Raw genomic sequence first — 230,272 nt, 5'->3', positions numbered from 1 at the left:
TGAGATTCCATTGAGACACATCCCTGTGGAGAAGAAGATAATCAATGATAAGGCCGGGATCTTCTCTTTAACAAGGAGGTTGAGCTGTGATTATGTTACCAGGAAAGGAACAAAGAGGCACGGCTACATTCACCATTCCCTGAAGTTCAAGTTCAAGCTACTGTTTACCGAAAGTTCAAAGTCACGGAATTTTCTGTGGTTAGAGATTTCTTTTTCTGTTTTTTTTCTTTAAAGCCAGGTTGGTGCCTAACAGTTTAATGGTACTTGAACACCTCAGTTAAGTGCCAACACAACTGTAACATGAATCCCTTAGTGTGTCAATCAATTGCTGAACCCCATCATCGTAGTGATGCTTTGACCTGACCTCCCTTTTATACTGCACCTCTTCATTCAGGTGATATGAGACAGAGAGGGCTCTGTTTTGGAAGCAACTGGTTTGATACACCTGAAATGAAACCTTCATTAGTCCAATATTACAGAGAAACACATTCATGGATCAAGCAGTACTGTAGTCATCTATATCCTTCTATGTAATGATTTGCAAAGGACTTACTGTGACATTTGCTTTCACATTATTTTTAAGTAGGATTCATCTTATTTCTTTTTGTTCTGAGGATAAAAGGGACAACCAAGGATCTCTAACAACTGGACAGTCACAAACACCATAGTGGTATGAACTCCAAAATATCTGTCCACGGTCCATCCCTCAGCTGGACTTAAGAGCTGAGCTCAGGGAGAGCTACTCGAATTTTGTCTTTTCACTGATCTGCTTAGTTGGCTCATCCTTGGACCCTGGTGTTTAGGAGTCAGGACCTCATATTACTTCTATTGGCCTTTAGTAGATTACAAAAACATCACGGGTAAGTAGCCCCTGCCTTGAACATACTCCAGCATTGCCAGTGTGGAGGCCTCTCCTTCTCATACTCCTTCAAAGACCTTCTGACATTGACTAGTGGTCATCCAGCCACAATGTTCTGACTCATTTCATCCAGGCAGAGTTTGCCATGGTCTGCCAGACAGTGAGAAAAATGAAGTATCATGTACTGTGCTATTCATATAGCCAAGCATAACAGTATTTGAGTTGTTTTGATTTTTTCCCTTTAAACTCCTTAGACACACTGATTCTAGAATATACTAAGAGCTGTTGTAGTATCTTTACCTGGAAAAACAAAAAGTAAGTGTTCAGAGGGCCCCTTTAACAAGACCACGATTGCTGTAATTGTTTCTATGAGGTTGTGTGCAAGGGAGTTTAACACGGGTGCTTGAGGTGACAGTGGTAAAACAGATTGCCCTCCCTAATTTATGTGGGTCTCATCAAATCTACCAAAGACCAAATATACTGCAACACATATGTACAAAGTCCTCTTATCCACCCATCAGCGAATGGATGTGTTGCCTTTCCCCCCGCCCCCCCACCCCGTCTTTGAACTTGAACTATTAGCTTTTGAAGGCCCCATATAATTGTCTACTTTCCTGGGAGCTGATTTCATGTAAGTCACTTTCTCTTCTCATATCTTCCCATATTTTCCTTTTATTGCTTTCTCTTTGTTCTTTCTTTTCTTTTTTTTTTTTTTTTTTTTTTTGTTGTTGGTTGGTTGGTTGGTTGGTTGGTTGGTTGGTTGGTTTTTGGTTTGGGGGTCTTTTTTGCATTTAACAAGAAAGATTTCATTATGTTCAAGGCTCACCTGGAACACAGCCTACTTCCCAGTCTCCTGAGCTCAGTAACTATGGGGCATGGCTCTATGCCTGACAACGACATTTATTTCAAATTGGCCAATTGCAACTCTCATCCCTTCACTATTGGTCCTTAAACTTGGACATGTATCAAAGTTACCTGAGCATCTTATTAGAGTTTGGATTTTGATTTAGTCCTGAGTAAAATACATATCTACATATGTGGTATGGGAGTTCCTTCTGTCTATGTGTTGCTTTTGTTGGTTAATGAATAAAGAAACTGGCTTGGCCAATAGCAAGGTACAACTTAGTTATGTGGGGAAAACAAAGCTTAATGCTAGGGGGAAGGAAGTGGAGTCAGAGAGAAGCCATGGAGCAGCAGCTGAAGACAGACATGCTGGAACCTTGCTGGAAGGCCACGAGCCTTGTGGTAAAATATAAAATACTGAAAATGGGTTAACACTAGATATAAGAGCTAGCTAGCAATACACTTAAGTTATTAGCCAACCAGTGATTTAAATAATATAGTTTCTGTGTGATTATTTCAGGAGTTTGGGTGGCTGGGAAAACAAACAAGTGACTTCCTACAGCACATATGAACACAAAAGTATTTAAGTTCACATATATGTTCATGGGTATGTAGCCTATGTACATATATGGTATGTAAATGTGCATGGTAATTGGTGGGAAACTCTGAGTTAAAATTTAAGAAAACAAGAAGACAACTGCATTCTTATTTCCTGTTTTGTTTAATTTCTCGTTGCTGTGGTAAAATGCATAACAAAATAACTTAAGGGAAAAAGAATTTATTTTATCTAAAAATCCCTGTCATAACAGAATTCACAACTGAAATAACAAGTTATGTTATATCACAGTGAAGAGCAGGGAGTAATAAATTAATCTATGTATGTGTAGTTAGCTTACTTTGTCTACTCTAACATAGTTCAGGATCCCTTGCCTAGGGAATTGTGCCTCTCATAGTAGGCAGATCTCCCAGCTCAATTAATATAATAAATATAATATAGTTCCCCACAGATGTGTCCATAGTTCAACCTGTTCTAGATAATGAGACTCTTTCCAGGTGATTCTATGGTGTGTCAAATTAACAATTAAAGCTAACCATCCACTCTTATTTTCGCACTGATCACAATTCCCCAGGCTTCAAAGTGTAGTTGTTATTCTTCATATGCTTATTTGTTACTATGCTCTGTTAAGATTAACAACTATTTATGTTTGCCCACCTATGTAAATATGTAAGGATATAATTAACTATGCTCAAAAGAACATTTGGTCTACCCACAGTTTTAATTTATATTCTCTTAATGTCATTCATGGAGAGTAAAGTAATTGTACTTTTTAAACTCTAAAGCACAACAGTAAAATCTTTCCAAAAGTTCAAGAGAGCAATGGTTTCCTACTTTTAGGAGAATGACACCAAAATATACAATTTAATAACCAATCAGAGCTGGTTCAGTAAGACATTTGATAATTATGCACCAAGATTTTCTTCTCTTGCTGGAAGTATTGTAGTGAGTGGTTTTAAGATTAAAGGGTCATTTGTCTTAAGAGATTTATTTGAACAATCTGGAATTCCAAATCTTCTTCACATTAAAATATCACCATTCATGCATCTGATCATTCAATAATTCATTAGTTCCACAAATATCCCTCCACTAACAGGTTCTAGAAATTACCATCAGTCCTGCTGGAGACAATAACGGTTAATGAAGCAGCCATGCACAGCCTCGGCAAAGCCAAAAATCTAATGAGGAACAGACATCTAGCAATATATAATGAATGCAACTCAATTAATGTGTTAATTAGTCCCTATGGTTGCCTTTTAAAGTATCACGAATGGGCTGGCTTAGGACAACAATCACATAGCAACTGGAGTGTGGGAGTGCAGAAGCATGAGAGCAAAGCTCTTGCAGGGTTAAGCCCTGCTAATGACTCTGAAGGGGGTCCCCTGTCTTCCTCTCCATTCTAGGACTTCATCTGTGATGCCCATCACTCTATGGCTTAGAGGTGCATCTCTCCAACACATGACCTATGTGTCTTCACACCATCCTTCTCTAAGCCTCTCTGTTTCTAAATTTCCCTATAACCAGAGCACTGGTATTCCTGGAAGAGAGCCTGCCTTTAAGGACCACCGCCAACTTGCTCACTTGCTGAAATAAACCCATCCCAAGATATGTTAGGACTTCAGCATATCTTTGTTTAGAGGGACACAATTTGCCCTGTAACGGGGCAACACAACTACATTACCAGGTGTATATTTGGGGCTCAGTATGGCCACTAAAGGTAACATGGAGCATCTATTTAAAACTAACTAGATGGGAAAGGACTATGGAAGAGCCACAGAGTAAGAACCAAGGGACCAGGGGAAAAGGAATAGGCTAAAAAAAAAAAAAAAAAGACTCAAACACTACATGCAAAGGTCTTGTAGTGGGGGAAATATTGACGTGCAGAAAAGAGAAAATCCAAGGCAGGGCCAGGGTCATGAATTAGAAAGTGGGAGCCCAAAATGAAGTGTTAGGTTTTACTAGACTTCATTTAGTAATTGTGGGCACGTAGCAAATATCAGCTAAAAATAATATGTTTACAAAGGACTTGATAAGTATAGGTTTTATTACTGTGTAAAATCAAGTAAAATAAGCACGGCGTAGAGCAGTGGTTCTCAACCTGTGGGTCACAACCCCTTTGGGGTGTCAAATCACCCTTTCACAGGGGTCACCTAAGAGTGACCCCTATATTTACATTACAGTTCACAACAGTAGCGGAATTACAGTTATGAAGTAGCAATGACAATAATTTTATGGTTGGGGGGTCACCATAACATGAGCAGCTGCATTAAAGGGTCACTGCTTTAGGAACGTTGAGAACTACTGGCATAGAGGGACATAAGTAAACATGAAGGACATCAGAGAGAGAGAAAGTCCAGAGTATAAATGTGAATACCCAAAGAATTGCAGGCAACTTGGGATAATAAATTGTGTTCATATTCTCAATGGATTGTCCTAGAACAGCCAAAAGTATCATTAAAGTATCTAATTACTTCAATAGTAGTTGGTGGGTAGGCACTGCCATGGACCCCTAAAATCCAATTGGCATCTTCCTGAGAAGGTCTCAGAGTTTCAGATAAAAAGAGTATCTCATGGTTATGAGTCTAGGACACCTTGCCCCAACTGTTCACATGCTTTTCTCTATTCTGATTAGACCATATGTGATGTGCACTTCATAGTAAGGTTTCAGATATGATGGGCAGACTTAAGTTTAAAAAGATGCACATATATTTATGTGCATTCACATGCACATATATGTGACAATATATGACTGCTTATATTCATGGCAACTTTTAAAAATGTGATTAGAATAAGATTAAACATTAATTATCTGATGTATCTGTCCTAGACATAATCTCTGAAACCTTAAAATCTACTGAAAAGTTGAAAAAATTGACTGACAAAGGCTGGTTTTTGGAAGGTAAAAACAAATGTAGCACAGAAATCAAAGAAAGAAAGAAATAAATAAAGAAAGAAAGAAAGAAAGAAAGAAGGAAGGAAGGAAGGAAGGAAGGAAGGAAGGAAGGAAGGAAAGAAGGAAAACTCAAAAGATGATGCAGTTAGCCTTGATTGAGACTGGCAGATGCCCCACGCAGCTGAATTTCATTCTTCTGCCATTTCCCTTCCATTGTTGAACTCTTCTGTCAGACTGGCCTCATATCCTTCTGCCTCTGCTTCTTGTGCGCTAAAATTCCAAGTATGCTTCATCATACAGTCTATGTATGCGAAATACACTATCTCTCCCTGTTTAGTTACATTTAGTTACTGTTTAGTTAATTTAGACAATTAATTCATCAGAGTCAAATTCCAGCGATATAAAAGATAAGACTGCCACTCTAAAGAGGGGAAGAGAAGGAGAGACTGGAAGTTAAACATGATTTTTTAAAAAGGAAGGACATTTCCACAATATTAGAAAAGAAAATATTTAGGAATCAAGTATTGAAATTTTTGACTGCCTAAAAGAATGCCTAGATCTGAATTAGTCTTCAATATTCCTCAGAAATCCCAGGCTGAAAAATCACTATTTAACCTTTTATGTCTCACTCCTGCCCCTTGACATTCCAGCACATGGACTTCTTTACTGAATTTTAAGCTCATTTTGTTCTGAAAATGTCCTTGAATTTCTTTGGCTTGATAAACCATTCCCTCTGCCTTTTAGGATGACTCCCATACATCCTTATGTCCTGCCTAGTTACACCTGATCTTTGAAATGGCCTCCTTTCTCCAAGAATTACTCTTTCTCCCATCCTCATGAGCCACTTCATAGATGGGTTTGGTTGTGATGCTGTATCTACCTGATGCTTGATTTTGCTTGTGGATATCATCCTGGGAATAAAAGAGTTATAATAACAATAATTACTCTCTAATTCTTTGGCTCATAGTTTCAACTTCAAGCTGTGCTAGTTCACAGGTACTATAGTGTGGAGACCCAAAAAATGTGAGCTTATCTCCACCTTGACCAAAGGTCAGAGTTAGAACTTACCTTTATACCTTCAAGGTTATTGTGATTCTACCTCAAACAAAAGTCCCACCTAGATTTCAAGCTTATTGTCAATAGGTGTGGCTAATAGCCAGACCTTTTATTTTAAGAATAGAGAAGTAGATAGATATCATTCTATCTCAAACAAAAGTTTATGGATCCAACTAAGTTCCAGTACCCTTAAGGAGGTAACTTGGGATTCCTCCCAGGGAGTAGTTTGCCTACAGAACGTTTTAGATGACAGTGTGAGAGTGACTTGTTTTGTTCTAGCAACAGACTTCAACTATGGACATAAACCGTGACCTTCAACTGGTCTGTTCATTTCCTTGTATCAAGTTAATGCAGTTTTTTGTCTTACTCCTACCTTTTAGGGTCAGGGGTATTTTCAGCAATTGGAAATTAAACACAGGTGATTTCAGTATTCACTGGAATTCCCTCCCTGTACTGTTCTACTTGTTTCTGTTTTATTATTTTTAAATGTGTCCTCGTATTTTTTTACTATATTTCTAAATACCAACACCCTTACCCTGGCAAGAGGTACTTTTGTGGAGGCTGGTCCCCGACACTGGAGGAAATAAGTGACCAGTCAGTGTGTAACAAACTAAACAGAGGCATTGGATGAGAGACTGGGAGATCCATTAGGGATTTTTTTTTTTTTTTTTTTTTTTTTTGGTTTTTCGAGACAGGGTTTCTCTGTGGCTTTGGAGCCTGTCCTGGAACTAGCTCTTGTAGACCAGGCTGGTCGCAAACTCACAGAGATCCGCATGCCTCTGCCTCCGAGTGCTGGGATTAAAGGCGTGCACCACCACCGCCTGGCTTCCAATAGGGATTTATTGCTGAAACCCAGACAGGTTTCAGCATGGCCAACAGTGAATAACAGAAGAGACTTGCTAAAGTATAAGATAAACAATAGGTTATATAATATTAGGAAAGCAGGCAGAATTTTGCTTAGAAAATGAAGAAATGTCTGGGGAGATAGCTCTGCAAAACCCTGGTTGCTCTTCCAGAGGATTTCCAGCACCCATATGGTGACTCAAAATCACCTGTAACTCCAGTTCCAGGGAATCCAACACCCCCTTGTGGCCTCTTTGGGTACTACACACATGTGGTATACTCATATATATGAAGGCAAGATGCCCACACACGTAAAAGAATTTTAAAAAGAAAATGAGGAAAAAAGGAAAAGTCAGGGTGGATATAAACAAAAACAACCACTGCAGAGAGAACACACAATGGGCTTGGGGAACTTGGCGATTAGGAAAGGAGCTTCAGTACCTGGCTTTCTTTGCAACTTCATAGCCAGGATGTACCACACTTCCACAATTACTCTATACCACATTCAGGGGTGAATGGAGAAGTAGGCATTGGTTTGTACACACAACTTCCAACTGGAGCTCAGGAAGAGTAGTATAGATATGGGATGGCTGTGTGCCAGTTTAAATACAAGATGGATGATTGGCAGTGTGTCAGACTCTAAGATGGAGAATCCAGAGATGCCACAGCTGAGGGCTGACTATTATGGTATATCTATATGCCTGTGCCAGATTTCATACTTAGCTCAACTTGCCAATAGAGAGACCTACTGCTTCTTTACCCCATTTCTCAGGTTATTAGATTTGTCATTGAAGCCACTTAGTTTTCCTTTCGTAATGGTTTAATGTAAACAGACTACAGGGTGACAGACAGAAGAAAAACACTTGATCTTTCCTCCTTTCTCTTAATTTCCCTGTTTTTGTGTATGTTTTTCTCTTGCTGTTGAATGTGCATATGTATTTCTGTCCTCTTACAAAACATTCTTCCTAAATGAAGCCAAATTCCAACATGACAAGAAAGGGTAAATCATGTTAAAAAGTAGTGGGTTTTTTTTTTTGAGGCTGAACTTTTTGTTTAATTATTATATCACAAAAAACATAAAGAACTCAAGATGGCTTGATGGCATAATTTGCATCCTTTGGTGAACTGTAAAGTGCTAAAATAGAAAATGCAAGGAAAGAACTGTAATTATCCACTTCCAAACTTTTAGATTGAACTTAATAGCTGTATTTTCTTTTTTTTCCCAGAAGGTTTTGCTCAGATCCATTTTCTAGCAGGTGAGATTCACTGCGATTTCCTTCAGAAATATGTGATGACAACCACCACATGCTCCACTGAGAAGGCAGGATTTTTCTCCTCTCAGGCAAAGATGTTTCAAATACTAGAAGATCTCTTGGTGACTAAATCAGATTTAGAGAGTAAAAAATAAAATAAAATAAAATAAAATTCTCTTAAAACAAGTGAATGTTATAATCCTTCCCACCTGAGAAACCTGTGGTGTTAGTCTTAACACCGAATGCTAAGCGCTGCAGGGAGCAAGGGAGAAAAGCAAATTTAGGGCCTGACTTTCCAAAGAAATTTGTGTGCAGGGTCCCAGTCAGGCTTCCTTGCCGGTGCCCTGTGGACTAGCACGGCCTTCTGTACTCTTCATTTCTCAGACCTTGCTTGAGACGCGCGCTGTCACTATCTTGGAAGGCCAAATGAGTTTGCCACAAAAGGCTCGTGTTTTCATTTCAGCCCCAGTCTCGTAAACTATCTACTACATCTTGGTCTCAGGTATTTGAAAGCAAAGTTAGAATTAGAAATATTCATATCCTCGTTCTATCCTTCATCTCCTCAGCTAAATAGGGTTTTAAGCAAATCATCTTTCTCATTTTGGAAGCTTCTTATCATATCGTGTATGACCTGACACCTCTCCTGACAGCACATAAGCATTGGAGTGAGTCACCATCCTTCTTTACCTCAAAGATGGACCAATAGACACCATGCCCAGAGTTCTCTGGTACACAGAAGAGAAGCCATGCATGCCCCTGTTCCTCAGTACAATTCTAGGCAAAGTATCATTATAGATATTAAAATTAAGCAATTTACAGAAGGATACTTGTTCATTAACATTTTTATGATATGAACATTTCCCTCCTAGGATTGGAAAATGGCTCAGGGTACAAACATGAGAACCTGAGCTCAAGTACCCAGAACCCCCATAAAAATCTAGGCACAATCACACACAGGTCTGCAACTCCAGCACTGCTGGGAGAGGGAAAAGCATTCCTGAGGCCTGGTGGCCACCAGCCTATCTTCTGGTTTAGCGAGATATTCGTTCAAGGGAATGAGACAGAGAATGAGAGAGCAGGACACCCAACGTCCTTCTCTGGCCTAACCCCACCTCCACATACATACAGGTATTTCAGGTCTCTCCTTACCATAAAATTTTCTAAAAAGAATTCTCAGAATATTATTATTTGAACAATATCTTCCCCTCGAGACTTGCAAGCTGCTTCAGCAGTTATATGAACATGAACTGCTCTTGCGGAAGATTCAGTATGAATCCCAGCACCCACTTGGCATTACCTGTAGCATTGCTTTAGGGAATCCATTGCCCTTTTCTTCTCTCCAAAGACACTTAATGAACATGCATATATCCACGTACAGACACATATATACACACATAATTTAAAAAAATCTTTAAAAACATCAGCAGCATTGCCCAGGTTTTTCTTCCCTTTAAAGAATGACAACTTTCGCTGACAGCTAGGCATCTCCTAGATGTTAATGTTAGACGATCATTGAGAAAATTGACTGACAAAGTGATTACCAAGGATTGAACACCTAGAGTCCATGGATGATCAAAAAGTGCAGAAGACTTTAACGTCTGGTTTTGTACACACAACACCCAGGCCCTCTGTTAACAAGTGTTTAAGAATGAAGCTGAGATGCGGACTTTTAAAACATCATCTATGTAAACTTGGGCAGCTTTATTAACTTCTCCTAATATTAATGTTTTAGAATATCATTTTGCGTTTTGTGAAAATATTGCATTAGTCTTCCATGGGTTCCATAACAAAATATAAAAGTCTGCATGGCAGAAACTCAAGATCAAGGTGACAGTGGGTTTGGAGTCTTCTAGACCTCACAGCTTGGCCTTCAAGAAGACTGTTCTCTCAATGTGAACTCACATGACAATCTGGTTTAAGAAAATAACATGCAAAAACTCAGTGACAGTGCCTTTCAGTGCCTGGCCAGGCAACTCCAGGAGGCTATAACATATACCTTGATTTACTGTCTATTGAAGATGTCATTTCTGCCATGAGCCCAAAGCTCAATGGGGTACAAACGGGAGTAGTGACCCCCCTTCTTCCTATCCCCATCTCCTTATTTCTGACTAGCATAAAAGTTGCAGTTTCAAATCAGGAAGTGTTCGACTGGACATATTACAATGGTTCCATTGAACCAGAGGTGGGAACTGATAGCCATACACTGGGGGTTCCTTTCATTACATTTCTGAGCCCATCCACAGAGAGGGAGTTACTGTACCTATGGAGATGACTAATTCAGTATCCAGGAGAGTTTGATTGTGTTTGCTTGTTTTGTCTCACAATAGCTGGAAAAAAGAGTATGCCTAAAATACATTGGCTTCTAGGAGCATTTCTTGTTCTTGCCATGTCCAGTTACCAAGCTCAACATAAAACTCTCCAAATAAATGCAAGGAGGACTCCTAATGACCCAGGACCTCCAAGAATGGTCATTTGTGTTGCATTGCCAATGACAGAACATTACCAGCTTCCCGATGCTTCCTGAAGGCACAAGGAATACAGAATACTAGCTGCAGCCACATGATCAGTTACAGAAATAAGGGCTGAAAGTTCTGTGAATACTTCCATTATGCTTCTACCAACACATCTCCATGTTTATGTATCCATGCACCATCTGTAAGACATATCGTAGCTAGGGCTGGAAAGGTGGCTCAATGGGTAAAGGTATATATGGGCTAGCTTTTTGTGAGCTTAACATGGAGTAATCTGGGAAAAAGAAACCTAAAGTGAGAAATGACATCAGATTCACCAGTAGGCAAATTTGGGGGGCATTTTTCTTGATTAATAATTGATGTGAGAAGTCCCAGCCCATTGTTAGTGGTTCCATTCCTGGGATGGTGATCTTGGGTTGTATAAGAAAGCAGGTTGAGCAAGTCATGGAGAGCAAGTCAGTAGGCAGCACCCCTCCATAGGGTCTGCTTCACTGTTTGCTTCCAGGTTCCTGCCTTGAATTCCGACCCTGACTTCCCTTCATGATAGACTTTAAGATGTAGGATTAACTAAATCGTTCCTCACCAAGTTTCCAAGTCTGTTTTTTGTCATGATGTTTACCACAGCTAAAAGGAACGAGTGGAGACATAATGCTTATTGCCAAGCTAGACAATTTGAATTCAATACCCATGACTCACATGGTATAAGGAGAGAACAGACTCTCACAAGGTACCCTTTAACCTCCACACATGTAGTCAACACATGTAAGTACATAGATAAATGTAATATATTTTACTAAGTTTTTCCTTCTTCTAACAGTCTTATGCAACACCAGGTACATTGACTTCATATAATAATATTTATGTATTATTATCTGTATTCATAGTATATGGGTGACAAGGCACCAAGATGTTTATAGAGCTGAGCCTCATTCAGGGTCTTTGGGATGTGACACAGAGGAGTATATGCATAGATAGTGATCTGATACTGGAATAAACACACAGTCAATGAAAATGCTCTGACAAAACCTCTCTCTTATGGTTTTTAGGAACAATGAAGTAGCCAGGATGGCTGAAGGACAGTGGGAGACGGAAAAAAGAGAGCTGGTGTTGGAGTTGGTGTCAGAGTGGTCACTAGTCTTAGGTCAGATAATATGCCCCTGGCTTCTTATAAAACTTACACTAAATGAATATGTATCTTAAAATATGGAAGTAAAGATGTTTTTAAAGTCCATTTTCCTTCCCAAAATGACCATGAAAACGCGTTTCATATGCTTACAACTTTTGAAGCATACAACGTATGGTGAAGTACCTTGGTATATTAAGTCAACTCAAAAGTGGAGCTATTGATTTATTTATGATGTATTCCTCTATGTTCCACAGCTTTATGTTGATGTACTATTATTTTCAATAATAGACAAAGAAGTTTTGAGTATGTGTTCCTGTCAGCCACTCACATACTCACATTAGTGGAAGTGTTAAAACCAGAAAAGGGGAATATTTTTGTTCTCAAGAATTCAATTCACTGACATACACATTCCTCCTATGCATAGGGCAAAGAAATAAGAACACTAAAACAACACTCGGAAGAAAATAGGTGCCAGAGACCTAACACCTGAACATTTCAAATAAAAAGGCAACTATGTGAATTTGCATTCCTGACTAGTACTTACATTATATTTGAGAAATCTTATTCTAATAGGTATTTATATGACTTGATTCTAGACAACTATTATATTACTGAATCTAGAACAATGGATGTATAGTGTCTGACATATAACAGACAGTGTCCTTCACTTAGGCTGATGCCAATACTTTTGTCCATGTTGGAAATTATTGTATAAATCATGACCATATTAACAATTGTGGGTAGACAAAAGCCTTATTATAGTTAATGTATTCTCTTTAGCATTCAAAAATCTCCCATGAAAGTAGATAACAAAGAGTCTAATGTATAATCTTGTTGTGAGTGGGAGGTCATACATCGGGAGATCTGACACCCAGTGGTTAGAAGATCAGGAAAACGCAAAGCTCACTGAAAGGCTAATTGTATTTTGTGTCACATGTGGCACAGCTGTAGAAGAGATGCCCACTGTGTGGAGCGCACTCCCTCTGGAGTTGAAAGCTATGCATTTGGCAGTATAGCCAGACGAATGTTCCAGAAAAGAACTAACATCTGTCCATCTTCCTCACCTTCATTCTTTCATGGAACAAACTTTTCATCAAAAGACCTTTAAGAGTACATTAGAGGAAAATAAATTTGGATACATATATTGCCCTTGGTTCTACTCCCCCCCAAAAGACACTTTAAAACATTTTCTTAGTGTGTGTGTGTGTGTGTGTGTGTGTGTGTGTGTGTGTGAATGTACAGGGGCCTCTAGGAGCCAGAAGATGGGCCCATAGCTTCAGCTAGAGTTCCATGAAGTTGTAAGTCACTCATCACCATTCTCTGCAAAAGCAGCAAGGGCTCTAAACTGTTGAACTGCTTCTGCAACACACAAGGACACATCTGACACCGAGGTGATGAGGTGACCCTCCGAGTTTCCTCTTTCAGCACTTCATTTCCTCCATTCAACTGCTACATTGAGTTTTCATGAAACAGAATCTCACCCAGTTGCAGATATTACTGGGTCACTGTCACCACCCCTACATTGATATGAACAATCCCATGACACTATTTTCAAGCCCATAATCCTTTAGGAAACCAGTGACCATAAATAAATCTAAAAGAAACTTGGTAATGATAGAGTATTGATTGTTGTATGACACATATAATGCTTCACAGTTGATGTGTGACAACTTCTTCCATGGTTGCCTCAATAAATCTGTACACAACAAGAAGCATCATTTCTACCCCAGAGGCTAGCCACTGGCAACTGCACATAAAGAAACAAAGGCTCTTTCAATCCACCTTGATTCTTACAGTAACAATGGTTTTTATTTTTTTTATTTTTTGACAGATTCTGTGTCAAACAGTTTGGGATCAATGCTTATTATATATTATAAGTCAGGACAATCATGTTTTCCAAGATAAAGTAAGTCTTAGACTTTAAGATGGTTTGTATGATTTCCCCCATCCATGTGATTCACTCCCAAGGTTATACTCAAAACTTCTACCTTGAGCTGCCTTCCATAGTCTAGGTATTCAAGAGTTATTTCATTTTAACAAGCATAAATAACTTTGCATTTCCCTGAATTGTTAGATCCACCATAGTGAGTAGCTGTGGAGTGTCCCAGCAACATCCCTTGATAAAGTGTCAACTCCTCATTGTCAAGATAGGGGAAGCCACACCTACTGTCACCACAGACTGTACCTCTCACATTTAGAAACCATATGTTGATGCAGCAAGCGGGGTGAGTGTTATCATAGTTGGCGACCAATCATGGCAGACTTTCAGAACTACTGATGGTAAATTACTGGAGTAGGGGAGACAAACTGAGCTCTCTGAAATCAGTTTATTTTGTGAGATATTTACAAAAATAGGGCATGGAATAATTATGAAGTATTTCCTAACTTCACAATGACATAGATCCATGAACTATTGAGTCTGTGGGTGACTTTCACTTATACCAAAGCCCACTACTTACATCATGCTTTTTCCTTTCTGACACTCAGTCCAACCTGTGTTACTTCTTTCTTAGCAGAACTACAATGGGGAGAGATATGGGAATAGTGAATGCACATCCTCAGTGCACCTTTAAATCACAAGGTGTTGAGAAAAACATTCTCAAAACAGTTTAGTTTCATTCTCAAGCTTTGTCAGTGTTCTTAAAACTATTACAAGCAAATTCTTGCTATAGGCACATTATCACTGCAGGGCATTTCAAAGGCACTAAGTGCCAAGGTGTGCTTTATAAACCCAGAAAGGGAATATGCTTTAGTTTAATTCCCACTCCTCCGATTAAACAGGCACCTACAACAATGTAGGAGTGGGAAAGGTTTGTTGGTCTCACATTTTCAGGCTACATATTGAATGAATCATGCATTGCTTCCCACTATGATGGACTGAAGTACCCTAAGTCACGAGAATGGCAAGGCTTTTGCCAATAATCTTCCCGATCTTTGTCATCATTGTCGTTGATTTTAATTAATAATCAGGTATGTGTCCCATTGAGGGTCAGCTCTGTGGCTCATAGAAGAAAGCCTACTCACTTTTGGTAATGACTCCACAATAAACATTTCCTTGGACAGTCATTCTTTAATACTACAGGCATTTAAGACATGTTTTTTACTGGAAGGATTATTCTTAAATTAGTAAAACTCAAAAACTTTTGTAGAAAAAATTTCTCATTAAAAGTCAATTTTAAAGACATTTGGGTTTATTATAGAGATAACTAGGAAATGCAAAATAAAGAAAAATTCTATATAGATCTACTCTATATGACACACACACACACACACACACACACACACACATATATATATATATATATATATCTGACATACTTTGCTTTCTATAGGTCACTCATAATTATGTATTACCATTATATAAAGGGATGACATGAATGCTCTAAAGAAAAGATTTTTATTGTAGATATGAGGGATAGTACAGTCAGAGGCATCCTAAAGAGTCCAAAGCAGGGAGAGAAAGTGCCACACTGAACATGGCCAGCAGAGGTAACTGGGCCATGGGGTAGAGGGAAGACGAAGAGACAGGGGGCAAACAGATCAAGAGGGGCAAACTGGAAGGGTTATATAGAAATGAGAAGCTGGGGGAAGGGAAGCCAATGAGTTGGAGAAGCTTTAGTGACAAACTCTGAGAGGAGTCAGAGGTACCCAGTGAGCCTGGAGGCCAGTATGTACCTTGATGTGCTAATAGGACATTTTCCCAGGCTTCCATGGGACCTGACAATAATACCAATATATAGAAATATATACCTTCTGTTTTCACTTTATGTTAAAAAACTTTTGGTTAAATATTTTGAAGCCTCATGAATTTGTTCTCTTGATATATCATAAATGTCCATTAAACTGCTGGCATTAGATATTTACATAGTTTTAAATACTTCACTGTTATAAATAATTACTGTGGTAAATTCAGGTAAGAGTCTTCTCTTCTCAAAGTTCGTCTATGTTAAAAATATTTACTCTAGCGTGTCTGTAACTGATAAAGTTTTTCTTTCTGATTTGAGGGCTTAATATAATCTGCTGATCCATTAAGATACAGTAGAGCAGAAAATAGAGAACTCAAGGCAGTCCTTATATTCTACAGAGGATCAAAGGAGGGAGGAATGGCAGTAAGAGTTTCGGGACGGAAGATTTATATTTACATTGGGAATTATTTGTACAATGTTTTTAAAATACTGATTATGATGCTGAGAGTAGATGGGTCAGCTTTCTGCACATGGAACAAAACTCCTGACAATCAATTGAAAAAGGAAAAGAGATTCTCTTCTATAGTGACCAGCGGCATTGTTTGGCCATTGCGGTGTAAAGTTCATAGGAGCAGAAAGCAGAGAGAGAGGACGGTGGGAGGTGTTATGATTTCATTAACTCCTTCAAGCCCACACGTTGTTGGTCTAAGAATTTCCATGTGTAGCAGTCTGGGCACCAAAATTTATCCCATGTACCTTTGAGGAATACGTTTGCAATCTGTTTCTGGTAGAAGGATGGAGTCAAGTCTTGTTGAATGAATTACACTGTAGCCCTCTTAATGAGCTAGTGGTTCCTGTCTCCTTTCCTGTGTTTCATATTGACCAGTTGGACCTAAACCACATGTTTGTAAGCAAAATAATAGTGATGTATTGGTGTGGCACAGGAAGAAGTTTCCAAATGGCCACTTTGTTGATTTTAATGGTATTTGCTGAAGTGAGGCCTTGTCAGAAATTTTAGTCCTTTAATGTGAGTATTCAGAGAATGTTTGATGAGTGTAGTGGCACATGCCTTTAATTTCAGTACTCAGGATATAGAAGCAACGGGATCTCCGATTTGGAGGCAAGCCTGGTCTAACCAGTAAGTTCCTATCCAGACAGGGATTCATGGTGAGGGTCTGTCTCAAAAAATTTATCAGTAAAATATACTTTAAAATAAAGAGGGCTTGATTATACATGTATAGAAAAAAATGTAAGATTTTATTGAAAACACACTGTTAGAAATATTTGGAAAGACATCCATGTTAATAAGCACAGAAGTAGGAATCCTGAGGGAAAAATGAGGGGAGAATAGGAAAGTTTTCAAAGTCACTGAGACACTTGGCTGAACAGCATATCATTGGCAATAATGTAATACTGATTTTAACACAAAGACAAAGTATGTTTATACTGGGCCTTCTTTGGTCAGTGTTATGAAATGTTTAAATGTGCATAGTGAATCATTTACTTTTGATAACTCACCTACAATAATTTATCATCTAGAGAAGTGTTTGGTGAAATAAAGAAGACGTTGTTGCTCATTCTGGAGTGTGGTAGGAGCTTGGCACCACCTTGACAGTAAGACTCTAAGAACAGTTCGTGTGTTCTTCAGGTTGTGACGGGAGAGCGCTGCCGACTACTAATATCACTAATCTAAAAAGAGGACAGACAAAGAAATCAGCGAATGCAAAATGACCATTTCCTCTGCTTTGTTCCCTGGCAGACATTTCCAGTCAAACTGTCACATTCTTTCCCACCAGGCCTCATATAGGAGCATATATATCCAATATCAACAGACAGTCTTTCAGCTTTTTAGTATGACGGCTGTTCATGAGAAGTAATGAGGCGTCATTCTTAATCATTGTTGCTGATAGATCTGTAGTGAAATAGACATAAAATAATGCATGTTAACATATGCTGTTGGGACTTGAGAACTAGCTCAGTCATTGCAGTGTTTGATCTTCAAGCAAGAAGACCTGAATTTTGATCCGCAGCTCCCATTTAAAAAAAAATGTGCATTGACATGCATCTGTAATGCCAGAACTAGGGAGGAAACAGGTATATCCCTCCCTATACCCCACCAACAAGGCAACCTACTCTACCTGGTCAGCTCTAGGCTTAGTTATACCAGATCTCAATATAAATAATGACGATGATAGTGATGATGGTGATGATGGTGATGATGATGATGGGAACTATTAAGAAAGATACCCAATATTGACCTTTCTCCTCAACACACAGATGTGCATACATAGTGACACATACATGTTGAATATGTACACACACATACACCACACTACAAACACACATGCCCACACACAAAACTAAAATAAAATGCACTCTTAATAGAGTGGTAGGCATTATTGTAGGCTGAAAGGATCAGCCAAAATATATACCCTGACCCTGAAACCAGAGCCAGTAAAACAAACAAACTCTTCGGCCCTGAAACCAAGTCAAAGAAACACACTTTGATCCTGAAATCAGAGCCAGTGACAGAAACAGGCCCTGGCCATGAAACCAGAACCAAATGCTTTTAAGAGGCCTGTGAAAGAAAAACACTTAGGCCTTGAAACCAGAAGAAACCGCACTCTGCCCTTGACCAGCTGGGCATGAAACTAACCAATCCCTGAGCAGGAAAACCAATAAATCCCCGAACATGAAATCCAGTCAATCTCTGAGTTTGTCTAAACTCAGGGATTGAAATTAGACCAATTCCCACCGTGAAAATTTCACCCTAGAAAAACTCCACCTCAAGAAGCTCTATCTAAGTCCTGTGCCCTTCTCCACCCTGGCAGAGGCAGCCACGTTCCTGGATTCCTCCCTCCCAATAAACCTCTTGAATGAGTTTTGGGTGAGGACCTTCTTTGACTTGGGCAGAGCAGAGAAGAAACAGACATCTCCGCTGGGAAACTCCATTAGTGGAGTGGAGCAGAGAAGTAACAACTTCACCAGAGAAGCAGACTGCTACATTTCTGCAGGGATTTCCGGCTTAGCCCAGTGAAACAAGGAAGTAACAATTTTCACCAGAGCAGAGAAGCGGCAGACATCTCTGCTGGGAAATTATTTTAGCAGAGTGTAGTGGAGCTGAGCTGTAAGGGATCTCTCAGAGAGGAGAGGAATTGCTACATCTTGGGCTCCAACTTTTCCCATCAGAAAACAGCTATAGGTATGCCTGACTCCTTAGCAGTCAGGATACCATTTTTCTTCCGTGCTATCCAGGAATTCAGGGTACCGTCCTTTCACAACTATCGGGATACCTTGGTTATCGACAGTCAGAATGCCTTTCCCTTCAGAGCTGTAATAATTGCAGTTATTACACACGGAAAAATGATTTGTTTACCTATAGTTTAAGTTATGATGTTATGTCTGCTATTAGCAGACTTTTACACAACCTAGAAGAAGCTGGGCTTTTTGTTACAGTCACATTTTATCATAGTCATTATTCTACATTTTCTTTCATGTTAAAATTAAATCATTTTAAATTAAATACAGACTTGCCTCTGTATTTATGCAATAAAAAATAGCCTCAAATTACCTCTGATATATAAAATAAAGTTCACCCCTTCTTTATGTGCAAAGAAATTTATATAAGTGTCAGTTAGCTAATAAAATTTATTGATAAAACTGTACTACTGAGGTTTCCTAAATTTCTAAATCCAAACTGTGCAGTGTGGCCCCTGATTAAAAAAAAAAAAAAAAAAAAAAAAAAAAAAAAATTCTTCGTAACTGAACTTTGTTCAGCTTTGCCCAGGGATACTGCAGTTGTGAGAGATCAGACTACATTTGCCTTTGTGCAGGAAATTTAAAGTAAACCCAGACTGCAAGACCCAAGCCACCCTCAGGATCTTAGAGTAAGTAACTACCATCTCGTGAAGTCTCAGTAACATCACCCCATCTCTATCTGAAAAGCCGCAATGAAAGCTGCTGTTGTGGAGCCTTCTCGGAGAGATGCTGAAGACCTCCCTGTGTCAGCACACACCCAGAAACAGTGACCGTCCCCATGAGTCCTTTCACTGAATGTACCCGTCAGACGATTCCCAAATGGGTGCTTTGTATCTTCAGATAAAGTGTGCTCCTACAACACAAATTGGCCTTTTCAAAATATGGACCATTTATGGATATACTGAGCCAAGATTCACAAATTTTTGAGGGATCTTTGTTTGGTTGTTTTAACTTTTACTCAAGCATATCATTTCGATTAAAAAAAATCAGTAGCTTTTTATGCGGATAGTAGTATTGGAGATGTCTTTGACTTTGCATTGGGATGGTAACAGAGGTGGTTTCTCACATGTAATAAAAGCAGCCATCAAGTAGATGAGCTCCTTCCTTCTTTCTCTTGCCTCCAAGGATTCCCATTATTAAGATTGAAGCTCGTAGGCATAAAATGGAATGAGAACATCAAGAGAGTACATTGGCAGAGTTCCATGCCAAGTCAGCTAGAGCTGAAACAGGATGAATATGAAATTTGCATAAACTCCACAAGAAGCAGGCAAGCCAACTTCCTATGAGGATCAAGTTAATAATTAGTACAGTGAACAACAATAAAGTCTTAGACAATGAGTTCAAATTCAGCGCTAATCAAGGACTCACAAAGGCCTATCGAACTACTTGGTCACCAAATCTTTGAAATATCCACTACTAAAAACCTTGCATTTCAATACAAACTATGGAACAAAAAAATCTAATACATATGATGAGAAAATATCTGTGGAATGATAGTCATGAATTTGAAATAAAATCATTATTTATAGTCAATGTTTGATCTGTTAAATCTATGTTCTTGAAAGAAGATAAAGACTCCAAGAGATATGTTCCCAAAGCTTAATGAAACATTTATTTGTACACTTCCAATCAGCTTCATCCAGTTCCTTTCTTCAAAGAAATACTAAGATGGGTTTGTATTAGCTTTTCCTTTACTGTTTTAATATAAGCTATCCTACATATATTATTTGGGAAGTGATTGGAAGATTTGCTATCTTTATTAAGTATCTTTAGAGAAATTTCTAGTACTTGAGAAATCCACATTAGTGGGGAAATTATTGGGCTTAAATGTCTTAAGCAAGAGAGTGTTGTTATATATGAAAGCAGCTTTTCCTTTATATCAAATGATAGCAACCAAACCCCCATGATAGACAACCTAAAACCTGAGTCTTCTGAAAATGAGGGCAAACACACACACACACACACACACACACACAAACTGCCTTTGAGCTATATTGAATACCTGGAACACATATCAGTTGAAGATTGAAGCTGAGTTAGCTACCAAACTTCTTCAGTGATAGATAACATTGTAAGGTGCCAGCAATTTCTTCAAGACTTCAGATCAAGACTTGTTCACCATCATAAAGACCTTAACCTTTCTTCTTAGTTCTGATTTTCTTTGTTATAATTTTTTTTCTTTTTTATACAGGAAAATCCATGGAACACTTATCTGTAGGCAACTTGGATAAAAGTTTATGCTTTAACAAAAATCCATAGTAATTACTGGGTTTGTATGGGTAACGCAGAGGTAGGGGTGAATTGAAAAATATGCCTAATGAAGGACATCCAGAAGCTGAAAAGAAAAGTGTAAAACTATTCTCTATGCTTTAAAAATAACTGGTGTGGGAAGTCCTTTTTTTATATATGTTGCTTTTATTGGTTAATGAATAAAGCTATTTCAGCCAGTGGCTTAGCAGAATAGAGTAAGGCAGAAATTCCAAGCAGACAGAGGAGGAGAGAGTAGGCAGAATCAAAGAGACACCATGTAGCCTCCCCTGGGGACAGACAAGCTGTAACCTTGCCATTAAGCCACAGCCACGTGGTGATGCACAGATCAATAGAAATAGGTTAAATTAAGATATAAAAGCTAGCCAAAAAGAAGCTAGAGCTAATAGGCCAAGCAGTGATTTAATTAGTATAGTTTCTGTGTGGTTATTTTGAGTCTGGGCAGCCAGGAATGAACAAGCAGTCTTCCTACTACACATAACCACTATTTTCTTCTCCTTCCTCACTAAGGATCTGTTCACCTTTCAGTCTATAACTTTGCCACTCAGAACAGACCTGTCAGAATGCTGGTGGCAAAATATACATTGTGTTTCATAACCAGATTCTCTATGTGAGTTTGATGATCGCTTATGAAGTGTTGCTGTGTTAAATGCAGTAAGGCTCCTTGCCAACAGATATGGTTATACATCTTTCTAGCATATCCAAGAAAGTTCTGACCACCTAAGAGCAAATTTCCCATTGGCCTTTTCACAGGAGTTTTAATAATGAATTACAGGAAAACATATATAACTGCTCCTCTTTTACACCTTGCTAGGCAGTCTTGGTTTCCATGGTGAGAGACCCTATATTTTGGTATTTGGAGAATGTACTTATTACTTTGCATATCTGTGATGATTCAAATCATGTGATATAGTTTAGTTTACTTGTGACTTTTCCTAGAAGTTCCCAGCGTATTTCCCTTAATCAAAGCTCAAAGTGATTAATACAAAAGTCTACCTATTGATATAGAAGAAAATAAGTCACATTCCACCTACAGTTCCAATAGGCTCCAGAAACACATTCTTGGTGTTAGTGGAATGTAATTAACATACTTTAAAGGTAAGGTAAAAACATAACTCTGACCCTGTTGAGAAGGCACTATGAGCCAAGTCTAACTCCTGGACAGACAAAAGTTATGAACAAGAAGTTATTATCTTACAAAAGATATGGATGATGGACATGTTATTTCTCTGAAAACACAAATATCAAGAGTCTAGAATATGTCCAATCCTTGTTGAAGTGGAATTACACAAACCATTTACAAACCCCTGTTTTGTGTTTGCAGGTGAGGCCAATAGCTCAGTATAGCTACCAGCTGCACTAACTTTTTTCAGTCCTTGAGAATTTGAATTTTGCATAGTTTAGTCTGAGTGCTTTCATCTAATGTAATGGTATTCTTCATAAGAATTCATAGAACTTAGACTCCTAAATTACCTCAGAATGCTGCAGTTGACCAGAGATGGCTCACCAATCAAACCACAAGCATCATTCCACTACTGAGATGCAAAAACTTGGAAGAGTGGTAAGACCTTATTATTTCTTCTCTGTGTTTGTTCATCTCTTTTAAGATTCCAGCACTCGGGAGGCAGAGGCAGGCGGATCTCTGTGAGTTCGAGACCAGCCTGGTCTACAAGAGCTAGTTCCAGGACAGGCTCCAAAGCCACAGAGAAACCCTGTCTCGAAAAAACAAAAAACAAAAAAAAAAGATTCCAGAGCTAGTCTTTACATAATAACCTTATGAGCAATACATTTTGTTTCTAAAAATTTAGGACTCTACTCACTCTACTCCAAGGGTGGCCTTCCTGTGTACAGATGTGTTGAGACAGCAATGCCTCAGCAAATTTGTACTAGTAGGAGACATGAATATTTCAAGATCATATTCGATTGTCTTGGGGGGAAATTGTAATCTGGATCTCACAGCTGTTGCTAAGTGAACCAATGGAGTTGTTTTTCCTCTGGCTAAACCGGTAGGGGGTTCCCAAAGCCTGTCTCTACTCCAAGATACTCTCTGTATTTTTATTACTCACTATAACTTCAACAACTGTGTTTGCAAATGCATGAGTTTTCAAATCCACTTATAAATTATTTATGCCTCCATCAACTGGGAATCATGCTCATTCACAGGTTATGTGGGAGAAAATAAAGAGTATTTGGATGAAACTGGATTTTTATAATAGTTTTTAAAAATAGTTTTCAAGAGATGTTGTTAAATAGACTAACTTTTCTAAATAGTATGGGAGGGTTTGGGGTTGTTTCATAAAATCCAGTCTGCAAATGTGCTTCTGAGTGTTAGAACAGGATCCCTGTTTTTACCTGCCTGGCTTGTTTTGCATGGCGCTCCTTCAACACTTGACTCTAGATCTCAAGGCTGGCAGGCCCTGTGGCTGTCAGGTGTTCTGAGTTATGGAAGGCAGAACTCTTTGCATTTTAAGGGAGAGAATTTTCTAAAACTAGATAGGCAATGAGGGGGCAAATATTTGGGGCCAAATCAACACTATGCACCTGTTAACAAAACGGCGATTTACATACAGTAGAATCTTAGCAAATATTTGCCAGTCTCTTAGAATTTCTGGTCTTTGTTTTGAGGAATTCTAGAGATTTGATTATTATGTTTTTGGACCATGAATATACATAAAAATATGGTATCAACACATAGTAAATATATTATAAATATACCAGTCTCTGAAAAAACTTACTGTTTAATTTTCCTAGGAAGAAATAGATATATCAAGCTTTGCTCTAATGACCATATAACTTTAATCTCAGATGAAGCATTTGATCCTTCAGCCACACTCTTCTTATTTTTACATAGTTGATAAAGTTAATGTCTGTTTTATCATATGTGTGTGTGTTTCGTGTATGTGTGTTTAAGTGTGTATGGAGTACATAAATGTGTCCACATGTGGGTGGAGACCAAAGGTCAATGTCAGATGTCTTATCTATATATTTTTTTTTCATAAACTCACTGATCGGTTAAAGTAACTGCCAACTAAACCTCAAGTATCTTTCTGTCTCTACCTTTCCAATGATGGGATTACAAGAGCGTGCCATGATGCTTGGTCTTCTACATGGGCTCTGGGGGTTTGAACTGAGGTCCTGATGCTTATACCACAGCACTTTATCAAGTGAGCCTTCTTTCTAGTTCTGAGCTCTTATCCCCGAAGTGCACATTTCCTCAGCTTTCTGTTGAATAATGGCACAAGAATGAATTTATGGTTAAAATTTACTTGTGATCTAGAAGGTTGGGTTCTATGGATTCAAGTACACAGACTGGAGCTGATATAGATAATGAAATTTATTTCAGAAGCAATTACCCTTTCTTTGCCAAGCTCTGATTGGGTTTTCTGAAGAGGATGTTGAAGAGGAGCTGGGGGAGAGTGCAGCAGTCATTATATTCTCTATAAAAGCTACTGTGGACATACGCTTCCGTATCCCCAACATTTCTTGTGTTTTAATTCAGATTAGACTGGTTCTTATCAGGTTAATAACAGACTGATGGTAACTGCAGTAGCACACACTGTAACATCTTATCCTGGATATCTTATCTGTTCTCTGCCAGGAGAACAGGACTCCATGCCACTTTAATCAGAGGGCAGATGAGCCAGCGACAAATGGATGTTCTGCTGCAAGATGTTCTGTTCCAGAGAAAGATGCAATCAGCTCAAGCTGCTTCGGAGTAATGTTTCAGATTGGGGTCTTGTAAATAGGCCTGAAAGTAGCCAGTTTTTTTCTAAAACTGTAAATTCCTGTAATTAAGGTATGCTTCAAAAATTAACCCTAAAAGAATAAAGATTGGAATATGGAGAAGCTTTCAGTGTTGAACTACTTAGTGGGAGGAGCAGAGCACTCTGTTCTCAGGAGGAAGCAGGTCATTAGAGGAACCACATCTAAATGCTGTGTGTCAGAAATGAGAGGAAAATGGAGTTTCCTTGGTGCAAAAGAAACGTATAATTATCTGGGACAACAAGCATTGATATTTATTGTAGTGGGATGCAAGGAAAATACTGAACAACAAGACTCCTGGTGTCTCAGCTCCACATCTGCCCAATTAATTTGGGGGTAATTTCATCATTTTAATCTACATGAAGCTCCTCCTTGGTTCCTAAAGTACGCTGGTGTATACCAGATGTCAGGCATTTCATGAGGTCTCTGAGCCTTGGGGTGGGCTTCAGTGCAGGTGTTTAACGCCTGCAGGGCCTCTGGACAAACCCACAAGCAATGTTTGCTGGTTTGTAAGGGATACAAACCATGCCAGCCCTCAGTGGGTGTTAATGGTGATTCTAGCCACTAGGAGGAGCTGGAGGCTACTCCATCCTCTGCTTGACTTCACCTGAGTTGGTCTAGAAGATGAAACAATTTGAAGTACTAGGAGACAGGGGAGTTAGAATTCTGAAAAACAGAATTAAACTCTCTGTCTTATAACAGAGGTAGAACCATTGCTAGTGTGCATTTCTTAGAAGGAGATGCCTAGGGACTAGGTATTAGAGTGGTGCCAAAAAATTACTACTAAATCTTTTCCCCATTGTTGGGATTAAAATAATATTGGCTATTGTTCTTAATTTTTATGAAAACAGAAACAAAATATTCCACAATGCCTGAGGGAACTGAGGTTTTGAAACTTGTACCGCATGTACTTTGTCAAGTGAATCTTTCTTTTAGTTCTAATTTCTTGTTCCTAAAATACATGTTATTTCATCTCTCTGTTGAATAAGGACACACAAATGAACCCATAGTTAAAAAGTTAGCTTCTCATCTAGTACAGCATTAAAACAAATCCATGTGTGTATGTAGATGTATATAATATAGGTTTGTGCATATATGTATATATCTAACTGAAAGAAGTTGAGATTATATGCATATCAGTATATGTATATGTGCACACGCACACATCTGCATGCACACACACACACACGAAGAATCTGAACCTCTTTTAGTTACAAACGCTGTCCCTTAGTTTCCCTAGTGCATTCCTTCCAGCTAAGCTCAGGAATTAGAGCGCCATGTTTTTATTCTGAGACCTTGATTTTTCCTTCGAGAAGCAGTTTAGCCCGATGTTGTAAGCACAGGACCTAGAGTTGTTCATTCCTGTCTTAAAATCTTGATTCCGACACTTAAAAATGCTATGGCCTTATTTAATTTACTTAACTTCATCACACTTAATCTTCATAATTTTTCAGTGACTAAAAACCTTTTTTCAAGTGATTTTTTTTTCCCACAGAGCTGTCACTAGGATCTCAAGTGAGTGCCGTAAAGCAGGGTTTTCAGTATTGTTATTGCTAATCTCAAAAAACCTCAGCAAAGCTTATGCATTTTATCTTCTCTTTTAATTTCAAATTGTCAGAAGTCGGTGATTAAGAAGTCTGTGATTCTTTCATTGAACAAGTAGATTTAATAACTTAATTACAAGCTGTCTCCATTATTGTGTTAGTATGCCTTACTTTTGTGGGACACACACACATGCCCCCCCTCATACCATGTGAGCACACCAAGCATGAAGACATGGTAAATTTTGCATTATGAGAAAAAACTTTTATCTTAATTTCCTAGACATTCATATAGGAAATATATATATATATATATATATATATATATATATATATATATATAAAATTAATGTTACTGTTTATTCGTTGTTTTGGTTCTGATAGAGGATTTTACATAACCCGGTCTATCCTCAAAGTGGATATGCAGTTGTGAATGAGCTCAAACTTATAAATAAGGCCTGCATAATTATGACATTGTATTTTTAAAATTAGCCTGTTCGGAAAAGCGCCTGGGCATCTGTGTAAACAGACTCTAGGACAACTGTCATGCATTGAAGGTACACACCCATTTATGCTGTTTTTTCCCTATAAATCCTTCATAGCTGATTTCTCTTATAGTTTGGCATCTGCCATTTTGAAATGCAGTTTTGTATAAAACTTGAAGAAAACAAACTGAAAATCCTCTTATCTTTTCTGATAGATCAGAGCATTTTTTTAAACAGGTAACAACCACACTGAGACTGGACAGTAGAGAGTGGCCTGAAGTCTGAGGTCTGCAATGAAAGCTGAAAGGGAAAGACGATGAACCAACACTGTTTATTTAAAAGGGATCATTACCACCTAACTCTAAATGCTTAGAGCTAAGAATTAACCTGCCATATTGTAGCAGAAATGAAAGCTACGGCCAAATGACTACTAAAACAATTAGCATTTCTTTCCTCACAAAAGAAGCAAACCACAAACAAAGCAACAACTAAAAGGGCTTCAGGGGCTAGAGGGATGGATCAGGGATGGAAAGCACCGGTTGCTCTTGGAGGAGACTGGAATTCAGTTCCCATCACCCACATCAAGTTCATCACTGCCTGTTACCCTAGCTCCAAAGGGATCTGTTGCCCTCTTCTAGCTTCTGTGAGCACTGACATATGCACACCCACATTATATATTTATATATGTATGTATACATATATGTAAACAACCTTCAATGATCACTCTGTAGCATCTACATGTGAGTTACTTCTATATTTATGCTGTGAAATAGAAGTGAGTCTTCTAATATTCCCAGAACATTTTATTATACTTAGTACACACATTTGAGCATCCTTAAAGTCAACAAAATAGGTGGGAAAGACTTCTATAACTATGGTTGGTCAAATATCTTTGAAGCAGTGCTTTAGATGCATGTGAAATTGTTATCCTCTGCCTTATCAATATGTCCAGGTGTATCTGGAAAGGAATTCAAGGTATTTTGCTAGAGTCATTTAAACTCTTTTTTGTATTTATTCTTACATTGTATGAGATCTTGACTCTAAAGTTTCTGGTAACATAGATACTGTTAAGTTCATCATGGGTATCAAGAAAAAAGTTTAATGAAGGTGTTAGCAACACAAGCCCATTTTGATTACATCACAGTTTATAAATATCAGCTCATCACCCCCAGTATAACTTTTGAATTTGGAAAAGCTCCTTTTGTGTGATCTCAAATAAATACTTCATTTCATTTATCCGTTGCAATTAATCAATTCAGTAAATATGATTTGAGCACTTATATTGTATCCAAATTATAATCTTTGCTCATCTGTTTTCTTATATTAATTCACAGAACTGTATTTCCGGTTAACTATCCTATATTTTGTCATCCAGAGGAACACATTAAAATATGTCATTTGCTAGTTCTTGGAAGTTGAGAGGTAATTTTTTAAATGAAGAGTTTTTTTAAAGCTTTTATTGTTAAAATCAATTGTAATTTGGCATCTTGAGTTGCATACACATGAGTCTCTTCCCTGTCTGATGACTCCTGGCTTTCTACTGGGTCCCCTCCCTGGTTAATCATGCAATCTTTCAACAGAAGAATGATTCAGAATAAGTGAACAGGGAGTGTGGGATGCTTGCTCTTTACTTTCTCATTCTTTAATTTTGTTCCTCTTTTTTTCTTACTTCATTTTATTTTTTTTAAAAAAGATAGAACCTTCATCTGGCGATGGATGGAGATAGAGTCAGAGCCACACATTGGTGCACCGGACGGAGCTCCCAAGATCCAAATGAGGAGCAGAAGGAGGGAGAACATGAGCAAGGAAGTCAGGACTGGGAGGGGTGCTCTCACCCACTGAGATGGTGGGGCTGATCTAATGGGAGCTCACCAAGGCCAGCTGGACTGGGACTGAAAAAGCACAGGATAAAACCGGACTCCCTGAACATGGCAGACAATGAGGGCTGCTGAGAAGCCAAGGACAATGGCACTGGATTTGGATCCTACTACACATACTGGCTTTGGGGGGGCCTAGCCTGTTTGGATGCTCACCTTCCTAGACCTGGATGGAGAGGGGGAGGAACTTGGACTTCCCACATGGCAGGGAACCCTTACTGCTCTTCGGACAGGAGAAGGAGGGGGAGTGGAGGGGGGAGGGGAAGGGAAATGGGAGGCGGGGAGGAGGCGGAAATTTTTAATAAAAATAAAATAAAATACTGGCAAACCGAAAAAAAGAGAACAAACTATCTTTTTTCATTTTCCATACCAATCCCAGTTCCCACTCCCTCCCCTCCTCCCATCCCTTCCACCTACCCCCTCAACACCCCCATACACTCCTTAGAGAGGGTAAGGTACATTGCTTTGGGGAAGGTCCAAAGCCCTTCCTACTATATCTAGGCGAAGCAAGGTATCCAACCAAAGAGAATAGGTTCCAAAAAAGCCAGTACAAGCAGTGGAGATAAATCCTGGTGCTTCTGCCAGTGGCCTCTCAGTCTACCCCAGGCACACATCTGTCACTCACATTCAGAGGGACAAGTATGGACCTATGCTGTTTCCTTCCCTCTCTGATTAGAGTTGGTGAGCTTCCATTAGCTCAGGTAAACTGTTTCAGTGAGTGTACCCATCATGGTCTTGACCTCTTTGCTCATATTCTCCCTCCTCCCACTCTTCAACTGGACTTTGGGAACTCAGCCCAAGTGCTCCACTGTGGGTCTATGTCCCTGTCTCTATCAGTTACTGGACAAGGGTTCTATGGTGACATTTAAGATAGTCATCAATCTGACTACAGGGCAAGGCCAGTTCGGGCACCCTATTACTTAGGGTCTTAGCTGTGCTCATCCTTGTGGATTCCTAGGAATTTTTCTAATGTCAGATTTCTTGCTAGCACTATAATGGCTCAATCAATCAAAATATTGCTTTCCTTGATCTCCATCTCTGTTCTTTCCTCATCTCAACTATCCTGGTCCCTCAAGTTCTCCTCCTCCACTCCTTCCCTCATCCTCCCCTTCTACCCTCCCTTCTTTCCCACCCCTATGCTCTCAGTTCTGTCAGGTGATCTTGTCTATTTCCTCTTCCCAGAGAGAATCTATGTATGTTTCTCTTAGGGTTCACCTTGTTACATAGCTTCTCTAGGATCGTGGACTATAGTCTTGTTATCTTTTGCTTTACAGCTAGTATCCACTTGTGAGTAAGTACATACCATGTTCATCTTTCTGGGTCTGGGTTACCTCAGTCAGGATGGTTTTTCCTAGTTCCATCCATTTGCATGCAAATTTCAAGATGTCATTTTTTTCCCCACTGAGCAGTAGGCCACTGTATAAATGTACCACATTTTCTTTTCTATTCTTCAGTTGAGGGGCATCTAGGTTGTTTTCAGGATCTGGCTATTACAAATAATGCTGCTATGAACATAGTTGACCAAATGTCCTTGCAGTATGATGTAGCATCCTTGGATTGTTCTAATTTTTGTTGTGGTTTGTATTACAAAATGAAAACATACAGATATGGCATATTTGTTAAAATCACTTCTGTACTTTTTTGGTCTACTGGGCAAAAAAAGTACACAATTTGGTACAACTCATTTTTTATAGTAGAGGAAATTCTTTCTACCCACCTGTTTTCAGTAAACCCTGATTATACATCTTTAAGAAGATTTCCAAAACACTAAACACAGTACCTAAGCCACCATCAGTAGTTTCATTTTTACTAATTATATTTGTTCTTCAACAATTTCATAGATGAACATAATATATTCAGATTATTCTCTTCCCACACATTCTCTTATCCCCCTACCTATCATCTACCACGCCCTTACTTCCAGATTCTTGCCTTTGGTTTCCTTTGGTGATCCATTTAATTCAACCAAGGGCATATGTATTGGCCATGTGTGGGGGGTGGGTATTATCTATTGGGGCCATGTGGGATCACCGTTAAATACACCAGTGAAAGTAGTAACCCTTTGCCCCCTTCTCTTAGTCTGTCAGTAGCAAACAGTTCAGCAGTGAGGGGTATGGGCCCCTGAGCTTCTTCTCCTCTGTCTATGCCTTGGCTGAAGACTGACCCACTCTTGGTCAGACACAGTGCGGACATCCAAACTGCATTGAGTTTGCAATTGCAATAACAGTGGGAAGATATAAATGATCATTTTAAGACTAAGCCCTCACCCCACACTTGTTCAGTCTTCTCCTTAAGTAAACAATCCTCACTCATCTGGAGTTTGGGAGAGACTCACTGCACATCATGAGTATCGGCTCCATCCTCTATGCATTTTACACATAGAAGATGCTCAATTATTATATATAACAAGTTAACTTTTGTCTTAAGATTTTACCTGAACTCCACCATTCATTTAGAAATTCTCTTTCCTGGAAGGTATTTACTTAAGTAAATAGCAGTGCCTGAGAGTAAGAGCATGTTAAACCAAAGTGAGAACAGTTCTGAGTGACTCTGTTAACCTCCCAGTGTTCAACCACCATGTCCTTTTCCCCAAGGTATTTGTTCAAGGTTCATGTAACTCTAGGTCATGTCTGCACATTTGGGAGAAGAATATAGAACAAGTGACACAGAATGTTTTTTAATATGATCTACTGTCTCAAATATTAACGATATCAACTATGTTGCAGGCTAAGGGGACATAAATGAGAGACATGGGACCAACTTGCAAGGATTTTTTTCATTTACAAAAGGGGCTTAAGAAGCAACAATTGAATATTAAAGATTCTCTGGTGGGAAGAGATAGTGAGTGGCCTACTGTATGAAAGGGAAGAAATTATTTTGTCTTAAGATTTGAGGAGAGAAATCAATCTTTTAAAAGAGCTAACACATTGAAAGAGTTTTGAAATAGGATGGGAATGTAGTTCAGTGGTAGAGTATTTATGCAGCATACACGAAGTCCTAGAAGGGTTAGAACACTGAATAAGAAACAGAAAGAAAGAGCAAGAAGAAGGGAGGGAGGGAAGGAGGGAGGGAGGAAGGAAGGAAGGAAGGAAGGGAGGGAGGGAGGGAGGGAGGGAGGGAGAGAGGGCAGGAGGGAAGGAGGGAAGGAAGAGGAAGATGTGGGATAAAGGAAAGAAGAGACAAAGCAGGAGGGAAGGAGAAAAGAAATGAAGGATGGGTAATTATCTAGATTTTCTTTTCAATTATTTTCATCTTGAAAGATTAAAACACATGATTAACATTCAAATGAGAACTTTCCATAAAATATGTCTACTATTTCCTCCTTAAAGGATGATAAATATTTCACTAAACTCTTCTGCTGAAGAATTGTGTCAAAAAGACTTGGAGGTAGGAAGGAATCCCTGGGATTCCATGAATAGGGAATGGACAGGGAGGCCTGGTGAAGTCTGATGAAGCACAGGGTAGCACGTAAGAAATTTGAGATTGTATCTTCATTGCTGGCTTGACAAAATTCATGAATTTCTCAATTCAAACGCCATTGTCCTGTGTCAAAGGCCCTTTTTTTTCTTTTGAGACCAGTTTCTCTGTAGCTTTGGAGCCTGTCCTGGAACTAGACTAGATCCAGGATAGATCAGGCTAGATCAGGCTAGCTTCAAACTCACAGAAGTCCACCTGCCTCTCCCGAGGACTGGGATTAAAGTCATGTGCCACCACTGCCCAGCTGGAATGGAAAGCCATTCTGAATTCCCCATGCTCCATGCTAATTCTGCTTTGCCTACCACTCGGCTGTGTACACCGTCACACATTCTGGTGGAAAGAATGAAGTGTTTTCTTTATTTTGGTCCCTTCCTTTTGTGGAAGGGAGAATGCCAGTCATCTCAGATCAGCCTTCTTGCTTTTTGAAACTGTGTAATTCCCTTTTGTGAAGTATTATCCTAGAAATCCTGAAGTTTTCATGAAATTTCTGATTACGTTGTTTAGCTCGTTCCCCAACAAATATGCTAAAGAAATTGTTGCTTGCCAAAGCTGGAGAAATTGTCCAAGATAAAGGAGACTGGAATTAAAAATTTGTGACAAGCATTTGATGAAAAATACATCATGACAATAATTAAATGACCATAATTGAATTCTTATTTCTGCTGTAAACCCTTTGGAAATGATACTTAAAGCATTGTCTTGTCATAAATGCCTTTGTGTTGGTCAATACTACGCTTGTCTATTATGTAAATGCAGATCATTTTATAAATACATTTTCTAGATCCATCTAATGGAATTTTGTATTAAATGATACATGAGAAGGGAGAACAAGAAATCTTCTATACTATGGCTCCCTGGTGTTCTTATTTTTATTGAATTTGTTTCTTGTCTTTGGTGGTCCAATAACTCCATGGCAATCAATTTATAGACTAAGATTACAAATAAATCTAATTGTAACAATTGCTTTTTCAGCAACTGATAATGAAGGGCTTTCATTTCTAACCATTGATCTAGCCTTCTGCCCATATCAATTCCTACAGTAACAAAGGTGGAGGTTATTGGATTAGGAATAGAGTTGTTCCTTGGCAGATACAGAGTATGAAAAACAAGAAGTTGTGTGTGCGTGTGTGGTGTGTGTGTGTGTGTGTGTGTGTGTGTGTGTGTGTGTGTGTGTGTGTGTGGATTGGTTTTACTGATCCAAAATAAGGAATCATGGAGGTTTTTTTCAAACTGGTCTCATCTTTCCAGCGGGTAGTGATGTAAGTGTCATATCTACTGGAAGTGCTGAAGAACTGCTACCAGTCACATTCTCGGTATCCCATATTTCTCTGGCTCATGAAGACACTTCAACCGTTCTTAACACTCTTTGTGAAAGTTTTATCACCCTGAATTGGAAGTTACCTCTTGTTACTTCTATAGTACTGAGCATCAATATCACCACCCACTGGCAAGTGTACAAGATCCTGGGACCAGATACAAAGATGATGCCAATCCTTGTAGCTATAACCTATCATATCCCACTCTCTGGTCACAAAGCCCATTGAATGGAAAGCAATTTACATCTATACTTGCCATAGACTTCCATGTTTTATCCATTGCAGCATCTGCCTCAAATCAAATATAACATCATTTAGATCAGGAGGAGGCTTTTCACAAGTGGGTCTGTAAGTATGCCTTCTTCCTACAGTCCATCCTGGTCTAAAGATCTGAGAACCAACAGAGACAAATTACCTGAGCCCTCTAAGTCCCCTCTTCAATTAATGCAATTCCAGAACAGAGTAAGATAACTGCTAACAACCATAAGGCACATAATAAATGTAGGTTCTTTGCTGGTTCCTAGCAGTTCTGAAATCTCGCAGGGCATAGTCTACTAAGTCTTTGCCTATCTACAGCAGGTCTTACTCTGGTAGTAGTGCACAGTGTCTCTGTGATATGTTCTCTGACTTCTTCCTTTTGCAGAAGAACAGGTCTGAGGTTTCAGTTGGGGAAATTCCCCAGCCTGCTTCCTGCATGGATGAGTCTTAGGTGCAAAGGTTGCTGAGCTGTTGACAGAGGTTTTCTGTCCTTCCCAGTTCCCACAATCGTTAAGTCCCAAAGAAATCACACAGTGGTCTACATTAACTATAAACTGATTGGCCCATTGGCTCAGGCTTCTTATTAACTCTCACAACTTATATTATCCCATTATTCTTGTCTATGGCTCAGTTCCTTATTCATCGAGGCAGTCACATCTTACTTCTTCGGTGGCTGGGAAAAGACTCCGGACCAAGCTTTCTTATTCTCAGAATTCTCGTGTTCTCATCAATCTGCCTCTACTTCCTGTCTGGTTGTCCTGCCTATACTTCCTCCCTAACTACTGGCCAATCCGCGTTTATTTAAAATATAATTGACAGAACACAGATCATTGTCCCACACCACTGGGCTTTGTATTGCCCCTTTAAGAGAACTATAGTGTGCAAATAAAATGTTGATACTTTCCTGTGTGTCTTATCGGAGTTCACTATAAAACACAAACAGAAGTATTATTAAGAATGTTCTACCTTAGGCTTCGAGATGGGCAGCCAAAAGGCAGAAGTGTCTCCATGCTTACAAGCCCTTGTGTTTGTAACCACGACTCTACAAGACATTCTCTTGTGATTTTTTTAAAGTGTCTTTTATTTTTTAAGTCTATTTATTTCTGAAGCACTGTAGCAAAACTTTCTGAAATCCTAACAAAGGAGTTTACCAGGATTTGAACTTTGGCAGAACACTTTAATACAAAAATCAAGGGCCATCGGCAGAAACTGGGCATGAGCAATGGTCTTATTTTCAAGTCTAATTAAGTTTTGACTCCTGAACACAAAAGAAGCCAGGAAACAATGTTCATCTTATGCCTGGAAATCTCAGCTGAACCATTACGTTCAGGAGCACGTCTATTTATTCTTCACATTACGGTAGGTAACCGCATCCCTAAATTTTCCATCTCTGCACAGCAGGGATCTGCACAGCCTATGGCCCCACACAAAAGCTTCATTACTTTTCTTTGCTAACCTGTGGGTCATGGAGACCTTTAGATATCTACTAACAATCTCATAGAGTTGATTCGAGATTTCCCTAACAGATTCAAGCTCCATCCAGCCTCAGAGAAGTCTTTACCTTCAAACCGATACCCCATGCTTGAAGCTTTTATCCAGATAGAGCCATTTACAGGTATCAAGTGATAAAAGAGATGTTCACCGTTACTTAACAAATTGTGCACAAAATGAAGCTTGAGAAAACTCAAGCATTTATTTTGTTCACAATTATGACATGTGGAAAGAGGTACCTCATTTTCTTCTCTCCATGTTGTACTATACAGAACAGTTGTTTTTTATTATGTTTTATTCAATGAGGCTGAAGCCTAGAGCCCAGAATTGTGGGGGCTTGGCCTTGGGGGTCTAGGCACATGCTGCTTAGACGTCCTCATACGTATGCTTAGAGACTAAGAATGTCTAGAGAGTGGGTATTAGCGGGCAGTGATTTAATAATCTGACCCAGATGCCACATACCATCACTTCAATTGAAATCAGTTGGCTCAGGATTCCCATACCAAATGGTAGAGACTATCAGGCATGGCTACGATTGCATTTGAGGACAACAGCTTGCTCCAGAGAGTATTTCTGGCAAGGGTGTCTTATTTATGAGTCATTTATGAATCACTTATGTTTGTATACTGATTGCTTTGTCCTTTTTGGCCACTTTTATTGATATACGTGCTTTGTGTATAGAGAATACAAACTTTCTGCTTATCATTTTTATTGCCAATACTTTCCCTCAGGAAAAAAAAAATTCTTTATATGTGGGTTCCCATAACAATTTCTCTAAGGCAATTATCTTAGGCTGTGAATTGGGGCTTCGGTATATAGAAATTTTAAACCCTTTTGGCTCTCGCTTGCTGTACATGTGAAAATTAAAAATTTATGAATTAAAAAAGAGCATTATACTTGCCCTATGGAATGAGGAAAGATTTTATTCAAATGAGATATTTAAAGAGGGAATTTTCTAAGAATGAGTAATTAACATATTTTCTTATATACAAAAAAATAGACAGTGGGTTTGGCAGAGCACCTCAATGTGGTGACCTTTGTGGAGGGGACCGGTGTATCGATGGGACCAAGAAGGATCTCCTGAAGTGATACATTGCATGAAAAGAAAAACAAAAGGAACACTAAAGTATGAAGATTAAAATGTTGAAATCTCTTTTGGTAATCTATCTTTCTTGCCTTCCTTTGTCTTCATGAGAATGAACAGCACAGAATGCCAGCATACATGGCCAAACGTAGACATTGCCTTCCACAACTTCACGTTCAATTTTTATGTCACCCTGGGATCTCTAGTGCTAATAACTTTTTTGTGATTGCTGTCTGTCATTTAATATGTTTGACCTTTAGAAACAACAGATATACTTTTATATTAGCTACAAGCTGCCACTAGCTAATTTCCATTCAGTATGGGATTCCCTGAGAATGATAATAAAATTAACTTAACAAACATACAATGTAAAATGAAATGTCAACTTTTAGTACATACTTTTCCTCCATCTGCCAGAGTGATTTTAAATGCCAGCTTTAAAAACTAAAGAGGTACCAGCCGGCCTTTCAGCGGGACTGCGCACTACACGTGACCACCTGAGGTGCACGGATTTCGGGTTCTGCATGCCGGCTCAGAGGACTGCTACTCTGGTCTAGCGGTGGCTTTGAACTGCATATGGCAGTGTCCCTGGTCCATATATGTTTTTTCTCTGCCTAGTATAAGCTGTTCTACTGTTATGGTTGAACTGCTCTGTTCCGTCCTTCCTCTTCAAAAAGTTTCTTGAATTTGGATACCTGCTACTTAGTTGGCAGAAGTTCTACTTCTCAAGAGAATGCTTCTTTGTGCCTCTTCTTGATTGTTGTGTTTCTTGATTAGGAGCCAGTAGCCACATCACAGATTTACAATGCGATGGCAATTGTTTGATAAAATATGGATGGTTGAGAGCTAGACCAAAGATGATCTATAGAATTTATTATTTTTTTAAAAAAATAAGCAATATATTTTGGGCATACTCGTTCCCCTCCTCCAACTTCTTCCAGATTTACCCCAACTACATTTCCTATTTTTTTTTTCTAAAACAAACAAGGCACACACGCACAGGCGCAGGCACACACATAGACATCAAACCAAACCAAACAGCGAAAAAAACCTGGAGTTTGTTTTGTCTTAGTATACAGCCTCCTCTGGTGTGTGTTTAATATATCCAGTGCCACTCCACTAAAGAAAACTGATTTTCCCTTCTCAGCAACTGTCAACTGCAAGTAATATTCCTGAATGATTGCAAGTAATCCCTGAATAAGTCAAACAACCTGATGTGTGATACAGCAGCAACCCGTCGACCATAAGTCAGGGACTGCTGTCAGATCCTTGATAGCAAGACACTTATTTTTATATAGCTTATTAATATTTGCTTAATGGGAATTTTCTTCATTTTTGTCCATACACTTCCATTAGTTTCTAAAATTTAAGAAGTCAGAGAATCTGATTCTTTTGTCTCAGGACACTTTCAGAGTTTTGGGTCATAGTCAGTCTTCAAAAAAATAACTTGTAAAAATTGAATCAATGTAATATTGATGCTTATTGATACCTCCTATATTTTAAAGTGTATCTTGGTAAAAATTAATAAAATGGGTAAGAACAGTTCCCCAAATCCTGAGACAACTTTAGAGCTGTCATTGAAAATTTTCCTGAGTAGTTCCTTCTTTCCAACTGTAGCATTCAGGGAGTTTAAACAATGAACAAATCACAGGTATGCACCACTTCACCTCCTGCAGAAAGACTAGTGTGTTTCTAGGAGGTAGCACCCAAATTCACCTCAGTTTGAGGCAGTAAGACACCAGATCCCTTGTTCCCTTGTGTGCATTTCATAATTGGTAAGTAAAAATTCAAAACATACTGGCAAAGGTTCCAGAAAGGATTGATATGACTACAGAGACGAAATGTTGTCAGAGAAAGCATGTGCCAAGAAAATCCAGAATTAGGAACTATGAGGAGAGAAGAAAGAATTATTGAGGGAATACTTGAAAAGCTGAGGAAGTTTTCAGTTTCTAAAAGGCATGATACAGTGAGCATCAAATTTGTTGGTCACAACAGAGAGCAAGAAGTGACTAGTGTGCATCTATGGAGAAGGCTCAGTGAGTCAAAGTACTTGCAACACAGTGTGAGGACCAGAGTCTGGATCCCAAGAACCCTCATAAATGCCAATCAGGTGTGATAACCTGCCTGAGTTCCCACTTTGGAAGCCAGAAGCAGAGATCCCTTGAGCAAGCTGCCTAGCTAGACTACCACAATCTGTGAGCAATTGGTGAGCTATGCAGTCAAGTGGAAGACCCTGCCTGAATATGTAAGTTGAAGGGTAGGCAAGGAATGTACTGAATATCAACCTCCAGGTTCTTCAAGTGCACACACACGCACACACACACACACACACACACACACACACACACAGAGAGAGAGAGAGAGAGAGAGAGAGAGAGAGAGAGAGAGAGAGAGAGAGAGAGAGAGGAGGGAACTAACACGTATGTTCTTGCTGGCATTGGGATGTCTTGGCTATTTTTGTCACCACTTTGATGATATATCAAAACAACTGAAAGGAGGATAAATTTTCTGTGTCTCACAGGTCAAGGGTCACAGTCCATCAGTTGGGTAAGAAATGATGGTGGGAGAACCTTCCGATTGTGTTAGAGAAGGCCACTTGCTTCCCTCTTGACCCATCAATAAAATAAGAACTCATAAGCCCTGCCATATAGCCTATGTCTACCACCCAGGCCTAATGTCTAAAAGGCTCCGCAACCTCCCCAAACAGCACAGCCAACTAAGGACCAATTACTCAGCCGTATGGGCATGTAGGAGAAATTTCACATCCAAACTACACAGGAGGCATTAATCAGGCTTCCCAAAAGGTTTGGAGAGAGCTGTTCCTTTATATAAAAACAGCTTCTGCCAGAGCAATACAGCTTTCTTTTTGAGACTGTTCCAACCCCTTGGAAACATATAATGCTACCTACAGCACTTCCACAGTATCCAAATGAGAGCCAAATTTGCCTTTGTGCAGTGCTGATTTTTACAATATTTAAACTACATTCATTTCTGTCTTTATGAACTTTTGGTTTTAACTGTGTTATTTAGGGACTGAAAAACCAAATCTTGTAGGTCTTACATAGGATTGGGGTCTCAAAATTTTAGCAGGCCTAGATCATTATTTGTTTGGTGATAGAAACCAATTCCAGCGAATCCATTAAGCAAACCTTAATTTTCTCACAGTCTGAGGACAATATTTAGAGCTTCTTCAGCTCTAAATAGTTTAGGATTCCTTTCTGAAATTTATGTCTACTCTCTCTGAAACAGAAATTTCACGATCAATTTACCAATTACTTGCCCTTAAAGCAACATATCCTTCAGTGTTCTGGGTATAATATAACTGCAAAGAACTCTAGGAAATTCAGGAGACTACTTGGATGTCTGGTTAACTCTGAGTGTATTGTTCACTACATGGATTCCCTCATAGATTTTTACTAATAGTATCCAACTGAAGAGACTTCTCCAGTTGTTTACTTGTTATAAGACAAAATTCCAAATAACCTCCCAGTCCAAAATTCTCTCTTTCATGTATACCATTTGATTAAGGATCTACCCTGTAATAGTTTTCACTGCAAACTATTGCAGCCAAGCATCTTCCTCTTAAAAAGACCAGAGGTTAGAGACAGATAAGTAGAATATTAAAGCAGTGTACATGAAGACTGTAAAACGAGTGTAAGTAGTGAGACTGTAGCCACACATAGCAGGAACACTGTACCTCAGTCCCCTGAATGAAGACATATTTGTTGTAGAATATTAGTTGAAGATGTGTTACATTCTTTTACACTGTGGAACATTTATTTAATGATGCAAAGAAGTGTTACGTTCTTCTATGTTGCATTTGTTTAACTCTGTGAAACTGTGTTACTTTGCTTGCCTAAAACTCCCAATTAGTCTAATAAAGAATTGAATGGCCAATAGCTAGACAGGAGAAAGAATAGTTGGGGCTTCCAGGAAGAGCATATAATTAGTAGAAGAAGAAAAAAAGAGAAGAGAGAGGTGTGAGTAAAGGAAAAGAAGAGGAGGATGTTGGGAGTTAGCCACCCAGTCACACAACCAAATATGGAATAAGAAGGAAAGAAAAAATATACAAAAATAGAGAAAAGTAAAAGCCCAGAGTCAAAAAAGTTAGACAGGCTAATTAAAGTTAAGAAAACTTCCCTAGAAATAAGCCAAGCTAAGGCTGGGCATTCACAAGAAAGAATAAGTCTCCAAGTATTTGTTTGGAAGCTGTGTGGTAGACCCCCAAAAAGTAAAGAGTTAAAAAATAATAAAAACCCTACTTTTTGGCCTACCTGTGTGAGGCTCGAATATCCATAGGAACTGAGAAACTGAAAATAAAAAGAATGCAGCTCCTTTAAGAAACTCTGCCATACAACAGAGGACAAACAGCTTTTTTCATGCTAAGTAGAAACCAAAACCAGGTTTAAAAAAATGTCTGCAACAGTTCAGGGCACCAGCATTCCAGAGTTGGGAGTTGAATTCAGTTCCTGGTCAAACACACCTCCAACTGGTCAACAAGCTTTAGGCTTGACATTCATGATTTGAGAAGCAAGCATAGCCAGTTGCTACAGCCTCAGTAGAGGTCCTAGCTGCAGTGCTTAGCAGTTTTTTACTCATGGAGACAAAAAAGTCTAGAAATACACAGTAAAGACATATTCAGATGGAAAAGAATAGCAGGTTATGTGTTTAACAATGTGTGTACGCTTAAGAAAGAAAGAGAAAGGGTATAGACATTTATAGAAAAACATGACTAGTTTAAAATAATAAACTAAAGTCTTTAAATACAGAAATAAATTAATAAAATAAAAATAAGTTGCATAAGAAAGGAACTATACAGGAAGTCTGAAACCTGCATGTTGCTATATTGACCTTGAATTTTTTTTGATTCCTGATAGGAAACAGCAGCTACTAGGAGACATGGGATTGAAAGAGAGATTGATTAAGTAAACCAGCCTGGATATTTTAGGAATGCCGTAACTTTAAAAGAGAACTCAAAAAATGCATTGTTTTGGAGAAGAGGTTTTACTTTTATTATCACAGGAAATGAGAGGCTGTGAATTTCTTTAGGATTGATATGGATTAGGTTTGGTCAGGGAAGACATCCTGAATCTTGGCATGTGATATATATCATACATCAACAAAAGTTATAGCTGGTCTTCCCAGGACTTGGCCAATATCACAGTTTTCTCATGGACCCCTAAAGATGCCTTTATCCACTGAGAAATGAGACTAGTAGTTAACTATAATAATCAAACTTTAGTTACATTAGTTATGTTTTTAAGGTTAAACAGGTATGCTTTAGACAGACAAATGATCTACAAACACTTTAAATACCTATATAATGTTTTAATATAGGGATTTTTGTGGCAATGAAACATATTTGCTACTGGCAGCATCAATTTATTTCATAAAAGGATGATAATGACAGGCACTGAAGAAACTCTGTATGGAGTTTGCTTTCAATGTGGAAAGGGTAACCATTTAGGCAAGAGACTACTTTACCTTGACTATTGATAGTGTGCTGTATAAACTGGACATGCAGGAAACACATGACAGTCCTTCAAAATTCCTGCTTCATAGAAAAGTCAGTCAGACATTCTATAGGACACACAAGAAAGTGACTGCTAAATTTTGCCAATAAAAGTCAGGGAAATCCTTCAAAAATTCCTGTTTTGCCAAAGAATTTGCCAGATACTTTAGGCCTGTAGATAGAAGATGAATACCCCAATGTTGCAGAGGATCATTTGGTGACTGTCCGGGAAGCAAGATATATCTGTTGTTAGGTAATATACAGTCTTTGATGGAGTTAAAGACTAAACATTTAAGGCTATAATTTCTTTAGTTGTGATAGGACATAAATTGGGTATAAAGCTTTGGACTTACTAAGATAGGATAGAAGATGAAGTATTTTCTCTAAGTTTGCCAGACACAAATGAACTGGACATTGTAAATATATACCTTGCTTGATAATTGTTCTTAATGTACATAGTTTTAATAAATTAAAGTTAAAGCCTTTCATATTTATTTAGGCAAAAAGGGGGAAATGTTTTAGAATATTAGTTGAAGATATGTTGCATTTTTTATGCTGTGGAATATTTGTTTGATGATGCAAAGATGTGTTACATTCTTTATGTTGCATTTGTTTAGCTCTATGAAGTTGTGTTACTTTGCCTGCCTAAAACACCTATCAAGAGAAGAACAGCCAATAGATAGGCAGGAGAGAGGGTAAGTGGGGCTGCCAGGCAGAAAGAAAAAATAGAAAGAAAAACAGAAGGAGGAGTGAGAAAAGAAAAAGGAGAGGAGGATTCTGGGGGCCTGCCACCTAGTCACACAGTCAGAATTGGAATAAAAAGGAAAGAAAAGATATACAGAAATAGAGAAAGGTAAAAGTTCAAAGGCAAAGGGCAGACAGGAAAATTTAAGGTAAGAAAAGCTCCCTAGAAATAAACCAAGCTAAGGCTGGGCCCATAAGAAAAATATAAGTCTGTATGTATTTATTTAGGAGCTGGGTGGCAAGCCACCAAACTACATATATCTAATTCATGATCTTGGGGTTAGACTCAGTCAAGGGGAAGAAGAAATAGGGCTGGATATATGAAGGCAGAGGAAAGATAAGCCTTGTACTTGGATCTTTGACTTTAAAAACAACCAGATTAAATAATTTATTAAGCAAGAAATTAAAGGGATTTCAATATGGAGAGACTAGATTCAGACTAGACTAATGAGGAATATCTCATAATAATAATTTCATTGTTAAAAACACACAGCAACTGTACATATTTATGGAGTACATTGTGATACAAATGTCAGTATGATGTGTAATGATAACTTCAGGCAACTGCAATCTCTTTGTGTTGAGAAAACTTAAAGCTTGTCCTCAGGCTCCACCTGCCCACCAAGGATAGTGTCTCTTTGACATAAGTAGGAAAAGTGAGCAAACATTTATTCCCCCCATTTTTTTAAATTTGTATATCTCAAAGCACACAGCGGCAACACCTAAACAAAGGATACTATTGATCTCACTTTTGAAATAAACCCAGAGCTAGCTTGGTCATTATAGAAGCACTAACATTGTTCTGTATGTAAGCAAACAGTTTTTTAAGAGGACGTGTTATGCACATGGCAGCTCCTCCTATGCACATATCTGCAGATAAGTTACATTGGCCATTTGCCCATAAGGGGAATCATGCCGTGCTTGCATAGTTAACACTGGCCACTCAGTTCTGGCAAAGAAATGAAAAGTAACTGTGGGAGCTGAGGGCTGCCACTGTGCTGAGATTCTTGTTAAATTAAGATTATCCAGCCCCACTGAGTAGGGAAAGCCATTTCGTATTCACACCCTAAGAAGTTAATTTTCCAGACAAACCTTAATAAAACTTTATGACAGGAAACAAAACTGTCCATTGCAATCATTTATATTCTTTTCCCACTGATATTATATTTTAAAAAATTGAAGAATTTGGCCATTCATATTCTTAATAGTTTCTAATTTTCAGTGTTTCATGTTGAAGATATTTAGCTTTGCAAAGACAAGGATCTAAAGATCATTTTGGGGCGAAGAATATGTTCCAAGAAATAATCAAGTGTGAAATCAAAAATAAATCATTTTTATTTTGTGTCTGCCAGATAGTTCTCTTAGTACATACTAGCCTTATGGGGCAGGATTTTAGGGTTACAAAGGCAGTACTATACTTTGTAATAAAGTATGTGAAACCTTTAGTTTCGAAATACTAACAAATTTAATTTAAAGTACACATTTTGTGTAAATAAATACAAATTCCTCATTCTCTTGATATTTTAAGGAAATATTTTCAAAGAACATGTTTCTAATTTTAGCTATTAAATTCTACTAAGTCTACAAAATAACAATTCAAAATATTTACTAATGTAAAACTCCTCTGCATTTTTTGTTTTGAGAAAATGGGTTTGGGAAAATATTAGTCCATCTATTCTTATTAGGTTTCACTTGTTGACAAGCTAACAATTTTATCTTTATTCTAATGTGGGATATATGCAAGAATTTCATTGCTGTTATTCCTTTTATTTCATTGGTTTTTGGTGATGAGAGAAATAGTTTCTGTAAAAGATACTCCTTTGATCTTCACATGATCTGAGCTTGTGCTGCAATAGTTACACTCAGGGATTTGCAAGAACAAGAATGTGCTCTTTGTAGTTTCAGGTCATTACCCAAGAAAAGTCCCACTTCTACATGACAACTGAGCATTCAAAATGCCGTTTGCGTGTGTCTCTTCGCCAGCAGTGATGGATGCATCAGTGATTTAGCTGCTAATTGGCATCCAGTCGATACTTTGTTTGGCATATAAGAAAAGTACAATTCTACAAACTATTGAAACAAACCAGTCTGCACTGAAAACAAAGATAATTATGAAGATTGTTCAAAATCTTGAGGAGGTGGTTGTGAATGCATTAAGTGGAATTGATTTTGAATAAAAATATAAATGCAAATAGATAAGGATTATAAACTAATATACAATACATACAAATCATCTATTAAGGCTTAAGACTGTAAAAAAAATAAGATTGTATTTTACTATTTTACCATTTAGAAAATTATATTGAAATTTCTTGTAGGGTTTTCTTTCTTATTTCTCTTTAAATGGTGCAATTGTACAGTTTGATGTTGCTTGTCGTTAAGCCACTCCTAGAATAGTGAAAGTGCACCCAGGAATGTCTTTTCAAAATTGGCTATGATATCTCTAGAATGGCTGTAGTACTTTGTCTCTAACAGACTTTCTCTTCAGACTGGCTCGACCCATGTGCTCAAAAGAAAAATCTTCACTTTTGTCATGACTAACCTATTAAGTGTGTTGAAAATTAATTTTATACCTATAAACAAACAGTCAACTGTGGATAATAGGCAATAAAAAAATGTTTCAAACAAGATAATTATTAATTAGAAGGAAGAAGAGATTAAGTTATGTATATCTATTACCACTAATCTAAATACTACTAATATTCGAGACCAGCCTGGTCTACAAGAGCTAGTTCCAGGACAGGCTCCAAAGCCACAGAGAAACCCTGTCTCGAAAAACCAAAAAAAAAAAAAAAAAAATACTACTAATACCATTTCAGGATATTTTGAAGTATTTTTAAAAGTTCTTTTTTAAGCAGTCTTTTTAATTTTAAAACTTCCATGTTAATCCAAAAAGAAAAAAAAAGTCAGGCAGACAGATCTCTGTGAGTGAGTTTGAGGCCAGCCTGGTCTACAAGAGGTACTTTCAGGACAGGCATCAAAGCTACAGAGAAACCCTTTCTAGAAAAACTAAAATAAAGAAGAAAAAGAAGAAGAAGAAGAAGAAGAAGAAGAAGAAGAAGAAGAAGAAGAAGAAGAAGAAGAAGAAGAAGAAGAAGAAGAAACACTCCCACGTTGCATGTTAAACTACCATTGCCTATAGAGGAATAAATCCTGCCTCATGTTAACAGCACTCATGACCCAAGGTTGTGGGCACATCCATTCTCACTGACTTGCAGGTGAGAAAATGTGAGTAACTGACAATTGACAAATGTCGTATTTCATGAGAGGAAGAAAAGTTCTCCTAGAATCATATTTTCCCCCCAAAAAGGAAATAATTATTATCGAGAAGTAAACACAATTGTTGCGTACTAAATAAATGTCTTTTTCTTTTTCAGGTTTCTCATCAGATATACATCATTCATTAAAAAAAAAAAATCAATGCAGTCCAATCACCAAACAAAATGCAAGCTCTTTATTGGGCAAAATTTGATAGACCTATTCCTACCAAAAATAAGACATTAAGGACTAAGGAGGTGACATGGAGGTTAAGGGCACATGCCGGTCTTTTAGAAGACCCAAGTTCAGTTCCTAACGTCCACATCAGAAGACTTATAGCCATTTGTAGCTCCAATTCCAGGGGACCTGATACCTTTTTCTGGCCTATGCAGACAGTCATGTTCTCTCTCTCTCTCTCTCTCTCTCTCTCTCTCTCTCTCTCTCTCTCTCTCCCTCTCTCTCTCCCTCTCCCTCTCCCTCCCCCTCCCCCTCCCCCTCCCCCTCCCTCTCCCTCTTCTTCTCCCTCTCCCTCTCCCTTCCCCCCTCTCTCCCTCCCCCACACACAGAAATTAAATTAAATTAAAAAAAGAAATTTCTTCTATTTCACTCAACCAAATAACCACACAAATTATACTTCCTGGGGTGTAAGAGAGAAGTCAGCCATTAATAGCATGTACTGCTCTTGCCTAAAGCCCTAGTTAGCTTTCTAGGACCTACGCTGAGAAACTTACAATGACTGGTAGGTAATTCCAGCTCCTGGATAATCTTGGTTCTGGACTCAGCAGGCATTGCACTGGCCTCTTTCCTTGCATGCATACACACATACTCACAGGCAAAACTACATGAAAAATAAAAAAAAATAATCTTTAAATTTTTTCTGTTGGTAATAAAGTACTGGATATTATAAATAGTTGCAAAATAAACAGAAAGAAAAGACAAGCAAATTTGATGTATAAGTGATTAACCTGGAGACAGTAGGACTTGAAAAAACAGCTCTTTTGTGAAACACACCAACACACACACACACACACACACACACCAGAGCTACTCAGGTACTCAGAAAGAAATGTTGACATTATTAGACACAAAAAAAGGGGTGATCAGCTCATGTAATGCTAAGCATCAGAATAACACTGGGCACATAAAAGATTTAGAATGGGGGCGAATTACGGTTCTGGAATGAGCAGTCAATAATATGACAACTATAAAAGCCCCATTTGGAATTCAGAGATCAAAAAACAGTTGTAGTTTTTGTGGCCCCATTAGGAATCACTCTGCAGCCACTTCCTTCTTTGTGACAGCATTCAACTGTGCACTTTAGATCTCCCCAATAGAAAGCTTAATGAGCCTCCACAGGACCATGCTACCTGCCAAGAAAATAATCCATCCTCCAGAAGCCCCAGTGACAATATTCCTCAATGCTCAGAGAAACAAAAAAATGCTGAAGTGTTGTCATTCCAAAGCCTCCCCACTCCACCCCACTCTTACAATCCTCAGTGGTAATCCCGAAGAAGCTAATGAGGGAAGGCTGAAGCACACAAAAGAATCCTCATCTCCAAATTCAGAAAAAGAAAAGAATTAAAATAAAAAGATGATAAGTCAGCAAATCAATAACTACCTGTCAAAAATGACCTTCGTGAAGTGTCAAACAGCGCCTGTTGTGGCTTCTCAAGCAAGCCCAGCAGGAGAGTTCAAGAGCTCAGAAGGGGTCATGGGGTTTTGATTCATTGCCCAGTTAATGTCCAATCTGTCCTCACAATTCTTACTGCCACTACATTTTGGGGATATGTTTATAACTAAATAATCTCTGAAGCACTGAGTGAATAAATCTGACAGAGTATTACAAATAAAAGTAGGGTTTCCTCTCTTTTTTCATCTTATTTATCTCTTTCATTTACTATTTTTCTTCTGTTTTATAATTTACTGGGGGTCTACCAATATGTATGTCACAGCATATGTCCATGGAGGTCAGAAGACAATCAGTGGGAGTCAGTTCTCTTCATCCACTGAGGAGGCTCCAGGGATAGAACTTGGGTTATCTGGCTTGGCTATTGCTCACTAAGGTATTTTGCTAGCCTTTCTTTGTTCTTTGACCATCAAACATTAATGTTACTTATACCTTTAGACCATAAAAAATTTAAATTTCTCCCAGGAATTTGGAAATCAATATTAATGACCCTGAAAAGATATTTTACCTAGCACATTTTTAGGAAAAAATAATAATAAGCATATGATCATGAACAAAGCATCATATTTACTCTAAAATTATTTGTGTGTAGTTATCATATACAGGATGTTCTGATTGTTTTGTTTTTAATCAGCTTGACACAAGATAGTGTTCTCTGAGAAGAAGAAAACAAAAATATTCACCATAAAATCGGCCTGTAGGCAAGTTTGCGAGGCATTTTCTTAATTATAGATTGATAAGGGAGGACGCGGGTCATTGTGAGCAGTGCTACCACAGGCAGGTGGTACTGCCCTGTGTATAAAATAAAATAAAATAAAATAGTAATTAAAAAAGCAAAAGCAGGCTAAACAAGCCTTGAAGAGCAAGGCAGTAAGCAACACTCCCCCATGGCCTCTGGCTCCTGAGTCAAAGTTCCTGTCATGGACTTCCTGCCCTGACTTTCTTTGATGGTGGACTGTGGTTTGGAACTAGAAGTGAAATAACCTTTTTCTTCCTCAAAATGCTTATGCTCATGGTGTTTTATTATAGCAATAGAAGAATTAACTAAGACAGACAAGCACATTTTAAAAGATACTTTATTTTAAATTTTATATATATTTAATATATATATATATTTAATATATGCATCTGAGTGTGGGTATGTGTATGGATGAGTATAGCTCCCTAAGAAGTTCAGAACAGGGAAGCAGATCTCCTTGAACTGGAGTTACAGTTGTTATGAGCTGCCCAATGTAGGTACTGGGAACCAAACTCAGGTCTTCTACAGGGGCAGTGGGCTGTTGTAACAGTGGGACCATCTCTCTACCTCAATGGTATGTACAATTATTGTACATACTAATTTAGTAGACTAGGTGAGTAAGAACATGGGCATATGAAAAGTGTTTTGAATCTGTCAGACACTTAATGACTAATGAAATAAAACCCAGGCAAGATGGGGAGATGCAGAGACAGACAGAGAGAGAGAGAGAGAGAGAGAGAGAGAGAGAGAGAGAGAGAGAGAGAGAGAGAGAGAGAGAGAGGAACAATAATGTGATGAGAATGCTCAGTGACAAAAAACCCCATTTCCTCTATCTCTGCACTGTATTAGGGACATGCATGTGTCTTTTATGTGTACTAACACGGAATTGCTGTCCAATCATTGTTTCTGTTACTGCATCCAACTCCCTTCACCCTCCTCTATAACATAAGTGGAGCACACACACCTTTCCAAGACACCCGTCATGACAGGGACATAAAGTTTAGATACATAGTTTCCATTCTTATACATACCATATTATGATAGCTGTGCATTAGAATCTTGACTTCAGAACTTTATACACATCAAACAGGTCATGTTTGGTCCTGATAGTATTTTCAAAAGGGCACTAAAGAATTCTATGAGGATTAGAGAACCACCGTGTTATAAGAAAAAAATGTATTATTGTTTGCTTAGTGAATATTTATTGAATGCTTATATGCAAAAATCATTCCACCTGCTCCGTGTTGCATAGCAAATACAACAAAATCTCAGTCTCCATGGTCTTTGAATTATGGTGTGGGGGAGTGATAAATAATAGAGAAATAAATAAACAACATAGATACTAATTTTGGATAAACAGCCTAGATACTGATTTTGGTGATAATAAAGGAAATATAAAAACATGAGAGAAAAGGTAAAAACATAGAAACAGTGGTTTTAAGTATGGCAGCACTTGAACAATAATAGTCTTGGGAAACTAGAGGGTATCCTAGTGTTTCTACAGCTAGAACTTTCTGGACATAAAGAAGATCAACAACTTCAAAGTCCCAAACCAGAGAATAGCTGGGGCTGGAGGCCATGGGGAATTGTAGGTCCTTGGTAGGAACTTGAGTTTTTCAGTATGAAAGATGATAATCAAATGGACTATTTTAAACAAAGAATGTCATGATCTGATACATTATATAGAGGATTAAGCAGTGAAAACAGGACAGAATCGAAGTGCCCAATAGAAGGTTATCCAGAGAGACATAGGACATTTAGGCCACTGTGATCAAAATGAATGTGATGAGAAATAATTCACATTTGGATAGATTTTGAAGCAAGAGCAAAGGACCATCAATTCAGACTTGTAACAGTAGATAAAGATATTACCCAAGATGATATCAAATTTTTCAGAGATTAGATTCCCTTACTATATAATATCTCATAATTTCACATCAAAATACAGGTAGCAAAACTGATCAAACAGAAATAAATATACAGATCACATTACAGGTGGGAATACACACTTTCCTAATAATAACTGACAGGATTAGTGAACTATGAGATTAACCAGGACATAGAAGACTTGAGTAGCATCACTAACCAACTTGACAAAATTACTACAAATAGAACATTATAGAAAACAGCTGTGGAATACCAACTTTTCATATAAATTCATACAGAATAATCCCAAGGATAAACCATCTGCTGTACCTTAAAAAATAAACCTTAAATTATTGTTCAGCTTCAATAGAATTAAATTTGAACAAACCATGGAAGGCTATCTTGGCAATGTTGGTGCGAAGCTCAGTTTTCACCTCAAGAGGAATAAGAGGATTTATTACAGGCCAAGTGTGAGCAGCTATGAGCCTGAAACACAAAACCTGGCTACCTCGGTTTTATGGTAACAGTTTCATGAAGATTTATAGTTATAGAAAAACAACAAGACTAGGAATCATGGTACTTTTCCAAATACATTGTTGGGAGCATTATGAAGGCTACACGAAGATCTGAGGAGGGCCCTGCTTTAAGTGTTAGAGCTGTGTGATGGCATTTTTAGGCTTTGGGTTGAGTTTCACAAGGTAGTCATAAGGATGTCAGGTCCAACACAGAGCTGAAAATGAATAGCTAACCACGGGATAAAGATAGCCCAAGATAATTTGTCTCTGCTTCTGTAATATTCCTGCTTTCCAGATTGATACAGTTTCGGACATGCGGCCTTGTAGAGTCTTTAGCATAGGTGTGCCTTTCCCAACCTACTCAGGAACTTCAGTTTACAACAGTAAAAGAACTGTTTCAAAATGGTATGAAGCTTTACAGAAGTAAACAAAAAGAATCTTGCTCTTAGACCAACATTCCCCATAGAAATAGGCAAAAAACTTACTAACATTTTGAAAATTTAAATGAATCAACATGTACAAATAGAATACTTGATGAAAAAGTTAAATTTAATTCAAGAATGTGAAGATAGACTACATTAAAAAGTAAATTAGTAAAATTCACTAAATTAATATAATACATGGGACAAGTAGGGTATTTAAATTTATACTGGAAAGCAATTTGGAAAATTTCAACACTTGTAATTTATAAAATTCACAAAAAATGGAAGAGTATGTTTTAATATAAAAATGATACCCATGAAAATTACAGTTATTATTGATGTGGGATATCCTTGTGTATGCTGTGATTATCATTGATAAATAAAGAAAACTTCTTTGAAACTATAGCAGGACAGAACTTAGTTAGGCATGGAAAGCTAGGCTGAATGCTGGGAGAAAGAAGGGCAGAGTCTGAGAGAAGCCATGGAGCTTCCACCTGAGACAGACACACTGAAACTTTGCTGGTAGGCCACGACCTCGTGGTGATGTACAGATTAACGGAGATGGGTTAAAGTAAGATGTAAGAGTTAGCAAATAAGAAGCTAGAGCTAATGGGCCAAGCAGTGATTTAAATAATACAGTTTCTGTGTGATTATTTTGGGAGTCTGGGCAGCTTGGAAACAAACAAGCAGCTTCCTTACTACAAATTGGTGCCCATATGAGCAACTAAAATCTATTTTAAAAGATGAGAGAGCTTGCTGGTGATGTCCCACAACTCCTTTAAGAAAAGTTTTCTTGACTCAGTAGTAGCAAAATAAAAAATAAAAATAAAAACAAAAAACAAACAAACAAACAAAAAACACCATTTTGCTTTCTGGGCCATGCTGTCAGCACAACTACTGGCTCTTTCCAGAGACTAAGCATTTGGATGGGGTTTATGAGCAGCAGGTAGCATCTTGCTTGATGTCAATGTGGACCAGCTGTGTGCCCGAAAGTGGGGCAGTGTCCATGGCTCTCAGAGGTGAGTGGCTGTAGAAATGCTGGACTGAGCAGGGCAAGCAGGAAGTACCACATATACCCTAGTAATGCCTCAGCTTAAGTTTTTAAGAAGTGCTTAACATTTTAAGAAGCACTCCCGGACAGTAAAGAATTTCAGATACACAATAGGACAGATTTAGACATAAAAGACCTCTAAATGGGTCACAGTGTTGGAAAAATGTACATAAGCTTGTAAGGGATAAGAAAATTAATACAGAGAGTTAAAAAAGAAATAAATTTAAAAAATAAAACAAAGTCTTTATAGAGATAGAGTAAAGACAGTTATAGATTAAAGGAATAAAAATAATAGAATAAATATTAAACTTATGGAAAAAGTAATAGAGTAAAAACAAGCCCCTGTAAAGATGGAAAACTCACAGAGAGTCTGGATTATTGTGTGATCCTTTAATTTTTTGACTTCAGAGAGAAGCTTGATTTTGGGGACTGCTAAGCTAAGCCAACATATATATTTCGAAGGTATCTTGAATTCAAACATTGAGTCTTGGGATATGTTGTTTTGGAAGAGAGGTTCTTCTTTTGTTGCCACAGAAGATGAGAACCTATGCATTGCTTACAATCTAATATGGTTTGATGGACCAAGATCCCCTGAAAGGTTGCCTTGTACACCCTTCAAAAAATTACTTCACCCAATAAACTGCAGGAAGCAGTTTGGGGAATAACTATGCCATATTATCAAATATTGTTTATAAATGTTCTTTTACATTTAAAGGGAGATATGGAATAGAGATTTGTATTGATATGGATCTTGGTTTATTGATAAAAACATCAGGTCAATTTTGTTGTATGTATATTTCTGCTCTCGATTAAGGTATTGTGTTTTTGCAGCTCATTTAAAAAATGTAGTTTATAATTAAGAAATACAGGTCAATAGATAATAATTTATAATAGTCAAACTTGTAGTTAGGCCTTTTCATGACAGAGACACATCTACTCTTGGCAGCACCAATTACTTCAAGGGGAAGATGGGCACTGAAGAGTCTCCTGATGGAGTTTATTAGCCATTTGGGCAAGAAGCTATTATTGCCTAGCCTGCTTATCTCGAAATGCAGGACACACAGAGAAATAACTGCTGAACTTGCCTAAAGGTGAGACAGTCCTTCAGGGTTCCTGCTTAATGAAAGAGTCTTCTAGACAATCTGCAAGACACAGAGAAAAATGACTGACAAACTGTCTTTGAAATTTTCTACATCATGGAATAGTCTTCCAGATACTATAGGCCTATAGGCTGAAGATGGATAACTCAATGATACAGAAGAACTTTGAGTGGCTGTCCAGGCAGCAATAAGTCTCTGTCAATTCTAGAGTTTTGGAAGTTGCTTACAATGTACTTCCTGTTAACTTAGGTAATATTGCATCCTTCTGAAGTCTTTGATAGAGTTGAAGAATAGATTTAGTTTTCCTTGTCATGATAAAGGATAAAATAGATATAAATATTATAAATGTAATTCTTGATTGATTCCTGCCTTGTTATATGTAATTTTAATATGCTAAAGTTAAAACCTTCCCTTTTATTTAATCAGAAAAGGGGAGGTGATGTGGGATTTCCCTCTGTATAATATGATTATCATTGATAAATAAAGAAAACTTCTCTTGACCTATAGCAGGGCAGAACTGATTTAGATGCGGAAGGCTAGGCTGAATGCTTGGAGAAAGAAGGGTGCCGTCAGAGAGACGCCATGGAACATCCACCTGAGACAGACATGCTGAAATTTTGTGGGTAGGCCATGACCTCGTGGTGATGCTCGTGGTGATGCACACATTAATGGAAATGGGTTAAATTAAGATGTAAGAGTTATCAAATAAGAGCTAATGGGCCAAGCAGTGATTTAAATAATACAGTTTCTGTGTGATTATTTTGGGAGTCTGGGAAGCCGGGAAACAAACAAATGGCCTCCTTATTACATATTATATTGAATGAAGAATTACAAAATACTTTTTTATATTGGCAAAAAAATACGCTGTTATTTAACATTATATTGCAAGACAAAAGCCAGCATAATACGCAAGAAAAAAAAATACTACTATAGTTTGAACCCAGCCTTGTCTACAGAGCAAGTTCCAGAACAGCCAAGAGTACACAGAGAAACTCTGTCTTGAAAAACCAATACATACATACATACACATAAAATACACATATATTTTATACACATATATCATATAAGCTATATTTATTTATATACAGATATACATATATGTATACATATATATGATATATAAGCTATATTTAGTTATAGGCATTAACATTATTAACTGTACAAATCACGTGTATAATATGTAGACAATCTCTTTTAAAACTATTTTACCCATGTACAAATATATACATGCAATAATTGGAGCTTGTAAGTTAAAGTAAGTTAACTAAAATGGTTTAATAATTTACTAGCAATCAACTAAAAAGCAGCAAAATATACTTTTCATGCAAAAATATTAGAGCATCATTTGTGACAGTATCATGTACATGGGCAGTTTTGACAAAAAATGAAAGTCTTATACACTTAATACTGCAAAACTCTCCTTTTATTTTTAAAGCTGGATAGATATTGCCCTCACAGAAAGGAAGGTCTGGCATTGTCCAATTGTCAACTAACACAGATTTATTTATTTATTGTAATTTCAAAAAAAGCTCAAATACAGCTTAGAAGAGAATAGGGTGATTTCAACTGGCAGGTTAGAGTCCATCATCGTGAAAACCCCCAAACCAGACAGCCTCCCATTTCAGTTAATCTAATTATAGCAGTCTCCTCAGGACATAACTACATGCCAAATCAATGCAGAAAATCCTCCATGTGACTCTGTCCCCAGATTGTTCCAGACTGTGCCACAGTGACAATTAAAGCCAACGCCACTGTCACTCTGTGATCATCACACCCGAGGAAGTTGTTTCATGTTTGGTTCCTCTGAGAGCCCTGCGTAATACATCTGCCAAAGGAAGCAAGTGAATCAAAGGAACCGATTTCTGCTTGTTTTGACTTGAGTCAGTCTCCAGCATGTTTTAACCTGAGTAGGAAATATAAAGAGAGAGAGAGACTTAAATTTTATCTGGAAGTTGGGATTGCTTTAATTCACATATTTGCACAGTCTCTGAATTGTTCCTCTCAGTAGCTCTATCAGTTGAGTAACTAAAGTGGATGGGCATCATTTGAGAGGAATTAAGTGCAAAAAAATGTTCTTTCGTTTCAGCAAATTCTCAGGGATGAAATTCTACATTGTTTCTTAGTCTGTCCTTGTTGGAGAGAACAAAGGGAAAGAACTATTCGAGTTTCTTAAACTCAGATAAATGAAGGAGTTTCTTTATTACATGTCCATGCCGAATCCACGTACTTCTCAGTCAATTTCATTCCCTTCCTGGTGAGTAAGGGGAAGTTGCTTAAACCAGAGCAGCTTAACTCTAGTTTTATAATGGCAGCTGGAGTCAAGGCCTTTCTGTTGGAAGCAAACTGGCTTTAAAGCAACGAGAGCTGGCTGGATACAACCAAGGATACTTGTGAATGGACAACGAGCCTGATAATTTAATGCCTACTTGCAATGACTAGGGGAGAAAATACTAAAAAATATAGATATTTTGGCATAGTTTCCTTTGGTTTCACAAAATTTCTTCTCAAAAGAGAACATGAGCTGAAGATAGTAGACATAACAAATGTTCCAGATGTGTATCTACTAATCAGTCTATTTACTTTTGCCTCTTGAAGAATGGTGACTAACAGCTGGGCCCACAGGATGGAAGAGTCTATATGCCTAGTCTTTATATTGAACTTTACTATTGGTTTTGGAAGAACACCTAAAAAAATATTTGTTTGCAATCACATGGCTTCATTCATGCAAGATAAATTTTAGAATAGAATAATAATTTGTTTTTAATCCTTTCTGCTTAATATGATAATACTTTTAGTAAATATGAAGTCATACTGTTTTAATGTACAAGAGGAAATTGATATAACTCCAAATAGCTTTTCTTGTACTTAAGTTTCATATATGTCTCTTGATTTGGTTGGAAAGTAATGGCTTTTGCACTGCCAAAGTGCAAGAACGCTATTACTTTATGATTAGATGAATAAGTAAATGAACTGACATGTGTACCAACCAATTACCTGTGAAGGATTGTCTGTTCCCAATAATATGTGGTTTGCTTTCAATATTTGGCTAAATTTTCTTGCTGTGATCAAACATTTTGTGACCAGACATTTTGAGGTACTGTCCACTGGTTTTGAAGTTGAGTTGGGTTAACACATACTCTTAAAATGTGTTGTTACAGTGATCGTATAACTATTTGCTTCTGGTTACACTCTCATTTCTGCACCTTAACTGGAGAGTCTCAGACTGTTGGTTCATCTCTAGCCTGAAAGAAATGATCCTTATTTCTCAGGGTCATTGCACTAGAGACCCTGAGTACTGTGCTTAAGAGAAAATAGGCATACATCCTAACTCTTTGTTTCCATCTTTGGCAATGGAGGATTGTAGTGTAGATGGTTTTCCCAAAGTCATAGTCTATGTGTCTCTAAACTTGAAAACTACTCTCTTTCCACCACAGCTTTTATAACTTTATATAAGGAAAAGTAGGCAGGTGGTGATATAAATTGTGACATCTATAAAATTATTACAATAATCTCTACATTATTTATGTTTGTGGTCTCTATTTAAGTCTGAATATTTAGATTTGGGAGACAAATTGATGAACATAGTCCTCAACTACCATACACAATATCAAGCAAGATTTAGACTCTTTAGGATAGGATAATTACAACTAAATGTTTAGTAATTATCCTATCCTAAAGAGTCTAAATCTTGTATTAGAAATAGCTTTGCCAAGTCATGAGAGTAAAGTAACTATGACTATCTAGTATTCAACCCCATTTAAGACCTGAAAAGGTAAGTACTATTACTTAAGTAAAGAGGAAGTGGAACCAAGCAACTTCAAAAATGAACAATAAATGAGAGACTACTAGCTACCTGTGTGATTACCCAAAGTCTCATTTGCAACATTGGAGCAATCAACTTTGGCTAAGGCCTAGAGTAACTTACAGAACATTTTCAGAGGCAAAAAATTTTCAAAACCGTCTTACCCTGTCTTAGCAATATTTGACATTCTTTTTCTTGTATCTGGCATGTTCTGCCTGAATACTGTGCATATTGTCAGTGGTCAAGGCAAGGGCAGTTCCATGCCCAAAGGCCAGTTTTGCCAAGAAGAATACTAGCTCCAAGTGGATTGTCTTCAATGCAGAACATTCTCTCGGGAATAAGTTAGTACAGCCAGGAGCAACTGTGTGTCACATCAACAAAACCCTAAGTTATTTAAATGTCAGCTTTTTGAAGTGGTTAAGGATTACCTATCTATCCAGAATACAATCTCTATGTATCTAAAGCACCTGATTAGTCTAACTATAAGTATGACAAACATGGATGACTATTGACCTATAATTCTTAATATCTATATAACTTAAAGACTAAGGCTTAATAATAGAATATTAAACAAACTTTAAGCTTCTGTGCAACAAGTGAGAACAATGATCTTAAAATGTAAACAATGTATGAGTATCTTGATCAGAGGTAGTAATATACATTGCATAATGATAAATATATCCTAAAATTGTATCAATATACAAAATGTCTTTAGCAGAGGTAGAAGCATAAGCATGCATGTATATAGTATGACAAAATAACTTTGTCTAGGTATACAAATATTATCAACAAAATAGTAGCATATTCAATATAACATATAATTTGTATTAATATGAGAATCAATACCAATGTAAATTGCCTATAAAAGTAACTCACAAATATTCACTCTATTACCCACTATTATTACTAGTGTAAGTTTACACTAATGTACCTATTATCCAGTCCAATTTCCCTTTATTCACTTTTTTTTCAAAGAGATCCCTGAGCCTACATAAATTCCATACCAACCCTCAACCAGTTATAATCATCCCCTAATTGATGTCCCTAACTCTGAGGACAAATTGTGTTGGGATAGGAGAAATTGTCTTCTAGAATTACTTCTAGCTGTCATGGGCGTGATGTTCTTTCTATGGAATCCAATAAAAGTAAAATAATGGTTAAGTCTCAAGATTATTATCTGGCATAATGGCAAATAGTCTCTGAGTATTTGATAGGGCTTTCCTGAAGTTCCTATTTGAAGTTCTGGCCAGAATGTTAGAAGAAGGTGTACCATTTCAGCTAACAAAGTTGGAACCATTTTGAGCAGCTGGTACCCAAAACTGGTCTTAAAGTAGCATTATCAATATCATGACATCATATCAACCAGGTGGATTTATTGTTGTGGGGACCCATCTTCTTCCTAGAATCTTCAAAAATTACTGCAGGATAATTTATTGTTCATTGTAGAAAAGTTAAACATATATTTATATAGACACATTCAATGAACATTATTTATATAGACATATAAATAAAAATATAAATATAATAAATATATAAAATAATATAAATATATATAATATATATAATATAAAATATATATAAATATATAAAATAAATATAAATTAAAAAGGTACAACAGAGACAAAAATAGGTATGGAGAAAAGTAAAAATTTTCCTAAATTCTTTCTTCTTCCTTTTCTATACCAGATAACACTTGACATGAGACAGAAACTATGACTTTTTTTTTAACAACATGCTTGGATTTAGAAAACAATAGCCATTATTCAACTCCAAAGCCATCTTTGATCTTTAAGTGAACTATGGTTATTATTCTTATTATTCTACTGGGCAGCAGATATACATATCAATACACACACACACACACACACACACACAAGATTTTTATCCTGCTGATGATCTATCTTCATAAGTCATAATTCTCTTTGCTTGGTGATCCTTTCTGGATAGTATTCTCATCCTCTTTAGGCATCCAAATGTCCAGGGTCTCTTGACTTTTTGAAGATGAGTATTTTTCTGCAAAGACAAAACAGAACTCTGCCCCAACACTTATGAGGTTCCTTACCACCTGTATGGTTGCCACCTCTGTGGATGAATTTCTCTATCTCAAGAGGTTCCTCTTTTTTAAACCAAAAAGGCTATTGGCTGAAGGAGTTCCCACAACATTTCCTGAACCCACATTTTTCAAAATGCTTCAGATTCAATTGTTTAAGAGACAAAGGTTGTTCTAGAATCAGACTGACCTGATTTGACCTAACAACTGTTAGATGCAAATTTGAAAATTTTCTTCACTAAGTTAGTGCCTCACTCTCGGATTAACTTTGATATGTCCATTCTTATGTTTTCTTTTGACACTATTTAAATTTTAGGTTACATTACAATGCTAGAATTTTTCTTAAAATAATTCTGTTGGTATAATTAAGAAGCTTTAGATTTAGATTTAGATCTTTAAATTCTGCTTAATGTCAGGAGCTTTTATTGCATTAAGACAATAAAAATAAGATATAAGTATTTTCAGTTTTAAGTATTATTTAGTATTGAGCCTTCATAATATTTGATAATAAAATTATATGTGACTTATTTTTGTATCACTGTTGTGATAGTAAAGCACAATTCTCAAAACAATAGGGATAGGGATTTATTCTAAGCCAAATATGACTGACTATGACCCAGGGGTAGGCCTTCATTTATCCTAAACTCTAAAGTAGAAGCGATTTCATGCTGCTTTACAAAAACAAAGAAAATGATAAGCCAAGTCAGTTTGTTAATATTTTGATAGAAACAACATGTAGTTGGTTTAAAGTAAAGCAGGAAAGCTGTGCTACAGGCCACAGGTGCTTCAAATGATACTCAACTTCACAGTTGGTGGCAACTAGCGTTTTATCAAGTCAATGTACTCCAAAAGGTTTCCTTCTAGTAGTTATAGGGTGCTAGGTGTATGGTCTGCATGAAATTGTCCCTCATAGGCCCATAGGGAGTGGCATTGTTGAAAGTGTGACCTTGTTAGAGTAGGTATGTCCTTGTTGGAAAGTGTGTCACTACGGGTAGTCTTCGAGGCTTCCAAAACTCAGTCCAGTACTTACGGCTCACTTTCTCTTCATGCTTCCTACAGCTCCAGATGTAGAGCTCTCAGCTCTTTCTGTAGCACCATGTCTACCTGCATGCCATCATGCTGCCTCCCATGATGAAAATAGACTAAACTTCTGACTTGTAAGCCAGCCCCAACTAAATGTTTTCCTTTATATGAGTTGCCATGGTCATGGTAACTCTTTATAACAATAGAAACCCTAACTAGGATATCCGACACTTATCATATTAGCTACTTATGGCTAAAGATGGTCCAAAATAAATTGCAATTAAGCGCCAGACCTGCAGTGTTCCAACTTTTCCATAATCATTGACTTCTGTAGGTTAATCAGTTTATCAGATGATTCAGTGGAAGGAACCTCTTCTTTCTAAGGAAATTTCTTTCATTCACATATAGAGAATAAACTTCATTTTTTTTCAGGATACATAGAGTATCCCTGGTTAGTATTGAACTTTCTATGCAACATAGGATGGCCTTGAATTCCTAACCTTGCACTTATGATTGTTTTATATCCAAGTTCTGTGGTTACAGGCCCAGTTTATTCAGTGCTAGGACTCTAGGAATTAAACTCAGGGCTTCATGCAGGACAGGACAGGAAAGCCCTCTACCAACTGCATTATACCCCCCCCCCAGTACCCACAGAATACTAGTTTAAGGAACACCATTAATAAAGTTCTTCAGTCAGAGCAGATGTTTTCCACATGGTAATTTCCTATTTATTAATCTAGATAGTTTTTAAAAAACTCTGCTACATGATTAAATTATATAATCTAAAAAGTTACCTAGGAAATAAGAATGAACTCTGTTTTCTGTTATAAGGATGTAACTTTTAGATGATGGTATAACTCAAATGGTACAGTGCTTGCCTAGCATGAATGAAGTCTGCAGTTCTATACTCAGAATTCTGTAAACTGGCTGTGTTGGTACACGGCTATAATCCCAATACTGGGGAACAAGAAGCAAACGGATCAGAACTTCAAACTCAATCTTAGTTACAGATTGAGCTTGAGGGAAGTTTTGGATACATAGACTTTACCTCAAAACAAAAGAAACAAATGACATAATTTTAATGATAATTTAAGGCAAGGCGTTATTTTCTTTTCAAATTGAATACAGTCTGGTTAAGTATTCTAAAAAGGCATTATCTAATGGTTCTCTTTTATTACGGACCAGTATGATTCAGTTAGAAAATCAATGCTGATGGATGCTTATTTCCTTCGGGCTGCTTCTGAATTCTCATGGGCATAGGATCAGCTATAAGCCATTTGACTGGGCCTATTAATTCATAGAAAATGCATCCAAAGTCCAGCAGATTTTGCACATTTGCAAACAGTGCATTGCTTTTCGAGAATTGAACATCATTCTCGGCACTGAAAATCTGAGCTTCTAAGGCAGCAGTAGAAAACTGTCCAGTAGCTGCTGCTGACCTAGTGAGTTTTAGGAAAAAGGCCTCCCAGAAGCCAAGTGGTGCTACTGAACATTCAGTTTGCCTTTAACAATCTTCTAGCACGCAAACTGATGAGAACTGTAAAACTCGGCCATGTCTGATAACTTCAGACTTCCCTGGCTGCGCCAAGCAACTGTCTGCAGCTTTATGGACTTCCTTACCTGTTAGACATGAGTGGAAGTGGAACATCACAAAGACATTTGGACAATAATCTAAAATTCTTTTGGAAGACTATTCTTTTTTTTACCTTTATTTATTTATTTATTTATTTATTTATTTTGGGTAAAAGGATTTATTTGGTTTAGATATTCAGGTCACAGTCTACAGAGATAAGTCAAGGCAGGAACTTGAAGCAGGAATTTAAAGACAGAAACTGAGGCAGAGGCAATGGAAAAAAATGCCTCTTACTCCCTTGAAGCCCTTGTCTCATTCCGTGTGTTTTCTTTTTTTATGGTTTATTTTTTTATATTTAAAAATTTCCATCGCCTCCCCTCCTCCTCCCCCTTCCCACCCCTCCCCTCCACCCATACCCCCCTCCCTCCCTGTCCAGGCCAAGGAGCCATCGGGGTTCCCTACTCCATGTTAAGACCAAGGTCCTCCCAACTCCCCCCAGGTCCAGGAAGGTGATCAACCAAGCTGAGAAGGCGCCCACAGAGCCCATCCATGCAGAAGAATCAAAGCGTATCGCCATTGTCCTTGGCTTCTCAGTCAGCCTCCGCCGTTGGCCACATTCAGAGAGTCCGGTTTGGTCTCATGTTCCATCAGACCCATTCCAAATGAAGTTGGTGATCTCCCATTAGTTCTGTCCCACCTGGAAGACTATTCTTAAATCCATCATTACTAACCATGTCTTGAGATGGGGATTAGCAACCTGTCTCCTCATTCCTATCTCCCCACATGTAAGCATCTTTAAAAAAAAAAAGAGGTATAAAAATGTGTGTGTGTGTGTGTGTGTGTGTGTGTGTTTGACTGTGGAGGCCAGAAAAGGGCATCTGATACACTGGAAGAGTAGTTAGATGGAGCTGTTAGCCTCCCTGCATGGGTGCTGGTAGTGGAACTAGGTCCTCAGGGAGAGAAGCAAGCCTACTTTACCACTGGACCATCTATTTATTTCCCAGGCAGTAGTTTTCATTTGATCAAGAAGTTCAGAGTTCCAATTTGGAGCTCCAAGAGTAGAGCTGACCACTTAATGTGGGTGTAGCTCCAGATCAGCTATAAGCCCTCCTTGAACAGTTGGCTGTTGGTGTGAGTCTGCAGAGCTAGGACTTTTCTTTTTAAAATATTTTTCTTTAATTTTTTTCATTTTTCTAAAACTTCCCCCTCCCTTCCTCCTTTCCTCCCTCCCCTTCTCCCACCCTCACTCTTCCCATCTTACCCCCCATTCTACTCCTCTGAGGGGGTAAGGTCTCCCCTGGGGACTCAACAAAATCTGACATACCAAGTTGAGGCAGGACCAAGCCCCTGCCCCTTGTATCAAAGCAGAGAAAAGAATCCTATCATCCAAAAAGTCAGTTAATGCACCCAGGATAAGTTCTGGTCCCACTGCCAGGGGTCCACCCAAAAGATCAAGCCACATAACTGCCACCCACATCCGGAGGGCCTAGTTTGGTCCCACGCAGGTTCCCTAGCTGTCAGTCCTGAGTCTGTGAGCTCCCACTTGCTCAGGTCAGCTGTCTCTGTGGTTTTCCCCATCATGGTCTTGACCCCCTTGCTCATATGATCCCTCCTTCCTCTCTTCAACTTAACTCCCGGAGCTCAGCCCAGTGCTTGGCTGTAGATCACAGTATCTGTTTCCATCAGTTACTGGATGTAGGTTCTATGATGATAACTAGGGTAGTCACTAATCTGATTACAGGGGAAGGCCAGTTCAAGCACCGTCTCCACTATTGCTAGGGGTCTTAGCTGGGGTCATCCTTGTGGATTTCTTGTAATTTTCCTAGTGCCAGGTTTCTCAGTAACCCCATGTTGCCTCGCTCTATCAAGATTTTTCTTTCGTACTGGATTTCATGTTCCCTTTCTGTCTTCATTAATTTCTATCAGTAGTACAAGAGTCAAAGGAGGGTGGTCTCCTCTGAACTTGAACTTTGTAAAAATAGATCTGCCTTCTGTTTCTGTTGCTGCAGCTCCTGCTATTTCTTCTTCTTCTTCTTCTTCTTCTTCTTCTTCTTCTTCTTCTTCTTCTTCTTCTTCGTCTCGTACTATTCGTTCTCCTCCATCCTCTCCTCCTCCTCCCCTCCTCATCCTCCTCCTCCTCTCTCGCTCACCCCTCCCTCCTCCTCCTCCTCCTCCTCCTCCTCCTCCTCCTCTTCTTCTTCTTCTTCTTCTTCTTCTTCTTCTTCTTCTTCTTCTTCTTCTTCTTCTTCTTCTTCTTCTCTCTCACTCTTGTTCTTGCTCTCACTCTTTCATATTCTCTGCTGCCTAAAAATAGAAGACGGGAAGACCATGGAGATTTCAGAGCCACAAAGCTCTTGATCCCTACCATTCACTAAAAGAAAGAAAGCTATGTTATCTAAACGAGAATAATCATTTTGGATATCTGTGTATGAAATTAGCTTTTATTGGTGTAGCCACACAAACTTGATGCTATCTTTGTTTTAAAAGTTATCTATTTCTTAACAGTAACAATTTTATTCAGGTCTGTGCTTTCCAAAAAGTGCAAATGACTTGCTTATGTTTTAAAAACATCTTACTTCCCCAATTTTCCCCCATAGTATATATTGTCACAATATTCTTAATAACTCCTTTATACTTTGTTTTTTTTTCTATCATCATTTTTTTGATCACAGTCTCCTGCACTTCATTATTCTGACCCAAACCCATCAAATCCCTTCTTCTCAAGCTCTTCTCCTACTTTCTTGTCTTGTGTGTGTGTGTGTGTGTGAGTGTGTGTGTGTCCCATTATATTTACTTAGGGCTGCATGTGTGAGTGTGGGTAGGGATTATTTGCTTGAATGGGGGCAATGCACCAGTGGCTACACCACCAGGAAATATGACTCCCCCTTCCTCTACAAACTTCAGCTCCCTATAGCTCCTCTAGGAGGGGTGGGGGCTTTGAACTTCTCTTCTGTGTTAGGATGTTGATAGGCCTCATTGTGTTGTGAGGCATCCATCAGAGAAGATCACCTGGACACTAGTTTAAGCTGATAAGAAGTCTTTTTAGATGGCCAGTGACAACCCTAGATTGTTGGGACTGAGAACAGTCCTTAACCTTTCTCTGGGTGAGCTTTTAAGCACACACACACAAATAAAACCCACATCCAGAGTTGACACACCTCTGTTAATAAAAACTGTTTTTCAGAAGCTGAACTAAAGAAGTAAAAAAAAATTATTGCATTTAACATCTTTTTCAGAACTATGGACTTTGATGGAATAGGTCTTTGTTCTCATTTTTACTGGTGGTTTTCACTATATGCTGAGTTCCAAGACATGAATGGATGATATTTCCATTACATTATCAGTTTTGCTAAGGTCTGGGGTCCTACTAATTTCTGAGGGTTTGTTATAGTTGTTTTCAGATCTTGCACAATATCGATTGCTGACTGCTATGAGTTTAAGGGCGCATTATCCATGCCAAGTTCTGGAGACAGCATTTTATAACACCCATTCCCATCCTCCAGCTCTTACGTTTCTGCTCCTTCTTCTGAAATGTGCTCTGAGCTTTGGAGGAAATATACATACATATACGTACATACACCCATATATATATATATATATATATATATATATATATATATATATTATGCCATATATATGTTTCTACATTAACCATCACTCACCCAAAAAAGAAGCTTCTCTGAGTAAAGCTGAAAGCAGCACTGAACTCTGTGTAAAAGCATAAATATTTAGAAGGTAGTATGAAGCCATGTGTATTTACTCAAACAACCATAGTTAAATCTACCCTAAGTCCTATGACCTCCCTAGAAAGGGTTCCGACTAGGTTTACAGTGCTGGAAATGAGTTCCTCCTGTGGAATGAGCTTTTAGCCTATCAGGCTAGTGCCTGGTACCCTGATCACCTCCATGCCATTATAGCACCAGTACAAGTATCTTCCCTGGCAGGTGGGTATTGTAGTCTACATGACTCACAGCTGGATAAGACTGTTGAAGACTTTTCTCCCCTGGCACTCTGCCTAGCATCTTCAGCACTATGGAAAGGAGCCATGATGGAGGAAACTTCCAGCTCAGTTTCAACTTTATTGCTTTATATTATACAATAAAAGTTCATGATGTTTCCAGTAATACAATCTTAACATCTAATTCTAGTGGCAACGAAGAGAAATTCAGTAATCAACAGGCAACACTCAATTATTCCATCCTTGTACTATGATAACCATTATGCTTGGAGATTTACATATTTTATGCAATCATGCTTGCAGCATAGCACTGTAGTATTACAAGAACTACAGAAGTCTGCTCTGAAATCTTCCTGAATGTGGAGACATTAAATAGCTTTCTCCAGGGCAAGAAATTAGTAAAACCTGAAACTCATAATGCTTAATTGCAAACAAACACATTATCAGGTTAAATTGTATTCCAAATGTCATTTATTAAGATATTTTTATGGGTCATCTTTGTATTTTTCACAAATAATTTTATTTAATATTCCAAGGACCCTTTTAGAAAGTATTCCACCACAGCTCATATGTACAACAGCATTCTTAAGTAATCGCATTGTAAAAAGAATTATGACATCTGAAAACCTGAAAAACATTTACAATTTTACAGAATGGTTAGGTAGCCAAACACCAATAGAAAACCAACTTATGGTTAGAACAGTGGTTAGGTATTTGCAGATTCATGACCTCCTACTTGAAGAATTGAAACAAAGAATCACAGAAATTACAAAGTAACCTGGATATTTATTCGAAACAAAGAAATATTAGCGGTCAGGAAAGTAAACTGTTAAGTCAGTCAGCAGGCCTCTGAAAGAAGGAACTAAAGGGCACAATTATGGCTATGGTTTCCCTTTATGGAGTTAGTTTGGTTTATGCTGCTGGGATCAATACCATGACAAAAGTCAGCTTGGAGGGTGGGAACGGTTTATTGGTCTTACGTATCTGTATCAGAGGCCAGCATTGAGAGAAGTCAGAGTAGGAACTCAAACAGAAGCAAGCTGGGCGGTGGTGGCGCATGCCTTTAATCCCAGCACTCGGGAGGCAGAGGCAGGCGGATCTCTGAGTTCAAGGCCAGCCTGGTCTACAAGAGCTAGTTCCAGGACAGGCTCTAGAAACTACAGGGAAACCCTGTCTCGAAAAACCAAAAAAAAAAAAAAAAAAAAAGAGCTAGCTCCAGGACAGGCTCTAAAGCTGCAGAGAAACCCTGTCTCGAAAAAAACCAAAATAAATAAATAAATAAATAAATAAATAAATACAAAAAATAAAACACCTAATCTCTTAACTGTGGGTTCCCATAAGAAAAAAGTACACTATATAATTTTTTATTTATTTTAAAATGAAAGAACCAAGGCACAGCTACAATCAGATCAAAGCAAACTCCAAATCAACAGTATAAATAGCTGTGTGTGCATAATGTCTTGGACTCACTTAGGATTGTCTGGGTTCCAAAGGTCTTAGTCTCGCCCCTCTCTCTCTCTCTCTCTCTCTCTCTCTCTCTCTCTCTCTCTCTCTCTCTCTCTCTCTTGCGCGTGCGCACACATATCATCCACAGGGCATGCAGGTTCTCTCATAGACTCAGATCAGTTCCATTCCACATGTTTTGCTGTCCTTGGTGGCTGTCACTCTGATCTCTGCCTTTGTTAAGAGCTTCTGTTGGAGTATGAGTCTTTCTCTTGACTTCCCCTTTTATTAAGAAAAGCAGTCATAGTTGATTAGACCCTATACTAATGACTTCCTTTTAACTTGTTTACCTATCTAAGGCTACTTAAAAAAATTCAAGTTTTGGGGTATTTCTGTTTAGGACTTCATGACATATGTTTGATGGGGTGATGGTGCAAATCTGTCTTAATATATGTGCTTGTTGAACATGCAGCCCCCACATCCCTACTGGATTGGAGCGTTTTTTTAATGAAATAAAAAAGCAATGAACAAAATAGGCAAAAAATTCTTCCTAAATGATATATTAATTACCTTGAACCTACCTAGTCTGTAATACTGACAATTGTGCCTACTGGGCTTTTATGAATTTCCTTCATGTAAGGTTAAGAGTGGACAAACACTTGATACCAAGAAAGTCTGCCAATCTCTTGAGAAAACAAAGTCAAAGTCTTCAAGTGTCCCTCTGGGCCAATGAGGCTGAGCACTGAATTCTTGAGCATCAGGGGAAATGTGTGAAATAGTGGGCTCCTCATAAATTATGGGAAATATTCTACTAATGAGACATTAATGGAAGTCAATTCCCAATCCGGTTCTTTTGAGAGGTCCTTCTTTATGCATGAGGTTTTAGAATAGTGTAAACTGCTGTCTGGTTCTCTGACATATACTCATTTCAATCCCACCCTTCCCCATAATTCAGGAAAATTACAACTTCTTTCTTTGTTCTTCTGTTCAATGAACTTCTTCAAGATGGGAAGCTACATCTTTTTTCACCATAGACCTAGGGAAGGAATATGAAAGTACTTACTTGTCAAAAGAGAATGTTTAGATGAACAAACATGTCATCTAGTTATTTTCTAATAGCTTGTTCTTCTCTGATGTGCAACACACCAAAGGAGATGAAGCATTCATAAGGAAATGAACAAGGGATTTTCTGTCACTACTCTGTCATGCATAGTTGGCTGGCTCTTCAAACACAAGCTTAAACTAATAATTGTTGTGTTTTTCACCTCACAGAAGTATTTGGGAAGATCACCTGAGACATTTGTGTGAAATGTTTTGTTTAAAAAAAAAAACTGTGTATCAGGCTTGTTTTTATCACTGGAGGTGGGGGGAGTGGAAATCAATGCCACAAACCAGATAACATCAAATCCACTTTCAGAAGAAACAAGTACAAAAAGATACCTTAATTTCACTTACTACTAATAATGGTTTGGGTGGGTATTATTCCACATCTTCAATACACAATCACTTAGGTCTTGTTGGAAACAAAATATAGTTCTTTAGATTAAAAACATCTGTATTTTGGGTAAAAGTGAAGGAGGTTTGGAATTTTTTTAAATAAATTTGATGAGAGGAGAGACCTTTGAATATCTCCTATTTTGCAGATTGCAGTCTTTGGAAGGCATTTGTTCAAAACAAATTCTTGAATTTTAAATTAGGCTCAGGGAGGCTTTTAAGACAACCACAAAACCAACCATTGGGTTATTTCCTGTATTGCTCTGTTTGAGAATTTTTCTTCTCTTATAGTATACTCTTTCTTGTTGCTTCCATGGGTCAGTTTTCTCAAGAGAAACAGAAGAAACAACAATGAATAAATATTGCAAAGGGAATTTCCTAGACTGGCTTACAGGATACACTCCAGATAGTTAAACAATGGCCTGGTACACACTGGAGAGGTCAGGAATCCTGTGGCTGCTCAGTCCAAAACAGGATGCTTCAGTGGCCCCACTCTGGTGCTGAAACCCCTATGATTCCTGGAGAGTTAGTTGTTTTGTTTTAAACACAACTTGGAAGGCAAAGAAGGTTGAGTTCTGATGGCAGTGACAGATGACAGTGCCAGCAGCAACAATGAGGTAAATGCACCTACGATAACATGCTTTTTTTCCCCTGGGATCTTTTTGCATCTGTGCTGCTGCAACTATAAGATGCTGGCCCTGCAGTTAAGCCTTCTCGATAATTCTCTAAAAACCCCACTCAGAAGGCTGTCTCTTAACAGATTCTGGATCCAGCCGAGTGGACAATCCTCTTTGATTCCTTTAGGATCCATTACATCCTTGACATTTTAGGGAGTATTTACAAACCATACGCTCTCACTTCCTACTGTGGGTCTTGATAATATAGCTTTCTTGTTTTCTCTTTTCACTGTGTCCTAAAATGTTTTGAACTGTCTCATAACTTTGCATATCTTTTTTCCTTCAAAGAAGAAGAAATCGAGTTGGTTGGGTGGTTAAGAAGTTGCTCCAAAGGTAAAATAGAGTAAAAAAGAGAGAGGGAGAAAGAGGGGGAGGGGAAAGAGTGAGAGAAAGAGGGGGGAGACAGAGAGATGTAGTGAGAACTACAAAGATATGCATATTTAAATATAAGTGTTATGGGAATTCATTCTGCCAATAGAGAGTGAACAAGAGAAAGAGCGCCTCTGCTCACCACACAGAAACTTCTGTGATCAGTAAGTGTGAAGTCTTCAAGTTGTCAGTGGTGTGGCGGAATGGGGTTTGCTGAGGGTGCCAGAGATGCAGCAGCGAGTCTTCTCGCAGCTCCACATGAAGTGTTAAGACCGAGTAGACATTTCAGCAGCCAGAAAAGCAGAATCTTTCCTGGGCTATTTATAGACAAAGACTGTTCTGTCATCGGAAACACATTTGAAACTAGGCTCTTTCCTGACGACTCTCCCTGATCTTTGAATCTCCTCTGAGTGGCTGCCTTTCTTCCAACACTTAGACCTTATAAATTTCTACTGCGCAGTCTAGAAGTGATGTGAAGCCACCCTGATCCCATTGCCCTCCCTAGAGCTTCTCCTTCATTCCCGGGTTCTATCCACTCTATGTTAATTCCATATCAACAGATCCCCAACCATCGCAGCCTTGAACCTGAGGATGTTATGTCTGGCTTGCTGTCACTCTGACACTATTTTTGTTGTAACTGTGATGGTTGCCAATACTCACAGAAGTTACCTTTCCAAATCCAAATATTCGTTTTATTGCCTGTTCTTCTCTGACATTGTTTTTCTCTCTCTTGAACTATTTCTGAAACTCCTTCCATTTTAATCAAAAAATGCCAATAACAGAAATTCCTCTACAAGCCTAAATCTAAACACTCTGGTTTCTAATAACATCTCTTACCTGTTCTGTACCTTCTTACTAAGGCTATGTCTTGCTAGTTCTGCCTGTTTATGAACTGAAATCCCTTAATTCTAATTACTTACTTTGTTTCTTCTCTTTTTTTCCTACAACTTCACTGGCAATGACGCCCCTTTATTGCACATGTGTCCAATCCTGGCTATATCTGACCCCCGCCTACTTCTACTTGTGTCTGATTGGATGAACATTTTTTATTTTATTTTTATTTTATTTTATTTTATTTATTTATTTTATTTTTTTGGTTTTTCGAGACAGGGTTTCTCTGTGGCTTTGGAGCCTGTCCTGGAACTAGCTCTGTAGACCAGGCTGGTCTCGAACTCACAGAGATCCACCTGCCTCTGCCTCCCGAGTGCTGGGATTAAAGGCGTGTGCCACCATCGCCCGGCTTGGATGAACATTTTTTGATAAAGCCAGTTAGTTGAGTTGACTCACACATTCACAGTTAATCACTTTAACTGGGTAGTTAATGCCACTCAACCCAAATGTTCTACGTCCTATTCCATTCACTCCCCGATTCTCTTAAATGACTACGTCCTACCCACTCTTCTCTCCTGAACTTCAGACTCCTAATTCTGTTTCATCATCTGCATTCTCAGGCTGATTAATCAATCAGAAAAGAAATTCTCAAGTTCCCTTCTTTTGTAAACACCACGAACTCCATCTGTTACAACAGAACTCTCTGTGCCATGAGTGAGGGCAACTCAATTTACCTTTTGTGTTAAATTCTCTCATCCTCTGCTACTTGAGGACTCCATTTCCGCCACTCCTCTGCTTTTGTACCTGAATTGCTAGTTGTTTTCTATCAGATTTCCTTCACTCTTGTTTTAAATACTGTTTTTTTTTCCCATTTTGTAAAACCACCCTTGACCCAACTTCCCTCATCCGAGAGTAGCCTATTTCCCTTCTTTAGAAATTCTTTAGATGAATCAAAGCAGTTGTCTGCAAAATGTTTTCTCAATATTTCTTCTCAACAGTCATGTTTATGGCTTTTAACGTTCATTGGTTGACGTGTCCTAAATGGCCAATCCCCGTTATTAGCTTTAAGACCCTCAGGCAAAGTTGACGAAGTTGATCTTTCCGCCACTTGTCATGCCACCTAGAGAACCACTGGTTCTTTTTTGTCCTTCTAACTCACTGGCCAGCAGAAAACAATAGTAGAGGAAGGCACTAAGACACTCAAGTGAAACTGAGGACTTTTATATCCTTTTAGTATCTATCTTCTATTATTTTGAGCCCCTTAAAGTTATTGTAATCAATTGAATATATTTAAGATTGTTAGAGTCCACCCAGTGAGCAGGCACATTGGCTAACACAAATGGGACTCCACGATTTATTGTGTTGCTCTTATTTTGTGTTTGCTTTTGTTTTTAAGAGAGGGAAAGAACACAAAGTTGGGTGGATAAAGAAGGGAAAGAATGTGAGAGAAATTGGAGAAGTAGATTACTATCAACATATAATGTATGAAATTCTCAAACAATAAATGCAAACACAAGAAAAAGAGTACATGAAGTAAGGTGTAGGGATGAATTGGAGGGATAGAATGGAAAAATATGTTTAAGTAGATTTTATTATTTTTATTGTTTTTCAGTCTTCAAAAGCTTTAATATGTGTTCCAGCTCATAATATTGAGTTTGCCTCCTTAAAATTTTACCTAACCTTTCAAACAAAAAAGCATTAATTAATTTCAGTTGCTCATTATTTCCATTGGAATTTTCCATTACTTTCCATTATTTTTTAAAAATTATTTTTTCAGATGGTCATTTTATTAAAAACTAAGAACATAATTATAATTAAAACAGGTGTTTTATAATAGTGACATTCTGTTTAGCATACTATTAATATAAAATTAATTAACAACCAAATTCACCTCATATTAAGTGAAGTTTTACAGTGACATTTGTGATTTAAAACATTAACAACCTCAAGCTTATATTTCAGAGAATCTACAATATTAATTACAGTCTTACAATAACATTAATATTAAATTTAAATAACTTTGTTTACACCTGTGGCCTACTGGAATCCTCTCCTTCCAGAAAGCATTAACCCAGTGGTGTACTAATTTAAAATACATAAAGGAGAATAGATGAAGAAAATATTTAAAAGGACATCAGTCAGAAAAAAAATAAGTCAAAATGTACATCAACAGTGAAGCCAGAATTACTTCATACAACACCCATGGGTTTAGTTCCCAAGTAAATGAGCTTTCAATGGAGAAGCAACAACCGGAAAAGCATTTCTCACTGTGTTTGTGTCCTTCATGAACAGGTTAGATTCAGGCTGAATATAAACTGTCTCAGATGAGTATCTGGCATCTTTCCAGGGCTTGTGGATATGTCCACATTTCATAACATCTTTAGACAACATATAACCAAAGTTTGGATTTTAGACTCTAACTCTTAAGGTACAGTGTTGTCTTCAGCTACCAGTTAATAACTTCCCATTAATACAACAGAAATAACAGGAAAAAAAGGAAAAGAGTTTCTTTAAAAGATTTATTTATTATGTATAGAGTATTCTGTCTGCATGTATGCCTGTAGGCCAGAGAGGGCACCAGATCTCATTAAGGAAGGTTGTGAGCCATCCTGTGGTTGCTGGGAATTGAACTCAGGACCTCTGGGAGGACAGCCAGTGCTCTTAACTGCTGAGGCAATGGTGGCACACACCTTTAATCCCAGCACTCAGAGGCAGAAGAAGTTGGATCTCTGAGTTCGAGGCCAGCCTGGTCTACAGAGCAAGTTCTAAGACAGACTCCAAAGATACACAAAGAAACTATGTCTCGAAAAACAAAAGAAAAAATAGTTTGGTCAAAGTTTATTATATGTATTCATTAAATTCTCAAACAAAGAAACAAAATGACATTACTTTTCTTGGTGGTCGGGTTGATGGGTATCAATACAGATACATTAAAATTTACATTTATACTTTACAGTGTAACGTCTCCCACCTATTTTGATTTCAGCATAACCATACTCTGATAAATAGCATTATCTGGTGTTTCCCTTTATAATCTGACCATCACTACCCTTTAAATAAAGTGGTCATCTTTTTAAGTTTATTATAACTACTGCTGTGAATGGGTTTGTGTTTTTTAAAGGTCTCAGATGGTCTTTGTTCTTTTGTTATTCTAATCAATATATCCATAAGAGATTGTGAATATATATATTGCTATTCAATGTCCTGCTCACCATTTCAGGCAGGTAGAGATTTTCACCTCGAAACATTTTTCTTCAAACTAAAATTTTTTTTCTTATTTGTCTAGTTTGTTTACTGATAGTGAATTTGCTAAACACCTTTTTTGCCTGAAAATGCTTTATTTTGTTTGTTGTGTGTGTGTATGTATGTGTGTGTGTGTGTGTGTGTGTGTGTGTGTGTGTGTGTGTGTGTGTGTGTGTGTGTGAGTGGGGTTCACAAACCTGTGTGGGTATATTTGTGGCTATGGGTTAGATCAGACTTCCTCAATCACTTCTCAGCCTTATGTTTTGAAATAGGTTGTCTCACACCAGCGCATAGGGCTTTAACAGTTCCTGTGCCTTTGCATTTGTCTCTCTTCACTGTTGTCTCCAGGAAACTATTGATATGCTTCCTGTCACAATAAGGCACTTTGCATTTACTATAATCTGACATAAATAAAGCACAGAGGATGCATCATTTTTACCTTATTTCTTTAACTAAGCATGATGATTTACACATCAATCTAAGTTGTACGGTTTGATAAAACTTCTCTATGTTGGGGCTGGAGAGATGGCTCAGAGGTTAAGAGCATTGCCTGCTCTTCCAAAGGTCCTGAGTTCAACTCCCAGCAACCACATGGTGGCTCACAACCATCTGTAATAGGGTCTGGTGCCCTCTTCTGGCCTGCAGGCATACACAGAGACAGAATATTGTATACATATTAAATAAATAAATATTTTTTTAAAAAAACTTCTCTGTGTTGAGTTATCATCCATTGAGTAGACCTACAGCAACTGCTTTTTGTTGTGTTTGGCTTATTGCTTCATCTAACTGTTGATAGCTATGTGGAATGTGTCTACTATGGAACTATAGCTAATAGAGCTCCAAAACCAATTCTTTTAAACTTGGAGAGGATGCCTACTTTAGTGTCTCTTGAGTAAAGGCTTGCAACGGAACAGCTAATGTGAATGGTGAATGCATATTTAACTTTTTATAAACCTGCTAAACCATTGGCCAAAGTTATGCAGTATGCTGTTTTCTTAACAATGATGAGTAAGAACTATGCTTACTTCACATACTGAGTGAAATATTATCTTGTTAAGCTTTTGCTGCTTAAGTATTAACTGTTCTGATGAATGCTTATGGTATCTCATTGTGGTTTTAATTTGCATTTCCATAATTCCTAAGGAGCTGTAACAATTTTTTCTGTACTGACTTGCCACACTCATATTTTTTTTAATTACTGAAAGGTCTATTCAAACCATTTGTGGATTGTAATTTTAATTTTAATTGGGTTCCTTGTATCATTCAGTTGTAATGAGTCTGTCTTACATTTTACATTGAAGGCTTTTTCTTAGATAAATATTTTAAATGTCTCCTCCCAGCTCTGTATTGACCTTTCATTTACTTATAGACACCTGAATGAAAAACCAGAAACCAAAACAGATGTATGTCTTGCCTAAAATTACCCCAGTTAATGTGTGTCAGGTCTGAAATTTAAATTAAGGTCTTTTTGCTTTCTGTGCCAGTATTTTTAGTTATTATACTATTTTCCTAAAGAAAAAATGAAATAATTAATTTATGGCAACACATAATATTAATGAATGTTTACTATTTTGTAGTTTCAATTCTTGATAATTTAGTTTAATGAACAACACATGGCTCCTAAGCACCTTTAATCAAAGACAAATATAGGAGAAAAGAACAACACAGAAGGATGTAATGGGTGCTCAATGAAGAAGAACAGCACAGAACAAGCTAGGATTTACTATATGGAACTGTTGCAGAAATTAAACAGGTATTTTGTCAGAGTCTGAAAAGTATGAGTCTACAGATCATAAAAGAATAATCATCTTCAACATGAAACTAACATTCACAAAGCTGTGAGAAGAATAGGTATGCTGGCTAGTTTTGTGCTAACTTCGCTTAAGTTGGAGTCATCTCAGAGCAGGAAGCAAATGAGAAATTGCCTGCATAAGAATAGGCTTTAGGCAAGACTGCAGAATGTTTTCTTAATTCGTGACTCATATGGGAAGAACTAGCCCACGGTGAGTGGAACATCCATTGGATGGTCATCCCCGATGCCCCATAAGAAAGCAAGTGGAGCAAGCCAAGTGCAGCAAATAGTAAGCAGCATTTTCCAAAGACTCTGTATCAGCTCCTGCCTGTGTTCATGAGGGGTTTGAGTTCTTGCCTCAATGTCCTGTGATTCAAGATATGTGAGCCACATAAACTCTTGGAGAGGAAATGATTTTGGTCATGTTGTTTCGTCATAGCAATAGAAACCCTAACCTAAGACCCTAATCCTAACTCTGCATAACTGGGAGCAAATGTTACATTGCTGGGAAAGTGGTTAAGATTTCCTTTTTTATTATGTGCTGGGCATCACATGTGTGATTCTTTGCATAGAGTTTACTTATGCACAGCTAAATACGAATGTTTATATCAGTACGATAAAACTCTGGTCTTAAGATATTTATTTGGGCAGCTGTGAGAGTTATTGAATATGGGTATGGAATTTGAGGTCAGTCTACTGTACTTCAAGAACAGAGATTAAATGAACAGAAACTGATCTGGCAGAGTGAAAGGGCTGGATTTATGAGATAATTTTAAAAGATACTCAGGAGTTCAAATATAGAATACATAACATGTTATTCAAGTACAGTGAGTGAGCCAAAGCGAAACTGATCTATTAGTTTATTAGTTAAAGAACTGTAGAGAAAAAAAAAAGGAGCACTCCACACATTGTGTATCTGGGAAGCATTACCTGATTATATGCTTGAGATCTAAAAGTGACTCAGCTGCTACAAGCTGAAAAGAAAGCATGATCTCTAATAATGAAAAGCAAAGAAAACTCCAATATTAAAAAATGTGCATATGAGTCACCGAAAAGCAAGGTTATTCTACTGTTATACAACACTGTCCATTGTCATGACTGCCTTAGGCATTGCATAAGCCATAAGAATAGACTGCAATCACTATTAATCAGAGTACTACATGACAAGCCGCTTGGCACACACAGTCTGGTAAACCATATATTCTAACCCAGAGAGGCAAAGGTCTTTAACAGCCAAAGGCTAAATGTGTCTTGAAAAGAGAATCATCTTAGTGGTGGAAGCTAATGCTAGCATATGGCATTCGGTTTACAAACCTAACTTATGGAACCTAAAACAATTTATAAAATGCAGGTCAGGGAGAAATTTGAAATCTTCCCAGAATAATACAGATTTCTGTATTCTTTGGTCATAGGAGATAATCAAACATTTCAAGATCAGAAATTTGGTATGGGAATAATTAATAATTAACAGAGGTTACATTTTGTCTGCCAATATATTCTTTACTCATCATTGCAGCGATAGTTACGCAGTGACCAAGACTGCTCACTTTTCTCACCTCTGACCCTCGTAGTATTTAATTTTAGAATTCATAGCTTATCTGGCAATTCAAGATCCAAGTGCAAGAATAATCCATAACTAGGTCTTACAAAGATATATAATTAAATGCTTAAGAGAAAGGAAAAGAAATGTTGAAACACATATTAAGATTCTTTGAGAAATGCCATTATTATGAAAACTGAACACCTAAAATGTATAGATTCAATTGTATTAAATAACTAGGCATCCTGAAGAGGTCTGATTGAAAATTGAAGGGGGCCACATTTTACTTCAGGTCAAAAAAGTCATCTTTTCACATGTCCTTTCTTTCTTTCCAACATCAACTATATCAACAGTTTCTCTGGTTTCTACTGATGTCTCAAGACATGCATGTGTGTCTTTGTAAATATTTCATAAAATATTCTAAGTTGCTAAAAAGCATGTTATTTTATGGTTATCCTTGCCTCTAATATAGGGTACTATTACTTGTGTTTTTGATTGATATGCCGTTTCAACAAATGTGAAAACTGCTATGGAAATGGATCTGAGAATATCTTTTTGAAGAATAACCTTTGAATTGACCTCAGTGATAAGAAGCCATCCTAAGAGTGGTCTCCCTAGACAATGACCGCAACGCATCTGAAAGCAGAAATGACCTTGGTGAGTTCTTGAATTAGAGCTAACATCAGTGAAGCATAGCAGACTTAGTTCTTGAATTTGTAGGTTTCTTCTCACCCCAGGTTCTTTATATCAAAGAAGAAACTAGCATTTCTCCCATTAGGTAGAGTAAATATTATTTACTATTCAGTAATAAATATGACCAACTCCAGTCATTTCTAGGGAACTGTGAATCTTCGTGGGAGAGAATTCTTTTTAGGAGGAAGAACAATAACCATGCTTTACCTAGTAACACACATGTCCTTCATAGGAAGGAGGAGAATGCCACAGACTCCGACCAATGCAGTTGAAATCCGATTCACACATGCTCTACAGGGTAGGTGTTTGTTACTACTGAGATGTGAACCAGGTGAGGTGGAAATAAACAACTAAAAGTTGCTGTTGTATTTAACACCAGATTCTCTAGCCTTTACTAACACCTCTACAGAATGTACCTATGAGTGTGTTTATAACTATCTTACCAAATATTTTCAGTCACTGACAAGACTTGGACTTTACAATTAATCTTGGTTTGATTTACAGTCCTGTACTTATAACCTGGTTAGGTACTAGAACACAAGAAAATTTTCTCCAATGTGTGTTTGAGGAGGTATATGTACATGCGGTTTATAGAATCCTACTGTCCAGTGTCCTGCCTCTAGCTCTTTGACCTTAGTGACAACATACCCGGATGAATCATCAATCTTCAGAGAAAGAATTCAAACCTGAGGAAAGGAAATAGTTTGTGGTAGAGGTTTCTACAGTGCTTGGAACCCAGAGTGATGGGGCTCAGCTAAAGCCAAGATGATTGTAGGAAGATAGAGCTGTCTGGAGGAAGCCAGATTTATCCTGAAAGCAGCATTTGTACTTCAGAAGATGCTACTGTATGTGGCAGCAATTTCCACAGAAACCTGGGAGGGCCAGTAGGAGGAGCACAGGGTTTGAAGAGGAAGAAAGAAGGTCTGAGAGGAAGGATTTTCTGTACCTGCTACTTTGTCAGAGAAGAGCTGACTCTCTATATAAGTGTGCCATCCAAACAAGGGATGGTCATTTGGCTTTAAATTCCAGATAAGTGATGAATATTTTTAGTGTAATCAAACCATGAGCTATTTGGAACATTTTTTAAAGTTATTCATTATTTTATTTAGAATTCAAAGCTGAACAGGCACCTGCATTTCTATTTATGAAATTTAGCAAACACATGCTTAATATGCTTCATTTATTTTCTAGCTTCAGTAGTTGGCCCATATTCTTTGGAGGCCAGGTTCTGTGTAGCAAATTTCACAGCAAACTTTAGTGGGGTTTTAAAAATATTTGCTTAAAACATAGTGCCACCTAGCTGGGACATTATTACTTAACTGTTTTATGCCCACAGCACATAATAAAGATGGTCACTCAGGCAGTCAGAAGCTTGTTTCTGTCTAAAATTTCCAACATTAAGCGTATCTCATTATCTGCTTGGAAAGCCTTGCATGTTGAATGGGCATTTTCTCTCCCTATGATTTTTCTCTGACTATTGGGGTGGGCAGCATTTATTAAGTACCTAGGCTGTACACAGAAACTTTCTGCTCTGCTAGTATGAAAGAACTGAATCGAGTTCAGTTTGTGCAGACCAGATATTCTTAGATGTGTGGTCTTCAATGGGAACACGGTACACTCACCAAGGGCTACACAATTCTTCCTTTTAATTTGGTACATGAGCACTGTATGAGTCAGGGTTCTCTAAAGTAACAGAATTGATATTAAAAAGAAATTAGAGTGATTTATACTATATATAAATACACACACACACACACACACACACACACCACTCACTAAAATCTCTATTGGCAGAGTTATTCAACAATAGGTACACATTTGGATCTGTCAAAAATCCTGTGCCTTGTTCTGTGCTTCTCAAATCCATGCTGTTCCACTGTGGGCACTTCTGAGAAATATGAGCATGCTAGATTACCTTTTATTTCCATTTCCAAGTTTCTGGCATACTATATTATTAACTGTTAGATTTTACATCTGTCTAGAGAAGTTGTTGACCCCAAGATTGCCCCTACTTTCACATCTCAGGCAGATCTATCTTTTTTGCAGATAACCCACCCATCAATCCTCTTTTGAAGATTTATGGAATGTTCATATCTAAAAAAGTCCCTAACTCTAAGTCAGTCTAAAGCGTTTTTAGAAACAATTGATAATGCACACCTCCCTCCAAGGTAAAATTAGCATTACTGAAGAGGCCGAAAGATTAAAAGCACCAGAGATCTTGAAGGACATGGACAAGGTGATACCTTCTGAGCATTACTGGATATTTATCTTTGCACTCATGAACTCAAAACTTTATTGTTTGCCTACGTAAGACCTGAACAAGATTAAGCTAGTCAACATTCCAATATATATATATATATATATATATATATATATATATTTCATTATTTTATATATATAATTTCATACACATTCCAAATATATAGGAAGGAGGGCACATGAGTCTTCACCCTTAGCTGAGGTCAGGGAAGGAAGAGTTCAGGCTTATGATCCCTAATATGTTGATCATATTTCATTGGGTATCATACAAATCACACATGCATTAATTGGACTCAATAGGCTATTAAAAATAAGAAGAGTGGAAAAGTGTGGGTAAATAAAACCAGTAGGTTTAATATTGCAATTACATAGGTGGTTTTCTTAGAAACATTAATTACTAAATTAATCAGATTAGGTCATGCACAAATTAGGATTTCAATTGTCATAAAATATTTTGGATGGAGAGCTTTATTTTTCATGGCTCTCTTAGTTAAAATTATGAACTCATTACAGAAGTAACACTGTAGATGCACATCTTAAACATTTGGTGGAGGTAAAGAAATCATTGAAATGTGTGTTTTGATCACTACAAATTTGAACACTCTACATTTCACTTTTCTACATTCTTTTTAATCTCACATTTACATACATGATTTTTACATAGCAGTAATCACAGGGTATAATTTGCATCTTTTTCAACTTAAATTATATCATAAACATTTTTCACATTGCTACATAATGTGCATAATTATAATTTAATGCCTACATAGTATTCTGTATAATCGGTAAACCATCTATTTAGCCACTCCCCTATTGGCATATACTTAGATTGTTTCTGCTGTCATAAACAACACTGCAACAATCATCTATGTGATTATTAAATTATATTACTTTGGGAGGTAGATTCACAGGAAGGAAATTACTGAGTGAAGAGGGTTATGAGCATTTTAGTGGCTCATGAAATGTAGTGCCAAATTGCATTCCAGAGGGATTGATACTGCCAGAAAAAATATAGGTTTGGATTAGTTAACACTATGTCCTTTTCACAATTAAGATTTTTAATCTTTTATTTTTCTGTGTTTCATAGTCGAATTGTTTAGTCACTTCGAGTCTCCTTTGATGATGCTAATGTTGGTGTTATCTAGGGTGGGGGAAAAATAAAAGACATTTGTGAGGTATTTACACAGGCAATCACTAGGCTAGGAAATTTATTCAATTCCTAGAATATCCACCCTACCTCTGCCTTCTACCAGTGTCTCTGCTTTACTCTTTATTTACAGTACTTATGAGTATCTCCAATAATAGTGTGCATTTATGTTCTCCTTAATTTTTCCAAATCCTTCAAAACAACGCAATGTTCTGGTAGCAGAAGCTTTGCTTTATGCATTGCTATTTGGCACATAAATCTCTAAGAGTACCTGGTCCATGTCAGGGATTAGATAAACATGTTTGAATAAAAGATTTGATTAATTGATTCTGTTTATTAACATATCATTTCTGACAGATGGTCACTGGACTATTTAAAGAGGCTTGGTCTCTCCACCCATTTCCCCACACCACTGCTTCTGACAATGGCCATGGGATTTGCTGTCCAATAAAAGATTTGCAGAAGTGATATAATTTGAGGCAGAGTATATAATCTCAGCATTCATCAAATGAACTTCTCTCCCTGCCAGAGCTAGTACTTGTGTTCCAAACAGCATCTCTGCTTCTAGACTAGACCTCAATGTAAGAGAGCTATTAAATAAACCAATGATTCCAAATGACACTTGAGGGAAAGCAAAAATCCCCAGATAATTCATTTCTGGGGGCAGAGATTTTTAGTCACTAGGCTATAGTCTACTATACCTTGAATGTGGCAAGTTCAGATAACATGACCTCAATTACTGAGGTAGCAGTAGGGAAGGCACCACACAGAACTTGGTGCTCGTGCCTTTCCCATTATTCCAGGTTACCTTGGGGGTAAACACTTGCATTAGATTACTAGGTCTGAGTACACAAACAGTTTTTACTAACAGTGGGAATTTATTGGCTCACAAGTCTACAGGATGTTTCAAACTCGGCATGTGGCCTGAGCATGGCATCCCACCCACCTTGTCAATCCTAGCACTAGGAGGTCACAGGATAGCCTGAATCCTGGATGTTAAGACAAATTTAGAGAACAAAATGAGACTTTTTCTCAAAACAAATTAAATCCAGCTGTCATCATGGTTGGTTCCTTTTGAGGCTATGAAAGAGTATGTCTCTTTCACCTGCTTTCTATAGTGGCACGGTACCATTAGCTTTCTTAGAAATGACTTTTATTACTGTGGTCCCTGTCTCCTTCTTTACATCTCTTTCCCTCTGTGTGTTTTTAAGATTTTAGGTGTTCTTTTAATGTGCATTGGTGTTTTGACATGAGTGTCAGGTTGCTAGAACTGGAATTGCAGTCAGTTGTGAGCTGCCACGTGGGTGCTGGTAATTGAACCCAAGTCCTCTGGAAGAGCAGTCAGTGCTCTTAACCACTGAGCCATATCTCCAGGTCAAATTTCCCCATTTTTATAGAGATACCAGTCATATTGGACTGGTATATATCCTACTACAGGATGGTCTCATTTTAATCTCAGTTTAACCATTTTCCATCTGAGCTACCCTATTTCCAAATAAGGTCACATCACATTCTGAAATAAGGATCATGACTTGATATATTTGATATAAATGTTAGAAGTACAATATTCATCATATAATAAGAGAAGCAAAAGTGCTTGAATAGTCAATTACCCAGAAAAATATATATAATCACATATAAGTACATATTTATATATACATGCATATATATGATGTGGGATTTCCCTCTGTAAGCTGTAAATACCATTGGTTAATAAAAAAAACTGTCTTGGGCCTATGCAGGGAATATAGGTAGTCAGGGAAAACTAAACTGAATGCTGGGAGAAAGAAGGGTAGAGTCAGAGAGAAGCCATGGAGCCACCACTGGAGACAGATGTGCTGCAACTTGCCTGGTAGGCCACGACCTCATGGTGATGTACAGATTAAAGGAGATGGGTTAAATTAATACATAAGAATTAGCCAATAATAGCCGGGCGATGGTGGCGCACACCTTTAATCCCAGCACTTGGGAGGCAGAGACAGGCGGGTCTCTGTGAGACTGAGACCAGCCTGGTCTACAGAGCTAGTTCCAGGACAGGCTCCAAAGCCACAGAGAAACCCTTGTCTCAAAAAACCAAAAAAAAAAAAAAAAAAAGAATTAGCCAATAAGCTAGAGCTAATGGGCCATGCAGTGTTTTAAATAATATAGTTTTGTGTGATTATTTCAGAGCTGAGCAGCCAGGAACCAACAAGGGGTGTGTGTGTGTGTGTGTGTGTGTGTGTGTGTGTGTGTGTGTGTGTGTGTATTTCAATATATATCAAAGTTTATATAAGATATTGTTCTAGATAGTTTTATGTCAACTTGACACAAGCTAGAGTCTTCAGAGAGGAAAGAGCCTCAGCTGTGAAAATGCCTCCATAATACCCCACTGTAAGGGATTTTCTTAATTAGTGATGGATGGGAGATAGCCCAGCCCATTGTGGGTGATGCCATCCTTGGCCTGGTGGTCCTGGGTTCCATACAAAAGCAGGCTGAGAAAGCCATGGGAAGCAAGCCAGTAAGCAGCACCTCTCCATGGTCTCTGCATCAGCGCCTGCCTCCAGCATCCTTCCTTATTTGAATTCTTGTTCTGGCTTAACTTTGAAGATGAACAGTGACATGGAACTGTAATCCAAAGAACGCTTTTCCTCCCTCACTTGCTTCTGTTGTGGTGCTTCATCCCCGCAGTGGAAGCCCTACCCAAGACAGATACAAATAGTGTCCTGAAATGATGTGATAACATACAGATTAAACTGGACGGAAGATAATTAGCTTCATGTTGTTTCTGTTATCAGCACAATTTTTTTCCTGAAAGTTTCTTGAACTCAAAAGAGCTGGAAATAATGAAAAAAATGGCTGTAGAAGAGAGTAGTGTTATTTTTAAATATATATTGTTAAAATGAACAGTGTTAAAGTTTCAATTGATGATAGCCCAGCTGTTATGTCCATATGTGTTCAGTGTTTTGTGATTAGCACCAAGAATATCTGAAATGGTATGGCTGTGATCCCAGCAGCCTTCACCGTATGTTATGAATTTCCCATTTGAAAATGAAGACCCATCTCATTTGATTTATCTGGTATGATACACACGTTGTTCTCTTATAGTTCAAAGCACTGAATCATAAATAGAGCTAGTTAACTGACGGTTCATATTGTCAATATGACAGGATCTTGACTCACCAAGGAGACAAGCCTCTTGGTACCCCCAGTTACCTCTTTGAGAGAGTATTGAGAATAGGTTTGCCGCTGAGAATGTCTGTGAGAGATTTTCTTGCTATGTCAATTGAGGTGGGAAGATACACCCTAGAGAAGATAGCACCATTTCCCAGACTTGGAGAGTGGGTTACGTAAAAAGGACGAAGTTAGTTGAGCATTCACCATTCACGGATCTTTTCTTTCTAAGGATGCCATGTAGCCAGGAGCTTCAAGGTCGGCCACCTTGACTCCCCTGCAGGGATGGACTATGCTTGAACTGAGATTGTCTTGAATGTGTTCGTGGAGGTGCAAAGATCCAAGCACTGTGGGTAGCACGGTTCCTTGGACAGAGGATCCTGAACTGTATGAAAAGGAGACTGCTGGTTGAGTACTAACAGGCATGCATTCATTTTCTCTCTGCTCTTGACTGAGGACCTGACTACCTTCTTCAGGTACCTGCCCCTTTGACTCCCAACAGTGGTGGACTTTAAACTGGAATTGTTAACTTAAAAACAACAGCAAACCTTCTTTCTCCCTAACACTGCCTTTGTCAGAATATTTTATTACAACACCAAACATGAAACCAGAGCAGCCTTATCAGTTTTTATATGGGCTATAATCATAAGAAATGATTTTATAACCACAGAGAGCTGCCCCAAGATCTACCCAAATTCATGTGTGGTAGAAAGCCTTCACCCTGAACATGAAGACTTTTAGAGACAGGGAGTCAGGTAGTGTTAAATGTGATCTCAATGGTGGGGGATTTATCTCAATATCATTGTTCTTGTTAGAGGAAGAGACTAGCAACTGTCTCTTTCTTTATGCCCCCAGAGAAGGCAGCTGTCCTGCCTGTGAGACAGAGTAGAAGAACCTTGCTTTCTCTAAGGCTACTCAATAGGAGGAGAGGTTAGACATTATCAGACAAAAAACTTACCCAAACTGTTATTTCACGTTAATTCTTTGTTGTAAGCATCCTCTCTCACTTCTTTGAAATAGCAGAAGCTGTAAGTCTTCAGCAGTATGTTGGCTTGATTGAAAGCCACTGGAATCTTCCCCAGTGAAGGGCTGCAAGAACAGTTTTCTCTGATTGAAACCAAGCAATTACCTCAGGCTGGGCAGAAATGAAGGCTGGACTGGAAGTTGCTGTTCTTGTCTTCACTCTTGATATTGTTGTGATTCCTGACTCCGTGGAGACCGTAAATGATGTTCACAGATGCGAAAGATCTGTGTTGGATAAAGAGGCCATTGCCACTTCCATTCACCATCTTCTGAGTGTTCCAGGGAGCTGTCAATCAAGCAGCCACTTTTTCACAGTTTTCCCATCTGTCATCAGGAAGATGTGGTTGTTTTAAAATCCCCCTTATTGCCAAGGGGAGGGTGTGTTCAAGCCAACAACACATAGAAGACACCAGACTGCCCACTGATGCCCCCAGACTATCTCTAGTTAGGGAACCACAGAAACTGAGACTTATGTAGTGGTGGCAGTGACGTGAAAACTTAGAAAGACACTTAGATTAGCCTCCATATATGTCACCCCCAAACAGTCCAGCCCCAGCTGCTGTGGATGCCACTATGACAGATTTCAGTCTACTTTGGTGGAGTGCTTCAGCACCCATGATGGAAGCGCACATGCTTAACTAGCTAAGTAAACAGCACTCGAGTCTCCCTTAGGCAGCAGTCAGCAGGACTTTCCTCTTGTGCCCTCTGTCCTGCTGTGAGACTGGCCCCAGTATGAGCACATCCTGTGGTTTGGGTGTTTAGTTTTGATCTCTTATTCCTGGTAGAGTGGACTGGGCTGGTTGTATACAGAGCAGAAACACCCAGTCCCAGGGAACACCCAGCAATGGCTAGAGGGTCAAAGAGTTCAGGTGAGCACCTGGGAGCAGAGACTTCTGGGAGGCAAAGAGTGATGAAGAGTTGAGAGCAAGGAGGTAAGAGATTGGAAAGCCAGAGATGCGACTGGGAAGGCTGCAAATGCCCAAGCCAGAATAGTCCCAGAAAGCCACACAGAGCTCTCAGCTTCAGCTGTGAAGAAGGGATCTACAATAGTAACAGCATCCTGAGCTCCTAGGCTCCAGCTTGCAGCATGAGCTACTGATGCTGCACCGCTGATACTGCAGGCTGCAGCACTAAGATAAAATGTCCAAATACCCAGAACACAGAACTTCCATCAAAGAGGGAGCTATAATCTTCCTTTTTTATGATTTCCATCCAAATCCAGAGACACTGCTCTCTGCCAATCAATAAACTTTGAAATAGTCTTATTTCTGAGACATTTGAAAATGTTTACTTATTTTACTTTATTTTTAGTCTTTCTCAACACTCTCTATGTCAATCACTGCTAACTCAGCAGAAGACTAGAAGCAAGGGGAGGGTTCCCAGGAGGCGGTTTTAACACAGGAAATAATGAGAAGTAACAGTAGAGGGCAGAGAATGCCATAGGAAAATGAATAAGGAAAAAATGGTCAAATAAGTGATCGTGGTTTCTGAGAATCTTTACATCAGAAGAGTGAGCTCTCTCATTCTTTCCAAGAGTTTTGTGTTATTAGGACATAGAGAGGACTGATTCATGGCCAAGGGCTAAACCAGGATGTGAGCAATATAAGTATGAAAGATTGCTGAAAATAGCAAGCCCAAGTTATTTGGGGAAAGTGTACTTACCTGATTCCTTTTCCTCCCTGGCAAAGAATTGCCAGCACAGCTGGTTCACTCCCAATGCAAGCACTTCTTGACCATTGGTAAGACCATTATTCCTTGATTTAGACTTAGAAAAAAAATAAATGAGTAAGGGTTAACATTAAAATTAACATGAGATAGTTATTATTTCTATAAGCTAATGTAAAATCAATATAATATTTTAAAACAGCTTCACATATGACCCTTTATAAATAAGTTGTATACATTTAAAGTCTGTATATGTGATTTTATGTATGAGCATACCCATATACTCACCTCTCTGTTTTTATGAATGTATATACATATATACCTGTATACATACATATTCATACAGAGAGATGGGTGTTCAACACTTTATTCAGTAGTATGGACCATGAGAGTGTACCCACAGGCTGAAAACATACAAAGTGAGCCTTGTAAGCAAAGGGGGGAAATTGCAGTTAATCTGTCACTCTTAAAAATCTTAGCATACTTATTAATATGTGGGAAAACTTTAAAAGTAGTCAAGCTGCTGAGCATGGAAGGCATTCAAGAAGCAGATCCAGGTGAATCCCTGTGAGTTTGATGCCAGCCTGGTCTACATAGTGAGTTCCAAGACTGCCAGATTTACATAGTGAGAAGTTGTCTCAAATAATATAAGAGGAAAAATGTGGAAAGAAAAAATAGACAAGGGAATATATTCAGCATTTTTAAACTGAAACACTGAGAAAGAAATGTTTTATTTCTTTGTAAAGATGCCATTGATTAGTTTTTTATTGAGCTCCACATTTTTCTCTACTCCCCTTTTCTCTGCTCCCCTCCCTGCTTCTCCATTCCCCCCTTCAATTCTCTCCCAAGGTCCCCATGCTCCCAATTTACTCAGGAGATCTTGTCTTTTTCTACTTCCCATGTAGATTAGATCTATGTAAGTCTCTCTTAGTGTCCTAATTTTTGTCTAAGTTCTCTGGGATTGTGATTTGTAGGCTGCTTTTACTTTTGCTTTATGTTTAAAACCCACCTATGAGTGAGTACATATGATAAGTGTCTTTCTGTGTTTGGGTTACCTCACTCAAAATAATGTTTTCTAGCTCCATCCATTTTCCTGCAAAATTCAAGCTGTCATTATTTTTTTTTCAGCTGTGTAGTGCTCCATTGTGTACATGTACCACATTTTCCTTATCTTTTCTTCAGTCGAGGGGCATTTAGGTTGCTTCCAGTTTCTGGCCATGACGAAGAGTTAACAGCTGAAGGTTTACTCCCCTCCCAGAAACACCTAAGTCAAAGCTCGAGTCCTCAGTGTGGCATCAACTGGAGGTGGAACCTTTAGGAGGGCAGAAGAGTGATACCCTTCTGATGGGATGGATTAGTGTCTCTATTAGAAACAAAGAGAGCAAAGCAAAGCCTTTCTCCTTTTATTGCAATGTTCTTTCTCTCCCTTCCTCTCTGTTCTACTCTGTTCACTTCTCTCCCTCTCTGCTTCAAGTTGCTACACAGTGAGAAGGCAGCTGTCATCAGAATTTGACCATGTCAACCAGCAAACTGATTTCATAACACAGTACCCATAACTATGGTAAATAAATGTGTATGTTTTTTTAAAATACTTCTCTTTCTCATGTGTGTGTGTGTACATATGTGTGTGCGTGTGTGTGTTTATATGTGTTTGTGTGTATGCGTGTGTGTATGTGTATTTGCATGTGGGGAGGGTGATAAAGAGTCTCTCACTAAACATGGTGCCAGGAAGTACCAGTCACCTTCTTGTTTCCGTTCTGAGCAGTGCTGTAGGCATGGTTATGTAAGGGCTCACCCAGCCTTTTACATAACTCAGGTCACCATGCTTGCACAACAAGTCTTCTTACCCTCTGATCCCCAAGGCAAAGGTCTGTCTTCTAAACGACTTCAATCATGGCTTTAATTACAGCAGCCTGATCTAACTTAGAATAGTGTCAACTTAGAATAGTCTTTTCTTTGTGTCATTTAAATTAGCACAGGGAGTAAGTGCACTTCCTATGAACTATTTATACTCTTTCTAAGTTTGGATTGGCTATCAATAGTTCATCTTTTTCAGGGCTGCACAATATTTCAAAAAGATTCAGTAATGGGAGGGTTTTTGTCAGAAATACTACCTCTAGGATCTTTTTTTAAATGCAGGGTTTCTTATATCACAAACTGACCTCAAATTCACTGTGTATCTAAAGATGACTTTCAGTTTCTCATCATCCCATGACAGGGCACTGTGATAATAGACTTCATCACCACATCTAATTTATGTGGTGTGAGAAGCTGAACACAAACTTCATGAATCTCCAGGCAAGGACCCTGCCAATGGAGCTACATTTCTCAGCCTTAGACAAATCGATCCTTTCCATCCAGACCACCTTTCTTATCTATACCGATAAGCTCACTTTAATGAAGTATCTGTGGCTGCAGTTCTTAAACTTCTCGGAAGTGTTCCACCATTAATATTCTCATGGTCACTTATAACTCTTGTGTCTCTAGACATTTCCTAGTTCAACTTCATTTTCAACACTGTTCTTGCTTATCTTTGCTCATTGTCATCCTTATTGGTCAAATCTTCTTTAAGTTATGAGCCTTGTAAAACAACATGAGGATCTCTCACTCCTGAGAGACAAAGATTTGACAAATTACCTTTTTATCCTTTGTTTGGGACCAGAAAAACAATGGCTTAGTGATTAATCTGACAGCAGTAACATGACTTGTCACTGGCTATGACTGTTAGTATTTAACTAGACAGAATATATGTAATCACCTGGGAGATGGGTCTTTGGGCAAGGCTGTGGAGGACAATCTTGGTTATATTTATTGATGTGAGGAGGATATGTCTTAATTTTGAGGCAGAAAATTTCCTGAACAAGAGCTATATACAAATACATATACATCATATACATAAATTTGTGCATGCATATTATGTCATATATATGTATTTATACCAACACATCTGATATATAACATATAACACACACACACACACACACAAGACCTTATAAGATGGAGAAAATTATTTGATCGCTACCAATTATTTATTGTACTCTGCTTTATAAATGCGGATACAATGTGACAGTCTAATTTCTTGGTCTCGCCACCATGCTGTCCCTGCTATTTCCACATCTTCCCCTCCATGATGGATTATGCCCTCTAGAACTGGAAGTCAAAAAGAAGCCCCTTTTCCCTTAAGTTGCTTCATTGGGGTATTTTATCACATTGGTGGGAAAGTAACAAAGACACTAGTCCTATATGCTTTCAGTACCTGGAAGGCTGAAGCGCTGTTGGGACAGTTTGTCATTTATATAGCCACTTACAACTTGAAGAGCATTGTTGTGCGAGTGATATTGTTTAAACCACAGTAACTAAAATTTCTGAAAGTCAAAACTCTAAAAATCAAACTGGTTTATAGGTACATGCAATCCAAAGGTATACATGTAATCAATACATTATATCTCAGCCTATTTATTTATTTTTAGTCTGAATCACTAACCTTACCTTTCGCTTGCTAGGTCAGCACACTTACCAATGAGCTCTATGCCAAGTACCCATACCATAGTCTTCTACTTCTTTGTTTTCACATATAAAATCATGTCTTCTTCTTTAGTAACAAATATAAGGACTGATGTAAATGTTTACGTCTAAATAAAAACCTCATCAGGTCTGCTGATGTTTTAAGTACGAGAAAGAGAGTTCTCTACAGGGTCTGATCATTTGTGTGTGTAACTGCTACCTGGGGGAATGGTTATCCTAATTTAGTTGTCAGAGCTGGCTTTTTTTCTCATTGCCATTTGTGGAATCTTGGTATTTAACAGACAGAGTCCTCAAAAACTGTGAGGAATTAAACTCAGGAGGATTTGAATGCAATACTTGAATTTTTTGAAGTTTGTGGTAAATTGAATAAAAATAAGAACCGGTTTCTCACCCATCTAGCACCCACCTCTTTATTAGCCCCTTATTTAAACTGGGGTGGCTCTGGAACATAGTTTGGCCAAATGAATAAGATGGGCAAGTGGCTATGTGCCAGCACACAACACGTTTCTGAATTTTCAAGCCATCCTGCTGAGGCTCCTCAGTTACCTGATAGTTTTCTGAGTTATAGAGAGAAGATACCAGATTCTCAAGACATCCACGACCATGTGGTCTGATAACTTTCACATACATGAGAAAAGTTATGTGTCTTTTAACTATCATTTAGTCAGTACTAAATGTGAATCATTTGATATCTAGAACCATATTTTTGTAAATTGCTGGGTGAAATGAAGGCTGGATTTTCCTTGGAGATATTGCTCAAAGGAAACATGATTAAAATGAAGAGTTACTGTGTAGCTTGGAAGAGGTTATCTTTTCTCAAGAGAAAAAAAAACACTACCAGTCTTTGACCAATGACAAATTTATAAGTAATAATGAAATGCAAATGCTTTTATTGTGTAAAGGTGTGGCCATTATCACCTTTCTAATGAATGGCATGGATTTTGATTCTCATTGGAACATGGAGGTCCCAGTGTGTGCCCACTCATCTATGTTTCCTTGTTTGAAATTCTTTGGGTAACTCATGTGAAGAAAGGCAGTCTGAGTTTATAATTAATGAGTCGCAAGAATAACAGTTTAGGGAAACAGCATTTATCATCAATCAACCATATCCTATGGAATCATTGGACTAAAAAACAACTGTAATCTACACTGGGTGGCAAGAGAGAAAAATTCAAGTATTCATCTTCTTGACTTGAGAACTGATCACTTGTAATCTGGAATAACATGCTGCCTTGATTTGTATTTCTGAAGATTTATAATTCATAGCATTTATTCATAAAAAAGCAAATTGTGAGATTCATGTTTCCAGTGTGCAAACAGAATCATTTGTCACATGTTGAGGTGGCCTTTCAGAGCACATCCAGAGCCTGACTGATGATGCCCATAGGGACAGGATGAAGGGACATCTGCCTCTTAGTTGCTTGTCATTCACAGGAAGAAGAGCAGCTATAAATCACATGCCTGTTTGGTGTCCAAAGTCATTTCCAGAAGTTTACAATTTGTAACTACAGAGCTTGACAGGATCCCAGGATGGTTTGTGGAGTGTAGGGACCATCTACCTGAACTAGAAGAAATCAAAATGGCCATTTTGGTACATTTTTAAACACTCTCCAGCCAATATGAAAACTCTTAACTCTATGCACATTAGTGATCATTCTTTATTTCTCTACCCCAATAAAGACCAATCGATGAGGAAAAGGAAATTTATTTTTTTAATTTAATTTTTAAATTTTTATTTGAAAAATACAATACACAGCAGAGAATTATTTCCTCCCCCACTGTTCTCTCACAAAGGAAGCTATGGAAAATATAACCAAGATATTTGGCTAGGATAGATCCTGAGAAAGAGAGGCCCAGTTAGAAGTTGAATAGACAAAATCTGTCAAAGAAGGTTCACTTCTCTTTTAACATAAAAGACCCTTTTAAGTTACCTTAGGCATTGGATAAGACTTGTGCGGAATTTCTGCCATGCAAACAGAGGCTACTGAAGTTTTCAGTTGGAACAATTTACACTGACCTGGGCCCCGAGGAAAAGGAATAAAAATGAAGGTCTCTATCAGAAATGTATGGGATTGCCTGCTTTTACTAGACTATGTATGTACATATGTATATATCGCTATTAGTGCTTTCTTTTACAAGTCCTGGGGATTGAACCCAGGGCCTGTGCATGCTCAGCAAGTGCTGCACCACTGAACTCCAGCTTTTGTCATTGTTTTAACGCTTTTCTCAAATTTGTTTTCCATTATCCTCAGTAATAGCTTTATGGTTAAGTAATCGTTGCTGGGTTTGGTTTATTCTCACCCATCTTTAATTTTTCCTGGATTTTATAATTGCACAACCGTCTTGGTGCTTAAATAGTAGGAGTGATTTTTCACTCTGATACTGTTTCATTGTTTAATTCATAACTCTTTTATAATGACCAGGTTTAGGAAGGTGCAAAAAAAATCTTCACTGACCTTATCGTCCTTATATAATGGTTTCCAAGGGGAAAAGCTTCCTTTCTTGGGTCCTTCTAAAGTGGGTGTAGAACCACCAGAATTAAACAACTGTAGAAGCCCAACCAGCCACCCGGCCTTTGCTTGGTATTATGTTCATACCCTTTATTCCAGAACCGAACTGCCCATTGCTAATGCTTTCTAAAACAATGCCTTTAAGAGGTCAAGACATGAAAGCTTGCTCTAAATTGCCAAAAGAATTGAATTGCTATAGAGATCTCAATTTTTATAAAAGGGAATTTCTTTATTTGGCTCTTAGTGGAAGTGTTTTGACTCCTGCAGGATTGAAATTGGACAAATGAAATCCATTTCTAAGTAACGGACACGTCTTTGGTTTTAATTATTTGCTGATTAGAGGGTAAATTAAATGTTTACTTTCAACTATTTTTCAAGACTAGAAAGATTTTTTTCTAATCAATTTCCACACATATAAGTCAGATCATCTTGGGTTAGCTTTAGAGATGCAAAGTGACTCTTTGCTTGAGTCTCCTTATATTCTTTCTTTTTAGTTCCACGTGGTTACTGTAAAGTTGGTCCCTTGGCCTCTTTCCTTGAATGGCAGCTGAGGTGCAGAATGAAGACACTTGATTTGGATTTCCCTTTTACAAACAGCCTCACATCCAGACACTGGAACTTCATTATTTTAATAATAGAATTATGAATAGAACCCTAGATAGCTCTGTGTTTGAAAAATATGTTTTATGTTCATTAATATAAGGTAAACATTTAAAATACTGCAAACCTTCTGTAACTCTATCTTGGCATTTCTTTATTTTTTTAAACATAGGTAGTTTATCAGGACTCTTATGGCCTCATAAGGCCCAATGTCATGAATGCTGAGGCAGTTGTGGCACATTTAAGGGGAAAAATGCAAATCCAGGGTAATTCTGAATTTCAGCTTTTTCTCTCTGCTTGATTAGAGGTATGGGTTTGGGCATGTTATCAGTCTTGGCTTCATTTTTCTCATGTGTAAATAAAGCCATCTTTCAATATTTGTACAGGATTACTGTGAGGATCAAATGATAAAGTAAATATAAATACATATTAATTAAATTATTAGATGATTACAAAAATACATTAATCATATTTCTAGCATCTACGTAATTGTATGGTAAAATGTGGTTCGTTCCCACTTAAATTATTTGAATTCTTGATCAGTAAGAAAGCTTATGACTGGACTACAGCCAATCTTGAGACACTGTTAATAATGGAAAGTTACTCAATAATATGGTGTCATGGCTGGTTTGCCTTAATCTGTTCCAAATATTGCTGCATTCAAAAACTGCAACTCAACCATTAAATCACAAGTGTCAAAGAAAAAGTCCAAATAAATAATTTTAATTATGATACATTACTTGGTGACAATAAAAATTGGCAATTTCCCCTTTAAAAGCAGAAGCACCAGTCTTAGAATGTGTAGTATGAATGATATTTTAAGTGAAATACAGAATAATATAATGAGCAAACAATTTAGTATAGGACATACTTTCTAAAAGTAAAATGATTTCACACGCTGAAATCTGTTAGAATGGAAAAAAAAAATGTCATGCTGCATAATAAAAAAGCCCCCGTGACTTTCAAAATTAACTTCAAATTAAATATGCTGTACTGTTGAATAGATGTATGAAAAATTAAAAAGGCTTAACGAGTCCAAAATAGAGGGTTTCTCTTGTATACAAATATAACCCACATGGAGATTTCTTCTCACATAGTCACAGAGATTCCTTTGAGAAACTAAAGCGACTATTTTATTTAAGAATTAATCTGTTCATTTTTGTCATCATGTTTTTACTGGACACCCACACTTTGTGCTAGGTGGTAGGTGTTGGGGATACAAAAAAGAAAGCCGTGGTCCTGCTCCTGAGGAGCTCACAGTCTAGTGGGGAACGGGGGGGTGGAGCAGAGAGGGTGCTATTGAGTTTTAAATTTATAAAAAGTCTCAGACAACTTTATAAATTTCCTGTGTAATCAAATAAACCTTCTTATGAATGGATGGTAAAGAGGGATGATGTCCAGTGCAGGGAAAAACCATCGGCTTCAATATCATGTGACTTCCGCAAAGGCCGTGATGTGGTTCTGGAAGAGAAAAGGGAATTCCAGAGTCAGAGTCCTGTGGAAACTGATTCTATAAAGTATTCGGCATTTTTGACAAATAACAAATATTAACTTAATAAATAACAAATATTAACTTAATAACTTGAGGACCACATGCATGTTGCCAAAACACACAGAGTTGTTAAACTCACTTCTCTGTACTGTGATGTAATGTTAACTAATTATATCTTTTATTCAGGATTCTTAGTTAACGGAATAGATTAAAATGTTATACCTGCTTTGCTCAAAATTAACACTCAACGTTGTGTAGATAAAAATGGCAATACCAGATGCATTAATATTCTGTGGCGCTGTTAATGGGACTTCAGTGTGCAGGCTGTAGCTTCAAACTAATTGCTCCCTGTGAGGCAGATGGTGTAGAGCGGGGTGGGCAAGAGCTCCGACTGAAATAGCATTCGTTAGTTGACAGAGATCTACTTAAACACTGCACTTTTGATGCATGAATTCAGACTCCACACCAAAATCTGGGTTTGTTGTTGTTTTTATTTCCTTTGACTACAGAATTATTTACAGCCTCCAAATGCTTTTTGCTTCTTTAGCCTTAAAAAAGCCATCAATTATAGAGACATAAACTTTTTAGAATGGCTAATGTTGAAATAGATTCAGGCATGTAATATGGATGCCATAGAAGCTGAGATATTGTAGCAAAAAAAAAAATTGACATTCTATGATTAATCCTGAAGTATGTGGAATTATATTAAGGTCTAGAATAAATGGCAATCTCGTATCATAGCAACATTAGAAAAGGGTTCTCTCATCACACTGCCCGTTCAAAGTACTTTTCATAGCAGATATGTTCAGAGTTACAGAGATAGAGACTTAGGTGTGACCATGACAGAGTTAAAGCCCAGGCAGATGAAGAATAGAATTTGCTAAGTATCCGTTAGCAAGGGTTCTTTCAAGTTCACATCACACCAGCAGGCAAATACGGAGGCTTGTCCTTGAGTGCAGGGGTCCCCTGGGGAAATAATCACTGTGTGCCTTAAAAGTCATTTCAGATCCTGAAATTTAGAAAATTTAAGACAATTTTGATATTCTGCGTGTCAGAGCTACCAGACATAGGTGTTGAGAACCTAGGGTTCCACTAGAGCAGCAACTGCTCCTAACCACTGAGATGTCTCTCGAGGCCAATCTAAGTCTAGTTTTGATGCTTCAAATTCTATGTGAAAATCTTCATTTTACTATGTACCTCTCTAGGCAATGTAAAATAATCAGAATGGCATATAAGTCAAGACTCATTTATTTATGACACCAAAATTTAGTGGTGGCTTCCTACTTGACAAGGTCTGCTACTCGAAAAAAAAAAAAAAAAAAAACACTCCTGAAAAGTAGTCATAAACAAAAGATTTCAGAAAATAAATAATATTAAGAATATTAAACTATTTTATTTTTAAGAACGCTACATTTCTATTGAGGAAAAAGTGAAGCAGTGATGGCAATCGCAGACAAGCTAAGGGAGGGGATGAAGATCCCTGTGACAGTGTTGGAAGCCTGCTCAGGACACCGCTCTCCGTATTTGCTCCAGCTCCGCAGCACAGCTCCACCCCCAGTGCGCTGACGCGCACATACGTTTATTGCCTTAATTGGAGGTGTTCGCAGTGGCTAATCCCCATTATCCAGCCGAAGAACCTGGCAAGGCAGTCTTTATAGGACCTCCCCTGTGAATTTCCTTCTTGATCATCTTCCATACATTGGTTTTGGAACACCTACAAAACGTGGTTCACATGCGATTTAAATATTAACTTCTTAGCTTCAGTGAAAGTACTTGTTGCTTCAGAGGTCTAGGTTGCTATTGTTAGATCACACACCATGAGTTTGAATAAGGTATAAAAGCATACTAAAGGGATAATGTGTTCTACGACCCTCACTAACATGCCATGTGAACATCTCTCCCAAATAATTTGTAAATGAGTGTGATCATTTAATAGAAAGAAATGAGTAAAGTTCCCTTTTTTTCAAGATGGCAAAAAAAGACCTCATATCTTAATACGATGTTGTCAAGTCAGCTTCAGTTTTTAACCTAAAATGGGATATTTGTGATCTGATTTTTTGACTTAGGTATTTGCTCTCTTGGTGAGGAAGCTGAACAGCACAGTAGACTCTGCAGACAGATAGACTGAATATCAAGTGTTTAAATGTGGCCTTCATCATAATGGGAAATTGCCAAGCAATTTGACCATCAAAAATTCAGCTTTCTCATATACAGAATACAGGTATATGTACTTCGATGGATTTTTATTATGTTAAATAATATATACATATATCTTCTTGTCCTCATTCCAACCCTTTTTTGTGGTTTATCTATTAATTATTTGTGGTTGATAATATTCAAAGGAATGCGCTAAAAAGAAACATTTTGAGAATTAAAACAAAAAAAGGAGAAAAAGAATTAAAAAATAATTAGTTGGTAGTTTTTAAATAAAATTCACCATTTGTTCTTTCATAATAAAGTCCATAATTCAGAAACCGTACAACTGTAATATCCAATTCAACCTCAAAATTCAAATATTTCTTACAAGAATACAAACTCAATATATACTCCGTGTTTTGCTACATAAACAACAGTATTTAATTCCAAAGTCAGAAGTGTCTCCAGGCTACCTGTGCAACAGAATACATCATTTTCTAAAACACAAAGTATTTTGCATACTGAAAAACATCTGGCACTAAGGATTCCGAATAAGTGATCGAAGACCCATTGTAAATCTACCAGTGAGGTCACTGTTACGTGGATGCTGCCTACCCTTCGCCTGGGGAAGTGAACTGCACGGCATAGCTGACAACACTGTTATGCTTCATTTCCCTATTTGCTTTCATTGTCTGCTGTGAGACAGGGAGGATGGACAGAAGAGCGAAGAGAAAATGCCTGATGTGATGGCTTGTGCCTATAATCCCAGCACAAGATAGGCTGCAGAGTTCAAGGGCAGGTGTTGCTACACAGTTAGCTCAAGAACAGCCTGTGTTACTTACAGAGATTCTTTCTGAAGATACCAAAAGTCCAAATATGATAACAAAAGTGGCACCCCAAAAGGAGAATGTGTCCTCTGCTCCCCACCAATGGGCCATGCGAAGTCTCCCTCCTAATGATTTGTGAAAGGAGTGAGATCACTTAGTAAAGAGAAATCATCTTAAATTTAATGATGAAATTATTAGAGCAATTCAGACTGGGGCTCTGGAGCTGGTGGTCAAATTCAAAGTAAGCAACTACTTTGTTTAACGAAGCTGAGAATAAGGAAAAATAAAAGCTCAGATATGAGCTGCATTGGACAGAAGCACTTTTTTGGACAATTTCTCTCTCTAGTGACTTTGTTTGAGTGCAGAGTTTTGTATTAATTCAGAGCTTCCTTTTAATTCAAGATTTTCCTTTTTATGCAATTAAAAGGGACTAAAAGCTACTTTCTGAGAGAATCCTCTCTGCCTAGGAAATCTGTGGGAGGCTTCTTCTAGCAAGTTAATTAAACAAAAAGTGGATCTAGGCTCTGCTGAGGCATTAGCTACATGAGCTTAGGAGCTGCGGCTCCCAGTCCAGATTTTTAGATGTTCTGGTGCTCATCCTGGGCTTCATACTGGAGTTTAACTAAATACAGGCACAGCCCGAGAGATTTGGATTTAATTGGTCCAAGGCCTCAGACAGCCGCCAGAATACAGAAAGGCTCTCTTGTTGATCCTAGTGTGCAGCCCAAGTTGAGAGCTGCAGCGTCAGATCTGCTAACCCATCTGCATCGAGGCCAAGTTCTACTTTCATATCCAATCGTCCAGGAAGCTGGATGTGCATTGCCCCCATCTCCAGATCTAAGCCAGGGCCTATTGCAGCAGAATCCCTGGGCTTTCATCCCAGAACTTTACCAGTTTTCAAAGTGCTATCTATAAAAAAAAATGGTCCTTGTAGGTATCCAAATGGCTTGTCCTCTAAGTTTCATATCCTTCCTAAGACTCAGCACTCTCCTATCTGCCACGACTTTCATCCATATTCTCAGCTATGTTCCTAGAAATATGTCATGTTTAGGAATGAAAACTCCTAGTTTCCCTCATCTAACTGCAAAATTTGACCATGTGAACACTTCTTGACTACTAATTCCTACATCATCCACACCAGCTTTAGGTCCTAATTTTTTCTCACTCACCTGGACCTCATGATGATCTGACTATGATTAACAGCATCCCCAAACCTCTTATCCCTGTGCTCTGACTTAACCTGCTGGGAAATGGTTCTCCAGTCTCTTCCTAGGTGATGCTAAGAAGCGAAGGAGGGTTTCCCCCAATGTCTTCATCTACCACATCTGTCTCACTGCCCTCTGGGTCTGCTTGCAAAATAATGTCCTTCATCACTATAATGGAAACTCAAAAGGCCCGAGGAATATATTACCAGCTTTTGATTGAGTGTTTGTTCAAGTTTCATTTATTGTAACCCTAATAGAAATCATACTGACATTCTTAGTAACTAAAACTTATCCATAAGTTGTTCTTATGCTTCTTTTGTGCTGATTTAACCTAAGTGCAATCTTGTTTGTTTGGTTCCTTTTTAACCTTTAAAAATACTTTACATTGGCTACGTAAGCACATAGAAATCCCCAGCAAAGAAGAATATGAGGATGCAGATAAAGGAGCAGGTGCATAATAAACTCCTTTATAACCAGGTGCTGATTAGCACCCAGAAACTTGCCTGTTTCCACAAAAATGCACTAGTCAGTAAATATCCAGATGGCCCACTTTGGAAATTCCTTTTCCAGGTGTGTGTCTTTGTTTTTTAGTGTGTGTGAGCAGGTGCATGTGTATCTATAATTTATGAATAAAAAATGTTTGTTAATACAAAATCTGTACATTAATATTTATGTCCGCTGCATTCATAATTTCTTTTGATCACATTCAACCTAAACGCCCTCTAGTCAGCTGCTGGGAAAAGAAGCTGTGATACAGTCAGAAAACAGGGCACCTTTTGCCAGATGATGGCCGCACACACCTTTAATCCCAGCACTCAGGAGGCAGAGGCAGTCAGATTGATTTGAGTTTGAGGCCAGCCTGACCTTCAGGGTGAGTTCCAGAAAAGGCTTCAAAGCTATACAGAGAAAGCCTGTCTTGAAAAACAAAAAACAAACAAACAAAAAAGCACCACACAGAGAACACTTCACTCTCATCAATAAAAGAATGGGTGGACATCTTATTGACCACCCCCCAAAAAAAGCCAGACTCAAAAGCCTGAATATTATGTTAGTCTGTTTATGACAAACAGAAAGGCAAAGGTACAGGGGCAGAAAAGAGAGCAGTGACTGCCAAAATGTGCTGTGGTATAATGCTCTTGTACATTCTAAATATTTGTCATTCATATTGGCTTAATAAAATGCTAATTGGTCAGTAGGCAGGCAGGAAGTATAGGTGGGGTGACCAGATGAAGAGAATTCTGGGAAGAAAAAGGCAGAGACACAATTGCCACCCAGACACAGAGGAAGCCAGAAGAGAATGACTTACTGAGAAAAGTTACCAGTTATATGACAAAACATAGACAAGAATTATGGGTTAATTTGTCAGAGCTAGTTAATAATAAGCCTGAGCTAATAGGTCAAACAGTTTATAATTAATATAAGACACTGTGTGTTTCTTTGGTATTGAATAGCTGCGGGACTGAGTAGGACAGAAACTTCTATCTAAAAATAACACCTAAATGTTTGGCAAATTTCCACATAAAGCCTGAGAAAACCTTTAAAAAAAGAATTCTAGGCAGACAAGAACAGAGTTAAGCACAGTTTCTTGGTAACCATCTTTCCTCCAGTAGGCTCTGTTTGCTAGCAGTGAGCAAAGGCACAGATCTTTTAAGTAAGGCTTCCTGACTCAGTGTTAGCAGGAACACCTTGCAGCTCTTTTAAGAAGCTCTACCACCAAACACTTAAATGGTGTTTATGAGCAGCCAACATTAGGCTTCTTGGTGGTGACATGAACCTGGAAAACTCCAGAGAATTGTGACAATAAATATGGCTCCCACCAGTACCTCCATCATGAAGCTAGATTCTCAAAAAGCTAAGGAATTGGGTGGAACCTGCAGCCAAGGCTATAGTTTTTATCCTAGCCTAATCACTTAGCAGATTAAAAACTCTCCTAGTCACAAAATGATTACAGAAATACAATTGTAGTTTTAGGCTGCTTGTTTGTTTCCCAGCCACCCAGACCTGAAATAATTACTCAGAAACTATATTAATTATATCACGTATAGCTTAGGTATCTTTTCTAGCTAGTTCTTGCATCTTAAATTAACCCATCTCTATTAATCTGAGCATCACCATGAGGTTGTAGACTACCAGTAAGGTTTTGGCATCTGTCTCCTCCAGAAGCTTCTAGCTTCTCACTGATTCTGCCTACTCTCTCCTCCACTATCTGCTTTAGAATTCCTGCTTTGCCTTTTCTGCACTGCAATAGGTCCAAAGCAGATTCTTTATTAATGGTATTCACAGCATACAGAGGGGAATCCCACATCATACAATAAAGACAGATTCAGATGGAAAAAAATCACTTAATGATTTACAGTGTGACTAAAAATATACTTGGGAGACAAAAGAAAAAGGATAAAGAAAGTCTTTTAAAACACTGTAAAGATGGAAATATACAGAAAGTCTAGATATTGTATGTTATTGTGTTGTCTTTGAATTGTTTGACTGCTGAGGAATGAACAACAGCTGCTAAAAGAAATTTGATTATAAATACTGCTGGATAAACTCAACCTATACATTCTGAAAATGTCTTGACTTCAAATTTTAAGTCAAAAGATATGTTACTTTGGAAAAGAGGTTTGATTTTGTTTTCAGATGAAATGAGAGGCTGAGGATTCATTCTTGGTTAAGAAAAATAAGGTTTGATCAAGGAAGACTCCTGGAAAATCTTCAATGGGAACAGATGGCCCAGATGATCTACCATTTCAGAGTAGCTCTGTAGCAGTTTCTTATGAGTCATGCATCCAGAACAGCTTCAAGACTGCTGGTTGAGATGATCCAGTCTCACAGAATACTCAAATCAGGACTTAACCATAAACCTAAATTTTCTTTGGGTCCCCATAAGATTATCAGTGCCCTCAATAATCCGGAAGTAGCCTAGAAAACTATACCCACATTTCTAAAAAATATGGATTATGGATGCTTGTCTTTGTTTTGTGTGATGGTTACAAGCTGTTATGGAAAATGGTAGGAAAATAAAGCTAAACAAAGGTGATTAGATTCAGGGTTTTTGTTTTGAAAAGAAAAAGGGGACATGCTGTAGGACCATGCTCTTATACACTTTAAAGATTTGTCACTCATATTGGTTTATAAAATGCTGATTGGCCAGTAGCTAGGCTAGAAGTATAGGTGGGGCTACCAGACAAAGAGAATTCTGGGAAGAGGAAGGCAAAGAGTTAATCATAACCGAGATGTAGAGGAAACAAGAAGAGAATGCCTTACTGAGAAAAGGTACAAGTCACATAACGAAGCATAGATAAGAAGTATTTTTTCAAAAATCAGTAGGAACACAGATCAAGACAAAATGCCACAAAGCTCATTGCTGTTTCAAATATTAACCCATTTTTAAAGTAAGCGCGCTTATTTGTTGTATTATTAATTTGGATAAAATTCTGTGTGAATAAAAAGTTGATGATGAAAAAAGAAGGATTATGGATTAATTTAAGTTGTAAGAGCTAAAAATGATAAGCACGAGCTAAAAAAGTCAAAGAGTTTAAATTAACACAAGCCTCTGTGTGTTTCTTTGGGACTGAATGGCTATGGACTGAGTGAAACAGAAACTTCTGTCTAGAAAATGGTGGTGAGAGGTTCTGTCTCAAAGACAAGGTAAATGGCATCTAAGGAAGAGGCCCATGATTGGCTCTGGCCTCCACAAACACACACATATGTACCCTGAATATACACACACATATACACAGAAAAGAATTCAAGTAATTATGATTAGACATAGGTTCTTCCTGTTCATTTTTGTTTTATTTATCTGAATACATTCTCCCTTCCTCTTGTTTCCTCCATCCCTCCTCTTCACATCTTCCCTCTCTCCTTCTCCCTTCCATTGCTCTCTCCTACCTTCTTTTCTTTTCATTTCAGTTTTTCATGTCTGGTATCCAGCTCAGGGTCTCAAGCACAGTAGGCAATCGACTACTGAACTACAACCTCAGGCCTGCATTGTAATTTTTAAAGAAGATATTCAAATGACTGACTTTTGCTTTTTGGCTGTCTCTTTACCTAAAACAATAAATTAAAAAAATAAAGGTTTGGTTTCATAGGACATTGGACTTGCTTTACTGTTTATTCCAGTCATTGTAGATACTTAAAAAGTGTTACCTCTGCAGAGTGTTTTCATAGTTCTTAGATGCTCCAGACTGAGGCGATGAGGTTGACACCTCTGAACACTTCCGCGTGTACAAATGCACGTGCTGCTGAGACAAGATTGCTCATCCAGCATTCTACCATCGCTTATTCTCTCCTTAACTAATGACTGAATGAATCATGTCTGCCTAAGCTACACTCATCACCTCCATGCCATTCAAAAGTCATTCTCAGAAAGATGCTTTCATAGAAGGCTGCTGGATAACTGGGGAAAAGGCCTGCCTGTTATTCTTATACCTTGCATAATAGGATTCATATATTGTGTAGAAAAATAAATCCTGAACACACAGACGTGAAGAACAAACGCAATAATTTGAAACCATGGCACAGGGCTCCAGTGTGTCCTGGGTGCAGTTAGTCCAAAGGATGTTGGTAGCTGCTGCAATTATTCTTCTTTCTCATTGTTTAAAAGTTTTTTTTTTCAAACAATGCATTTCAATCATGTTTTTCTTCCCTCAGCTCCTTCCAGATCCTCCTCAATTCACCATGCACCTAACTTCATGTTCACTCCATCTTCCATCTATCTGTCTATCATCTCTCTACCTACCTTTATCTTTCTATTTACCTAGCTGATTATTATCTAACTATACATCTATCTACCTACCTACATATACATACATACATACATACCTATATCAATCTGCCTATATCTAGTTAAAATCAGCAGCAACAACAAAAACTAACAAACTCACATAAAAGAACAAAAAAAAAGAAAGGAACAAAAATCAACACAAATAAACAAGAACAGCCCGGGAATAGATGCCCGCTGCATTTTATTTGTTTCCATTTTCTTTTTAAAGCAAAATAAAATACATGAGAATAGCATGTAAATTTTGTTTTTTTTAATTAGTTTTAATATACGCTCAAAACTCACCTTTAGTGCCTAAAGTGTGAACGGATTTGCCCCCATTGACTACTGCAACATCTCATCACTACAAAACTGTCTTGAGTGGTCCCGTAGAACATCACATATCATTCAGCAGCTCCACGAAACAAAGATATGTTTCATAGAAATGTAATTAAATCTTAAATACATGGCCAGTTACTCATGACAACTCCCTGAAACTTCAAAGAAATTTCTCACAGGGAGCACTGAAGTGTATAATCATGTTTGTCTAGGTAAGAAACTAACAAGAAACCCCAGGTTTGAAGTACAGAGGAACTGGACTTCAAGCCCAGAATTTCAAACCATTCCCTCTCTCTCTCTCTCTCTCTCTCTCTCTCTCTCTCTCTCTCTCTCTCTCTCTCTCTCATACACACACATACCCACACACACCATTCTGAATAAATTTCAACTCATATTTCTCCTTGATTCCTGTCATTCTGTAATCTGCTACCAAGACAATGGGAAGATCAGTGCACAGGTCTCCCTGGACCTTGGGAGTTCTCTTAGAACCATAAGCATTTCTTTCTTTACCATGACATTAAGCATGGAGACTTACAATTGTGATATCTGGAGATTTCTGCAGCCATTGCTAATGCTCACCACTTTTCATTCAGCTGATGGTTTTGTTAATCAGGGTGTGCATTTACATGTTCAGTTTCATTGATAGGCACAGGTTTGTGAAAAGCCATTTATCATAACTATACAAGGGAGTCTACCAATAAACCATTCTTGCCAATACTTTCCCTTTCTTGTTGGAAAGAGCAAATTGTTTTCCTTTGATTGAGTAATGAATTGTCACCTGAGAAAAGAAAATATATACTTATAGCTGGCTCTATCTACTTATCTTCCTTTGCATCTCCAATATGCAGACTGCCATTATAGTACCACCTATTTCCAATCTAATAAATCCTGCTTTAGGACAACATACACACTTCTACAAAGAGAATATGTGCATGTAATTATGTGTGTGTGTGTGCGTGTATGTGTGTGTCTAGAAAATCAGGCCTAATACAACAGGACCTTATTTTATCTAGAATAGAAGTGTGTACGGTTTTGCAATGTACTCTGACAACTTCCAAACCCCAAATAAGTTCCTGTTGCTTATTTCTCATGCTACACATTGCTGGCTAGGCTTTGGGCTGTGGGTCTGATTCTCATGCTTTCCTGTCCTGGAGTCTAGGCTGGAAAAGACTTCTCCCAGGAGAAGGCATCAGGACAGCCAGGTGGGAAGATATTCCCAAGACCAACTGAGGTCTGTGTCCATTCTATTCACAGACTAATAGCCGAGTCCAAACTAAATGAAGCAGAAAGCATATTCTGCCTGAAGAAGTAGTTCATGGCTGAGAGTAACACTGGCTCCTAACACATCTGTAGGGTTCTTTCCTCAGTGTTATTAGTTTTCAATGAACCTCAAGTACATAGTACATATTTCAGTTTTACCTTGTGTCTGGTTTACTTACCCATATTAAATATTCAAGTATTTACTTGAAGAAAAGTTTCTTTACAGTGTGCCCTAAGATATGAAGAAGATTAGGTAATACTGTCTCTGCTCTGCTGGCTGCCGTGCTCTAGAAGACAGCAGACCTTGGTAGAGAGTCTTCTCTACTTGGTACATTTTCTTGGGTCACTTTCTTTCTTGTCAACTTATTCTTTAGTCAATCTTTTTAAAGAAAGAAAATACTTTTAATTTTGATGATATGCATGTGTATATATCTTTATATGAGTTTGTGCACATGAGTGCAGGTACCTGCCATGTCGGAGGTGTAAGATCCCCTGAAGCTGTGTTTCAGGCAGTCTAAGCCTTCTAACACTGATGCTGGGACTGGAACTTGGGCCTCATAATCTAAGAGCAGTGTTCCCTTTTATTTGCTGAGCCGTCTTTCTAGCTCTCTCTGTGGCCTGTCTCAATCTACTTGTTTTTACTTTCCTCAGCATGGATTTCCTTCCTTGTTTATGATTTTTAGAGATGATTTTAATCCGCCATGCCACCATGTGTGTTCCGTCACTGCTTCTTAATCATCCAAGTTATAGTTTATCTTTCATTCCATGTGTTCGCTTTAATTTCCTGTTCTGTGGAAAGGAGATACCAAGGCCAATAAATGTAGTCCAATTTCTTATTGTGTGTGTACAGGGGCAGGGTGTTGTAGAGTGTTTGCGCAGATGTGTTCATTTGTGTGTGCGGGTGTACGGACACTTGTTAACATGTGCAGAGGCCATAGGTCAACACCAAATGGCATTTTCAATCCCTTATTTTTAGACAGAGTTGCCTCTGGAAAGTAAAGATCTCCAAATGATTAAAATGGCTATGTGTTTCTACCTTCCCAGCACCAGGGTTATATAGACACGCATGACAGCACCTGCCTTTTGTGTGCATGTCAGAGATTCCCAACTCACCCCTCATGCTCGTGGACCAAGCAGGTTACTCACTATCATCTTTGCTCCATCTCCCTCCTACCCATCCTTGCCTGGGCAGTAAAAGGTATCACGCTGTCCCTCATGTTTGTCACAATGTCACACGAAGGGATCTAAATTCATGTTCTGATTACCCCTACTTGGTATAAAGTATATTTAGCTCAGTTAAATTTCCTAAAATGTGTGAGAAAGGATTCAGGAACAATCTACACATTTCCCTTATGGAATCTTCAACTTCTATCTGAGTTAAGAAGCTGCAAGATGTGGTTCTCTGTCCTCATTTAGAGAATAAAAAGATAGAAAGTGTGAGGAGATTCAGATTGTGGGCATTTTCAGGAAGATAACTTTATTTCTGTATAAAATGAATATAGAAATTCATTCGGTGTTTGTTAACCCATACATATCATGGTTCTGTGCAGTTTAATTTCTATTCTATAAGGTTGGTAGAGTACTTGAAGGCAATTGTTTCTCTTGCTTTTGTTCTGCTTGGTTAACTTTAAATATTTGTTTTTAGTTATATGTTTGAGTGGTTTTTTCTATACACACACACATATAATATATACGTATATATACATACACACACACACACACACACACACACACACACACACACACACACACATATATATATATATATATATATATATATATATATATATATATATACCACATGTGCTGGGTACCCAAACAATAAAAAAGATTGTATCTTTCCTTGGGAGACTGTCTAAAGACCATTGTGAATTGCCAACTGGGTACTGAGAACCGAACCTGGGTCTTCTGGAAGAGCAGGCAGTGCTCTTAACCTCGTAGCCATCTTGCTTTACTGGTTTCTATTGTTTTGAATGAAAGTAGTAACCCACTCAGTTTGGTTATCCCCATTTCATTTAAAAAGAATTCTTTCATTTGGAATGAATCAAGACCAAAGTTAGGAGCGGGGAAGTATTTCCCTCAACATGGGTTTATTTATGCTATATTTGGTCGAAATTCCTAAATTTAGCAGTAATTTGCTTTGATAATCAACTATTATGATATCAAGGCCTTCTTTATTCTTCCTAAAAATAGGAGACAAAGACAGTAGAACTATACATTGTTGCATCATCATTTCCTAGAAGAAAACACAGATCCTTGATTCTTGGATTCCCAAGGGGAATCAATAGTGTTTCAAGTTTCTGGAAACATCCCGAAGCTAACAACGCTGCCAATTCTGCTGGAAATAAGCCTTGTATGAGGAAGCAAACAGAATGAGTTTGGGAAAAAGAGAGGTGTGGTTTCCAAAGGGAGCTATTCCCTGGGTATGAAACAGTAGAAACTTTAAGAGAGCCTATAAATGAAAGACACCTGCATATGCAAAACCCATAGCCTATGTACTGATAGGACTTAAGATGACTGCAGGTGGACCAAGGAAATATGAACCCTGAAGTGAGTACATGGGAGCTACAAGCAAGATTTCTGTGTTTAACTTGGCAGAGACAAAGAGACAGAGCTCATTTCAAAGGGAAATAGAAGGGGGATGTAAAGTATCCTGGAGAGATTTTCTTTTTTTCCTAAGGAGTTTTGGTCAGTCTGAACATATCAACTAATGGGTTTAATGAGGAAGTAGAACCTTCTAATAATCAGCTTAAGAAAACAGAAGATTTTAAAACTGTAATAATCTTTAGTTGTGCATTTATTCATGAATAGCGCATAGCACAGCATCTAGTTATAGAGAGAAAGAAGGGAGAAGTAAAGGGAGAAAAGCAAAGAGGGGGAGAACTAGAGTCAGAAAAAGAGGGGAAACAAAGGAAAAAAAAGGTCTGGGAGTGAACATAATATATATATATATATATATATATATATATATATATATATATATATATATATTTGGTTTTTCGAGACAGAGTTTCTCTGTGGCTTTGGAGCCTGTCCTGGAACTAGCTCTTGTAGACCAGGCTGGCCTCGAACTCACAGAAATCCGTCTGCCTCTGCCTCCCAAGTGCTGGGATTAAAGGCATACGCCACAACTGCCCAGCGTGAACATAATATTTTGTTTCATACTCTAATTTTCTCTTAAGGTCTGAGCATTATTATATTTGTTCTCTCCCTGTCTCTGCCTATTTTTCTCTGTCTCTGCCTCTGCCTCTCTCTTCTCTGTCTCCATCTCTGTCTGTATCAGTGTCTTTATGTATCTCTTGTCTCTGTGTATCTCTGTTTCTTTGTTTCTGTCTCTCTCTGTCCCTCTCCATACCTACACTCATCTACAGATAGTAGAGGTAAATATCTTGTGTGGTATTTTGAATAACTGCCTTCACTATGCACATATACTAGATTTTATATACATAACATTTCTTTTGCATCAAGTGTGGTGGTAGACACCTACAATACTAGAACTTAGGTGAAGGCAGGAGGATCAGAATTTCAAGGTTGTCCTAGGCTATTTGGAAAAGTTGAGACCAATGTAGGTTATATAAGACCCAGTTTCAAACACCCTAACACCACCAAAATTTATTTTTCAAATACTTTATAATAGGTCTTTTTGTATTTTGATGTACCTGTTGCATTTTATCACTGTAATAAATAATAATAATAATAATAATAATAATAATAATAATGATAATCTCTGTTGAGTGTCACAGGTGCCAGACACTGTTCTAAGTGTTCTGTGACTAACTTAAGGAACTCTCACATTGGAATCTTTTAAACAAGTTTCCAAAAGGAATCATTCATCTCATAAAGGGCTATGAATGTTCAGACTTACTTAACTTTGAGGCAACTTGTTACTCTTCCTCATAAGTGATGGTATTTCACCAAATAAAAAACTCCCTACAATTAAGGAATAAATCATGGCATAGAAATAAAATGTCCTTGTATATTATAATTATACAGTAAGTATAAATTCATCAAATGCATGCTTGGAACCTAAGAGGTTAAAAGTTTATGTAACTTCCAGCAGAAGCATGCAAACCTGAAAACAAAACAATGGCATGCATTATATTAAAGTTATTGGCCCTGCCCAAACACCAGTGTTAACAAAAGCCTCCTCATCTCTCATAAGAGGACCAGTGTGAAGGAGTAAAGGACATTCTCCAATGACCACATATTGAAATCAAAGCACTTGGGAAATTTTTACATGACCACCCTCTTGTTTTTTGGGTTTTTTTTTTTTGAAAGTGTACTTACTTTTTTTTGTTTTTCTCTTTGTTTTATTATTTATTTATTTTTAATTAAAAATTTCTACCTCGTCCCTTCCTCCCATTTCTCTTCCCCTTCTCCCATCCCCCTCCCCCTCCCTCTCTAGTCCAAAGAGCAGTCAGGGTTCCCTGCTCTGTGGGAAGTTCAAGATCCTCCCCCCTCCATCCATTTCTAGGAAGGAGAGCATCCAAACAGACTAGGCTCCCACAAAGCCAGTACATGCAGTAGGATCAAAACCCAGTGCCATTGTCCTTGGCTTCTCAGTCAAGCCCTCCTTGTCAGCCACGTTCAGAAAGAACCGGTTTGATCACATGCTCCATCAGTCCCAGTCCAGCTGGCCTTGGTGAGCTCCCATTAGATTAGCCCCACCGTTTCAGTGGGTGGACGCACCCCTCGCGGTCCTGACTTCCTTGCTCATGTTCTCCCTCCTTCTGCTCCTCATTTGGCCCTTGAGTGAGGTAACCCAGACCCAAAAAGATGAATATGGTATGTACTCATAAGTGGATTCTAGCCATAAATAAAGGACATTGAGCCTATAATACGTGATTCTAGAATGTGAACCCAAAGAAAAACATAGTTATCCTCCTGGATATTGGAAGGAGACAAGATTGCCAGAACCTTCATCTGGCGCTAGATGAAGCTAGAGACAGAGACCCACATTGGAGCACTCGACTGAGCTCCTAAGGTCCACCCTCTTGTTTTTGAAAAAAAAAAAAAAAGAGTAGAAGGCTCTTGAACTTCCTTCATGTGACTGCCCTCTTGTTCTGGCTGAGGAACAGAGGTGCATGGCCTCTTGGCAGTGAAGATTCAAAGGGTAGAATAAAATAGGCTTCCAGGAAATTCCTAGGCTACCTGCCATGATTCTACCACAATGTGGTCAAAAACAGAGGCCATGTCCAATGAAGAAAGAATTCTAATAGGGAACAGAAATAAAAAGAACAGAGAGGATGTGGTCTTCATACATTCCAGCAAGCAAGAGAGCACAGAATCTGCCTCATCTCTGCCTTATTCCCCAAGTTCTAGACTGCAACACACTGTCTAGAAGAACAAACGAACACCACCAATACGATAGCATACCAGACCTCAAAACCGATCAAGAGAGGGATTGAGCCGGGCGGTGGTGGCGCACACCTTTAATCCCAGCACTCGGGAGGCAGAGGCAGGCGGATCTCTGAGTTCGAGGCCAGCCTGGTCTACAAGAGCTAGTTCCAGGACAGGCTCTAGAAACTACAGGGAAACCCTGTCTCGAAAAAACAAACAAAAAAAAAAAGAGAGAGAGGGATTGGTCATCCTCATAAACAATGTTGTCACTAGTGAACTAGTGGGTCCTTCTTGCCTGGCCAGTTGGTATTATAGCATGCAGGGTCTAGTACTAAATAAAACTATTGCTGTCCTTTCTCCCCTATAAGCCTACATAGCACCATATAGTACTGTGAACACTAGCCAGACAGGAGAGCGCTTCCTGGTAATTCAAGACTAATTTTTCTTTCCATTAGCTAAAATAAAAGGCATCTTCAGCAATAGGGTCTTAGCTTCTAGTGCTGATGGGCAACCAAGAATAAGGCAGTAACCTGTGTTATTTTAATGTTTCCCTGAACGATCACTTACATGAAGGTAAGCCATAGTGACATGATGATTTTCATGTAATATCTTCTGACATGTACACAGATGAGAAGTACTGCTTTTCAAACTCGCCTTGGTTCTGGAAAATTAGTATTTTACTTATTTAAGCTTTTTCCATATATCCTTAATTTTACTTAATTCACCTTCTGGTCTTCCTTTTGTCCTGTGCCCATCTCCACATAATTCTTTAGCTCACAGTATGCTCTTCTTTCGTATCACATATTGTACTATGAGCTCTTAGTAAATGTTTTCCTGGTTTTGCAAGATCACATACATTTCATTTTGGTTCAGCCTTCCCTTGGTCCCTCATTTCTCCATTCTCACTGCTCTGCTACCCACTAGAACCCTTCTTTCTCATCATTGCCCTCATTACTTTCATTTCTGCTAAAAATTTCTAAAAATTTCTGCTTCCCAAAGTCATTCTTTTTTTGACTTGTTTCTGGATTCTACTTATACTCCAGGTTTAAAATAAATTGAAGCTAAGAATCCACATACAAAAAAAGAATACATGGTTTTCATTTTTAGGGACCTGGGTCACCTTACTCAGTATATTTATTTTTCCATTTCTATACTTTTTCTGCATAGTCAGTGAGTTTAGATTTCTTTACCGTTGGATAATATTTCACTGTGTATGTGGGTTTGAGGCCTGCTTCGCAGGAGAGAATTCATGCCAGGTACTGTAAGCACGATCAAATCCCATGGTTAGGGAAGCCATTGGACCTAGAGGAGCACCTACTAAAGCTGTTTTTTCAAATAGCCATGTTGTCAAACTGTCTTCTAAATATCTATGGCTATGGTAGTCAACCTGTGCTGCTCCAAACTTGGTTACAGATGCTTCTATTGCAGTGGAAATCAGTTAATCCAGAGACTCATTATCTAAGAGTGAATGATCATGAGTGCTCAGCCATGGGCAGGACCTCAGTATCAGCTCTTTCCTGCATATGTCTCAGGGAACATCATAGAAAATGTAGTGGAAAGAACGTAAGAGCCAGAGGATGAGGAGAAAGGCTGCACCTTGTGTCCTGAACCCACATGATGTGGCTGCTTTTTACGTGAACTCTAGGCAGCTGTGCTAATCTGCACAAGTCAAGCCAGTTAAAATTTCTAGCACTGGGTGGGAAAGAGTTCCTTAGGCCCCATTCCTACCTAAAGAGCATTGATAGTTAATTGATGCTGCGGGAGGAAGAATCACTTTTCTTTATGGGTTGATCACTAGTACGTTATCCATGTCTCGTGTATGATTCCACACCCGTGCACACATGGGAAGCATGAATTGAACTTAGTGGGGTTATTTTTTTTTAAGTAATTTTAAAAGGAGGATGTGAAATTGAGAGGGAGATGTAATGTAGATCCTAGAAAGTGTAGAAGTGAGAGACTGGGGAATGGATATGACACACAGGATTAATCTGAACACATGTAAGCACATGGGATCTTTCCCCAAGAATACCATTTTCCATAAATAGAACAAACTACATTGGTACCTGGGCTATGCTGTGACACATGCTTAACAGTGTCCTACTGACCGCATAAGCCTTAAAGTGTGCTAAGAACACACCATACCCTACACATTGACTTCTCCATTTGTTTTGTTATAGTAAAGAGTATCTTATGGGTTTATCCTACATGTGACAAGGCAGAGTGGGACATTGTTTAAGGGAAGGGAGGTAAACAGTTGGTGGCCTGGAAGGAGAGAGCAGCAGGAGGAAGGTACAAATGAGAACAAAGCATAAATAGACATGAATTTGAGAAAAAAACAAGGAAGGAGTACATGGGAAGCGCTGAAGAGAGGAAAGGAGAGAAATGATGTAATTATATTTTAATTTAAACTAAAAAGAACTTATTAAAATATGTGAGCCCAGGGCTGGAAAGAAGCTGTGAGCTAGCCCTTGAGTAATCATTTAACTAATTACAATTGCAAAGAACCACAGCAGCATTTAGGAAACATACCCCTATCTGGTTCACAGAAGTTGCAAGAGCAATTTTTGGAAAGCACTTGACTTCTTGCTCACAGGGACACCCACTGAGACCTGGACCTGCTGTTTCAAACAATATCTGCACACAGACTCAGCCCATCCTAACCCTCAGTACCTCTTCCATCAAGGAAGCACAACAGGAGCCGGCAAGCTGCCTGATCCTTGTGCACTGAGGTTCAGTACATGTCTCCCATGCACTGTGTAATGACAGTTTTTGAAGCACTTTCCTATTGATAGAGAACATGGAAGAAGTAAAGTATACTTTATAAAAAGGAGATATTTTTGAAAATAAATGTGTCTTTTTATTCTGTCTATGTGTGAGGACAATGAACAGTATTTCTTAGACACTCCAGCAAAGTGCTGGATGAGTTCTCTGCATAGTTACCAAGCTTCTAGGATGAGAGATATCCATGGGTACTTTAAAGGAAGTATGCATTTTCTAAGATGATCTTTCCAATGATAAATGCTTGCTAAATGACACCTTAGATTCTGAGGTTAAGTAGGCAAAATAGTAGCTGCACACATTCTAAATACACAAGCAGAAATAACTGTTGAATGTGGTCTAGAATGGAAGTCATGAGTCACCTGCACAGATGCTACCTTTTCCAAAGGGCTTTCTACTCGAGGAATGTTGATCATCGGCATCCGGGCCACACTCTCCCTGTGCATGTGCCCATTTTCTGGTTGTCTTCCTTTGAAATTATTTACCACGCACACAACCTAAAATTTTAGGAAACAATTGCCGTTAAGTAAGTCATGAATCCTGCAACTATCAACCTTCTGAGGAGTTTAATAATACTCCTTATAGCAACCAAGATTTAAAATTACCTAAATGTTATACAATAAAACTTTACATCCAGATTTACCATGAATCAATTTAAATAGTTATTCCAATTCAGATAGGTTCAAGAAAATTCACCGATGAATATGTATCAGAATGAATCATGACAATTCTGCTATTCCAAAATGTTCATTAATGTATAGACACTATTCAATCCAATCCAAAATTAACACTATAACCTTATAAAAAATTTACAGCAATCTAACCTCTCCCTAACGTGACTAACCTGCAACTTAATTTTTATGCTTATTATTTCTCACCGCATCAGGATTATTACATTCACACTAATCCTTGACAGCTGGCACTCTCTAATTTAATAAAATCCATTTAATTATACTGGTCTCTTGTCTATTGTGTCTCATATATAGGTAAGATTTGAACAATAGCCTACCAGAGCGACTACTGAAACAGAAGACCCTTCACATAAAGGAAATTGACCCTCATTTTAACTGATTCTATTCCACAGGTGAAGGAATGTGAACCGAAAAATGCATAATAATTAAGTTCTTGTAATGCTAAAAATATACATTCCTAACGCATCTCCTAAAGTTTCAGATGTAGTAGGTGAAGAATGGGGTATAGAAGATAGAACTTTTAAATGCATTGCAGAAGTTCCTGAATCAGGTGAATCATATTTAAGGAATAATAATTTAAGCAACACCGGAAAATTATTTCTTATGTTGACGTTATATAAACCACTGGGTAATGTATTTCTTTCTACCTGGGTTTTATATTCTATAATAAATAGGACATACCTTGTAGTTCCAACCTGATAGTCATTCTAAATTATGCAGATGCTATCTCCATAATGATATGTTTAAATTGTGTATTTTCTTAAATTCATCAGTGGAAGACTTTTTGTTAAACTTATTAATATTCATTTTGTTTCAAAATTGTTTAAAGATTTATGTGTATGAGTATATTGCTTGCATATATGGATATGTATCATATAAATGTTTATTGCCAAAAGAGGTCAAATGGCCTAAAAGAAATTGATGGCTCAAGAAATAGAGTCAGAATATTTTGCCTAGAAAGGGAAGATATTAATTAATATAGCAAATATTTTTGATGTTGTGGGGTCACAGTTAATGGCAGCTACTCAACTCTTCCCTTTTGAAGGGAAAGCAGCAATTCCATTTGTTCAAAAAGAGAAGAGACATGTTGACACTGATAAACTTCCCTTACTAAAACAGGCAGCAGGTCAAATTTGGTCTGAAGGCTGAAATTTGATGAATGAGCACTGTTCTAACACACAAAGGATAGATCTGATAACTTTAGGTAACAACTGCAATGAAAATAAGTTTCATATCTATATCATAAGACACACGCTTCCAGAAATCACTCTCCTATCATATATTCAGGCGAGATCTCTTACTTCAACTCAGAATTCACTAAACCCACTACTCTATCTACACAGCTTGTCCAAGAGTGTTCTTTCTCAGCATTCCATGTGCTGGGATTACAGACATGCACAGTGCTCACCAAGCATTTTCATGGGTTCTGGAAATCAGAACTCCTCACATATGTGCTTTGCCATGAATGTCTCCCCCAAGCCCTTGGCTTGGCAAGCTCACTGGGTTGCAGAGTCTGTTTTCCCTATGCTCACACAGAACTCTGAATCTTTCTGTCAGAGTAGCAGTCTCAGTATGACATGTCATAGGGGATAAGGAAGTACGTTGATTCATGTCTCGTCTAAGCCCCATCTGAAGTTTGCTGCCTTTGTACCGCACCTGTCACAGTGAGTGACATCATTCATGAATGACCACACTAATAAATAAACATGCATTCTGGCCACAGATTGTATGGTCTATATCTTTAATTAAAAGTTAATTTCTACCAGGTGGTAATGGTGCACCCCTTTAGTCCCAGTACTTGGGAAGCAGAGGCAGGTGGATCTCTGTGAATTCAAGGCCAGCCTGGTCTACAAGAGCTAGTTCCAGGAACAGGACCCAAAGCTACAAAGAAACCCTGTCTCAAAAAAAGTTAATTTCCTTTCAAACACTATGTTTTATTTCAATGGCTTCCACTCATTTAAGTTTATATTCTCCTAAAAAGATTACACTAATTAACCACAATCACACATATTTTTTTCTCTATGTTATATTAAAAATAAATTTTTATGTATTCACCTTTTTCATCCCATAATTATTACATTATGTACCTTGTGGAGTCAAACAGTATTGGCTCCTAATTTGGTATCAGTTTTTAATCTGTAAAGTGAGGACAATATATCTCAATAAAATGCTGCAGTGATTGTTACTCTTACATAAGATCATATGACAAGCTATTATTGGGATCAAGAAAGCTGAACACTTCTGATTAACAATTTCATCTATCTTGTTTGGGAGAGGTGAGGTTTTTAAATCATCCATTTTTGTAATAATAATAATCCGCAACTGCTGCTCAAGAACTAGTTTTGTATTTTGCTAAGCGTGATGATTCTACTCTTTACCCTTGAGCAAAATGTACAGGGTTGCAGACAGATTTAGGACACAACAAAATTCCTTGTAGGATTCTAACAGTACAGACTGGTACATATAGAAATTAAGGGGGAGATGAGAAGAAGGTAATGACAGGTACAGCCTAGAAAATGTGGGACTTGTCTGAGTCAAATCTTAGAAATGTATAAGACTGGAATACAGGTGTAAGAGCTAGGCATGATAATTTCTACTGCACTCAGAAATTTGTTGAGTCTTTTAAAGAACTCAGGATAACAAATTAAACAGTTATTCATTTATGCTGTCCATATTCAAGACCATATTCCAGATACATGAAAAGGTATCATGAACAGAAATGTTTCTCCACAATGGTGGCTGGCTTATTTGCAAGAGAAATATGAGAAGTGGTGTCTAGGAGTTGCAATGTGTTAGTGAGAAACACAAGAAAGGACTAAGGAGAGAAGATGTCTGAGCATGGCTTGGGGAAGGTTTCACTACTTGATGAATAGTGAGCTGTGAGTGATGTGTGCGGGGTCATAAACATGCAGGACTTGGATATCCGTTTCTCATTTGCAACTGAAATACACAAAAGAAGGGGAATTCTCCCCAGAACAAATTTGTAAGAAGGGCAGGTTTGTTTTTGATAAGTGAAGGAGGCTGATTGTGATTCCATGAGCTGGATTCATGTACACAGTGAAAAGCGTAGTATATTTTTCACTAGAAAGTAAGCAATTGGATCATCATGGACCCTGGAAGTGCAGTAGAATGACTGGAATTGAGGCATCTGGGAAGGTTTGTTTTGCCTTGTTATTGACAATGCATTATTGCAAATAATTGCAATATAGGCCTAACCAGCAAGGTGATGGTGTGAGGGATATCTGTAGGAGTACATGCGATAGGAAGCACACAGTTCTGGTTAGAAGGACTGACATAAGACACAAAGAGGATAATTGGGAAATGGAATCGAACTCAAAGTAGATGAGTCACTGGTTGTTGGGGATGAACTGGATGAGTCAGAGGTAAATGCTAGGTGTAGATAAAGGACAAGACAGCAATTTGGAGTAAACTGATTTAATTTTCAACTCATTTTAGAATCCTAAAACACTGCAAGATAATTTCAGGACATTTGCAAGCCAGCGTTGGAGTGGCTGCACAAACTTCAAAATAAATGCCCTACTGAATTATCCAAATAAGGAATCTGGGAGTCATCGCTAGTTCTAGTTGTTTCCTGTCCCTCATCCACATCATCTTGTGTTCCCTCAGGCTCTCTTTCTTCCCTTTCCCTTCTAAAGATTCTCTCTTCTTTCTGTGTCTCTATGGTTCAGTTTAGACTCTGATTTCCCTGGTTCTTCATAACACGTCTCCTCCATCTTCACCTGCAGTGTTATGCTAGAGCATATTTTTAAAGCACAGATCTCAAATGGCAAAAGGTAGTGAGCAGAAGCAAACTACCACTTATGGAACTGTGCTTTTCTCATTCCCGTTGCCGTTCACTAAGCATGTACTACTTTGCTTAACCTTCTGTAAGTTCAAGAATGAGCCTTCAGGGAGGTTGTTTTTGTCCTCAGTTAAAGAGTGATACAGGAGCACAGAAAGGCTCAATAAAGTACCCGATAGGACAAATTGAGTACATGAAGAAACTTGGACTCAAACAAGTCCATTCGATTCCTACTCTTTTGAAGGCAGGGCCTACTAACTCACCTACATTTTAAACAAAAGTCCACATTGTTCTTCTGGCACACAAAACTTTTCCATCCTTCTAACCTTCATGACTGGAGACTAGTACCATTCCAGGAAGCTGTACTTTCTCATTCATAAGCTGTGTCCTGGGCCTGTGGTATAGGAAGAACTCCATGCTTGCTGTCCTTATACAGGCTTTCATGTTGTCTCTGTGGCCCATGTTTTGTTCTCATTCCTTATGCAGAATCCAGAGTTATATCCTCTTTATAACCTCCTCAAGTTGATATATCACTTCTTCCTGACAGGTCTGTCGCCCCAATAAAGTTAATATCCCCAGTACCTATCAGTAAATTGTATATAATCCTCTATAAAGTGCAATGTCCGTTTTCCTATTGGATTGTAACATATTTAATATCTGATCTGTATCACTTTTTCTTCTCAAATATTTCTTCACATTGCCAAGTTCAGTACTTGTATTAGAGTAAGGACTTGGAGCATTTTATTTTATGGTGGAAGACAGGGAAGGGGAGTTTAAGGGAATCAGCTCATCCCCAAATAAAACTCTAGCTCACAGTGAAGACAAGCCATACTCACATGAGCTTCCTTGACTTTCCAGTTGTTGCCTATAGGCCCTCACACTCATAAGTGATCATTAATGAGAACATGATTCATATTTGGCTATGTGATTGAAACATCATTTTCGTGTGACTTTTTCATGGAGTCATTTTTCTCATGTGTAATAATATTTAAAGGATGATTTCAGAATGTGTGTAATATACATTCTTGGATTGAATATGCACGATAGAGGGGCTTGAGCTCAGGGGAGATCCACAGGCTAGTTCTTCATTTACAGAGTTGTCATTTAGAGGCAGGTCTGAGATGACACTAGGGTCTGGTTTTAAAGGACAGCTAAGGTACTAGGATGCTCTCTGGAAGTGTAGCAGGATTGCAATGGCCAAGGGAAGAACAGTAGGAGGCTGATGAGGCGCCAGGGAAGATAATCTATGCCTAGGGAGCTGAGTTCCGTGGCATCATAATTTCCATCCCTTTTCTGTTTTGTTTTGTTTCTTTTAAATGTTAACCAGTCTCAGCTGTGATTAGTGAAAGCAAGGAAAGTTTGTGATCCCTGCTTGGCCCTGAGTTTCATGAGGCATCAAGTGACTTCAAAGAGACGACGGGGGTGTTAAAGGGTAACTTCAGCCTGTCTGTTGCTATATTTGGATGATGAAATTTAGCCAAAAGAGCCTGCAAGACTCAACAGTAAGCAATCTGTAGCTAATCTAGGAGCACACCTGTAACCAAGCAACTGAATCTCAGCTATTCACATCGCCTCAATCTCTAGCCAATCAGAGGCCACGAGCTGCCAGAATCTTACCATAAAAGGCAAATGCTGACTGGGGTCATCAGGTTATTTAGTATCTCTTCCTCTTCTTTTGAGTGTACCTGCACACTCACTCTATGATGAGGGGGGGGGGGGGACATTCTGACTGAATATTCAACTCATCACAGATTTAAAAGGAAAATTCGATCCAGAGTCCTCCAATAACCTTGAGACTCACAAGAATGAGCATCACAAGAGGAAACAAAGGGTGGGGGGGGGGGGGGGAACGAAGCTCAGAATGCTAATCAGACATGAGATCATGCCCTTTAATTTCCTACAGGAGGTTTTAGAGGGAACATTTCATTTCAAATTCCAGGCTTGTAATTTGTACTCAAACCTCACACATGTTTTTTTATTGCCCACTGATTACTAACTGGATAAAGGAGGCTGAGGGAGGAAGAAGCAAGTATTGTGAGAACAAATCAAACTGAACTGAAATGGAAGTAAGTGTTTCTGAAGCTATACGGTGTCCCTGTAAAAGGGCCTTTGATTATCAACTGTGCACATGGTCATCTAAGTAAGACAGTAAAAGCCCCCACAAGTAATCGGCTGATAATTTTCAACTCAGGCTGAAAACTTTAATTGAACAAAATTATAGATTCGTTCAAGTATATGTTTTAGCAGGCATGTGGATAGCCCTCCATTAAAAGGCTCTGATGTTCTTCACTGTGTGGAAGACATGATTGGGGATGCTAGTGTCCCCATCCCAGTCTCTGACAGTTTCAGTCCCCCAGGAGAAGTGATGCATCTCACAATCCTATACCACGGGAACACTGGTGGCACGGATTTCATGGAGTGCACAGACTGAAGAAGGCTGAGGCACTTGGGTCCAGGAGGATGTTTGCCTTCACTAGAGGCAAACTATCCTGAGGAATTTTGTGGATATATATAAACAATGCAGTCTACAATACTGAGAAGGGACAGGTGAGATAGCTTAGTGGGTAAAAGTACTTGATGGCCTAAGTTTAACCCTTGACCCTCACATGGTAGAAGGAGAGAACTAACTCTCACGAGTTGTCTTTTGGACCTACACATGCATGCCGTGGCACATGCGTTCCCTGCCCCATAAATAAAAAAATGTAAAATGCTATTTGAGGAGGAATGATTTTTAGCTCTACTCCATTTTATATAAAAGTATTTTCAGTGCAGAATTTATTTATTATTCTTCCCCAAACCTAATCTTAAGAAGAATAAACGCAAGAAAAAAAATGAGCAACCAAAAACATATATATTTCACATAATGTATCACAATGATTCATCCTTGCATTTTCTTAGAAGTGATATTCAAGCTTTCTATAAACAAAAAATATTTTTAAAAATCATACTTACCAGAAATACTGCTATAGATATCCCAACTAGAAAGCCCGCTATCACATCCGACCAATGATTTCGATATTCTGCTACTCTGTTGAGTCCAGTAAGAAAGGCCAAGCACATTAATCCCAAGCATAGAACAGGCTTAGCAAGTCTGGTGCCTTTGGCTTTGATAGTGTTTGTAATGTACATCTGAAATAGCAAATAAAACAAGACTTTTCACAAAAGCGTTTTCTTGGTATACACATGAAATACATTATGTATATATTACAAAAATACAGTTAACAGCTATATATGACTGTGTAGTTTTAATCATTGACTAGAGTTTATGATTCTTGTAGTTTAAAAAAAATGGTTATTTGCTGTTAGGCTACTTAACCCAGGCTGGTTTCCAGCTCCCTACATAGCCAGAGTTGCCCTTGAATGTTAGCATTATAGGTGTGTGCTACCATACCTGTAATGAAGTTCGTCATGATGATTTCTTAAATGTGGAATTTAAGAGTGCCAATTATTTAGCTTTACTTATATCTATCATGGCCATTTCTTTGTTTTTTCACCAATTTTATTCTTTTTAACTGTTTTGTTTATATTGAGCTGTATATTTTTCTCCTCTCCAGTCCCTCTCTACCCTCTCCCATGGTCCCCATGCTCCCGATTTACTCAGGAGATCTTACCTTTTTGATACTATCCATGTAGATTAGATCCATCTATGTCTCTCTTAGGGTGTTCTTTGTTGTTTAGGTTCTCTGAGATTGTGAATTGTAGGATGGCCATTTCTCACTAATGACCATTTTTAAAACCATTGTGTGTGTGTGTGTGTGTGTGTGTCTACATGATTGCCAATGTCTCCAGACAGAACAGAGCCCCTTGACCTGGAGTTACAAGAAGCTGTAAATTGTGGGATGTGGGTGCTGAGAACCAGCTCAGTTCCTCTGCAAGAGCAGCGTGTGTTCTTCACTGCTAAACTGTCTCTTCGTTTCTATGAGAACCAAATCTTATGCTGTATCATCAGTCATCTGAGATGTGAGCACAGCCATTCCGCGTGTTCTCCTACCCTCCCCCCCACAAACATGTTAACACTTTTGTTTCACCTGAATTTACACATTAGGTAATTCATAACATTACTATTACAAAAGGTAAATTGATGATGTATTGATGTTTCTTTCTGTATATTCTGTATGGATAGGATTCATCCTTGGTCAAGTCAAAATTAAGTATAGCTAGAAAAATTAAATGGAGATTTCTAGTAAACAGATGCTATTGTGAAGATGGTAGTCCAGACAATGAAGAGCCAAGGCTAGCTGTTATATTGTTATCTGGAAACATGAGATAAATGCCAATAAAGAACACACGGTGTCAACTGCTTGTGCTGAAGGAAATACATACAGGTTGTGAGCCAGCATGCCCAGGAATAATTTGGTTCTTCTCCCAATATCACTGATTCTATTGTTTCATTGCTTATAACTTCAGTCACAAATCATTCTGTGAGCAAACCTGTTGATTTCAAGTGTATAGTGACAGTACTCATAGCAACAATACGGAATGTGAAAGAGGCAGGTTGGAAAGTACACCTAGGTTGTATGGTGTTAATATCAGTAAATATCTTGTGCTGATAACACACTTAGGAATATACTTATAGATGATACATCTACTATAATCCATACTAGTAACTGATATCTTGAGTTAGATAGAAATATATTTGCTTATGGGTGTAGACTAAAAGAGCTGTAACTAAGCTTTTAGTTTATTATGACCATTTTAGAATACTATAAAATCCAGTAATTACCTTTTTTTCCCTTAAGACTTTATCTCATTAAATCTTTAAAATCCTATAAATTGAATACCATTATTAACTTAATTATATAAACATAAAAAGTGGATCAAGATCAAGCTTATTGTAGACAATACAACTTTATTTTGGGGGTGGTACCATTGACAAAGAAGAAATGGATCTTTTTCTTTTTTGGTTTTTCAAAACAGGGTTTCTCTGTAGCTTTGAAGTCTTTCCTGGAACTAGCTCTTGTAGATTAGGCTCGTCATAAACTCATAGAGATCCGCCTGTCTCTGCCTCCCAAGAGCTGGGATTAAAGGAATTCACCACCACTGCCCGGTGAAAAATGGAAGTTCAAACAAAGAACTTTAGGCACTTCCTGATCATAAGGGCTTTAGCAGGTCTTCCTTGTGTTTCTTTTTCTCTTCTGAGTTCGTCTGGGAAGAAAATGGCCAAAAGACTTAAACAAAGTTTCAGGAAATGCAAGAAAGCTGGAAGCAAACATGAAAGAATGATGCCACCATAGCATTCTAAGAATAACAAAATAGCCTGCTCCATCATTAGGGATGGAAAATATAAAGTACAAAATCCCTGCAGAATCTCTATGGATTTGATAGATAATTGCCATTGTTCCCCAGGAGACAACTCAGTTACAACTTAATTCTTTACTTGGTCAGTTCAGTTGGTCCAGATAAATTATTGACTTGGGCTAGAGCTGTTTCAAGTTTAGTGATGATTCTTTCCTGAATTACTCTACTTACTCAAGAAGGCTCACAAGAAACCCCAAACAGTCTGTCCAGTTTGCGAACTAATGAAAACATGCCTCTATTAGAAAGAATTCAAGCTTGATTTTTTTTCTTCTATTAACCCCATGGCTAATATCCAAACCCAGAGTGGAGTGTGAGAGGCCACAGGATTGTAGAGCTATGAGAATTACAAAAGTTAGCAAGAATTTTACAAGTCATAAAAATAACATTAAGGCTGATCATAGCAATTCTTTATAAAGTACACATATTCTTGAAGTATAATCACCACGAATATAACAAAAAACAAACTTGAGAATTTTTTTATTTGAACTTGGAAACTCTCTAGTACTTTATGACAAGAGCCTTTTAAACAGTCTATTTGTTTTATCCTTGCAGAAAGTCTATTAAAGCTAATCTGCAGAAGGGGAAATAATAGCATAATGATCTAACAAGGAAGCTAGATATAGGACAGTAATTGATTACTTATGCTTTCTTGGTTTCTAATTCACTTATGAAACCATTTAGGTTAACCAGATGTCAAAATGTAGCTAAAATAAACACAAACAGAAGGTGGGTGGGATTTGAGCAGAATTTTGTTTCCTCTATCCTCAAGGGTTTATGGATGCTAACTAGCTTACAGTCAACATATTTAGCTGTGTTATCCACCCTTATCACCCATTCCATGTAAGATGATGCAGAAGGCCAAACTTATCATTTGATTCCTGCTAAGATCCTACTATACATTATTTCATGTTACTCTTTGATTATTTAAATACATGCAATACTTAATACATATACTGAAATCTTTGATAACTGGTTTATTTTTACTAAAGGGTAACTACAATGTCTTAGTAGTCTATAACATGGGTTGTCTCACTTATTATAGTAAACACCAATCATTTAGCCATCACAAAATATAATACTTGTAAAAGAACCCTGTTATAGCCAATATACTTCATTTTAAAGCACCTACTATGTGCCAAAGGCTGTATTTAATTTCTCCAATGAATAAATATCCAGGGTTTGATCCTGAAGGATGAGCATGGTTGTCCATGCCAGCAGACACTGAAGTAGCCTAGATGTAGGAGATAACCCGGGTAACACAGCCATGTGCTTTCAAAGTATTTTGCTCATTTTCTTGGAAGTCTTGCCATGGTGACTGGTTCTTATTTGTTTTATTTGTACTCCCTCACTATAGGGGAGACATAGAAATGAAGCCTGGTCATTCACTGTAAACTTTGTGCTTGGCACTTGGCCTGACTTGCAGAGAGCCGTTAAGAAAACAAGACTTAGTAAAGAGAAGATTGAGTGAGAGACAGCTATGAGGGAGAGCACAGAGTGTTTGTGACATTTGTCACTTTGGAGAACAACATATATACTTGCTTCTTTCTTTTATAATATTCCGTTAGAATAGAACCTTTGTCCATTCACCGCTCTATCTGAAATGCTTAGAAGCTTTTTCACACAATAGGCATTCAAAACTTACCGCATGATGGAAGCATGAAAGGAATAGTTGGGCAAAGGTGGAATTTTGAACTCATATTACCTGAAATCGCTACTGGAAATTATCTTGAATATATATGTGTTTACTAACCTACTGTCTCTCTTTTTTATTGTCATGTATTTCCAGGAGCAAAATCAGCAGTGGGGAGACTATTAATTGCGATAAGAAGACAATGATCCCCAAACAGACCTCTATGAATCTTCAGTTCCCTGTTATTTCTTGTGCCTATGGTTCCCACTCACATGAGACTTTGGTGAAGCCATGGTGGAATGAATGCAGATACACTCTGATAAGGCTAGAGAATGTGAAGGATTAATTTGCCACAAGAATGTCCCCAAGGTTGGGCCACCAGATGATAAGTTCATTTTAGCCCAGTGAGACCCATATTTGACTTCAGAGCTAATACACTTGCATTGTTCCAACTCACTGTGTTTGTGGTATTTCCTATGTCCAACAGAAAACAGCTATACTCAGGCAGTGTCTCTTTAATGTATTAAATAATACTAAGATTTGTAACAACATTCCATGGAGTGAAGTATGTTGTAGTGATCAAAACATCCACATTGGAACCAGAAAAAAAAAATGCGTTGGAGTTCCAACTCTGACACTTGCATAAGGCAAGTCATGATGGTTTGAACACGAATGGCCCCTATGGCTCATATATTTGAATGGTTGGTACCCAGTTAGTAAAATTGTTGGGGAAACATTAGGAGGTGTGGTCTTGTTGGAGGCAATGTGTCAGTTTGGGAAAGGTGATGAAGGTTTCAAAAGCCCATGCCATTCCCAGTTAGCTTTCTCTGCTTCATGCTTGTGGATCAAGAAGCAAACTCTTAACTACTGCTCTGGCATCAACCCTGCCTGTCTGCTGCCATGCGCTCAGCCATGATGATCCTGGACTCTAAACATATAAAACTGTACATCACAAATAAACTTCTTTTATAAACTGCCTTGGCTCTGGTGTCTTATCACAGAGACAGAAAAGTAATGAGACACAAGTTTAAGCATGTCTACTTACCAAACACAAATGAAAATAAGGATATTGCCCCAATGTGTGATAAGGATTTATTACAATAACATGGTTAAAGTGCATAACACAGTACTTTGTCTGTAGTAAAGCCTAAATAACTATAGCAGTTAAGTTGGGAGCAAGAACAAGAAATATACAATCAGGACCACAATTTTGAAGCAGTGTTTGCTGAATGGTGATCATTAGACTTCAGACAGCATTATGGCCAAGTACTCAGGGAACTCCTGTTTTCATGATTATTTCACGTTTTTTTTTTATACTGTTTCATCCTTTTTCCCCCTTTCTTTTGTACCCTGAAGGAACACTCCACTTGTTCTCTTGTAAATGATTATCATTATCTCTTCCCTTGACTTCCTCTTTGGAATTGACGAAATAGCCTCAATTTCCTCCACCAAGGTAGGAACAACTCTGTGTCCAGATTCCAGAGAAGCCTGGACAATTCAACATTCTGTAACATCTGCAAGTCATTTCCCAATAATGCAGCACTCAGACTGAGATCAGCAGTGAGCATGTATCCACAGACTGGCAACCTCAGGGTAGAGGAGATATCTAAAGAGAAACACTTGTATCCCTCGCCTTGGTCATCAGACTACTGAAAAAAAAAAAAAAAACTTCAATAAATTTTTTAAAGTCACCAGGGAACTCATAGGACACAAAGCAAAAAGCTAGAGTCATAGCTCTAGCAAGAGGAAAAATTTGCCTCTCAGGGAGAAATTTCACATAGTTCTGACAACTTGCCTCACTCAAATTATTCTATGTATTAGTTACTTTTCTATTGTTGTAATAAAACTCCATGGCCAAGGTAAGTTATAGAAGGCCTTGGCTTATGATTGCAGAAGGATAGGAGCCTGTCATGATGGGGAAGGATGGCAGCCATGGAGACAGAAACTTGATACCCAGAGCTCACGTCTTGAACCCCACCAATACAGAAGAGAAGGCACTCTAGAAATAACAAAAATCCTTTATCTCTCCAAGCCACCTTCAGAGACACACCCTCCAACAAGACTACAGCTCCAAAACCTCCCGAGTGGGACCTTTAGCTGCAGATCAAGTGTTCAAATTCCTGAAACCATGGAACACAATGCATCATTTAAGCATCATAGCATATGAATATCTGATGGCTTTTCCTTCCTCCTCCACAAAATTTTACATACAGCTACAGAAAGAAAACAAACGATGAATCTTTTCCTCCCTGGGTTAGGCAAACTGTAAAATAAAAAGCACATTCTCATTTTACAATTTCTGGTTCCTAATTGTTTAAGATATGAGAAAATTGTGCAGCAAGTTTACCCTGTTAAAGCACCTACTCACAGGCCAACCCAAGGAGCAGTGTGGCTGGCTCTTCTAGATGGCAAGGTATCAACCCAACTCATTGGTCCATATTCGGTAATCAGGTCAGTGGTGGAATATTTTTAAATGCCTTAAGTTTTGACAGCTCTGGTTAATATAATCTAATAAAATACTGAGATTTTTTTTCATATTCACCTAACATTACTGCTTATATTAGTCTGTCTATGGGCAAATGAGTATCCCATAACTTCTTTTTTTTTAAAGATTTATTTATTTATTTATTTATTTATTTATTTATTTATACAGTATCCTGCCTGTAGGCCAGAAGAGGGCATCAGATCTCATTATAGGTGGTTGTTTGCCACCATGTGGTTGCTGGGAATTGAACTCAGGACCTGTGGAAGAGCAGTCAGTGCTCTTAACCGCTGAGCTATCTCTCCAGCCCCCAAGAATGAGGCATGGAGATGAAAACAGACTCCCCAGGGCAGGGAGACCTCCAAGGGGATGATCAGTCCTGGGAGCATACTTCCGGCTTGTTTGGCTTGTTCTTAAGACCCTTGTTATTTTTTTAAAAAAATATTTATTTCTTTATTATGCATACAATATTCTGTCTGTGTGTATGTCTGCAGGCCAGAAGAGGGCATCAGACCACATTACAGATGGTTGTGAGCTACCATGTGGTTGTCAGGAATTGAACTCAGGACCTTTGGAAGATCAGGCAATGCTCTTAACCACTGAGCCACCTCTTCAGCACCACTGAGCCATCTCGCAAGCCCATAACTTCTTTACAGAGACTGAAGCCCATCCAAATTCTTTTTATTCTGCACATGAATTTTTTTCCAAAGTAAATCTTGTAAAACCACCTTGAACTTTCATCTTGACATTTATCATATCTGATAAATCATATCTTCCCTAGTCCTGAGTTAGATAACAGGAGTCCCTCAAAAGATAAACATCCACAAGGAATTCTGTTTGCAAAATGGCACAACGACTTTGATGTAAACAAACTCAGGTGTTCATTTAAGCTCATGGTCAAGTCCTGAGATTCTTATTATTGCTATAATTTTACTTTATATTATTATCTGCCTTTATAAATTTGCCCAAGTAATCATGTAAAGGCATCTGAGAATATCTGCAGAATTAATAGGATGGGAATATTATAATGGTGGCAAATGGGTTTTACAAGACAGATTTGTATTCCAGGAATTCAGGCCCTTGGGGCTATGATGGAGGAGGAGGCAATAATACAAGAAACAATGATATGATAGGAACTCAGAATATGAGTCCCAAGTCAGTGTAGACAGAGACTGCTTGCTCATTTCCTAGCTGCTCAGATATGAAATAATCATACAGAAACTATATTAATTAAAACACTGCTTGGCCTATTAGCTCAGGCTTCTTATTAACTAACTCTTACATCTTAAATTGACCCATTGCTATTATTGTATATTTTACATGATTCTCGTGGTTTAGCGGTAAGGTTCTGGGGCAGGCGTCTTTCTCCTTCAACAGCTACATGGCATCTCTCCGACTCTACCTCTATTTATGCTGGGAATTCCTACCTTGTCCTATTCTATGCTGCCATAGGCCCAAAGCAGATTCTTTATTAACGAGTGGTAATAAAACATATTTATAGCATACAGAGGGGAATCCCACATCAAGTCAGAGATTTTTTTTTTTGCCATATTGTTTGAAAGTAATTAGGGGCCCTAAGAAACAAAGTCCCTTTTTATTCTGCCCTCCTGTGTCTCATTCCATTTTTTTCACCTGAAAGAAACCATAGAAATCAAAATTCCTATTTTGCAAGATGGAGCACAAGAGCTAGAAAGAGGAGTCATACCTCCTGCACTGGGATTCACTTGGTCCATCTAAACTCACAAACAATGAGCATCTTCCCATCTTCAACACATCTTCTTCTAGCCCATGTTCCTAATCTTAGCAACTCATTATCTATTGCTATGCTATTTCATGTGAGCGTGTTTTCTAATCATGCCTGTCCTTATAAATAGAAAATGTTTCCTGTTGGTGGAAGGAGAAAATATTCTATGAAATCATGATCCTGTTTTTGAATGGCAGAAGGAACACACATAATTCAGACTGTGTTGGAAAATAAAGAGTACCCCCCCTCATAACCTACATCCTTACTACCTCTGGTTCCAGTGGCAACTACTTATCAGTTACTCAGTTTCTTATATCAGGGGCATATTATGATAGGTGTTCTACCAATTCAATCTAGAAATAAAGTATAAATCCCTTTATCTTCTCTTATCCAAGGATAACTTTCCTCTGAGATGGGGTCTAATTTAAAGGTACGCATATCCACAAGCAAATGTACAAGATAGTCATTCGGTTTTTTTTCCTTCTCTGCTTCTTCAGAACCTCAGCTCTGACCCTAAGTGAGCAGTTCCTTCTCTCCCAAGTACTAATTATCCTCTACACTCTCTCTCCTACTGGCTTAAGTAAAACCCTCAGATTTCCTAGTTTTGCTTCAGATATTCTCAAATTAGATTTGAGACTTAGACATTCTTATTCTCTGGGAAAACCCTGCCTAATTCAGTTATGAACTAAGCATAAGTTTCTTTTTTCTCTCTGATTTACACCGAATTCTCTTTTAAGGACTGCCCTTCACTAAATCCAATAAGGAACCTGGAGACTCTTCAGCTAATGACTTCAGCTGTGACTGGAGGAACTACAGAAGCAAATCTTTTCTTCTACTTGATGTTAATTAAATTAAGTCTAATTGAATTAAACTGATCTCAAAACTCTTGCTGGATTAGGCTATCAGGCTATTTTTAGGTATGTTCAGAACTAATTGGGTATGCAAACTTACATTTTACACTCTGGAGTCTATGAAATCTAAATGTGGATCAAATATTTCAGATGAAGACTCGGTATCTGAATTAAGATGTTAAATTTGTGCTGGATTTAGAAAACTTACAAAAGGAATAAAAGGCACATCTAATTAATTTTTTATTGATACATGTTGAATGATGATATTTTAGATATACTGGCAAATGTTTTCCAAATATCACAATTTTGCTTCTTTAAATGTGACTACTAGAAAATTGAAAAGACATAATTCACTTTATGTTTTATGTGTGCGTGTGGTAGTATTTGTGTTTATATGTGTTTACGTAGTATATGCGCACATGGGAGTGTACATCAGGTGTCTTCCTCAGCCTTTAGCCACCACAGGTTTTGAGACATAGCTAACCCTGGAACACACCTATTAGTCTAGGCTGGCCGGTCAGCCAGCCTCACGCATCCTCCAACCTCCACATCCCGGCACTGGGATTAGAGATGTATGGACTTTTTGCCTCGGTGCCAAGACTTGAACTCTGGTCCTGATGCTGTACAACAAGCATTCAAGTATCAACTGAAATATCTCCTCCACCCCTCACATTACATTTCTATTAGACAGGGCTGACCTGTCAAAAACACCATAATTTAAGGTAAAGGGGAAAAAAAGAGCTTTGAATTCCCCTAGATTACCTCCATCCATCATTTACTGTTACTCTATTTTTTATTTATTTATTGCATTGGTTGGCACTAGCTACGTCTAAATCTGAAGTCACTCTTCACACCACCTTTGTTTTGCCTATGTATCTTGTACAATATTAATATGTGAACTTTTCAGATAATACACAGTCTGCTAAATGATGCTGTGGGAATATTTGAATACCTTAGCAAACACACAGCCTGCTTTCTCACATGCCAATTATCATAACAGTTTCTAAAACTTTTACTTCATTAAAGTTAATGAACTATTTTATATTTTATGAGTTTAATAAGCTAGATAGAGTCCATCTGCCACTGATTAGCTTTTTAACCTTAGACAAATTATTAACCTTCTCTGAGCTTTGCTGTATAAATGATAAGTGAAAATAGCAATGCTGTTTATTTAGTAGTGACTACATAAGTAAGGTTTTTATTATTGTCACAAGCAAATGAAAACTCTTATTTACTTAGAGACTAGAATGAAAGATTAAAATAATATAGTTATACTTAAATTATATAGGATAAATAATAAATTTAATGATCTGATGGGCAAGCAAGATGGCTCAGTAATAAAGGCATTTGCAATCAAGCTTGATGACCTGAATTTGACCCCTGGAACCCACATGATAGAAGGAGAGAACTTCCACTTGTAGTTCATGGCACATAAGTTTGTGCACACATATAAAATAAATAAAAAACACGTAATTTTTAAATGCCCAATTTACAGGCATAGGGGACAAAGGGTTTTATAATATTTAAGAAATCAAATGTTAGCATGCTTTATTCTTTAATAACCTCAAATGGACATCTAATAAAGATTACATCATCTCAAAGGCAGGATTTATCCTGCCTTTGATGTCGTTGAATGGGTAACATAAATGTGACCCTGGTGAAGATCATAAGTGAACAGCGAGGTGGGGTGAGCACCACCACTCCTATTTCTGTCCTAGAACAAGCTCTATAGAGCGAAGCCAACGGGCATACTAGTCCAGAACTCTCTATCCCATCCAGATAGACAATTGTGGTCAGTTACACCAATAAGTAAAACATTTGGTGTCCCCATCCATGCATGCCATGGTAATCTCAAAGTAGCTACTAAGAATAAAAATACGTAATGGATGGGTGAAATCATCATTTGAACACTGAGCTGGGTGCAACAAGTTGTCATCTCATGGTAACAATTTCTACCAACTGAGTTAAAGCAGCAGACTCTTCCTCTAGGACAAGAAGATGTTTATTTTGTCCTTTATTGTAGTGTCAGCCCTTTGCACAAGGTTAGGAACACAGGAAGCACAGAAGAACACTGAAATTCAATAAATACTTGAAAAAGCTGTTGACGAAAAATTTGCATCTGGGCTGAGTTTTCATGAGAAGAAAAGAAATATAGACAGAATTAATAAATTCCATCCTTCCTGCTTGCTGTCAGTCCCTCCATTACTGCTCCATTCCCTCCCTTCCCCCTTCCCTCTCTTCCCTTGCCCTCCCTTCTTTTCTCCTTTCTTGTCCTCCTCCTCCTCTTTGTATCCCCTTCCTTCCCCTAGTCTCCTGCTCCCCTGTCCCTTCCTATGGAGCATTCCTCTGTCCTAGACAATGAGCCTGAGCTAGGCATATGGAGATGGCAAAGCCTGTCTTGCTGACCCAAAGAAGCTATTAGTGTAAGAGAAAAAAGACAGGTACATAAGCAGATACTAGGCAGATGCAGTGGCCCACAGACAGCCTGGGCTAGATAGCAAGACCCTGTCTCTAAATCGAATAAAACTTTTTTTAAAAAAAATTAGTCACTGAAACTAACTGATATATATGTCTTGGAGCCTAAATGACAGAAATGATCTGCAGAAAACAAAAGTCACAAAGATCGATAGACTTTTCTAGGCCCTAAGCTTAAATATAATACCTGTCCTTACTGAGAGAAGGGGAAAAGAGGAGAAGGAATAGGGGAGAAGGAGGGGGAGAGGCTCCCAGGAGCAGCTACCAATTCAGAGGAGGGAAAGCAAGGCAAAATTTCCCTGTGGGTTCTCTTAACAAGAAGTTGAAAGATGAGGCCACAGGAGAAGTCGGGAAGAATCTCAGGCAGAGGAAATACCTTTGTAGAAAGAGTCCTAAAGAGACGGTTACAAATTCGTTTACCTTAAGGGCAAGTCAGGCAATACAAATGAGCCAAGCAATTCAAACTCAGAAGCAGTCAACAGCAAAATCACAGAGCTTCCTGCCAAGGGGCTCCGGCACAATGCTGAGGAAATACCCAACACTGACCAGGCCAAGGAGACCAGTCCCTCCTTGTGGACAAAGTTGTCCTTAGTTCTCACTAGTCAACACCGTGAGGGAAAAGACATCAGGGTTTCCATGTCACACGCATCTCAAGAGTAACTTGACATGAGAGTTTTGATACGAGAGATTATCAATTTTCTAACTGTCTTAATAAGTAGAATTTTAAAACATGTTGTCTACTAGATAAATCTGCTAGTTGGACTTGGCATGCACAATTCATTCATATCCTGCTGAGCAAGAGCAGGGGAAACTCCCTGAAGGGCTTAGGATAAGTAATTCCAGATCATTTAATACATTTAATTCTGCAATGAATCCAGTCTCTCGGGAGGATGTACAGGTATCTCTTATATCACCTCCTGTTGTTTCTCTAGCCTCACCTCTGAACTCATTCCCCAGAATCTAAGCTCATATGCTGAACTGCTTTCAGTTCACGCCACGACATCCATGTTCTCTCTCTCTCTCTCTCTCTCTCTCTCTCTCTCTCTCTCTCTCTCTCTCTCTCTCTCTCTCTTTCTCTCTTATTTCACCTCATCTCCTCACCTCTTGTATCAATTGATAGTGTTGCTCTGAATAGACATGATCAAATTGTAATCCCTGGAAGCTTTAAATAGCACCTCTTTTGGAAAAAAAAAAAAGCATCTTTGCCTATGAAATTCAAGATAGTCACCCAGCTTTTGGCTGGCCCTGCAAATAGAGGAATTGTGTTTGAAAGAAAAGAATATATACAAAGAAGGAAAGAAGATGCAGGAACAGCTCCTGTGGGTGTGACTGTGTGGAGACAGAGTGAGAATTAGGCTAGAAAAGCATTTACCAGTTATTCTATTGGTAGCATTGGGTGTCTGTACTCCCCCAACTCCCATTTTTGCCCCTGGTGCTGATCTCCCTCAGATCAAAGACAGAGTCTCTTGTCTCGGATATCCCTGATCTCCTACATGCTCAACTGTTGTTTTTTTTTTTTTAATTGACTAATAAATAAATGTTTCAATAGCCTTTTCCAGTATTTGAAAGTTAGCCAATTTGTACTTGTGTGGTTTTATTTGTTCAGTTTTATTTATTATTATATGTGTGCATGTGCTTGCATGTACTTGGGCATGGGCATGTGTGCACATATGTGTGGGTGTGTGTTCATGTACCATGGACAAGTTTCAGGAGTTGTTTCTTTCCTGTGCCATGTGGGTCCCAGGGGAGGAATTCAGGTCACCAGTGTTGGCAGCAAAGCACTTTTACCTGCTGGGCCATCACACCAGTTCAAGTTAGAAGAGCTACTGTAGTTTAAAATGTGGTATTATCATTGTAAATTGACATAAAAACAGAGTGATACAAAAGTCTATATAGTATGAAGCTTTTTAGAAATGTCTATTCAGACATTAACAGGACAGTGAAAATGATTTAAAATGGCTATCAATGAAGCAGATGCAGAGATCCATAGCTAAGCACTGAATGGAGCTCCCAGAGTCCAGTCAAAGAGAAGCAGGAGCAAAAAGGTCAAGACGATGATGGGGAAACCTGTAGAAAAAGCTGACTCGAGCTAGTGGGAGCTCAATGACTCTTGACTGACAGCTGGGGAACCTGCATAGGAATGAACTAGGCCCTCTGAATGTGGGTGAGAGTTGTGTGACTTGGGTGGTGTGTGGGGACATTGGCAGTGGGATCAGAATTTATTCCTAGTGTATGAACTGGTTTTTTGAAGCCTATTCCCTATGGAGGAATACCTTGCTCAGCCTAGATGCAGCGGGGAGGGAGGGCCTTTGTCCTGCCTCAATGTGAGTGACAAGCATTGTTGACTCCCTATGGGAGGACCTATAGTCTCTGAGGAGTGGATGGGACAGCAAGAGAAGGTGGGGAGAGAAGGAGGAGGAAAGGGAAGGAGAATTGGGATTGGCATGCAAAATAAAATTAATAAAATTAAAAACAGACAAACAAGCAAAAATGGCAATCAAGATCTGTGTCTTTAAAGAAAAAGATAATGTTTAAGAAACAATCCAAGAATGAATGAGAGACCACCAGATTAATGGGACAGGACTTGATATAATGTTCCATAAATGCTGAGCCGACCCTGTGTATGACGAGTTCTACTTCAGAAGGTTACTTGAACGATGGTAAACAATGAACAGATGGCACCTGGCCCAAGTAGACACTTGGTAGTCATTTTATTAGTAACACAGTCTAACCATGAGTGAACCTCAACTGAAACTGCACAAATGGGAATTTTATTTTATCACCCCAGAGACACCTTCCATTGAACTGCTCACTTTTACTATTTAATTCTGTCTATTTTAATTATATTTGTAATAATACTGAAGGTCTAGGCTGAACTACTACAGAGCTTTGTGAAATTAAAGGTGTCCAGTAAGACAAGGGTGTGGATAAGGCCAAGCGAAAAGCCCCCACAGTTCTGATAGAAGTAAACCAGCTGAATGAGTGGGTATCATTGTAAGTCAAACCTAACAACAAGGGATATGCAGAGACCATTAAGAATTCTTACATAAAAGACACATTCGTGTGTGTGTGTGTGTGTGTGTGTGTGTGTGTGTGTGTGTGTGAACATTTTCACTGTCTTTGTTTTTGAGCACTGTGATCTCATGCTCAATCCTTTCTAGGAAGCCAGCATCACTAGAACTCTATAAGATGCCATGGCTACATGAGCAGCAAAGGACTGTGCTGGGAAGAACTGAAATTCCACTTGGGTAATCGCAGAAATATTTGCCACCCACAAAAGTGTCCAAGTCAAGGGAGCTGGAATTTTATACTGTATGTTCTCTAGGGTGTGTCCCTCAGTTTAGTGACAGCGTGGGAGGCAGTGGGATGGAGCCACTCAGAGAATATACTTGGAGAGCATGCTGAGTTTAGATCCTGACTCCAGTATATACACTGGCTGTGACTTGGGGTCAATTATTGATTTCCTCTGAGCCTCGGATTTGTCATTTTTATTTTTTTAAATATTTATCTATTGATTTATTTATTTATTATGTATACAATATTCTGTCTGTGTGTATGCCTGCACACAAGAAGAGGGCAACAGACCCCATTACAGATGGTTGTGAGCTACCATGTGGTTGCTGGGAATTGAACTCAGGACCTTTGGAAGAGCAGGCAATGCTCTTAACCTCTGAGCCATCTCTCCAGCCCCTGTCATTTTTAATTTAGGAGTTATGGGAGCATTCTAGTTTGGTTCACTGTTACTGTGATACAATACTGGCCAAAAGAAACGTAGGGAGGAAAAGGTTTATCTCATTTTATAAATCCTAGGTCATAACTCATCACTGAGGGATGTCAAGGCATAGCTCAAGGCAGGAATTTAACCAACAGTGGTTAAATGCTGGTTCCTCAAAAACCTTCTTTATGCAGCGTAGGTCCATTTGCCCAGGGATGGTACCACTCATAATGGGCCTGACCTTTCTAGATCAAGAGAAATCTAGATCAAGCAAGAGAGTATATTCTTTAAGGACTTGCCCACATGCAAATCTGATGAAGGTAATTTATCAGTTGAAATTCTTTCTTTCCTGGCTTGTCTAGGTTTGTGTGAGGCTGACAAAAACTGTGCCAAATAGCATGCACGGGATGGGGCTACAAGGACTAAATAAGAAACTCCATGTCCATTGCGCTGGCACACATAGTATAAGGGAGTTATTTATTTTTCAGCTGATCATACAAATACGATATATTCTCTTAAGGAAAATTAAAAATTAAAAAGTGTCAACTATGAATTAGGTCTCTTTAGAGTATAAAATGATAGTTCTGAATTGGCTTCTGTAGAGCCCAAAGTTGAGCTCTAGAGAACCCAGAGAGTCAACCAGTATCAGTGACCAACCAGCCAGTGTCTCTAAATTCAACTTGGATTCATCCATGTCCTTAGGCACTCTAGGGACACCTAGGCTGGTGTGTGCATAAATCCTCCCCCAGGCAGGATCTGCAACGGTCAGGCTGAAAATGATCTCAGGCGAAGTTAAAGAGATAAAGCTGTTTAGCAAGCAGATGCTGGGGACTGTGCATCAATGTCAGTGTGTATGTGCCTCTACATCTCCTGGCTCTGATAGAACTGGCAGGAAAATGCAAGTGTTTGATTTATTTAAGGACCAGGAGCTACTTATTTAGAACCATTGATCCAGAGCTTCATGCAGGTACGGCCTCCTAAATCATGAGTATTTTCTTTTCTATATTAGCAGATGTTGAGTTGATAGATATATTAGAGGACTAAGTCAAAGCATCTATTTAAAACTCAGTGTTCCAAATAATAAGCACTTAATAGATGGTTGCAGTTGTTGGAGCCAATCAACATACTTTCCTACGTTTAGATTATATTCTTCCCATGATTAGCACTAAGGTAGCTCTAAAATAATGTTCTCCAGCCTTGGAAAATGTATAATTTATGTGAGGTAAGAATATACAAATAGCTATGAAACAAGGCTGATCTTAAACCCGATTAAGTCCTAAATTATGCCGGTTTCTGGACATTACAATTAACTCAGGGGCATGCTATGAGAAGGATCCATCTCAAGTGCAGGCAATAAATGTTTGTAAAAACAAAACCTGCCAAATGTATGCCTGGTCTTCATTATTACCTCGCACTCACCATCCTAAATGTTAGCTGGGTCTTGTAAGCAGCAAGATCGAATTGCCACACCACTATTGGGAAGCTGAGGTTGGTGGACCGTTCATGTGTGGTTGGTTTCAGTCTTCATTCCTCCCAATCAGGGCAAACAGGGAGATAAACAATCACAGTTGACTCTACACCCTGACTATAGAACCCTGTCACTCTTGACTCTCCTTCTGAGTCGTCTCAGTAGAAAGCAGAAACAGTACGAATAACACTGAACCACATTCTGCCATTTTTTAGTCATCTGACTTATACTAGTCTATGAGTATGTAAACAGTTGTTCTCTGCCAGCTTTGCGGTGATTAATCAGGGAGTGACATTAAGTGGAACGTCGCTTTAGGGTGAAATAATTATTGTACTTCTTCCTGAGTGTTAATATATGTAAGTTTCAATTAGTACATTTTATTCTATAGTTGTGACTACACACTCTATTGTACCTGGAAGTTAATTCAAAGGATGCCCAGCCATCCATTTATTCCTGGCATACAGACTCGGCTATTCAGATCTGTCCAGAAAGCAGGTTGGTAAAAAAGCTGGGAATCTTCCAAGTGCTTTACAGCGACATTTAATGTCCCCAGGCCCCAGGATGTTTCATTAAAATGGCAGGTTTGATAGAAGGCAAAGCATCAGTTTGTTAGCACGACAATCAAGGATGAAGAGGGACAATTTGCGTACTTCAATTCTCCCAGGCTAGGTGACTTCATAGAGTACTCAGCTATAGTTAGAACAATGAAAAATTTTGAATACACAGTATCATATAGTCTATTAGGTAAGCACAAATTTCAGTGCAGATGTGAAATAGTATTTTTCACATCTAAATATATTTGTATTTTCATATAACCACAACATTCATTCAATTTTTTTATTTAATATTTTGATTTCAAAATTTTTAAATAGACATTTGTGTGTGACATGACAATAGACATAGTGTGTATATGTGTTTCTGCTTGTGTGCTGGAGATCCACATTTCATGTCTTCCTCTATCATTTTCCTTCTCATTTTTTTTGATGCAGAGTCTCCACCTTGCCAGTTCGGCTAGACTGGCCATCCAGTGAGCTCCAGGGTCCCTACTGTCTTTGCTCCCACAGATCTGAGACTGCAGTTGGCGCTGCTAATCCTGACCTGGTTGCTGAGAACTGAACTCAGGTCTTCAAGCTTATGCCTGAGTAATTCCCTGGGCCCATTTTTCTTTTCATATGTTCTTGATTTTAAAACTAAAAATAAATAAATGATCAATTAGAAATATCATCATCACATGATTATTATTTAAAAAGAACCTTTACATAGAAAGGATGCTTAAACATGACTTTTTTATGTCAAATACAATAGGTGTGCCACCAAAACCAGAAAGATTAGGTTTAATCAAATTAGATAAATCTTCAAAGGGGAGCTTATTATTGATAGAGATTATTATTTTCTTCATCATATTTAAATTAGAAAATTCCTTTCATATATGCTTCTAAATGGGAAGCAATCAGCTATCATCAAAACAAAAATCATCTGTGTATGGCCTTCCCCAGTGTCCTGGTAGACAGTCTGCTGACATAAAGTTTACATTCATCTGTTAGTGGCTAACATGTAGGAGATACAGGGAAGCAACCACTTTATTTCAGGCCTGATGGCAGCAGGGCAGGAAGAGACTTTGACTTATGGGTGGCAGTGGTACCAGAGTTGTACGGTCACAGCATCCCTCCTCTCACTTTTCTGTGGATTGATTCTTGCTGGCCTCTGTCTAGAATTTAGTGCTTCCTACTCATTCCTTGAGCCTCACATTTCAGCTTGTCCCTTTATAGCAACTCAGCCGGCCTCACTCCCAATCACCTGTAATGTACAATGAGACCAAAATAGAAAGGTTAATTGCATTTTGGCAGAGTATGAAGACAATGGAAATATTGTAGGCTAAGAAAATCTGGAAGTAAGTGGATACAAAAAAAGAAAAAGAAAGAAAGAAAGAAAGAAAGAAAGAAAGAAAGAAAGAATTATTACACTTAGCAAATGGTAGAAATTATCACCCAGAACAGAATTCACATGAATGAAGAAATTAGTTCCTAAAAATAAGGGAGGTGCCCTAGTTAGTCCCAACAGTCAGAACAAAATGCCAAAGATTAGGTGACTTAAACATCATAAATAGTTTTCACAGTCCAGAAATTTTGGAAGTCTACTAGTCTACTATCTATGGTCAGGTTCTAGAAATGACAGGCACTGAATTAAAGTACAAAGACACTAAATTAAAGCAGACATTCCACTTGATGTGAAGATGGTCAGAGTATTGCTACATCCTCTCCAGGTACAGGGAAATAAGAAGGGAGCATTCTGGTACCTCTTCTTATAAAGGCACTGACTCCATCCTGAAGGCTTATTTTCATAACCTCATCTAATCTTAATCACCTCCAAAGGCTCCATATGGAAATATCATCATGTTGTTGGTTAGAACAGCAATGTAGGAATCAGAAATAGAAGATAGGAGAGAGGACACAGTTCAGTCTATATTGTAGGAATTTTTTAAGCCTTAACTAGAATAAAAATGGCCTTGGATGCATCATGTAAGATTGTGAAGGGGCGATAAGGGGCAGCTACAGAAAGTTCCTATGCAAACAGGAATGTACCTAAAACTCATGCTACTCTAGGCACCTAGTGTGGTGTAAATGGGTGGGGGAAAGTTATATTAAGAATCTTTCTTTAATGAGCACCTAGAACTGCCAAGGGCAGCAATACAAAAGCAAAGAATTAAAGCAGTAGGAGCACACAGGGTAAATGGGGAAAGTCTGAATTCCAGAGATAGATCAAAGGTGGAAGTAAGAATTAGTCAGACATCTGGATGTAGGGGTGTGGGAGAAGGAGGGGTTGAAAATGACTCAGATTTCAGAGCTGGATAATTGGAAGGGGAAGAATGCCAATCACCAAGTCAGAAGACACAGACAATTAACTCGGAGCAGTGGCAGTTGACTCTGGTTTGGGAAATTTTAGCTAAAAGGAAGTGGTGGGATACTTCCTAAATTGATATTTTTAGGAATAGACTAGCACTCAGGAAAGAGATGAGGGTCAATGAAAGACTGGGGGTTCATTAGAAAAGACATCAAAGTGGGGGTGAATTACCCTTGAAAAGGGTCAAGAATTTGTTCTCTGAGGCCGGGAGATGGTTTCCTGACTTCCTGACACTTCAGTAAGGCATTTGAATGGGAGAGAAAACACATTTGGAGAACATAGCACTTTTAATGCCTTCAAATGAGGGAAGTTGAGATGAAAAGATTCTGTGTACTTGAGTGCAAGAAAGGAGCAGCAGATTTATGGAAAAGAAAGCTGAGGCCAAGCATCCTTCAGAATGAGCTTTGTTAGGAGAGAGCCCCATGACCACGTAGGGTGTAACGATCTGGCCTTGAGATGGGAGAGCAAATAGGAGGGACAAGCATCCTATCAGAAACAGCATGACAGGCACCTAAAGACAAAGAGAGACTGTCTTTTAAAATCTGGAGAGGCACTTCATCCTGAGAGATAGCTCAAGGTCAAAGTGAGTCAGACAGACAGACAGAGATGGAGACAGAGAGACCATGGAAGTAACCAAAGGGAGGAAGGAAAGGAGAGATGATGAACATAACCATCCACGATCTCACTGAATCATGAGGTAGAAGTATAAGTTTGTCTTTGTTGAACTTTCTGTATACATGGACAGTATTTTCATTACTGAAATTAATGAGAAGTTAATTGTGTGATTGTTAGGTTTTTGTTTTGGAAGAAAGGTTATAAAATGTCTCTCTGCACTGTCCACAATCTAACACTGTTAAGTCCCTATGTAGAGAAAGACAACAGTAAACACACTGTATGGAAAGTTCTCTACATGGTAAGCACTTGGTAGTAATAATAATGTTTATGCCCTAGATTGCTATAGTATTATAGAAGAACGTCTACTCTTTATTTGAAGCCCTTCATTCCTCTTTCAAGATTTTTCCTAAAACGGCATAAATAAATAGCTCACAGTAGACTATGTTCATAAGAACACAACTTTGAAGGTAAGAAAACAGCAGTGGTACCAAGAAATTGCCTCCATTCAAACTGTATTTTTGGTTCAGTTTGATGGCTGAAATTAAAGTGCTGTAAGCTATCCCTAGATATTAAGCCACGTACATGAAAATATAATTCAAGGAGGAACTCAGGAGATTGAAGTTCATGCTGGAAATCTCTTGCTGGGCAATACCTTATAAAGTACCGGGAAGAAAGCTGCACAGGTTGGTAGCTTTCCAGTAAATGTAGCTGTGGGACAGAGATTGGAAATCTAATCAGGAGAGCTGAATTCTACAGTGTGACTTGGCCCCATTGTCAGATATCCTGTGACCATCTTCTCTGGCCGACTGTTTTAACGCAGTGTAGAGAGAGAGAAGGCTCAGGTGCCTTCTAGGACACAATGTGCAGTTGTGAAATTGGGTCAAGGGTAATCGTGTGAAGTGCTGTTTCTCATCCAAGTCGCTTTCTAGCCACATTGACCATAGCCATGGAGTTTAGATACAATTCTTTTCTGGCTTATTACTCTCTCCACTGCTTGCAACTCATAATTCTACCTACTTATCCGAGCCCCCACAAGGTCCTGGGTTTGTTTTTTTTTTTGTTTGTTTGTTTGTTTGCTTGTTTCTTGGTCCTTTGTTCTCCTTGTTTCTTCAGACTTGCATTTCATTCTGCTGCTTCCCCCTCCCGCCACCCCTCCTCCCCCCGTGTTTCTTTCCAGCTGCCCAAACCACACCCAACCTCAAGACCCAAGTGCCACTTAGGTCTGAGGGATCCACTCTACCGCCTGCCCACAGTGGACAATGTGGCGCTGTCACTGCCAGACCAGCAGATTGCAATACAACTGTCCCTTTATTACATCCCACCGCAAGGGCAGACTTACTTTCTACATACCTTAAGCGCACCTACCATTTAAGATGCTTCTAAAGAGCCAGGAAAATACTCTAAACTCTCTTAAAACAGAAAAGAGAGAAAGAAACAGACAGAGACACAGAGAGATAGGAAATAACTTGATGATTTTTAGGTTCAATAAAACTGTTGGTGCTTCAAGAATATTCTTTTCATCTGAGCAGTGATGACACATGCCTGTGAGACCAGCACTCAGGAGGCAGAGGCAGGGGGATCGCTGGCAGTTTTGTTTCAGTCTGGTCTATGGATCGAGTTCCAGGTTAGCAAAGAATCTCGAAAAGCAAAACAAGCAAAAAATAAAGAATGCCCTTTCATCATAATGCTGTCGTATAGGGTGAAAGTTATCAGGGCCTTGAGTACAAGCCTCAGTATTCTCGCAGGGCTCGGAATAGGATGTCCACAGCAAGTGAATATCTAAGGGTAAAAAACTCAAGTATGTTACCTCTGCATGTTCTTTATTTTTCAGGCAAGAGGAAAAAGTAAAGTGAAGGGGCGTGGAGAAGAAGAAAAAGGGGTGATCTCCACGAGGTTTCTAGTTTGCCATAGGCAAAGCCAAAGATAAGATACATATCAAGGGGAGGTATGGGTGGAGGGGAGGGGAGGGAAGGGGGAGAAGGAGGGGAGGGAAGGGGGAGGAGGAGGGGAGGGAGGGGGGAGGAGGAGGGGAGGGAGGGGGGAGGAGGAGGGAAGGAGATGGAAATTTTTAAAAATGAAGAAAAAAATATTAAAAAAAAAACAAAAAACAAAAATCACAAAAAGGGCAGGTAGAACCTGATAAAGCCACACTCACAAAAAGGGCAGGTATAACTTGATAAAGCCACATTCTGGAACAGGAAACAAGGCCCAGGAAAGAACCACCCTCCAAGGGGAAATACCTGACATTCCAAACCATTAGATAAAGTTACTAAATGTCCCTTAATCCTGGACTTCAACCATTTTCCTCATCTAATCTCTTTTGTGATAACTAGCTTTGGGGACATATAGATTTGTTTGTTAGCAAAGGTGGGGCAAGCTACTTCCTACTCAGTGTCTGTCTTTAGCTATTTCTATGTGGTCAGTTAGCAAATGATTTGGTGGGATTGACTCTATGTAAATTTAACTGTTAGACCAAAGAGTGAATGTTGTCCCTCATGGTGTTGGGGGTTAAAAAGGTCATTCCATTGCCCGTGCTGGAGAAGTTACATTGCTAAGGTGTTTTGGGGATAAATCCCATTTTGAAGGGAAGAATCATGGCTTCACAAGGTTTTTGTAAATTTGACAGTGACTTTTCCAAAATACAAGTGTTCCCATTGCTCTGCAAAATGGGTTATACCATGTGGACATGTATGTATACACTTCCTGTGGATTAGCCTATCAGTCTGTCAGCTGTACATTTACTGTATAGTCTTATGGGCTCCAACAGAAAGTATCCCAGGAAGGCACGGTGCCCAGTGCCCACAAAGGTCACAATACAATCCTCCCTACCTTACATTGTCCTGGGCTGGTAGGACCTCCTTTTCTAATGAGAAGATGCAGCTTGTTGCAGTCCCCATACCTAACTTTGTTAACAATGCCTAAGAAAGCCCAACATATGAATGCCTATGACATACTTCTTAACTTTTGAAATAAGTGCAGTGAATACCGTATTCACTGATAATAAGCCCACATGTTCTAAAATATCAATGTTCTTTGCTTTCAGCCAGAAATAATTCAGCTGGCAGCACTGGAGTGCTCAGACTGCGCAGAGGCTCTGATACACTGTTGACAATGTAGAGACTTCCGGGATACAAGTAAGAAGCCAGATAACAATTAAAAATCCACATGTCAGTCGCAGAACATACAAATGCAGGTTTTATGTCTACAGGCCACGTAAAACAAAAATATGCAGAAAAATATGTGATACTTATATATTTTAATGATTTGCTTAAGGGTTTTATCACCACCATTTTTGCAATTTTAAGTGTGCAATTTCAAAACAGCATCATTATGCTTTATTTTTATGAATAACTGTTTAGTGTCTGTGCCCACGGTAGTATGAGAGATTGTGTGTTAGACAGAAAATTTTAAACCACCGAGTTCAAAGAAGAGAGTAGGGAAAGGGAGCCAGTGTGACTAAAAGAGCCCATGCCAGTAAATACATTGGAACACATAGGGTATTTCCCAGATGGCCTTTGTCCCTTCTCTCAACAAACACAATAACACTCAGCTGGAAGCTAACAAGAAAAGTGTCAGTCAACTAATAATGGCAGTGGTGGCATCAGCCATCAACTTCAGGGTATAGCTGTTGAATTGATTGTGAGCCAAGAAATATTTTTTATATATGTCTGAGCAGACACTTGATCAAATTTACTCTTGTGAAATCTGCAGCCCAGGGACCTTATACATTTTAAGATTAAGTTACTCTTATGTGTGGAAGTTTAAAGGACAGCTTAGTGATGGCAGCTGGCTCTCACTGGACAAAGAAGACAGAGCGGGAGCCCACAGTGTGTTTTTAATACACCTTATTTTCCCCTTTAAGCATGATTTCAGATCTGTCTTATGAAACAAATGGTGGGTGTTCTTCCAGTCATGTCTCAGCACCATATGATGTGTAGTTCGCATACATGGAACCTTGTGAGATCATTACAAATACAACTGCACAGAAATTCAGGGAAGGAGGGGGCCCATGATTGACCACCAACACCTAAGGCAGAGGAAAAGCAGTAGTCCTCCTTCCAATGATGGAAAAAACATTGTTAAATTATCTAACAACCATGAAGTCCTCCTATGGAATTATATCCACCTTTTATAGTCATGTTGGCTGACTCTTCTGTCTACAGGTTGTCTGTGATTTGTCTGTATAGATAGAACACCATGATGGAATGAATACCAAGGGAATCAGGAGCATAAATTTCCAGACGCCTTAATGCCTGGGGCTTCCAACTTTTGGAAAGCTGCCCTATGACACAATCTAGCTAGTTGGTTTACAGAAAGACCTCGTAAGAATGAGAGAAGCCCAGTTATTCTCACTATACCAACTGAGGTAAACCCCAGCTAAATGCTGAGGTAGCTGAACAAGACCCAGTAGGGAAGCTATGACTCACTTGTAGCTTTATAGTTGATCACCATAGGGAATTACACAATGGGAACCAAGGACCACAGATGTAATGACTCTAGCTAATAATTTCTTATTTTTAAGTTCTTAAAAATTATGTGTTCAGAAATACAGCCCGCATGAATTTCTGTGCTCTGTGTGCACACCTCATGCCTGCAGAGGCCAGAGGAGAACAACAGGATCACCATGGAGCTGGAGTTACAGATGGTTGTGAGTCACCTTGTAGGTGCTGAGAATCAAATGTGGATCCTTCACAAGAGCAGCCAATGCTTTTAACAACTGAAGCATCTTTTCAACCCTTCTATTATTATTATTTTTTATTACAAGAAAAATTAATGTCAGATTTGAAAGTGACAAGAGACATGAGGGCATGCTTTTCTATTTCAAAAATGTATAGGGTTAACTGGAATTCAAATATGATTCTTCATTCTCAACATCGAAAGATTTTTCCTTTGCTTTTAATTTGAGAACTCATTCTCCAATGCATATGAAAATACCACAAAATTAAATTTAAATGCTATTCTAATATGACTTAACACTGAATTAGAAATTTGAGAGTTGAGGGTTAAATAACATTTAGATTATTTCCTCAACCGAGGAAACTAATAGCATTTGTAAAAATAGGATTAGGGATTTTTTTCCCTCTTAAACTTCTCTGCAAAGCAGAAGAAATATCTACAATCAAATTATCCCCAAAGCCTTAATTAAAGTCAGATCCTTAAGGAGAGTTCAAATTCCTTGGGTTTATGCTAAGCCACACAGAGATGCATCAAACAAATATTTCTCAGTTCATTTTCAAATACTTCATACAAGCATCCTTTTATTCTTATGAGCCCACATGTTTATGGCCTAACATTAAATAAGCATGTCTCTACACATGAGCATGGAATCATTTTCATAAAGAATACTGCTTGTGAGGCATTCTTTCCTATATACCCTCTTATCGAAATTCTGGCAAACATTCCAAGAGACTTAATTAATTTGAAACATCCAACCTTTCCATTATGAAGTTTTTCCCAAGGTGTCACTAAGCGAATCTGGGGCAAAATACATTTGCACATAAGTTCAAATATAACGGTAAAAGCTGACTGGAAATCCTGTGTTTGCAGCAGAACTTATATTTGGAGTTGCCATAGCAGCCACCCACGTTCTCTCTCACACACAAAGGGGTGGTGAGGAAAAGAGAAGAAAGCAGTTAGCAGAGAACAGAATCTATTGTTGCAAAGACAGAGGTACCCATCAATGTAATTACAAGCAGGGATCCTAATTCCTAGTCTGAACAGCATTTAATGATAGAAGATTCCATAGCACCGGGCTGCTCTCTGATCTCACCACCGTCTGTACCCTCAGCTTTTAACCACACTGGATGGTGAAATAATGTGGGAAGAAGATGGCTGTTAGCTAACCATGAACATATGAGCTATCAAAATTTAAATTTCCCCTCGTCTAAGGCATCTTGAAGACGATTATCACCAAGAAAATCTATGGGTCAATAGATCTGAACAAAGGACATCACTTTCTCAGTATCTCTTACTATAAATGGGTAGAATGAGTGCATACAGCTACAAAGTGTTGCACACGTTTTTAAAAACTATTGCACATAATAGATTATTCAGTATAAATAATTATTAATAGATGTTGATATGTATTAACATTAAAAATTAGTTTAGTCATAAGTGAGTAAAGGTGAAGCCTGACCACAGTTAGTGCTCAAGAGATGTTTGCTAAGGTCATTATAATTAAGTGTTATTAATACACTATTTTTTATGACCAGAACAGTGCAGTGTACAAAGCATGAGTTTCCAGAAGAAAGGCTTGCAGGTATTCAGCAGAATAGAGCTAAGATAAAATGTGGAGATTCTTTTAGAACATAAAAGGCTGATGCGCTGTCCCATAGCAATGTATTTGAAGGACTATTTAGGATACTAAAAGGCTAAGCGTTTTATTCTAGTTGCATATTCATCACCAGGGACAAAGGGTGGATACACAGTAATCTAACTTCTATTAGTGCTAAAAGAGGGTACCGTATCTGGCTTCAGAAAGCACTATGCAATTTTCCTTCCATCATTTGTTTGATCACATATTCATGTGCAGATATATTTAGAGTCTTTACACAAATATAAAAATTCAACATCAGATTTAGCTGAAGGCATAGATGAAAAATTGCCTCATGCCTTCTGATTCACTCATTTCAAGTCTTCCCGTGTGACTGAGTACTGCATATCCTAGGAGGAGGAGCCTGTAGTCACGCAATGGGGTGAATAGGAAAGAATATGTGTGTTCACACATTTCATTCAGTGGCAAGAGGTACCTTTCCTGCATAGGAGAATGCAAAGCTGATAGACTAAAGAAACTGAAGAATTCGAGGAACATCCAGAATTTGGGGGACAGAGTGAAACGGCAAGAAGGAAATCGTGACAAACATTTCACAGCCATCAGCAGGAAGTGGCGGCAAAACAATAGGATAAGCTTCACTTCCGGGCAGTGAGGGGTACAATTATCATGGCTTATGAGCTTTCGAAAGTCTCAGTTCAGACACTTAAGAAGCTAAAGTGAACTGACTGTCAAAAGTTTGCAGCCAGCTTAGGCTGCATAGTCAATTCCAGACCCATCAGGAAACAAGCAACAAGCCTATCTTTAAAAAATGAACAACAGCAATCCAAAGCTCTTCAAGTCTGTACTCTGTGATCTCTACATTTATCTTGCACTGGAAATGCTATGAACATTGGTATTACTTAGTAATCTTTATTTCCAGTCTTAGAGAGACATATCACTATCTAACACTTGAGACTCTCTCTGCTTTCAGGGGCAGCCTGATGTGATTGCGTTAGAAACACTCCCACCATCAAAGAGCTTCTGGAGTATAAAAATAATCCCAAGTTTTTCCAAGTCACTAGAAATAATTGAATTTGGTTTCAAACTGGGCTGGATTTTTATTTTTTTTTTATTATTTTACAAACCTTTTCTTGATAAGGTGAAACCACAAAGGAATAATTCTGGGAGCCACTGAGAAGAGGCCCCAAAGATATCTACCTCCTCTGTGCTTCTCACCACGTTTTATGGACAAAGTCCACAGAACACAAGTTTAGAGTTCAAGCCCTCAACTCCAACCTCCTGGTGAAGCTGAGGAAGCTGAGAGCCTGCACGTTGGGGTCAAGCGCTCCCTGCCAAGGCTGCCCTTTTCTCCTTCCCTGCTGTCAGTAACACAATCAGCTGTGACTGCTCATCCCCACTTCAAGGTCTTAGGATGCCTATACTCAGAGCATGGCTTCTATCACCAAAACGATGGCAAGTACTCAAAAATAAAAGGAAAACATAATTTCTAAAGATATTTTGGTTAGTTCTGTGAGGACATATCAGAATACTGATTGAGACTTTATGGCGATGTAATTACCAATAACAGAAGAGCTTTCTAAAATAAGAGTTCCTTCTTTCCTAGAGCCAGGCAATCTGAGAGCTTGAGAAGGCAGCCAGGAGCCCAGACAATTCTCTACATTATGCTATTAGAACTTAGTGGGGAATGCTACAGAACAAATTTGTTTCCGTTAAGTCTTATTAAGTATAAAGCAAATATATTTACAAACAGAAATTCTAATTGCAACATTTTCTAATGTAATCAGATACCCACACAGGACCTCAAGAGAACCAGCTGCATTAACATTGTTCACAGCACACCCAGCAATCATTAAGAATAGATTGAATATTAGTTTTCTATAGTCAACTCTCATTACAGTGCAGAAAAGAATTCACATTTGGAAAAGGGAAAAGACATCCCTAGGACTAGGCATTGTTGATCATTCCTTACCGTCAGATACATGGCAGCATAGACGCTGAGGGCAGCTTCTTTGGATGGGAAGGTTTTCCTTGCTCGCATGATGAGATCTGGGTTGCCGGTGCACGCTTCCTCCCCACTGATGAACTGTGTGTACTGTTGACAACCAAGAGCTGTGTAATTGGGCTTACACAAGGCCAGAAAGTGTGGAGCCAGGTTGCCTGTGACCACTTGTCCAGCATTTACAAAGATATCAGTAGCAAACAGTCCAAACGTATAAATTCCTAGAGAAGAAAGAAAACAAACAGCATTAGCTTTCTTCTTCCTTAATAAAAATAACGTATTCTATAACAATTCAATATAGAACCATTTTTGAAACTATAACGCATTCCATACGTTCATGTACTCAGTTCCTTTCATTTTACATATCCCTAGTTTAGTCCTTGACTTTCTGGAGTTGTTGGGGGTGTTAAATTATTTAACATATTGAGCTGTCTTCCACTGGCTAAATTCTCATGCATGGTAGGCTTGTGAGACTTAAGATAAAGGAAGAAATTATATTTTGAGACTATGTTTGAGTGATGTAGGTTTTGAAACAAAGAGACAAACCCCTAAGAGGGTGCAGTGGATTGTATTTTACTGATGTTAGCAATCTCTATTTTTTTTCTTTTTTTGATATTTTTATCACACTAACATAAAGCAAAGTTTTGTTTGTAACAAATTTTGTCATCAACAAAAATGATATGCAAAAACCATAGCCTTCAAAGATATGGTTATGATGGGAAGAAATGCACTGGTTTCTAATTTAAGGTAATAAAATTAACTAGAATTTTCATTTTATTTTGATTATTTTCAAGGCTTATTTATTTTATATGACACAATGTGTTCATCAGAATGTACATTTGTGTACCACATCTGCGCAGGTTTCCATGGAGTCAGAAGAGGGCATTTCAGATCTCCTGGAGCTGGAGTGATGGGCAGCTGAGAGCCACTGGATGTGGGCATTGGGAATAAAACCCAAGTCATGGTAGAAGCAGGATGTACTTTTAACTTCTGAGCCATCTCTCCATCTCCAAGGACTTTTAAACTTACAGCAAAATAATATTTGCCAAAGAATTGGCCTATTGAAAAACCATATTGGTTTTATTTACATAAATAAATTTATTTTTCTTCTTAGTTGTACATTTTGGAACTGTTTGTTTTTCTGAGCCTTCCATCACGACTGGCTGTTGTACTGGGAAGTCATCATGAAAGCTGCAAAGGATTAAATAATTTTTCAGTATTAGATCCACGATTTTTTTAATCTTCAAAATATTATGTAAGATTTCTTTATGCACAAAAACATACACATAACAAAACTCCGAGTATCCAAATGTCAAGGTGATAGAAACATTGATTTTTTTTCTATTTTAAGTTTCAAAAGAAAACAGCACGAATTCCTTTCCTGATTCTTAGCAGTCGCTGTGAATCACACCAAGGAAAGGCTGTGAAAGGCAGAAGCTCAGGAGAGGCAGAGAAGGTAGCGAACTGAGGACGATAGGATGCTAGCGTACAAATGCTGTCCTTCAAAAACCTCAGCGCTGCCGGGCGGCGGTGGCGCACGCCTTTAATCCCAGCACTCGGGAGGCAGAGGCAGGCGGATCTCTGTGAGTTCGAGGCCAGCCTGGTCTACAAGAGCTAGTTCCAGGACAGGCTCCAAAGCTACAGAGAAACCCTGTCTCGAAAAACCAAAAAAAAAAAAAAAAAAAAAAACCCTCAGCGCTAAGCACTGGCACCCACATCTGTACTGCTTTGAAATGTAGGCGAAGATGTGCTCATTTCTTAACCAAACTGCTCTTTTTATCTAGTGTTAATAGGTCCCTTGTTTAAAATAGAAATATTTGGGAAGAATATAGAAATGTCTCTTGATACTTAAGTTCCCGAATATGTCTTCAAACCAAAATGTCAGTGTCTCAGGTCTAAAGCCAGTATTGCTGTTGATGACACAGATCATTTTCGAAGTGGGTTCTTGTAGGCACAACCACCCTTTTGACAGAGGGCACAGAGTCCCTACGCAAAGTGCAGTCTCTTTATGCCATGTGGCTTTAGTGACGGGCTTCCATTTTCTTACCACAGATTTGAAACTTCAGGTCACCATAAAGGAACGAAATGAAAGAAAATGTATATAATCAGCAAGAAACATGTCGACTAGTAGGCACACTTTACTTTGTGGTACATGTTCTTCACAAATGCAGGCCAATGCAGAGAATGTTTTCTTCAAGGACACAACTGACTTGGTTCAATATTTCTTAGGAAAGTATTGATTTCAAGCACTTTTAGTTTTGCAGATGCCACAGATGCCATTGATCATTACTTAATTTATTATTAAATGGATCAGTTTCAAAGAGAAATGTGTCAAGAGCACATTATTTATACAAAGAAAAAATTTTAAGGTATATATATATATATCTTAAAAACTAAATCTGAGTATTTCATATCATTTTACATAATATTTATTTATTATAAAATTTTTATATATTTTATATAATATTTCTTCAAAAGATACCTGGGGGCTTTGGAGATACCTAATTTGATGCTAGTGAAAAGTTCAGTTTTCCAAATAAAGACCCTTAGCCTTCAGAGCTGCCTGTAGTCCTAATTCTTCTATGTTTCATCTCTTGTGTAGCAGCTACGGAACAGTGTGCTGTTTTCTGTCTCCAAAGCTTTCATCTTGAGCCCCATAACATGAGACACACACTGAAAAGTTGCAGGCTCCTTGGTGAATCTCTCAGTGTTCATCAAAATTCATCTTGCATGCTTTTTAATACACACAGTTGTGGTCATTTTAATCTAACACACCAGGAAGTGATAACTTACAGTAAACTTGTTTGTCCAATAAAACTGGTTTCTCTAAATTTCTATGGAACTATAAGAATGCTTAGTAATTTGCCATTTTGGTAAGTGTTGACCTTTTCATGGTGAACACTAAAGTATCAGTGTCTCTTGTTTTCTAACAAAAATGTCACTGTAACTCAGTTTCCATGAAAACCAGCTCAGGACTAGCTTCTTAAATATGATATTCCTCCTTGGGCCACATCACCACTCAGGAATACTATTACTCATCATGCATTCATTCTGAAACTTTATATACACACTAAGTCAATTTATTTTAATTGCATACATGCTATTTTCTTAAAAAAATAATATTCAGGTGTTACAGTCTTTCTTTATTAATGTGGAAATTACATCCTGGGTCATCTTAAAAGTCTTATATATGATGATGATGATGATGATGATGATGATGATTATTATATTAAAGTAAGTCAATGGATACATACCAAGAAATCGGACAGTTCGGCGTACCAGTGGGTTTATATAGCAACAGTCTCCAGTTAAAATAGTTTTTTCCTGGTTTTCAAAATCCCTTGTGGCTAACTGTAGGCAAAACACGGCAGTTTCTCCGACTATTATCTTGCAAAGAAATAGAAGATTAAAGGGTGTTAGAGCTTCACTAGTGTGACGGTTATTTTCATTTAAAAGGTAATAACTATCTCAATGTAAAACTGAAGCACAATCCCTAAGTAGACCCTTTAATATTCATTTTATCAGCACATATAAATCACATTTCTCTCAATTTTAGAAAGTATTAAAATGACAGATTTTTAAAAATTAAAAGTAGACTATAATACCTGATATATACAAAAATTCTTTTTTTAATTGATTTTTATTGAGCTCTACATTATTCTTTGTTCCCCTTAAGGAAATTCTCAGTTGTTCTCGTGTGAAATTTTCACTTTTGAAAAAGTGACTCTTCTCTAAAATTCAAAATATTTTTTATAATCAATGCATATATGTTATATATATGCATATATGTATTAATGAAATGGCACAGTGAACCCACTAATTCATGCTGTTAGTCTTTATAAAGAATTACTACAGTAAAAGATGATAATAAAATAGATTCTCTGCAAATATTTTTGCAAAGACCTTATATAGACATACTGATTTGAAAACATATCAATATAATACCCTTATGAGAAAAAAAATCAATTTGTGGATGTTTAACCTTGTGATGATTCTATTCTGAGAAGTTTTAACAATTAGTCTATTATTTACACCTTACTAAAATGTGTTACATTAATCTTCATCAGAGATATGAAGTGAAATATGACCATATCTCTTTACAAGTGAAGAAGCTGAGTGTTTGTTCAGGACCTAGTGATAAGGACTAGACTTTGTCCTGGCTTCCTTGTTCCTGCTTACCAGAACCTGGCTATGATCTATTCATTATTGTTCAGTTGTGGTAGTTTCCATATATTTCCTCACTGAATTAGAGCAAGAATTCCTTTATTTTACAGCATGGAAACTTAGGGAAGTCAAATATTTAGTTCTCTCTCAGACTAATAAGAAGTCAAACAGAAATTTTTGACTTAACCAGAGACCTCAGATTCCATTTAACATCATGGACAAAGGATAAGATATAACATTAATAAAGAAGTTTCAACAGGATGGCTCAGTAGGTAAAGTATAATACAAACTCAGCTACCCAAGTCAGATTCACAGAACCCATGTAAAGAGGTAAAGAATGAAGTGACTCCCCAAAGTTATCCACTGACTTCCACATGCACGCTGTGGCATGAGAACCCTCCCAACATTAAGAAATTGAAATAAATTTTAAATTAAAATTAAGCAAAAAAGAAACTCAAGCCAATCATTTGCATGCTAATTTGTCCCTATTAGTTTTGGTTTTAATCTATCTTAAGGTTAATTAAGCTGTTCTATTGAGAGAACAGGTGCAAGCCATGTCAGTTTGAAGAACAGGTACAGGCTATGCCAGCCAGGAAAACAGACCACTCGTGCCAGAACAGATAGGAGAACTTGGACAGAGACTCCCTGCTGGACCAGAGACCACATAACAGCCAGAACTCCAGATAGGTGGCCACCAGGGAACCTCCTTCACTCTCTAGGTGCCTCCCTACATCATCCTCCACTTCTGTTCTCCTTCTCATCACTATGCCCCACCCCAAACTTCCATTGTTATACTCTGCTAGGCTAAAGGCCAAGAAGCTGCCAGAAGTCCAGTCCCCAAGTGGGACAAAGACTCCCTGTTGGAATGGCTGTCAGATTCAGGTTGGAAAGACCAGAAGATGAAAGAGGAAACAGAAACCAAGGGGGAAAACAAACCAAAACCAAACAAAACCAGACCCAAAACAAGCAAACAAAAAACAAAACAAAAACAGACAAAAAGCAAAAACAAACATCAAAAACCCACACCCATCCAACAAAGAAAAACTCAGAAATCACTACCTAGACCTAAAATCACCCCAAACACAGATGCCTTGATGCCAGTTTAAGAACACAGTCAACAACAGCTAGGGCAATATGTCATCACCAGAGCCTAGCTATCCTTCTAGAGCAAGCCCTGAATATTTCAACACAGCTGAACACTAGAAAATAACCTTAAATCAACTTTATGAAGATGACAGAGGTTCTTAAAGAAGAAATGAATAAATCTTTTAAAGAAATTCATGAAAAAAAACAAACAATTGGAGGAAATGAATAAATCCCTCAAAGACAGCCAAGAAAACACAAACAACAGGAGGAAATAAATAAATCTCTTAAAGAAAGTAAAGAAAAGCAAATATTTAAAGGAAACAAATAAAACTGTTTAAGACCTGAATGTGGAAGTATGGTTTTAGTGCAGATTTGCCGAGAAGAGTTAATACCAATACTCCTCAAGTTATTACACAAAATAAAAACAGAAGGAACAAAATAGGATGAGAATGAGATTGTCACTCAGATACCCAAACCACACAAAGACGCAACAAAGAAGAAGTACATTTAAATTTCCTTATGAACATTGTTGCAAAATATTCAATAAAATACTCCCAAACAAAATTCAAGAACAAATCAACAAGATCATCCAAACAGTGATCAAGTAGGATTCATCTGGAGAAGCAGGGATGGTTCAACGTATAAAAATCTGTCAATGTACTCTACTTTATAAATAAACTGAAAGAAAAAGTACTCATGATCATCTCTTTAAATGCTGAAAAGCCTTTGGCAAAATGTAACACCTGCTTTATGATAAAATCATTGGGGAGATCAGGAATATAAAGGATATGCCTAAGCATAATAAGGCAATTTGCAATAATCTTATAGCAAGCATAAAATTAAATGGAAAAAAACCTCAAAGCAATTCAGTTAAAATCAGGAACAAGACAAGGCTATCCATTCTTTCCATATCTGTTCAATACAGTATTTGACGTTCTAGCTAGAGCAATAAGACTACTATAGGAGGCTAGGAGATACAAATTGGAAAGAAAGAACTCAAAGTATCACTTTTGTAGATGATATTATGGCATATAAAAACAATCCCAAATATTCTACCAGGGAACTCCTACCACTGATAAACACCTTCAGGAAAGTTGTTGGATACATGATTAACAAAAGCAAGCAAGGAGAGAGAGAGAGAGAGAGAGAGAGAGAGAGAGAGAGAGAGAGAGAGAGAGAGAGAGAGAGAGAGAGAGAGAGAGAATTTGTAGCCATCCTCTATACAAATGACAAACTAGCAAATAGACTGAGAAAGGAATCAGAGAACCAACACCCTTCACAATCACCACAAATATTATGAAATATCATGGTGTAACTCTAACCAAGCAGTAAAAGACCTGGATGACAATAACTTCAAGCCTTTGAAGAAAGAAATTGAGGAAGATATCAAAAGATAGAAAGATCTTCCATACTCATGGATCAGTAAGATTAACATAATAAAAATGGCCATTTTACCAAAAGCTATCTACAGATTCAAAGCAATCCCCATCAACATTCCAGCACAATTCTTACAGATCTTGAAATAATAATATTCAATTTCATATAAAACACAAAAACAAAACAAGATAGCAAAAACCAACCCTATACAATGTAAGAACTTCCAGAGCGAGCCTATATGGGACTGACTTAGGTCTTCTGCATATATGTTACAGTTGTGTAGCTTGGTGTTCTTGTGGGACTCCTAACAGTGAGAGTAGGGGATGTCTCTGGCTATTTTGCCTGATTTTGAGACCCTTTTCCTCCTATTGGGTTGCTTCACCCAGTACTGATATAAAGATTTGGCCTAATCTTACTGCAACTTGTTATGCCTTGTTTGGTCGATATCCCTAAGTGGCCTACCCTTTTCTGTAGGAAAACAGGAGGAGTGAATCTGGGGGAAAGTGGAGATAGTGGGAGGAGCAGGGAGGAGAGCAAGGAGTGTAAACTGTGGTTGGAAAGCAATATATGAGAGGAGAAGAAAGGAAGGAAGGAAGGAAGGAAGGAAGGAAGGAAGGAAGGATGGAAGGAAGGAAGGAAGGAAGGAAGGAAAGAAGGAAGGAAGGAAGGAAGGAAGGAAGGAAGGAAGGAAGGAAGGAAGGAAGGAAGGAAAGAAAAGGAAGGCAGGAAGGAAGGAAGGACAAAACAACAACAAAAAAAAAGATCCTCTAAAGAGTTCCTGGCATTCTCTATGTACTATAGTTTCCTTATGTCCCCCTGAATTCATACATTGGAAACTCATTCCCCCCAAGAACTGTGTGCCCCCCATTTGGTTATCAGACAAATGGCAGAACTGTTCCAAATAAACCCAACTTTCCCCAGCCACAGAAGGGACTTGTCTCCAGGAAAAGAGATTGTGCAGAGTCCTGAGAAGTGGATGGGTAAGGACCACACACTAATGGAGGATAATTGCTGTTGTGCATATCTATTGCTCTCCATTTAAACCTAAACTTTTAAGCTAGAGGAATGGTTTAGCAGATAAAAACACTTAACTATTCTTCCAGAGAACCCCAGTTTGTTTCCCAGAAACCACATTCGCTGGCTAGCAACTGCCTGGAACACCAATACCAGGAAATTCAATTCCTTCGATTGGCTTCCATGGGCACTCACACACATGTAATATACACTCACACATACACATACACCAATACAAACACACAGACACGTGTGTGTGTATAACACACACAAACAGATAAAAATAAATCATAAGATGAAATTAAAAGGATAAGAACTCTAAGCTTCAGGTTAGGTTCCCAAAGATGGACATGAAGAGTCAATGTGCCTCTTTCTTTGCCTCTCCTCTCAATGTGGCCACACTGCATAAGCCTTTTTCTGTTCTTCACGATTACATCTCTATGTAATTGACTCCTTGAGGTTGGACGGCCAAGCCTAGGTTGGTAGAGCTGCCAAGGCCCAGGCTTTGACCCTGGAAACTCCAGTAATATCTTGTCTCAGGTTTTTTTTTTTTTTTTTTTTGGTTTTTCAAGACAGGGTTTCTCTGTGGCTTTGGAGCCTGTCCTGGAACTAGCTCTTGTTATAGAAATGGAAACCTAACTAGAACATCAAAGAAATGTTTTGGAGGCTCTATACAATAATGTCTGTGATAATAAGATAGTCAAAATAGTAATGAAATGTAGAAAAGGAGGAACTACAGAAGGTTGGATGTTTGGACGACTTCCACCCCAATGTGAGAAGCAGCTTGGGTATCTTTCCCTTCTTTCATCCTTTGACTCCTTTTGTATCTTTTTTTTTTTTAAAAAAAAACACAAGACAGTAAGAGTTCAGGGTTAAAACAGAACAAACTAACATGAGCTGTGTTTAAGTCTAGTCTTCTCTGGCTGGTAAGGTTGGGTTGTATTTAAAAAAATAAAACTTCCAACTTTCTCTTGCATTTTAACTTTGGCCTTGGGGAAGCTGAGAAACTGTGTGTTAAAACAATTCTTCTGGCTGAAGAGGACACAGAACTGTTTTTAATGGCTACCTCACCTGTCACCTGGGCCTTAGGAAACATGAAACAGAGAAGCTGTGTATTTAGTATTTCTTAAGCTCCCTCTCTGAAAAAATTCCTCAGATCATGCTGTCTTGTTGACTGCTTCTCAAAAGAAATAGCCACTGTGAGGCTTTCTGGGGAAAAGTTAATTTGCACTGTTTTTCCACAAACTATTTCATAATTGAGCAATGTGCCATCTACTCACTTCATGACTTCTCACTTCCCTAGACAATTGCTGCCTTCCTCTGTGGCACTGCAGTTGCCACAGCTCCATACTGACACTGCCACACATGACCCTGCGCCCCGCCCCCCCTTAGGCTGTGAAAAACCGAACCGCTTAAGAGATCGTGGATAACAGGTGATATTTCCTTGATACGTGAATGTTTCCCATCATCAGAACATTGTATCTCCAATCAATTCATATATCCTGGTCTATATTTTGCCTCTCACTTGATCGAAGATACCAACTTCTTCCTTGTTGCGGTGAGGATGTCTATCTAATACTCTGCTTCCTGTAACCAGATTTTAGTAACTTTGGGTTACTAATGGCTGCCAGATGAAAACCTGCTTTCTTTGAGCGACTTGTCCTAGGGCTCCTCTTCCATGTAGCTCCAGAACTCGGTCCTTGCTTGTTTGTCCTGCAGCCTGTTTCCTACTTATGGATTACAGACATTAGTCAATGTCATTTGACTGCTGTGATAAGGAACCCAAAGTCAAAGTAGATTAAACATACAGAAATAGGTCTCAGGCCAGAGGGTTATCTCAAAACTTAATTGGAGTGGTAGTGGTTAGAGAAGAGGCACACACGCAATAGCTCACGATGTTATTCTTCCTCTTCCTATGGAGTCACAGAACATCTTCTGTCATGTCTGCCCTATGAAGACTTAATTTGATTTCCTCTTTCTGAAAGCCAGACACGCATTCTACGGTTTCTCTAACGATCTGTTGAGAGCCTTATCTTCAACTCGAGAGATAAGTTCCAAGAAAAAGCCCAAAATATCAAATAAGGGGCTAGAGGGATGGCTCAGAAGTTAAGAACACGTACAGCTCTTTCAGAAGATTCAAGTTCAGTTCGTCATTTATGTCAGGCAGCTCATAACAATCCAGCTCCAGAGGATGTGATATCCTTTCCTGGCCTCTGCAGGTACTGCACTCACATGCGCAAACAAACCCACTTGGAACTGCTACATAGCATGGTTGTGTTTAGGAAAATAATCTTCTGTGTTAAGGACAGAGCAATACACTGGTAATCAAGAAAGGGATTGGAATACAATTTGGTCACAATTAAAATAATTGACAGTGGTGTGGGACTTCACATACTAAGCCTTTTTTGCATGATTTAGAATATATGTGCCAGTAGAACACTCAGGAAAAAGTGTCATGAGTCACTGACACTACCTGTGACTACCGTGTTATTTGGGGCTCATCTCTGTGTAAATATTGATTCCACTCTTCCTAGATTCTTCCTAGCCAATGAGTGATCAATGGTGAGAGACTGTGGTCTACCTTCAAGTGGTAATTGTCTAAAAAGACTTCCCATGATCTTGAATACATTTTTATTTTCCTGTTCTACAGTCTGCAATCTTGGTGATCCAATTTTTCTTCCTCTTCTGCTGAAGTGAGGTCGACCCCCATCAGTCTGAAGGTTCTGCCCACCTTTCCCAGTTTAATTCCCAACCCTAATATTTTACAGATATTTCTCCTAAGAAACCTCTGTATCTCTCACCTTGTCTCATTTTCACCTACATCTGAGAAACATAACCTATTATAAGATCAAAGAAAGACAGGGTGTGAAGCTGATTACACATGAAAGAAAGGCTGTGACTTCAAAGTCTGGAGAATTTATGAACAAATCCAACCAGAAAGACAGTGTTAGGAGGGGAGAGGAAGAAGCTTTTCTCATGGTGGCTTTCAGCTGGACTTCAGCAAAGGCTATGGTAAATGGAGACGGCCTTGAAGACAGAGACACAGACACTTATTATAAATGTTAACCATTATCATAATCAATAGTACCATTAAAAACAACAATAATAGTATTAATGCCAATAGCTTTGGCTTCAGTCTTACGCACACACACACACACACACACACACACACACACTTCTTTGCTCTCTCACTCGTATTAATATAATATCAGGTTGCATTGATTCTAATATATCCATTTCTTTTTCTATCTTGATTTGAATTCAGATATCTAGTCTGTAAACTGTGAACCCCAAATCTGTGTTTCCCACTATTTTAGTTTAATTCTTTGGCTTTTCCTCTCAGAAGCTTTCTTTGGTGAATTTTATATATCGTATGGCTTTTGCAACCTTTGCTCCTCTACAGAAACCTGAGCATTTATCTTTCCTCTGAACTCAGATGTAGGGCTCTGATTAAAGTGACTTAAGAAGGTCAGGTCTATCGCCTGAGACCCTCAAAGCTCTCACACTCACAGTAGATCCATGGGTCTCATTTTGAGCCTCCTGCTCTTCCATGTGAACAAAATAACACTCCACTAGTACGCACAAGCTGAAACTCTCACCTATCACAGTGGATCCCGTTTCTCTAATATGCTTCTCTTCATTGGAAGCTTTTAACTATGTTGTTTTACTTAATAAAAGTTATATATATTAAGATTAATATGTACAATATGTCTTAAACTATGCATGTTTTTGAATAACAATAGATTATTGCATTACTATTTCACATGTCTTCTTTGTGGTAACTGCACTTAGAATCTACTTTCTTAGAAATTTCTAAAGTATATAATACATTTATTATTATTATTTGCTATAGTCAGCATATTGTGTAAGAGATAACTGATTTTATTTTTCCTAATCAAACTTCTATCAGTTTCTAAATCATGATTAAAATATACCTTAATTCTATTTCAAATATCTATTTCTCTTATGGTTTCAATGTTAAAATCTGGTCCTTTGTCATGTCTTGTCTGCCTTATGGAGTGCTTGAGACTAACCTCTGCTATTCAACCTGTCTACTACCATATTGCTCAACTAAAACCAAATTTTGTGCAATCCAAATTTCCTTCTTAAAATTTCAGTGTATAGATTAACAGGAATTGTTATAGGAGGCCTTTTAGAGCTGAATTTAACCTATCTTTCTCAGCTTCTGTGTTCCTTAAAAAGCCATGGGACATGCTATTCTATAGTCACAACCAAACAATTTTATCCCATAACATACCAGGTATTTCCATGCATGCACGATTTTATACTTGTTCATGGGCTAATATGGTCTGATGTGCAGGAAACTGAGACAAGATTTAAATATCACTTGCTCTATTACAAATTTATTCCATGCTTGCTGCAATCTATCCTTCCTTCTCGCATTTCAATGGTACTTTATACATTTATTATTATAATTCTATATTTTTTAATTGTCAGAAACATCTGCCAACTGCACTTAGTTGAAAGCTTCTCTCAGTCAGGGATGGTACAGTGTTTCTACCTCTACTTTTTAAGCTCAGTGACTGACAGTAAATGTGAATGCCATATGGATGCATGAAAAAAAACTATTACAAGAGAAATAGAAGAATCAAACAGGCCTGAAACACAGGGCTACTGTACTAGACCAGATCTGCATCCAAGTTCAAAGGGATACTCATAACTCTGGAGACAGTTGTAAGATAACTGAGTACAGAGACATTCTGATTTCATTCGATACACTCCAGTTTGCTAATACAAACTCAAGGAGCATCCCACCCTTCCTAATTCCTAATTCCTTCTGTAGATTCCCTTTTCAGGGAAATCACTTCTTGTCTTCTCCACGTGGCTTTTATGAGGATTTGAGGACTGCTGCAGAACATTTCTTTATACTGTGTGAAGATGTACCATTGCGATTGGTTTAATGAAGAGCTGAATGGCCAATAGCTAGACAAGATCCTACACAGCTAACTTGCATAAAAGGAATTAAAGAAAAGCTTAGAGGTGGTCTTGTAGTGCATGCCTTTATTTCAAACACTTGGGAGGCAGAGACTGGCAGATCTCTAAGTTTGGAGGCCAGCCTAATCTGCAGATCCAGTTCCAAGATAGTTAAACTTCAGCCATAATGGGAACCATCATAAACAGAAAACTGGTGAAAATGTAGTTGAATGAGGGGCCCAAGTTCCAGCCTTTACAAGCAGCAGAACATGGCAGCTTTGTCCACATGGTTTCTGGTTTGAGAGTAAAGAATACAAGGAATGATTATGGGATCTTCTCCCACCAAGGAAAGCCACTGAGGCCAGGTGTGTGGTAGAGCTGTCCTTTCCTAGAGGTGCAGAGAGGTCATTGCATGAAGCAGTGAGGATGAAGGCTGAATATTCTTAGGGACCCCAGGACATTGGAGATACCAGAGCCATAGGTTATCTGCTGAGGAAAGATGTTGACCAGGTATGGGACCAGTCCAAGAGAATTAAAGAGTTTTGCAGGCAACAAAGATGAAAGGAGTTAGAGATCTGAAGAGTGTTTTCACATCAGACATGGAATAGAAGAATGTGGGGTTTGCCCAACTGATTTTCAATCCTGATTCAGTTCAATATTTCCTCACTATGCTCCTTTTGGAATGGTAATGTATATTCTATGCCATTGTATTTTGGAAGTCTGTGATCTTTTCATTTTGATTTCACAGAGCATTGCAATTAAGATATTGCACTGAGTCTCAGAAGAGACTTTGAACTTTGCACTTTTAAACAGCATGGAGACTGGGAAAGAATATAGATGGGGATTTTTGAAGTAGGACTGAATGCAGTTTTGCATTATTATTTGACTAGAAGCCTATGGGGGCAGGGAGTTGACTGTGGAGTTTTGAATGAAAGTGGCCTTCATAAGTTCATAGAGTGGCACTATTAGGAGGTAGTTTGTGGAAGTAGATGTGGCCTTGTTGGAAGAAGTGTGTCACTAGGAGTGAGCTTTGGGATTCAGAAGCTCAAACTAGGCCCAGTGTCACTTTCTCTTTTTGCTACTTTCCCATCTAGATGGAGAAATCTCAGCTTCTCTTCAGTACCACGCATACATGCTGTCATACTTCCTGCCATGATGACAATGGACTAAACCTCTGAACAGTAAGCCAGTCTCAATTAAAGGTTTCCTTTATAAGAGTTGCCAGGGTCATGGTATCTTGTCTCTTCACATCAAAAAAGAAAAGAAAAACCCTAAGATAAGGTGACGTGTTATCATGACAGACATCCTGAGATTGAACACACGTTGAAAACTCAGCTGTGTAGTATTGAACAAGTTCCAGCCTCTCTATAAATATGTACTAATTTAAAACTCAAGGCACAGCCTAAGTGGGCACTGTTATTTATATTCAGCGACAAAGGATGAAAAAGAAGCACAGTGAGGGCAGTTTTGTAGGCTAACGGTAGCCAGGATTGTGGGTGGATGCAAGGGAAGACCCCCAGGGTCCAGGAAAAAGACTAGGTTTTAGGTTATCTTGGGCCAAAAGGCAGCTGAGAGGTAGATGAGGCAAAGAATTGGACTCATTTCTTGGATCAAGATGTGCATCCTGTAGGTGAGCCATACTAAAAGGTTTAACAAGATCCAAGAAACAGGAAGTTCTTTACAGATCCACTGGGTACCATAAACTTGTCAGCTCAAAACTTAGCTGTAAAGCCTGAGGAAAGGCTCCTGTCCATTTTGACAACTCAGTGGGCAGTGGTACTCAAGGTGATGTCTGGTCTATGTAGTGTGTACGTGTGTGCAGACCATTGCCTAGCCACAACGCTGACATGTAAACTACGGGTTTGGGTCTAGCAATCTATGGTTCTTCTCACAGGCACCCTAGTCAGTTCAGATTGTTTGAAAGTCTCAGTTTCATTTGTTAACATATCAAGGATATTTTAAAAGGGAATTTTAGATTTTATATAAGCGAATAATGATTATGCCCTTGTGCTGCACCTGGTATTTCCAAGCGTTATAATTAAAGGTGGGTGTGTATAGAGAATTTAAGTGAGTGCTAAAGTTGATAGAAATTTAACACAAACACTTTTCAGATTTGCGCATGCGTGTGTGCATGTGTGTGTACATGCAAGATGTGTCCCTGTAGAAGCCAGAGCCCAGCCTTAAATATCATTCTTTCGCCATGCTCTAAATTCTGGTTGAGAAAGAGCTTCTCACTGGCTTGGCACTAGTCTAGTAAGCTAGGCTGGATGGCCAGCGAGCTCAGGGAATGCCCTGGTGCTGAGACAATAGGTGTGGAATAGCACACTCAGCCTTGTTTTTAAATGTGGACTCTATGAATCAAAGCCAGGTTCACATGCTCACACAACAAACACTTTACTGACTTAACTCCCCAACCCCACAGTCCAGACAACTGAATTGAGAGATCAAGTAAGCTAACAAGGCAAACTTAGGTCCTTGGTGGCCCATACCAGATTCACTCACATGTGCTACAATGCTCACTGCATCTAGTGTGGAGGAGGTCATCATTGTCTCACACATAGAACCTGCTCCTGTATAATCACGTCTTTGGGCTTCAATTGCTATGAAGAGACACCATGACCACAACAACTCTTATAAAGAAAAGCATTTAATGGGAGTGGCCTGCATTTTCAAAGATTTTATTCCATTATCATGGTGTTACATGGTGGTGTGTGGGCAGACATGATGCTAGAGAGGGAGCTGGGACTTCTTACACCTTGACTCAAAGGCAACAGGAAGTAATTTGAGACATTCAGCGTGGCTTGAACATATATGAGACTTCAAAGCCCACCTCCACAGTGACACTCTTCCTCTAACAAAGCCATACCTACTCTAACAAAGCCACACCTCCTCATAGTGACTCCCTAGGAGCTTATGGGGACAATTACATTCAAACTACCACATCACATGTGCAGACATCACAATGTATTCATTGGAGAATGAATACAGAAGTTATGAGATTGAGCATCAGTGAAGACTGAGAAGTGGGAATGCAAGCAGCAAACCTTGCACTAAAAGGAATCTGGTTTACCTTTCTGGAACACTCTTTGCAAAAAGCAATCCAGCTTCTCCAACCCCATCTAGGAGTGTGGTTAGTACCCCTATTTAGTCTACAGATGAGACTATGAGACATGACCCAAGTTCTTAGAAGGGATGTTCATCTCTCTCAAACAGCACAGCACTAGTACAAGAGAGCATGGCCACCACTTAGCCGAATGACTAAGGAAAGTTATATACATACTCTTCACCTATGTGTATCTTCCTCTGTAAAATGAAGATAAACAGAATGATGATGTCATTCTGGATCTGATTTTATAATTAAATGAGTAAGTAGTTTTTATAAAATTCTTAGCAGATGTGAAATCACACATGTCACTTTGCAAATTCCAGTTGTCACTCTATGGCAGCGCAAAGGTTCTGTCAAACACACATCTGTGATAGTAGTGCTTGAAAGAAGGAAGTAATAGAGTAAGAGAGCCTGCGACACTTGACGGAGAGTTGAACACATTGGTAATGTGGAAATGCTTACACCAATCATCTTTCAGTCCCTATAAAGGACAATATGGAAACCTATATAAAGACACATAGTTGGCTTAACAATGGGTTATAAAGCTAAGCACATTCAGAGGCTCGAGAGATGGCCCAGTGAGTCAAGTATTTTCCACTCAAGCATGAAGAAGACTTGGCTTCAGATCCCTATCATCTGCATAAAAGGCTGGAGTGGCTGTGAGCATCTGTAACCCCAGCAAGATGGAAATGGGTGGATCTTTGGAGCTAGCAGGACAGTCAGTGTCCCATAAGTCCCAGGCTGACCTCAGACTTACTGTGTAGTCACGGATGAACTTGAACTTCTGATCCTCCTGCATCTACATGCTAAGTGCCAGGATTACAAGCTTGTGCTATCATGTCTCATTTATGCTGCACTAGGGATCAAATCCAATTCTTGAATGAGAGGCAAGCATTCTATCCACTGAGCTACAGTCCAAATCCTGGGCATAATTTCTTAAAAGAAAAGTCTCAACACATCTTAACATCAGCATACTGGGGAACAAGTTTTTAGAAAAAGGGAAGACAGAAGGTCAATAGAGAAGCAAATAATTATTACTATAAGATTGAGATATAGTTTTAAAAGCTACTCAAGCAGAATGAGATTTGTGTGCAATGTAAGACACTGGGATTTCCCTTTCTTTCCAGATCTACAGATTACAAAAAGTAATATAAATAATTACTTATTTTCTTTTTTTTTTTGGTTTTTTTTTTTCGAGACAGGGTTTCCCTGTAGTTTCTAGAGCCTGTCCTGGAACTAGCTCTTGTAGACCAGGCTGGCCTCGAACTCAGAGATCCGCCTGCCTCTGCCTCCCGAGTGCTGGGATTAAAGGCGTGCACCACCACCGCCCGGCCCTTATTTTCTTATAGTACAAAAAAAGATAAACTTCTCCCCATGTGGCTGTGAGGTGTCTACTGACAGCTGAATCAAAGGAAATGAGGAGCAGAAGGAGGGAGAACGTGAGCAAGGAAGTCAGGACCGCGAGGGGTGTACCCACCCACCGTGATGCTGGGGCTGATCTAATGGGAGCTCACCAAGGCCAGCTGGACTGCGAATGAAAAGCATGGGATAAAACCGGACTCCCTGAACATGGTGGACAATGAGGGCTGCTGAGAAGCCAAGGACAATGGCACTGGGTTTTGATCCTACTGCATGTACTGGCTTTGGAGGAGCCTAGCCTGTTTGGATGCTCACCTTCCTAGACCTGGATGGAGAGAGGAGGACCGTGGACTTCCCACAGGACAGGGAACCCTTACTGCTCTTCGGACTGGAGAGGGAGGGGGAGGGGGGAAAGAGAGGGAAATGGGAGGCAGGAAGGAGGCGGGGAGGAGGCAGAAATTTTTAATTAAAAAAAAAAAAGAATTGCCATGGAGCTAGAATGGAGGATCTCCCTCAATCTCTGGTAGTAGATAACCATTCCACTACTCTTTCTTTTATCTGATATTGTACAGTTCAGTTTTCTTTCAGTTTTGTTTCTATAATAGAACATTGATTTCGATCGCACTCTGGGGTTGGAAGTTTAGTGACCTGGTAGTGCCCATTGCCACATTAAAGGTGTATGTATTCAATAGACTACACCATAACCACCCGAACAGAACTGTCCTTTTCATGAAAACTAATTTTGGAGGTGGCAGGGCTGCCATGGAAAGTAGAAATGGTATTCCTTGCGATTTCCTATTCAGCATCTGGTTGGTTTCCTGTAGGTTATATTCTTCTGTATTGTTGGCTTTAATCTCTCCCATCTTTAAACCAACTGCCAGAACAAATGTCTTTAAGGCCACTGGTTTTTATTGGGGAAAAAAATGAAAGACTAGACATTTGAATATTTTTAAAATGCTTTTATGGGATACTAAATGATGATTACATAGGAAACCCTTACACTGCATTGAGCTATTAAAAATGCTTGATGAGTATGCATAAAGAAAAGCATGATTGAAACCCAAAAATAAATGGATGAGACAAATCTTGGAACATGAAATCATTTGTCAGCCTGGCCTCATTTGCAGTTCGTACGAGGGCAATATTCCCAATTACTGTTCATGGAGTATTAGGAAGAGCCATCATTAAAATTCAAGTTGTAATGTTCTAACAACTCTAAAGTAATTGAATTTTTAAAGGAAGCCCATTTAAAGGCTTCCATTTTATATTGGTAAATATATTTTTTAAAATTATTAGTCCAAATGCCTTTAATTTCAGTTTATTATATATGCACATTCACCCAATAAATTCAAACATATAAATATATATGTAAAATCTCCCATTATTATTTTCAAAAGTAGCATAGCAGTTTACCATGAGCAAAAACACAAATACTGTTCTAACATCTGACATGTATCACTGTGAGTTGATCCTCCCCAAATACTAAATGGACTCGGCAGGTGGTGTTTATATATACATATATGTGTTTACATCTGTAACAATAATAAATGAGAAGAGGATATGAATCTGAAAGGAAAACCAGAAGGACACATGAGGTTGATGAGGGAGATGTAACAGAAATGATTATGTATAATTCTTCTGTAGAAATTCTCAAAAAATAAATATGAAAGAAAAGCAAATATTGTTTTCAAAATTTTATAAATTAATACTATTTTTCAAAGAAGATACTGACTAAATGTTTGTTTGTGCATGGTGAACAGCATAGGATAAGCCTACAGAACAAATGTGAAGGACTTTCTACTTATTTAACTGCTGCAAAAATATGTGAGTTTGAAGCCCACTGCCTCTTCCAACCTGACAACGTTTCCAAGAAATTCCCCACTTCTCCATCCTGCTAGGTTCTGGTTCATACTCCCATTATTTTAACATTCATGGGAAAAAAATACTATGAAATCAAAATTCCTGACTCTTTGGTAAGAAATCGATCCATCCAGCCCTTTTAATCCCATAAAACACTAGATCGTACATAATCTTAGAGCCTGCTTGTTTGGTTAGTCCCATTGCCAGCTGTCAAAATATTTAGACTAATGGTATCCCACCTCTTAGCCAGGGTATCAATGAGAACATACAGTAAATTTCCAGGCCCACTGGCTCTATAGTCAATAACTGCACAGCAATGTCCAAGGAGGGCTATAGAAGCTATTTACCCCGACCCTACTTTTACTTCCTTTTGAAATAGACATGTTTCTAGTTTTTTTTGTTGTTGTTGTTGTTTTTTTTTTTTTTTTTTGGTGCATGTAACTAGTTTTGGTTCCTTCTCATGATGGCACAACGAGTGTGGTCTCTAACCCTCCCACCAGGATCACCTGTGCTTCTTGGTGACAATATATCAGAAGGCTCCCCAGGACCCCATCTCAGATGATGACACTAGCCATTGTGAAAGAGCCCAACAACTACCCCCAATTCTCTGCTTCCACCTTCGTCTTGACCTTGGCTGGTATTGCATAGTGTTAGGCCTGAGCCTACTCAGCAGAAAGTGTTCTTCCTAGACTCGGGAGCATTCTCATTCGGTAAGCTCACCTGACAGCTTCAGCACATGTCAAAAATTACAGATTTTTGATCTATTGCTTATCTATTTCACAATTGGCAGACATTTTGAGGATTGTGTGGTTCAATATCAAAAGATAGTTATAACAGAAATTTGAAATCATGCAAACACTCGAGTCCTGGTACTAAAATACTTGGCAAAGTTGTCCCTCAAAAATCACTGGGAAAGAATCCATGTAATGAGCAATGCTGAGCGTAGATTGCTGGCCGGCAATTTTAGGTGATTTTAATATCACATAAAGGCTTTCTTTCAAAATCTTATTTTTTGTCTCTTCATATTAACTTAAAGTGCTATTAAAATGAACCTGTTACTTGCACTATTGAAAACTTCTAAGTTTACTAAGGATACATTTTTATAATCCATGATACCATTAGAATAGTGAAATCAATTAAAAAGATCCAAAAATTCTTCCGAATTTATAAAACTAAAACTCCAACTAATAATTATGGATTAAACTTGCCTATAGCTGACATTATTATTTACATAAACATTGTTACTTTTTCTAAAAGTCTTGGTTTGTGTAGTTGTTATACCATTCGGGAAGAAATAACATTCAGTGAACTGGGGCTACCCACAGTCCCAAAGTATAAATAATGTGCCAAGATCCCATGGCTCTGTCCACTCAACTGGCAATTTCTAAGACTTGAACTCTGAGGAAATCTAGGTCAATGAGGCAGAAGATGTCTGTTGGCGCTGAGTGATTCTAAAACAGGGATTTTTGTTTTAAAATGTCTTGGATCCAGAAAACGCTAGTTCCACTGGATATCATTATGCTTGGGTTTGATTTCTAGACTGGTCCATTGTGCAGTCATGAAGAGAGACACTCAGCAGGAGAAGATACCTATTATGGGGCAGACTCAGAGAAGGGGTGATCAGATCTATGTTCCAGAAGAATCCACACAGAGGCAAGGAGGGGAGAGAAGTAAAGCCCACATTTAAAAGCTACCGCAGTGATTCTTCCCAAGTAACAAGCCAGGATTACAGCAGCAAAAAAGCAAAGGAATGTCAGCAAATAATGACAGCAAAGGGAAAGGAGGATACATTTTGAGCTGTAATCTACATTTGAGTGCTAAATAAAACAAGAACCAAGACCACCATGCAGGAATGTCAGTTGAGAACTATGAAAACAGTGGATAGACTTTCAGGAGGAGGGACCTGTCCTGACCAGCTACACTGGCATTGCAATGAAACGGAAGAAGTAAACATTCAGGGATAGAGATTATTGCCAGCTGTTGGTCTGAAGGGGAAAGTCTGATAAGGCGGGAGTAGGAAGCTTTTCACACTGCCTTTGCAATTCAGAAAGCCTTGCTGAGTGAATCAATGAAGTAACTCCCAGAACCAAACACAATGACCTTAAAGGAACTGACAATGGATTTGATTTGAGTGTGGGATCAATTAGGAAAGGAGTAGGCGGGGGGAAGAATCTGAAATGGATTGCAGGGCTTTCGTCCTACTTTATCCTTTGCTTCACACCGCCCATCCGCTACACTCGTCACAAAAATGAAGGCATAAAATACATTATTTACTCCATCGTCAAGCAATGCTCTGGCTTTCATGGATCTCAAAACTTTGTCCTTAGGAAGGAGAGATTTATATACGCTGTGCCAGCGCCAACTAAGATTCAGTTTCCAGTCTCCTAGTTCAGGTTGAACTTTCTTTTTATTCTTTTTATTTATTTTTTTCTGAGACAGGGTTTCTCTGTGTAACAGTCCTAGAGAACCTGGAACTCACGTTGTAGACGAGGTTGGCTTCAAACTCACAGAGATCTGCCTGCCTCTGCCTCCCGAGTGCTAGGATTAAAGGCTGCGCCACAATGCCAGTTGTGGTGGCTCTCGCTGGTAGGATTTGCTGAAGGAGGCAGAGGTTCAGGAGAATCATGAGTACCTCATCTTTTAAGATCATTGTTGTCGAGTTCATGTTCATTGCCACTGTCCTTGGTTTCTCAGTCCTCCTCCACCGTCAGCCACATTCAGAGAGTCCGGTTTGGTCCCCTGTTCCATCAGTCCCATTCCGACTGGACTTGGTGGTCTCCCGTTAGATCTGTTCCACCATCTCAATGGGTAAAAGCACTCCTCGTGTGAGCCTTGTCAGTTTGGTTGCTCACCTTCCTGGACTTAGGGGGAGCTGGGAGGACCTTGGACTTAACATAGTGAAGGGAACCCTGATGGCTCTTTGTCTTTGGAGAGGGGTGGAGTGGGGGTATGGGTGGAAGGGAGGGGAGGGAAGGGGGAGGAGATGGAAATCTTGAATAAAAAAATGAAAAAAAAAAAGATCATTGTTGTCATTTCCTACCTGTTACCCTGTCACTGAAGTCTCACTACAGAGCTGTCAATAGTCTTTTATTTAGCAAAGGATTTTCTTAATATTTCCCAGTCTTGTGTTCCTGGGAGCTACATTCCATTGTCTTTCAGTACGTTCCACTATTGTCTTTAAAGCTTTGTACCAGATTTTTTCCTAGAATACCTTTTGTTCTGCAGCTATTCCTTCCAATGTCTGTATTTTATTGAAAGACCAGATATCCAGGGAGCATCCTGGGGAAGGATATGCTTATGCTTCTATATCTTCACTGTGTTTACTCTTCAAATGTGTCCTATGCAAGCTCCTTCAACTTTATCCATTCCACCCAGTTTCTCAGTGGGCCTCTACCTCATCTTGTCCAGACACATGATAGGTTTTGATCCAGTTCGATTTTTGCCTAAAAGCATCGAGGCAAATGAAAATACTTGCAAATTGGAGCGAATGGAAGACAGATTTTACATTGTCCCCTCCATTGACAAAAATTGCAGCATGTGATTCATGCACTTGGATATGAACAGGAAGCAGGGAGAAGTGTGAACTCATGCATATAAACGAGCTGAAGCCATTTAAGGTTGCAGCAGTGCGTTTGCTACCACTGTTTGCATTCTGAATAAAACTGCCGATAAAAAAAATTGTGATAGTGCCTTACTTTCAAGAAGAAGATACCTGCATGGATTTGGAGATGATAAAAATACTGACTTCATCTAATGGAAGAGTATACCACTGTGATTTAAGCATAGATAGAGACAAAAACTTCTGAGAGAGTTACTTGTAGGAAATGAAGAAGGTGAAACCTGTTGATAACATGACCAGGGACCTGTAATAAAACTAAAGGGAGAGGTATGCCCTATCTCCAGCACATAGAGAGATCTGGACCCACACTCCACCATGCCAGCACAGAAGAAATAGCTTGGCCCACTGAGCCACTGACACAGTGGTGGACAGAATACACGAAGATTTGTAATTTTCTTACTCAGTTCTTCCACAGCATTGTGAAGCTTATGAGATGTCTAAAATGTCACATGCAGATGGAGCTATATATTAAATGACTCTTACATAGCTAGAACAGTATAGGTCCATAAAATATACACACCTACAATCTTCAGGGTACTGTCTGGAATAATGCATGCCAGAGACAAGATAAGATAAGATCCTTTTAAGAACAAAAACAAGAGTGTCTAATTTATGCATGAATAACCTTTATTCACAACTTCTGCAATGCCCAGAGCAGGCAAAAAGAGAGTAGAAGAATCTGTACACAAGTGAATCTTTTCCTCTCATAGGAAGACATATGAAAGGGAAATTTATAATGTCATTTGATTCAAATCTAAGTGTAAAAAATGCTCTAGTAGTGTATTGTGTGATGTATGCACATATGTATATATTTGAAGTACTTTTTAAAAAATATATTTAAAATGGGCACAGTATTGTTCAATTAAAAATTTATTTTGATGTCTTCTGAAGTACAGACAAAAGTCACATGTGATTTAAAACAACATTTTAACTCCCCTGAATTTACATTAAAGTAAACCAGTGAGCCACTGAAATTCTTTAAAACAATGAAGGAAAGACTAGACTAGATTAATGAATGCAACTGCCAATAGCCTTGAGCACCAGGCTACCAGGCACTGTGTTTCTGCTAGGACTGATGCACACTGAAATCGTGACCATTTAAGTGGCTTTTGAAGACTCAAAGACCTACCCCACACACATACAAAAGAATGGAAAGAAACCAAGTAATAATTTTTTATTTTGATTATAGATTGGAATTATGCTTGGGATATATAAAGTTACTAATATAATATGTAAGTTAATTTCCTCTATTGCTTTTTAGTTTTTATGATGCTAGTATAAAATTTTAAAAAAGATTTGCATTAAGCTTATATTGGGTTTCAGAGTCTGGATTCTCTCTGATCATATCTTCTGGCCTATCAAAAGCTGTGAATAATGGCATGGTTACTATGATAATTAAAACCATCTCAGGTCTTGAAGGAGCCACATCTCAGGAGAGAACTGTGTTAATGTCATTGGCAGACCTTTAGAGGCTTTATTTAGCTTGCATATCTGATCAATTTTCCAAGAATGCACAAATACAAAATTAAATATGAGAAAAGCTTCGATAAAACTGTCCATTATGCAACCTCATTATATTGTCTTGGTATTTAAAAAGCAAAATGTCCCATAGAGGAGAGTTCATGGAGCAACTGAGCATGTAGCTAAAGATAGATAAAATAAATGTACAAGAAACTAGATCACCAGATGGGGGTTTCTATGAACTGTCTTGACATCACTCATGTTCCTGAATTATTAGATCCTACTCTGACTTGTCAATCATATCTGATGTCTAATCTGTAACAATCAATTTATCATTCATTACCCTTACATAGTTTAAAATTAGCTCACAGAATTTGTACTTTGAGCTAGATTTTAACTCTTTCCTACCTAAAGACAATGTTTTCAATATTTCTTTGGGCACAGATAATGTTTCTAGAATTTCTAACCCATTTTATCTTGACTATAATGTTGTCTAGCACAGAGGATTCATAAATGACTTTTATGCCCACAAAATATTGGAATGCAGCAAGTTCAATTAATTCTTTCCTGTGAGTCATTTCCTTCCACACACTTCCTCATCTGACATTATTTAAACACACCTTCTTTTGGGTGTGTTTTTAACCAGTTTAGTTACCTTATAAGGCTTATACTTGTCTCTGGAATCTGCTTGAGAGAAAGATGTATCCTCTGGTCTATAGTAGACCTGTTAATAAATGTCATTACAAACTATTCACATCATATGTTATATTCTCTCTCTCTCTCTCTCTCTCTCTCTCTCACACACACACACACACACACACACACACACACACACACACACACACCAGTGTAAAGCTTTAGGAAAGGTTTTGCAAATCAGTTACATAAGCCAGTCACCAAAGACAAGAAACTGGCATGAAGAAAAATCTTAGAATATACTTTCAAAAAACCAAAACCACCTTTGATGATATAACTATGAAATAGACCACTAATATAACTTTACATGAAGCTTATGAAGTTTCTGGTTTTCTTCAACTTTGGCCTGTCAGCAGTTTCGATTCCACTCACATTCACACTGATGATTTTCTGACTTTGGATTTTTAATGCTTGTTTTACTGCAATGTTGAGTAGTTCCTGGCATGGATATGTCAAATAACTGCTGAAAAAACAAGAGAGCAGAGATGAAATAAAGAAAAGAAAGAGAGAAATGGAGATGGGAGGGAGGGAGAGAAGTAGGGGGGAACAAAGGAAGGAAGATGAGAAGATGAGAGGAAAGAAAAGAAGATGGGAGGGAAAGAGGAAGGAAGGAAGGGAGACATGAGAAGAATGGAAAACAATTCATTGATTAATTCACAAAATGTGTCATTAGGTATGCTGCATTCATGATCCAATTTTATTTATATTTCAATATTGGTTTTTTATATTTCATGTTTTAATATTTTATATTGTATTGATATCATTGTCATTCAATGCCTATGGTGAAACCTCTCATTACTATTCCACATATTTCAGTCTAGGCTACATTCATGGCTTCAAATGCATGGTCTCAGCAATGCTTTGATAAATTAAAGAAGTTGTGTTCCTCATAGCTGCCCAGATACAGAGGAGCCTCTTCTTTCACAAGTCCTAAAATTTCCATCTTTATCTTTTCTACCAATTTGGTGTCTACCATAAATAGAAAGTAATTTATAAAGAGCAAACTTAACAAAAGCATGCAAAATAATATTTAAATATAAGCACATCCAAGAGAATACTGAAGGACTAATATACAATTTTCTATCATTCCAATTCAACTTAATATTCTTAATGAATTTAAGTAATTTTCTTTTAATTCAAAATTCTCATAGTACATAAACTAATCTGGCTGCCCATTTTATCTCAATGTCATATTGTCTTATTCTCTGAATTTGTTTATACCTATAGACCTAGTACATCTTTGTTAGTGCCATGCCTTCTATAGGCATCTGCCATTTGATGTTGTGTAGATTCTTGTTCCTTACTCTAATCTTCTCCATTACTGTTGGCTTGAAATTCCTTTGGAATTCATTTTAAATATACATCAATTATTGCCCTCTTCACTTGTTTGAGACTCTTTCTTCTTATAAAAATTCCACAAAGCATTAAAATGAAATGAACTAAATGAAACATAGCCATACTCCTTCCTTTCAAAAGCCCAAGTAGAGGCCCAGAATGCATCCTTTATTGTCACTGGAGAAAATATGTGTTAAGGAATCAAGAGGACTTTTTGGTTCAAATTACTTAACACTGTGCACATTACTTAGTGTTTGGGTTGTAGTTCTTCTATAAAGGAGGGATGCCAGTAAAAAATGACATAGCTGGGATAAAAATTAAATCCCTTTCCCCATTAATATTTTCCAAAACACAAGCTCTTATACAATGAGCACACCACTACAAACAAACTGGAAAGGAGCGAATTCAGTGACCAACCACCCCCCATTTCATTGATTAATAGTAGAGGCAATATTAAACGCAGCAATGTCTGATTTTTAAATCTGCCTTAACAAATATTATTTCTCACTCCCTCTCAACCAAATCAAAACACATTTAACAAGATATCCTGAAATATGCTGTTGCTAAATGGGTTTCTTCTCTGGCTACCACAGCACTTCCCTTTGGTGTTTGTTCATTAAGTGGAGGAATGAGGTCTACTCTTGAGTCCTCTCCTTGATACTGAGACAATTTGGTTTGGAAATAATTTGGAAATAATTTATGAGGTTATTTGTTAATCCATCTGGACACTTACAAGAACTGTAATTCTTCCTGGAATAAAAAGGCCTCTTATCCCTTTCCTTATTCACTGATAAGTACCTAACAAAGGTATTTGAACTGCCAGAAACAAGTTCTCGTGTAAGCTTTGCAACTATTTTGGCTACAAGCTGGACAACTCAAATTTTTCTTGGTCACAATGTTATCATTTGGAAATGGCTGCTATACCTATGCCACACATATTTTCTGAGTAAGAGAATGCCATAAAATGGTATGACCTGAGAGTGGGGCAACAGCTCAGCTGTTGAGACTTACTTCAAAGAACCAGATTTCAGTTCCCAGCATTCCCATCTAGCAGCTCACAACCAACTACCTGCAAATTCAGTTCTATTCTAGAAGATCTGATATCTTCTGACCTCCACAGGTACCCATTTCTGTGTGTGAATAATAACACACACACGCGCACACACACAAACCCTCTCATTTTTAAAATGCCATCTTTAAAAATGGGCAAGTCTTTGTTATTTCTGTTCTCATTATTACATTGTCATAATCTACATGAATGCCAAGATGAATGACAGACACCTTCTAAACCAGGAACTGAAAATCCGGAAGGTTAGAACTAAATAAAAGCCTCGGCAATTGACTTATATTCTCTCTGCTGTTTAAACACTACCTGGGTTCCATTCCAACTCTTCTTGCAGAATACTGCCATTCAGGACAGTTTCTGGTCTGTGATGCCCGAGAGCCCAGAGCGTGTGCCTGCCTGGAACCTGATCTCACAGTCTATTCACTCTTAGCCCAACTTTGCCTCCCATGCTGATCAACCTTGCCAGGTTCCAGGTGTCTACTTCCGTTTCCCAGCTCTTGCCATCACCATGTGAACTTGCTCTTCTCATTCTCACCCTTCCAGAGTTCCATTTCCAATTTCCTTCCTTTCTTTAGCCCCCGATCAGCTCTAGTGGCTGATATCCAGGTAACTCCATGTTAGAACTGCTTCCCAGAAGCCCACCTGCCCAAGTAGGCAAGCTTGTCTTGGCCTACATGCTCCAGAAAACAAAAGAGGATCCCTCTGCCTCTATGATCAGACGGATCTCAGGCACCAAGACTGTTATAACACCTTCTTTGCTACAAGAAACACCAACATCATATGATCTCCGTGAATCATCTATCTCTTTTCCTCAGCATTCAGCCTTTTGGTCTTGGATTGCTAATACCACCAAAGCGTCTTGCTGCTTCGGCTCCTTGTGGTGTGTTCTCACTCTGCCACTATTTTTCTATGCATCCTTTGCAAACTTTGTACATTTCTCCTTTCCGACTCCTTTCAGCTTTCCTCTCTAAGCAAAAGAAACCACGACACCAGTCCCACTATAAAGTGTATGCAAATCTAACGAACCCAATCAAAGTGTGCTCATGAAAAGCTGTTTTTCATGTGCCCTTTGAAGCCATTTCCCATGAACAGGAATCTTAATTAGATGACCAAATTTAGAAGGATAATACATCTTTCAAGAAAGCTAAGCATGCTTAATCCGTGATCCTCTAAACTAGAAAACTCTATTTTTCACCTACCCAGGACGGCACAGCTGTACTTCACATAAGTTTTAATTTTTTTTTTTCTTGAAAGAACTTCTGTAGTAGGTCTTCAAATTGCTAGAATGGTATGGAATTGTGCGAAGTTTAATTTTCAGTTTGCAAAGAGATGGTGGAAGACACAGATGAGCACACTTGTCATGCAATTTGGAAAAATTCGAGTGGAGATGAATGAATAAATAACTACAGAAGCAAAGCAGCAATAGCCATAAGATAACAGTACCAATTTAAATTTAATCGTTCATTCCCAGAATAACCATTAGGATTGTACAAATATTTATCTTTTAGCTTCAACATTGTCCATGTTGAAACAATTAATTGAAAATTATGTCGTATATATGTCACAGAAGTTAACGTCTTACTAATTAATTAAAATTTTGTTTCTCAGTGGCATTTTATATTTGATAAAGACAAAAAATATATTATTTCTGAAAGACATTTGGCAGGCAAGATCCACGTGCTAAATATTACCCTAGATTCCTTAAGACTGAAAGTCAATACTTTTATCTTTCTTGGTAGTTTACTAAATTAAATCAGTCACGGACATAGAATTACTTTTTTTTTTTTTTTTTTTTTTTGGTTTTTCGAGACAGGGTTTCTCTGCAGCTTTTTTAGAGCTTGTCCTGGAACTAGCTCTTGTAGACCAGGCTGGCCTCGAACTCACAGAGATCCGCCTGCCTCTGCCTCCCGAGTGCTGGGATTAAAGGTGTGCGCCACCACCGCCCGGCTAGAATTACTTTTGAAAGACAGGTAGGCCAGGATGTCTAGGTGAAGCCGGGAGGCAAGAATGTCTAGTACAGACTTATTTCTTCGAGCTAGTTATGGACTGTGTGTGGCCTTCAAACACCATGTATGATTGGAATGTAGACTACATTCCAGTGTGGAATGGAAACCTGTTCTGGACTCAGTAATTTACCGTTGGAAACACTTTCCTCTTCTAGTCTTGTATTGTTCCCCCAGCCTGCCAAAACCTCCCTGGCCCAAATCACCACACACACTATCTTCTTGGAGTCCTTTTCCTTCATTTCCTTGACTAGTTATCATACCCTCTGCCTTAATGTTTCCTTCTTCCATCTGCCACACCTCTTCATCCTCCTACACTATTATGAATATCTCTGCCAGGATCAGTTACATATGCAAGCCCAGGGATCCTGCCTTCCATGTTTGAGCATCTAAAACTCACTCATCACACATAAAACACCTTTACCAATAGTTGTTCTTTTAATGAATACATGAGGGAATACGATTGACTACCATGCTGTGTTTTATGACGTGATGTTATTCAGAGGCTTCATGTACACCTATTTGAGAAGGTGGAGAAATAATTTCCACATGCTTGGTATTTCAGTCTAATTTGGATGTCCTGAATTTCAGTGAGAGAATCCATAAACACTAAAATGCTAACTTCATGTTCCCAGCTCTGTCTGAGTTAATTGTGAGTGATTTGCTTGCCTATGCAACACTGAATCCTTCTTTCCTCATTACTGTCATTCTCTAAAGTATTACTAATTTTTTTATCACTCTCAAAGGAAAGAAACTCTTCTCAAAAGAGTGTCATGTATTGAGTCTAGTGTTTCATCTTAATATATGATCACTAATAAAAATGTATAAAGCATGTTTCATAAATCCTGTGTGACTCTAAAATACTGACTCATCTCATTTAGAACCCCTGCCAGCTATCTGAATGCAGCATCAAAACACCATCAAAATGTATTTTGGGGGCTGGAGAGATGACTCAGTCAGCAAAGTACTTAGAGCACAAGGATGGAGATCTGAGTTCGAATATATAGCACTCACAGAAAGCAGTGTGGGCAAATCAAAGCATGCTGTAAAATCACAGCCCAGAGACAAAGAAATAAGGACTTTTGCAGCTTGCTAGCCAGTTAGTCTAGAAGAGTTCATGAATCCTAGATTCATTGACAGACCTTACCTCAAAAGCTAAGGTGGAACTGGTTGAAGAAGATCAACCTATGGCTTCCATATTCATATACATCCCACACATATGAGCAAAGACACACAAAGTTTTCTAATTTTGTCATACATAGAAGTTTCAGATGTAAAATGAATTAATAATTTAAATCAATGAATTTTGAAGAAAGATGATGATGATGATGTAATCTTAGGTCACCTGGTGTGTGTGTGTGTGTGTGTGTGTGTGTGTGTGTGTGTGTGTTTGTGTGTGTGTGTATCCATATCCCATGCATGTTAGCCAAGTACTAACCATACTACTGACCAATATTTCCTGCACCTCTGGCTTAGTTAAGAAAAAAAACTTAAGTATATTAAAATGCATAAAACATCTCACTTGATTTTCAAAAAATAACAGGTACAACAAAAAATGTCCTCTTATAGTGATAATTTTAAAAGTGCTAGCTATAATTTAAAACAAAAAAATTAAATAGTATTTACAAAGCAAAACCATAATGATGTAAATGAAAAATTAGAGGTATTAGAAATATTCTCCACTTAAAGGAAATAAGGTTTACTTTCCAAGTACATTCTGCATAACTTTGATTAAATGAAAAGTTAAATGAACACACATAGGAAAAATATTTAAAATTCATGACTGCAAAATAAAGTAAAATGTTAACAATCTGAAGCTTGGGAAAATAACTTGGGCTCAACAACCTAAATATCTATGAGTAGGTAATGCACTTAGGCACATTTTATCATAATATGACATGCACTCAAGTAAATAAATAATAAATTTAAATGAACAAGAGTCCTTCGTGGTTGATAAAAGGGCTTACAGTCACCATGTACAGAGAGTAAGTGACTGTAAAGTGTTCATCCCTAGGTGGAACATCTACATCACCACACCCACCAGGTTCAGGAAACAGTGCAGAAGAGGTAGGAGAAGGTTTTCAAAAGACAAAAATTATGGCGAACTTCTGGAACCACTGTCATCTGAGCATGAAAGAGCCACAGCAGCTGTGGTTAGGCGCACAAGATCTGAACAAGATCAAACAACAGTTCAAAACAAATATCCAAGATTCCACCTATGGAGCATGCACAACTGGCATTTGAGGGCTACGAATAATTTTTTTGGGGGGAGATGTGGCTCCTAGAATGTTGCACAAGCTCCAGAAGAATACCCAGCACCTATGTGCATACAAGCAGCAGCAACTAGACTCAATTGCTCACAAAAGCGAGTCATGAAGTTGGCAGAATTGAGAGGGGAACTTGTTGGGAGTCTCTGGAAAGAACAGGGCATGTGGGAATGAATATGATGAAAATGCAATATATCATATTTGTCTATTAAATTCTTAAATATTTTTAATTCTAAAGAATTGAATAAAAAAGGATTTCTGAAATAATTATAATTTCTATTTAATTATATTATTTTAAAATACACAAATAATTATTTATTGCTGTCATTTGAAGGGTTGTTAGGCATTGAACAAGAAGCAAATATATTTATAAAACATATTTGTTCCCCATAAGAATTTATAATGTTTTTGACAGCCAATAAGTTTTGTGCAATCAAATCAAATGTGTAACCAACCATGTGGCCTTGTAATATATTGTATAGGGTATATTTAATTAAGTGTTTAGCAGTCATGTGCTTCCAAGATGGCAAATTCAATTAGAAGAGTTTGCCTTAGGCTCAAGCTTAAAGTGTAGGAAGCCAAGAAGCCAGCCTATGGGAAGATATTGACTCTTACCTTTCACAGACACGGTAGTGGACCAGTAGAACCTTCTATTCCTATTTAAGGCTAATGGATTCAAGAGCAAGAAAGTGAGAGGAGGGGTAGAATTCCTGTTCTGCTTGGCTACGGGTGAAAGTGTATAAGACAAGAAACAAATGGCCATTATGTAAAAAGGAAATTACAGGAACAACAGATCTAAGGTGACTAAAAACATCCAGGAAACAGGTACCAGAGAGTTGGCCCTGAAGCTGCCTAAACTAAGGGTAAGGATATGGAAACATAAGGAAATGAAGAGCAGGGAGAATAAAATGAGCACAGCATTGTAGAGAACTACCTTCAAGCCTCGGCTGGTCCCCACGAAAGGCAATCAGACCAGAAAAACATTGTCTTTATTATTCTGACACTAGAACTCAAAACAGTGTATCCTCTAAAATATTAATTCAAAATATATGTATACAACATCTATAATTTTTCCTAAATATATTTATACCCTTGAATCTCCTTTCTATCCTCTTGTTCCAAACCTGATGGCAAAGGCAATGTCTTGGTTGTATCTGATATTCTCTATGACAGTGATACGGTTATTTATGTCAAAACCACAACATAAGAGTTTAAAATGTGTGCATCAAGACTGGATAGACTGTTATTCAGCTACCAGTTAAACTCCAAATGGGGCTTTCCTTTTTGGATGAAAATAGTTGATATTAAGGGAAAGAAAAATAGTATCATAGACCCAACACTGATTTTAGATTCCAATGTTATTCATTCATTCATTCATTCATTCATTCACTTATTCATTGTATATGAGTGCATGTATGTGTGCAGGGGATATATATGTGTTCATATTTGAGGAAGTGTCCTTAATCATGTGTGGAGGTCAGTGGTTGGTTTCATATTTTTCTTCTATTGCCCTCTACCATGGTTTTTGAGCCACCATTACTCATGAAACCAGTATCTTTCCATATTGCTTAGGCTAGCTGCCCAGGGAACTCCTGGGATCTGCCTGTATCCAACCACACAGCTCTGGGCTTGTAGGCACACACACCATCACACCCAACCAACATTTTTACATGGCTGCTTAGGATCTCAACTCACGATCTTATGCATGTGCTGCTAGTATTTTACCCAAAGAGCAAGATCTCTATCCCCTTAAAAGCTCTTCTTCCACCAGGTGGTGGTGGCACACACCTTTAATCCCAGCACTCGGGAGGTAGAGGTAGGCCAATCTCTGTGAGTTTAAGGCCATCCTGGTGTACTAGAGCTAGTTCCAAGACAGGCTCCAAAGTGACAGAGAAAACCCGTCTCGAAAACCAAAAAACAAAAAACCTCATCTTTGGTTGCCTCTTTAAGATTCCAAGTGTTAACTATAAACACACAGTTAGTAGAATCTTTTGGGTTTGGGTCAATAGTAAAAGTCACAAAAAAAACTTATTACCATAAATACATTGTACATTTTATTTTCCCAAATAACACTGCAAAACAAAGATATTTACCACAGGTGGCCTTCATTCTTCCAAAAGAAGTAAAGCCTAGGGCAGGAGAAGCATCGGGTCAAGGCATACCACTTCCATGCTCTGTGTCATAGGTTAGTTGCTCACTCTTTCTGAGCCTTGATACGATGTTGAGGTACAATAGGGTCACTCCCAATGTTGAGAAGAACACTAAATTAGTATTTTGTAGCACTTGCAACAATATTAGATAGGCATTAAGCAATGTAAACATATTAGCTGCCTGTACAATCTGCTCATTAGTTGAGTGGCCTTGGACAAGTCACTTCATCTCCATGGCAACTCATTAGAAAATTAAGAGGCAAAAATAAAAGATCCCTAAGTTCCTCTTCCATGGCTGAAGAGGTCTGCCGATGAGGATGCATGTTCCATTTCACACTGAATTCACAAACCTTTTCCAAAAATGTAAGGCCAGAGAGAGACTGATTGTGCGGCTTGGATAAAGCATCTTCTAGAGGCTGATATCTGTATTCCAGACTTCACCCAGAAAAACAAGGGGACCCCAAGTAGCCATGTGATGTGAAACCAGAGAGAAGAGGAAACAAATGTCCCTTTGTAAAAGAGCAAGAGGGCTATCACGTACTTATGACTAAGGCTCTTCATTCATTTTTGTAACTAAGCAAATACTGCCCAGGCACATGGGAAGGAAGAGGTCATTGTCACTAACCCAAAGATACTGTCTTTTTTTTCCCCCTATCAATAGAAAATGTCAGGAGTTCATTTGAAATTCCAAGATGAATCCTCCGGTGCAGCATCTCTCTGAGACTGCTTGGTTTCAGTGTCTGTGAGATCGTGACATTCGGCTTTGATGAGGTCTCTGGAAATACAAGATGCTTCTATGTACCCAAGCTGACGGGGGCTAAATCTAAAACGACGATTTCAACAAAGTACAGTTTCTGCTGTCAATACTGCAAGTATGAGAAACACACAGAGCTTTGGGTTATATCAACACAAATCTGACTTCTATTAGCAGGGAGAGGCCACAAGTTATTTCAATAATATGCAGATATACAAGCAAAGTGTTTACTTCACTACCCCATAATGTTTCAACTATTTCTAAATTTGCTTTAAAATATAATAAATCCCTGGATTTTTTTCAACAACTAATTTGACTTCTTGAAGACTTTATTTCAAAGTATGATGCCTGTGAAAGCTATTCACTATGTATTTGTCCAGAGAAAGGAAATCTGAGAGGAGAGAAGGAAGCACAAAGCGGTTGAAGAGAAGTATCTTTTCACAGTCCTGCTTTCTATTCCTCCATTTGCACTTATTTTATCTCTCTGCATCCATACCCTGCCACGTACAATGTACATTCTCACAAAATAAATAAGCTAGCAAAATATGGAAAGGACTGTAAGACAAATACATGCCACCATTTAGCTAAGGTATCTTGAGCACATGTTTGAGAAACAATGAGTTAGAGAAGAAGCAGTCCTTAGGTGATGGCATCTGCAGTTGAGTCTAGCGTGATGTGTGTGATATGAATTAGTATGTATTATTAAGCTTACCGATATCAGCTCTACTTCCAGGGATGGTCTGCTAAAATGCTAGCCAAGTTCAAAGTCCAGAGTGGTCAGACACAAGTATGGTTATGATTTATTTCATGAATCTATCCTGAAGAGCATGTGTTGAAGACTTGGGTCCCTGGTGACGCAGTGTGCGGATCTGGGGCCTTTAGGAAGTCAATGGATCATGAGGGCTCCAAACTCACAGAAGATTAATCCATTGATAAAGTAATAAGTTAATGGCTTTTTGGAGCAGAGCTTTGTTATAAATGCAAGCACTCTTTTTTCTTTCTCTGTTGCCTAGCCAGTGTGAGGTGAATTGCTTTGCCCCTTCGTGTACTTTCCTTTTGGTGCACTGCCTTTCTCCTAACCCCCAGGCCCAGAAGCCAAGTGACTGTGGACCGAAACCATGAATCAAACTAAACCCTTCCTCCCTCCATGTTATTCATCTCAGGTATGTTGTCACGGTGACAGAGAATTAAAACAGGTCTTATTATTTCAAAGAAGCTGCCAAAATCTCTTTGCTATCTGTATGTTAATTAATGGCTGACTTAATTAGCAAAGAGGATAGAAGAAAAGCATTTTCTCTATTGATGAAAAGACTGGCTTTTAATTATCAAGATGAATTGCTAAAAATTCACATTCTCTGGCGAAAGGAAAAAATTCGATTGATGTGAATGGGCTTATATTCCCATACCTGAACACTCAAGGATTAAGACTCTGCTGTGGTCTATTCTATTCCCTAATGGTTTTATCCTGATGAATTCAGAAGATCTATGGTTCATTTGGACTGTGTCAATCCAATCCCATCTTGGCTCTGCTAACCCTTGAGACAGCATTTCATCCATCTAAATCATCCCTGAGGACCAAGAGCTAAGAATTCATTGAACTTACAAGCTATTTGGACACTTCTGCCTGCTGTAATGGAAAGCTATTAAATAACTGAAAGCTCAGCAGAATTTGGCCTATTATTTGAATTCAAATTCATTATAACTTCATCACCACAACTTCAATGAGTGCCTTGATAGCTTATTTATCAAAAATAGCCTAGACATTCAACAAAAGACAACTGACTCAAGTCAATTTACAATATTCTAACTTTGAATTGTTCAAATCTAGTGATGGAAATATGATAATAAAGCATTATCAACCACAGCACAAAATAACCTGAATGTCATAATTCATATCCAACTTGTAATTTGCAAGAGATACAAGTCGGGAGATTACTGCTTGGACTGCAAAGAATGTTCTAGGAAGCTGGATTGGAGTGGGAAGAAGCATGAGAGAGAAGAGACACAGGGGGTATAAGAGTGAATTCATACAAAACTTAGAAATGTATTAAATGCCAAACCCCTTATAAATCTATACACACACACTTACACACACACACACACACACACACACACACATTCATTCATACATGTTCTCTCAGTGAGAAATATGTATCACAGAATCTGTCTTTAAAATTTTAAATGTGCCTGTTTTGAAAAAAATGTAATTCTCTTTTTATCCCTTTAAAATGGTAATTTTGCTGACAATGATTCTCAAACTACATCTGTCATAATAAGACTGAAAATGTAACCAGCCTGCTGAGTGAAAACTGCCATTCTCAGAAACAGTTTAAATAGTACTGATAAAATCCTATCTTACATATTTTAAAATCTCTTCCAACCTAATAATATTCCATGAGTTTCTGAATTGTTAAAAGGGTCCGCCTAACTCTAGGTAAGGGTCATTGTTCTGACATCAGTGCCTATTCTGCTGTGTGAGTAGGTGAGAATGCAGACCTGAAAAACTCATATCCTATTGGCTATTGTGATGGTTTAAATATGAAGAGAGTTCATATATTTGAACATTGATTTTTAAACTCCCCTTTCCAAAGTTTAGCTTTTTCAATTTCTGTTCATTGAGACTCTACAATAATGGTCATAGGGCAAATAACACATTGATATTAATTCAATATGCTTTAACTCTTCTTTGTTGCTAGGAATGCAGTCATATATATATGAATCAAATTATTGGCCAACTCTACGTAGCTACCAGTGCACTGGACTTGAAGTAATAGGTGCAGGTCTTCAACATGTCATTTACCTACTGAAGCGAATTGCTAAAGCACACTAGAGGTGCCACTGCACACACTATCTGAAAGAATTAATGTGCACAGTAAATGGCTTACCTCATTTGTTCAAAAGTGGTTAAGTGTGCGTGATGTCATTTTACCCCGTGCTATCAATAAGACTAGCAGGCATTTATTGTAGAAAAACAGCTACCACCAACTGAACACTTAGCACAGACATTGTTAGTTCATGGAAGAGATCATGTTGCGTATTCTTATGTCTGTTTTATAGACAAGAGAACTGAGGCTTAGAGGTATAATTTTTACTCAGCTGGAATGCATTCTTGAAGAGTAGGGATTATTTCTTTCTTTCTTATATTTTAGAAGCCCGGTCAGCAGCGCTGTACCTCCTAGTACATAGTAAATTCCTTATATCCTTTAAAAAGTCTACAGATTTCTTCTTGATGAAGTAAAAAAAAAAAAAAAAACACCTAAGACTTCCGGTGTTATAGCATATATTTAACAAAGGCATTCATGTACTCCACAAAAACTATATATCTATTTGAAATTACAGAAATGAACGAGATGATTCTTAATAAGGATCTTGCAAACACTTAAAGTTACCGAAATATTTTAGAAACCAGCACTATACATTAGAGCAATAGTCTGTAATAATTAGACCTTCTTATACTACTAACTCTTTACCTATACCATTCTGTGTATAGAAAAATCAGGAAAAAGACTGTAAAAGTCATATTCATTTTCTTGTGTCACGATACACATGCATAAGTCTGACAAAATAGGGTTAGAAATGATGCCAATCGTGGGTGGCTCCGCAACCTGTGTGACCTCGTCACACTGTGTCTTCCTTGTATTTATGAAGTGACGTGGACTCCAAAATGCTTTTTTTTTTCTCTCATCCAATTGCCACTCATAAAAGCTTTTAAAGGTAGGGTGGAGTGAGTCCACATAGTTCAGTTACAGTAAATGTCTCAAAAATGTCACAAGGATGGCTTAGATAACAGAAGGAAAGAAAGGAGGAAAGACAGAGGAAGAGAGAGTGAGAGACGGAAGCAGGAGAACGCTAGCAGGGCTTCTGCTTCCTGCCACCATTTCCATTTCCATACCAGTGGGAAAAATGAGTGGAGATGACAGGAAGGAAAAAGAGGGGCAAAGAGAATTACTTTTTAAACAGAAAGGGAAGGAAAAATGAGGAAGAAAAGGGAAGGGGGAATGTGAATGGATAGGAGTGGCAATTTCTAAAGAAAAACAAAGGCACTAGTAGGGCTTCAAACAGACTCTCAGACCCTCCCTGCAAGACTAGCCCATTTAGGGAATCCTAAAACAAACATTTTAAACTTTCCTTGTGTGTGTATAAGCATACATCCGATTTCCACACATGAATGGTGTTGCATGATCTAGTGCTAAGCCTCTCTTATTTTAAGAAACATGCCTGAGAGGAGGCACCTCACCTCTTCAGCACCACAGACTGCAAATCCAGGAGACTGTGGATCTCCACACATGTGGGTGCCTACAGTCCCTGCTCAGTGTGTGCAGCTGAGATAATAGCCATGCTTCAAAGCAGAACCACCCATCTCTGAATCCCTTCTGCTGCCACCCACATCTCCGCAACACTTCTAAGCAGAACAGGAAACAAAACAATTTCCTACATCACACATGGAGACTATTCTCCACAGTGGGGCACACAGTTTACCACCAAACTAGGGAAAATGGAATTCAGGACAAAAGGTTTGAGAAAAAAAATGTTGACTTTCTTGGATTGAGTCACTATGACTAAAAATCTTAAAAGACCGGTTAGCCTGTCAGAGTAAAGGTTTTTTAACAAAAGAGGTAAATGCACAGGCTTGGGAGAATGGCACTGTCATTGTGAGACACCGGGTGTGCCATCTAAACTCCCTATGTCTCAGTCACTTTCATAATTGTATTGTGGAAATGAAATGCATTAATGGATTTAAATAACTAAATTCTGACACAATGATCTCTCACTGAACTTCTTACATGCCATTGATAAAAATGGCTGTAAGGAAGGGACGTGTATCTGAGGAGAGCACTCTCACTGTGGTACTGAGCAAAGCGATCCACAGAGGTATAGAGAGGGCCACTAATCTACCACATATGCGTATTAACTAATTTTACATTCACAAAAGCCCCACAAGGCCAATTTCCACAACACCCCCATTTTATCATTGGAGAAATCTGGGCAGAGAGACACACTGGCTCCAGTACTTCCCACTGGAAAATACCGGAATAGACTTACACCCAGGCAAGAGAATCCCGAATCGGAACCCCCGCATGCATTAGCTCTCCGGGAGTTAGATGTGGTTTTATATTATTTTAGTTTCATGGGATGATTGCTTTTTTTTTTTTTTCATTTTAGTTTAAATAGAGTCTCATTAGGTATCCTGGGCTTGCCTGGAACTCACAGAAACCTGTCTGCTTTGGGGGCACTAAAGGCATAAGCCACCCTGCCCAGCTGGAAATTATGTTTTTTGTTTGTTTGTTTGTTTATTGTTTTTTCAATCTCCGGTTAATAAGAAACTTTGATCAAAGCAGCCGGCTAATTAATAAGAGAAGCCAGACTAAGTAAGAGTCCAGACTTATCTAACGCCCTTATCTGTGTTGTATTCTGTAGCATAATACAGAAGTGGTTTTCCAAGGCCTGACTTTAGGAAAGGAAGACCCTGAGTAGGAAATGATTGCCTGTCATCATCTGTTTCCACCAGTCTTGGGGTGAAGCTGTAGGTACACCCCTCAAATCCTAAGGGCTGGAAATGCAGCTCACCAGGACAGCACTTTCTGAGTATTTACACAAGGCTCTTGGTATTGACACTGACAATTAATTAATTAATTAATTAGAGATAAAGCATTCATCATATGCAACCATTTTCATGAAGTCTTCCTTCAATCTTCCAAAAGAAAGTTACCTTGTCTTTTCCCTGTATCAGCAGAGGTCTTTATGATATATACACATACATGTGTATATGGGCAAATACATATGTCTCTACATATCAACATGTTTCTTTGCTTTCTTGCAGTGCGGGGGACTAAACTAAGGACCCTGAATATACTAAGCTGACAGAATCTACAACTACACTGTATCCCTAGCTGTTTTGTTTTATTTTGCTTTGTTTTGTGGACACAGGGTTTTACTCTGAAGATAAGACTAACTTTCAATTCACTATGTAGCCCAGGTTAACCTGACATTGATGATCCTCCTGCCTCAGCCTCTGAATGCTGCTTTTACATGTGTGCACCACCACACCCAGCCAAGCATATCGTGATTATTGTAACTGTGTTTCTTGAATTTTTCAAATTCCACCGTAAACTACTTAGAATCAGCAACTGTAGTTTTTGTCTGAAATTACCCTTAGAACAGCTGCTTTAACAGACAAATGTTTAGAACATAAGGATCCAGGAAACTTTTCTGACCATTATTTTATTAATAATAATGCTAAGCTAGGAACAAGCCTCCTCAGTTCCTGGATTCAATCCCCAGCACCCCAAATTACAATACACATGTCAATGACCTATGAGAAAGTATCAATCATGAAGAGAAAAGGATATTTGCATATTATAAGTAATTTAAATGTAAAATTTTGTGACTGAAAGAACTGAGAATTAATAAGCTTACATAAAAATTTCAAGGTTTCACAGCAAGGAAAGTTTCCAATCCTAAAATTCACCCAGGTCAAGTCATGTGCCTGCAATCTCCACATTAGGGGGAAGATCACACATCTCAGACTGCCTACTGTATTTAGAAATCTCCTCTCTTGCTGCCCATAAATAAGTAGGTAAATAAATAAATGTAATGCAGTCCAAACGGCACAGCTTTTAATTTTTTGGACAAATAAAAAATAATCCACAAGTAGAAATATTGAAGAGATTTCAAAATCACCCTCCAGGTTAAGAACACATATAAAAAGTTAAGACAATAAATCAATAAATATGAACCTTAGCAGTCAAAATGCGCTAACTATGACACAAGGAAAAAGCTTGAGGCACTTAATTGGAATAATGATTTATGATCAGATTGAATCAATAATTGATAACAGAAAAGGCACAGACTTAGAAGACTGATAGACTAGGGGTGAAAGCATTGGGAAAACCTTTTAACTTTGGTCCCTCAGCACGTAATCTTTCTCAGCTCCTGCTTCCCAAAATGGTTTCATGAAAGGGCTGCAGAGATGGCCCTGTTGTTCAGAGCACTGCCTGCTCTTCAAGAAGAACTGGGTTTACTCCCTAGGACCCCTATGGCAGTTCACAACTGTCTGTAACTCCAGTGCCAGAATTCCATTGCCCTACATGACATAATAAAATTAAATTAAAAACAAAATGTCTTTTTTATTTTTAATTTTTTGTTTTTTTTTTTTTGAGACAGGGTTTCTCTGTAGCTTTGGAGCCTACCCTGGAACTAGCTCTTGTAGACCAGGTTGACCTCAAACTCACAGAGATCCGCCTGCCTCTGTCTCCTGAGTGCTGGGATTAAAGGCATGAGACAACGCTGCCCAGAAAAATTTCTTATGAAAATAATGATGATAGATCTCAGAGATGACGGCTAACCCCACAGTATGTGGAAAACATACTCGAGTATTCAAGAATAAAATACTATCTTCCCCATGGCTGGGTATTGTTCACATTGTTGCTATTCTTATGAGAAGAGAGTATGCGTAAGGCCATGTTCTTAAGAAGAATGGAGAAGCAAGCTGCCATTGCTGCACTGGCTCATCATATGGTAGCAGAATTTATTATTCCTAGGAGAAAGGGAAGCAAAGTACAACCATCCAAAATTCAATATTTTTTCTTCACACTAATTTTTAAATCTATTCATTCATATCTGGAGATCAACACAAGAAAGCCAAGTTGGAGCCCCCCTTTCATAAATCTCTGTTTGTGGGTCACTCCATGTCATCTCCAGCAGCCAGCTTTGAAAGCAGAAGCATGGCACTTGGCACTAGTTCTCTGGGTATGTGATCACCAGGTCTACCTATTGTTGTCGTTTTCAGATATTTCCAGTCTAGTATCTGAACCTCAGTTTCCTGTAATATAAGGAGAGGCTGTTCCTTAAAAGCGCATGCCTAGAGCAGCTCAGTTCCACTCAGTGGTGCTTAGCCAGCTCCATTATCCCCTTCGGTTCTCCCTAGCTCTCCCCGAAGTGAGAAGTCTTGGGCCAATGTATTTTCAACTCTGAACTGGTTCTTGCCACCAGGGATGGATGGTCCAAGGCTGGCAATGCTATCTTACTGAGGAAACTGCCAATTTCAGAGACAAATATATTGATTATGGTTGCAGATAAATCAATGACCCAAAAGCAATTGGCTTTTTCCATTGGAAAAAAAAAAAAAAAAAAAAAAACTCTGTGCTACTTAATCTCCTAGAAAGCATGTGCCTGAAAACCCAGAATCTGCAAAGTCAAAGAGTACCCCAGAAACTAGGACACCTTTTGTTCTGGCAACTTTTCAAACTAGGAGAGAGAGAACTGGAGCTGAAAACTGCATTGAGGATTTCTGACACATTTTAGCAAAGTCAATGTCAAAAACAAAACCAAACTGAAGATATTCCAAGGGAAGGAAGTCCTAACACAGGCTCAACCACTGAGCTGGAGCTAAAGTTGAAGTCGTCTGTGCAGTGGTGTGTTAAACAGTTACTTTGACGCTATCTAGAACTGGCTTGGGTTTATTTGTACGGTTGCCATTTTGTGAGAAGAACTTTTCATTTTGAAAATTCTTAAATCACTTTCCTGAAGGCCAAAGCAAAGACAAAATTTTAGAAAATGGGAGCCCTAGATACACTTACTCCCAACTTCAATTCATACGTTCAGCTGTGGGAAATGAAAGCTCAAGCTCCCTTGCTTTTCTGTTATCTAACTTCTTATTCTTTGTGTGGGGAGACGGGGAGAGGGAGGTAGAAAGGGGAGGGAGCTTCATGGGAAGGGAACCTCAGATATTTTGTCAATGTAAAGGAACCATAGTGCGGTCGGTCTCCAAAGAAATATTAGTCATCTCCTACAATGAACTTTGTATTGTGTTCATATATGCAAATTGTGGTCTATTCATTAGCTCAAGAGTTACATGCCGTGTGTGTGTGTGTGTGTGTGTGTGTGTGTGTGACAGAGAGAGAGAGAGAGAGAGAGAGAGAGAGAGAGAGATAGAGATAGAGAGAGAGAGAGAGAGAAACTATCTATATATCTATATAGCCTTGTCCTCTCCCCCGACTTGGACAGTCACACACACACACACACACACACACACACCAGAGAGAAGAGAGAGAGAGAGAGAGAGAGAGAGAGAGAGAGAGAGAGAGAGAGAGAGAGAGAGAGTCAATAAATCTAGCAAGGAAGAAGCAAGCACTTAGAGCCGTCCAGGGAGAAGATAGCCTTTAAATAAATCTAAAGTGCTCTTGTGTTGCAGGCTCCTCCGCTCCTGCTTTCCAGCAAAGCCCTGTTGCTGAGGCCTCTTCATTTACAGATGCCCAACGACATTTTTAGATACTTGTGAGCTGATCTCCAGCTCAGTGCACCTGGCTCTTTCATTTGGAGGGAAAGGAGGGGGATAAAACAGAAGCATTTGCCCCTGCCCCGGCTGGGCAGGGATCCCTTCCCCAGCCCAGCATCTTACTCCTCTACCCCACCCCAGGCTGCTGCTCCACTTCCTAGCAAAATCCAGGAGGAGGCCAGCCAGCTAGGCAGGGCCACAGAATGGATCGAGTCTATTCGCTTCAGAGGCTCACCCCCTTTACATCCCGCCACGCCACCCACCCATCACCTTCTGCAGAGCTCTTCCTTGTCTTTGAGCCACCCAGCCCTGCAGGCTTCCCTCTCACCCCCGCCCCCGTGATCCCCAGAAGGATGTCCTCTGTAGGAAGAGGGCTGCCACCAAGTTGGAGAAACTTAGATGGTAAAGGTTGGTGTACCCTGGTCCTCCGGGAGGATCCTCAATCTGCAGAAGGCAAGAGAGGGCTGGTAGCCCTGGGCTTACCACGAGCACCGGGACGCCAGCGGCCAGCGAGTAGAGGAGCACAGGGGGCACAGCGCTGCTGTCCTCTGGGCCCGGATAGGGCTTGCGGTAGGAGCTGTCGTGGCAGAAGAATCCCTGCACGTTCACAGTGAACGTGTCTGTGTATTCGAAGTAGTACGCCAACATCACCGTCCCTGCCATGATCACCATCTGGAAATAGAGCATGCTGCTGATGAACGCAGCGGGCAGCAGGGGCATGCACGCCTCCCGGCCAAGTCGAGCCGAGCGGGCGGCCGGCGAGCCACAGGCCCCCTCAGGGCTCCGCCCAGGCACAGCCACCGGGGGCGCGGGGGCGGGGGCGGCGGGAGGCCGAGGTGGCGCGAGGCGGAGGCTGGCAGCCGCCAGAGGCAGAGGCGGAGGATGCGGCTGGGCTCCGGGATGCGCGGGCAGGATGCAGAGGAGGCGACTACCCCAGGACGAGTCCAGGCTGCCCTACCCGCCCCCTGCCCGCCGCCGCAAGCGCCGCCCGCCCGGGCGCGGGGTCGCGCGAAAGGGCGGGGAGTCCCCGGCCCCGGCACGGGAGCATCCGCCACACCGCAGCGCCGGGGTCAAGCCCTCGGGCCGGCCCGCGGAAAGCGGCGTCGGAGGCACCTGGTCCCCTTGGAGAGCGGGTGGATACTGTAGAGCTGCAGCTGCTAGCTCCCTGGCGGGGGTAAAATCCAAAATCCGAAGGGGAGGGGAGTCAGCAGAGATGGAGCTTCTAGAAACTCCCTTTCGAGGCACCAGCTGGGCTGTTTCAGACCTCCCGCACAGCGCCTGGGAAGACGGTGCGGGGACACATCTTCAGGGCGCAAAGCCCACCGAAGCGCAAAGTGTCCGGGTGGCGCCTGCGACTTCCAGCCTCTGTTCACGCGGCTGCCTGGACTCTGTGACCTCTGCGCTGGACAGCAGCTGGGCGGTGTGGCTTCCAGAATGATGACAGAAATTATCTCAAAGGATTTTATATTCTGGATGGCTTTGCTTCCCCTTCAGTTTTCCAAGGCTTTGTAAATAAAGCCGCAGAATCAAGGCTCCTAGATTCGGAGACATCATTTTAGGTACACCCGCTCTTCCCAAGTTCTACGTATATCCTTTCTCATCTTCTCAGTCTCTGATTAGCTGCTTGAGAGATGAGGCATTGCAGATTCTTGGGACCCAGGGGTACCAGTCACCAGGGAAGGCAGAAAGAGCTATGTGCTTCATGTCCCTAACTCCAGAGTTCAGGGAATTGCAGGGATTTCTCTGAGGTCAGGAGACTCACAGGGAGTCATAGCACAGGCATACCAAATGCAATCTTACGTAGCTATCCACACGTGTGCATGGATATTTAAGTAGCTTAGGAGCTATACATATGCAGAGAGCCAGTTCTGCAATGCCTAGTGAGTACTGCACACCAGCTTAGGCGATACCTTCAAGCCACCCTGACCCTGCTCATACCAGTCAGTCCAGCAGGCAGAGAAAATATCATGTGCACAAGGCAAGGGAAGGAAAATAACTTCAAGAGCTCTGCCCTTCTCATTAGATTGTGAAATTACTTACCAGGTTTCTGGGGGCGTTCATTCATTTTAATAGGTTGTTCTGGTGGCTTTTGGTGGTAGGCCTTTGTCATCAGGGAAATACAACATAAGCCCAAAGCAATAGCGGCTTTAATTTGGCAGACGACTGAGTGTGAGGATGGAGTGGTAATAGCACTGTGAATTTCTGGAAGGTTAAATTGATGTGAGATGGACCACCACATAATCACAAACACCATTCAACAATTATTTCAGAGAGCGCTTGACAGATCACTCTAAGTGATGGATATGACAGGCAGTTTTGACCAGTACAAAGTAAGTAAGATGCCTCTAAATGTACAAGAATGACTTGCCAGTTTATGAAAATGTGGCTACTCTAAAGATAGATGATGATGTAAGACTTCATTCAGAACACTGCTTCAAGGCTATAAAGGGGCTTGACTGCTCCTCTGGTCCCCTGGCTAGGACTGTCACTAACCTTCCCACTCAGTAATTTTTTTTTTTAGAAATAGTGTTAATTGTTAAGGGTTGCACCTTTGAAATAGTGAATGAAAATGCACGTTCTTTTTTAAATTAAAATATTTTGTGACAGCCCCAGTGTGTATTGATTGCCTTGTACTGGGCATGCATCAAAGCTCTTGTTCTGTTGCCCATTCTGTGCTGGCAGTATGACACATGGAGTAAATGTCCCTTTGAAAAGTTAATGTGGTCCCTCCCCTCCCAAGAACACAGACATAGCTTCACATGTACGACTTGCCAAGAGGTAGGGCGCACAGTGTTCGCCCATAGACTGCCATTGCCACAGTGACAGAGAGAGCATAAAGGGAGCACCAGCTAGACCACTGCCTCGACTCGGAAGTGAATGCTGCAGCTGGACTGCTCTAGAAACCTGGGCAAGAAGCCTGGCTTCTTTGGGGCGAAAAAAATCCTTAGTTCGCTGCATTAGCTTTACAATGGTGCTTAAATTATCTTTTAAAATCTTCTAAAAGTAAAAATATTTAATGTACATAAAGTTGACTCAGAGGTGTTACCAGTCACCTCCTGTGTCTTCCAGAATTGGAGCTTCTCTAAAGGACCTGGGCTTCTCTATAAGCTTGTACCGTGTCTATGTGAGCTCATAATCTGTCTGTTCCTTAGAAATCTAAGGATTTCCCCTTCTAGAATTTTAATACACTAATTGTTTGCTTAGATGATCAAAGAGTGCTGTTGGCTGATTCATGGTTAGCGACCCATCAAGTGTTAAAATTCAAAGTTAGTATCGAATTTTATGTTCTTCCCTAACATCATAAGGATATCAACATGACAATCACCTTCCGTGGATATTTGAGCAGACTGGATAATCACAGCCTGGTTCAGGCGGGTGAGAATGTGCATTCTATATTCCTGTATAATATGTAATACATATACTTCACCCACCTACACCTGAGCTGCTTTGGGCTAAAGTAGACACATTTTCTTACCTCTGAACTAATTTTGTCAATAGTGATAATATGTAAATTACCTTGGTCAAACAATGTACTTATTTGAGTGTGTTTTTCCACTCTATATTCTATTCCATAGTTTAAACAATATTTTCTAAAAATATATCTTCTCAACTACCAATAATTTTTAAGTCCTACCTGAATTTTTATCTAGACTAGGCTAGAATAAAAATAGGATTATTGGTGCTTAATCTTTTGGAATCGGGATTAAATGTGTGATTTAATTTAACTCTTAATCAATTTCTGTCCTTGCAAACAAACCACCACATTAACAAAATACTGCTTTGTCTGTCCTTCAGGCTCCCCCCATATCAGCTTTCACCCAGGAATGTTAATATAATTCATGTGAAAATGTGAAAGCTAAACATCCTTCACTTCCAGCTTCTAGTAATGCATATCACCTGCAAATGCACATGCCCTAAGAAACAGCTCATGCCCTTTACCACATTTTTGTCTCAGTAAACTTCTGAGACAAACCTCGGGGAATTATCGATCAATTCTAGTATCTCTCTCTCGCCTTCAAGCTAATGCTATGTGATCTGCTAGCAAACAGAAAGGTACCACTGCACCATGGGAAGATGTGACCCTTCCGCAAATGGTTCACAACTATTCTTTAGCAGACAAAAGACAGAGGTACCAAAAATGAAGATAGAAAATATCTATGTTGATTCTAAGTACAAAGAGGCCAGCCGTGGGCAGGCAAACACTGATTATTCGAGAGTGACTAGTAAGTGAAAACTGAGTGAACGTATTCTCCCCTTTGAACGTTGAGAACTGAAGGTGCTCAGGGGAAAGATCCAGAACATCTCATTTTGGCTCCTTAAGATTATTATCAACTGGCTTCTCTGTTATCGAAATAGTCTTCAAAGGGGCAAGATTTGGGAGCTAATGGATCAAAAGAATTTATTTTAAGAACCAGGTGTAGTCACAAATGCCTACCACCCCATCATTAAATTTATTGAAGAAGAAGGGTTGTGATGGGGGAGAGGGTAAGGTTGAGGATTTCCTGTGATATGAATATATGGAATAGAGAAAATGTGTATATCAATGTGTTACCGATAACTAATAGTAAGCCCAGATATTTTCTTAATATTTTATCATTAAATGTAGAAAGTAAACCACAAAAACAACAGAAAGCCCAGGAAGTAACTTTGTCTTCCATGCATAGCCACGCAGTGGAATGTGAAGGACACAGGGGTTTCATATGAGATTAAGTAGGTAACACTCCCCCAAAACAACGTATTCCTCCTTTAAACATACAAAAAAAAATTGCACATTTATATTACCAAGCCTGAGAGGGTGATGCTTGAGGAGACTTGGAGCTGAAAAGCTAGATGACTTTGTACTAATGAGGAATTTTAAATATTAACATACAGATTGGTGGAAGCTCTCCTGAGACAAGAGTGGAAATAGAGTAAGAAAAGGGATGCTTTGAAAAAAATGGATCAGGTAACTGCTTTTGGAATTGGGCCACCCAGTAATCCATTCTAAATTATTCACAGGGCAATATGTAGCTCATTTATTGCTTTGGATGAGGAAAATAATACAAATACTAATATATTAAGCCCTTGACTACTTGGTACAGGCAGCACCTCTGATGAATGAGAAATGAGACCACGAACTTCAGTCTTTAAAAATGGTCATGTAAACCCAAAGACACAGCATTACGAGAGACACATTGAAAAGGTTTGGCTCTTTGGGATTACATCCTTAGCTTCTCATCAGTTACATCACAGAGGACTGCAGCCTTGAAGAATGAGGCTCAGTTTTTGCCAGGAGGTAGCTGCTTTCTCGAGATGCAAGAACGGTGATCTGTGTGTCTTCTTTGATGTCCCAGCTGCAGCATGACCCTCATCTCAAAGGGCAGATGCTTCTGAACTGAACTGACCAACTCAGTTGTTACAACTGAGGCCGCCAAGATATCTTTAATATGACTTACTCTATGACAGAATTATAACATATTTATTCTTCTGCATGTCCAGTATTTCAAATCCTTGTTTTCAATGTGGTTACCACAAGTAAAGCATATACTTAAATTGTTGAAGCTACTTTCCCTGAGTGTGCATATATGAAATTTATAGAATTGTCCAAAGAGGCAGAATAGCTTATTAAAAATGAACACTGAGAAAGAATAGAAATAGTTAATGTGTCCTAAACAGAATCCTCCTTGTTATGGAAATTCAAAGAATTAGGCTGGCGAACGTTAACTGCAACATGCTGGTCATATTCACTGTGTATCCCTGTCTATTACTGAGCTTCACTGAGCTCATTTGCTCGTCTGTGAAATTCATCTTATGAATCTTAACTGCACAGATGTTGAAAGGCTTATATTTACAAAATGCTTCATAAATATTAAAACCTTGGGAAAATAAATTAGAAAACATAATCAGTTGTACTAATTGCTTCATCTAAGTCTGTCCTAGGTGTTTTTCCATCTTTGATTCAACTCAGCAATTATTCAAATGAATGCTGGCTGCTGTGCTTCCCGGGCTATAAGCATTAGATTATTTGTTGTATGTTTTAAGCATTAAATATGCATTGTTATGCTAGGTATCAATCCATGGATCTATGATGTCAGGAGACATTACAAAGTATTCAGATTCACTGAGAATAGCTTCAAATGGCTTGAAGAAAACAGACATAAGAATGTGACCAGAAGTACTGACATTTTAGCTCAAAGATCAGGGATGTTGACAATCTTTGCTCTATATGAGTACAGGGTCCTGGCCATGCTATTTCAATGTCTTAGTTTCTACAACATTCTAAAATGATGATAATCTTGCCTGCTTCATATAAATATCATATATAGCCGAGGCCATTCTTGACAATCAGAGGTTATTCCTACTGGTGTTATTCTTCACCAGACCACTATAATCCTGTCACAGTGAGATCAGGAAAATCTTCATCGATCCATTTGGGAACGTGCCAGCATAAAACCTGCTGAGCTGTCTGCACCTTCATACTCCTTGAGAATACCCGAAAGTCATTATTTGTGCTGTGATTAATGAGGACCATTGCAAACCAAATCATAAGTCCTACAAATACCTAGAGAAACAGTGGGGCTTCAGGAGTGAAGTAAAACATGAAACAAATTGAGCTGATGATGTTTGCAATTCTGTGCTCAAAAACAGAGATACGAACACTGGTTGGCACGCCTTTGCTTGTCCTTGGATGTGCTGGGGGAAATGATTGATGTGAGAGCAAAGCAGATGGTAGACATGCAAAATATTCCCTCTTTCGTAGCTGGATCATATCAACTAACATTTTTAAAATTTGTAATTAAGAGCAAATGAACAAATCAGGGCTTGTAGCTCTGACTAGTTAAAGTTTTGATTCATTTATAACCAGATTCTGCACATGCGGGAGCCTTGCTGAGGAAGAGCAGTTTTAATACAAACATCTCACACAGTATTTTCCAGAAGAGAGGCAAACTAAGAGTGGCACTATTATGTCACCTCAGTAAGCCACTTGAGGTGGTCAGGAGAATTAATGATGCATTAGTAAAACGCTTTCTGGGTCTCTAAGAAATAGTCACTAAGTATTATCATCATGGTTGTTGAACAAAAGGTATTTGAAGAACTATCCCTTTAAGTTTTGTTTTGTTTTTTATAAATAATCCAGCATTTATTTTATTGTCAACCCTAAGAAAAATCAATGTCCTGAACTGGAAGGATTGCTCAGTGGGTGAAATCACTTGCTCACAAATCTGGCAACTTGAGTTCAATACCTAGAAACCACCTTAGAAAAGGACCGACTGCAGTGTCCATCTCTGCAAGCCCAGAAAATCCTACAGTGAGATGGGGGACAGACAGGAGAATCACCAGGAAGCTCCCTGGTCAGGCAGCCCAGAATACAGTGTGGGCAGAAGCAAGGGGCCCTTCCTCAAATAGGAGCTGGAAAAAGAAAACCAATCCTGAAATGTCCTCTTACTGCCACATGTATGCCATCACACACACACACACACACACACACACACACACACACACACACACTGGTACTCACCGGTACTCACCATCACCCCATACAAACACCCCATACACACACACACACACACATATACACACAAATACACACATATATACACACCAAATATACACCGCATACACACACCACATACACACACACACACACTCACCACCACCCCATACACATACACATATATACACACATACATACATACACACCACACACACAAACTCACACCACCCCATACACACATCCCATACACATACACACACACATACATACACACCACACACACCACACGTACACCACACACACACCAAATATACACTACATACACATACCATATACACCACACACACACACACCTTATACACTTTCTTACATACATACACCACACACACAACACACACAAGCACCACACAAACATACATGCATAAAATACAACACGCATACCATACACATGCTTGCATGCACACAAACATAAAAAAAGTTATACCTCAAACCACTAGAGTAACAAGCAGTAAGATCAGAGCTTCAAACTAGTGACCCTTTGCTATGCCATTAAATCAAAAATGCATGCTTGGGTGACTAATTTAGAGTTCTAACAAAATATGTGGAAGGTTTCTACCAATAAAAGCCAAAGGTCCCCTAGGATACTCTAGTTTATGAAATTAATTAAGATTTTATCGTTTACATTATGTTTTTATTGGAGATCTATAGGAGTCAACAGAAGTATTAAGCCAAATAATCAGCGAGTGCAGACAAACTGCTTTATTTCCATCCACTGCATTGCATTAAAGATGGCATTATACACAGAAACACCGACTGCGATGGTGGTGGGACATGTTAGTGAAACATGATTAGCAACAATGATCTAATAATAAGATTGAAATCAGAAAAGCAAACAGAAGAATATGCAGTGATTTCTCTCATGAGTTCTTCCTTCAACTCTCTCTCAAAACAATGTTGTTGACAGTGATACAGGCTATAAATATCCCTATTCTTAAGGATAAAGTTTTCAACTACTTAATATCTCCTGACTGGCTAATTAAAGTATTTATATTTTCTTTCTAAACTAAAAATTATTTTGCTTATCATTGTAAAATTCTAGAGAAAGTAGGAGGAAGGCCAAGTAATTTATTATTTACTCTGTGTGTGTGTGTGAGAGAGAGAGAGAGAGAGAGAGAGAGAGAGACAGACAGACAGAGAGAGAGAGTGTGTGAAGCGTGCACATGTGCATATTTAAGTGAAGAGGTAAAATGTCTTACTCTTTCAGTCTCTACTTCATTCCCTTGAGGTAGGGTCTCACACTGAACCTGAGGTTTTGTTGGCCAACTAGCTCCTGATATCTACAATTCCCACCTCCTAATGCTGGGATTTTAGGCATGTGTAGCCACAGTTGACTTTTTATAACATGGAATATGGGGACTTGAACTCAAGTCCTCATGCTTGTATACCAAGCACTCTTACTGACGGAGCCACCTCCCCTGCCCCCACTGAACCATCTTTCCAATTTTTAAGTATTTTAATGCCCCACTCAAGTTCAGTGCATATCCAATGATCAAAGAAATCAACCCAGGGGTTTTAAACTCTCAATGAAATGGAAATCTAGAAAAAGACAAGATCTCCTGAGTAAATTGGGAGCATGAGGGTCCTAGGTGAGAGTAGAATGGGAGAGAATGAAAGGGGAGGGGGAAGAAGGGAGAGAGGAGGAAAATATATAGCTCAATTAAAAACAATAAAAATTGATGGAGGGGTATAGAACTGAACAGAGAATTCACAACGAATAAATAGAATGCACAAGAAGTGTATTAGAAAGTGTTCAACATCTGTAGTTATCAGAGTAATGCATATCAAATCTACTTTGAGATTTCATCTCACCACAGTTCAGATGACTAAGATTGTAAAACCAATGGACAATGAATGCTGGAAAGGGTGTGAAGAAAGGGGGAACCCTTATTTGCTGTGGAGGAGACTTCAAACTGGTGCCTCAAAGCAGTCCAAATAAAACAGGTTAAACAATATGGAGTGCATAACCTAGAAGTGAAACGACACGTTCCCTCCCCAGCGATGTCTCAGACTACATCATGGGAGTGAGGCCAAGGAGATGGGACCTGCCTGTTGCTGGGAAGGCCTGCTGGACGTCTGTATGTGTTCTGAAGATGGCATGGCAGATGTACTCACGAACTGACTTTGGTGCGCCTACCTGGAGCAGACCTGTACACCTTTGGGGTCCTGAATTTTTTCATTGAAGTGGTGGGAAGGTTCCATTTCCCTGGGTGACTATTGAGAGCTAATTTTTTTTCCTGGGGTAAATGTTCTAACTTCTCTACTGAGGTCACCACTGATGAGTTGCCTACATTCCAGTAAATAACCGCCCGCCATGCTCATCCAGAAAAACCAACTTAAACTCAGTTAAGTCAGGATAAAGACATCTTCAAAAAAGAAAAGGTGTCTGTTGGGGGTAATAAAGTTTGTATTTGGGTAAGGGGAATGAATAAGACAAGGTAATGATGGATGTGAAACATAAAATTAATTACCTGAAACTACAAAGCTCTCAAAGAATGAAAATAAAATCATATAAAATAAAAAAATTAAAAATTCATGTAAAGGCTCACCAAAAATAGTGGTAATTTTCTCATCTTTGCATTCCTCACTTGATGCTGAGGATAAGCAAAGCAGAAAGATCACGACTAAAACCTGCTTTCCTTAAATCCAGTATTGTTCTCAAGGATGGTAAGCAGCAGAGAACTCCTATTTGAATGCAAGTGCTTGACGCTGTTCTACTATGGGAATATCCAGTTCAACTTATATAAAGAAACCCAATTTCAAGTCACTGCCTGTAGGAGGTCACCTCGCTATGGAACAAAGAAGTGAAACTCACTCAGTTTTCTGGTCCATTTTATTCCAGTTCCTTTTTCCTTGCTGAGACACTATGGTTGATCCCAACTAATCAGCTTAGTTATTTTTTAACAGAGTGTGCATACCACTTAGCCTGAAATCTATCTAAATAACTGGATGAAATCGATTTCCAGACAGCTCACATATCCAGGTTCTCTGACTCTCAGTCCAGATATTCCTTTTCTGTAGTGCACTGTCTCCTCACACAATTTTCAGATTCATAACAAGATAAATGTTAACAAGATAAAGGATCATGATGCTTTGTGGCAAGGTTTAGTTTGCATAACTAGCCTGCTAATCATGTGGTGTAGGCTGAACGAGGTAGATGAGCTAGCCTAGTAAAGCTTTTCTCAGAAGTATGTTGGGACATTCATGTTTGGCTTGTTAACCTCAAAGAAACAAACATCTAGTTTTTAGAACTGTTAACGGTACATTTGGGGGCATAATGAGCACACATCACAGAGATCTTACTTCACAGCTTGGGTCTTAGACTTTTAAACCCAATCTACAATCCTGATGCTTTGTAAGAAACACAGGAAAAATCTTTGAATGAGACTGAACTTTTTTTCCTTGCTCTTTGGTAGACCTGGGGAAAAGGCCACAGGTCTGAAACTTAGATATTGCTTTATCCCTTTAATAATTTATGTGGGAGAGTCTCCTGTTTGTGTTGATTTCATTCATTAATAAAGAAATTGCCTTGGCCCATTTAATAGGTCCGCCCTTAGGTGGGTGGAGTAGACAGAACAGGAAGAAAAAAGTGAGGTAGATGGCTCAGTCAGATTGCCATGCCTCTCCTCTCTGAGCTAGTCGCTTGGAAGCCAGCCACCAGGTCAGACGCGATGAAGCTCCAGCCCAAGATGGACATACGCTAGACTCTTTCCCGGTAAGGCACCACTTCGTGGTACTACACAGATTATTAGATATGGGGTAATCAAAATGTGAGAGTTAGCCAGTAAGAGGCTGAAGCTAATGGGCCAGGCAGTGTTTAAATGAATACAGTTTGTGTGTTGTTATTTTGGGGCATAAGCTAGCCAGGCAGCGGGGAGCAGGGTGGTGGGAACGCGGCTTACAGCTCCATACTACAAATAATTGATATCTTGGCTTAGCTATTGAGACAATAATGCAGGGATCTGAGACAGTTTTCTCAGGTTTCAAAACAAACAAACAGAAACAAACTAGGTATATTTGTGGTAGTAATCTCTTTCCTCACAATTCTGTTTATGGGAATACCAAGGTGTGATACCAAGGTGCCATAGCAATGACTTCAGTGGAAGCCTCTCAATGGACTGTACGTCTGTCTGCATGTGACCTCGGATGACCGCTCTCTGAGCCTACAAACATGGAGGGACTCCAGTATGTTCCCTTCTTACTGAACACCAACACTGTCTGATGAGAGCCTCATCTATATTTCTTCATTCATCCTCAGTGGTCTCCCTTGAGGTCCTGTCTCTGAAAAACATACACTTAAACAGATAGATAGATGATAGATAGATAGATAGATAGATAGATAGATAGATAGATAGATAGATGATAGATAGATAGATAGATAGATAGATAGATAGATAGATAGATAGATAGTTGATGATAGATAGATAGAGATGGATGGATAGAGAGAGAGATGATATAAATTTAGATTTAGGATATATTATCAAATTGAACCAGAGGGAAGTTCAAATTTTAGAGATGAAAACAACTCTTTGCTAGAAACTCGAAATGACTTAACCTATTCAAGGTCTCCACTGGTTTTCTTTCTGGATGAACTATCCAGTTGGTGATCACATGAGTTATAACCCTTGAGAATAATAAATTGCATTTACTCATTTTTAATAATGTGCTTCCCAGTCAATGGATATATGGTTGAACTCTTTAAAGTCAAGTTAGAGAAGAAGTTAATTTTTATGAACCCATTGTAAATGTCAGAAAGCCTGAGTTAAAACTACATCAATAGCAAGTATTTTAACCCTCTCCTTGGCCACCTCACTACAGTCTACTTCAAAATGATTTTCATACCATAAGCACTGGCATCTGAAGGGCAATCTCTCTCCTCATGTAGCTAGAAGTGTATCATGAATAAAATACAGATTATTTGGGATAAGCACCCCTATATATTTTTTTAACTAAAGTCAGAAATATAATTTCTTCTTCTTATTCATCCTGATAAGGAAACCACAGGCTGAAGTCAGAAATTGCAACAAATCAATTACTGGCAAGTAATGGAGTCTCATATGAAGGGAGATAAGGACAGTTAGAAGCAGGCTAAATCATAGGGCTTTCCTAATGCTGTCTGAATCAGCCAAGCCTCCTTAGAATTTAAGTTCTGCTTCCTTCTCTCCAGCTGGAGATTTCAGCATGAGGAAGACTAGGGAAATCATGTGTCTATAATCACATGGCAGGGGGGCCCCCCTGCTTTGCTGAGACAGTTTCAAAGACTTACTAGAGACTTTGTCCTACTGACACACTGACTAACAACCTTGTGACGGGGAAATGCACAAACAAGTGCTTTGTGTGTGTTCAATCCTATCCCTTAAGAATTTATAATACTATGCAAAAATCCACATCAGGCATGTTACAACAGATTATCTCCCGTTTGCTAGCAAAACCAACTACTTAAAAAATGACTATACATTTCCACACTCAAAGAAGGATATTATACATTCAGGAGGATAAACGTCCGTAAGCTGTATACTATGCTATTGATTTACTGACAGAAGGTAAGGCAGAGACACATTCGAGAATTTACACTGCTCAGACACTATGCTTTAATGCCATGCGATTCTTCATAAATTCTAAGAAACAGAACTCATTATCTTCTTCTTTGTTCAGAACTTTGTCAACTAGTCATTAATTGTGCACAGTATGTTAAAAATGTTTGACCCATGAAATGACTATTTCTGAGACATTCCCAACATGTTGTAATACTGTATAAAAGTTCTACAAATGCTGCTATGTGGATTAAAGGAATAATATGATTACATAAACTCTTGCACAGATTTATTAGAAAATTTATTCAATACTAAAAATAAGCAAACTCCACACATTATCTTTCAAAAACGGCTGTTAGTTGAGCAAAGAAAGCTACTTTCAAATGTTATATAGTTGTAGGATTCCATTGTTTCATTCTTGACAAGACAGAACAATGTCATTGGAGACTAGATCAGGGATTGTCAGGGCCTGGGGTGGGCATGTGGAATAAATATAAAAGATTACCACTAGAAATATTAACTGGGATACTGGAAAATAAGCCTCCTGAATGTTATAGTGGATAATCTGAGCTGTGATTGTCATACCCTCCACACATCTGCACAAAAACAAACACCAAGAGAAAGCAAAACATAAAAATATTATACAAGATATTCCCTCCGCCAAGACTCAGGGGTGCTTGTGGAAGAGGGGGCATTAAAATTAGAAGAGTTCTTGGGTAGTCAATGGCAACAAGGAGACAGGGTTTTCTAAACACAACAGAGAAGATGCTAAGATGAACTCATAGTAACTGATAGCATTCACAAAACCTGTGTAAGATCCAGTCAGAAAAAATCCTAGCATAGGGTGGGCCCTGAGAAGGAAACCTCACTAGTTGAGAAATGATTGTCAATTGATAGTTTCTAGGAGAGGAAGAGTCAGTTTTCCTCAGTAATGTGATGTCTGGTAGGCTGAACACACACCAAGACATCTTATACTCCAAAACTAGTTAGTCAACACACACTAGACTCAATGGGGAAAGAGAAGATGAAAAACATTCAGCAATATCATAGTTGGATGGGAAGGACTGCGAGAATGGAAATAATGGTAAAAGGAAAAGTCAAGAGGACTAAATATATTCAAAGCACATCTTATGAAATGCTCAAAGAAATCAATAAAAATAGTGCATAAAGAAACTTCACAAAGCTTTTTACCGTAAAAATATAAGTGTTGATATCTGCTTTAATCTTCCACAGAAGGTGATGTCTTTTGGAGATCTGTAGTCCCTTTGTGGAAAGGTCCATGTTGTGACATGATACTAAACAATCATAGAGACTGATATATAGCAGTATTTTAAGTTTTATTTGCACCTGCTTAATTCTAAGGAATACTGTGGACTTCTTAGGCCACACCCCAATATCCTAAGAGGAAGATCTTATTCAAGAGTTAGGCAGAGTCTAGATAAGATTTTAATCTCTATATCATTCTCCACAATAACTGGTGACCAGAATTGGTACATTGTTTTAGTAGTAAAGGAAATATAGCAATTCCTGGGGAGAGATAGAGTGTTCTAGAAAATAGGATATGGTGGGAGAAAATGGCTTGTTGCAACAAATGAAATAAAATAAAATAATAAAATAAATGGAATTTGGTATGAGATAGCAGGTAGTAAAACTGAGATGCCACAGTTTGATCTGGTAATAGTAGACAGTAGCTTACCTTCAAACTACAGCCACCGCCAAGTCCACTCAATCTGATACTTAGAGCAAGCTTGGGAACCTGACAACCGAAACTGGGAGGGAAAAAGTTAACTCTTCAAGTGGTTCACTTAGCTTTTAAAAGGTCCGTGAACCTTCTTAATAATTTGAACATGTCATGAACTGAGTGGACTTACATGAAAAGACTTCTATAAATGAGAAGGCACCACAGAAACCTGAGTTGCTGTTAGCTTTGAAACTGGGAAGCTGATTCAGCAAACTATCAAACTGCATGACGAACATCTCTCAGGTCACCAAAATTCCAAGTGCTCCATCTTTTAAAATGCTGACATAGTCTCTTCAGGTGGATAGGATGCATGTGTGCTGGCACATTGTGCGATAGAGCCATTCTGAACAGTAATGAACACAGATAAATGAGCTGAGGAATGCAAATGACTCAGTAAAACCGTAACGGTCCATCTTGATGAGATGATTACCCTTTCAGGAAGAGAACCATTAAAATGCAAATATGCTAAATAAATCAAATTTGGGAGGTCAGATTTTCCAGAGACATCTAATCCACTAGCGATATCACATCTCTGTGGAATTTCCATCTGAATTGTGCTGATGGTATGCAGCCTGGGAGTGGAATGAAAAGAACCTATCTGAGACTATGGGCTTCAGCTTCAGCAGATGCTGCATATTCTGATAAAAAAAAAATGAAAATGAGATGGATAAAGTTCTTTGCACACATTTTTTGCATATTGCTAGAAGAAAGATAACTCTGTAATAAGCAATTCACAGAAGAAATCAGAAAGTATATGCAAAATGGCATAATTCATGCAGATCAAATATTAAATACATTGACAGTACAGTAACATCTTTTACCAAGCATGCTGGGTAAAGGATTGCATAGAATTTTAACAATGATTTCCTTGAGCAGAATGACCCTCCTCCCAGCTAACTCACCCTTGATTTCCAGAAGGTTGCATTACCTGCAGCTAGGGCTACCAGGCTCCTCAAATGAAAACTCAACTTCAGACTGTGATAGTAATGCTTGGTTTATCACTATTGTCTCATTCGGCTAAATTCTTGGTTTTACGCTTGTGAAATCATCCAAGCAGAAACAGTGTTCAAAGCCGCTGTCAGGGTGACTGTGGAAGGAAAGCCTTTAGAATCTTTAAATGCTGTGTCACTCCCTTTTTACACTCTTTATGAAACTAGTATCTCTCGTTGTCTTCTGAGATGCCATCCTCTTTACTCTGACACATACTTAGGACACCATGACTGTTTATAGTGCCCATGAGTGAATCTGAACTCAGAGACTAAGCATGGCCATGTGTGCCTTTATTCTCGCAAATCAGAAGGCTTCAGGCAAAGCTGAACTACAATAGGAGATCTTGACAAAAATCAAGAGAGGAAGGGAGGAAGAAAAGTAGGGAGAGAGGAAAAGGGGGAGGGAAAGAAAGAAAGAAAGAAAAAAAGGAAACAAGAAAGAACAAATGAAAGAAAATTCAGAATCAAGTCTTCCACCTAAGGGGGTGCACTTGCATCCATTTTTGAAGCAATTTTTCAAACACTTGAGAAGAGATAATGCTACTTATGCACATTCAAAGCAAAACAATGTCACCAACATCTTTTATTTTAAAAAACAGAAAATATATGCAACAATAAAAATCGGGGCTATCAAGATTGGGCTGAAATGAATTTTGTTCTATTCTATCTGAAGTTCAAGTTTACTGGAAAACTCCCAGGTGATAAGTAACCATAGTTGGGCACTCGAACCAGCAGTTGTGTATTTCTGAGTCTCTCCTGAGGAAATAATTGAGGCTTAACAAAAAAGAAATTATGGTTTAGCTACATTATTTACACCCATGGTGAAATAAAAAAAAATGTCCACAGCAAGGTACTATGGAAGAAATTGTGGGGTAATATCTCAGCAGTCTATCAAGTAGCAAAGAAAAGTATTACTGAAGAATTTTAAAGAAAAATCTAATGATTGTATTTACACTCAAATTCTCCTCTGTTCCTTTTACTTTTCTCTATATTCTGAATTTCCATTAGGAAAACATCACAGTCACCTTGACAAAACAAAATAAAATTGCCATTGCTTAAGGAGCTCATAATCTAGTAGACAGAGTAAGCCAGGATAATGGCGCCTGAAATGGAAGGTAAATTGCATCCCTGCAAAGACCACCCCTGCAAGGTTCTTTCTCACTATAATTACATATGTTCAGGTAAAACACGGTGAAAATGAGACTACACGATGGTCAAGAGCGGTTATTGAGCAGTCTATGAAGCTAGGAGGATTTGAGCAGAACCTCAAATATGTTTAGATCTTATTTTTTAAAAAATGCTATACAATGGGTTTCAGAAGTCTCTGTTTTCAAAAAGAAATGAAAGGCAAAGTATGCCTGGAAGACTGGTAGAAGACTATCTAAGTCAAAGAGTGGGGCTCGCTTTGGTGGGAAGAAAGAAGATATTTAGTAAGATCACTGGATCCAGATAGTAGAAAAATATTATTATTATTTGTTTATTATTAAATTAATAGCTATAATAAACTAAATGTTTTGAAATTTATCCTAAAAAGCCATCCACACATGCTTATTGAGAAATGATAAAGGTTTAAGCAGCACAGCCTGGGGAGTCTTGGGACACTGATTTGTGTAATATACATGGTGCAGGGAAAGGAGGCATACACTCACACAGGGCAGCAGAGGAAGCCACCCCCAAGTGCAAGTCAATCCTTGCAAAGTTCAATCTAATTTAATCTCCCTATTGTTGAGCTATCTTAATAGCTTCCTTTGCTCTCCAGTACAAAGAAGACTTCTTAACAACAAACAAGAGGCCCCACTTGTCATCAGCCAAGCTTACTAGCTTCCATATTCCCCTAATGCAGCTCATCAGCATGCCACCTCCATTCATAAGACATGTGCACTTGTGCTGGGCTACTGGGATTTCCCCACTTTCCCACCTACCCAATAACTACTCATCCCTCACATTTCAGTTCTAGTGCCACTTCCTGAAAATGCTATCTTCAGCTTCCTTACCCTTCTATTTAGACTCACAGAATGCCAAATGAATTACAGTGGATACAGTTGTCTCTATTGAGATTAGATTAGACAATTCTTTCCTTCCCATGCTAAGCTCCACCCCACCCCACAATGCCAGCCAAAAGATAAGTAGATGCTTTGCTTTTATATTTCCATGAACTGAAGGCCCACAACATCTGGCATGTACTTGATCAAAATCAGTAAATAAGAGCATGATAAATAAGATGCTGATTGATGCAGAGTATAAATTAGAAAGGATGAATTTGAAAGATATTTTAAAAGAAGAACAATGAGGAAAGAAGAAAAGAATAACATGATGAATAAATAATGGTGTTAAAGGTCATCTTAATAACATAATTGAAAAGTGCAGAATAACAGTCTGTACTGTTGTGCTTCTTTTCCCCCACTCAAGTAGAGGCAGTGATTTACCTAAGGGAATCACAGGGACATTCATTGGCTCACAGTTTTCAGCAGGAAGGATTTGTCTAACTAAACAGGGAGGATCTGGAGATCTACTTCCTCCTTTGAAGCAGAGGTGGGTTATTCTGAGAAACTGTTTCCTGGAATAGGTTTTTTCAGTCTCTGAGTCTGTGATTATCAGAGAGAGAGAGAGAAAACTGTAACATCCCTCTTTGGTTATGGATCTAGGCAAAGAATTAATGTGTATCTACTTGTTGATGTCCTATATGTATTCTTTCCACTTAGTTCAAATGACACAATAGAATTAAATGATGTTGTAGTTTTTTTTTTTCCTTAGAGCCTGTTCTTTTACAATGTTTTGTAGAGAAAAGACATAAAGTGAAGGAGAAAAAAAGCAGCCAGTGAAAGAAAAGTCATTCAAGTTCCCTGTAAATAATGACATGAAGAGGAATGTTCACAGTGAGACAGGAGAGACTCAGAGCCAATATCTTCTGATCTAACAAGTATAGTAAGATGGAGCCTGAGCCACTGGACATGGTGAGTATGTACCTAGTCACATACAAAACGCTCATGAGATAATCAAAGAGAGAGTTTCATTTGGGAAGACTGTGCTGCCTCCTGTTGAAAGGAGGGCCACTTGTTTGTTTCTCAATGGCTCAGCCCCAAAATAATCACACAGAAACTATATTATTTAAATCGCTGCTTGGCCCATTAGTTCTAGCTTCTTATTGGCTAACTCTTATATCTTAATTTAACCCATTTCTATTAATCTGTGTATTGTCACGTGACTATGGCTTCCCCGATAAAGTCTGTTTGTGGCAGGGCTACATGGCTTCTCCCTGAATCCACTTTCTTCCTCCCATCATTCAGTTTAGTTCATGCATAACATATTTAGTAGGGGTAGGTTCTCCCAAGTGCCTATGGCAATCTAGACACAGGTTCTTGGCTCCATAATGGTGTCAGATATGGGTTTCATCTCACAGAGCATGGCTTACAGCCAACACAGAAAATGATTGAAAAGCACCTCTTGGTAGGGGGATCAGAGGAGTCAGTTTTAAAGGAGAGCACCAAGGATGAGAGGATGAGATGTGATCACCCAGTAAGCCACTGCCACGTGGTGATGCACAGATTAGTGGAGATGGGTTAAATTAAGATGTAAGAGTTAGCCAATAAGAAGCTAGAGCTAATGGGCTAAGCAGCAATTTAATTAATACAGTTTTTCTGTGGTTATTTCAGGAGTCTGGGCAGCTAGGAAATGAACAAGTGGTCCCCTTATAACAGGGAAGCTATGGCAACTCATGAAGAGAGGCATGCAAATGTATGGAGGACTTCCACACAGGGCTGCAGAAAGAAAAAGGCCAGAGAGAAAGTGGACCATTCCCAGCAGTGTTCCCATGCAGGCAGATAATGTTCAGTATATCTGAAAACAAGCACCGCTTTCTCTTTTACTTAGTTCTGGCACTAAAGTCTCTCGTCCAGATTGTAGGATGAGTGAGAAGTGTCCTAAAATAAAGCAAGCTAACCCAATTCAAAAGCAGAGTATGAAGGATTCATAGAGTCTCTCTCTCTCTCTCTCTCTCTCTCTCTCTCTCTCTCTCTCTCTCTCTCTCTCTCTCTGTCTCTCTCTGTCTCTCTCTCTGTCTCTCTCTCTGTCTCTCTGTCTGTCTCTCTCTCTCTCTCTCTCTCTCTCTCTCTCTCTCTCTGTGTGTGTGTGTGTGTGTGTGTGTGTGTGTGTGTGTGTAAAGAGACCCAAGTAAAGGCAGACCCAGAGATTCAGAAAATGTGTCCTCCACTCTCTTGATGCCATCTTTGCCTAGTCCTGTCCCATCCTGCCTTTCCTCTTCTTTTGGAAAAATAGCAAAGACACAAGCACTTTCATTTTTTCTTTTAGAAGCTAAAACTTGAATATGATTTCTTTGTGGAGACCCCTAAACAGATTAACTCAAGTTCTGACAAATTCAGCGATTGATCCAGTGCCACATTTTGAGGCTGAGTCTCGGAAGGAGCAAACTAGTAAAGCGTGGGAAACAGAAGAGTGATTCCCATGGGTGGTGGGGGAGTCCATGTGAAACACCAGGGCTGGAATTTTCCCTGAAAATCAGTATTGTATGGTGCCCTTACTCAATTCTTTTGATGAGGGAGAGGAAAACATTTCAAATACAGCGTTAAAAACAAGTTCAATGTTGAAAATAGAAGATAGAAGACAAAGGAAATGCAGGTATTTAAAGAGTGGTTATGGTGAAATAATCCCTTTTTTCTGATAATGAATCATAATTTATTTTAAAGCAATTCTTTGGTACTCATAGAGCATTAACATATTTAGAGACAATAGCAAATTTGCATACTAAAGAGGAGGATATTCTTATCTGTTTTTACATAAAGGATTTAATCTTGGTTGAATATTCGATACTGCAGGACACAGAATACCTTCAAATTTTTTGCATAACCATTGAAGCTGAGAATGTTGCTTCACGTAAATATATTGTACAAAATGGCAAAAAGTATATTTGGGGATATTTCTGGAATTATTAGGAATTCTGTCCTAATCCCAAGTCAAAATTCATTTAACAATTATTTTGTATTGTTTTTCTTTTGAAAATTTCACGCAAATACATGATGTGTTTTGATCGAACCTATCCCTCCATTCCGTCCCTTGTAATTCCTCCACTAGCCCTTCCCACCGCTGTCCTCCCAATTTCTTGTGCTGTATTTTCTTAAACCCACCAAGTCAACTCAGCACAATCTATATGTGCCTGGGTTTTTAAGATTATGTACGTGGTTGCTGTGCCTGAAGAAAACCGACCCTCCCTGGCAACACAGCCATCAGTTTCCTGTAGCTTTTTAGCTAGAGGTGTTATTCATAACCAACTCCTCTTCCAGGCTGTAAGTTTACATGGCTTATTTTCTGCAGGTCTTTGCGCATACTGCCACAACTGTTCTGAATTTGTATGTGGAACTCCCCTGCTGTACCTGAGAAACACTTTCATTGTGGAGTCCTCCCCCATCCGCGGCTCTTATAATCTTAGAATCATACTTTTCAATAATGACTTTCTATAAGGAACTTGAGGCATAGAAAAATAGAGTTTATTAGTCAGCTTATGTTTTGCTATAATAAAGACACAAAGAAATAAGATATTTTCTGAGAATGTAGAATAGTTAATATATAAGTCAACTTAGTCATATGTTATATCTCATTACTTATCTTTGATGGAGTCTAAGAAACCACTTCACTTTTAGAAACTGGCAAGCAAAGAAAACCTGTCAGGAATTTGACTGAGGTTTACATTCTGGCTCTGCCTGCCCTCACTGTGCAATAACACAGCTTAACATGATTCAAGGTCACTGGGGCTAATTTTTCTCATTTGTAAAATTTGTAAAATGAGAATTTATCAGAAAAAAAAAAACTTGTGCTGATTCATTGAGGCAATGCCTTTAGTAGAGTTGTCAGAACTCCTAATACAAAAGAGATTTCAAGAAATGCAAGCTGTTACCGCTGGCATTTATGTCAATAGAGGATTGATGAAGGTAAAAGGTAGAATGAAGACATAGTCAGACTCAAGAGAGGCAACCATGCGAGTAGATGCTGATGCAAGAGAAGCCTAATTGAGGACAGAATAAAACGGTGTCCAAGTGGCTTCCTGACTTAAACCAGTATCTGTAGCTCAACTATTCCCACAAGGCAATTCTCAAATGAGGCTGCCAATGCTGGCAGAGTGGCTACATATAAGACAGTAGAGCAAACAAGGGGTAGTTCTCAGAAAGGTGCCTTTGACATCAGTAGATGTGAAATGGCAGAGTTTGCTTGGGTAAGCAAGAAGTAGAGGTGCTGCATCGCAGGCCTAAACCTTCCCTGTTCCCAGAGTATCCTGAAGTCCTCTCCTTATTCAGACTGTATATTGAAATTCAGTCTTTGCAGTTGAAGCGAGTTCAAGATGAGGACGTTAGGGTATATTGAATTGGATGCAGTCATTGTTCTTATGAACAGGGGACATTTGGACACAGGGATAGAAATGTGCAAATGATGATGATAAAGGCCAACAAGAGGACAGGCATGTGGCCGAAGTGATTATGCCACCAGTCAAGGTAAGCTAAGGATCATCTCTACTGGGGAGACTGATAAAGCAGGGCAGGGGTCTCCCCTGAATTGTCCTAGGAAACTTTGAGTGATGGGGGTCCTGAGATCAGAACTCAAGTATTCTGTGAAATCAGCAAGTGTTCTTAACTATTTAACCATCTCTCCAATTCCCCAAAGTCAATTTTAACTGATATAATTTTATACATTTATGATGCATGCGACCTTTTGATATATGTATGCATGTCTAAATAACTAAATCAACATAATTTTCATATTTAATATTTACATATAATTTTTTTCCTGTGGTGAGAAAATTTCAGAGTTACTGTTGGCAATTTTTAAAGAACACAATGTTATTAACTATAATTGCTCTGTTCTACAGTAACTCTCCTGAGCTGATCACATCTCTCTGACTCAGATTTATCATTTGTTTATGAGTCCCAAATCTTGTCCAATTCCTAAGGTTCTAGTACTTGTTATTGGACTCTCAAGATATATACTTCTCCTGAACTTTCATACTCGATCCTGAATATTCTACAGATTGTGCACTGAGCTTTAATGATGTCAAGACATTTTATCTGGAGTCACAAAACTAGAAAAGTGCCAAGCCTACACTACCTGACTCAATGCACACAGCTTCTATGTGGTGCACACTGACATTCTGGATTGTAGAGTAGCTTAAGTCAGTGGACAAGAACCTTTGCCTGATATGCTCTATCAACGAATGAACAAATTAAATTCTTACGATGTGTTATGTAATTGATGTTCTTCCTTCCCAAGATATACTATTGAGTTTCCATACCTGCCTTACAATGTTGTGCTTTGGGTTCACTTCCACAAGCTCATTATGGACATTTTTATTTACATGAAACATAGCTAATGTAGAGAGCTCATTGACATATGAAATAAATCCAGAGTTATGTGATTACCTGTTTTATCTGTATCACAGACTTAAAGTTAGTCTGACTCATTATCTACAGATTAAAATAAAAAGAAATTGAGTGAATGGTTTGAAACAGTTATTGCTGCCTACCTTATGACTTCCCCTTGATTGTCCCTCAAAATGAAAAATAGGCACACAAATCAAAACCTTTCCCCAATACCTACTCGGAAACCTATTTACAATATCCAGCTTGAAGTACTTTCAAGTCCCACTCTCACAAAAAAAATCTGAATTTAAAAATCTTAGTAGCAGAGAAAAATGTAGAGCTCAATAAAAATCAAGTTAACAAACAGAAATTACAACCACAAAAAAATCTTAGTGACCACACAAACTCTGACATTGGTCAAAAAACATTATCCACTTTATTTTTATGCACAGTGAAATAATGCCTTAATATTGGCTGTGTTTTAAATTATTTTATGTTATATATTTTATTAATATATATGACATTAATCTCTCACAAGAATTAGTGCTAAGGATATTCTGTCTCCTGAGAGAATTCAGTCTATCCAAATGGGGTTCTCTCATTTGACTGAGATCACATATTATAGATAGATACTACATAGAAAGTGCTTAATGAGTTTAAATGCAGACAGTTCATCAACCGTGATAGAGAATGCTGAAGGGTAGAGAAGTTGTGATGATATTATGAAGGACATCCAAATCAATCAGAAGCTCAGATAAAATAACTCTTCTCACATAACTCTATGTAATTGGGTTTACATTTACAATTATATTTACAATGTAATTGTTGTACATATAACTGTTTGAAAATTTATGTACTAAATGAAAAGTCCTATATGCATCAAATTAATTTTAGCCAACAGCACTTTCAGACTCTGCCTCTTTGTTTTATACTTCTAAATTTTTTTTTTTAGTTTTTTTTTCTCTTTTTTTTTCTCTTTTTTTTCTCATGGTTTATTTTTTTTTATATTTAAAAATTTCCATCTCCTTCCCTCCTCCTCTCCCCTCCCTCCCCGCCTCCTCCCCCTTCCCTCCCCTCCTTCTCCCCCTTCCCTCCCCTTCCCTCCACCCATACCTCCCCTCCCTCCCTCTCAAGGCCAAGGAGCCATCAGGGTTCCCCACTCTATGCTAAGACCAAGGTCCTCCCAACTCCCCCCAGGTCCAGGAAGGTGATCGACCAAGCTGAGAAGGCTCCCACAGAGCCCGTCCATGCAGAAGAATCAGAGCCCAGAGCCATTGTCCTTTGCTTCTCAGTCAGCCCCCACTGTTGGCCACATTCAGAGAGACGGGTTTGGTCGCATGATCCATCAGTCCCATTCCAACTGGGGTTGGTGATCTCCCATTAGTTCTGTCCCACCGTCTCCATGAGTGAACGCACCCCTCTCGTTCCTGACTTTCTCCCTCATGTTCTCGCTCCTTCTGCTCCTCATCAGGACCTTGGGAGCTCAGTCCAGTGCTCCAATGTGGGGCTCAGTCACCTTCCCCATCTGTCGCCAGCTGGAGGTTCCCTCACGGTCCTGACTTTCTTTCTCATGTTCTCTCTCCTTCTGCTCCTCATCAGGACCTTGGGAGCTCAGTCCGGTGCTTCTAAAATTAATTTCTAAATTTTACATAAGATGTTTCCAGCCAATTGAAAATAGCCTTTATTGTGTTTTTATACAACAGTAGTTGTGTGGACCCTGTAAACCCTACCTACATCTCTAGACTTCAAAAGTACTTCTGTTATATCCAAGTTAAACCTGATTTTTCTGTCTGGATGCTGCCTGGCTGGCAGTTCTGTCTCTCCAACAGCAAAGAGAATGAAGAATCTAATCCTTAAAAAAAACAGTGATTATTCTTTTAAGACGCTCTTAGGGAATACCAATAAACCACAATTACACTAGATATCATTCCAAGAGATGGAGATAAAATGTTAGTCCTTTAATTTTTCCCTAACACTACATAGATTTCAATTATTTTCACCTAATATTTACCTAAATTTTCATTAACTTGTACGCATGTTAACATGTCGATGTGATCTTTAACACATTGCATATAATCCAACCTTTCTTTAGAAAGTCTTCGGCTTTGCACGCTTGCTCACTAGAAGTCGCTATTGTACCTGCAGATCAACTTCATTGGTTCCCACATGAGAGAGAACAGGTGACACTTGACCTTTCCTGTTTCACGTAACAAAGAATTCCAGTTCCATCATTTTGCTTCAAGCGACCTCTTTATAGTTGGATAATATTCTATTATAATACTAGTGCTCTTTGTGGGTGAATAATATTCAATTATGTGTATGTGTCATAGTTTCTTATTTCTTTCATGTGCTGATGGCCACTCAGGTTGATTTTGTATCTGTGCTTTTGTAAACAGCAGCTCTCATGGCTTGAGTAAGTACCTCTTTAGTATCCTGATTAGAGCCACGATCTCAAGACAACTCCAAACTCTGCCTTACTAGATGGAAACTTTCAATTTTTTTCCTAAAAATAGATGCATTCCTAGAATCATTATTTTAGGGGTCTATGTATTGCTTATTTAGTCTCTATACTCAGTTTACTGATAAATATTATTTCCTTTAATGTTTCTGTAATATTTTTTGCTATTAAATAAAAAAACTCAAACATCTGCAGTGGTAAGCTTATTCTCAATCTGCTAGATTTAAAATCTCAGAGATAAAACTCTGTTCTTGTATATAAGGGACTTCATAGATTGGGCTAATGGGAGTGGGAAGGACCACCCTCAATGTGGCCAACAACATTCCATGGGTAGACTAAAGGAAGAGAATGAAGCAAGCTGAACACCAGAATTCATGTCTTTGTTTCCTGACTACAGACAAGGGACCGGCTGCCTCAGGATTCTGACATCATGCATTCCCTCAAATGATGAGAAGGCCAAAGTCAGCCCATAGCTCTTTCACTTGCGTTTGTCATATGTCTTGTCACTGAAACAAGAGAGTAACTAAAACGGAAGGGGCCATGTACCTGTCTTTTATCTATATGGCCAGTTCAACAATTCAAAGCAAGCAGTTACCAAAGGAGCTTAAACAATCAGTAATAATGAGCAATGTGGAAAAATCAGAAAGATTGGGGCAAACACTGTGCAGGTTATCTCTAGTGTCTGAGTTCATCCTTTGCTCCTTAAGTGACAGAGCATCCCTGACCTCTTGACATCCTCTGCTTGAATTACTGCAGTTACTTCAACATGTTTTACTTTTCTCCTGAAATTTTTGTGTCTAATTTAGTATCTGCAAAGTCGTTTTCTCCAAACTTCAATATCAACTCTGAAAACCAGCAATTTAGTTCTCTGGGTTGCCCTAATGCACATTACTTTAATTATTGCATGTTAGTCTGAAAATCTCCATCAGTGCCCATTCAGGACTGACATTCAGGGGGTGTTCGTTGGGTTGTAACTTCTTCCTAAATGCCGATGCAAAGCTATGAATTTTCCCTTTAAGCATCTCTCATATTGCATGATAAAAGCTCTGTAAAAGCAGTCGATTGATTATAAACATTTTTATTTGTGTGTTTGTTGTTGCTGTTGTTGTTCCTTTTAAAATCTAGGCTCCTGGGTTGTTAACCTCCCTTTTCCAAATAATTCCAGCAAAGCTGAGCTTGAGTCCTTGAAACATTTTATCTACCAGTAAATAATTTTCAGCCCTACAACATGTCTTTCCATGGAGCAGCATAACCACAAACTGTACCTCTGAGGACTGTATTTAGATTATTATCTCTCATTGTCTGTTGCAATTTCCTTTAATCCTGGAGAGCTTTCTATACTATAGAGTTGTATCTAAGCTATTAAAAGATAGCTTTTAATATCTGTTAATCATTCCCAAATGCATTCAATATTTTTCCAGATCAAAATTCCTAAAATGAATTTATGATGATATTTTCTCACCCCATATTTGATGGAGGATTCTCATTGGCTAATAAACTGCCTTGGCTTTTTGACAGGGCAAGATTTAGATAGGTGGAGTAGACAGAACAGGAAAAAGGAAGTGAGGTAGATGGCTCAGACAGATGTCACACCTCTCCTAAGTGAGAGAGACTGCTGTGCCTCTCCTCAGGGAGAGAGATGCGATGAAGCCAGCCGCCAGGTCAGACATGCTGAATCTTTCCCGGTAGGACACCACTCATGGTGTTACATAGATTATTAGATATGGGTTAGTCAAGATGTGAGTAAGAGGCAGAAAATAATGGGCCAGGCAGTATTTAAATGAATACGGTTTGTGTGTTGTTATTTCATGTGTAAAGCTAAGCATGTGGGAGCAGGGCGGCGGGAATCCGGCCCACAGCTCCTCACTACACATATTTTTTAGTCTATCACTTCTGACACTCTGCACAGTCAAGAGTTTTTCCAACTGCTCTTTGGTTGTCGAGAAAGATGACGGCAACCCAACTTTAGTCTTCTCAGATTTCTGGAACCAGGAGTCCTGCTTACTGTGGTTAGTCTGACCTTCAACTGAATCAGCTTTGTCTAAGTTTGTAAGAAGGAAAGGGCCCTCCCTCAACACGATCATAACTGACCATCAGTATCCTACCAGGAACAGGTCTTTGAGAAGCCAATGTCAACTGAATGGATGGATAAGTGAATGAGCAAAAATTAGTTTTTTTTTAATTTAATACATCCATAATGAAGGTGTTTGTGGTTATTATTTCAGGAAAATGTCCATACTTAATCTACGGTAGTCACACAAAGTGAGGACAATAGTTTGAAACATTTCCTTTAAATAACACCCAGCTTTGGGGGGAGGTTTGTCTCAGAGCCAAAGACTCTGTTGAAAGTGAAAGGATAATTTCAAAAGAACTAAATTGTGCCGTATGTGACCCAGGGATACAGCTAGAGCAGAGCACATTAGATGGAATAAGAGGGGCCTAAGAAGGCAAATGGGTGATTGCACGCTATGGGAATTACATCCCAATAAAGATACATTTTACTAATTGGAGGAAACTGGTGAAATCCCGAGACAGCTGAAAATGCACTCGATTTTTATGATCAGATTAAGGTATATCCATGTTTTTTTATTTTACTAAGAGTAGACAATCTTATACAATGAGACATTTCCCTAGAAGTCTCACGCACTTGAATACTTGACCCCAGTTGATGGCTGTGTGCCAAAGGTTGAGTAATAATATGGCCTTGATGGAGGAGGTAAGTCACTGGGGGCAGGCTGTGAGCTTTCTGCATACTTCCTGTTTGTGGTTCCAGATGTGAGCTCTCAGCTGTTTCTGACTCCACGCCTCAGCTCATCCATCATGGAGTCCAAACCTCTGGACCGTAAGCCCAAAATAAAATTAAACCCTTCCTTGTATAAATTGCCTTAGATGTGATGCTTCATCACGGCAATAGAAAGGTTTCAAGACACACCCAGGTAAGCAATTGTCCTGGTCTAGCCAGACTATGCTATTCCTGTCTGAATATACTTTGGCCTACTCTGCTTACACCTAAGAACATTTTCTTCCATGTTTCATGCAAAAATCATGTCTACCCCTCAACACAATTTAGTAAAATATTTCCACAATCATTCTTCATAACTCTCCAGCTGAAAACTTTCTTCATAAAATTTTATATATTGAGTTATTGCGTTTGTCATAATGACAGCTAATGGGAAATTCAGTTGTGTGTGTACTAAGTAAGCAGTCAGGAGCAGGCCAGTGCTCTCATGGTCCTCCAAGGTGATCTGACCAGGGTGATCCCACGAGTCAGCGTCTACTTACAAAGAAGGTATTTCACTTTATTGTACTCCATCCTTTGATTTTAGATGACTCTGCCTGAGCGGCTTTGGCTGTAACAGAGGCAGTTGACCCCAAGAGTAGAAAGTGCCATTCTTTCTCTAGAGCAGTTCCAACATGAACAAGACTCAGGCCTGAAAAGAGGGGCATGATGTCTGAACCGAGAATGGTCTTGGTGAAATGAGTGTACCACAGTGCTGAGTCAGACATGACTTTACACTTAACTAAAGAGATTCGATATTCGATCTTTAAATGGATGTTTTGTTGGTAGAACTGAAGTTTTCACACACATTCTAGTCATTTAATATAAAATCACGTTAATGTTCTTACCGTACACATTTTAATACTTAAGTTTGACTTAAACATCTGATAATGATCTCAAGCAAATAATTGCAAAAATTAAAATACAGTGTTTGAACTAGACAAAATGTTCAGTATTTATAAATTTTATCAAGCAACTCATTTACCTGTTCATTTATTCTTCAAATGCACTTGAGTACATGCCTGTCTGTGTGCATGCAAGCATGTATGTATGTGTGTCTATGTGTGCGTGCGTTCATGTGTGCATGTGTGTGTGTGTGTGTGTGTTATATGTGGGTATATTTGCCCATGTAGGCACATATGGAAACTAGAGGCTGATATCAGGATGATGTCTTACTCAATCAGTTTATCTTTTTTTCAGAGATGTGGTCTCTCATTGATTCTGGAATTTATCATTAACCTAGACTGACTTGCTAGCAAGCCCCTATGATGTACCTGTTGCTACCTCTACCACTGGGGTCACAGGCATATATATATATATATATATATATATATATATATATATATATATATATATGATGCTATTCTATGGACCGAAACTGAGGTCTACAAGCTTGTGTATTCAACACTTACCCTGTTGAAACATCTTCCAAGTTCTTCATCACCAATTCCTTGGAGAAAACTATCACACACAGGGGACTCTGCAAGGACCACTGTTCACTAAAGCACATAGAAACTATCACTATCTACTTGAAGCTTAGAGTTCATAAGAGACACATAAAATAAGTAAATACAGAATTGAGAAATACAAAAGTACTAAAATGAACACATTTGCTTAGCAGAAAACACAAAGAGAATAATGACTTTAATACGAATAATAAGAGAGAGGCTCCTATGGAAGAGCTGTTTAAACAGATTTGAAAGCAAGAAGGAGATAAATCATCCGGGCCTGAGAAAGGTTATTTTGGGCAGAGGTACGATCACCTCCAAGGTTATAACGAAGCGCCATGAGTGCCATGGTCAGGTGTAAGCAAGGGATAAGCCAGCCTAAATCAGACAGTAGGGAATTACACTTCTTTCAAACACAATAGCAAGATGTTAGATTCCATAAATGTGATCTAGTTTGTGTTTATAATAACTTACACTAGCTGTGTACTTGAAAAGGTTTCTAAACCAGCACTAAAACCTGCTGTGGGAATGTGGAAGTTTGGACCAAGGTAGTGTGAGAGATAGAGGGAGAAGTTCCTAGATCTTGATGAGCTATTAGCAAAGTAATAGGATTCAGAGATGGATTTCCCATGGTGTTCCAGAAAGAAGAGTGAGGAAGATTCAGGTTGGTTTCCAGGTTTGGCAGAAATGTGTACTGTGCCTATGGGTGGATGGAGTAACCACAACCCACGATCAGCAAGATGAGAACAGGTAAGGCTATAAGGATGAGCTTGGAGAGCCATTCAGTCCCCAGAACCAGGGAAAGAATGAATGAATGAATGTGTGAATGTGGGGGGGGGCAGAGAGAGAGAGAGAGAGAGAGAGAGAGAGAGAGAAAGAGAGAGAGAGAAAGAGAAACAGACTGTAAAGTCCAGCTCCCATTTTTTGAGACCTTCCTGTTTAATCTATGTTTTTTGAGGCAACACTTCCTACACAACAGATTCTCTCTGAATGAAGAAAGAGTATTTAGGAAAAAACACAGAAAAGTGGCTGCTAAAACAAATGTATATGCTTTCTGTAATTTTTCCAGTCTGCATTGTATCTCTAAGAATTACAAAAACAAAGACCTTAAGGATATGCTATGGAACTATGCTGTAGAATGTAACAGAAAAATACTGGTGCAAAAATAATTAAATATGAGATGTACCCAAAGAAAAATATACAGTTATCCTCCTGGATATTGGAAGCAGACAAGATTGCTGGGCAAAAATTGGGAACTTGGGGGTGGGGTGGGATGGGGGCAAGGGGAGATGGGGAGAGAAAAGCATGAAGGGGAGGATGGGAAGAGCTTGGGGGAATGGGATGCTTGGGATATAGGAAGGGTGGATATGGGAGCAGGGAAGCATATACTTAATTAAGGGAGCCATCTTAGGGTTGTCAAGAGACTTGACTCCAGAGGGGTTCCCAGGTTTCCAGGGAGATGCCCCCAGCTAGTTCCTTGGGCAGCTGAGGAGAGGGAGCTGGAAAAGGCCAGATCCTATAGCCATACTGATGATTATCTTGCATATCACCATAGAACCTTCACCTGGTGATGGAGGAAGATAGAGACAGAGCCCCACATTGGAGCACTGGACTGAACTCCCAAGGTCCTGATGAGGAGCAGAAGGAGGGAGAACATGAGAAAGAAAGTCAGGACCATGAAGGGTGTGTTCACCCACTGAGATGGTGGGACAGACCTAACGGCTGATCACCAAGTCCAGTTGGAATGGGACTGATGGAACATGCGACCAAACCGGACTCTCTGAATGTGGCTGAAGGTGGAGGCTGACTGAGAAGCCAAGGACAATGGCGATGGGCTCAGACTCTACAAAGACGGGCTCTGTGTGAGCCTTGTCAGTTTGGTTGCTCACCTTCCTGGACCTGGGGGGAGTTGGGAGGACCTTGGACTTAACATAGTGTAGGGAACCCTGATGGCTCTTTGGCCTGGATAAGGAGGGAGTGGGGGTATGGGTGGAGGGGAGGGGAGGGAAGGGGGAGGAGGACGGGAGAAGATGGAAATTTTTAATAAAAAAAGGATCAAAAAAATTAAATATGAAGAAAAGTTAAAGACTGAGTTACTGGAAAAATTAGGTTGACAAACCAAAATTCAAGTTCAAATTTGTATGTGTCTCATTCGACCATACTTTTCCCCCAAAAATTACCTCTAAAATTAGAAACTTTGGGGCCTCCCTCAGCTATTTTAGCTGTGTGCTTTCCTAGCCTTTCATACCCAGAAGCTTAGGCAAATCCATTATCTCGTGGAACTTTAAGTGTATTTTTGTTAATGAATGTGTGTTTTCATTAGCGAGCGTAGAAGAAAATGGGAAAATAGTTCTTGCCAAGTAGTTAGCTTAACAGCAATTTCTATAGACCTAAGTTTCAGAGGAATATATGTGATACTTACATTTAATTGATCTGATGCTTAATTTAATGAGATTTCCAACAAATAGCCCAGGCTGAATTAAGTGATATAAAATCAAACTCAAATATCAAATAATAGGGAAAGCAAACAGGAGTAGAATGAAATTGGTGAGCGTTATCAGGATCAGCATCTTTCATTTCTGTGGTTTTATTATGGAATCTATAAAATGAAGGTACTCTTTCATCTCAGAATTGATACAGGATAGAAATCAGATAATATATACAAATGTAGCATTGGGCACCAGTGATTTCTCCAAAGAAAATAATCATGCTAGCATATAGAACAAAACCAAGCATATGTACAGTATATGTGCTGTAAATAAGTTATAATAAATTATATAGTAGGCCATTGTGCTTATAATATTATAATTTATCCAAACTAATTTTGTTAGCAGTATAACCCTGGAGGCAAAAATAAAAAAAATACATACGGCAGATTTCCATTTCTTATATAATACACTCTTTCAGAAGATTAAAAACAAATCACACAATATTTAAGTGCTGGAAACTGATACATAGGAAAATAGAGACTGGTGGCTTAAAAAGCATTGCCTTGTTGGGGTAAATGTGACTTGGTTGGCGGACATGTGTCACTGTGTGGACAGGCTTTGGGGTCTCATATATGTTCAAACTGTGCCCAGTATGGAGTAGTTTCCTTTCTGCTGCCTGTGGATCAAGAAGGAGAACTCTTGGCTCCTTCTCTAGCACCATGTCTGCCTGAACACCATTCACCCTGATGATAATGAACTAAGTCCCTGAACTGTGAGCCAGCCCTTGTTAAATGTTTTCCTTTATAAGAGTTGTTGTGGTCATGGTGTCTCTTCACAGCAATGGAACTCTAACTAAAACAAAGACATAGATATCGGGGAAGATTTTTTATTTTATTTTATTATTTAAAATAAAGTTATCTTCATACACTATATTCTGATCATGGTTTCCCCTCTCTCGTCTCCTCCAAGATCCTCCCTATCTTTCCAACTCCATGCCTTCTTTCTTTTTTTTTTAAGAAAAGAAAAAAGTCTGCTAAAAAGACAAACAAAGATGAAACAAAATAAAACATCTAGTAAGTAGTAAAAAGAAAAAAGCTAAGAACATGAGAAATACACACACACACACACACACACACACACACACAACATTAAAAACTCAAAATCTGAGACCATAATATACAAGCAAAAGACCAGTAAGCTATAAAAAAATGCCTAAGTAAAACAGTATGAGACAAAAAAAAATCTTTCAAAATGCATTCACATTCATTATGTGTTGACCATCTATTGCTGGGCACAGGGCCTGCCCTTAAGTATAGTTTGTATACCCAGTGAGACTCCCTTGAGGAAGACATTTAATCAGAAGGTAACATTTGAACAGAAACTAGAGGAAGTAATAAATTAAAGTAAGGGCAGGCAGGAGAGCCTTCTGAAGTATATGTGAACTGTGACTCAGGAATAAGCTTGCTGTGTTCCATGTTCAATAGGGAAATGTAGGAAGGGCAGGAGAGTTTAACTGAGATGAAATCAAAATAAGAAGTGGATAGGAGATGACAACCCAGAGCTTCTCCAGGGTCATGAATTGAGAGCTTCATGGGCTGTGTTACATATGCTGACATTATTTTGTACAGCATGGAACGAACAGGTTTGAGGGCAGGAGAAGGTTTTAGAAATGTCACTCAGACATTTTGGGTGGGGCTTGTGAAGAAAATAGGAAGCACAATTGTGAAGTTGAGGCACTAACTACTTCCAGTAAAATATGATTCTTGTCACAACAAGACAGTGGCAAACGTGGCAAGAAGTTATGGTCAAAGATAAAACAACCAATTTTTTGATGGATGCCTGGGAATCAAGACAGTGAAAGGAGTGGAATGGTGACTATGGATAAGGGAAGCTCATTTAAAAACTTTGCTCTGAAACCAGGCAGTTGTGGTACATTCCTTTGATCCCAACGCTCAGGAGGCAGAGCCAGTGAGATCTCTGTGAGTTTGAGGCCAGCCTAGCCGCAGAACTAGTTCCAGGACAGCTAGGGCTTTTACACAGAGAAACCCTGTCTCGAAAAACCCAAACCAAACCAAACCAAAACAACTTTGCTCTGAAGATGTGCCGTAAATAATCAAAAGAAGGACATTTTCATATTGTGAAATAATATAGCATATTTTTATGCCAATAAAATTATCCAGCGAACAAGGAGAATAATTAATGATGCTAGACGAACAAGAACAACTGCAAGAATGGTACCCTGGAGAAAACGAACTAAACTTTGTTCACAAGAGCATGGTTTTCTGGTCCATATGATCCTTCATCATCAATTTTCCATTGGCATTGGAAATATTGATACATGAAGCTTGATACAAGAAGGCTGAGCAGTACCAATGCATGTGCGTTCAAAAGATGGAAGTATGGGCTGAGGAAGTGTGTACTTGTGGCATCTTTTCTTCATGTAAAAGGAATAAAGGACATCAAAGAAGAATAAGAATGGGCATGATAGAGTTTTGTGAGCTCAGAGAAAATATGGATTGTTTCCATAGGTGGTAAGGAAGTGAATTAACCACAGAAATGTGGTAGGATGAGAGACAGCATTGGGTAGGTATTGATGAATTCAGAATGACATTGGTTGGCCTGTTTCCCTTACCCCTGTGCACCTGCTTGCTACAGAATAAGAGAGCACAATACATTGAATTCAATTAGGGCTAATGTTTTGGCATTGGTTCCAATGTCAACAGTGCAAATCTAAATGGAAGAATCAACGTAGGTTTTTGACAGGCAGTGAATTTGTGGTGGATCCTGCATTTGCATAGACTTTAAATGATGAAAATAAGATAAAAATTGAAACAGATTAAGGAATTTGATATGCACAAATACAAGGGTTTCACTAGTCTATATGTTACATTAAGATATTTTAACAGGATGGAAATAAATGGGTGATCACAAAGAAGAAAAAAAAGGATGAAAGATTACCTCATAGAAAAGGCTAAATTGTAGCAACTTTTGAGCACAGCTTTACCTAACTATTTGGGTACCTTTTGACTGCTGTCTTATATAACACATAAAATAATCATGAACTTTCAATTGGATAAAATACCCTGCTGCTATCATGCCCTGTCTGTAGTTTCATGCTGCTATCAGTGGTTAGCATCCCAGGCAGGCTGTGTCTCCTGTGTCCCACCTCAACACATGTATCTGAACTTGAAAATCCGCACTGAAATTAGGGACTAATCCAAGACTGAAAAGATCAAAAGACAAAACAAAACAAACACAGTATTAATTTAGGCAAGATTTCAAAATATAATATACCTGAATGTAGCAACATGATTCTGTAGAAAATAAGATTGATTTGCATACAAATAAATGCTTTCTAGTAGGCTCATTTTTTTTTCTAATGTTTTGAAAGTAGGGGCTTTTTGTGCTTTATCTGGTACTACTTAAAACATAAGGAATACTAGCTTATCCGATATAAATAAGCAGAATAATATATTATCATTAAGATGAAAACACATTAAAGTGTATTTCTTTATAAATGGTTTTATTCTAAGAAGACTTTTAAATGATGAGTAGAAATAATACTCTAAATAATTACACAAAATTATTACCCAACTATTTCAGGCCACCACCATAGTAGTAGGGAAAGATACAACTAATAAGAAATCAGTGCTTAATATTTAAATGTTGTCCAAATGTTAAGAGAAACCTAATTCATACAGGGTGCATATTGTGTGTCTTATTTTCTTTTCCTGTTGCTGCGATAAAATACTCTGACAAACACAATTTAGGGGAGAAAGGGTTTATTTTAGATCACAGTTCAAGGCAGAGACCACCATGGCTAAAAAGTCAAGGCGGCAAGAGTTTGAAGTAGTAGGTCATGTGTCAACCACAGTTGGAAGAAGAGAGCCACAAATGTCTGCATGCTAGTGCTCAGCTCACTTTTTCCACTTTATGCTGTTTAGGATCCCCTGCCTAGGGAATGAGTCCACCTGTAATGGACAGGTCGTCCCATCTCACCTAACACAATCAAGAAAATCCTTCACAGACAAGACCAGACATCTATGCTCTAGCTGATTCTAACTTCTGTCTAGCTCATAATAATAATAGCCCTCACAGTAAAGTCAGGAATAAATTGAAATTTTATAAATCCATGAGGCATTACTACTATCTCAATGTTATCTGTAAAATTCAGTTTCAGTGACACAAAACATTTTCCAATATCCACAGGAATGCACAAATTAATTAGATGATCATATATCTACACATATAACTATGTCTAATTGAACAATTACCAATTCAAAATTTAGGCAAATAATTTAATAAAAATGAATGATTATACCTATTGAAATGTTTTGTAAGCTATAGCTCAGCCTTTGCTATTTACTTACAGATACATTGCAAACTGACTTTAAGCATAAAAGGTTAGCTAGCTGAACATCAGCATCCCCTAAGAGCAGGGGATCTGCCATCTGTTGCTACTTAGACAATAATCCTCCAACTGTGAGCAGGAAATTCCCAAACAAGTCAAGATCTAAGATGGTTTTGTCTTGAAGGGAATTGTTCTCTTAACCTCCACTCAGTCTTTGGTCCCAGACCCAATGAGGTGTTCCATATATTGTTTGGAACAGAAAATCTAGATGAAGACAGAGGAAGGTGTTCTAGTTGAATTCCAGTCAAAAGACTTTTTCTGCTACAAATATAGGCTTTAAGACTGGTTAACTTTTTTACCCTTGCCCAGGTCACTG

The 230,272-nt window shown here is 38.6% G+C and overlaps 1 protein-coding gene and 1 long non-coding RNA gene across 2 annotated transcripts; one reads left to right on the top strand and one right to left on the bottom strand.

Annotated features, from left to right (window-relative positions):
• The first annotated feature begins 69,132 nt into the window (after positions 1 to 69,132).
• Positions 69,133 to 78,094, top strand: LOC119801238. The gene is made up of 3 exons (XR_005283146.1): positions 69,133 to 69,257; positions 77,565 to 77,749; positions 78,018 to 78,094. It is a non-coding gene; the product is annotated as an uncharacterized LOC119801238 (long non-coding RNA).
• Positions 78,095 to 86,229: 8,135 nt separating this feature from the next.
• Positions 86,230 to 193,995, bottom strand: Plppr5 (phospholipid phosphatase related 5). Its single transcript, XM_042054138.1, has 8 exons — positions 193,759 to 193,995; positions 153,001 to 153,133; positions 149,717 to 149,967; positions 121,247 to 121,423; positions 114,163 to 114,297; positions 113,552 to 113,656; positions 87,027 to 87,129; positions 86,230 to 86,486 (listed from the first exon to the last, which is right to left on the bottom strand). The coding sequence occupies exons 1-8, from the start codon at positions 193,993 to 193,995 to the stop codon at positions 86,230 to 86,232; spliced, it is 1,398 nt and encodes a 465-aa protein (XP_041910072.1).
• Between the last annotated feature and the right edge of the window lie 36,277 nt (positions 193,996 to 230,272).

This window comes from Arvicola amphibius, chromosome 14 (assembly GCF_903992535.2).
Source record: "Arvicola amphibius chromosome 14, mArvAmp1.2, whole genome shotgun sequence".
Lineage (NCBI taxonomy): Eukaryota > Metazoa > Chordata > Mammalia > Rodentia > Cricetidae > Arvicola > Arvicola amphibius.
The sequence above is the reverse complement of the archived record's forward strand: the minus strand, read 5'-3'. Positions and strand labels throughout refer to the sequence as shown.

Excerpts from the sequence above, each read along its gene's own strand:
- Plppr5 (XM_042054138.1), bottom strand. The coding sequence starts at position 193,995 with ATGCCCCTGCTGCCCGCTGCGTTCATCAGCAGCATGCTCTATTTCCAG. Across the intron at positions 153,134-193,758 it reads CTGGCGTCCCGGTGCTCGTG|ATAATAGTCGGAGAAACTGC; the intron begins GTAAGCCCAGGG and ends TTTCTTTGCAAG. Across the intron at positions 114,298-121,246 it reads TATCTATAGCAGTATTTCTG|GTTGTGTGCGTGGTAAATAA; the intron begins GTAAGTATGATT and ends CTAAAATTTTAG.